This window comes from Carcharhinus amblyrhynchos, chromosome 5, assembly GCF_965287045.1.
Source record: "Carcharhinus amblyrhynchos chromosome 5, sCarAmb.v2.hapA, whole genome shotgun sequence".
NCBI lineage: Eukaryota > Metazoa > Chordata > Chondrichthyes > Carcharhiniformes > Carcharhinidae > Carcharhinus > Carcharhinus amblyrhynchos.
The window spans coordinates 106,304,083-106,544,122 of record NC_137328.1 but is presented as its reverse complement, the minus strand read 5'-3'; the positions used below and the strand labels follow the sequence as shown (position 1 = coordinate 106,544,122).

The following is a 240,040-nucleotide window of genomic DNA, read 5'->3' as shown; positions in this document are numbered from 1 at the left end:
GACACTTTGACCAGTTTGCACAAAAACTCATTTACCCAGGTGCTCTTACTCGTGAGCCAAACAAAGGACAAGAGTCAACTCACAATTATACTTGAAATAAACTTTGGTCTTTATTTTAATACTCAGGGTACCAAATTTCTTACATCACTCTTTTAACTCAAATAAACCAATCTATCTTAATTTATCTGAGATCTAGACACTATTCATGAGATTGAACTGGCCAGACTTGCTCTACCAGGTACAAATCTTGGTCTTGGATCTTCACTGAGTTCTAAACTCAGGGTCTTCCATTGTCCTAATGATCTTGAGTCTTTTATGCTTTCTTGCTGGATCCTTGCTGCGTCTCTGCTGCCGCATTGTTGCTGGGGTGGTCTCCAGGTGTCTCTTCTTCGCATCTTTCCGGAGGGTTCTCTGGCTTCCAGCCAATAAGGTTGCCAGGCAGTGGTTGCAGCACCCAGTGGGATTGCTGATTCCACATATAGAAGACGCCAGGGTCTCCTAGGTATCCACCCTCAGGTGCCTGGGATGCAGGCAGTCTTTTTCCATAGAAGGAAACAGCGGGAATTCAAGATACCAGAGAACCTAGCCAAAACTGGGGAACACACCAATACTGTCTTTGGTCAGGGCTGAGCATCTTGGCTTCCAACCTCCTGGGCAAGTCCAGACTTTCCCTTACTTGCCTTTGACCTGAGTTTGTGTTGTAAATTGGCCAGTCCGAATTCTCATCAGGTCGACTGCAGTTTAATTTAGATTGTCGAATTCTGTAATCCACAGCTTTGCTGCTCAGGCCGTGGACCACTTGTCTTCAGAGAGGTAAAGCATCCCTTCTCATCACTCATCCAAATGAAAATTTGAACTTCTGAAAATTCAACATTCTTTCAATACTCCACAGAAATACACAAACTACATTGTGAGTTCGAACAAAAAGAGAAAATGCTGGAAAATCTCAGCAGGTCTGGCAGCATCTGTAAGGAGAGAAAAGAGCCGATGTTTCAAGTCCAGATGACCCTTTGTCAAAGGTGAGTTCAAACCCTGATGCTGAACTTTAACCTATAATTGCCTGAGGCAGGAGCAAGATTTCTGTCAATTGAGACAAGCTGCTGCTAGAATTTATTTTTCTAACTTCATCCTAGGTATTACTGGTCAGGTTGCATATGTTAGATAACCCCAGTTGCCCTGTGAAGTTGGTGATGCACAAACTTCTGAACCTCTGCTCTGGTCCAGTCATCTTTGTAATTGTTTTGATAAACGCCATAGGCTTGCTTGGCTAGTTCAGAAGGGCAGACAAAAAGTCATGAGTAGACCAAATGAAGTAAGGTGGTGGACTTTCTTCTCTTAAGACTATTAATGAAACAATTGCTTTGTTCAACAGCTTCATGGATAAATGCAAATTACTGCAGATGCTGGAATCTGAAACAGAAAATGTTGGAAAAGCTCAGCAGGTCTGACAGCATCTGTGGAGAGAGAATTGAGCCAACGTTTTGAGTCAGGATGACAGCTCTGACGAAGGATCATCCAGATATGAAATGTTGGCTCTATTCTCTCTCCACATGCTGTCAGACCTGTTGAGTTTTTCCAGCATTTTCTGCTTTTGCTGTCAACAGCTTCATCGCCGCTTTCACCAAAAATAAACTTTTATTTTATGTGCAGATCTTATATTAAATTGAGTTTGAATTCTCCACCTGTCATTGTGAATATCTGGACACACACACTCTCTGGATTACCAGTTCAGCGGCATAAGGACTCAATTCCTACAACTGCATTTTTCTCCAACTTTTCTCCAGTTCCCTCTTAATCAGAAAATGCTGGGAATACTCAGCAGATAAGCCATAATCTGTGCAGAGAGAAACAAAAAAAAAAATTTAAGTTTCTGAACGTTCATGAGAGCTGCAAAATGTGACAGGCCTTAAGTAATTACACAGGCAGGGGTGGAACATACGGGAAGGTCTGTAATACAGTGGAAGGCAGGAGTGATTAAATGAGCACAGAATTATTACCGACAGTTACTATCATTGAAAATGGAGGTAGAAGTTACACTCTAAAAGTGTTGAACTCAGTGCTTGGTCCAGAAATCTGTAAAATATCTTAATGAAATATGAGCCACTATTCCTTGAGCTGTCATTGGGTTTCACTGCAGTAGGGCAAGGACAGAACGGTTAGAGCAGGAATGGGCTGATGCATTGAAATGACAAGTGAAACTACAAAACAGGATTGTTTACATGCCAAACAGCTGAAGCAGTGTGCAGTAGACAAAGCTCAGCGATCCCACAATCAATGGATGAGGTCAGAATTCTGCGATTCCACATCCAATTGTGATTTGAGGGGATCATTAAATAATTAACCGGATGAAGAGGCTCAATATATATCCCCATTCTCAATGATGGGGGGGTTCAGCATATCAGTGAGAAGAGTAAGGCTGAAACATTTTCAACAATCTTCAACCAGAAGCACCAGGTGGATGATTCATCTCAACCTCCTCTGGAGATCCCCAGTGGGGATCCCCAGCATCACAGATGTCAATTTTCAGCCAATTCAATTCACTCCACATAATATCAAGAAATGACTGAAGGCACAGGACTCTTTTAAAGGATATGGGCTTGACAACATCCTGGCAGTAGAACTAAAGACTTGTGCTGCAGGATGAGGCAAAACTCCCTAGCCAAGCTGTACAGCTACAGCACTGACACCCAGCAACAATTTAGAAATTGCCCAGGTAGTCCCTGTCCACAAATAGCAGGAACTAAACTGGACCAGCACTCTAAATACTGTGGTGATGCAGGCAGATCACAGTCTGGGAATTCAATGGCAGCAACACGTCTCCTGAGTCCCCAAAGCCAGTCTACCATTTACGAGGCAAAAGTCTGGAGTGCAATGGAATAATTTCTACTTGCTGGGTTGGATGACTGCAACTTGCACAATACTCAAAAAGCTCAACACAATCCAGAATAACACAACCAGTTGGATTGGCACCTCACCCATTTCATCAAAGATTCAGTCCCTCCACCACTGATGCACAGTGGCAGCAAGTGTGCAAAATAAAATATGCATGGCAACAACACGCCAAGCTTCTTTTTGACAGCACCTTCCAAACCCGTGACCTCACCACCTCGAAGGTCAAGGGCAGCAGGTGCATGGGGACATCACTACCTGAAAGTTCTCCTCCAATTTTGCACCATCCAGACTTGAAACTATATCACTGCTCCTTCACTGTCACTCCTGTTTCCGTTCCAGCTGAGTCTGCATCAAAGACTGATATCCGTATTCTGTCAACATTTATATGTTATGACCAGAACTCTCCACTCACCTGATGAAGGGGCAAACCCCGAAAGCTAGTGGGTTTACTATCAAATAAACTTGTTGGACTTCAACCTGGTGTTATGAGACTTCTTACTGTGTTTACCCCAGTCCAACACCAGCATCTCCACATCATACCATTTATATGCACAGCACAAGCTAAACTTTTATGTGGATGGCTACCTTGTATTTTGTTATTTCTAGAGGGCATCAGGTGGTTGTTTCTGACAGTTCCCACCGGGTCAAAATCCTAGAATTCTCTCTCTGACAGCATTATGGACATACCTGCACTGGATGGGCTAGAGGTTCAAGGTCATTCACCAACACCTTCTCAAGGATAAGCAGGGATGGACAATAAGTGCTAGTGATGCTCACATCTCAGAAAATAATTTCTAAAAACTAAATTATTACAGTGTTTGAGATATGTTGGGACTGCACGGTGGCACAATGGTTGGCACTGATGCCTCATAGCACCAGGGACCTGGGTTCGATGCCTGGCTTGGGTCACTATCTGTGAGGAGTCTGCACGTTCTCTCTGTGTCTGTATGGATTTCCTCTAGGTGCTCCGGTTTTCTCCTGCAGTCCGCAAAACATACTGGTTAGGTACATTGGGCATGCTAAATTTTCCCTCAGTGTACCTGAACAGGCGCTGGAGTGTGGTGACTAGGGGATTTTCACAGTAACTTCATTGCAGTGTTAATGTAAGCCTGCTGTTGACACTAATAAATAAAATATTTTTGAATTCTAAGTTTGATGTATGGGCTACAAAACCGATTCTGCAAATGAGTTGATATTAAATAATGAAATTTGTATCAATACGCTATACAGCAGGAGTGTAAGTAATGCACATTGTTTAGAGGGGAGACTAGTAAATCCTTCACAGGGTTCAGACAGTACCCTATTGCTTAATGTTCTGTTTGCATTGCAGAATCAATCAAAATGTTTCAGATTTACAATGTGAACTGTGGTTTGGACGTTGCATTTCTTTTGAGAGTGCGGTTCAAACTCGACTTCATAAAAATTTTGAACCACCCTGCAATCTAGGCTGAGTCAAATGCACCAAAATACTCCACATAATTCAACACGGCCTAACAAATATCTCTCCCAACCAAGGAATCTATAACCACTTGGGAATATCAGATTGATATAACAAGGAAGCTTCTTCTGAGAATTTTTGGCGTGGACTTCTTGTGATGACCCCAAATTCTGTCCCTGTTTCTGCTTTAGTCACGTCAGCATCACAGATTAATATCCATATGGCAGCATCGTGGCACAGTGGTTAGCGCTGCTGCCTCACTGCGCCAGGGACCGAGGTTCGATTCCCTGCTTTGGCCACTGTCTGTGTGGAGTTTTCATGTTGTCTCTGTGTCTGCGTGAATTTCCTCCTGGTGCTCCACTTTCCTCTCACAGTCCGAAGACATGCTGGTTAGGTGCATTGACCATGCTAAATTGCCCCTTAGTGTCAGGGAGACTAGCTAGGGTAAATGCATGGGGTTATGGGGTGGGATTGTGGTCGGTGTGGACTAGCCAGTCAATACCCATCACCTGTAACCCCCATTTGGATGAGGTACATGTGGAGATCTGTGGAACTATGTTCCACTAAGACATCAATGGCTGCCTAACCACCTAAAAAATGTTAATGAGATCATTTTGAGGAACGCACCTACCAGCCCTGCTGTTCCAAGATTGGGGCACCCTTTTTAAAACTTAATAAAGCACCTGGAATTAAAAATGTAATGATGATCATGAAACCATTGTTGACTGTCATAAAAACCCAACTGGTTCACTAATGTCCTTTAGGGAAGGAAATCTGCCACCCTTGTCTGGGTTACATGTGACTCCAGACCCACAGCAATGCGGTTGAATCTCAAATGTCCCCAGAAATGGCCTAGCTAGCCACTCAATTGTATTCAACCGCTATAAAAAACAAAAAGAAACGAAACCCGATGGACCACCTGGCATTGACCTAGGCACTGGCACTGGGAACGAGAACAACCCTTGACACCAGTACTTCCTCTACTGACTATACAGCCAGGGTGACTGTGGCAACTTCTCCCAGTATGCCCCTCAGTGAAGTCTCTCTGTTGGATGTCCTTCTCCTGTTTGTCTCTGGAGGGGTTCTTCCTCTATCTACCATATAGCCAGGCTGATTTCTCCCAGAATGCTTCTTGGTGAAGTCTCTCTGCTGCCTCTGCTGGTCGACAATTAAATAATTCACTGGGGGAGAAGGGTCCACAAATATCCTCATTCTCAATGATGGAGGAGCCCAGCACATCAATGCAGAAGAAGGCTGAAGAGTTCATAACAATCTTGAGCCAGAAGTGCTCAGTGGAAAATCCTCTCAGCCTCCCCCAATGGTCCCCAGCGTCACAGATGTCAGTTTTCAGCCAATTCAATTAACTCCACGTGACAGCAGCAAACAGCTGAAGGCACTCGATACTGCAAAGTCAATGGGCCCTGACAATATTCTGGCAAATATATTGAAGACCTGTGCTCCAGAATTTGCCAAGCGCCTGAGCCAAGCTGTTCCGGGGAAAGGTGGCAGGACAAAGGGAAAGTTGACAGGAGAAGGGGAAAGGCAGTGGGAGAAAGGGAAAAGTGGTGGGTGCTGCAAAAAGGTGGTGAGAGAAGGAGAAAGGTGGTTGGAGAAGGGTAAAGGTGGCATGGGAATGGAAAAGGGAGTAAAAACTGGGGTAGGCAGTGCGAACTAGAGATGTGTAAGCATGGGAAATGGAAGACCTGCATGGCCTTGTGTGTCTATCTCTCTCTCTTTCTCTCTCTCCATCTCCATAAACACACAGCTGCTGGTGTTCACTGTTCCTCTATTCACAGGCTGTTTTTTCCCCCAAGTGAGACTCTCAACAGCAAAGGTGTGAGGGGAACAGTTTGTGTTTGGAGGAGCAGCCCCTTGCAGAATCCTTTAACCTTCATGTGCCGTCTTAATGACATTTTGAACAATGGCTCCAGGGCCAAATAGAGGGGTTTTGCTGGCTACACGCTGCCCTTGGCTGTGGATTGGGCAAGCCTCATCTAAAACCTACTTTGACTTCTAGTGCAGTTTTAAGTGTTAGTTGTATTTTAATTATGTTTAATTGAATGCATGCTGTTGGCATTTACTTGAACCTCTTATAAATAGATACACTAAAATTTTAATTGTTGTGATTAGGAGGTAGATGCATGATTATTGCTGAAAAAAACATTTTTTTGAAGCTTTTCATCTTGCACTCGTCTGGAGAATCACAAGAATACTAACATCAGGGGAAACAACAATGTTATGCTGTATGAGAAGAAGATGCTGATTGGTTAGTAAGTGGCCTCTGATTGGTAGAGGTGTTACCATTGATAATGCACCAGTTGATGGTTACTGATAGTTAACTGCCAAGCAATCACAATCAACTCGTGCGTTCTCCATGGCAATGTTTTAGATTCTATAGCCATTAGTTTAACAGAACAGGTTCAGTGGGGAATGTGGAACTCGATGCAAACAGATCAACTGTGATTTTATTGAATGGCAGAGCAGGCTCAAGGTACCAAATGGCATACCTCTGCTCCTATTTTGTGTGTTTGTAATGTGCATGTGCTCATATGAAAGACTGTAGTTGTATACAAATTTATATTGTGCTATATAAATACAAGTCTTTCTTTCTGGCATGTTATAGTTCCCATGCTTGTTTATCACTTTTGTATCAGTGTATGTAGTAGTCCTGTTTTCTTTTAATTAGAACATAAGAACATAAGAAATAGGAGCAGGAGTAGGCCATCTAGCCCCTCGAGCCTGCCCCGCCATTCAATAAGATCATGGCTGATCTGAAGTGGCTCAGTTCCACTTTCCCGCTTTCTCCCCATAACCCTTAATCCCCTTGCCTACCAAAAACCTATCCACCCGCGTCTTAAATATATTTAGTGAGGTAGCCTCCACCACTTTAATGGGCAGAGAATTCCAGAGATTCACCACCCTTTGAGTGAAGAAGTTCCTCCTCAACTCCGTTCTAAACTGCCCCCCCCTTATCTTGAGGCTGTGCCCTCTAATCCTGCTGTCCTTTCTGAGCGGGAAGAACCTCTCAACCTCTACCCTATCCATCCCCTTCATCACCTTATACGTCTCAATAAGATCCCCCCTCATCCTTCTAAACTCCAACGAGTACAAGCCCAGTCTATTCAGCCTCTCTTCATAGTTCAACCCTCTCAACTCCGGTATCAGCCTAGTGAACCTCCTCTGCACTCCCTCCAAGGCCAAAATATCCTTGCGCAAGTGCGGCGACCAAAACTGCACACAGTACTCCAGCTGCGGCCTCACCAGTGCCCTGTACAGTTGCAGCAAGACCTCCCTACTTTTATATTCAATTCCCCTCGCTATGAAGGCCGGCATCCCATTTGCCTTCCTGATCACCTGCTGCACCTGTAGGCTGGGTTTTTGCGACTCATGCACAAGGACCCCCAGGTCCCTCTGCACCGTAGCATGCTGCAGCTTTTCGCCCTTTAAATAGTAGTCCCTCCTACTATTATTCCTTGGATTTTTGTAAGTTGACACTCAGTAAGGGAAGTACTTGGAAAATAATCTTACACTGTTTGCAGTATTTCAGCAAGAGATATCTTTAACTGCAGAGACAATTGCTGCAGAAACCAGAATCTGAAGATATGCGGGTTAGGTTGATTGGCTATGATAAATTGTCTGTTAGTGTTAGGTAGACTAGCAGGGTACATATATGGGGTTACGGGAATAGGATCTGGTTGGGATTGTGGCTGGTACAGACTCGATGGACTGAATAGCCTCCTTCTGCACTGCACAGAGCCTATGATTCTAAACATTTCATTTTTGTAAGTAATGAATTGGTTTATAATGACAGTTTAATGTTCTCATTTTAAGAAAACAACCATACAACATTAGAAAGTGTATGCACTCTTCATCATTTAAAAAGAAAAAGCTTTTCAAACAAAGCCACCAGATGGGGCTCTTTGCAACAAGAACCTCTGTTCAAAAGGGGTTGAAGCTGAGTGATTTTGATTTACTGTAGGTTAATCTCCTCTTGGTCAGCCACTGCGTTGTATAAACATTGAGCAAATAACATTTTAAAAATACCGCACAACTTGTAGATATGAATATCCTATAGCACCTCTTAACTGAATGACATCTGTAGTGGCTATCAGCAGAAGGTTCGATTTGTAAAATAAAGTTGGATGTCTTAGTTAAAGAATCTTTATGCAGTCATGTGTGCTGTTTCTCACTTTTGTCGTTTGCCATGTTGCCAGATTTTAGTTCGTCTGCAAGTGCAGAGAAATCCCTGCCCTCACTTTTTTTTTAAACAGGCAATTTTCCTTCTGATGAATTATGCTTAGTTTTTTCTCGAGGCAATTTTAATGTATTAAAATCTGTGACATGTGAATGTTTTTGGGATGCCTTGGCCAATCTCAGTGCCACCAGCTGATGTGGTCATATATATGAGAAACAACCACATGGGCAGACTGGTGGCGCAGTGGTTAGTACTGCTGCCTCACAGCGCCTGAGTTCAGTTCTGGCCTTGGGTGACTGTGTGGAGTTTTGCACATTTTCCCTGTGTTTGTATGGTTTTCCTCTGAGTGTTCCAGCACTCTTTCCGGGAGTTGGTGCAGACTTGATGGCTAAATGTTCTCCTTCTGCACAGTGGGGATTCTATGGTTCTGTGGTAACTCTGGCCTCTTCCTTCAGTATCACCTCCCTCCTCCCTCTGCTCCTGCTCCCCCGACCCCTCCCGCCAATCCCCTAGCCACTGCCATCATATTGTGGGGGAGTTTGGTGGCGTAGTGGTAATGTCACTGGACTAGTAATACAGAGGCCCAGGCTAATGCTCTGGGGACACGGGTTAAAATGCGACAACTGGCAGAATTTAATCTTAATGAATACATCTGGAATGTAAAGCTAATGTCAGTAATGGTGCCCATGAAACTATTATTGATTGTTGTAAAAAGCCATCTGATTCACAAATGTTTTTTTAGGTAAGGGAACCTACCATCCTTACACATGGTCAGGCTTACATGTGTGTCCAGATCTAAAATAATGTGCTATACATTTAAGATACTCAACTAGGTGGGATTGTGAGTTGTGGGGAGGATGCAAAAAGGCTTTGGACAGGCTGAATGAATGGGCAAGAACATGGCAGATGCAATATAACGTGAAAAAATGTTAAGTTATCTACTTAAGGAATTAATTTACTCACCAGAAGCTTGTGTACTTTGTGATTTTAACCCTGCGTGAGTGGACTTAATCGCAACATCTTAATATAATTAATTTGAAACCCCTCTTACAAAATCGTCAAAAAATCTCAACATGACAATCTATGAAACCAAGAACTAAATTAATTGTGAAGTGCTGCTGCTCTAGTTCAAGCCAGCATTTTGAACCATTTAATTGATGAAAGCAGTTTTAAAAACCTTACACCGGACTGGTGGGGCACCTTTGGAACATCATAACAGAAACAATTGATGCTGGTAGAAGACACCCTTTGTCTCCTGGATTAATGCCTCTCCAGAGTGGCATCAGAATGGACACCACCTGGGGGAAGAAGAAGATACAGGTGGCCAAAGAAGGCTTAGTAAAGTACATTTAAGGAGGACCTCTAAGAGCACAAATCCACCCAGACAGGAACAAGATGTGATGGATTGGGACTGGCAGATCTTGCTGCCATTGTCAGCATGGGACCAGAGGAACCATGGGTGGAATTTTACAGCCCTTCCCGCTGACAGGATTTTCTGGTCCTGCCAAAGTCAATGGAGTTTTGAATGGCTTGCAGTGTTTTGCGGGTCTATCCCTCCGGGACGAGGCTGCAAAATTCCTTCCCATGTCTAACTAAGTAAGTGTTGATGTAGGAGTAGCAAAAACTTTAAGTTAACCTTCATACTTTAGCTTCATGTATATTGTTCTTGAATATTGTCTCCTAGTGGTGTTCATAGTGAATTGGATGAAATCATTCTATAGAGTGGCGCATTAAACATTGACAGGACGCAACCTTGTCACTTCCAGTAGAGTCTTCACCTGCTCCATGTAGTTAGCTCTCCCTTTCTTTCCTCACGTCAATGTTCTTCCCCCACCTCCCAACCATTCCTTCAGCGTAGTGTATTCCATCAACTGGATTTCTCTTCCTGTCTGCCACTAGAAGGTGTCTCTATTTATGTTGCTTTTCCCAAAAAGGTTTATTTCCCTCTCTTCCCATCTATTCAAAGAGGATAAGATTATCAGTGCATATTGTTACGTCCTCCAATGTGTTCTAATAAGATTGCTCTGGTGTGTGATTTACGAGGGGAACTTGCATTGGTGGTGTTCCCCAGTTGTGCCTACTGCCTTTGTTTTCCTGGGTGTCAAAGGTTGCTGATTTGTAAGGAGCCTTGATGTATATTGATGCAGTATATTGTGTAGGTGGTACACCCTGCAGCTTTAAGAGATGAGTCCACCTGTGAGAGATTTTTTTAAAAGTACATTCATTTTTGGAATGTGTGCTTTGCTGGCAAAGTTGAAGGTGATGGTGGATGGGGGGGCGGACACTACCTTGAACAGCTTGCAGCAATTTGGTGGAAATTTAATGATTTGCTCAGCCATTTTTTAGAGGACAATCAACTGTGTCAGTGTGGGAACTGGAATCAAAAACCACATAAGGACAAAGGGCCAAGGGCCATAGAATCCTGGCAGTGCAGAGAAAGCTCATCTGGCCCATCGACTCTGCACTGACTCTCTGAAAGAGCATCCCCCCTAGGCTCTCACCTCCACTCTACCTCTGCAACATCCCCCATATTTACCATGGCTAATCCACCTAACCTACACAGCTTTGGACTGCCAGAGGAAGTCAAAGCACCCAGAAGAAATACATGCAGGGAAGAATGTGTAAACTCCACACAACTCAAGGTCAGAATTGAACCTGGTTCCCTGACACGCTGAGGCAGCAGTGCTAACCACTCTGCCACCATGCTGCCCCATTTGGATTTTTACAACAAACCTACAGTTTCATGGTCAATTTTATTGAAATCATTTTTGCATTTTAAAGAAAAGTCCAAATTCAAGTTCTCAAACAGATACAATGGGATTTGGACTGCCAAATCTAGGACTTTGGTGTAGTCCAATAAACTGTAAAGTGCCACAAGAAATTGTCTCAGCCTGCTTTGCATGTGCATGATGATGTCATTGTACTCAAATATTTAGAAAGAGTGGAGGATTGCGTGATTAGTGCAAAAGTGCACACTCCTAAAATACTCTGATTGGCTAATAACTAAGTTCAAACATCAGCTGGTGCACAACTACAGTCCAGAAGGTCAATTCCTGCTGTGTGCTGATGAGTTACTACAATTAGCATTGGTGTTGTGCAGCAGCTGAAATGCTGAAAATAGTCTTCGTGCCTCAGGCTAGGGAGTGGAAAAATCAGGCAAGGTTCCTGTTCCTGATTGCTATGTGATAGTTCCTGCTGAGAGACAGCACATAAACCTGTCAGGTGAGACCAGAAACTTAATTGGACCAACCATACAAATACTGTGGTCACTGCAGCGATTCAAAGGCTGGGAATTCTGCAGTGAATAACTCACCTCCAGACTTGAAAGCCTGTAAACGCACAAGTCAGAAATGCATTGGAATACTCGCCACTTGCCTGGATGAGCACAGCTCCAACAACAGAATCACAGAATTATTAGGGCACAGACTGGAATTTTACTGTCTTGCCCATCCCAGAATTGGGGCAGGCAAGGCTCACAGAACAGCATTCTCCATTGGCCTTGGGCGGGATCTGACGCGCCTCGGGTGGGCGAGGCAGTAAAATTCTGGTTACAACCTCAAACATCTAGAGGGCAAGGTCAGCAGACACATGGAAATAGCACCACTTGCAAGTTAAATTCCAAATTACACAATATACTGACTGGCAGGTTGTTTTTCCACTAAAGCTGTCGTGATCACACGATTTCATCTTTCATGAGATATGAGCATTTGTGGCCCAACTCTAATCGCCCTTGAGACGGTTCTGCCTTCTTGAACCGCTGCTTTACATGTTGCGTAGTTTAGGGAAGGAATTTCAGGATTTTGATTGAGTGACAGTGAAGGAATAACAATATTGTTCCAAGTCTTGGATGATCACTTCAGCTGCCAAGGGCCTAAGCTCTAGAATTTGTTCCCTTGACCTCTCCACCTCTTTTACCTTCATTAAACCAATCCTTAGAACCTATCTCTATGACCAGGTTCTGAGCCCATCAGTCCTAACATCTCCTGCTTCCTCAGTGTCAATATTTTCTTTATAAATCTCCTGTGAAGTGCCTTGTGAGATTTTATTCTGTTAAAAGATCAATATAACTGCAAGTTGTTGTTGAGAATTCTCACACAACAGAAGTGGGTGCTATGGTAACAGAGGGCGGTCGTTGTCTTGGAAACATACCCAGGCAGCATGAATACTGGAAAGGGAGGGAGTGGGGTGGGTGTTTGGTGGGAGGTGCAATGGTGAAACATTTAATTGAATATTATAAAATTGCATATTTCATGAACGGAATTGTTTGAGTTACTTGTGCTGCCATGGGTTTTTGTTTTAACAGCCCTAAATTAAACACATTGACCGGAATTTCCCCATAGACTTATTTTTTCCATACTGTTAATAGCATGTTAAATACCACTATATGTATTTGTAAGTAAAACTTGCATTTTTATAGCACTTATCATGACTACTGGACGTCTCAGAGCACTTTGGAAACATAGAAAATAGAAGCAGGAGTTGTTGTCATACTGATAAAGTACTTTTGAAGTCAAGTCACTGTTGAAGAATAGGAAACCCAGCACCAATTTGTGCTCAGCAAGCTCCCACAAACAGCAATGACCAGATAATGACCAGATAATCTGTTTTTGCAATATCAAATGAGAGAGAAATAAAGGACACTGGGGATACCCCCCTTATTCTTTGAGATAGTGCCACAGGATAAGACAGAATGGGCGCTGGTTTAATATCTCATTTAAAAGACAGTGTAGCATTCCCAGTACAATGGAGTGTCAAATGTGATTGTTGTGCTAAATCCTTGGAGTGGGACTTTGACTCACAACATTCTGAGTTGGAGGCAAGAATGCTACCAACTACAGCTGACACTCAAACAATGTGTACATTTTTATGTTTTTCTTCATGTGTTTATATTTTGATCATACAATTTAAAATTCAAAAATATGTACAATATCCATATACATTTGTCCAATGAACTATAATAACTTTAAGAAAGAACTACCCACTTGTTCAATTTTGCTGCCCTTCCTCCATCACTATTTACATACCTGTCCACTTGTTAATTGCTTGATTGTTTAGGATTTACAAGCTGTGATTGGCTACTTCAATAAAAGTTAATTTAAAAACAGTTAATAATAATATTTCTGTCACTTAATATTTATGAGCACTGTAGGCCTTTTGAAAGTGTCCAGAAAAGATGAAATGGTAGCTGAACAGAACCACACTGTTAAATTCAAATCACAGTGTAAATAGGGTGTTGATGTAATATAAGATCTTTAACTAAACATTGTTTATAGATATTTCATTTAAGCAGCTTCCCAACTGCTGAGATATTTGATGTTAAAGAAAATGTATTTATTTTTTCTCTTGGAGTTTTCTAGATTAACCTTCTGTTTAATAATGAAACATAATAAAAGCTGAAATGTTTGAATTTGTTTGACAAATCTTCAAAGAATTAAATAAATTCGTGATTCTGCACATTTTTCCAGCTTGACTTATATAAATATTTTCATTTGAAATTTGGATATTTTGTGATATCATCTATGTTTTCAAAGTTCTTGGGGAATTTCGGACGTCAGAACTTGTCATTAAAAGCTCTGAGTACAATATTTCCATTACAGCTTTCAAAATGCATTCTTGTGTTCCCACCTTCTTACATCACTTCTCAATATAGACTTACAATTATCTGGCACTTTCCATGACTTCTGGGTGTCCCAAAGCACTTCACACCCACTGAAGTATTTTTGAAGTGTAGTTAGGGTGGCACGGTGGCACAGTGGTTAGCACTGCTGCCTGACAGTGCCAGGGACCTGGGTTTGATAATCGGCTTGGGTCACTGTTTGTGTGGAGTTGGCACATTCTCCCCACGTCTGCTTTGGTTTCCGTAGGTGCTCTGGTTTCCTCCCACAGTTTGAAAGACGTGCAGGTTAAGCGAATTGGCCATGCTAAATTCTCCTTCGGTGTATCTGAACAGGCGCCAGAGTGTAGCAACTAGGGGATTTTCACAGTAACTTCATTGCAGTATGAACGTAAACCAACTTGTGATTAATAAATAAACTTTACTTCACTGTTATGAAGCAATTTTAGTAGTGAATTTGTGCACACCCAGCTTTCGTAAAAAGCAATATAATAATGACAAGTTAGGTTTTTTGTGATATTCATTGATGGATAATTATTTCCCAGAACAGAAGTGATAACTCCCCTAAACTTCTTTAAAATAGATTTTTTATATTCAATTGTGGGACATGGTTGTCACTGGCTGGCCAGCATTTACTTCCCATCCTTAGTTGCCCTTAAGAAGATGGTAGTGGGCTGCCTTCTGGAAATGCTGCAGCCCACAGGCTGTGGGTTGACACACAATGCCATTAGGCAGGGAATTCCAAGATTTTGACTCAGCGACTGCGAAGGAATGGTGATATATTTCCAAGTCAGGTTAGTGAGTGGCTTGGAGGGGAACTTGCAGGTGGTGGTATTCCGATATATCTGTTGCCCTTGTCCTTCTAGATGGAAGTGTTTGTGAATTTGAAAACTGCTGTCTAAGAATCTTTGATGACTTGCATCTTGTAGCTAGTACACACTGCTGCTACTGAGTGTTGGTGGTGGAGAGAATGGATGTTTGTAGATGTGGTGCCCACCAAGCAGGCTGTTTTGTCCTGGATGGTGCCAAGCTTCTTGAGTGTTGTTGGAACTGCACCCATCCAGGCAAATGGGGAATATTTCATCACAGTCCTGACATGTGCCTTGTAGATGGTGGTCAGGCTTTGGGCAGTTAGGAGGTGGGTTACTCACTGCAGGATTTCTAGCCCCTAACCTGCCCTGTAGCCAGCACAGTGGTTAGCACTGCTGCCTCACAATGCTGGGGACGTGGGTTCAATTCCCGGCTTGTGCCACCATCTGTGTGGAGTCTGCACTTTCTCCCTGTGCCTGCATGGGTTTCCTCTGGGTGCTCTGGTTTCCTCCCACAGTCTGAAAGATGTGCTGGTTTGGTGCATTGGCCTTGCTAAACTCTCCCTCAGTGTATCTGAACAGGCTCTGGAGTGTGGCAACTAGGGGATTTTCATAGTAACTTCACTGCAGTGTAATGTAAGCCTGTTTGTGACATTAATAAATAAACTTAGCCACTGTGTTTATGTGGTGAGTCCAGTTGGGAGTCAAGGAATGGTGTCAAGTGTCCTTCACTTCTTGAAAGGTTTGGAATCAGATCAAAGAGAATTTTCAAAGGGAATTGAAAATGTACTTGAAGAGGACTAATTTTCAGGGTTATGTGGAAAAAGCTGGTGTGTGGGATTAAACTGGATGGTTGCTTCAAATAGTTAGCACAGACTAGACTGGCCAAATGGTCACATTCTGCGTTGCAAGATTGGATTGACTTCACAGTCATTTGCAAAATAAAATTTTTTGCTGCACAATTTTGTAAACAAAGAAAGTTTGGTGAAATTCATTTACGCATTCATGGACTTTACATTATAAATGAAGGGTGGAATTTTCCAGTCCAGCTTGCTGTGGGACTATAAATTCCCACTAAAGTTAATGGAATTTTGGCGTGTCCATCAAATTTTCATCCCACCTGTAATGATTTCCACCATGGTCAGAACTGGAATTTTTGGGCCAAAGTTTTAGCAGCTCAAACCCCAATGAGCTTATTGGGTAAAACTTCCCTCTCACAAGGTTCCTCTCCAAGCCACTCAATGTCCTGCATCACTAAATTCTCAAGGGCAATTAGGGATGCCCAGCAACATCCACATCCTGTGGAAGAATAAATCAAAATTCAATTGATCCACTCCTCTCTCGGTATGCTTTGAACCATCTGAGTCACAATTTGTTCCTAGAAATATATTTTGAATGCTGTACTGAACATTACATTATGCTGAATTAAATTTTAATGCAACCATGACATTGCTTTAATGCAATATATTTATGGACCTCATCCAGGGCTCTTAAGTGTGTTCTCAATCTTGTAGATCTTATTAGCATTAGCAGTTGCCTATTCCTGCTGTAAATCCTGGAGTAACTTCCTGGTACACGAGGAAATTAAAGGGATAACCACATACCATTTGAAAAAACATCAGCTGGGGAGGGACCATGAAAATTAATGACTCCTTTCCACCCAATACAGTTACATCACTGTGGATACCACAAGACATTGCTCGCCTTATCATTCACTGTTGAGGCACATATTTTCAGCTTGACTGGACAGCCTATTTTTGTGCTGTAAAATTATGCTTCCCTCAGCTGGACGGTTTGTAATTGTATTTGTTCTGCTAGTAATTGACTTGCGTGAGCCGAAACAAAATAAAGCCTATGAATTTATAACTTAGTCCAACATTTGGAAAGAAACCCAGTAAGACTTGGAAAATGATAGGGACTGGCCCAAACTGGCCTGGTATACCTTAAAACGGAACTCCAGTTTAGACCAACGTTACTGGGTTTTTTCCAAATATTTGTTGCAAACTTTTAGTATACAAGGCCAACTTGGACTAGTCCCAATCATTTCTCAAATCATACTGAGCTTTTTCCTTCTGGGTTAAGCTTTGCCCTGACTGTGACGTACTGCCCCATTACAGTCTCAACTGTTGCCTGGGAGTCGTGGGTTTGTCTCAGACTCCTCTTTGATTTGATTTGCAACTTGTGGGACCCACAACCCTCACCCTTTTCTCCACCCCCATATAGAGGGTATATCGGAGGGTAGCTATGGGTGTCTGGTTTAGGTCACCCCATTATGGCGTATCTGGAACAAACCTACACAGTCATTACAGTAAAATATGTGGGGTTCAATTCAGAGCATAAATATAATCAATTCTTCTCCTCTGTCAGGTTAATTCTGGAAGACATTTGATCTCAGTGCTTTCTTACATACACCTAATTCAGCATTTAAATCAAATTTTTGTTGTTGTTGTAAGACCAAAAGACATAAGAGCAGAATTAGGGGACTCGGCCTTTCGAGTCTGCTCCGCTGTTCAATCACGGCTGATATTTTTCTCATCCCCATTCTCCTGCCTTTTCCCCGCCATCTCCCTCCACCTCCCCAATCCCCTTATTAGTCAAGAACCTACCTATCTCTGTCTTAAAGGCATTCAATGACCTGGCCTCCGCAGCCTTCTGCGGCAAAGACTTCTACAGATTCAGCACTCGCTGGTTGTGGTTTGAACAAATTTATTTCTTGCAAGACTGCCAAGGGAGGCTGAGATCTGGAAGCCGTGAGGTGGGGGTGGGGGTGGTGGTGGTGGGTCGAGACTGGTGGGGCCCAGTGAAGTTGTGTGTGTGTGTGAGTGGGGGCATGCCCCTTTTAAGAGGTGGCTGCTCTCCTTTCCGGATTGTGCTCGGGGGTTGGGGCAGGAAACAGGCGGACTGAAAGTGACGGGGACATCATCAGCACTGGGGCTGCTGTGAGGGAGACACACAGAGGGAGACACACACACACAGACAGACACAGACAGAGACTGCCTGCAAGCTGGATGGATGCAGAGGGAGGAGGAGAGAGGGAAAAGAGAAGAAACAAGATCCTCAGACTTTCTTTCTCCCTCTCTTAGGCTCAGAGATATTTTGAAAGAGATTTTTTTTTATTTTCATACCTTAATCAAGGGGCAGCCCTGGAGGTTTTGAAGAGAATAACAAGAAAAATTACAAGAAGAAGAAGAAGAAAAAATCCCCTCAGGATCGATTTGACAAGCTGAGGCGACGGGGGAGATTTTCGTTGACTGGAGACGTCCAGCTAAAAAGAAAAAAAAATATATATAGACTTGTAGAGAGAGAAATGATGATGATAAATCTGTGAATTTAGCTTCAGAACGGCTCCCCCCCCCCCTCACCTCAATGTGAACAACACTCAGGAAAATGTAGGAGCTGCAACAGCAAATAAGAGAGAGGGTTGGCCGCCTTTCGGAATTTATCTTCCTGTTTATGTCTATTTGTTGCTTGTGGGTTGTCAGTTGTGATTTAAATTTTTCTTCTCTCTCTCTCTCCCCCCCGCACAGGTGTCGCGGATCCGCTTCCCGAGTCTCTCAGAAAGTGCCTTCTACATGTTTGCAAGTGTTATGGACGTGAGTGTGTTTGAAAGGAGGAGAGGGTCGAGCTGGGAGATGCGATGGTCACTATGTGTCCTGATGGCAGCCGCGGTTACTACTTGCTCCTGGCCGGACTCTGCCTCTTCGCCGCCTCCTCCTGCTTCCAGTCCGAGGGCGAGCCCCCCTCCCTCCTGGCCTGGCTCTTCTGCAGGCTCCTCTTCTACTCGGCCCTGTGCCTGAGCAGCCTGCTGCTGGGCAGCCTCCTGGTGCTGGCCAAGCAGAGCCGCCTCAAGCCCCTCCGCTTCCCCAGGGAGAGGGACAGGTCGCCCGGCGCTCCCCAGCTTCTCCGCCAGCTCACGGTAAGATGTGCGAAATGACCCCCCCCTTCCCCCTTCCCCCTTCCGCGAAGATTACAGCCCACACGTGCGAACACAGTTAGATTTGCTTGTTTTTGTTTTGTCGACACAAAAAAAAATGCGAATTTACATTTACGTGGCGCCTTTTAACACCCCAAGGAGCATTATCGAAACACGCAATGACATCCAGCCACTTGAGGAGATATTAAGTCGGATGACTCAAAGCTGAAGAAATAAGGGTGTAAAGGGCATAGAACAGCTAGGTAGAATCATAGAACCCCTGTGGTGCAGAAGGGGGCTGTTTGCCCCATTAAGCCTGCAGTGACAACAATCCCACCCAGGCCCTAATCCCCCTGACACTAAGAGGCAATTTAGCATGGTAAATCAACCTAGCCTCTACATCTATCAGATTCTGGGAGGAAACTGGAGCACCCAGAGGAAACTCGCGCAGACACGGGAGAATGTGCAAACTCTACACACCCAATGCTGGAATTGAACCTAGATCCTGGGCTCTGTGAGGCAGCGCTGTGTCAGCCAAACCTTAAAACAGGAAAATGGGATTAGAATATAATTGATGGTTGGCACAGGCAGAAGGGTCTCTGTGCTATGAAACACTGACTCTGAGAGCCAGGCAGAAAAGTGAAGGGAGGGGAATTTCAGAGCTTAGGACTTGGGCAGTTGAAGGCATGGTTGCCAGTAGTGGCGTGATTGAAATTGTGGGTACGTGAAATGCTTGAATTAGAGGAGCTTGGATGTCTCGGAGGGGTTGGAGAGACTGCAGAGGTGGCGATGGGTGAGGTCTTGCACGGCTTTATAAACAACGATGAGAATTTTAAAGTCAGGATGTTGCTTGACCAGAAGTCAGTGTGGATCAGTCAGCATGAGGTGATGGGGGAGTGGGACTTGCTGTGAGTTAAGATGTGTGCAGCAGAGTTTTGGATTAGTTCATGTTTACAGACTAGACTATATGAGACCCTCAGGTGTGTGTTGGCACATTTGAGACTCTTGATAATGAGGCCTGAATGAAGGTTTCAGCAGGAGATGTGCTGAGACAAGGATGAAGTCTGGCAGTGTTACAAAGGTAGAAATAGGCAGTTAAATGCGACATCAAATCATACACTTAAGTAAACAGTGATTACTTAAGTTAAAACTATGTCCCAACCTCCAACAAAATAATTGGCCAAAAAAGGGTAAGTTTTTTTTCACACAAGTTATGATCCAGAATCCATTCCCCGAAAGGTAGCAGATTCAATAGTAATTTTCAAAAGGGAATATTTTTGAAGGGGGGAAATCTTTGTAGGGCTATGGGGTAAAGGTCTGGGATTAATTTAGTAACTCTATCAAGAGTTAGCACAGGATTATGGACAGAATAGTCTCCTGCAGGTTGGAATGTGGAGTTCAGGTTACAATCAGATCAGCCACGATCTTATTGAATGACAGAATGGGCTTGAGGAGGCTGAGTGGCCTACTCCTGCACTGAATTTGTATATTTGAATGCTGCAACGCTGCATGATTCATGATCCTTGCATAATTTTTGATAATACAGTTGGAAACCTACTCTAACATCAAAGCAAAATACAGAGAATGCATGAAATCTGAGACGAAATAAAAAATGCTGGAAATACTCAGCAAGTCAAGCAGCATATGTAGAGAGAAAGAGTTAATATTTCAGGCTAATATCCTCTTGTGAGAACAAAATCTACTGTGTTGATGATAGTCTCCTTTGGGATTGATTGTGGCTCATTCATTTCTGGTGGGATTGATTGTGGCTCATTCATTTCTGGTTGACATTAATATGCTTAGATACCTGTGGATAGCTTGGATCAGGCTGGGTCCATGTACACCTACATCAGTGTGGTATGTTATATGCTCGCCTGTGAAGATCTCGATTGCTTCTGCTTTGGTATTGGGGTACGTCTTGTTCCAAAGCTGATCAGGATCAACATCTAATGCAATCTCCGTGTGCCTGTGTCTCCCCTCTCTTCTTCTTTCATTTTCTCTTTTTTGGGCTCCAATGTGTTGTCTTCAATGATTGCTCCTGGTCGGTAGTTTCTCAACCACTCTTCCTTGAATCTATACCATGTTTAAAAACTACACTTTTCTCTTTGAGTTCTAATAGCGAAGGAGCACGACAGTGGTGTTCTTTTATTTTTGTCCTGATTCTTGGAGCTACTCTGCAGTGTAAGCAGCATTTCCACAACTGGGTGGCACCTCCTGAGCTGAGGAGAAATGGAGAGGCTGGATGTGAGCTGTATTAAACGGTTGTCCTGTGATAGAGCTAAGTAGTGTATTTGTGTTTTTCTTTGTGGTGTGAAAATTTGGTAGAAAAATCAGTTCATTTTGGTAAGCAAAGTCATCAAATGGATGTCAATGAAGAACATGGCGTTTGACAAGGTACCTCACAAGAGGTTATTGCAGAAGGTCAGGGGACATGGAGTTGGGGGTAGGGTGTTAGCGTGGATAGAGGATTGGTTGTCAAATAGGAGGCAGAGAGTGGGGGTCAATGGGTGCTATTCGGATTGGCGGTTGGTGACTAGTGGGGTGCCCCAGGGGTCGGTGCTGGGGCCTCAGCTATTTACCATTTATATAGATGATCTGGAGGAGGGAACCGAGTGTAGGGTGTCGAAATTTGCTGATGACACCAAGATTGGGGGAAAGGCAAATTGTGCGGAGGGTGTGGAGAGTCTGCAGAAGGATCTAGATAGGCTGGGCGAATGGGCCAGGAAATGGCAAATGGAATTTAATGTTGGTAAGTGTGAGGTGGTCCACTTTGGTAGGAAGGACTATTACTTACGTGGCGAAAAACTGCAGCAGGCGACGGTGCAGAGGGACCTCGGGGTCCTTGTGCATGAGTCGCAAAAACCCAGCTTGCTGGTGCAGCAGGTGGTCAGGAAGGCGAATGGGATGCTGGCCTTCATAGCAAGGGGGATTGAATATAAAAGTAGGGAGGTCTTGCTGCAGCTGTATAGGGCATTGGTGAGGCCGCAGCTGGAGTACTGTGTGCAGTTTTGGGTGCCGCACCTGCGCAAGGATATTTTGGCCCTGGAGGGAGTGCAGAGGAGGTTTACTAGGCTGATACCGGAGTTGAGGGGATTGAGCTATGAGGAGAGGCTGAATAAACTGGGCTTGTACTCGTTAGAGTTTAGAAGAATGAGGGGAGATCTCATTGAGACGTATAAGATGATGAATGGGATGGATAGGATAGAGGTGGAGAGACTCTTCCCGCTCAGAAAAGACAGTAGGACTAGGGGGCACAGCCTCAAGATAAAGGGGGGGCGGTTTAGGACGGAGTTGAGGAGGAACTTCTTCACTCAAAGGGTGGTGAATCTCTGGAATTCTCTGCCCGTTGAAGTGGTGGAGGCTGCCTCGCTAAATATTTTTAAGATGCGGGTTGATGGGTTTTTGATAAGAGAGGGGATTAAGGGTTATGGGGAGAGGGCGGGAAAGTGGAACTGAGCCACGACAGATCAGCCATGATCTTATTGAATGGCGGGGCAGGCTCGAAGGGCTAGATGGCCTACTCCTGCTCCTATTTCTTATGTTCTTAAGTAGGGGTTTTACATGAAAGTGACGTGTTATCATTTACAATTCTAGATCATATGAATACATAAGAACATAACATAAGAAACAGGAGCAGGAGTAGGCCATCTAGCCCTTCGAGCTTGCCCCACCATTCAATAAGATCATGGCTGATCTGTCGTGGCTCAGTTCCACATTCCCGCCCTCTCCCCATAACCCTTAATCCCCTCTCTTATCAAAAACCCATCAACCCGCGTCTTAAAAATATTTAGCGAGGCAGCCTCCACCACTTCAACGGGCAGAGAATTCCAGAGATTCACCACCCTTTGAGTGAAGAAGTTCCTCCTCAACTCCGTTCTAAACCGCCCTCCTTTTATCTTGAGGCTGTGCCCCCTAGTCCTACTGTCCTTTCTGAGCGGGAAGAGTCTCTCCACCTCTATCCTATCCATCCCATTCATCATCTTATACGTCTCAATGAGATCTCCCCTCATTCTTCTAAACTCTAACGAGTACAAGCATAGTTTATTCAGCCTCTCCTCATAGCTCAACTCCGGCATCAGCCTAGTAAACCTCCTCTGCACTCCCTCCAAGGTCAAAATATCCTTGCGTAAGTGCGGCGACCAAAACTGCACACAGTACTCCAGCTGCGGCCTCACCAATGCCCTATACAGCTGCAGCAAGACCTCCCTACTTTTATATTCAATCCCCCTCGCTATGTAGGCCAGCATCCCATTAGCCTTCCTGACCACCTGCTGCACCTGCAGGCTGGGTTTTTGCGACTCATGCACAAGGACCCCGAGGTCCCTCTGCACCGTCGCCTGCTGCAGTTTTTCGCCACATAAGTAATACCTATGAGACCTTTGCTATCTTTTTGTTAACAGCCAGCTTCTGAACTAGTGCTCAAAGCTCCTTGTTGGGTTTGTTTCAGGCTATTGGTAACAGTCATGACCTTCGTGTTTAAATTGAGCCATGAAATTAACATAAGTAAACATTTTCTGTAAGTGAACAGATATGTGTTGTGCCTTTTAAAACTAATTACAATAGACATGTCAATTACCTCATTAGTTAATAGTTTAATACCAGAGATTTTGGTGTAGGCTGATGGAAAGAGGCATTTATGATTTTCTCCTCTAGTATTTTAGGCAGGTGATTGTTGGCCTTTGGTTAATAGCTTTTAACTCAGACATTTAATAAGGCGAAGAGTTATTGAAGGGGAGTTTCAGACGGTGATCCAAGTATGGCTGAAAACTCTGTCGTAAGTGAGAAATGTGGGAAGAGAATGCACAGGGGCCATAAGTGAGAGGACTTTAGGTCACCTGAGGTTGGAGGAGTTGTAGAAGCAAGGTGGAGTGAAGCAGTGGCAGGATTTGTAGATAAAGACAAAGGAATTTTAATTTATTTTATTGGAAGATGGGAAATAAGTGAAGAAGCAGTGAGGACGGGGACAATGGTTGGTGGAATTTAGTCCAGGGTTTTGTGTGGACGGAAGAGCTTTGGAAAATTTGAGCCCGTATCAGCAAGCACTTGACAGAATGCCAAGCAGGGCATTGGAGAATTCGAAGCTGGAGGTGAAAGGATGTATAATGTCTTCAACAGAGGGAACAAGGAGATGGACAATTTTAAAAAGATTGAAATATGTTGTTTTGGTGCTGGAGTTTCAAGGTTAACTAAGGGTGGAATGTCAATATTGAATATACTGTCCAGTTCAGCTTCGGTGAGTGGCTTGGGGGTAGATTAAAACCGGAGGGTCCGATGTTTCTTGTGGAAGGCAAGTAAGATGGCTTTAGTTTTCCAGCTGTTCAGCTGAAGCCAATGTAATCTGAATTTTAATAAATATTGCCAGCAGGTGATGTAACCTATATCCATGATTAATTCACTGAATATTGCTAATCTGTCACTCAGGAAGATGCCCTTACCAAGTGGCTGTCTTCAAATTTTACCATTAAGGTTGAAATTGTATGAAAAATGTAGTGAAAGAGTAATGCTTATTATCTAGGCAAAATGTTTACTATAGTGAAAGCTAATGTTTTAAAATTTAGGTATGTAAAGCTCCTGTCCCCTCTTACCCACTGCGTGTTGTGTTTTCTCTGGCCTTGAGAAAGGGAACAGAAGAATTAATAACTCTTTCCTTCTCCATGTACCATTTGTGTATAAGCTCTTATTTTTCTCACCAAGCTGCAAGATATTAACATTGGTTACTGGTTTTCATGTGCCCAGTACTAGCATCAGGAAGTTTCTGGTAAGGGTGATCGTGGCCAGTTGCACCCAAATCTCTGGTAATAAAACTATTATCTAATGAGGCGATTAGCTCTGTGTGGTTGATGTAACTAAAACATCATTTAGCTTGATGTAAAATGTTCCCATTTCTCAATGTTCCCCACTGCTGCCTCCCCCAGGCAGTGGTGTAGTGCTAGACTACTAATCCAGAGATCAGGGTAATGCTCTGGGATCCAGGTTCGCAATCCCACTATGGTAGATGGAAAAATTTGAACTCAATTTAAAAAATTCTGGAATTAAACCATTGTCAATTATTAAAAACCTATCTGGTTCATTAATGTCCTTTTGGAAATCTATCATCCTTACCTGGTTTGGCCCAGATATGACTCCAGATCTACAGCAATGTTCTAATTAATCCTGTTCTAATCTGAAACTTGGTTATTGTAATGCTTAGCTTCTTGAAATGACATCCTCTTAGCTTCCTTTAGCAATAACAAAAATGACAAATATCACACCTTTAACTGATTAATGAATGTATCTACTTTTTCCTATAGAATATGCAGAAAAGACAGCAGAGTAATTTGTAATCCAAAACAGAAAATGCTGGAAATGCTTAGCAGGTCAGACAGCATCTGTGGAGGGAGAAACAGTTAATGTTTCAGGTTGATGACCCTTCATTAGAACTGAGGAAATGGAGAAAGGATTTTAAGCAAGAGAAGTTTTATTTCTGATGTACAGCATCTGCAGCATTTTGCTTCTGAGATTACCCTATAACCTGGATCTTATATCTGGTACGTTGGCCATCCAGTGTTGGAATTGCAGAGAGTGCGACTGATACGATGCAAAGCTTTCCATTTCTCTTTGACCTTGCTTTCCTTCAATTCTGACCTTGAGATCCTGGATTTTCATCACTCCATTATTGGTGGCTCTACCTTCAGCCACCTTGGTCCTAAATTCTGGTATTCCCAGTTTAAATCTCTCCACCTCCTTTTAAAATGTCTTTAAAATCTACCTCTTTGACCAAACATTTGGACATATCGCCTAAAGTTGTCTGGTGTTAATTTTTTCTCGATCACACACTTGAGCGTTTTGGGCAATATTACTCTAGTAAAGGTGTCACATAAATGCAATTGCTGCTTGTTGATAGATTGGATGTGGAGCAAGCAACCTGCTTTTCGGATGAGTTTTGGGAGAAAAATAACATGATATATTGAAAATAAGATTGGGGCCTTGAGCATGCTGTTTATAAAACCCCAAGGAGGCGTTTGACGTATATAGGAGTGTAATCTAACACAGATGGAAATTATATTCTGTTGTGCTCATGGGGATTCTTTGAAGCAATAGCTATTATAAAGGACGGTTGTATGTTCACCCAAGATATCTAATGCTCTTTTTATTCACTGATTGACTTTTCAATTTCCCAGGGGTTGATTTGATTTTGACGTTTATAAAAGTAAATATGGAAGTTGACACCTTCACTAAAGGTGGCATCTTGAATGGTATAACTGGACACATTCTCTGCTCAAGGTTATCGTGTTTGGGAAGATATTGAATATTTGGAAAGGAGGATGTAAGAAATGCAAATATAATTATTACAACACCATAGTACACCCTTAACATATGATTAAGATGTGGAATGTAATATAATTAAAATAAAGCAGGATGGTAAAACAAGCAGAAAAAACTGGAAATACTGAGCGTGAGATTAAGAAATCGTCAAATGAGGTGACTTGTGAGCTGTGCCCAGCATACCCTGTAATTCTACCTTTTACAATCATTTTATGCTTCTAAAACTCTATTCAAACTCTTTTAAATTCTAACAAAGCACTACATGCTAGTTATGACTGTAACACTACATTCTGCACCCTCTCCTTCCTTTTTCTATGTGCGGTATGCTTTCTGTATAGCGCACAAGAAACAATACTTATCACTATACTAATACCTGTGTCAAATCAAATTAAGACCTGGCGGCACTTGTGGAGAGAGAAAAGCAGTTAACGTTTCAGGTGTGCGGCTTCATCAGAAGTATCAGCAAAGGAAAAATATAATTCAGGAGATTGGATTGGAGTGGATAGCTTTAGTTGAAGAGCTAGCAGAGGTGTGACAGCAACGTAGGTTTCCTTCTGTACTGTAGATCCTATAATTCCATAGCATTACAGTGATCACTAAAGCATGCAATGCTGGCACTTCTCGAAGGATTGAAGGGGTGACAGAATTTCTTCTGCATGCCTTTTCACTAGTCAATGGGAGCAAATATCCATTCAAGAATAAAAATCGTACATCTTCTGACATAGTTTTTAAAGTATGGGCGTGTTTGGTTCAATATGCAATGTGGGGGGAAAAAAAAATCAAGAGTGTAACCCTGGTCCATTTACGCACAGTTCTTTGTTTTAGCAGAATCTACAAAGAGTCATACTGAAAACTATGTATGCTGTGGTGCTAGAAATTATGAATTTGGAGCTAAATTATAAATACTAAAAGAAAATTGCCACTTGATGTTTGGGCAGTTGAAGAAAATAGAGCTACGCAGTGATCTCTTGCGATATCCAGAAAGAAGGTCGTTTGTCATAGGTCCATGGAGGTGTTGTTGTGTAGTGAGACATTTTTCAATAAAGAATTAGATCTGCTTTCCATCTGTCTTGCCACATCATCTTTGGTCATTTGTAGGAAAAATCTTTAAGAGTTTGTAAGTTGCAAAGAAATTTAAGACTAAATGATCCTTCTGAATGAAAGTAATTGCCTAATGAGACAAGAAGTCAATTAATATACACGTTGGTTACAGTTGATGCTGCACTTGGTCAGAGTTTCCTATTATTTACAATAGTACTCTTGCCCATGAGATTTGGACTGATTTTACAATTGAGGATGACGTCTATCTTTAGAACTCTGTATCTTGCAGTTTCCCATCCTGAGTCAGAAACTATATGTAAGAGATTTCTCATGAAAGTATGTTAGTTGAGGGGAGCACATGCTCTCCAAAGAGACCTTCATGCTTTGGTGAGACTATGCCTGGAAGACTGTGCACTTTTAGTCTCCACATTTAAGGAAGGATATACTTATTTTGGAGGTGGTACAGCCAAAGTGCCCTAGATCTATCTATGGGATGAGAGGGCTGTGCATTAATGAGAGGCTGAATAAACTGTGTTGCATTCTCAAGTTTAGAAGAATTGAATAGTCATCTCATTGAAACATGAGATTATGGAAGGAATTGATGGGGACACTCAGATGTTTCTGCTGGCAACTGAATTATAGAACAACTGTCAGAACCAGGGGCTAATCGTGTCACACTGACGTGAGAAATTACTTCATTCAAACGGTCGTGAATCTGAAATTCTCTACTCCGCCAGAGGATTGTGGATGCTCTATTGTTGAATATATTTATGGCTGGGTAGACAGACTTTTGGTATCTTCGGGAATGGAGGGATATGGGGAAACTTGAGACAGTGGTGTTGAAGCTGAAGATCAGCCATGATTAAATGGTGGGACAGGCCATGTGGTCTCTTTCTCCTGTTTCTTACGTTCTTCATGTTGCACTAATGTGGCGAGCATGACGGGCAGGGGCGGGAAGGGGGGCAGACTTTACTCTGAGCAACTAATAATAGACAGAAGGAAATATTTATTTTGCAAGACGTTGCAAAACTTAGTTGCCCGTAGAATTTCCCTGAGGTCTTGCACTGCAGATTGCTGTCAGAATCCAAATGACTTTGGGCCCACTCGAGGGTATCTGGGACATGTATGAACAGAGCAAGCCACTGTGTGCCTCCTTAAGTGATCAGATTGAGGATCCATTAATAAGCAGAGTGGAGTGTGAACCTGGAAGTGTAAGGATGTTTCGTTCATTGTCAAATCGGGTACTGAAAAAAAAGTAAGAATGAAAAATTGGATTGCGAGAGATAAGAGGCAAAGTTTTTTAAAAAAAATCCCCAACAATAATTGAAAGCTGAAGATATGAGATTCCACTGTTATAACTAAGATTGGCATATTGCTAAAAGGGTACTTAGCTTGGAATGAACAAGTCTTAACTCACTCTGAGTTTAATCTGTAACTACAATGTCTGTTCATTAAATTTGAATTGGGAGCTAGATAGTAAGCTGTACAAAAAAAACAAATGTCACTGAAGAGGAAATGTCTCCAAAGTTTTGAACCAACTGTGCATCTCCATTCACTAGAGATTGCAGCTGCATTTCTGCTTGTATAATAGTGACTGCCCTTAGTCTCTGATTTTTCACAGCAAGATCTGGTCCTATGTTAACTGATTAGCTTATCTGGAAAAAAAATAACTTGCAAATGTAGGAATAAAATTTGCAATTCCCGAATGCTGTCTGCTTTCAATTTTTTGAAATATGTTTGCAAATATTGAGCATTTAAAAAAAAATTATCAGTTAAGTCAGTATGCTGGAGTGAATATTAATCCTTGCAAATGAACATGCAAACCAAGAACAGGAGGAGGCCGTTCAGCACCTCAAACATATATTTAATAAGATTGCAGCTGATTTGACTAACCTCAAATGCATCCCACCTACACCCAGTAACCGATTACCCCACCCTACTTACTAAGAATCTATCCATGTCTGCCTTAAAATATTCAAAGACTCTGCTTCCATCACATTTTCAGGAACAAAGTGCCAAAGACTCTCAACCCTCTGAAGAAAGAAAATCACCACATCTCTGCTTTAAATGGGAGACTCATTATTTTTAAACAGTGACCCCTAGTTATCGGTTTACCCACAAGCCAAAACAACATCTCCACATCCACCGTGTCAGGACCCCACAGGATCTCATATGTTTCAATCACATTATCTCTTACTCTTCTGAACTCCAGCGGATACAAGCCTAGCCTGTCCAGTTTTTCTTTATAAGATAACCCACCCATTTCAGGTCTTAGTCTGGTAAACCTTCTCTGAACTGCTTCCAATGTCTTCACATTTTTCCTTAAATAAGGTGACCGATACCGTACACAGTATTCCTAAGGTGATCTCAGTGCCAAAATGGCGAATTTCACATTTTCCCACATTGTGCTCTATTTGTTAGATCTTTGCCCACTCACTTAACCCATCTATATCTTTTTGTGTCCTCCTTATGTCTTCACAAGTTACATCCCTACCTGTCTTTGTCATCAGCAAATTTGATAACCACCCCTTCAATCTCTTTATCCAAGTCATTTATATAAATTGTAAGTAGTTGAAGTCCCAGCACTTATCCGTGCGGTACACACTTGTTACTACTTGCCAACCTGAAAAATACCTAGTCATGCTTGGCCTCTACATTCTGTTAGCCTGCCAATCTTCTATCCATGCCAATATGTTACGTCCAAAGCATATTGCTTTCAATTTCCACAGCCTTTCATGTGGCATTTTATCAGGTGCCCTCTGGAAATTTAAGTAGAGGACATTCACTGGTTCCCCTTTATCTGCAGTGCACGTTACTTCCTCAAAGAACTCCCATTCAGTTGGTTAAACATCATTTCCCTTTCATAAAACCATGTTGACTGCCTGAGTACTTTGAGCTTATCCAAGTGCCCTGCTATAACTTCTTTAACAATAGCTTCTAACACTTCTCCTATGACGTGTTAAGATAACTCGCCTGTAGTTTCTCGCTTTCTGCCTAGCTCCCTTTTTCAATAATAGAATTACATTTGCTATCTTACAATCTAATGGGACCTTCCCCAAATCTAGAGTACTTTGGAAAATTAAAACCAATGTATTAACTATCTCGCTAGACACTTTTAAGAGTCATAAGATGAAGTCCATCAGGACCCGGGCACTTGTCAGCCCACAATTTACTCGGTACTACTTCTCTGGCGACAGTGTAATTTTCCTGATTTCTTCCTTCCGGAGAACAAAGAGGACAAAGAACAGCACAGGACCAGGACCTTTGGTCCACTATGTCTGTGCCAATACAGATGCCTTTCTAATCTACTATCTTGCATCTACGTGGTCCATGTATCAATCCAGATGCCTCTTGAACATTGTTATAGAATCTGCTTTGACCACCTCCTCCAGCAATGTGTTCCAAGCATTCACCACCCTCTGTGTGGAAGAACTTGCCCCTTACACCGTTTTAAACATTCCCTCTCTCAGTCCCAACGTATGCCCCTGAGTAATTGACCCTTCAACCCTGGGAAAAAGGCCAACCATCCACTCTATCCAAGCCTGTCATAACCTTGTAAACCGCTATCTGGTCCTCCCTCACCCTCCAAATCTCCGATGAAAACAATCCAAGTTTAACCTTTTTTCATAGTCCATATCCCCCAAACCAGGCAACATCCTGGTAAATCTCTTCTGCATCCCTTCCAAAGCATCAACATCCTTCTGGTAGTGTGGTGACCAGAATTGTACACAACACTCCAAATACAGGCTAACCAAAGTCTTATACAGCTACATGATTTTCCAGTTCCTATACTCAACGCCCCGACCGATGAAGGCCAGCATGTCATATGCCGCCTTAACATCCTGCCCATCTGAGTTGCCACCTTCAGGGAACTGTGGATCTGCATGCCTAGATCCCTCTATGTTAATATTTCTAAAGGCTCTATCATTTACTGTATATTTTCCTTCTCCAATAGACCTGCCAAATCACATTGCCTCACATTTGTCCAGGCTAAATTCATCTGTCATCTTTCGGCCCAGATTGCCAGCCGATTTGTATCCTGCTGTATCCTCTGACAATCCTCCCCACTATCTGCTACTCCCCCAATTTTTGTATCATCTGCAAATTTACTAGTCAGACCACCTACATTTTCCTCCAAATCACACAAATATAACATAATGTGTGTATGTGCTTGTCATAGATCTCCAGTTAGAAAAGTACACTTCCACTGCAATTCTCTGCTTTCTAGCCCAAGTCAGTTTAGTATCCATCTTACCAGCTCACCTTGGATCTCATGACTTCACTTTCTGTATCAGCTTGCCATGAGGAATCTTATTGAAGGCCAAAAGTCCATGTATGCAATATCCACTGCCTTGTCCTGGTCATTTTTTTCTTCTTATTTACTCAAAGAATTCAGTCAAGTTTGTGAGACATCACCTCCCCTTCACAAAACCATACTGCCGATTCTCCTCCAGATGTGAGTACATCCTGTCCCTAAGAATCTTCTCCAATAATTTCCCCATCACTGATGTAAGGCTCACAGGTCTGTAATTTCCCAGATTGGTCCTCTGCTTAAGTAGGACAGAAGAGACAATGTTAGTTACACTCCAATCCTATGGTACCTTGCTTGTGACTAAAGAGGCTGTAAAGATTTTGACCAAGGCCTCAGCAATTTTTTCCCTTGCCCCTCTCAGTAGTCTGGTATAGACCCTGTCTGGCTTTAGGGACTTGTCCACCTTTAATGTTTTTCAATACCTCCTCTCTTTTTATCTCAACATGTCCTAGAATGTCAACACCCTCCTTTCTATACTCGCCATCTACCATATCCTTTTTTGTGAATACTGATGCAAAGTACTCATTTCAGACCTCATCCACCTTATCTGGCTCCCCACACAAATTCCCTCCACTGTCTTTGAGTGGACCTACCCTTTCCTTAGCTACTCTCTTCCGCCTTCTATATACATAAAAAGACTTGGGATTCTCCTTAACTTACCTGCCAAGGACATTTCATGGCTGCTTTTTGCCCTCCTGAGTCACTGTTTAAACTCTTTCCTACTATATTTGCATTCCTCAAGAGCCTTATCCATTTTCAATTTCCTGAAATTTATATATGCTGCCTCCTCTTTCACTAAGCCCACAATTTTTCTTGTCATATTGGGTTTCTGACTCTTGCCATCTTTATCCTCTATTTTTATGGGGGCCTACTTGTCCCAAATTGTTAACAACTGACTTTTTTCAAAAATATTCATAAAAATCTCAATTAAACCATTGCAAACCTACATATCTGAACATTGCAAACAGTGCAGAAAAAGTCATTTTTACAGTCGTATACAGAATTGCAGTCATTTAATTTCAAACTTAAAACTATATACATGCCTCAGATTTTACTGTTTGCCATTATTTCGGGCTAATTTCCCAGAACCAGGTCTAAGATAGCCCCTTCTCAGTTTGGACTATCTACGTATTGCCTCAAGAAGCACTCTTGGGCACTGAACAAACTCTGCCCTGTCCAAGCCCCTGGCACTAAAGGAATCCCAGTCTAAGTTGGGGAAATTAAAATCTCCTATCATTTTCACATCTTCCCATAATCTGCTGACATATCGGTTCTTCCAGTTTTGGGAGGGCTAGAGTACATCCCCAACAGTACAGTCTGTAGTACAATCCCTTCCACTCTCTGGTTTATAGCTGCTCCTGGAATGTTACTTGTATCCTCCCTTGTAAAGGCTGATATCTGTTTAGTTCATCTGCTGTCACCATGTTTTCTATTATCAACTCTCCAGACTTACTTTCTGTAGGACCAAAACTCACTGTTGCTGTTTGGTTTTATATTTCTGGCTAGCTTTCTCTTGTACTTTATTTACCCTCTCCTTATTCATCTTTTAGTCATCCTTTGCTATTTCTTATATTCTGTCTAATCTTCAGTCCTTCCACTCCAAGTTTGATTGATACAATCTTTAAACTTTCTATTAACCATGGTTGGTGGGTTCATTCTTTGGACTTTTTTTAACTCATTGGAATGAATCTATTCTGTGTATTCAGAAACACCCCTTTCAGTGACCACCGCAGCATCTGTATTGACTTACCTCTGAACCTGATTTGCCAATTCACTTCAACAGCTGAGCTTTCATGTGCACATTTTTGATTTGATTTAATTTATCATTGTCATGTGTATTAGCATACAGTGCAAAGTATTGTTTCTTGCCCACCATATAGACAAAGCATACCATACATGGAGAAGGAAAGGAGAGAGTGCAGAATGTAGTGTTACAATTGTAGCTAGGATGTAGAGAAAGATCAACTTAATGCAAGGTAGGTTCATTCAAAACTGATGGCAGCAGGAGGGAAGAAGCTATTCTTGAGTCGGTTGGTACATGACCTCAGACTTTTGTATCTTTTTCCTGATGGAAGAGAAAATGTCAGAGGTGCATGGCGTACTTGATTACACTGGCTGCTTTACCAAGACAGTGGGAAGTGTAGATAGACAGAGTCAATGGATGGGAGGCTGGTTTGTGTGATGGATTGGGCTATATTCACAACGTTTTATAATTTCTTGTGGTCTTGGGCAGAGCAGGAGCCACACCAAGCTGTGATACCAGAAAGATCTAAGTTTAAAAGCACAGTTTCAGATCCACTCCTCCCTCCTTGAAACCGAATGTAAAATTCAATCATATTATGAGATTATAAATTATTCCCCTCTTGCACAGTACCAGGCCTTGTTTAGCTTGCTCTCTGGCTAGCTGCAGAACATGCTGTTCTAAGAAACAAGAGGCTGCACTTATATGACTTTTTTTGCTGCAGAATTGCAATGTATTTAGATGATATTTTGTTACATGCCTATATCCACGTATTGCCCAATAGTGCAATCGCTGCACATTATTTTCCTACATGATGTTATACCATCTGTTATTTTGTCCATTATTGATGGTATTAGCTTTTCCTTCGCTTTTTCAAATCCATGCTTCATTGATTCCATGATGAAACTGAGATGGGTCCATCTAATTCCTAGTGGGTGGAATTGAAATCCTTCTTTGTGTGGTGAAACTGTTGTTAGACTGAACTTCAAGCTTTTGGTTGTTTTAATGTCCTGTATTTTTTGTGTGCAACATGCCAACAGTGTAACCTATGTTTCTATGTCTCACATGTGAGCACTTCTACTAAAATGATAGGGTGGTATTTGAGAAAAATTCAGATGCATTGATTTGAGATGTACTTGTTTTGTCTTCTGTGCAGACTTTAACAATTACATATCTCCTGAAAGATTTATATTGAAGATCAACCTCTCTTGACCTTGTTGTCTTGTAGATAGAGATTATTGTACAACAAACAAGTTAGGAGAAATGTATATCATCTACAATTAACTGTTCAAGGTAAATAGTGGAGCTATCATTGCACATGAAAGATCTACATTAACCTTCAAGCTTTGGAAAGCAAAACCTGCTGCTGTCGCCTTTGGATTTATTCATGCTTTGTCGTTTAAATTGGTACCAAGTGCCATTTTATTACTGCTGTTTTTGAAATGTTGAAATGCCCCAGAAGTGAAGATTTCTCACCTCTTGGTGTGACCTGGTCAGTTGATTGTGTTGAGTGAATGACAAAGAAGATTAACTTTTGAAGTTTAAGTTGAAAGAATTACATCACTCTGTTTTGGATGTAGAAATAGCAGGCCCTATAGAAGAGATTGGAATTTAGAATACAATGTCATTTGAATTATCATGTCTGTGTTGACTTTGCTAGCATGATCAAAACCACCCCTAAATCACAGGGACTGCAGTGGTTCAAGAAGGCAGTTCGCCACCACCTTCTTGAGAGCTAAGTGCATTGACCTGAACAGGCGCCAGAGTGTGGCGACGAGGGAATTTCACAGGAACGTCATTGCAGTGTTAGTATAAGCCTTACTTGTGACCAAAAAATAAACTTTACTTTGAATTAGGGATTGGCAATAAATGTTGGCTCAGCCAGGAGTCCACATCTTGCAAATCGAAGAAAAAAAGCACCTTTGGTTTGCTGTAAACAAATTTCCCTTAAAAGCTGCAGTGTTTCTGCCTCATACACTTTGTGGTCTAGCTGTATGTGTTTTGGAAACTACATAGAAATAGATTTCTCCCCATCCCTCTTCTCCCAACCTTAATGATTTTAAATTGATGTTTCCTTGTCATTTACTCTGCAATGAGAAGAAATATCCTGTTCACATTTATCAAACATTTTAATTACTGTGGGAAATTTTCATCTAAACCTTAAACTAAACTTCTTTGCACCAGTTGCAGTTGCTCATGGCTCTCTGTTATAATTTCCCAACATTGCCATCACCGTAGTGAATCTTTCAGTTCGGTATGGCTACATCCTTTCTATAACTGGATTTCAAAACTGCATATAATAAATGTACTGTGATCCAGCTCTTGAGTTATTTAAATTTTTTTTCTCTCTATTTGTCCTTGCCTATATGCAAAATGTTTTTGGCCTTCCTTCTTTTCTACTTACACTTGTGTGGAATTGAGTTAACCATAGAATTCTGACAGTGCAGAAGAAGGCCATTCAGCCCATCAAACCTGTTCCGATAACAATCATGCTCCTATCCCTATAACCCCACGTTATTTGCCTGCGAATCCCCCTGACACTAAGGATCAATTTAGTATGTCCAATTAAACTAACCTGCGCATCTCTAGACTGTGGGAGAAAACCCACACAGACACGGGGAGAACATACACATGCCACACAGGCTGGAATTGAACCCAGGTCCTTGGTGCTGTGAGGTAGCAGTGCTAACCACTGTGCCATCACTGGTCAGTTCTAGTCAGGTCCATAGGTTCATTCACTTTCTCATTTATTCCCTACAGTTTGTTCCATATTCATTTACTATCATCAGTATCTTTTTAAAAATTCAGTCATTCACAGGGTATGTGCATCACTAATAATGTCAGCATTTATTGCTCGGCCCTAATTTCCCCCAAAGGTGGGAATGATCTGCCGCCTTGAACTGCTGCAGTCAGTTGAATCTATAACACCCAAAACACCAAGTTTTTCTTGAAGGCAAAAGCGAACTTAGCGCTGATCCCTGGGATATAGTGTTTACAAACAAGTACTGTTGTAAAACATGTTTTTATTGGTGTTAGTTTGAACTAGTTGAGTTACTTTTGATGTCAATACCATTGCTGTTGTGTTCTATGATTTGGGCTCAAATTAGTGTAAGCAATTTTACAAAATAAATGTTCCTCAAGGATTTTAAAAAAAAAGCTAGCCCTTAAACCAATCGTTCATTTACTTCTTTAGTGCGCTGATATATGACCCCATAAACTAAAAGAAGTGAAGCTTTGGACTATGAAGTATGTACTGTTAGGTCATAGTGACCCCAAGAATTTTGTTCATGCACTGATGACACAGAGGATTAAAATTCTATGTTGTAGTTTACAGAAAACCTTATTAAATAAATGACAATTGATATACTATTTATAGGGGATTATATGTAGCAAAATAATCAAATATATTGCAAAAGGAGTTGATGATTTTTGACAATTCTGATAGAATCTTCACTTATGTAGACAAATAACAGATAAATCCCCTATTTTTTAAATTCGTTCATGGGATGTGGGTGTCACTGGTTGTGCCAACATTTATTGCCCATCCCTGAGGGCAGTTAAGACTCAACCACATTGGTGTGGGTCTGGAATTGAATGTAGGCCAGACCAGGTAGGATTTCCTTCCCTAAAGAGCACTAGTGAACCAGATGGATTTTTATGACAATCAACAATGGTTTTATGGTCATCAGTAGATTTTTAATCCCAGATTTTTATTGAATTTAAATTCCACCATCTGCCATGGTGGGATTTGAACCCAGGTCCCCAGAGCATTACTCTGGGACTTTGGATTACTAGTCCAGTGGCAATACTATTGCGTCACTTCCTCCCCTCTAATGTTACATGTATTAAACATCCTATTACAGGTAAAAAGGTATATTTTTAGTTGCAGCAAATTGTATGTTGTGTTGACTCTTAATTGACTTTTGTTGAGGAGGTGCATGGCGTGGCCCACCGTAATGCTGGTTCATTTCCTCCTCCTTCATCTCATCCTGACATCCATTCTTATATCTGCTGTGTTTTCATCTCTTGCCACTGCAGGATCTTTCTCCCCTTCTTCTGACAGTCTCATCATGGTTGTTCGCCTCACCACAATTTTCCACAGCAGACCATACACTCTCAATCTCCTCACTGTATTCAATGCTTCCACAATCTTCACTAATTGACATACTGATTCATGATCTCGTCCTTTTTTGACACTGTACACATCCATTTCAACATTCACATCTGATTTTGTGGTAGGAACTATATAAAGTTGTCATCTGAAAAATTCTAATGTAAACAGCAACAACTGGGTCAGGTTTTCTTGTCACTGAGAAAGTAACTGCTTTCACTACCATATAAGGAATTTTTTCAGCACGTTTTGAAATAGCAATTGACAAACGTTTTCTTAAAAAAAACTTGCTGAGACATTTTCCCACAATTTTCTTTAAGGAATTTTGTTAATGTAACCTTTTTGTGCTGTTTCCAGGAACACTATGATGAGTCCAAAATGTGCCCTTTTATCCTTGGCTATTCCTTCAGTCATCCTAATTCATGTTAAATGATCTGTTCATGATAATTCAAAAGCCTGGTGATGCAGTATCACTGTTAGTGTGAATCTCTGTTCATATAGCAAACAAAAGCATAATAATTGTAAAGTTTATTTATTAGTCACAAATAAGGCTTGCATTAACACTGCAATGAAGTTACTGTGAAGTTCCCCTCGTCATCACAGTCTGGCGTCTGTTTGGGTCAATGCACTTAGCCAGCACGAAAAACTAACTAGTAATATTGCAGTTTGTACATGCAGAAGGAAGCACTGGAATGCTGGGGAAACATGTAGGAAATTGCTAAAGCAGCTGCAGGATGAGCATAGTGATATACATTGATCTGAAATCCCATTTTATCGTTGCACCTGATCTGGAGGACTGCATTTGGAAATAACTTCTGCATTACTTTGAAAGAAAAAATATCTGATATATAAAAGCTTTATTGAAAAACAATGGGGCTTGATGACTGGAGTTTACTACCACCTTGACATGATGCAAAAGTACCAGTACAATTTAGCAGTCAGTCTGGAATTGACTCCTTAACTGCTGAGAAACTTAATCCAAGAGGTTGTCTTGCTCTGCTTGCACTTGGCACTGTGTGGATTATAAATACAATATTGTATTATTGCAAACGCTGGGGAATTCTCAGGTCAGGCAGTATCTGTAGAAGAAGAAGCAGCGTTCATGTCTACATTCTGTAAATATTATAACATTTCTTTAACCAAAATGACATGAATTGTGGAGCATTATGCCACTAGGAAACACTTCTTCCCCTCACCAGTCCATCAGCATACTGCAGGGACCACTTTCTCTCTGTGGCACTTTGATCTGCCCCTCCATTGGTCCCAGCCTTTCATCCCCTTGACACCTTCCCATGCAATTGCAGAAAGTGCAGCACCTGCCTCTTTACCTCCTTCCTTCTCACTGTCCAAAGCGCCATACACTCCTTTCAGATGAAGCACCTGCTTCAATTTGGTCTAGTGTTTCACAGCTCCCAATGTGGTTGTCTGTATATTGGGGAGATTAAGTGCGGACTGGATAGAACATAGAACATAGAACATTACAGCGCAGAACAGGCCCTTCGGCCCACGATGTTGCGCCGACCAGTTAAAAAAAACAACAATGACCCACTAACCTAAACCAATCCCTTTTTGTCCATAAACCTATCCACAGACCTCTTAAACGCCCCCAAACTAGGTGCATTTACAACTGCAGCAGGCAGGGCATTCCAATCCCTCACCACCCTCTGGGTAAAGAACCTACCCCTGACATCTGTCCTATAACTACCCCCCCTTAGTTTAAAGCCATGCCCCCTCGTGCTAGATTTTTCCATCAGAGGAAAAAGGCTATCACTATCCACCCTATCTAAACCTCTAATCATCTTATATGTTTCAATAAGATCCCCTCTTAGCCGCCTTCTTTCCAGCGAAAACAACCCCAAATCCCTCAGCCTCTCCTCATAGGATCTCCCCTCCATACCAGGCAACATCCTGGTAAACCTCCTCTGCACCCTCTCCAAAGCCTCCACATCCTTCCTGTAATGTGGGGACCAGAACTGCACGCAATACTCCAAGTGCGGCCGCACCAGAGTTGTGTACAGTTGCAACATAACGCTACGACTCCTAAATTCAATCCCCCTACCAATAAACGCCAAGACACTGTATGCCTTCTTAACAACCTTATCTACTTGATTCCCAACTTTCAGGGATCTATGTACACATACACCTAGATCCCTCTGCTCCTCCACACTATTCAAAGTCTTCCTGACCCCAAATTCCTGTGACTTGCCATTTCAGTTCTTCATTTTGCTGTCATAGCCACATGCCTGTCTTTGACTTGCTCCAGTGGCATCCAACACATACTGAAGTAACAAGACTTCATCTTCCAGTTAGGCATGTTAGAGTCTTCTGGACTCCACATTGAATTCAACAACTTTAGACTGTGAATTTTTTCTTCCATCATGACCCTTTTTTTGTCTTTTGTTCTTTGTTTTCTTTATTTGCCCAAGTGCTGAATGAAGAAGTCATATGGACTTGAAATGTTAACCTTGTTTCTCTTTCTGCTAATGCTGCCAAACCTTCTGAGTTTATCCAACAATTTCTGTTTTTATTGAATTCCAGCGCCTGCAGTATTTTGCTTTAATTAATGTAAATTTTACCTGTGTTATAATGAAAGCTAGCAACACTAATTTCACCATCAAATGACTGCCTTGTGTGATTTATAGAGAATTAAAATGTGTTGATGAAAGCTTGTTGTTATAAATACAAGGGGCTGACATTGTAAGCAATTCTACACATTATTTATTGTCTGGAATTTGACCACCTTCAGGCAATGAACTGGGAAATGTGCAGTTAACTGCCCTTCTAAATCTTAAACTGCTTTGAAAGCATCGCTTTTGTGTTTTAACACTAAGATGAAGACTATCTGAGCTTTCCCCATCTCTCCATTTTCCCATTCCCAGAAGGTAAACCCTTTCAAAGGCCCCAGTTATTTTCTGTCGCTCATACATTTCAGACTCACCACCTACACCTGTTAACTCAATTTTTGCCAAAATGCTGTTCATCTAACCACCTTTCCTTAGCTTCTGTGCCAGCTGATGTGACAGATTTCCTCTGCCCAGATATTTTCCATCATTCCATTCATAACCATCACCATCTCCTTTCTTAGACAAATGATGGCCCCCCGTGCGCACGCATATACACACACACACACACACACACACACACACACACACACACACACACACACACAATCCCATGCAAATGATTACATAGAACATAGAACACTACAGCACAAACAGGCCCTTCGGCCCACAAGTTGTGCCGATCGCATCTATACCTACCAAGCCATAGTTCTATCTGTAACTCCCGATCCCATATACTCATCCAGGAGTCTTTTAAAAGACCCCAGCGAGTTCACTTCTACCACCACCGATGGCAGCCGATTCCATTCACTCACCATCCTGAGTGAAAAACTTACCCCTAACATCTCCTCTGTACTTGCTCCCCAGTGCCTTAAACCTGTGACCTCTCGTAGCGACCATTTCAGCCCTGGGAAATAGCCTCCGAGAATCCACCCTATCTATTCCTCTCAACGTTTTATAAACCTCTATCAGGTCGTCTCTCAACCTTCGTCTCTCCAGGGAGAAGAGACCTAGCTCCCTCAACCTATCTTCATAAGGCATGCCTCCCAATCTAGGCAACATCCTTGTAAATCTCCTCTGCACCTTCTCAATAGCTTCCACATCCTTCCTGTAGTGAGGTGACCAGAACAGTGCACAGTACTCCAAGTGGGGTCTGACAAGGGTCTTGTAAAGTTGCAGCATTACCTCCCGACTCCTAAACTCAATCCCTCGATTAATGAAGGCCAGTACACCATACGCCTTCTTGACCACATCCTCCACCTGCGAGGCCGATTTAAGAGTCCTGTGGACCTGGACCCCAAGATCCTTCTGTTCTTCAACCCAGCTAAGACTCCTACCCTTGATATTGTACTCCTGCATCTTGTTGGTTCTGCCAAAATGGACCACTACACGTTTATCTGCGTTGAAGTCCATCTGCCACTTCTCCGCTCAGTCTTGCATCCTATCTACGTCACGCTGCAACTTCTGACATCCCTCCAGACTATCCACAACACCACCAACCTTCGTATCATCGGCGAACTTACTAACCCATCCCTCCACTTCCTCATCCAGGTCATTTATGAAAACAACAAACAGCAAGGGTCCTAGAACAGATCCCTGGGGCACTCCACTGGTGACCGACCTCCATGCAGAAAAAGACCCATCCACAACCACCCTCTGCCTTCTGCAGACAAGCCAGTTCTGGATCCACAAGGCCAAAGCCCCTTGGATCCCATGCCCTCTCGCTTTCTCAAGAAGTCTTGCATGGGGGACCTTATCAGGTGCCTTGCTGAAGTCCATGTAAACCACGTCCACCGCTCTTCCTTTGTCAGTGTGTTCAGTGACATTTTCAAAGAACTCAACTAGGCTCGTAAGGCACGACCTGCCCTTCACAAAGCCATGCAGACTATTTCTGATCATTCTAAAACTTCTCTAAATGCTCATAAATCTTGTCCCTCAGAGTCCTCTCCATCAACTTACCAACCACTGAGGTCAGACTCGCGGTCGGTAATTTCCCGGGCTATCCCTGTTCCCTTTCTTGAAAGTAGGAACCACATCCGCAATCCTCCAAAACCTCTCCTGTCTCCGTCGACGATGCAGAGATCATCGCCAGGGGCTCTGCAATCACTTCCCTCACCTCCTACAGTAACCTGGGGTACATCCCATCCGGTCCTGGCTACTTATCTATCTTGATGGAACTTTTAAATTCCAGCACATCCTCTTTCTTGACATCCACATACTCAATCTTTTCAGTCTGCCGCAAACCTGTAGTACAACCTCCCAGATCACTTTCCACCGTTAATACCGAGGCAAAGTACTCATTAAGCACCTCTGCCATTTCTTTCGGTTACAAACAGACTTTTCCCCCTTCATCTTTTATACGTCCTATCCCTTCTCTTCTCATCCTTTTACTCTTCACATATTTGTAGAACGCCTTGGGATTCTCCTTAATCTTCCGAGCCCTTGAATAAATCACCCAGATCAATGCCAGTTTGCTTAAATCTTTCCCACCAGCTTTCATGCTCAGCCACAGCACTGATACAGGTTTAATCAAGGAATTTCTGACACATTTTCCCTCCTTGATGTCTCTACATCCTTTGATATGGTTGACCATACCGGCCTCCAACATCATTTCTTCACTGTCCGGCTCAGTAGTTGCTCTTGTTTATATGATCCTATAATTCTATAAGGGTTTCTGTAATACCATTTTCTCCTCTTCTGTATGATGCATTGCATCTGGCAGTCCTAAGGGATCTCACCTTGGCTCCCTTCTCTTCCTCATTTACATGTTGCATATGCAATTGGCTTTCAAATGTACATTGACAACAATGTGCTCTACTTCTCCATCATGTGTCTATCTGCCCTCTGCTACTGTGCTTGTCCCAACATTCAGACATGAAGTTAGAGTTTAGAAGAATGAGGGGAGATCTCATTGAGACGTATAAGATGGATGGATAGGATAGAGGTGGAGAGACTCTTCCCGCTCAGAAAGGATAGTAGGACTAGGGGGCACAACCTCAAGATAAAGGGGGGGGGCGGTTTAGAACAGAGTTGAGGAGGAACTTCTTCACTCAAAGGGTGGTGAATCTCTGGAATTCTCTGCCCATTGAAGTGGTGGAGGCTACCTTGCTAAATATTTTGAAGACGCGGGTTGATGGGTTTTTGATAAGAGAGGGGATTAAGGGTTATGGGGAGAGGGCGGGAATGTGGAACTGAGCCACGACAGATCAGCCATGATCTTATTGAATGGCGGGGCAGGCTCGAAGGGCTAGATGGCCTACTCCTCCTATTTCTTATGTTCTTATGTTAAGTGCAACTTTCTTCAAAAAATCAGAAGTCTTATGGTGCGGAAGGCAGCTATTCTGTTCATTTGAGTCTACGCTGGCTCTCTGAAAGAGCACTCTACCTTGTCTCACTCCCTGGCCTTATTCCTTTAACCTTGCATGTTCTTTTCAGAGAGCAATCCAATTCTCTTTTAAACACCTCAATTGAACCTGCTCCATCCTATCTGGGGAAATTTGTTCTTGACTTTAACTACCCACAAAGTGAAAATTTGTACATCAGTTCTGTACGTCACCCACTAGACTCTCTTTGTTTGTTCCTTAGTTGATACTGTAAGTAGTCTCTCAACACCAGGTTAAAGACCAACAGGTTTATTTGGTAGCACAAACTTTTGGAGCGAAGGGGCAATGTTCTGAAAGCTTGTGGTACCAAATAAACCTGTTGAACTTTAACCTGGTGTTGTGAGACTACTTAGTGTGCCTACCCCAGTCCAACATATCTTAGTTAATACTGATAACAGCAAAGTCATTGACTTTAGGCTTGGTGGCAAACTCCACACCTTTGCCTCAAATTATAACCCCCTTGCCTGTCAATGTCTCAAAGTGAACTGGACAATTCACAGTTTTGGCTCTTGGGTTATGTTATGTTATGTTGGCCTGGGAGGGAGTGCAGAGGAGGTTCACTAGGCTGATACCGGAGTTGAGGGGGTTGAGCTATGTGGAGAGGCTAAATAAACTAGGCTTGTACTCGTTAGAGTTTGGAAGAATGAGGGGAGATCTCATTGAGACGTATAAGATGATGAATGGGATGGATAGGATAGAGGTGGAGAGGCTCTTCCTGCTCAGAAAGGACAGTAGGACTAGAGGGCACAGCCTCAAGATGAGGGGGGGGGTGCAGTTTAGAACGGAGTTGAGGAGGAACTTCTTCACTCAAAGGGTGGTGAATCTCTGGAATTCTCTGCCCGTTGAAGTGGTGGAGGCTGCCTCGCTAAGTATATTTAAGACGCGGGTAGATAGGTTTTTGATAGGCAAGGGGATTAAGGGTTATGGGGAGAAAGTGGGAAAGTGGAACTGAGCCACGTCAGATCAGCCATGATCTTATTGAATGGCGGGGCAGGCTCGAAGGGCTAGATGGCCTACTCCTGCTCCTATTCCTTATGTTCTTATTTCACTTCCACAGCATCGCCATTGGTTAGTTCACACCAACATCATCACCACCGTCACCACCCTCCCCCCCGCCCCCCAATTCATCATTGTACAGCAACCATGTTATCCTTCTGCCTATTTTTTGCAGCAAATATTCTAAGTATTGTATGTATGCGCACAATAATGACATTTTAATTTCTCCTTGTTTGCTGAACCTGAATCAATATTGATGAATTGGAGACAATTTATTTGAACATTTTTGTTTGGTTGGGAGCAATGGTTAGGTTGGAAATTCACTGTGTTTTCATTTTCCCCTTGTGGTTACCGAGGATGCAATTATCAGAAGTCTCTTCCAACATTTAGTATATTTGATTAGCTGTTTGTTTCAACGCACAGGGCTGCATTCTTTGGATTGGAGATTTAGAAGATCATGGTCAATTTTAGATACTAGAACATCAAATTTCCATAGCTACAGTTTTTGTAAAATATTGGTTTCATTGTGTTCCTTCTCTGCTGAAATCTTTGCCTTCAACATAAATATGCTTGAATTGAGGGGCTGAATTTCTGATGCTGGCTTATGCAACGTGTAAATGAGGAAGAGAAGGGAGCCAACATGAGATCCCTTAAGACTGCCAGATGCAATGCATCATACTCGCCCCGTAGCCTTACTCCTCCCTATCTCTAAAACCAGAACTGCAATCCAGCTTGCCATTGCCCCCACTTCCCTAGCCTTCCAATTAGACAAAAGATAGTTGGACTAGATAAGCCAGGAAAGTATCTGGTTTTCCAGATATGACTGCCCGTCAGTCAAGTGAGATGGGTGTAACACGCAAAGTGAGGGTAAATGATGAACCACAAATTTATTTTTAATCGAAGTTTTTGTGTTAAAATGATGGCATTTAGCATGGTCAGGTTTTTGGCGTTTTAACAAGAAGATGGTAAAATATTTAATGTTGTACAATTATATAAATCTTAATACTTTCAGTTTAATGTAAGTCATGGAAGATTTAAGTTGCTCAAAAGGGCAAAATTAAACACAATCCCTCACCAGGGAAGGCACCACTAACTTTGGTAAAATTCTGAACATCTGAATTTTTAAAAATGATTTGGGGAGGAGTATAATATCTGAGCAGGCAGATTATACCAGAACTGTTTAGTTAGACTGCATTTACGATACTGTGTACACTTCTGTCACATTGCAGGAATGAAAGGATTATTATGCTAAAGAAGGAATGAAGGAGATTTGAAGATGTTGCCAGGACAATGAGGAGAAATTGGATAGGAAAGGATTGTGTTCTTTGGAACGGAGGTAGCTCAGGGGATGTAATTGAGTGGATGGCAAGAACCTGTTCTGTTAGAGAGATAAATGACCAGGGGGCGTGGGTTTAAAATAACTAGGAGAGGATTCGAGAGAAATAGAGCAACATTTTCATCTAGAGCGTAATGAAAGTCTGGAACTCACTGACTGAAAGAGTGGTGGAGGCCAAAGCCCTCATTAAATAAAGAAAACTTGATCTACAGTTGAAGTCCCATACAAGGCCATGGACGTGAGCTGGAAGTGGAATTAGACTGGACAGCTCTTTTTTTCTCTGCCAGCATTGACACCAGTGGCTGAGTTAGTTACTTTCAGTACCTTCCAGCCCTTTTAATGAAAAAAAACATATTAGATCTCTTCAAGGTGGCACTCAGTGTTGGCAGAAGCAGAATTATATGAACGGACGGTGTTGAAATACTTATGTTTTTGCCCCATAAAATGTTTTACCATTTTGGTTACTGTGGAGATTTTGATCCAGATGTTCCAAATAATTGTGTCATATGGAGGATTTTAGGACAGGCGTCTGCCTTATCGTTGGCCAGCATTGTAGCTTCTATAACTGCCACGTAGCTCGTTCTAAATTCTGCTTTTGTGCCTATGTGTAGTCATATGCTATGTTCAGTAGGTAGTGTTATGATCTCCAAAGAGACTGATCTCTTTTAAAGAGATTTGAGCTAAAGGCTGAAAGAATCACCCAACATGTTTTAAAAACTTTACTGTGAACAATGACTAAAAAAAATTTAAGCAACTTATATATCAAACTACAAGGAGGAACATTCCTCTTTTATATTTATCACCCAATGCATTCCACAGAATTACAGTTCTTTTAGCAAACAGCCCATTGTTTCTCCATTGGGTTCCCACATCTCTGTTTTACTGAGTAATAATTTTGAGTGACCATCTCCAGGAACTTGCTAAGTTTTTTGAGAATGTTTGTTTTAAATCAATCACCAGTGGTAAATCCTATTCTAATAACTCTCTCCTCTGGCTCTGCCAGGATGAATCTCCTGGAGTCCTTAGATGATAATAGGCTGTGTCTCTTCGACCAGAGCCCATTTCCCTCCCCCATCTGATTGAGAGCTTGCAAAGCCAAGCAGCCTCTTATCTCTGATCACACACAACTCTGCTTCCTACCTCTGATATTCATTGATTTATAGGGAACCCTGGAACTTGATCTCAAAAATGGTTTCCTCACCCATCCTCAATTTTTGCAAAAGACAAATATTTGTCTGTAAGAGCATTGACTGCACATAGTTGAAATGAACACATTTCTAATCTACAAAAGCATGTGGTATTATTTAGTTCCGGGCATTTCTTCATTGTGCAGCAACCATGTTATCCTTCTGCCTATTTTTTTCAGCAAATATTCCAAGTACTGTATGTGCGTGCACAATAGTGACATTTTAATTTCTCCTTGTTTGCTGAACCTGAATCAATACTGATGAATTGGAGACAATTTATTTGAACATTTTTGTTTGGTGGTTGGGAGCAATGGTTAGGTCGGAAATTCACTGTGTTTTCATTTTCCACTTGTTGCAGAGGACACAATTATCAGAAGTCTCTTCCAACATTTAGTATATTTGATTAGCTGTTTGTTTCAACGCACAAGGCTGCATTCTTTGGATTGGAGATTTAGAAGATCATGATCAATTTTAGATACTAGAACACCAAATTTCCATAGCTACAGTTTTTGTAAAATATTGGTTTCATTGTGTTCCTTCTCTGCTGAAATCTTTGCCTTCAACATAAATATGCTTGAATTGAGGGGCTGAATTTCTGACACTGGCTTCTAGACATTTCAACCTACCAGGCCTGATAACAGCTGCTATGATTTGTGCTCTCACTGAGTACTAATTCTTGGCAACAACACAGATATTGTGTGTCTCCTGGTCTATTTTTTTGGGTAGCCCATTTACAAAATAGTGATACAGAAGCTTTCATTTGTAGGCACATCCAATCTCGGCAATGTTTATTCAGCAACTATAATTGTTGATAATTTGTGGTGACCGTGACCCACTGGGTAGTTAGTTTTCACTGAAGTTTTAGAAGAATACAAATGAAGGAATTACGCATTGATGGCTGAGAAAACCTCTTTCAATGCTGAATGCATATTCATTCTCCTAGGCTTGAGCAGTGTCGGAACACATGTTAACTTCATGTCTTTCAAATAATTTGCTCGTGTGTGAATTTTTAGCTGTGTTAATCAGTCGTCAGTGTCCCTGGAGCTGATTTGCATCACTGTGATGTGAGCAGATGGCAGGGGTGATGCAATCTGTGCTATCCTGAGGGAATGCTACATTGTTGGAGGCACCTGCCTTCCAGCAGTTTGAATGTTGTCTGAAGACACTGCGGCACCTTTAGAAGAAAGACAAATAATTCTGTTCCTAGGAGGAGCATTTCTCCCTGGAGCAGCACCACTAAAACCAGATGAATTAGTGAATCGTCTCGTTGCTTGCTGTTCCTGGGAATCTGTTGCTTTTAAAATGGCTGTCATGTTGGCCTACATAATAGAAATCACTTCAAAGTAGCTCATTATATTTATTATGCTCTGAAACATTAAAGCTGCTATTTAAATCTAGCTCTTCATCTCATGGACAGAATCATAATAGGCACACAACATCCTATGTCATAAATATAGTGCATAGAGGATGTCCAAGTCAGAGGTTACTTTTATAGTTCCTGCTGGAATGTGCCCATGGTCTGTATGCATGGTGGCTGCTGTGCTACATAGGCGCAGTTACCTTTTCAAGAAACATCTGCAACAATCCAGGTGTGGTGATGACGGTGACTATCGTTGCTGAGAAGTAGAGGGTGTGTCTATATGAGAGATATTAGTTTTATACGATACAAAATAAATTGTGTCCATGTAGCTTGCCTTTACCATTACATTTAAGAAGACTTGATTTAGTATTATTTTCCCCCTCCCTGTGTCACAAACTGTTACCTGACAAAGTGTGGCGAATCAAACTGCTTTCAAGCACTTGACTGCTGTGCCATAATTAGTTGGAAAGATGGCCTGAGTCGACTTGCTCAATTTATTTGATTATGTTGCCTTTTTTCCTGTGCTTTCCTTCAGTTGTTGGGCTGACTGAGGCTGAGAGCTCAGCATGAGAATCAAAAAAAACACAAAGCTCTGTAATACCACCTACAACTGAGCCACAGTATTCAAAGAGAGAGCTTGTTTTGCAGCAAGTGCTGCCCAGAAGTGCTTTATATTAAGCCTTTGACAAGGTTGCCAGTGTGGATGCTGAATATAAAACCATGGTAACAGTAGGGATCTGCAGTTTGAAGTTGGGAATCTTTTTGGCTCCTGTCTTTAACATTTAAATTATAGTCAAAGGCATTTTTTAAAATGCTGGTATATTAATTTGCACTGAGTCACCCATGAATTTCGTTTGTATTCGTGGTCTTTCCAATCTGTAATTTCTCAGTGGCATGTTGCAGTATTAAAGTGTGGAAATCTACGAACAGTGTGAATCACCTGAGTTATGGACTGAGGAGCACTCTGCTTCTATCCTTTTGGGAAATGAGCAGATGCCATTTGTAGTAATAGAGCATTGTTCTGCAGTTTTATTTTCATGATCATCTCCCTGCGTTCATAAAGAAGCATTGACTTTCTATCAGTTTTTATTTCTTAAGTTATCCCATATTGTAAATTATCCCTACGTGATTCACCTCTTTCAGGTGGCAAAGATAGTCGGAGCTCAAACTAGTGCAGTTTTGTTCTATTTGTAGCAATTTGGTTTCAGTGCTATAAGCAAAATTCAGTTCAATTTGCACATGCATGTTTCCACCACCCTCCTCCAACATTCTCTCTTCTTTCAATAAATACGGATGGCTATAATGGTGGTATTTCTATTTCCTGGTGAGGTTTTGATAATGGAAAAGTAAATTTTTTTGATTGGTGTTTTATCTTAATTTTGGCAACCTTGTGATTGTTGGGCGCCTTGCTAATCTGTCTCATAAGTCAGAAAACTGCCATTGCAGGCGATTGGGCACAAAATCCAGGCTGACAGTCTGGAGTCGTATTGAGGGAGTGCTGCATTGTCAAAAGCACTGCCTTTCAGATCTTGAACCAAAGGCTCTGTCCTCACTCAGCTGGACATAAACGTTTCCATAGCACTATTTTGAAGGAGAGCAGATACATTCTCCTGAGGTCCCAGACAATATTTATTCATCAAATAACATCACTTAAAATAAATGATCTGGGGTTTTGGAACATTGAGTTTGTGAAAGATGTTGTACAAATACAAGTAGTTCTTTGTGTCAGTCCTTCACTTGGATAGTTGGACTAGGTCTAATTTTGTTTGCTAGCAACATAAAAAAATTGGGTAGTTTAAATACAATTTAAACCAATATATCAAATTCAGTCCCCCTCACCTTTTGCCACTACTAGGCATGAATTCAGAAACGTAGAAAATCGAAGCAGGAGTAGGCCATTTGGCCCTTTGAGCCTCATCCACCATCCATTTTGATCATGGCTGATCATCAAAATCAATATCCTGATTTTGCCTTCACTCCATATCCCTTGATCCCTTCAGTTCCAAGAGCTATATCTAATTTCTTCCTGAAATCTCACAATGTTTTGGCCTCTTAATAGAATGAACCTTCTTGCCAGATTGGTGCACTGAACATGGGAGTTGTGGCCTTAATTTCGCAAATGATCAAGAGATCCTACTTATTGTAGGTTAGACAAAAGAACAGAAAACTGGAAAAGAGCCATCCTCGTGGATGTTACAATGTAATTGCAGCAAAACAAGGTGCTACTGATAGAACAAAGTCACCGATATCTCTCAATTTTGAGAAGCAATCTGTTCTAACAAAAAAATCTCTAATTAACGGAAGTTTGGGAACTGTTCTGGGAATATGAGGTGATTTCACAAGTGTACATGTTGAAGTAATAAGATAAATAAACTGAATGGCCTTGTTTGTCTCTTATCTATTAGTAAAATAATTTAATCTGTAATTACTAAATATGAAGGTTGGCATATAATGTGTTGACCTTTTGATTCTACCAATTCTCGAATCATTTAAGGAGGACAATAAATGCTGGCTTAGTCAGCGATGCCCACGTTTCCCAAAATAATAAAGAAAATTAACTCTCAAGTTTAAGAGGAAAAGGACTGGCGTTATTCTATATGTATGTACAATAAAAAAAATTTCATCACACTGCTGAACCCGAGGATCTTATTTATTAGTCACAAGTAAGGCTTACATTAACAGTGCAATGAAGTTACTGTGAAATTGCTCTATTCATCACAGTCCAGCGCCTGTTCGGATCAATGCACTAACCAGCCTGTCTTTCAGAATGTGGGAGGAAACCCATGCAGACTTGGCGAGAATGTGTAAACTCCACACAGTGACCCAAGCTGGGAATCAAACCCGGGTCCCGGGAACTGTGAGGCAGCAGTGCTAACCATTGTGCCACTGTGCGTGGTTCTAGGCATGTTTTATAGAGCCTAAATTTACTGGGAAATTTAAAAATTTTGGACCTATCCATCAGTACGTATTACAAATACTCTATTTCATGGGGTTTTTATTCATAAACACAATAATGGTTCATCTCACCTAATAGAAGCATGAACACTATGTGAACTGTGAAGGAAGAGAAATCCAGGAGCCTTTGCCAGTGGATAAGAGTGGTTATAATATCCTTATCTAAGCTGTGTCAAGCTGCTTGTTGGATATTATGATCGTTGTGCTAGAGCTAGTATTGCTAATCCTCCGGGACTTGAAGGTACGTTTTCGGGAAGCAGCACAGGATAAAAAAAATGTAGGGGCATTAACGAAAAAATGTCAACACTTGTTAGTTTAATACAAAAGGAGATGGGCGATAGCAAGACTGTGCCTTGAATCACCCTATTGAGACTTTTGGTTTCCTAAATGCTGTGAGATTCGTGTGCCAAGAGGATGGATATGTCGGGAATAATGCTGGGAATGGATCAATAGGAAACAGGATGTCAGATAATTAAGGTTGCAGGTTTCAGCCAAAGTTGGCAACTCTTGGTGAAAAAGTTTGTGGCTTCTTTTGTTCTAAAATAAAGACAACAAAATTGTCTTGATGGGTATTTATTCTCTGGACAAATATACTCATGACACAAATATTTAATTTCAGGGTCGTCTGTCAGGCAATTCATCTGAATCTGTGCAAACACGAAGAGTGGTCCTTTCACACAACATGGATAAAGCTTTGAAAGAAGGTATGTTTATTATTGCTAGTTCGAGAATGGCTTTTCCAAGGAAAAGTGAACAGTCAATTGAATTGAGGTAACAATAATTTGGATTGGAGAATACTATTGTAAAACATGCACAAGACCTGGGCTTGCATTATCCAAATACTTTGTAAAATAATTGATACAGAAATAAATACCATTTGTGATGGCAAATGATGCAAACAAAATACTATCGTTGTCAATTGTCCCTCGATTCATGGATGATGTCTACTTGGGAGAGGGGAGGGTTGGGGTTGAGTTTCTGCCGTGGGACAATTTAGCATGGCCAGGTGATCTAACTTGTGTATCTTTGGATTGTTGGAGGAAATGGGAACACCTGAAGGAAACCCACACAGTCACGGGGAGAATGTGAAAATGCCACACAGTCACCCAACGGTTGGAATCAAACCTGTGTCTCTGGTTCTGTGTGATAGCAGTGTTAACCATTGTGCCAGTGTGATGTTGATGAGAATAACCCATTTATTCTTACTCTCTTTTTGTATGATAATCTCTGGGACTTTATCAGACATCTTTCATTAGAACAATCAACAATGGTTTCATGATCATCATTAGACTTTTTAATTCCAGATTTTCACTCGATTTAAATTTCACCATCTGCTATGGTGGGATTAGAACCTGGGCCCCAAAGCATTACCTTTGGTCTCTGGATTACTAGTCCAGTGAAAGTACCATTATGCCATTGTCTCCCCATAATTATTACTTACTACTGATGTCAGGCTATTAGGATTATCATTCCCTGTTTTCTCTCTTCTCCTTCCTTAAATAATGAGGGTAACATCCCAATCTGCAGGGGCCATTCCAAAATCTATAGAACTTTGGAAGATGATCACTGTCTCTACAACCACACCATTCAACACTTTAGGATGTAGGTCTTCACAGGATTTATCAAGACACAGTCTCATTAATTTTTCTAGTACTGCATTTTCACCAATACTTACTACTTTCAGTTCCTTATTCTCACCAGTCCCTTAGTCCTCTAGAATTTCTAGGAGGTTTTTATACATCTTCCTATGTAAAGACAGGCACAAAAGTGTTTGTTTAGTTTCTCTGCCATTTAATTATTATCAATTATAAATTTTCTTGACCCTACCTGCAATGGGCTCACATTTATCCTTTTTAATATCTCTCGTTTTTTTACATACCTCCTAGAAGTTTTTACGGTCCATTTGTTTAGCATCCTGCTACTTTTCCATTAGTTTCTTGCTCCTCCCTTGATCTAATACAATCTTAATCTTCTCTTCTTAGCCAGTTGGAACAGGTTTCCTGTTGGGGTTTGATATATCAATGGAATGTATGTTTGTTGTAAACCACGTGCTAATTCTTTAAACTTTAGCCATTGTCATTCGACCAGTCCACCACAGCCAACTTGCCCTTCGTACACTTGTAATTTCCTTGTTTAGATCAAATACACCTCTAGTTATGGATTGAACTACATTGCTCTCAAATTTCATGTAAAAAAATATTTAATATCATGGTCATTCTTCATTAATGGCTTGCCCTTACACTGGTCATGTTGTTTATACATGTTTTGAGTATAATTATAGTGAAACCCAAACTCTTAAATTTCAGAAGACAGTTTAGTCAGGACTGACTATCCGACAGGGTATCTTAACCAAGCCCAACCCCCCACCCCATTCCCTTAACTCCACGCATTTACCCCCTAATTCCCCTTTACACATCTTGAGACGTTAAGGGGCAATTTAGTATGGCCAATCCACCTAACCTCATATCTTTGGATTATGGGAGGAAACTGGAGCACCCATAAGATACCCAAGCAGATACAGAGAACCATGTAAATGCCACAGAAGCTATCCAGATCTCTGACACTGTGTGAGGCAGCAGCACTAACCACTGTGCTGTCCATACAATAGTGAAAAAACTCTACAGGCTGTGTGTTTAAATATGGATTGTGGTACTGGGCCATCCAAGGCAGGATGGTCCCACGTTTGATACCACTTGCATGCTATGAAGTAGGCCTTGGCTTGGTTGAAAGGGGAGTGACGTGCATTACAGATTGCTACAACTGGCCGGAAAGATACAAATCCTGCTTGTTGAGTCTTTTGACACAATACGTGTGGACTCAGCGTAGGCGGCCATTATTGAACTAACTTATTAACACCTCTCCAACAGAGAGGGCAGTATAACAAAATACTCAGCTTTCACAAAATACTACATTACTTCCCCATTTAAGAAAATCTTATACATTGACATGTAAAGTTGTACATGTAATGGACATAATTTCAGAGCACAATGTGATTAAACTGTTTTCTGAAATTTAATAGATTGGGTTGCATATTTGTTTTCACTGTAATTACATCCAAAACATATAGGAACAACATGATCCATGTAAGGGCAAATTAACAGTCATATTGTCAACAAGCCATTAGTGAAGAATGACCATGATATTAAAACTTTTACCATGAAATTTGAGAGTAATGTCATTCATCCATAACTAGGGGTGTATTTAATCTAAGCAAGAAAACTACAAGTGTATGAGGTGCAAATTGGCTGTGGTGGATTGGAAACAACATTAAAAGGTATGATCGATAAGCAATGGCTAGAATTTAAAGAATTAATATATGGTTTACAACAAATACAATGAATGGCGTCTTTCTGCACTGCAGGGATTCTATGATTTGATGTGTAACAGTATAAAGCTGAACCTATCTTCTTTCAATTTAGAAACATCCTCAAAAGAAACCCACAACATACACAGGGAGCTAACGTTTAAAATCTGTGCTTATTACTGTAAAATCTATTTGTGTTGTTTCCATATTTTTTAAATGAACGGAGTGCTTCCTGTAAAATCCTTTGAGGATTTGAACCTTCCTCTGTGAGGTGAAACTAGCTGATATACAATTCTCAGAGGCATCTACCAATGCTTGGAAACAGAATTTGTTTCATTTGTTCCTAAAAACTGCAGCTAGGACCTAATTTAACTTGAATTGCAGGGTAAATGGCATCTAGTCAGCAAGCTGTATTACGCATTTATTCCTCAATTTTCTTCTTCATTCCTTTGCTTCTGCATTAACCTAATAAGCAACAAAAATGAGCAGGAAACATAAATTAGACAGCCTCTGTACCCCTGAGGAATAACAATAGGCTAAGACCCCAGCTGAGCTACACAAGTTTTATAAAAGGAACAAAAAAAGATTGCAATGTTTCTTTGAAAAAAAGTTGAAAATAATAGTATGCAGACATGAGGGCAGAGTTATTGTTGGCCATTATATTTCAGGATACAAATTAAAATATGTATGTACACGTTATAGAATATTCCTGCCACAGATTACCACCTTGATGTGGTGGAGAGGCATGTGTGCTTGAACAATGCCTTTGGGAGCACTTTGCTCTTGGTAGGGTCACCCACAATGACAAAGTTGTAGGGAGGTGCAGATTTGGTACAGTCTAAAAAGTCCTCAACAGTTGCAAACAGTGACGGTGGCAAGCTGGCCCCAATCTTGATTCTACATATCACCAATATCATGTCCCCATGTTAAACAACGTCATGCGCTGGCTTCCGTTAGGGTCCAATTGCCATATTCTGTGACAATGGCGAATTGACAACGGGAGCAGGTCAGTGAACCTCCAAGGCCTTAGTCAAAAATCTGCACACAGACAACAGATGCACGAAGGTCATTGGACATCTGTGTTGGATAGAGCTGTCTTTGGGTAGCAGCTTCTGTGACTGAGCAACCTGCTTCAAGATGCTCTCTCCTCAGGACAAATAGGGAGAGGGCTAGAAAAGATGCACTAAAAATGGTCTGCCCCACTTCCTGGCTGGGGGATCATACCCAGCAGGGTCATCATCTTGGTGGTTGGAGACAGAAAATTAAGTTTTGCAACATGGACAGTTAGAACAAACATGGATAATCTTAAGATTGAAAGTCTGAATTCACTGTCACAGAAAGCAGCTGAAGCCTAAACATGGTATGCTTTTGGACATGGTAGATTTTGGGGTAAAGGGAATCAAAGGATACGGGGTGGAGGGGGAAGAGGTGATCAGGCTATTGATTTGGATGATTAGCCATGAACGTACTGAACAGAGCAAGCTAGAAGGGCTGAGTGACCTATTACTCCTATTTTCTTTGAACTAAAATTGTACCCTGTGAGCTAGAGACTTCAAAGTAGCATCGCTGCCCCTCAGTGAGACCCACCTTCATGGGGAGGGTCAGTTGAAAGAACAGGCAGAAGGGTACTTTTTTAATGTATTCACTCATAGTATGTGTGTGCCTCTGGCTAGGCCAAAATTACCCTTAACTGCCCTTAAGAAGGGGTGATGAGCCACCTTCTTGAACTGCTGCAGTGCATGTGGTGTAGGTACACCCACAGTGCTGTTAGGCAGCAAACTCCAGGATTTTGGAGGGGGTGGAACTTGTGTGGTGTCCTGATGTGTCTGCTGCCCTTTGAAGTGGTAGAGGTTGTGGGTTTGGAAGATGCTGTCAAAGGAGTCTTGGTGAGTTACTGCAGTGCATCTTGTAAATGGTACACACTACTGCCATTATGCATTGGTGGTGGAGGGATTATTTGTTTAAGGTGGTGGATGGGTTAAATCCTTAACACAACATCCTTAATAAAAAGAGCAGCTTTTTCCTCCTTGTTTCTCGCATACTTTTAATTCATCTATTTTTTTCCTGTCTAGTTATCTCCTTCCATTTTCCATTAGCTTAACTCTGCTCCCTCAATATCTCTGGTCAGCCTGAAGTTTAACTTTGACTGCTGGCTGCTCCTAAATGGTCAGGACTGTGATGTTGATTGGTCTTAATCAAGGAACTGACTCTCTTTGCTCTGTTGGTGGATTCTGTGATACCAGAAAACTTCTGAGAAATCCTGGATGCTACTGCAATCCATGGCAACTGCATTTGTAGTAAGTGTGTGCACCTTGAGGAGTTTCAGCTTGGGCTTGGTGAATGTGTGGCAAAACCTACAGTTTGGCCTCCATCAGAGAGGGGGAATGTCATCTGGACTTTTTTATCCAGAAGACAGTTAAACTTCTTAAGTTAGTATCGTCTGCTTTAATCAGTGGCCAGCAATAGCATGGTGTGACTGCAAGACAAGCAGATAAGGGGATCAAGAAGTTGGGAGAAGAGGAAGTTTGACGTTCTTGCAACTTAATTGGGCAAGAGTGAGGACCACAGTGTTTCTGAGCACACTGACAGTGACACCATGGTACAGGAAGTTATTCAGGTGGGAGAGTTAAAAGAAATGTAGGGTAATAGGGTACAGTATAGTCAGGATGATTGACACTCATCTCTGCAGCCAGGAGCCAGATAGGAAATATGCTCAGAGCTGGAGAGGAACTTGCAGTGATGGGTACCAAAGATATAGGTAAGACTAGAAAAGAGGTTCTGCAGAGAGTATGAAGAGGTGGCACTAAATTAGAAAGCAGATCCTCAAATGAATGACCAGTAGAAGGACACACTTTTTTTTTCCAAGAAGTCTGAAATCATAAACTTGAGGCTGCTCTGACTCTGCCCAAAGGCTGACAATATGCAGGTTTAACTGTCTCAGTCTAGTCTGTTACTGGCCGACATTGGGTTTTTGGACAAGTTTATTCATTCGTGTCACAAGTAACACTGCAAGCAGTTCGAGATGCATCTAATAAGTTTACTCATACCTTACCCTAACTTCAATAGGACACTGAATGCATTAAAGAGAGTTGAGAGAATAATGATACAGATGGTGCTCCTTTACTTGAGTTCTATTGTGAATATATTTTCACTGTGAACAGAGGTTTGAGAAGGGCTAATTAAAGTCAGGACTGACTGCAAAACTTGCTAGCATAGAACAAAAAGAACAACTCCCAGTGATTAGAAGAACATATTGTCCTTCCTGCCTTCCTACAAAGTAACAAATGTTTCGAATATGTTCCGAGCAGAACCAATCAGTGTTGTGTTCCAAATGTCAACTCGGGACAACCTTGGGTGATAAATTTCCAAATACAGATCACTCATTTTTGAGTGAGTAATGATTTTCAATTAGTGGCAGATAATACTCTATTGCCCGTTAATGTCCAAGGTCCACTTGAGCACAGGTCTAACCCACTGTGGTACATAGTTTAAGATTTCAGTTTTCGGTTTGTTGTTTCAAGTGTTAGCTGTGGCTCAGTTGGTAACACTCTGACCTCTGAGTCACTGTACTCTAGGACTTTAGCACCGAAATCTAGGCTGACATTCCTCTGCGGTAATGAGGGAGTGTTCCACTGTTGGTGATGTAATCTTCTGGGTGAAACGTTAACAGTCTGCCCCCTGAGATGGGTGTAAAAGATCTGATGCACTACTTTGAAGAGGAGGGGAATTTTCCCTACTTTATCGCTCAATTGTTGCACACAACAGATTGTTACATTTCTGTTTGAGAGCTTGCTGTTTCCAAATTGGCCGCTACATTTCTTAGATTTCAACAGTGACTACACTTCAAAAGTACTTAATTGACTGTAAAGTGCTTTGGGATGGTCTGAGGTTGTGAAAAGTGCTGTAGTTTTTTTTTCCTATTTACCAAATTTAATTCTTACTGCATAGCCATTTTAGTCAGTAGCAGTCTTCAAACTGATAAAGTGCAGAATAATTTCTGCATAGTGACTTGTCACTGAGATTGATTAGTTTCAGCACCTTATGTAAAAATCAATGCCTTTTGAACTGGGTGAGTGGAACCAGGCTGACATAATAAATTATTGATATATCGGCAATTATAGCATTTAGTCTCCTCTATGAAGAACAGCAACAGTAAATTAGATAAGCATAATGGACAGATTATTGCCTGAAATAATTTATAAATTTTCCAACCTTTGACCTGTTCAAATGAATGATCAGTAGAAGGAGACACAGAATTGTTTTTCGAAGAAATCTGAAATCATAAACTTGAAGTTAAACTCTGACTGTGTCCAAAGACTGACAACATGCAGGTTTAACTGTCCCACTCTAATCTGTTTGGCCAAAATTGGTGTCAATTATTCGTGTCACAAGTAACACTGCAATGAAGTTACTGTGAAAACATTGGGTTCTTTTGGGTGAAAAGAAAATTGGGATGAAAAAAGACTTGGGGATTATGAACGGGTTCAAGAAGAAATAATGAGAAATAAAATATGCTCAGTGGTCCTGAGAAAAGTTGTTGGATGTGTTACAATCAGCAAAAGTTGGTAGAGAGAAATGTAGTTGGATGTAGAAATGGTTTGGGCAAGATTCATCTGCGCATGCAGATACTGGGTGGGATTTTGGCTGGTGGTGGTATCTTCTGGTCCTGCCATGTCAGTGGAGTTTCCTGTTGAATGCATCCACTGCTGCCTGGAAATCATGGTGAGGGCGCACTGTTGGCAGGACTGGAAAATCCCGCCTGCATGAATGGCTGGAAAATGGCAGATCATCCAACTCAATAGCCTAATCCTGCTTTTTCCCCATAACCTTTGATCCCATTTGCCTCAAGTGCTATATCCAGCTACTTCTTGAATACAACATTTGAACAAGTATTTTGGTATTTTAAATGTATTAACTGTATTTTATAGAAGTAATTGTGCACTTTAGCCAAGAACAGGCTGCTGCGAGGGCTGATGGGATGAAGCCTTAGTAGATAGAACCACATTCTTTGGAAACAATGAATCCTCGGAATGTGCAAGTTCCTATCAGTGAAAGTTGCTAGCAGTAAGGTTCTCAGAGCTATTTATGAATAGAGCTTTTCACACTATCCAGATAAAATAGATTCCTTCTCAGATGTGAAAATATATATGTCTCTTGTTTGGCCAGTGATATAGCGGGTGTTGGTGGGAACCTTAACTTTGATCTTTGTAGCTAAGAATCAGGGGTTACTAGGCAATAAAGGAAGAAGCACCCGCTGTAGGGGGAGGAAGCAATAGGAGGATGATATCAGGGTAGAGTGCAATTGGTTAAAGTATGTGACAAGTATTATTAATTGATTTTGTATTGAAGATGATTTGATCATAACTAACGGAAGGCAGAAACATTTGAGATGAAAAATGTATAATTGATTGACCCGTTCATTGTAACCTCAGTGGTATTGGAATATTCAGAGCCTTTTCTTGTAGTGAGACACTGGACAAATCCAATGCTCATTCTCCTTTCGATTGTTGGTTAATAAAGATATGTCTTTAAACTGGGACACTGCCTTTTGTGAATCTTTTTATTGGCTGAAGGTTTGGTGATGCCTAGCCTCCAGAAAATCTGCAACTGTCATGATTTTCTTTTAAAAGAATTAAGGGCATTGTAAGCTAGTTTCTGTATGTCAACATTGGGGAAATAATCAGGAATGATTTGTAAATGTTTTTTCAGTATTCACCTGAAGACTATAAGCAGTATGAAATGTAATCAGCATTAACGCTTATGTATCTGCCTGTGAAATCTATTGGATGTTTTTTGAAGAATCAACTTAGTGAATCGATAAAAGTCTCTTAAGATGATGAATTTTAGATTTCGGAGTGCTTTTGATAATCCACATGTGAAGCTCTGGAAGATAATTTAAGATTGTGAATTTAATGAAATATTTATCTCATTGGAAAATAGTATGCATTTGATGCCTGCATCAGTGTGAATGACAGCAGGAAATGTCATTCACACTGCTGATGGATGATGTGGAAGCATTTATTTTTGAAGGTAGCACAAGATTTGTCAATGAGACTCGGCAATGTGCCAATGTAACTAATATATATTGTCCAAATTCCTCTACTTGAGAATGGCCGATAGATTTTAATGCAAGTAAATCTAAGTGCGCGTCAATGCAATTTGCGCATAGTGAAATTTGGATCTGCTAAGAAGGACAAAAGCTAAGCTAAGTACGATTTGGCAGTCTTTCACCAATCCATCATGATTCAATTAAACCTTACTTAGTTTGTCTGGCGTTGATTGTGTGCAGCTATTTCTTGATTTGTCTTTTGGCCAGCCATTATATGCAATTTAGCACTAGAGAAACATCTCTATCCCATGTACTTTTCCAATTGCCTGCTATTGGCCGCTTGATGTTTTCTTTCCTGATTTTGATCAGAAACTGAAGAATACTTGCTTTCATTGATACAGGAGATGGTTAAACATTTCTAATTGCCTCAGAGAATGGAATTTGTTCTATTTGGAAGCAATAGGATATTATCTAAATCTTACATGCTGAAGAGCAATGAGAATGCAGCTGCAGGCAACCTTTGCAATTGTTCTAACTGTAGCATTCAAAATTTAAGAAACCTTGAGATTAAAGATTAATGTATTTTTCCGGACTATTATATGCATGGAATAAACTCTTGGAGCAAAATCAGTTGCTGCTGTGTCAGGTTACTCACTCATTTAAACCAAGTTAGGCAATTTTTTTGACTTGACAAAGTATGCAATGTCGTACTATTAAGTGTGGACTCGGATGGTCCAGTGCTCTGTGGGAAATTAGTATGCTGGTTCCAATGCAACTGGGAGTATGAAAATCTTTGCTGTAAATGTGCAACTGGGCTAGATTGAATAGAAAAATATAGAATAGTAATAGAATAGAACAGTATAATCAAGGATGATGTTGGGCTGCTGACTTGGGGAAAGGTAAAGGGGATTCAGGAAAAATTAAATAGGATTAATCTTCAAAATTTTCTTGTAATTTATTGAGTTTACAATGTCAGGCTTGGTTCAGTGGAAGCATGCTCAATTCTGACTCAGGTTATGGGTTCAAACTCCACTCCAGAGATTTGACCACATAATCCAGACAGTTCATTCAGTGCAGCTGGCATAAAATATCCCATGGCATTTAACTGAATTCTCCCAGTATCTGGAGAAATTTTTATCTCTTTATCAACATTGCTCGGATCATTAATGTCCGTGCCAGTCATAGGATTTTACTGCAATGCATGTGAGGCAGCAGTGTTTCTCTACAGGACAACAGTGGTGACATAAGAACATAAGAACTAGGAGCAGGAGTAGGCAATATGGCCCCTCGAGCCTGCTCCACCATTCAATAAGATTATGGCTGATCTGATGGTGGTTCAGTTCCACTTACCTGCCTGCTCCCCATAACCCTTAATTCCCTTATTGGTCAAAAATCTATCTACCTGTGACTTAAACACATTTAACGAGGTAGCCTCCGCTGCTTCAATGGGCAAAGAATTCCAAAGATTCACTACCCTCTGGGAGAAGTTCCTCCTCAACTCTGTTCTAAGTTGACTCCCCCTTATTTTGAGGCTGTGCCTTCTAGTTCTTGTTTCCTTTCTAAGTGGAAATAATCTCTCTGCTTCTACCCTGTCTAGCCCCTTCATTATCTTATGTCTCCAAGATCTCCCTTTAGCCTTCTAAACTCCGAGTACAGGCCCAGTCTACTCAATCTCTCCTCATAAGCTAACCCCCTCATCTCCGGAAACAACTTGACACTTTAAGTATCCATTGGTTTTGAAATGTTTACAATGTCAGGAGCTGTGAAAGGTGATGTGTAGTTACAAGTTTTCTCTGCATTTTGCCTCCTGACTTGCAGCTATCTTGAACCGCTAGAGTCTGTTTCTTGCAGGAATAACCACAGTGCTGTTTGGGAGGGAGTTCTGGGATTTTCACTCAGTGACAGTAAAGGAACAGTGATAGAGTTCCAAGTCAGGCTAGGATGCTGTGGGAGGGGAACTTCATGATCCTGTTCTCTGTCGCCATGTCCTACCAGGTGATAGAGTTCAGGCACAGTTAAAGGAGCCTTGATGAGTTGCTGCAGTCTATCTAGTAGATGGCTGACAGTTACCATGTGCTTTGGTGGCAGGGAGTGAATTTGTAGGTGGCGGATGGGGTGCCAGTCAAGCCATCTGCTTTGTCCTGGAAGGTGTTGTACTTCATAAGCATTGTTGGAGCTGAAGTGGAGAGTATTCCATCATTTTCCTGACTTGTACCTTGTGCACAGGCTTTTGTGGAATCAGGAAGTGAGTTACCCTATGTGCAATTCTCAGCCTCTGACCTGTTCTTATAGTCACGGTATTTATACTACTGGTCGAGTTTGGTTTCTTGTCAGTGATAATCCCCAGGATGTTCATAGTGAGAGGCAGGTTCAATGATAGTAATGCCACTGAATGTCAATATCATTTGCATTTGCAATATCCAATGCTTTCAGCCATTTGTTGGAATCACAGAATGAATTAAATTTGCTGAAGACTTGTATCTATGGTGCTGGGGACTTCAGCAGCAGGCCAAGATGGATCAACTAATCAACACTCCTAGCTGAAGATGGTTCAGATACTTTAGCCTTATCTTCTGCACAGATGTGCTGGGATCCCTCAACGTTGAGCAGGGGGTTCTTTATGCTTTCTAGCAGTTTATTGAGTTGCAGAAGCAACTTTGCAATTGCTTTACAAAGGGATGTGATTACACCTTTTCAATAAATTTCATTCTGTTCGTAAGGCATTGCTAAATAGCTGTTGAACACAGAATCGAACAATACTTTATGATTATTCTGGATTTTCACAATCATAGTTGGACTTTTTAATTAATTCCTATAGCAGAGTTCTTTATTCTGAAATGTTTTCAAAGATGAATGCTATAATCACACCCTAATCTTCCATTGCATCATGAAATGCCTTAACTTTCTCAGCACAAAAAGTGATGGGGGAGGTTTGAAGTTTGTACGTGGGCTATAGAATTGAAAGTTCTGAAATAAAAACATTAAATACTGATAAGGGTGACTTGTTGAATCAGCATCAAAATGGAAAGATAAGCGACTGTTTCAAACTGCAACAGAACCAAAAATGTTGGCTGCAGGATGAGTTGTAGTCAACTGGCTGCAGAACCAAAAAAAACACATTCTGTAAACTAACTAGCTGCAGGACTAGAAATGATTGCAATGTCGATCACTGCTGTATCTATTTATTTTCCTTTTCAGCTTCAGCTATTACTCTGGTCACTTACCACTCATCCATTACTCCTCAGGCTGAACAGATAAGTTTTCCAGTTTAATTCAGCTGTAAGTGGAGCTTCAAACCACATAATAATGTTACTGGACCAGTGATCCAGAGGCCTAGTCTAATGTTCCATGGGTTCAGATCCCACCATGGCAGCTGGGGGAATTTAAATTCAGTTGGTAAATATGGGTAAAAAGCTAGCCTCACTAATGTTCATGAAACTACTGTATTGATGTAAAAACCCATCTGGTTCACTTATGCCGTTCACAGAAGGAAATCTGCTATCCTGACCTGATCTGGCCGACATGTGAACAGAAGAAACAGGAGCGGAGAAGACCCTACTACACCATTCATTATGATCATTGCTTATTTTGGGATTTAACTCCACTTTCCTACCTGCTCCCCATATCCCTTGATTACCAAATACTTGACTATCTCAGCCTTAAATATATTTGGTGATGCATCCACACCCTTTGGGTCAGAGAACGCCAAAGATTCACAGACGTTGGAATGAAGACATTTCTCCTTATCTCAGTTCTAAGTGATAAACCCCTTAACCTGGAACTGTGTAACAGGTTAAGGGGTTGTAACAGGTTGTAACAGGTTCCCAAGTCAGAGAACGCAACGTCTCAACCTTGTCAATCTTCAATGTGGATGAACTGAATTTACCCATAAGTTGGGAATGTCAAACCTGCTGTGTTAGTGGCATCTTTAATTAAATCAGACTTTTGGAAATACTGTTTGAAATATGGCTTTTCAGAAGGAATGTGACTTCCCAGCTGTTTTGTTGCTACAGAGCTTTTTCCTTCACTGGTTGATAAGTACACTTTGTTCTGCTGTGGACTCTGTATTCACATTTCTCAGTATTATGTAGCTGACTTTTGACAAGTTAGTTAAAATCAGGGTCCAGTGCAAATCATTCTGACTTTCCCTTGTGATCTGTTTTGATGTAATAGTAAACTTGAAAACACTCACTGTTCCTGTGTAGCCCGTTGGTGCATTTTGGAGATGCACAGATCACTGACTGGAAATCTAGGTTGGAAACATCAACTGAGTTGACAAGAAGGTGGCAGGTGGATATAATGTGGGGAAATTGAGGAAGAAAATTTTTGGTTGGAAGAATATAAAAAGAGAATATATTTTTATTTGGTAAGAAGCAAAAGTTTGTGTGTATAAAGATTTGGCTGTCCTTGTATAAGGAGCACAAAGTTAACATGCAGATAAGGCAAGTTGTTTGGGAGGTAAATAATGTGCTTACCTTTTGTGAAAGTGCTGATGTACAAGAATAAGGAAGTCTTTCAGCAGTTATTCAAGATTTTGATGAGACCATAAAGGAAGTGAACATTTTGGTCTCCATTCCTAAGTATTAGCAAACTCAACATACTTGCCTTTATTGGGTGTTCAGAAGCTAGGAGCTCCATCTGGGATGGGGCCTCTCATGCGCCATTAGTCTTAATACGTTCTTCAGGTCAGGAAATAAGTCTGTGCAGAAGAAAAGGAAACAGGTGGAATGGTGTGAGACTGCAGCTCAGGTGTCCTGGAACTGGAACACCATCGGAGAGCTGGTGTCCCAAGGCACGTCTCCAACTTAAAGAAAGAGCCTCAGGGAGCAAAATGGGCTCAAGAGAAGCCCAGAAGATCTGAGGGCACCCAGTTTGTGACTCTGTACTGTGGGCTGTAAGGGCAAAGGGAGTTGTGTTGTCCATATTGGCATGGTCTGAAGATCTGAAGTTTGCTTGCAAGATAAATTGTGACTGTACTTGGAGTTTCAGGGAAAGGAATCTCAAAGCAAGGTTGAAACCCTGAAATTTTCAAATACGAGCCATGTTTGAAGAGAGGAGGGAACCGAGTGTAGGGTGTCGAAATTTGCGGATGACACCAAGATTGGGGGAACGGCAAATTGTGCGGAGGGTGTAGAGAGCCTGCAGAAGGATCTAGATAGGCTGGGCGAATGGGCCAGGAAATGGCAAATTGAATTTAATGTTGGCAAGTGTGAGGTGGTCCACTTTGGTAGGAAGGACTATTACTTACGGGGCGAAAAACTGCAGCAGGCGACGGTGCAGAGGGACCTCGGGGTCCTTGTGCATGAGTCGCAAAAACCCAGCTTGCAGGTGCAGCAGGTGGTCAGGAAGGCAAATGGGATGCTGGCCTTCATAGCGAAGGGGATTGAATATAAAAGTAGGGAGGTCTTGCTGCAGCTGTATAGGGCATTGGTGAGGCCGCAGCTGGAGTACTGTGTGCAGTTTTGGGCGCCGCACCTGCGCAAAGATATTTTGGCCTTGGAGGGAGTGCAGAGGAGGTTTACTAGGCTGATACCGGAGTTGAGGGGGTTGAGCTATGAGGAGAGGCTGAATAAACTAGGCTTGTACTCGTTGGAGTTTAGAAGAATGAGGGGAGATCTCATTGAGACGTATAAGATGATGAATGGGATGGATAGGATAGAGGTGGAGAGACTCTTCCTGCTCAAAAAAGACAGTAGGACTAGGGGGCACAGCCTCAAGATAAAGGGGGGGCATTTTAGAACGGAGTTGAGGAGGAACTTCTTCACTCAAAGGGTGGTGAATCTCTGGAATTCTCTACCCGTTGAAGTGGTGGAGGCTGCCTCGCTAAATATTTTCAAGAAGCGGGTTGATGGGTTTTTGATAAGAGAGGGGATTAAGGGTTATGGGGAGAGGGCGGGAAAGTGGAACTGGGCCACGACAGATCAGCCATGATCTTATTGAATGGCGGGGCAGGCTCGAAGGGCCAGATGGCCTACTCCTGCTCCTATTTCTTATGTTCTTATGTTCTTATGAATTCCAATGTGAGGTCTTTAAACGTGGAGTCTGGAAGCCCTTATGAGAGACAGAATTTCAGTGAGAACATTTGGTTCACGGTGTGAACGGGTTGTTAAGAAATTCATAGAATGTGGTTTGGTCACATCTGTCATTTTACTTTGGAGTGTGGTGTGTCTGATTGCACTCTGCTTGTTAATTCACATGTACTGCATAGCTGGTCTCATTTTCTGAGGAAGGATATTCTTGTTCTCGAGGGAGTGCAGTGAAGGTTTACCGGCTATTTCTGGGGCTGGTGGGACTGACGCGTGAGGAGACATTGACTAGGTTAGAATTACTTTTGCTGGAGTTTAGACGAATACTGGGGGATCTCATAGAGACTTATAAAATTCTAACAGGACTAGATGCAGGTAGATGCAGGGAGGATGTGGGATGATGGCGGGGGAGCCCAGAACCAGGGGTCACAGTCTGAGGATTCGTGGTAGACCATTTAGGACGGAGATGAGGAGACATTTCTTTACCCAAAAAGTGGTGAGCCTGTGGAATTTACCACCAGAGGAAGTAGTTGATGCCAAAACGTTGAATGTATTCAGGGGGCAGCTAGATATAGCACTTGGGGTCAATGGATCGAAGGTTATGGGAAGAAAGCAGGATTGGCTATTAGATGATCAGCCATGATCGTGATGAATGGCAGAGCAGGTTTGAAAGGCTGAATGGCCTGTTCCTGCTCCTACTTTGTTTCTATGTTTTTAAAGGAGTGATGTTGCTTCTGCATATCATTTCCTCTGCATCAGAGGAACAAGAATCATGTACCAATCAGAACTTCACTGGCAGCTTGGAAAAGTCTCTTCTATCTTCACAGTCTGGTGACGGAAGTGTGATCTCACATTGCCTCCTCTATGTTTCTATGTTACCCTGAACATTAGAGTATAGTATAGATATGGTAATTACTTTATCTTTATGAATTTGTATGTGCCCTTATAGTGAATACCAACCTTTTTGTCTGGTATAGTATAGTTCCTTGTGTTAAATGTACATCAGAACCTGCAAATTTGTTCAGTAAATTACCCTTATGGTTTCTTAAAAAAGATAAAAGTTAGGATACATCAAGCAAATTTTCACTCTGGGATCTGCCTTTGTCCTGTAGTAACATCAACTGGAATCATAATACCAAGGATATACTTGCCTTGGAGGGAGCGCAGTGAAAGTTGAGCAGATTATTTCCTGGGATGAGAGGACTGCTGTATGAGGCGAGAATGATGCAAAAAGACTTGTCAGCCATGCTCAACTGGTAGCAGACTTGCCTCCGAATCGCAAGGTTTTGGGTTCAAGTTGCAGTCTGAAGGCTTGAGCAGAACAATCAAGGCTGACGCTCCAGAGTAGGATTGAGGGAGCATTTTACGATTAGAGATGCTGTCTTTCAGAAATGCCATTTAACCAGGTATCCATCTACTTGCTTGAGTCAATGTAAAAGATCACATGGTAGTATATTTGAAAATATGGGAGTTGTCCACCATGTCCTGGCCACTATTATCCCTCAAGCATCACAAAGAAAAGGATTATCTCTCATCATTACATTGCTGTTTGTGGGAAATTTGCTGAGCTCTAATTAGCTTTTGTGTTTCTTATACTATAACTGACTACATTTGAAAAGTACTTTTTTGACTATAAGACGCTTTGAGATATATGGTGCCGGTGAGAAGCACTATACAGATAAATCTACCTTGTCTTTTATTTATACTCAAGTTCAGAAAAATGAAAGGTGATCTTATTGAAACACAAAGTTCTGTGAGGGCTTTACAGGGTAGATACTTAATTGTTTGGCCTGGCTAGAATATCTAAAATTAAGGGGATGATGGGGTTCAGCCATTTCAGATTGAAGCGAGGACAAGTTTATTTGTGGAGGATTGTGAATCTTTGGAAGAATCTGTCCAGAGGTTTGTTAATGTAGTCATTAATGGCACATTAGGAGGCCATTCAGCCCATCACATCTGCACCGAGCAGTCTAGTAATAATGCACAGTTCTTGTCTGTCTTCGTTTTTTTGATTGGTCATTTCGTTGGAACCTGGCAGACGTAGAGGTATTTGGGCTATGGAGGACTGAAAGGTCTCCTTTTCATTATGCCCCCTAGCCCTCAAATTCCTGACCAATGGAAATCTGGTAGAAAGAGAGGAACAATCTGCTCCCCTTCAATATCTTGAACGCTTGGATCATATCAGCTCCTAACCTTGCAAATTTCAGGAAATACAACCATTGTTTGTGTTATCTCTCAACAAACAAAGAAAATCACAGCACAAGAACAAGCCCTTTGGCCCTCCAAGCCTGCACCGTCCATGCTGCCCAACTGAACTAAAACCCCCTACCCTTCTGGGGACCATATCCCTCTATTCCCACCCTATTCGTGTATTTGTCAAGACGCCCCTTAAAAGTCACTACCGTATCTGCTTCTACTACCCAGCTTGCAGGTGCAGCAGGTGGTCAGGAAGGCAAATGGGATGCTGGCCTTCATAGCGAAGGGGATTGAATATAAAAGGAGGGAGGTCTTGCTGCAGCTGTATAGGGCATTGGTGAGGCCACAGCTGGAGTACTGTGTGCAGTTTTGGGCGCCGCACCTGCGCAAAGATATTTTGGCCTTGGAGGGAGTGCAGAGGAGGTTTACTAGGCTGATACCGGAGTTGAGGGGGTTGAGCTATGAGGAGAGGCTGAATAGACTAGGCTTGTACTCGTTGGAGTTTAGAAGAATGAGGGGAGATCTCATTGAGACGTATAAGATGATGAATGGGATGGATAGGATAGAGGTGGAGAGACTCTTCCTGCTCAAAAAATACAGTAGGACTAGGGGGCACAGCCTCAAGATAAAGGGGGGGCGTTTTAGAACGGAGTTGAGGAGGAACTTCTTCACTCAAAGGGTGGTGAATCTCTGGAATTCTCTATTCGTTGAAGTGGTGGAGGCTGCCTCGCTAAATATTTTCAAGAAGCGGGTTGATGGGTTTTTGATAAGAGAGGGGATTAAGGGTTATGGGGAGAGGGCCGGAAAGTGGAACTGAGCCACGACAGATCAGCCATGATCTTATTGAATGGCGGGGCAGGCTCGAAGGGCCAGATGGCCTACTCCTGCTCCTATTTCTTATGTTCTTATGTTCTTATGTTCAACGAGTTCCAGGCACCCACTTACTCCCTGCGTAGAAAATCTGCCTCGTACACCTCCTTTAAACCTTGTCCCTCGCACTTTAAACCTGTGCTCCCTAGTAATTGACTCTTCCGCCCTGAGAAAAAGCTTCTGACTATCCAGTCTGTCCATGTAGACCTATCAAATCTCCCCTCACTCTGTCGTTCCAGTGAGAACAAACCAAGTTTCTCCAACCTCTCCTCATAGCTAATGCCCTCCATACAGGCAACATCCTGGTAAATCTTTTCTGTACCCTCGCCAAAGACTCCACATCCTTCTGGTAGAGTGGTGGACCAGAATTGAACACTATATTCCGAGTGCATCTTAACTAAGGTTCTATAACGCAGTAACATGACTTGCCAATTTTTAAACTTAATGTCCTGGCCAATGAAAGCAAGCATGCCATATGCCTTCTTGATTACCTTCTCCACCTGCATTGTCACTTTCAGTGACCTGTATACCTGTACACCCAGATCTCTTTGCCTATCAATACTCTTTTAAGGGTTCTGCCATTTACTGTATATTTCCTAGCTTTATTAGACCTTCCAAAATGCATAACCTCATATTTGTCCAGATTAAACTCCATTTGCCATCTCTCTGCGCAAGTCACCAACTGATCTGTATCCTCTGATGGTCCTCATCTCATCTCTATCCACAAATCCGCAACCTTTGTGTTGTCTGCAAACTTACTAATCAAACCAGTTACATCTTCCTCCAGATCATTTTTATATATATAGTATATACAAACTGCAAAGATCCCAGCACTGATCACTGAGAAACGCCACTTGTTACAGCCCTCCACTCAGAAATGCTACCTTCTGCCTTACTTGACTGAGCCAGTTTTGTATCCACCTTGCCAGCTCACCTCTGATCCCATGCAACTTCACCTTCTGTATCAGTCTGCCGTGAGGGACCTTGTCAAAGGCCTTGCTGAAGTCCATGTAGACAACATCCACTGCCTTGCCTTCATCAATCATCTTCGTCACTTCCTCGAAAAACTCGATCAAGTTTGTAAGACACAACCTCTCCTTCACAAAACCATGTTGCCTCTCACTAATATGTCCACTTACTTCCAAGTGGGAATAAACCCTGTCTTGAAGAATGCTCTCCAATAATTTCCCTACCACTGATGTAAGGCTCACTGGCCTGTAATTACCTGGATTATTCTTGCTACCCTTTTTAAACAAAGGAACAACATTGACTATTCTCCAATCCTCTGGGACCTCCCTGGTAGCCAGTGAGGATACAAAGTGCCCTGTTCTTTCTTTCTTTTGGGTTTGCCTACAGTTAAATATATTTGCCACAGCTTTGCCTATTCATTTCTCTTTGTAATTTCATGCTTCCATCTGCGCTGTTTAAATGTGCACTATCCCTTTGTGTATGTCCCCCTCCCATTATTGGGTGATATAGTTCTGTTTCCACCCCACCCAGGCACCACTAACACTGTGACTCCTCGTTGCCAGCTGAGAATGTTACTTGTTTTGTGAAGGCTGATTGCAGTGATGGCCAGATGAGTGCCAACAGCAGAAACTTCAAAGACCGGCAATACATGCAAATGAAATAATGAATAAAGCAAAAGAGACACTCAATGAATCTCCAACAATTTAGGAACACTAATTGGTCTCTATAACCTAGTATAACAGGTGGTAGATTGATTAAGATCAAACTGGTGAATCTGATAAATAAGCTGATTTACACCATAGCTCCCAATTTTATGCACAGGCGTAAATTCATGTGTCAAGATCCACTTTCTCATTTCCCTGTTCCCTGATGTTGTTGAACTGGCTGCACTGAAGTCACTTTTTTTTATTGCTCATTCGATAACATTCTGTACATTCTCCAGGAATGAAACATAACATTGTCATGTGGTACCAAGGCTGTGCATGCATTGTTTGAGATGCTGTCTTTCACTTTAGTATTGAAGCCGAGGGTATATCTGTCTGTTGGATCAAGCAGGAGTGGGAAGCAAAGCATTACAAGTGATTCTGTGGTTACAGCTGGATATAAAGGAAAGAAACCAGGCAAGAGGGCTGTCACCCAGTTGCACAAGAGAGCATTGAAGGTAGATGGTACAGTGAACTTCATTAAAGGCTGCAAACAAATCAAGATGGAGGTGCTTGTTTACGAGGACAGAAGGGTGCTTTTTCCGGGAGGAGAGACGATGTTGGCAGGTAACAGTAATTGCAAAATAATATAAATGTAAGTTTTTCATTTCCTTTCAGCCATTGGTTTTGAGGAATACATTGAGCCTTTGCTCAGCATAGCTTGAGATGGAGCAACCAACACTATAATCTGTTCTGGGAAACCGTGGGTAAGAGCCTAGATAATTTCATTCTGGGGAGCAGTCAGTTGGAAATTCCAGTTGCCCCACTACTGTGTGCACATTTCTGATTTTAGATTCAGATTGACTGGTAAAGCTTGCCTAATTCATTTGGCCCATGCTGGTTGAAGTCCCGAATTAAGATATTGCATTTCCATCGGGTGACTGCCCCAGACCTCATACTTTCCAGTCCCCTTAGTTCCTCCAGGTGTTGGAACATGGAAACATAGGAAATAGGATCAGAAGTAGGCCATTCTGCTGCTTGAATCTGCTCCGCCTTCTATCTCAACACCATTTTCCTGCACCATGATCATATTCCTGATGAGTTTTGTGTGCAGAAGTCTATTGACCTCTGTCTTAAAGAAATTCTATGATTGAGGCTCCACAGCCCTCTGGGTAGAGCATTCCAAAGATTCACCATCCCCTGAGTGAACAATTTCCTCATCTCGGTTGTAAGTGGTCTACCTCTGCTTCTAGATGCCCCCAGCCTGGGGAAACATCCTTCCTACATCTAATTTATTGAATCACTGAATAATTTTGAATACTTTAATGAGATCACTTCTCATTCTTCTGAACTCTAACAAATTTCTCTGCAAAGGAAAACCTCGCCATCCCAGAAATCAATCTAACCTTTGTTTCACTACCTCTGTGGCAACTATATTCTTTCTTGGGTAAGATGACTGTAAAAGGAGTGGCCCTATAGTTAGCACTGCTGCCTCACAGCACCTAAGAACATAAGAACATAAGAAATAGGAGCAGGAGTAGGCCATCCAGCCCCTCGAGCCTGCCCCGCCATTCAACAAGATCATGGCTGATCTGTTGCTGCTCAGTTCCACTTTCCCGCCCTCTCCCCATAACCCTTAATCCCCTCTCCTATCAAAAACCCATCAACCCGCGTCTTAAAAATATTTAGCGAGGCAGCCTCCACCACTTCAACGGGCAGAGAATTCCAGAGATTCACCACCCTTTGAGTGAAGAAGTTCCTCCTCAACTCCGTTCTAAACCGCCCCCCTTTTATCTTGAGGCTGTGCCCCCTAGTCCAATTGTCTTTTTTGAGTGGGAAGAGTCTTTCCACCTCTATCCTATCCATCCCATTCATCATCTTATACGTCTCAATGAGATCTCCCCTCATTCTTCTAAACTCCAACGAGTACAAGCCTAGTTTATTCAGCCTCTCCTCATAGCTCAACCCCCTCAACTCTGGTATCAGCCTAGTAAACCTCCTCTGCACTCCCTCCAAGGCCAAAATATCTTTGCGCAGGTGCGGCGCCCACCTGCAATCTGGATTCGATTCCTGGCTTGGATCTGTGTGGAGTTTACTCATTCCTTACATGCCTGTATGGGTTTCCTCCCACAGTCCAAAGATGTGCAGGTAGATGCATTGGCCATGCTAAATTGCCCCTTAGTGTGAGGGAGGGGGTCGGGGGTGGTGGCTAGCAGGGTAAATGCATGGGGTTATGGGGATAGGGCCTGGTTGGTGTGGACTTGATGGGCCAAATGGCCTCCTTCTGCATTGTAGGTCTTGTACTGTACACACAATACATTTGCAGCAAGACATCTTGCAATAAAGGGCAACACATTATTTGCCTTCCTAATTGCTTGGTGCACCTGCACGTTAGCTTTCAGTGACTTATGAACAAGGCCTTTTGGATATCAACAATCTCTCACCATTTAAGAAATGTTCTGTATTTTTTGTTTTTCCTACCAAAGTGAATAACTTCACATTTTCCCACATTATATGTCAAGTTTTTGTCCGCTCAACACATCGATCTAAATCTGCTTGAAGCATCTTTGCATCTTCTGCATAATTCACAATCCCATCTAGTTTTGTGTCATCAGCAAACTTGGAACTGTTATGTTTTTCCCTCATATCCATTGATATGGATTGTGAAAAGTGGGGCCCAAACCCTAGTTCACCAGTTGTCACAGCTTGCCAATCTGAGAATGACACATTTATTTCCACTCTGTTAACTAATTCCCAATCCATGCTAGTGTATTGCCCCCAATCTCATGTGCACTAATTTTGCTTCCTACTATCTTGTCTAGGACTTTATCAAAAGCCTTCTGAATGTCCAAAAATATCACATCCAGTGATTCCTGTTATTCTGCTGGGTTATGTTCCCAAAAAAAATTAACTGGTCAGTTAAACATAAACCTGCATTTACTCTGAACAATTCTAACATTATTGTTTAAGTATCCAGTTATCACATCCAATTTTAGCATTTTTCCTACTACTGATGTCTGGCTAACTAATTGTTTGTTGTTATTAAAGTGCTGCAAAATCTCAGCAACATCTGTGAAGAGAATATCTATCTGGCTAGCTAGTTATCTATAGTTCCCTGTTCCTTCTCTCCCTTCGATAGTGGATTACTTTTGCTACCTTCCAAACTGCAGGAACTATTTCAGAATCTATAACATTTTGGAAGATGATCACCAATGTAAATGTTATCTCTACAGCGACCTCTTTCAAATCTCTGGAATGTAAATTCTTAGGGAATTTATTAACTTTCAGTCTCATTAATGTTTCCAGTACTTTCTTTTACAAATACTAATTTCTTTCAGTGCCTCATTCTTGCTAGTCTTTTGGTTCTCTAGTATTTGAGGGTTTTTTATATCTTCCACAAAGACATTTGTTTAGCTTTTCTGCCATTATAAATCCTCCTGTCTTTGCCTCCAATGGACACACATTGGTAGGAGGTTCTTGAAAGATGTTCCTCGTAAATTTTTAACAGCTAGTAACTATAATTTATGATAATCTGCTCCCTGACTGGTACTTATACACAGATAATTGATTGCAAACTCACTTTTTTGTCTGTTTCTCTGAACTCTGTGCTTTGTTTGTCATGGCAGATGATTTTAATTATCTACTGATGCTGCATTCAATGGTAATTGCTTTTTGTTTCATTTCATTTCTCCTTTCAAAATAATTTCTAAAACATTACTGTCGTAGTTCCCTTGAAGGCAGTGTTTGCATCACTGATGTGCAATGACATATATGCCAGCACTGATCAGGATAGTAGCAGCCTATAACCACATGAGCAAATGTCCTCAGTAATAACAGTTTGAATTGTGCTTTAGCTGAAAGACTTATAATAGTCACCTGGGAGAGTGTGACTCAATAAACAAATACTGAGTGGCTCTCATTGGCATATTACACAATAGCAATTAAAGTAAGGATTTCAGAGCTTCTTTCAGGGTGTCATGGTGGCACAGTGGTTAGCACTGCTTCCTCACAGAGCCAAGCACCCGTGTTCAATTCCCGCCGTGGTGACTACCTGTATAGAGTTTGCACGTTATTCCTGTGCCTGCGTAGGTTTCCTCCCACAGTCCAAAGATATATAGGCTAGGTGGATTAACCATGGTGCAGACTTGCGCTGAACAGCCTCCTTCTGAGCTGTAGGGGCTCTATATTCTAAATTGAGAGTTGTGCCCAAATAGATTGAACACCAAGATTAATTTCCTATTAGTAATCCCCTTTGTGACTAATGTTGTTTAGTTTGTTTACAAATTGTTCTGGTTTTTTTAAGATTGTGACATAGCATTTTCTCAGATATTAGATTATCTTTGTTGGAATGACGAATGGAAGGGGACATTATGTTATTTACTATTATGTTTACAAGGGAAAGAGAAATGAAAAAATCATTGTGTTGCATTTCAAGGAAACAATAGCAGATTTGAACTGTATGCACCGAACAAATCTTTAATTTGTTAAATTAGGTAAGGTGCATGTATGAGGTAGATTTAATAAAAGCTCTGCTAATTACCCCTTTTAGAGACTTCTTTTGTGTTTGGCTATGTGAAAGGGCCTTTTATGATGTAAACTAGTAGGAGAATCTGTTTTGGAGGCTTCAAATTTTCAGGGCTGGGTTTTCAATCCAGGGTGGGGAACTTGATGTGGCAGTATATAGATATGCAAAGTAGTTAATTAGGCTGGAGGGGAGCTCAGCATCCAATGAGAGATGCTTCCTAGAGTCAGTGACTGGCTTTGGCGTTTAAAGTTGACAGCAGCCATCTAGCTTGCAGACAGGAGAGTGGAGTGCCAGCAAGGTGAAGACAAATGATCAACAAGTTAATCACGAGCTACCTGACCAGATCAGCTCATTGGATGACAATGTTGTCTGCTGCTTGAGCAGCTCAGCTCCAATAATCCTTTCTCCCCAACATTTTAATCCAGCAGTGACATGATGTGATGGATCTCCGTTTTGCTCCTGAGTTTTGTGCACTAACATTTTCCTACCATTTGCTCTTCACGTGCTGCTTTGAAAATCTCCTCCTGGCTTTTTGCAGCTTATTAACAAGCTCTTCAGTGAGATTAACCAAATTAATTGGAGGTGGGATGTTGCCAATTCCATTGCACCCACCCTTATTTTGAAAATAAAAGTGTCCCGACATGGTCTGAAGTATTTTCTCTGACCTTGATATTTAATTAAGGTTTTGGTAGCAAACGTAGGATAATGAGTGGTAACAGTTTTGTAATTTCTTTGCCTATTGGATATATTGGTTGATGGGTTTTTGATAAGAGAGGGGATTAAGGGTTATGGGGAGAGGGCGGGAAGGTGGAACTGAGCCGCGACAGATCAGCCATGATCTTATTGAATGGCGGGGCAGGCTCGAAGGGCTGGATGGCCTACTCCTGCTCCTATTTCTTATGTTCTTATATCTTGTGCTTCCTGGATGTCTTCCACTTTTTTTAAGGGATAATGAAATATTGGTCTTTAATCTCAAGTTATTCTGCGGTTGTATAGAACCTTGGTCAGACCCATTTGAAGTACTGCATTCAGTTTTGGACAGCATGCCGCTGCCTCCTAATTGAAAGAGCTTTAAGTGTGTGAGAAGGAGGTGCTTAGCTAAAGTGAACTTTGATCCCTGAGAGCTCAGACAGAGAAACTTATAATGGGAAGTGAGGAAGTGGTAGAGGCACTAAAGACACATTTTCTGTCTTCAATGTTTTCATACCAGAAATAGACTTAACCTAGTGGTTGAAAATAGTGAGGCAATTAATATGAGCAGAGAAAAGATGTTGCGGAAGCTGAAGGAACTAAAATCTGATAAATCCCAAGGACTCGGCAACCTATCTCCTTGGGTTTTAAAAGAGATAGCTGCAGAGATGTGCTGATTATGATTTCTCAAAAGTCATGAGGTTTGGGAAAGGTCCCATTAGATCAGAATTTGGCAAATGTTAAACACTTTTCAAGAAGGGAGGGAGAGAGAAAATGATGAATTTTACAAGCCAACTAACATCAGTTGTTGAGAAAATGCTGGAATTTATTGTTAAGGAAGTCTTAATGCACTTAGAAACAACAATATGATTAGAACAAAGTTCAACATGGTTTTCCTAAAGGGAAATGCTGTTCGACAAACTTATTGCTTTTTTGAGGATTTAGCTAGTAGGGAAGATGAAGAACCAGTAGATGTAGTATCATGTATTTGATAAAGCGCCACACATAATCAAGATAAGGTTTCATAGAGTTGGAGTAATATTTTACCATGGATCAACACTGGTTAACAAATTGAAAACAGGGGCTCTTACGATGGTTTTCTTGTTGTGTTTAAAAACAATCAAACCCCTCAAGTAGCCAAACAATGTAACACAATTGTTTCAAGATGAATTTTACTATAGTCAGCTATAGAACCCTTCAGAGCAGGCATTCAGAGTAAAAAGTTCAGAAATACAAAGGTAATGAAAGACTTAGCTTTGATTACAAGTAATTAGCATATACCAGTAACAGAATCGGAGTTATCTCTATCCAATCAAAGTTAGTTACATCATACATACATAAGGGTGTTATGTCCAATTCAAACTTGTGCACGTTATGTTATCAAGAAATGATAGCTATATCTCTGACCAATGGTATGTCAATCTCCCTTTTCATTGTTCCTTGTTCTAATGGGCAGCTATGAAATGCAGCTGCACATCATTTGATTAGATAATCCTTGACCCTTATCTGTGCTTGCTTTAGTCAAAGCCTGTCATTTGCACATAGCTTTCCCTATGTGACTGAGGTTTAGCTCGCAACTTGTGTGATTTTTAACCCGTTCAGTGGGCATAAACAGGGCTTTTTCATGTTGGCAGGCAATGAATAGTGGAGTGCTACAAGGATCAGTGCTGGGCCTTGGGCTATTTGCAATCCATATTAATGATTTGGATGAAGCAACAGAGGGTAATATAATCAAGGATTGCTGATGATATAAGGGCATTGATTGGAATTTTGTACCAACTCCAATGTTTATCCTCAAATTCTAGCAATTTGACAGAATTTTCATCACCACTACCAGCTCTGCCTCCTTTTTCCTTTCCCACAAATATTATAACTGAAACCAAAATATCATAACTGAATGGCAGAGCAGACTTGAGAGGCTGAATTTGAGTATAATGTAGGGAAATATTAAGCTATTCACTTTGGCTGCAAAGAGTAGGAAAGCAGAATACTTTTTAAAAGTTGTGAAACTTGCAAGCCTTGATGTTCGAAGAAACTTGGGTGTGCTGGGACAAAGAATGCAGAAAGTTAGTACACAAGTGCAGCAAGCAATTAGGATAGCAAGTGACATGTTGACCTTTATTGCAAGGGAATTGGAGTACGAGAATAAAGAAGTCTTGCCACAACTGCACAGTGTTTTGGCAAGACCACAGCTAGTGTGTTGTGGTCTTGTATACTGTGTACAGTTTTGGTCTCCAAAGAAAGGATATACTTGCTTTGGAGGTGGTACAATCAAGGTTAACTAATTTGGTCCCGATAATGAGAGGATTGCCTTGTGATGAGAGGTTAAGTAAATTGGGCTTATGTCCTCTGGATTTAGAAGAGTGGGAGTGCTCTGATGAAGGATCATCCAGAAATGTTGGCTGTATTTTCTCTCTCTACAGATGATGTCAGACCTGCTGAGACTTTCCAGCACATTTTGTTTTTGATTTAAATGACAAGTCCGTTTAGGTTTTTGGTCATTGGTAGCCCCTTGTTAATAGTGGGGGATTCAGTGGGGGCAGTGCTGTTAAATATCAAAAGGAGATTGTTAGATTCTATCTTGTTGGATATGTTCACTGCCTGGCACATGTGTGGCACAGATGTTATTTGCCACCATCAGTTGGAGCCTGAATTTGTCCAGGTCTTCCTGCATATGCAGAGGAAGTTTACAAAAGTATTGCCAGGGCTAGAAAACTGTACCTATGCAGAGAGATTGGTAGGTTGGAGTTATTTTCCTTGGAACAAAGAACGCTGAGGGGTGACTTGATAGAGGTGTACAAAATTGAGGGAAAGAGATAGAATGGCTAGAATAAAATTGTTTCCCTTGGTGGAGAATTCTAGAACCAGGGGACATAGATTCAAGATAAGTGTCAGTAGGTGTAGAGGGGACAGGAGGAAGAACTTTTTTATGCTGTCTGGAATCTGCTGCCCGAGTTGGTGGTGGAGGCAGAGACCTGAAACCCTTATAAAAGCACTTGGATCTGCAACTTACATGCTGTAAGCTACAAGACTATGGGCAAGTGCAGGAAGGTGGGCTCAGAAAGAGCATCTGGGTGTCCTTGGGCTGGCGTGGATAAGATAGGCCACATGGTTGCCTCCTCCTGTGCTGTCACTTTTCTGTGGCTCTGTGTGGACACAGACTACTTCAGTATCTGTGGTGTACTGAATAATACTGAAAATTGTATAGTCATCAATAAACATCCTCACTTCTGATCTTTTGTTGAAGGAAGGCCATTTTTGAAACGGCTAAAGTAGGTTGGATCTAGGACACTATCATGAGAAAGTACTGCAGACATACCTTGAGATTGAGATGATTGGTCTCCAGTGGTCGTAACCATTTTCTTTTGTGTTTCCTCCTGATTTCCGTTGACCTCAATTCTGTTGGGGCTCCTTAGTGCTTGCTACTCTTAGAACATAGAACATTACAGCGCAGTACAGGCCCTTCGGCCCTCGATGTTGCGCCGACCAGTGGAACGAATCTAATGACCCTCTAACATAAACTAATCCAATGTTGTCCATATGCCTATCCACTGACCACTTGAGCGCCCTTAAAATTAGCGAGTCCACAACTGCTGCAGGCAGGGCATTCCACGCCCTTACTACCCTCTGAGTAAAGAACCTACCTCTGACATCCGTTCTATAATTACTACCCCTCAATTTAAAGCTATGTCCCCTCGTGTTAGCCATCACCATCTGAGGAAAAAGGCCCTCGGCTTCCACCCTATCTAACCCTCTGATCATCTTGTATGCCTCAATTAGGTCACTTCTTAACCTTCTTCTCTGTAATGAAGATAACCTCAAGTCCCTCAGCCTTTCCTCATAAGACCTTCCCACCATACCAGGTAACATCCTGATAAACCTCCTCTGCACCCTTTCCAATGCTTCCACATCTTTCTTATAATGCGGTGACCAGAACTGTACGCAATACTTCAAGTGCGGCCGCACCAGAGTTTTGTACAGTTGCAACATTATCTCACGGCTCCAAAATTCAATCCCTCTACCAATAAAAGCTAACACACCATACGCCTTTTTAACAACCTTATCAACCTGGGTGCCAACTTTCAGGGATCTTTGCACATGTAGACCGAGAACTCTCTGTTCGTCGACACTACTAAGAGTCCTTCCATTAGCCCTATATTCTGTACTCCTGTTACTCTTACCAAAGTGAATCACCCCACGCTTTTCCACGTTAAACTCCATTTGCCACCTCTCAGTCCAGCTCTGCAGCTTATCTATGTCCCTCTGCAAACTGTAACATCCACCCTCACTGTCTATAACTCCTCCGACTTTGGTGTCGTCAGCAAATTTATCAAATTTAACTCATCCTTCTACACCCTCATCTAGGTCATTTATAAAAATGACAAACAGCAGTGGCCCCAGAACAGATCTCTGAGGCACGCCACTTGTAACTGAACTCCAGGTTGAATATTTCCCATCAACCACCACCCTCTGTCTTCTATCAGCTAGCCAATTCCTGATCCAGTCAAATACTGTCTTGACACCCAGGACCTTTGGCTCTTTTGTCCGTGTTTGAGCTAGTATTGGCGCAAGGTCTGAAGTTGAATGGTTCTGGCTGATACCAAACTGAGCTTTGGTGACTAGGTTATTGCTTTGTAAGTACTACTTGATTTCACTGTTGTTGACTCATTCCATCACTAGAGTATGTTGTTGGGATAGTAGTTTGGCTTGGATTTGCTCACTTTTTGGGCAATTTTCAACACTATTAAGTGGATGCTACTGTTGTAGCTGTACTAGTACAGTTTAGTTAGAGGTGCAGCACCACGCCTAAGATGTTGTTGGGTCTCGTTACCTTTTCTGTATGTAGTAAGCTCAGCCATTTCTTGATATCACCTGGAATGAAACAAAATGGCTGATGACAGCTTTTTTTTGATGGTGGGAGCCTCAGGAGGAGGCAGAGATTAATTGTCCATTTGGTGCGTCTGGATGAAGATGATTGTAAATGCTCCAGTCTTGTCTTTTGCACTGATGTACTGAGCTTCCTCATTATTGAGGATGGGGATATTTGTGCAGGCTGCACCTCTAGTAGTTGTTTAATTGTACACTGCCATTCACAACTGGATGTGACAGGACTGCAGAGCTTTAGACCTGATCTATTAGTTGTGGTATTGATTTGTTGTTAATAGCATGCCATTGCTTCTGTTTGCCATGAAAGTTGTCCTGTGTTTGGAGCATTACCTGGTTGACATCTACTTTTTAGGCCTGTTTGGTGCTCATGGCATATTTTGCACTTCTTATTGAATCAGGATTTATCTCCTGGTCTGATGGTAATGGTAGATTGAGGAATATGCTACGCCTTAAAGTTACAGATTTATGGTTGAATAAAATTCTGTGGTTGATGACCCACAGCTTCACCTGGATACCCAGTCTGTAGCTGTTCAATCTTTTCTGAATATATCTCATTTAGTACAGTGGTGGTGCCACGCAATACAACAGAGGATAGCCTCTGTGCCTTGGTTTTTAATGCAAGGGGATGTTGTGTAAAAGTAGGGAAGTCTTGTTACATCTGTACAGCATGTGGATAAGATCACTCCTAGAGTACTCTGTGTAGCTTTGTTCCCTTTACTTAAGGAGGAACACACTTGCATTGGACTTGGTTCAAATAAGTTTCACGAGGCTGATTTCTGGAATGAAAGGGTTGTCTTATGAGCAAATGTTCAGCAGGTTAGGCCTCAACTCATTGAAGTTTGGAAGAATAAGAGATGATCTTATTGAAACACATAAGATTCTGAGAGGGATTGACTTGTTGGATGTTGAAAGGATGTTTCTTCTCCTGGGGGCATCTAGGACTAGGAAACGGTATTAAAAAAATGATGTGTCCCATTTAAGATTGAAATGGCGAGGAATTTCTTCCTTCAGATGGTTGAGTGTTTTCACTTGGCCTTAGACATTGTCTAATCTTTGCTTAGTCATCTGGACTCGAAACGTCAATTCTTTTCTCTCACTGCAGATGCTGCCAGATCTGCTGAGATTTTCCAGCATTTTCCGTTTTGGAGTGTTTAGACTTCTCGTCCACAGAGAGTTGTAGAGGCAGGGTCATTGTATATGTTCAATTCTGATATAGACAGATTTTTGATCAACGTGGGGACAGGAAAGTAGAGTTAAGGCCACAATCAGATTAGCTTTGATCTTCTTGAAAGGTGGAGCAGGCCAAATGGCTTACATCTCCTGCTTGTTTCATATAATTTTATGACCAGTGTAGAGAAGGGGCTTTGTCTCCACAAGGGTACATGTGGGTATCACTGCAATGATCTGTCATGGATAGATACGTCTGTGATGGGTAGTTTGGTGAGGGTGAAGTTGTGTAATTTTTTTCCCTGCCTTTTGGTTTTCACAGCACTACAAAGGTTGTTAGAACTCCTGTCCTGTTTGGAAAGTAGTGTGGTATTATGTTTGTTTATTGCAGTACATCCATTTACTACTGATATCCCAAGTTGAAAAATCACAATAAATAAATTTTGGAGGATGTTGGAAATTCATTACTCGGTTATAGCACCTGAGATGGTTTTGAATTGTCCTTCAACTGTTGCAGGAGAAATGTACAGCAAATTAATGGAGTAAAATTGTATAGAACATGTGATTTCTTGCTGACAAGGCAATGTATTTTATGCAGCCACTTAAGTACAATAAAGCTTAGCAACTTGAAATCAGAAGTAAACATTGTTCCTGCAGCAATATGCGCCAACAGGATATTCAAATTCAATAAGATGAATTACTAGAACTGACAATCATTAAATTTTCCATGCAAATGAAAGGCATTTAAATAGATTGTTTTGATAGCATTTTCCAAACAAATTGTCCTGAGATTTGCATTTGTATTACCTCTTTTTCAGTTAAATTATTGAGAGAAGGAATATTTTGCCTTTCTTCAAATGTTCATATTGATGATTTTCCATGTTACCATTGACAGCACACTTAGCATGTATTTCTGGGAAGTGGATTCAATCCATGGGGTCTAAATCGCTGGTATTCCTTTCTCAGGCATCTTTTTTGGGCATCTTATTTCTGTCTTGAATTCTTCAATCAGGAGTTTCCTCCAGATTAGTCTCTTCTGGGCAAGGGTCTCCAAGGCATTGATGTCTATGTTACCTGTCTTGAGGTAAGCTTGCTTCCTTTGTCCTCCTCTTGCTCAGGAGCCTTCCTTGAACTGGGTGAAGAAGGTTTGCTTTGGCAGCCGGGACTCCGAGACCCTAAGCACATAGCTGGCCCAGCAGAATTGATTTTGGATGATCATGGCCTCAATGCTAGTGCTCTTGGCACCTTGAAGGACGCTGATATTAATTTGCCTGTGGTCCTAGCTGATGCAGAGAATCAGACCGCATTGACGGTACCTCTCCTGGGCCTAGAGATGGTGTCTACACATGGTCCAACTTTCTGAACCACGTAGAAAAGTTGGGAGGACCACTGCTTTGTACACAAGGATCTTGGTGTCGGCACAAAATGCTGAAGGATCTGAAAGTGGCGTTTGTAGATGCGATACAATATTGGATGTCTGCATCAATGCCAGCCTTGGATAAGAGATGGTTTCTCAGGTAGTGGGAAAGTTCCATGTTTGAGAGGGTCTCTCCGTTGAGCTTGATTGAGGGAGAGACCGGATCTTGTCCTGGGCCGGATTGTTAACGGACTTGAGTCATTGAGGCTCAGGCTGATCTTTGGTATGCTTCCATGAAGGTGTCAAGCATAGCTTGGAGATTGTCCTCTGTGGATGGACGTGGTGATGTCATCCACATTCTGAAGTTCCACGAATGATGTCAGTGTCATTTCCTTTCTGGGTTTCAACTGGTTGAGGTTGAAAAGTTTTCTGTCCATCCTGTAGATGAAGCCCACTCCACTGGGAAGCTTGATCTTGATGAGGTGAAGGATGGTGGTGATGACAATGGAGTAAAGGTGGGGGTGATGACATCCCTGTTTGACTCAGGTCTTGACATCAAAGATTTGTGTCTTATTTCTGTCTGTGAGGACTGTCATTGACATCTTGTTGTGGAGGAGTCAGAGGATGTTGATGAGTTTCTCTGGACAGCTGGCCTTTGACAGTGCCTTCTGTTACACTTCCCAATTGACTGAGACAAAAGCTTTGAGACAAAAGCTCTGAGACAAAAGGTGCAGAGGGACCTCGGGGTCCTTGTGCATGAGTCGCAAAAACCCAGCCTGCAGGTGCAGCAGGTGGTCAGGAAGGCAAATGGGATGCTGGCCTTCATAGCGAGGGGGATTGAATATAAAAGTAGGGAGGTCTTGCTGCAGCTGTATAGGGCACTGGTGAGGCTGCAGCTGGAGTACTGTGTGCAGTTTTGGTTGCCGCACTTACGCAAGGATATTTTGGCCTTGGAGGGAGTGCAGAGGAGGTTTACTAGGCTGATTCCGGAGTTGAGGGGGTTGAACTATGAGGAGAGGCTGAATAAACTAGGCTTGTACTCGTTAGAGTTCAGAAGAATGAGGGGAGATCTCATTGAGACGTATAAGATGTTGAATGGGATGGATAGGATAGAGGTGGAGAGGCTCTTCCCGCTCAGAAAGGACAGTAGGACTAGAGGGCACAGCCTCAGGATAAAGGGGGGGCGTTTTAGAACGGAGTTGAGGAGGAACTTCTTCACTCAAAGGGTGGTGAATCTCTGGAATTCTCTGCCCGTTGAAGTGGTGGAGGCTGCCTCACTCAATATTTTTAAGACGCGGGTTGATAGGTTTTTGATAGGCAAGGGGATTAAGGGTTATAGGGAGAAGGCGGGAATGTGGAACTGAGCCACGACAGATCAGCCATGATCTTATTGAATGGCGGGCCAGGCTCGAGGGGCTAGATGGCCTACTCCTGCTCCTATTTCTTATGTTCTTTGGCCAGATTGATAAAGGCCACGTAAAATGTTTGGTGTTGCTCCTGACTTTTCTCTTGAAGTTGTCAAACAGTGAAGATCATGTCTGCTATTCCACGGTTTGGTTAGAAGCCACACTAGCTTTCTTCAGATATTGGGGGAAGGAGGCTAGCGAAAATTCAGGTGGTGCAGTGGAGAGTAGGGAGATTCCTCGGTAGTTCCCACTGTCTGTTTTGTCTCCTTTCCTTCAAGATAGTGGACTTGAAGGCACCGCTGAAGTCGACATTAATTTCTTCTCTGTCCAGATTTTCAGGAACAACTGATAGAGAGAATGGGTGATCTCCTCTCCAATTTTGAAAATCTCCACTGGTATCTCAACCACTCCTGCGGCTTCTCCATTCTTCACATGTTTAATGGTAGTTTTGACTTTGTCCATGCTTGGTGGGAGTCCATGATTATCATAGTGAGTTGGGGGATTTCCTCAAACACATCCTCCCCTTTGACAAAGGGTCATCTGGACTCGAAACATCAGTTCTTTTCTCTCCTCACAGATGCTGCCAGATCTGCTGAGATTTTTCAGCATTTTCTCTTTTGGTTTCAGGTTCCAGCATCCACAAAAATTTGCTTTCATTTTTTAGATACAATAGTGGTGGGTGTTGCAAATGATTCACTTTCTGATCTCTTACAAGCAAAACATAATCTTAATATGGACAAGGCAATCCAAATAGTTAGACTGTACAAGTTATCTGAGCAACACAGCATAATCCTAAGGGGAGAGAATGCAACACTGGGCAGAAGCCAACCCTTAATCTGGCTTGTCAGGTCACAAAGACACAGGGACATTCCAAGTCAGGGAAAGCAATCCCTGAATTGCATAGCAGAATGCCCATGCCAGCACTTCACTGTGAAGCACCCTCGTACCTAAAAGGACAACACAATGCTTTCATTGCAACAGAACAGGTTACTTGGGCAAGTCTAAACCTCAGCATTACCACTGTTGTTACCCACCCCAGAACAGCGTGCTCCTGAACATTTCAACTCAGATTTTGCCATCAATCTCTTTTGTAGAGTGGGTTTGGTCTTTATCATTCCAGGACCTAGAAAGTTCCCAGTGGTCAGACTAACCTAATGGCTATGAAATAACCATGATGCCTCCAGTGGAAGTGGTACCAGAGAATGATCTACTGTCTGAGAAGCCTCTACCTTCAACTATGATGAAGGTATAGCTGATCAACACAGCAATCACCGTGCACACACTGCAACTTTCAGACAACATGCCATGACCATAGTGGATGCTGGGATCTGGTACTAGTCTCTAACCTTTGACAACAAAATGCAGAGGTGAGCACTCCACTAAACTTTCTGCTCACTATAAGAATGCTCTTCCTCAGCCTCAGAGCTTTGAGATGGCTCACTTGGAAAAAGAATAAAAATTAGCACTAAGGAGACAAATACCATGGTTGTCCACTCAGCAAGAAATGATTGAAAGTAACAGCAACTGTGGATCAACTGAAGAACCAAATCAAACAGGCATGGGTCAATATGAAGCAATGAAAGGATACCCAAATGCCAGTCCAGCTTCCAAGTCAACAGCAAGAACCAGAACCAACAGAGCCTGTCACTCTTCCAAAAGAATGGCAAACAAGAATGGGCAGGTTTGTAAGGCCTCCAGACTGCCTGAACCTCTAACTTCAGGGACTTGATGAGGGAAGGTGGGATTGGGAGAATGTTGTCAATGCTAATACTGTAATAGTAATGCTGGAATAGTGTTAAGGTTGTAGAAATAAGATGCATAAGATCTGAAATGTAAGACAAAGCAAGCTAACGTAACCACATTCAGGGGATAAAGATTGGAGTGGTGATTTACTATAATGTTCTGGTAGATGCTGGGTTAATGTGGAGCTGTGTACTGTACTCCCCACACAGTGATGTAAGAAGGCACATGACCCAGACTTGGGGCCAATGTGGTGTTAAGTAGAGACTATTAACACCTAGGGATGGTGTTAATAGTCAGAGGGTGGTGAGTGAGTGGAATTGGCTGCTGTCGGTGGTGGAGGCGAACTCGTTGGGGTCTTTTAAGAGACTTCTGGATGAGTACGTGGGATTTAATGGGATTGAGGGTTATAGATAGGCCTGGTAGGTAGGGATGTGATCGGCACAACTTGTGGGCCAAAGGGCCTGTCTGTGCTGTGGTGCTCTATGTTCTATGGAAATAGCTCCATGTCTGTACCCATTATATATAGTTATGAGAAGTGAATAAAGATTTGCTGTTAACACAGACGATAAAGACTTGTTAACGGACACATTCTATAACTAACACCATTCCAACAACAAGGGAGTCAAAGGGTACAAAGTAGGCAGGAAAGTCGAATTGAGGCCACGCTCAGATCAGCCACTGCCTTATCAAATATCAGAACAGACTCGAGGGGCTGAATAGCCGCCGCCTCCTAATGTGTGTGTGTGTGTGTGTGTGTGTGTGTATGTATGTTTGTATATGCTTTTATTTCTTTGGTCTTCTTCATGGAGTGTATTTTGAGTGGAAAAAAATGCTAATGTCGCCTAGGGTGAAGGGGATGGGGTGCAGAGCGTTTTTAATCAAGTGGTTGATTAGGTATTCACAAAATGCGATAGGACTATTATCTGGTGGTTCATTGAAGCTTCAGCAATCTGTATTTATCAAGGAAGCTCAATGATGAATAAATAGATTCAATTCTGTATGTTTAGAAATTGAGAAAGGAAAGCATATTGCACAGAGAACTTCTGTGAAAGGGACAAACTTGTTTGGACATGAGCATAAATAAAGAAGGGAAGTGGGCTGGAGGTGCAGAAACTTTCAAACTATATATTCGTGGGAAGATATCCATCTTGGTCTGTCACCATCTAAATTGGAATGTTACCTGGAAGACCCTTATCATTTGGTCAACTGTTTTGAGTTACAATGAGTATTCATGCCTGCAGAGTCAGAAATGTTACTTGCTGAAATGTTATCAATTTTGCCAAGATTGATTTAACTTCCCAACTTTAACTTCCCAAACATTGATTGGAACCTCCCTACGGCAAGGGGTTTAGATGGGGAGGAGTTTGTTAGGTGTGTTCAGGAGGGTTTCCTGACACAGTATGTGGATAAGCCTACAAGAGAAGAGGCTGTACTTGATTTGGTATTGGGTAATGAACCTGGACAGGTGTCAGATATCTCAGTGGGAGTACATTTTGGGGATAGTGATCATAACTCTATCTCCTTTACACTAGCATTGGAGAGAGGTATGATCAGACAAGCTAGGAAAATGTTTATCTGGAGTAAAGGGAATTATGAAGCCATCAGGCAAGAAATTAGAGGCATAAATTGGAAGAAGGTTTTCTCGGGGAAATGTATAGAAGTAATGTAGCAGATTTTCAAGGAATATTTGTCTGGAATTCTGCGCAACAACTTTCTGATGAGACAGGGGTTGGTAGGTGACAGGAACTGAGGTGCACGAAAGTTGTAATGAATTTAGTCAAGAAGTAAAGAAAAGCGTACAAAAGGTTCAGGGAGCTAGAGGAGTATACGACTTGGAGGAAGGAATTTAAGGGAGAGCCAGAAGGGGTCATGAGATGGCTTTGGCAGATAAGATTAAGGAAAACCCCAAGGCATTCTACAAGTATGTGAAGAGCAAAAGGATGAGATGTGAAGGAATAGGACCTATCAAATGTGACGGTGGGAAAGTTTGTATAGAATCAGTAGAAATAGCAGAGGTACTCAGTGAATTCTTTAATTCAGTATTCACAGTGGAAAAGGATCTTGGTGGTTGTAGTGCAGGTTTGCAGCAGACTGATGAGCTTGAGTATGTTGACATTTAAGAAAGAGGATGTGTTGGAGCTTTTGAAAAGCATCAGGTTAGTTAAGTTGCCAGGACCGGATGGGATGTACCCCAGGTTACTGTGGGAGGCGAGCGAAGAGATTGCAGAGCCTCTGGCGATGATCTTTATGTCATCAATGGAGCTGGGAGAGGTTCCGGAGGAGTGGAGGATTGCAGATGTGGTTCCTATATTCAAGAAAGGGAGAAGAGAGAGCCCAGGAGATTATCAACCAGTGAGTCTAACCTCAATGGTTGGTAATTTGATGGAGAAGATCCTGAGAGACAGAATTTATGAACATTTGGAGAGGTATAGTATGATCAAAATTAGTCATCATGGCTTTGTCAAAGGCAGATCGTGCCTTACGAGCCTGGTTGAATTTTTTGAAGATGTGACTAAACACATTGACGAAGGAAGAGCAGTGGATGTGGTTTTTATGGACTTCAGCAAGGTGTTCGATAAGGTCCCCCCTGCAAGGCTTATTGAGGAAGTGAGGGGGCCCGGGATCCAAGGGGACATTGCTTTGTGGATTCAGAACTGGCTTGCCCACAGAAGGCAAAGGGTGGTTGTAGATGGGTCTTTTTCTGCATGGAGGTCGGTCACCAATGGAGTGCCCCAGGGATCTGTTCTGGGACTCTTGCTCTTTGTGATTTTTATAAATGACCTGGATGAGGAAGTGGAGGGATGGGTTGGTAAATTTGCCGATGGCACAAAGGTTGGAGGTGTTGGGGATAGTTTGGAGGGATGTCAGAAGTTGCAACAAGACATTGATAGGATGCAAGACTGGGCAGAGAAATGGCAGATGGACTTCAACCCAGATAAGTGTGTGGTGGTTCATTTTGGCAGGTCAAATGGGATGACAATGTAATATTAAGGGTAATACTCTTGGTAGTGTGGAAGTTCAGAAGGATCTTGGGGTCTGGGTTCATAGGACACTCAGCTTCACAGGTAAAGGATGTGGTTAAGAAGGCATATGGTGTACTGGCCTTCATCAAATCAAGGAATTGCGTTTAGGAGTCGAGAGATAATGCTACAGCTGTATAAGACCCTGGTCAGATCCTACTTGAAGTACTGTGCTCAGTTCTGGTAGCCTCATTACAGGAAGGATATGGAAGTCATAGAAAGGGTGCAGAAGAGATTTACAAGGATGTTGCCTGTATTGGGGAGCATGCCTTATGAGGATAGGTTGAGAGAGCACAGTCTTTTCTCCTGATAGAGGTGTATAAGATGTTGAGAGGTATTGATCGAGTGGATTCTGAGGCTTTTTCCCAGGGCTGAAATGGCTGCCACAAGAGGACACAGGTTTAGGGTGCTGGGGCGTAGGTACAGAGGAGATGTCAGGAGTAAGTTTTTCACTGGTGGGTGCGTGGAATCGGCTGCCGGTGGTGGTGGTGGAGGTGGATTTGATAAGGTCTTTTTAGAGACTTTTGGATAAGTACATGGGACTTAGTAAGATAGAGGGTTACAGGTAAGCCTAGTAGGTAGGGATATGTTTGGCACAACTTGTGGGCCGAAGGGCCTGTTTGTGCTGTAGTTTTTCTGTGTTCTATGATTAAGATAATACAATGTTAAGATTTAATTTTAATAATTTCCCCTTAAATGGAAGTTGTTTAATTTGATATACCTTGCTTTCAATGCACTGAATCCCCAATTAGCTGGGTTATCTCATTGCCTAGTTTAAATGGTTTTGTAATCCTATATTTTTACAGAGCAAACTTCAAATTATTAGCAGACTACTCTTAATTGGTTCATAGGACACTGTTGTGCAAACGGTGTTCCTATCACTAAGAGTTGATATAAGCTTCTTTGTGTAGAGATAAAAGATATTGACTATCTAGCTGATCTATGCCCCTCATTATTTTATAGACCTCTATAAGATCACCCCTCAGCCTTCTCTGCTCCAGAGACAAAAGTCCCCATCTATCCAGCCTCTCCTTATAACTCAAACCATCAAGTCCCAGTAGCATCCTAGTAAATCTTATGAGGATAGGTTGAGAGAGCACGGTCTTTTCTCCTGATAGAGGTGTATAAGATGTTGAGAGGTATTGATCTTCAATACCTCTTGAAGGTATTGAGGCACTTTGTGCAGGATAAAGAATCAGAATGGCCGCAGGATAGGAGGAGGGTATTTGGCCCTGCATGCCTGTACTGGGTCTCTAAAGGGACAGTTCACTTTGTGCCACTCCCCTTCTTCCCGCAGCTCTGCACATTCTTCCTTTGTCGGTAATCTCTCTCAAATGCCTCCGCTGAACTTGGCTCCACCGCACATTCAGGCAACACGTTCCGGATCTGAACCACTCAACTGTGTGGAAAAAGGTCTCCTGTCTCTGTTGCTTCTATTGCCAGTTACCTTAAACTTGTGCTCCGTCATTCTCAATCCATCCATAAATGGGACCAGTTTTTCCCTATCTGTTCTGTCCAGACCCCTCGTAATTTTGAATACCTCTGTTAAATCGCCTTCAAATTCTCTTCTCTAAGGAAAACAGTAGCAACTTGCCCCGTCTGCTGACATAACTGAAATTACTCATCCCTGGAAACGTCTTTGTAAGTTGAGCATAAGATCGAGACCAAGACGCTCAGCACATAACTGAGGGAGACTGTACCACTGGAGGTGCATTCCTAGAGAGAAATTTAAAAGCCCCACATGCTGTCTCAGATGGATGTAACAGGTTTCATGCTCTATTTCAAAGCAGAACATGGTAGCTGCCCTCGGCATTCTGTTCAAACACTTATCTCTCAATCAACATTGCCAAAGTAGACCAGATGGGATCTTGTGGGATTCTGCTGCCCGTGGAATTCTGTTTTTTACAAATTGGCTGCTGAATTTCCTACATTATAGCTTGAAAAGTAAGAACTGACGAATACATTTGAGACTTTCTGGGGTGCTTTAGAACAGCTAAGTATTTAATCTTTCTTGCTACGTAAAGACCTCTTTTACAGCTCCACTAATGAACCCAGATAATCTCAGTTATGATCAAGTTTTCTTTCACATCAAGATCTACATCAACCCCCACCTCAGAGTTTGTCATCCATCTTTACAAAGCCTTGGGAAGAGCACAAAACCCCTTAAGATGTGGGTTGAGATTTACAGCCATTCAAAAAAGCAACAAAGTCCTACCAGTGGAACACTCTGATTTCTCTTGATCCTATAAATATTTTAGCTTAATAAATAGTGGTGCTGTTGATGGAAAAGTTGGGACAGGACATTCCAAAAGATGGTTGCTTCTTTGAGCAGCAAGTGACTGCACTAGAGAATGTGATTTAAAAATAAAATCTGAACATAAAATCAGTAAAAGTGACAATGAAGCTGTCAACTGTTGCAAAACCATTTGAGGAAGGAAATCTGTCATCCTTAGCCTGTCTGGCCTTTGTAGCTCCAGTTCTGCACCAGTGTCTGGGTAAACCACTATATTGCATCAAAATTGCTACAAAAAGTGAAATCCCAGCCATAGAAACCCTACAGCGCAGAAAGCAGCGATTTGGCCCATCGAGTCTGCACCGACAGAATCCCACCCAGGTCCTACCCCCATATTCCTATGTATTTTACACAATAATCTCTCTAACCTACGCATCTCAGGACACTAAGGGGCAATTTTAGCATATCAATCAACTGAACCTGTGCATCTTTGGACTGTGGGAGGAAACCGGAGCACCCGGAGGAAACCCATGCAGACATGAGAATGTGCAAACTCCACACAGACAGTGACCTGAGCTGGGAATCGAACGCAGGTCCCTGGAGCTGTGAAGCAGCAGTGCTAACCACTGCAATATCCAGCCAGGATATTGGAGTACGTTCATCTCATGGACTGCAATGATTTAAGAAAACAGGCCCCATTCACCTTAAAGGCAGTAAATGCTGGTCTTGGCTGCAAATTCCACTTACGTTGGGGTTTAGGTAGCAGATTTGCATCTGGGAATGCAGTCACTGTAGTCTCTAAGTTGGCTATTGTAGGTGTGTATTGCACAATATGTGGTAGCATGATGGCACAGTGGTTAGTACTGCTGCCTCACAGTGCCAGGGACCTAGGTTCGATTCCCAGCTTGGGTCACTGTCTGTGTGGAGTTTGCACATCCTCCCTGTGTCTGCGTGGGTTTCCTCCAGGTGCTCCGGTTTCCTCCCACAGTCCGGAAGACGTGCTGGTTAGGTGCAACGGCTACGCTAAATTCTCCCTTGGTGTACCTGAACAGGTACTGGAGTGTGGCGACTAGGGGATTTTCACAGTAATTTCATTGCAGTGTTAATGTAAGCCTACTTACGACAAATATAAACTTTAAAATATTTCATTTCACAAATCATTGGGATTTACATATATTTAATTTCCAAATGTTAACTACTGGATTCTGATTGAAAAGAAACTTAATAGCCTGGGCGCTGAGAGCTTGTTTCTGCTAGCTGGTGAGTCCGAGGCACAACCTCAGGATAAGGGGCAGATGTGAGGATAAATTATTTCACTCAAAAGGTTGTGAATCTTTGAATTCTCTATCATTGAGGGATAAGGATGCTCCAACATTTAAAACTGGGATAGACAGGCTTCTGGTCTAGCAATCAAGGGGTATGAGGAACAGGCAGGAAAGTATTGAAGATTGTGGTCAACCATGATTGTATTGAATGGCAGAGCAGGTCCGATGGATCATTTGCTCTATTCCTGATCCTGTTCCTCGTTCTTGTGGTGTCTATACAGCTAATTTATGTTCCCATTTTAAAATTGTACACTTTTCAAGGTAGAATATCTTTTGTCCAAAAGGCACAATCACAGTTTTCAAAGTGGCAGCAAATATTTTTTTCCCTGTTCTTCTGTATTCTCCCACTCAATGTCAGAGGCCCAAATTTTCATTTGAATTGTAAACTGTCGGCTAAGTCAAGCTTGCATGGTTTGCCTGCAAGGAATGTTGTAAATTAATTGTAAGAATACAGGAGAGAAAATCTTTACGTTCATACTGTTAGTGTGAGGTGACCTTTCTGGAATGGACATCACTCATCTCGTACTATCCCGTATTAATTTGGATTTAATATTTCAAGTGAAAATCCTATTAGAATTAACTCAGCAGAAGGAAGAGGTACATTCCTGTGGCTTACTGAACTGTGTCTGATGATGGGGTGCAACTGTTTGTCTGATACGTCTAAATGATTGTCACTCACTCTGTCTAACTCAAATTACGAGTTGGCAGTGTTAGCCTCATGACCTTAGAACACTGGCGATGAGCTCTTCTTTTGAAAGGCCAGTAAATAGCTAACTCCCCGTGCTGTCAGTGTTAATTAGTGTGATGATGAACAACTGAACTGATTTTAGAACTTGTTTATCACCGCTGCTCACCACCTTTACAAAAGCATGAATGTAAATGAAAATTGTCCTCAATTATTCCTGGCCATAAGTTAACACAAAGCTAAAGTCTGCACCATATTTTATTGCCTATTATGGAAGGTCAACTCGCATGTAAGACCTCATTGCTTTCCAATCAAAATATCTGATGCTGGGTAACATGAGACCAACTGACGTTCAATAGGATTGAGATTGCTGACTATAAAGAAGGAACTTGTTTATGTGACGCCTGTCACATAGTCAGGATGTCAGGCAACATCTGTACAGAAAGAAATAATTAGCTACGAGGAGAGGTTGGATAAAGTCAGTTTGTTCTCACTAGAACAATGGAGGCTGAGGGGTGACCTGATTGAGGTCTATAAAATTGAGCAGCAAGGACAGAGTGGATAGTCAGATTCTCTTTCCTAGGGTAGAAAAGTCGAGTAGTAGGTGACATAGGTTTAAGGTGCATGGGAAAAAGTTTAGAGGAGATGTACAAGGCAAGTTTTTTTACACAGAGGGAGGTGACTGTCTGGAACGTGCTGCCTGGGGACGTGGTGGGAGCAGGTATGATAATGTAATTTAAGGCACAACTAGACAAATACATGAATAGGATGGGAATGGAAGTATACGGACTCCGTAAGTGCATACGGTTTTAGCTTAGGCAGGCATGATCGGCTCAGGCTTGGAGGGCAGAAGAGCCTCTTCCTGTGCTGGACTTTTCTTTGTTCTTTATTAATGTTTCAAGTCTGTGACCTTTCTACAGAAGTGGAAACTATCACAGTTAACAGATTTTGGCAGATAGAGGTGGGAAAAGAAAGAGCGGAGGAAAGAACTGGTTATATTCAATCTCCATTATCATGCTATCAATCCCTTATGTAAGACTATGTATCATATTTTTAAAAAGAATTTTTTTATCAAGTTCAGAGTCATTGATAGAATGGAATATTATGTTTTTTTAAATGCAGCTGATGGGTTCTGACACATGTAAAGCACTGAAGTTTCACCCTTGTGTTTTATCCTGATAAGCCCATCTTTGGCACCTGCTGACAAATGGATGGCTCAGGCATATTTCCATCGTAGCTGTCTTGAATGTAAATGAGTTGGGTTGCATTGTTAATTTGTCAGATGTTAATCTCAGCTATGGGCCAACAATCTACTGAAAGGGAGTTTTGTTTTTTTTTGTTTGGCGAGTTCGTTTATGCTTCTCTCAGTCAGAATAAAAATTCAAACATAAAATCTAAATCCTCATCAATCCAACAGTGTGAAGAGAACAAAACTGCTATGGTTTCCAACTGCATGACCTGCATACATCGATTAAAAACCATTTTCTTGCATTGAGCATCATTTGATTTGGGTCTAAGATTCCCCTGGTCAGGAGAAGGCGGTTTGTGAATAATAATTAAATTGGCACTGTTCAAATGTCTATTTCCGTGTCCACTAATCTGGTTGATGTCTGCTATTTTAGTAACTCGTTTTAATGTAAATTTAAATATTTCTCCGTGCAAGCTGCAGTTAGGGCAAGGCCAGTTGTGACAATAGGGCAGGTTTAAAAGTGTTTTTAAGACCTAATTAGGTTTCTCTTGGCCCACGTGAAGTGTTGGAAAAGGCACACTTCTCTTCCTTTCGCTGGCAGATTTCCCAATCCCTTGGAATCCTGTGCTGTGGTAGTAAATTGCACTGTGGAAATCTGAATTAAATGTCTTAATAAAGAGTCCCATCTTTCCACAGCGGGACAGAGACTGGGAAGCCCCAATATCCACTCCTAGAAAAAGATGTGGGTGTATGCACCATCATGTTGGGCACTTGTTCTCTTATATAAGAGCTTGATCATCCCCTGCACTGCCTGGCATGGGGTGGAGGAAGTGCTGTGGTAGGTTAATGCTGAGGTCTCAGACTTTTGTGTAACAATCAAAAATTAAAGCATCTTTGAGAAAATGAAATGAAAAGGCAGCATTTTGTTAGCTGAGTTGTGTCATACCATGCAGCAGACTTAGCAGTGTAGCATGGATGTGGTGTCAATTGAATTCTTTGTAGTTGCTGGTAGTAAAATTGATCCTAAGAAGCCTGAATGCTGCTGTTGCTGAAGACAAAAATGAGATGGTGTGGTTGATTCTCAGTCTGTCATGCTCATGACTTGAATTGGCTTGTGAGCAGCTGATGCCTGAATAATCTTAGCAGCGCCTGTAATGTTGCTGCTGTGTCCTGTGGTCTGTCTGTCTTTGAAACTTGTTATAAATAAATGGTGTTGAGTGGCTTGAGATCTCCCTTGATATTAAAGACACAATAGAAATTTTAGTTTGGTACAATTGAAATTTTAAAAATGCCACGAACCATCTGTCTCGCTCACTATGATTCCCATGGTGGGTGGGGTGGGAAAATTCTGCCCATTCGTTAGGGTATTATCAAAAGGATAGTTTTATATACCATGATGTGGAGATGCTGGTGTTGGACTGGGGTGGGCAGAGTAAGAAGTCTTACAGCACCAAGTTGAAGTCCAACAGGTTTATTTGGAGTCACAAGCTTTCGGAGTGCTGCTTCTTCAGGTGAGATGTGGGTATGCCGGCGTTGGACTGGCGTAAACACAGTAAAAAGTCTGACAACACCAGTCCAACCGATTTATTTGATAATAGACTCACAAGCTTTCGAGGTTTCCCTCTTCGTCAGGTGAATGGAGAGTTCTGGCCTCAGACAGAGCACAATCGATGTCTCGGCGCTGTACACCAACATCCCCCACAACGATGGCATTGCTGCGACTGCCTCAGTACTCAATGTTGACAACTGCCAGTTTCCAGATGCAATTTTACAACTCATCCGCTTTATCCTGGACCACAATGTCTTCACCTTCAACAACCAGTTTTTCATCCAGACACATGGAACAGCCATGGGGACCAAATTTGCACCTCAATATGCCAACATCTTCATGCACAGGTTCGAACAAGACTTCTTCACTGCACAGAATCTTCAACCAATGCTATACACTAGATACATTGATGACATTTTCCTCCTTTGGCCTCATGGTGAACAATCACTGAAACAACTATATGATGATATCAACAAATTCCACCCCACCATCAGACTCACCATGGACTATTCCCCAGAATCAGTTGCATTCTTGGACACACGCATCTCCATTAAGGACGGTCACCTCAGCACCTCACTGTACCGCAAGCCCACAGACAATCTCACAATGCTCCACTTCTCCAGTTTCCACCCTAAACATGTTAAAGAAGCCATTCCCTATGGACAAGCCCTCCGTATACACAGGATTTGCTCAGATGAGGAGGATCATGACAGACACCTCCAGACCCTGAAAGATGCCCTCATAAGAACAGGATATGGTGCTCGACTCATAGATCAACAGTTCCGATGCGCCACAGCGAAAAACTGCACCGATCTCCTCAGAAGGCAAACACGGGACACAGTGGACAGAGTACCCTTCGTCGTCCAGCACTTCCCCGGAGTGGAGAAGCTATGACATCTTCTCCGGAGTCTTCAACATATCATTGATGAAAACGAACATCTCGCCAGGGCTATCCCCACACCCCCACTTCTTGCCTTCAGACAACCACACAACCTCAAACAGACCATTGTTCGCAGCAAACTACCCAGTCTTCAGGAGAACAGTGACCACAATTCCACACAACCCTGCCACAGCAACCTCTGCAAGACATGCCGGATCATTGACATGGATACCATCATCACACGTGAGAATACCATCCACCAGGTACGTGGTAAATACTCTTGCAACTCGGCCAACATTGTCTACCTGATACGTTGCAAGAAAGGATGTCCCGAAGCATGGTACATTGGGGAGACCATGCAGATGCTACGACAATGGATAAATGAACATCACTCGACAATCACCAGGCAAGACTGTTCCCTTCCTGTTGGCGAACACTTCAGTGGTCACGGGCATTCAGCCTCTGACCTTCGGGTAAGCATTCTCCAAGGCGGCCTTCACGACACACGACAGCGCAGAGTCGCTGAACAGAGACTGATAGCCAAGTTCCGCACACGAGGACGGTCTCAACAAGGATCTTGGGTTCATGTCGCACTATCTGTAACCCCCGTGACTTGCCTGGGTTTGCAAAACCTCACTTACTGTACTGTCTGGAGACAATACACATCTCTGTAACCTGTGATCAGTGCTCCTTCCACTCACATTGTCAGCCACTTCAGGTCTTGAACAGCAGGTTAGGTGTAAGGATTTGCATTCTAATCAGTAATCTCTAAACTGTCTGTGCTTTATATGCTCTGTCTGAGGCCAGAACTCTCCATTCACCTGACGAAGAGGGAAACCTCGAAAGCTTGTGAGTCTATTATCAAATAAATCGGTTGGACTAAAACCTGGTGTTGTCAGACTTTTTACTGTCAGGTGAGTGCAGAGATAGGTTTCACATATGCTGCATTTGTGAAATGTACCTCTCCACTCACCTGATGAAGGGACAGTGCTCTGAAAGCTTGTGATACCAAATAAACCTGTTGGACTTTAACCTGATGATGTGAGATGTATTGCTCTGCCCACCCCAGTTCAATGCCAACATCTCCAGATCATCATCAGCTAGGGTGAGACGATAGATGAACGTGGACCAGTCCAGTTTATAGTAGACCCACAAATGAGATCAATAGTATTATACCTTGTTGTTCACTGTTGTAATTTATTTCACAACATCCTGCGTTGCTTGGGAGAAAAAATTAAGTACTGGTTTATTAATATGGCTTCTGAGTTTCACTGATTGTGCTGATAGTCAAGTAGAACTCAAAGGCTAGTGAATGTTTGTGATTAATGTTACAAAGATGGTTCCCAAGCAATACTGTTAACCTGAGGGTTGGTAGGGTTTTTGAAACTCTGGAGATTCAGCAAGTTATTTCCCCTCTTGAGGAATATGTGCCAACAACTCAATGGGATGAAGTTTCCCGAGATGGATAAATTCTTGTGAACTTAGGTTAAAAATCTGATACCTTTGTCATGGTCCCACATGGGAGACTTGTTTAAAAAAAAGTATCACATGGGATACAGGGTAATTTGATTTGGTGGATTCAAAATTAGCTCAGTCGCAGGACAACTTAGGTGGTGACAGAAGTCTGTTTTACTGTCTGGAAGTTGGTGTCCAGTGGCATACCACAGGGATCTATGTTAGGCCCCTTATTATTCATCATTTATGTAAATGACATAGGTGATTCTGGTGGGGGTAGAATTAGTAAGTTTGCAGATGACACAAAGATTGGCTGGATGGTTAATACTGAGGCAGAGTGTCTTAGGCTACAAGAAGATATAGATGGAATGGGCAGATAAGTGGCAGATGGAATTTAATCCTGAAAAGCATGAGGTAATGCACTTTGAAAGAAGGGTTTGAGGGTTATAGGTGGGCCTGGTAGGTAGGGATATGATCGGTGCAACTTGTGGGCTGAAGGGCCTGTTTGTGCTGTAGTGTTCTGTGTTCTATTTGACATACAATTACTCAATGAATGGTAGGACACTAGGGATTTCTGTGGAACAAAGGGACCTTGATGTGTTTGTCCACAGATATCTGAAGGTGGAAGGACTTGTTTGTAGGGTGGTGAAAAAGATATATGGGATGCTTGTCTTTATCAGTCGAGACATCGATTACAAAAGCAAGGGAGTCACGTTGGCATTTTATAGAGCTTTAAGGTCACAGCTAGAATATAGTGTGCAGTTTTTGTCGCCACATTATAGGAAGGATGTGGTTGCATTGGAGGGAGTGCAGAGGAGGTTCAACAGGATGCTGCCTGGGATGCAACATTTAAGTTAGAAAGGTTGGCTAGATTTGGGTTGTTTTTGTTGGAACAGAGAAGACTGAGGGGTGATTTGATTGAGGTATTCAAAATTGAGATGTGGAAAAAGTGGATAAGGAGCAGTTGTTACCCTTAGTTGAAGAGCCAATCGCAACAGGACATAGGTTCAAGATGAGGGGCAGGTGGTTTTGTGGGGGATGTGTGGAAAAACATTTTTACCTATAGGGTGGTGACGGTCTGGAATGCCTGGGATGGTAGTTGAGGTGGCATGCCTCGTATCCTTTAAAAGGTTTCTGGATGAGCTATTGGTACATCATAACATTCAGGGCTATGGGTCAAGTGCTGGCAGATGGGATTAGTTGGGAGTTCAGGTGTTTCTAACATGTCAATGCAGACTTGTTGGGCCGAAGGGCCTCTTCTGCACTGTATGATTTTATGACTCTATGATACATTTTTGGGCAAAGAATCAGCCTAGGAGTGGACTAGTTAGCAAATTTAAAATGATTCCGATTGTAACTTGAAGAAATTCCTAATCCCCAGAGGCTTAAGTGTAAGTAGTCTTGCCAACTCTGAATGCATTTCCAGGTGCTTGTTTAGATTGTAATAACTAGAAAGGAGACCATGTCTGCTTACTGTAGAGCAATCTGCTGTCTCATTCCCCCTATCCCAGAAATCCTGCGAGTTTATTTTCCTGCAGTGCACATCCAATTTTCTTTTGAAATCACCGTCTGTACTTCCGCTATGTTTTTAGGCCTTGAGTTCCTGGTCATTGCTACAGTGTGAGGAGAGGCTGAATAAACCAGGCTTGTACTCGTTAGAGTTTAGAAGAATGAGGGGAGATCTCATTGAGACATATAAGATGATGAATAGGATGGATAGGATAGAGGTGGAGAGACTCTTCCCGCTCAGAAAGGACAGTAGGACTAGGGGGCACAGCCTCAAGATAAAGGGGGGGCAGTTTAGAACGGAGTTGAGGAGGAACTTCTTCACTCAAAGGGTGGTGAATCTCTGGAATTCTCTGCCCATTGAAGTGGTGGAGGCTGCCTCGCTAAATATGTCTAAGACGCGGGTTGATGGGTTTTTGATAAGCGAGGGGATTAAGGGTTATGGGGAGAGGGCGGGAATGTGGAACTGAGCCACGACAGATCAGCCATGATCTTATTGAATGGCGGGGCAGGCTCGAAGGGCTAGATGGCCTACTCCTGCTCCTATTTCTTATGTTCTTATGTTTTAAGAAAAACTTTCCTTGCTGGGAACTTTGGGAAAATCTTAGGAATGCTTGCAACTAAGTTGATAAAGTAGACCCAAATTGGAGGAATCATTCCAAATTTCCACTTGTATTTCCAGGAACCCATAATGCCAGAATGTTTTGAACTATAGGGTAGGTGGAGAAGTGTAACTAATGGAGTCTGCAATGAGGTATCCTACACCAGCAAAATCTGTGCCAATAATGTAACAGTGATTGTTTACATCCAAAATCACTATCATGGGTATAGAAGGAGGCCATTTAGCCCCTCTAACTAACTGTTCCACCATTTTTGACCTGTGACCCAACTCCATATACCTGTCTTTGCCTCGCTGCCTTTAATACAGATTAACCAAATCCAGCAGACTCAGGTTTAAAGTTAACAATTGACCTAGTATTAGTACCTTTTACAGGGGAGTTCCAAACTTCTACAGCTCTTCACTTCTGAAAAGGTGGAAAGAGTGGTCGATAATTGGAGAGCTGGGGTGAGGGAATTCAAGAGCACTGGAACTAGAAAGTTGAGGAACGAACACTGATGATGGGTCAAAGGCAGTTGGGAGGAACACCAAGTTCTTGGACCATGTTTGTGTATGCATCTACGTGAGCTAAAAAAAATTGTGGTTAAATGTCAGTTATTTTTAGTGCAAGTATATGAACCCCAGAGTCCTTGTTACTTAGTGCTATGAGAGGATGTTAAGGATGAGTAGGTGTGTGTCTGCTGTGGAAAGCTGTGATGTCACTGAGCTGCATGTCAATCCTAATGAACAGCAGTTATAGGCTGATAACTGCAGATTGCTGAGAGCTATGACTTAAATTAGTCTGCAGTGTCAGACTACTTACAACAAATAAGGACAGTGGCTTAACGGTCATTACTGGCAAAACAGCCTAGTTATTCCTTGCATGACCTCGAGTTTTCAGTTGCTCTTATCACTCCACTAAGCAGTTGCAGTTTTTATTCTATCACTATTAAAGTAAAAATGCATAATGATGAATTTCTCTCAATCAAAACTGAAGCCTTTCTTTGCAATCAGTGACGATCTTGGTTGTATTTTTTCCTTGTTTAACATGCCATTGACAGGTAGTGTGTGTGGGGAACCTGTTTTTTATTAGAACATAGAACATTACAGCGCAGAACAGGCCCTTCGGCCCACGATGTTGCGCCGACCAGTTACAAAAACAATGACCCACTAGCCTATACCAATCCCTTTTCGTCCATAAACCTATCCATAGATCTCTTAAACACCCCCAAACTAGGCGCATTTACAACTGCAGCAGGCAGGGCATTCCAATCCCTCACCACCCGCTGGGTAAAGAACCTACCCCTGACATCCGTCCTGTAGCTACCCCCCCTTAATTTAAAGCCATGCCCCCTCGTGCTAGCTTTCTCCATCCGAGGAAAAAGGCTATCACTATCCACCCTATCTAAACCTCTAATCATCTTATATGTTTCAGGCCTTTTCCAATTGCGCTCTCTGGTTGGTGGTTAGGGAATGAATATAAGTTTTATATTCTTGATCCTTTGATAGTTTGAGTCAATACTCTCCCTTTTCAAAGCACGAAGAAAATTACAGCACGTGAACAGGCCCTTCGGCCCTCTAAGCCTGCACCGTCCATGCTGCCCGTCTAAACGAAAATCCCCTACCCTTCCAGGGACCATATCCCTTTATTCCCATCCTATTGATGTATTTATCAAGACGCCCCTTAGAAGTCACTATCGTATCCACTTCTACTACCTCCCCCGGCAGCCACTACTCCGTTTAAAAAAAACCAAAAACTGCCTTGTACATCTCCTTTAAACCTTGCCCCTCGCACCTTAAACCTGTGCCCCCTAGTAATTGACTCTTTCATCCTGGGAAAAAGCTTCTTACTATCCACTGTCCATGCCTCTTGTAAACTTGTAGACTTCTATCAGGTTGCCCCTCAACCTTCGTCATTTCAATGAGAACACAGCAAATTTCTCCAACCTCTCTGTAGCTAATGCCCTCTGTACCAGGGAACGCCCTGGTAAATCTTTTCTGTACACTTCCCAAAGCCTCCACATTCTTCTGGTAGTATGGCGACCAGAATTGAACACTATATTCCAAGTGCGGCCTAACTAAGGTTCTATAAAGCTGCAACATGACTTGCCAATTTTTAAACTCGATGGCCTGGCCATTGAAGGCAAGCATACTGTATGCCTTCTTGACTACCTTCTCCACCTGCATTGCCACTTTCGATGACCTGTGTACCTGTACACCCAGATCCCTTTGCCTATCAATACTCTTAAGGGTTCTGCCATTTACTGTATATTTCCTATCTGTATTAGACCTTCCAAAATGCATTACCTCATGTTTGTCTGGATTAAACTCCATCTACCATCTCTCCACCCAAGTCTCCAACTGATTTATATCCTACTGTATCCTCTGATGGTCCTCATTGCTATCTGTAAATCCACCAACCTTTGTGTCGTTTGCGACTCACTAATCACACCAGTTATATTTTCCTCCAAATCATTTATATATCTCACAAACAGCAAAGGTCCCAGCACTGATCGCTGAGGAATGCCACTTGTCACAGCCCTCTCAGAAAAGCACCCTTCCACTACTACCCTCTGTCTTCTTTGACCAAGCCAGCTTTGTATGCACCTTGCTGGCTCACCTCTGATCCCATGCAACCTCACTTTCTGCACCAGTCTGCCATGAGGGACCTTGTCAAAGGCCTTACTGAAGTCTATGTAGACAACATTCACTGCCCTACCCTCATCAATCATCTTCGTCACTTCCTTGAAAAACTCCATCAAGTTCGTGAGACACGACCTCCCCTTCACAAAACCATGTGCCTCTCACAAATACACTCTCACATTTCCAAATGGGAATGAATCCTGTCTTGAAGAATCCTCTCCAATAATTTCCCTACCACTGATGTAAGGCTCACATTACCTGGATTATTCTTGCTACCCTTCTTAAACAAAGGAACAACATTGGTTATTCTCCAATCCCCTGTAGCCAGTGAGGATACAAAGATTTCAAGACTCCAGCAATTTCCTCCCTTGCCCCTCTCTCAGTATTCTGGGGTATATCCCATCAAGCCCTGGGGACTTGTCTACCTTAATCTTTCTCAAGAACCCCAATACCAACTGCTTTTTGATCTCAACATGACTCAAACTATCTGCACGTCCTTTCTCAGACTCATCATCCACCAAATTCTTCTCTTTGAATACTGACGCAAAGTACTCATTCCATACGTCACCCATTTCCTCCGGCTCCACGCACAGATTCCCTCCCTTGTCTTTGAGTGGGCCCCAGGGGTCGGTGCTGGGGCCTCAGCTTTTTACCATTTATATAGATGATCTGGAGGAGGGAACCGAGTGTAGGGTGTCGAAATTTGCTGATGACACCAAGATTGGGGGAACGGCAAATTGTGCGGAGGGTGTGGAGAGTCTGCAGAAGGATCTAGATAGGCTGGGCGAATGGGCCAGGAAATGGCAAATGGAATTTAATGTTGGCAAGTGTGAGGTGGTCCACTTTGGTAGGAAGAATGGTAGGAAGGACTATTACTTACGGGGCGAAAAATTGCAGCAGGCGACGGTGCAGAGGGACCTCGGGGTCCTTGTGCATGAGTCGCAAAAACCCAGCTTGCAGGTGCAGCAGGTGGTCAGGAAGGCGAATGGGATGCTGGCCTTCATAGCGAGGGGGATTGAATATAAAAGTAGGGAGGTCTTGCTGCTGCTGTATAGGGCATTGGTGAGGCTGCAGCTGGAGTACTGTGTGCAGTTTTGGGCGCCGCACCTGCGCAAAGATATTTTGGCCTTGGAGGGAGTGCAGAGGAGGTTTACTAGGCTGATACCGGAGTTGAGGGGGTTGAGCTATGAGGAGAGGCTGAATAAACTGGGCTTGTACTCGTTAGAGTTTAGAAGAATGAGGGGAGATCTCATTGAGACGTATAAGATGATGAATGGGATGGATAGGATAGAGGTGGAGAGACTCTTCCCGCTCAAAAAAGACAGTAGGACTAGGGGGCACAGCCTCAAGATAAAAGGGGGGCGGTTTAGAACGGAGTTGAGGAGGAACTTCTTCACTCAAAGGGTGGTGAATCTCTGGAATTCTCTGCCCGTTGAAGTGGTGGAGGCTGCCTCGCTAAATATTTTTAAGAAGCGGGTTGATGGGTTTTTGATAAGAGAGGGGATTAAGGGTTATGGGGAGAGGGCGGGAAAGTGGAACTGAGCAGCGACAGATCAGCCATGATCTTATTGAATGGCGGGGCAGGCTCGAAGGGCTAGATGGCCTACTCCTGCTCCTATTTCTTATGTTCTTATAACCCTCTTCCTGGCTACCCTCTTGCTATATATAAAATAAAAAGCCATGGGATTTTCATTAATCCTGTTGGCTAATGCTTTTTCGTTATCTCTTTTAGCCCTCCTTACTCCTTGCTTAAATTTCTTTCTACTTTACTTGTACTCCACACTTTGACGAATGCTTCCTTTTTCTCGTTGACTAGACTCACAACATCTCTCGCTATCCAAGTTTCCCAAAACTTGCCATACTTATCCTTTGAATCAATATAGCTCAACTCCTATTTTAAAATTGCAGTGTCTAGGGAAAGCCGACTCGATCTCCGCCCTCTAAGCACCCACTCTCCCACACTTCTTTGGTGAATTCCACACAATAAATATCAGGGACAACATTTTGGCCCGCTGACTTTTCGTCAGAATAAAGTAAATGATGAAGTTCCTTAGGATGCACTTGAACCATCAGAGCAAGTAAAGTGTTGAATGTCTCCCTTGATGTTTGACATCTCATACTTACGGAGTTTGGTTGAGTGCCAGCCTAGATTAGCTACCAACTAAGCCAAATGGAAATTTTTGTGTGGAAGCTCACACACTGACCATTTCAGTTGTACAGCTGATAAAGGATTCCAGCTTCTCCCTTGAGGCTAGATTTAAATATCTTGGATGAACGTAGATCAGTACAGCACAGGAACAGACTCTCTGGCCCACAATGTTGTCATGATGTGGGTATGCCGGCGTTGGACTGGCGTAAACACAGCAAAAAGTCTGACAACACCAGGTTTTAGTCCAACCTATTTATTTGATAATATACTCACTAGCTTTCGGGGTTACCCCCTTCGTCAGGTGAATGGAGAGTTCTGGCCTCAGACAGAGCATATACTCTCCATTCACCTGACGAAGGGGGTAACCCCGAAAGCTAGTGAGTATATTATCAAATAAATAGGTTGGACTAAAACCTGGTGTTGTCAGACTTTCCACAATGTTGTGCCAAACATTATGCCAAATTAAACTAATCCCTTCTGTCTCTTTTGGTCTGATCTCTCTATTCCCTTGCATATTCATGCTCCTCACTATCAACATTATTTATGACTCTCAAAATCTTATAGATTTGTATCAGGTCTCCCCATAGCCTCTGCTGCCCCAGAGAAAACAATCCTAGTTTGTTCAGCCTCTCTTTATAGCTCTTACTTTCTAATCCAATCAGCATATTGGTAAACCTCTTCTGCACCACCTCTAAAGCCTCCACATCCTTCCTGCAATGTGGTGACCAGAATTGAATGCAACACTTAAGTGTGGCTGCAACATGAAATCATGACTCTTGTACTCATTTCTCTGACCAATAAGGACAAGCATGCCATACACCTCCTTTACCACCCTGTCGAATTTGTGTGGTCACTTTCAGGGAACTATGGACTTGAACCAGAAGATCCCTTTGTTCACCAATGCTGTATACATATCATTTGATCTTCCAAAGTGCAGCACCTCACACTTATCTGGATTATGTTCCACCAGCCATTTCCCTGCAACTGATTTATAACCTGCTGTATCCTTTGACAACATTCTGCATAATCCACAACTCTACCTATCTTTGTGTGGTAGAAACCATAGAAAATTATAGCTGAGAAACAGGTCTTTTGGTCCTTCTTGTCTGTGCCGAACCATTTTTTACCTAGTTCCACTGACCAGCACTTGGATCATATTCCTCCACACCCCTCTCATTCATGGATCCATCCAAGTTTTTCTTAAATGTTAAAAGTGACCCCGCATTTACCACTTTATCCGGCAGCTCATTCCACACTCCCACCACACTGTGTGAAGAAGCCCCCCCCCCCCAATATTTCCTTTAAACTTATCTCCTTTCACCCTTAACCCATGCCATCTGTTTTTTTTTCTCCCCTAGCCTCAGTGGAAAAAGCCTGCTTGCATTCGTTCTATCTATACCCATCAAAATCTTATACATATCTATCAAATCTCCCCTCATTTTTCTACGTTGCAGGGAATAAAGTCCTAACCTATTCAATCTCTCTCTGTAACTCAGCTTCTTGAGTCCTGGCAACATCCTTGTGAACCTTCTCTGCACTCTTTTTTAGCCTTATTTACATCTTCCTCTAACTAGGTAAATTTGTCTGCAAACTTACTAACCCATCCGTCTACATTTTCTTCCAAGTCATTTATATATATCTCAAACAGTAGAGATCTCACCACATTTCCCTGTGGAACATGACTAGTCATGGACCTACAACCAGAAAAACACCCTTCCACCACTACTGACTTCTGTGGGCTAGTCGATTCTGAACCCAAGTGGCCAAATCATCGTGGATCCCATGTTTCTAATCTTCTGGATGAACCTACCATGAGTAACCTTGTTAAAATTCTTAAGATCCATGTAGACAACATCCTCATCAATCACCACCTTCACCTCCTCAAAAAAATCAATCAAGTTTGTCAGACACAACCTGCTCTGCACAAAGCCATGTTGACTTTCTCTAATTAGGCCATGCTTTTCCAAATGTGTGTGAATCTTCTCCAATAACTTCCCAATCACTGACTTGAGACTCACCATTCTGTAATTTCCTGGATTGTCCCAATTTCCTTTCTTGAATGGAGGAACAACATTAGCCACTCGCCTGTCCTCTGGGACTTCCGCAGTGATTAATGAGAATACAAAGATCTTTGTCAGGGCCCCATCAATCTCCTCTCATGCCTCTGTCAATAACCTGGAGTAATCCCATCGGGCCTTGGGGACTTATCTGCCTTGATTGCTCTTCAGGAGACCCAATGTCACCAAAGTGGGCCAGTGGAGTAAATTATTTTGCTATCTGGTCATAGAGTGCAGGGCCTGGAAGAGAAATCATGGGCCCTGGTGCTTCCCCTGCTTCTGAGCCCTTTATTGCTTCTCCCCTTCCCCTGCCATCCCCATCTCCCTTTAACATTGTCCCTCAATCATGGATGATCTTTTTCTCCTTTCAAGATTTACCCATCAATTCACTGAACAAGCACAGGCCTGAGTAAAATGATAACGTCTGTTATTGGCATCTGGTAACAAATACAGCGTGGGTCATTAATATTATGAGCAGAATTGATATAATGCAGTGTTATTTGTATATATTTGGGTGATTGTTAAAACAAATTTTACTTTAACAGTATCGTGCATTATCATTAATTGAATGGTAAAATATACCATTTGTTATTTATAACACTAGGAGTACAGTGACACTGATTTTGGTGATGGTCTCAATCCTCATTAACATGATATGCCCCTTTCACCAGATCAACATGGTCGCAGTAAATGCAAATATTTGGAACCTAGATAAATCGCACAAGATCTTTTCCATTCTGTACAAGAATTAAAATACTTTATCTGGGTGAATGATTGTTTCTTACAAGTGCTGTAATTGGATTCTATTTTATCAGTAATCTCACAGCATAGAAAGATCAAAGCGGATTGATTGAACAATATAGGTCTTCGTTGTCATTGAGAAGCATTGGAGCCCTCGAGGGTCCCTGCTGAGGCCAAAGGAGGACAAAGGTTGCTTCACAATTATCTGCGTTTTCTTGGTCAGCAGTCCTGAAGATTGCTGTTTTGCATTGCAATATATTTTCAGTATTTACTATGCAACACAACTTTACCATGATATTTCATTACTTCAAGAATTCTAGAATAGGAAAATAGATAAGTTGACAAAAGGATGAGATTGGAGTCAATGGATAAGACTCCTGAGAATCATTTGACGTGTAAAATGTATTCCAGATTTATTATGAGCCCATTACACATGCCACGGTGCATGGTGGCACAGTGGTTAGCGTCAGGAATCCGGGTTCAATCCCAGCTTGGGTCATTGTCTACGTGGAGTTTGCATATTCTGCTCGTGTTGATGTGGGTTTCTTCCGGGTGCTCAGGTTTCCTCTCACGATCCCAAAGACATGCGGGTTAGGTGCATTGGCTGTGCTAAATTCTCCCTCAGTGTACCCAAAAAGGCGCTGGCATGTGGCAACCAGGGGAATTCACAGTAACTTTATTGCAGTGTGACTAATAATAAACTAAACTGTCCTGTCAATTTTACACCACAAATCCTGCTCACAGTAAACTTGCAACAAAATTATCAGAACTTCAGCTTTAATTCCACCCTCTGTTCACAAGATAATTATGGATGACGGGGCCACCTCGCCCGGATCATCTCATCCATCAAACGTGCATATTAGCAATAGGAGTAAATCATTGGTCCTTGAGGCTGCTCTGCCATTTGATAACATAGCCTGCATTATACCAGTGACTACAACTAAGTGTTTAATTAGCTGTAAAGTAATTTGCGACATTGTGGAAGTATAAATGAGGATTTTGTCTTCCTTTCATTACATCTGCATGCAATAGTCAGTGTGTCCCTAAGAATAGTGAAATTGGAAACCCAATGTTAATTGTTTAAGGAAAATTAATCACAGCAATCAACTGATTCTAGTAAAGTGGCTACAAAGAAATCATTATATTTACAAAATAATTCAACTCTGTAGCTAATTTAACTTCTCTGGTGCCAACCCATGAAATACCATAAATGGAATCAGTTACTTTTACACAAATGACATTCTCCCCAGGATTTATCACTCAGATATATTCTAGCAGCTCTTGGAGAAGATTGATGCACGGTATAGAGATTCATTTTGGCCTTGACTCGAACTGGATTGTTTCTCCAGAAGCTGTCGTACAAATTGTGTTGCACAGAACGTACAGCCTAACCATAGGTTACATATGATATTACATTACATGGGGTTATATTTCCAAGTCAGATGGTGCGTGGCTTGGAGGAAAACTTCACGGTGGTGGTGTTCCCATGTATCTACAGTATTGATGATGTTAATCCAATTCAGTTTCTGTCAATGCTAACTCCCAGGATGTTGATAGTAAGGGGTTCGGTGATGGTATTGCTATTGGATGTCAAGGGGCAATGGTTAGATCCTGTCTGGCATCTCTGTCACTTGCCACTTGTCAGCGCAAGCCTGGATATTGTCCAGGTCGTGCTGCATTGGACATTGACTGCCTCAGCATCTGCAAAGTCATGAATGATGCTGAACATTGTGCAATCATCAACAAACAGCCTCACTCCTGACCTTATGATGAAAGGAAAGTCATTGATGAAGCAGCTGAAGATGGCTGGATCTAGGACGCTACCCTGACAAAGTCCTGCAATGATGTCCTGGGACTGAGATGATTGACCTCCAACAACCATCTTTCTTTGTGCTAGGTATAATTTCGATCAGTGGAACATTTTTTCCCCAATTCCCATTGACTCCTGTTTTTCTAAGGCACAGATAGCAGATACATTGGTCTTCCAAAAGCTCCCAAACTTCCAGCGGATTGGAAAATTGATGACCTTAATACCTTGAAGGAAGGAAGCAGAAAGCAGCAAACCATAGGCCAGTTAACTTAATATCTGTCATAGGGGAAGTGTTGGAATCCATTATCAAGGAAGTTGTAGCAGGATACTTGGATAATCCTAATTTGATCAGGCCGAGCCAATTGGATGCTATGAAAGGGAAATTGTGTTTAACTATTCTAAGAGTTTTTGGCAAAGTAACTTTCATGATGGATAAAGAGAAACAGGTGAGTTTGGTGCACTTTGGTTTCCAAAAGACATCTGATTAGGTCCCACATCAAAGGTTAGTCCATAAGATAGCCTATGGCGTAGACGTATCATCTTAACATGGATAAAGGATTAGTTGGCTAACACTAAATAGAGGACAAATAAATGGGTCTTTTTATGATTGGCAAGCTGCAGCTAGTTGAGTGCTACAGGGATTAGTGCTGGTCCTCAACTGCTTACAATCTCTACCACTGACCTGGATGAAGAAAGTGAATGTATGCTAGATTAAATTCGCTGATGGCACAAAGGTAGGTAGGAAAGTAACTTGTAAAGAGGAGGTAGGGAGTCTACAAAGGGATATAGATAGGGTTAAGTAGGCAGACTGGTAGAAGTAGGAACATCTCAAGATATTCTGTAAGGATATCAATGAGAATAACCAGGGAAAGAATAAGGCCTATTAGGGACCAGGGGGCAATTTGGGTGGAGTCAAAGGACATTGATGTTGAATGAATACTTCACATCCATCTTTATCTAAGAATGAGGACAGTGGTATAGAATTCAGGGAGAGAGACTGTGAAGTTCTTGAGCAAATTGACATAGGAAAAGACAAGGCATTGGAGGTGTTGGCAGCCTTAAAAATGAATAAATCTCCAGGGCCAGATGACCTGTGCCCTAGGTTACTGTGCGAGGCAAGGGAAGGGGATTGCAGGGACTCTGACCCAAATTTTCAATTCCTCTCTGGCCATGGGAGGTGCCAGGTGACTGGAGAACAGCTAATGTATTCCATTAATTAGGAAGGGCTGCAGAGAGAAACCAGGAAACTGCAGACCAGTGAGCCTCAGTTTCCCTACCACGACATGAGGCTCACTGGTCTGCAGTTTCCTGGTTTCTCTCTACAACCCTTCCTAATTAATGGAATAAATAGTTTCCCTACCACGACATATTAGAGAAACTTCTGAAGGAGCGCATCTATCTCCTCTTGGAGAGACAAAGCTTGATCAAGGGTAGTCAGCATGGCTTCATCAGAGGAAGGTCATACCTAACAAATTTAAATATTTTGAGGGGGTGATCAGGTGTGTAGACAAGGGTAGTGCAGTTGATGTGGTTTACATGGATTTCAGCAAAGCCTTTGACAAGGTCCCACATGGGAGACTTGTAGGTAAATTCGCATGGGATACAGGGTAATTTGATGAAGTGGATTCAAAATTGGCTCAGTTGTAGGAGACAGAGGGTGATGACAGAAGGCTGCTTTACTGACTGGAAGCCACTGTTCAGTGGTATACCATAGGGATCTGTGTTGGACCCCCTGTTCATCATTTATATAAAAGACATTGATGACTATGTCGGGGTAGGATTAATAAGTTTGTGAATGACACAAAGATTGGACATATGGTTAACAATGAGGTGGAGTGTGTTGGGCTACAAGAAGACATAGACAGAATGGCCAAGTGGGCAGATAAGTGGCAGATGGAATTTAACCCTGAAATGTGAGAGATGATGCACTTTGGAAGGAATAATTTGACAAAGTACTCAATGAATGATAGGACACTGAAGTTCTGTGGAACGAAGGGATCTTGATGTGTCTACCCACAGATCACTGAAGGTGGAAGGAGTTTTGTAATCACCTGATGAAGGAGCAGCTCTCCGAAAATTCAAGATCCCAAATAAACCTGTTGGACTTCAACTTGGTGTTGAGATTTCTTACTACTGGGGTGGTAGAGGTGGGTTGGCTCACGTCGTTTACAAGTATTTCGTAAACACTTGGTACATCATAACCTTCAGGGCTATCGGCCAAATGCTGGCAGATGGAATTAGGTGAGAGTTCAGGTGTTTCTAATGTGTCAGTGTGGAATCGATGGGCCAAAGGGCCTCTTCTGCGCTGTATGATTCTAAGTGACTCGCAAAAAATTTGGCAGATGGAGAATAGAGTGGATATATGTGAACTTACTCACTTTGTCAAGAAGAATGGAAAAGCAATATACTATTTAAAGAGAGAAAGATTGCACAACTCTGGTACAGAGGGAGTTAGGTATCCCAGTGCATGAATCACAAAGTTAGCATGCTGATGCAGCAAGCAATTAGGAAAGCAAATAGGGTGTTGGTGTTTATTGCAAGAGAAATTGAAAGTAAAAGTAGTGAAGTTTTACTACAGCTGTGGAGGTCTTGGTGAGATCACACCGTAAGACTTAAAACATAGGAGCAGAATTAGGCATTCGGTCCATTGAGTCTGCTCTGCTATTGAATCATGGTTGATATTTTTCTCATCCCCATTCTCCTGCCTTTTCCCCATAATCCCTGATCCCCTTATTAATCAAGAACCTATCTATCTCTGTTTTAAAGATACTCAATGACCTGGCTCCCACAGCCTTCTATTGCAAAGAGTTCCACCGATTCACCACTCTCTGGCTGAAAAAATTCCTCCATCTCTGTTTTAAAGGATTGTCCCTCTAGCCTGAGGCTCTGATTCTGGTTTTTCCTACTAGTGGAAACACGGTCTCCACGTCCACTCTATCCAGGCATGTAAGTTTCAATAAGATCCCCCCTCATCCTTCTAAACTCCAACGAGTACAGACCAGAGTCCTCAACCGTCCTCATACGAAAAGCTCTTAATTCCAGGGATCAATCTTGTGAACCTCCTCTGGACCCTTTCCAAGGCTAGCATATCCTTCCTTAGGAATGGGGCCCAAAACTGCTCACAATACTCCAAATGGGATCTGACCAGAGCCTTATACAGCCTCAGAAGTACATCCCTTCTCTTGTATTCTAGCCCTTTCGAATGCTAAAATTGCATTTGCCCTCCTAACTGCCGACTGAACTTGCACGTTAACCTTAAGAGAATCTTAAACAATGACTTCCAAGTCCTTTTGTGTTTCTGATTTTCTAAGCATTTTCCCATATAGAAAAACACCTGGAGTAGTGTGTATGGTTTTGGTTTATTATTAATAGATAATTGCTTTAGAAGCAGTTCAGAGAAGGTTCATTTGACTTGTTTCTGGGATGATGGAGTTGTCTCATGAAGGTTGAACTTTATCTTTTGGAACTTAGGAGAATGAAAGATGATCGTATGGAAGCATATACGATCCTGTGGGGACTTGATAAGGTGGATACTTGGGGGATGCTTCCTCTGGTGGGGGAGACTAAAACTAGGAGGCATAAGTTTAAAAGTAGAGGGTCTCCCTTTTGAAACAGAAATGAGGCGAATTCTTCAAAATGGGTGTTGGTATGTGGAATTCTTTCCCAGAAAGTCGGGGTGGCTGGGCCTTTAAATTTACTTTAAGAAAGAGTTGGACAAATTTTTGATAAACAATAGTGTCACTATGTTATGGAAGTAAACAGGAAAGTGGAGTTGAGACCACAACCAGATCAGCCATGATCTTATTAAACCGCGGAGCAAAGGGCCAAATAGTGCACACCTGCTCCAATGTTCCTAATTGATAAATAAGAAACTTCAGCAGTAAAAAAAAGTTTGACAGCCACATCCATAGATAAATAATTTCAAGGACCTTTTAAGTTATAGGGTTGAATTTCTACAAAGGCCCTTTGTTGTGGGGAAAAAAGGCCCTTTATGTTTCTCTGTGATGGCAATGGATTTCTTTTGCCAAAGAAACCATGGCTGATTTGTGAGTCCTTTCTCAGAGAAATTACAGACCCACAATGTGGCCACCACCTGCTAGATTTAAACAGGCTGGTACGTGTGGGCTGAATGTGAACCTAGGATGGAAGGGAGATTTGTAAAACTTTTCTTTAAGCAATTCCTTAGTGATAAATAGGAATTTTGTTTCCAGACTTGCAAAATGATAAAATGAGCGATAGTGAATCAATAACATTTGCGTCACTGGGGTTTCAGTTGACGTTTTGCATCTGTGCACCCCTTTCCTCAACTAAAACGGGATTTGGGTGATTTTTAAAAATATATATCTTTCTTTCTTCTTCTCTGTAGCATGTTTATATGGTTTTGTTTTTCAGTTTTTGACTACAGCTACAGGGACTACATCCTTTCCTGGTATGTGAAGATTAGCAAAGATGAAGGACAATTGTACCACATGCTTTCAGAAGACTTCTGGGAAATGGCAAAGCAGTTGCGTGTTCGACTAAGCAACGTTGACATTGTCAAAGTCGTTTGTAATGATGTGGTCCGGACTGTGCTTGCTCACTTCTGTGACCTCAAGGCAGCGAATGCAAGGTAAAGATTGGTTTGAAATGTGCACTTGGTTATATTGTCAATTTTTGTCCCTCCTCATCTTGTCTGAAGGTCCTTCCTCTTTACTGGAATCTCCTAAGCCTAAATAACTCCATTGAGCCATGATAATGATTGCTAGTAAGCTGTTTGACCATGGGTGACTTTGTAGCTGAATCCCATTATACCTTCACCTGCCAGAGCAGAATCCTGTTTGATCGATCTCCTCTGGCTTAATTACACTGAGAATAATTCTATTGGTCCAATCCTGACTAAAGGCAACCAGTGCAGTGAATTGGGTGTGCAACATTCAATTGAGCATTTTCTATTCACAAAAATATAAGAAAAATGCATTCTTTCAATGTCAATCAGCACAGGCCCATATTCTGTCAAAGCTAATTTGTGATACTCTGATATAAATAATTTTAGTGGTACCCACAAATGGAGAATTAACATTTAGTTCTCCTTAATACAGTGCATGCAACACATTGTATGTTTGTAAATGTGTATGATCGCTTTTTCTCCTTTACCATTATGATCTTTTTTAAAATCCTATCTTGGTTTCAGTATAACTAAAAGCTTCCTTCCAATTTACCAACATTCATTTTTAAAAAATTCTCATCCCAGTGTCCAGGATTCTCCATTGCCTTGCCCTCCCTAATTCTACAACCTCCTCCAACTCACGGACCATTCAGCTTTCCTCTAATTCTGGTTTCCTGAGCTGTTTCCCATTCTTTCACCTGGCAGTGACTATGCTTTTAGCTACCGAGGCTGTAATCTCTAGAATTCTGTCTCATAGCTCTCTGACTCATCACCTATCTCCCTCCTTTAAGGCCTCTTTGACTAAGCTTTTAATCACTCCTCTAATATCTACTTCTTTACTTCAATGTCTTAATTTTGTTCGTGATCACATTTGTGTGAAACACCTTGAAAGACTTCCCAGCATTAAAGGTTCTTTAGTAATGCATGTTGTTGCACGTGCAATAAGTGAAGTAAACCCTGCGAGTGAGTGAGAACTGGGCAGCTTCTCTCAGGCTGACACACCAGCTAACAACTGTAGATTTATATTTTTCATTGTCCCCATAGTGTTTGTGCTCATCAAGATGAAAGATGGTGAAGCAAATCCCCATAATGTTAGCACCAGTAAATTTTCAGACAGAGTATTTGGCTGAGGTGCCACCTCAACCATGTGACTTATCCTCAGATAACCCCTGTTACCACTTCAGTGTCACGTTTTCATTTCCAGCACTAATTCGTTTGCATCTTCTGAGTGAGGGTGCCAAACATGTAAGTTGCATCCTGTGCACCCGCTTTCGGTAGGGTCATCTTGTCCCTGTCTGCAAACTCATGCTTTAGATATTATTTAATCTGATTGACCTAGAATGGTATGCAGCTCCAGTGATAGAAGGATAGCATGTCACCCAGCCTCTCAATTGTGAATGTCGATTTCCCTATACATTGTATGGTTCAGTCACAGCTCCTCATATCACCAGGAATTTGGATGTGAAGACAGCGTTCCCCTAATCCACACCAACTAAATGGGTTAAAATCAATCTAGGAAGAGGTGAACCCTCCGACTCTCCTCAGGTTAACAGATTGTCATTTTGGTTTCGAGCAGCAGCTATTCTCGAAGCAATCAATGTAAGATCACTAGGATCAACTCAGAAAATAAATTCAGAAAAAAATTTCTGCTCTTCACTCAGGATAAATATGGATTTCACTGTCCAGGTAGCAGTTGAAATAGTATAGATGAATTTAAGGGGAGGCTAGGTAAATGTATGAGGGGGTAGGGAGTTGAGGGTTATACTGAGAGTTAGATGAGGAAACAAATGAGGAGGGTTAAGTGGAACACAAATGCTGGTATAGACTCATTCATTATGTCATATAGCCTGTATCTGTGCTGCATGTTCTCTATGATGTTATAGAGTCAGAGATTTATAGCATGGAAACAGGCCCTTCGGCCCATCTTGTCCATGCAGTTTTTTTAAACCCCTAAGCTAGTCCCAATTGCCTGCATTTGGCCCACATCCCTCTATACCCATCTTACCCATGTAACGGTCCAAATGCTTTTTAAAAGACAAAATTGTACCTGCCTCTACTGTTATTTCTGGCAGCTTGTTCCAGACACTCACCAGCCTCTGTGTGAAAAAATTGCCTCTCTGGACACTTTTGTATCTCTCTCCTCTCACCTTAAACCTATGCCCTCTAGTTTTAGACTCCTACCTTTGGGAAAAGATATTGGCCGTCTAATTGATCTACGCCCCTCATTATTTTGTAGACTTCTGTAAGGTTACCCCTCAGCCTTCAACACTCCAGAGAAAAAAGGCCCAGTTGATCAAGCCTCTCCTTAGAACTCAAACCATCAAGTCCCAGTAGCATCCTAGTAAGTCTCTTCTGCGCTCTTTCTATTTAATAATATCTTTTCTATAACAGGGGGTTTGAGTTTAAGAACCGTGGGGTTATGCTGCAACTGTACAGGACCTTGCTGAGACCACATTTGGAATATTGTGTGCAGTTCTGGTCACCTCACTATAAGAAGGAAGTGGAGGCGTTGGAGAGAATGCAGAGGAGATTTACCAGGATCCTGCCTGCTTTGGAGGGTAGGCCTTATGAAGAAAGGTTGAGAGAGCTGGGGCTTTTTGTTTTAGAGCGGAGGAGGATGAGAGGCGACTTAATAGAGGTTTATAAGACGATGAGGGGGATGAATAGAGTGGACGTTCCGAGACTATTTCCTCGGTTGGATGTAGCTGTTACTAGAGGGCTTAACTATAATGTTCATGGTGGGAGATATAGGAGGGATGTCCAAGGTAGGTTCTTTTCTCAGACAGTGGTCGGGGTGTAGAATGGACTGCCTGCTATGATAGTGGAATCGGACACTTCACGAACTTTCAAGTGGTTATTGGATAGGCACATGGAGCACACCAGAATGATAGGGAGTGGGGTAGTTTGATCTTGGTTTTGAACAAAGCTCGGCACAACATTGAGGGCCGAAGGGCCTGTACTGTGCTGGACTGTTCTATGTTCTATCTAATAGGGTGACCAGAACTGTACACAGTACTTTAAGTGTGGCCTTACCAATGCCTTGTAAAACTTCAAGACATCCCAACTCCTGTGTTCAGTGTTCTGACCAACGAAACCAAGCATGCTGAATGCCGCCTTCACTACTCTGTCCACCTTTGGCTCTGTTTTCAAGGAGCTATGAACCTGTACCCCGTGATCTCTTTGGTCTGTAATTTTCCCCAACGCTCTACTGTTAACTGAGTAAGTCATGCCCTGGTTCAATCTACCGAAATGCATTAATTCACATTTATCTAAATTAAACTCCATCTGCCATTTGTTAGCCCACTGGCCCAATTGATCAAGATCCCATTGCAATCGGAGGTAACCTTTCTCACTGTCACTATGCCACTGATCTTGTGTCATCTGCAAACTTACTAACCATGCCTCCTATATTCTCATTCACATCACTAATATAAATGACAAATAACAGTGGACCCAGCACCGATCCCTGGTCACAGGTCTCCAGTATGTTGTCTTACAGCTTGAAGGTGATATTACCCATTAGTGCTGAATTAAAGGGCCAGTGGCATTAAATCCAAGAGTTGCTGGGTGAAGACTTCAAAAATTCACATGATTGTTACAGCTGATGCAGAATCAGATTCAGACCAGGACCCAGAAGTGAAAAGTGTCCACTCCACTCGAACCCACGTACAAAAAGTTGAGGATTCGGCAAGAGAAAATGAGCAAGAAATACTTGAAAATACTAGAAAAAATATTGATACGTTTGGAAGTTGGAAGTATTGCACTTCATGTTAAATGGCAACAGGCCTGTCTGAAGTAGAATAAAATTCACTGTCATGCCCCACTCAACGGCCGAAATAGCAAATTAGCAATGTTGATACCTAGATCGTGACAATGAAACAATGGCTTTGAAAGATTGTTTCAATCAAGTATTTCACTGAATTCCTTGTTCCCAAAGTGATTTATACCATTGTTTTTATTTCTCACTGAAATAAGTATATAACAATGTAGCTAATTTAAATAAATTAAACAATTGCTCTTGAAGTTATGAAACTTAAACCGTGTGATTTTTCTACTTTATCTCACATTCCTACAGTAACATTTCTTTCTAGAGATTGTGCCTTGTAGTAGGAGCCCTGGGATTCGTTTGTTGTTATTGCCTTCAGTGTTATCTAAAGTTAAAGTTTATGACACAAGTAAGCTCACAAAGTTACTGTGAAAATCCCCTAGCCGTCACAGGCCAGCGCCTGATCCGGTACACTGAAGGAGAATTTAGCATGGACAAGCCATCTTTGGGCTGTGGGAGGAAACTGGAGCACCCTGGAGGAAACCCACGCAAACATGGGGTGAATGTGCAGACTCCACACAGTCAGTGACTCAAGCTGGGAATCGAACCCGGGTCCCTGGCGCTGAACATAAGAACATAAGAAATAGGAGCAGGAGTAGGCCATCTAGCCCTTAGAGCCTGCCCCGCCATTCAATAAGATCATGGCTGATCTGTCGTGGCTCAGTTCCACATTCCCGCCCTCTCCCCATAACCCTTAATCCCCTCTCTTATCAAAAACCCATCAACCCGCGTCTTAAAAATATTTAGCGAGGTAGCCTCCACCACTTCAACAGGCAGAGAATTCCAGAGATTCACGACCCTTTGAGTGAAGAAGTTCTTCCTCAACTCCATTCTAACCCCCCCCCCTTTTATCTTGAGGCTGTGCCCCCTAGTCCTACTGTCCTTTCTGAGCGGGAAGAGTCTCTCCACCTGTATCCTATCCATCCCATTCATCATCTTATACGTCTCAATGAGATCTCCCCTCATTCTTCTAAACTCTAACGAGTACAAGCCTAGTTTATTAAGCCTCTCCTCATAGCTCAACTCCGGCATCAGCCTAGTAAACCTCCTCTGCACTCCCTCCAAGGCCAAAATATCCTTGTGTAAGTACGGCGCCCAAAACTGCACACAGTACTCCAGTTGCGGCCTCACCAATGCCCTATATAGCCGCAGCAAGACCTCCTACTTTTATATTCAATCCCCCTCGCTGTGAAGGCCAGCAACCCATTTGCCTTCCTGACCACTGCTGCACCTGCAAGCTGGGTTTTTGCGACTCATGCACAAGGACCCCGAGGTCCCTCTGCACCGTCGCCTGCACTCCTAACCACTGTGCTACCGTCCCATTCTAGTCTCTTAGTCTGAACCTTTATCACCCAAGTATTTCTCTTGCAATGTGGCTCATTCACTACCTGTGGCCTGTTATCTATGTAGATCATATTGTAAATTTGTTTCATTTTTATTCTCCGATTTTCTGCCCTTTCCTACCTATTTACCTTAACTTCCGCACTTGTAATGATCTCTTTATGCTGGAAAAACCCAAACTTTAGGCTTGATTCAAAACTTCAGTGAACATTGGAGGAGGGTTGTGGGAAATGAACAGTGGAGGTAGAACATTCTATGAAATGGAGTTTCAGGGGAGGAAGTTGGGCCCTGCCCTCTTTCCCACTACCCAGTCAGCTCCCTGCACCGTTGGTTGGATAATTCACCCTGATATAAAGATTCATGTGTCTTACCATTTTAAAACATTCCTGAATTACCATGAACTTGGCCACAGGAATATAAAATTTTTAATTTCCCCCAGATTGCGCTTGCTGTGTATTACATGACACCTTTCCCGTGGTATTGCTCAAGATCAGGTGTATCATAGCGTTACACTATGCAATGTGCTATGAAACTTATCAGGAAGTGGTTTTACTTTTCATCTGTTCCTTAACGGGTTGAGGTATTGTGTTTTAAGGTGACGTGCCTTTTTAAGGCACACCTTGTTATTTGAGGCTAATTACGGTTGTCGAGGTAAGTTTGCCTTGTGGTACTTCTAGTTCACTGTACAGATTTCTGACATAATTGGATGCTGTTTTCTGAATCACATATTTGATTGATTTTTCCTGGATTTTTCTCAGTACTGCTGTGAAGAAATCCCAAAAACGTCAAACATTTTTTTAAACTGAGTGAGATGGCAAACATCCTGAGAAAAATGTGCCGGATAAAGTACAGATAGCTGCTTTTCCCAATGGGTGGCAGCCAGGACTCGAAATGCTGAATTTCCTATTATGCCTAGGGCAAGCACTTTCTCTTCCGGTTACAAAGTTCCATTCTTTGCAATATTTTGATCTCTTGTAATGCCTCTAAAAATTGCTGGATAGTAAAAGATTACAACCTACCTACCTCATCTTGGTAGCTGCAGGATACCACAAAAAAATTGAGTTTTTGACCAATCTTGGCAATCAGTCTGTCACTTATTCCTGTATGATGAGGTGAGATAAACCTCTTGTAATGGAAACTTTTAGGATCATTGGTTTTAAAAATATTAAAAGTGGAAGATTGTCACACCAGAGGCACGAAATTTAATTCAGTAATGTAGCATGTATCGGGTTAGTGAAATCTTAATTTTTCAGCAAGCATAGGATACCAATAGATAGAGATGGGTTGCTATGTGTCCTCTTGTTATTGATCCCTGTACTTGAGCAGAAAAGGCTTAAGTGGCGGACCTCATTGTGGGGTCAACATTGAGGGATATAGATAGGATAGAGGGGCATAGATTTAAGTAAGGAACAGGAGATTTAGAGCGGATTTGAGGAAAACTTTTTCATCTGAAGGATGGTGGAAATCTGGAACACTCTGCCTGAAAGGTGATAGAGGTGGGAACCCACAATGCGTGGAGAAGCATTTAGATGCGCATTTGAAATGCCCTTGCACATAAGGCTATGGACCAAGTACTGGAAAATGGGATTAGGATAGTCTTTGACTGGTGAAGACAATGGGCTGAAGGGCTTCTTTGTGTGCTGTAAACCTATGACTCGAGTGGGAACAGTTTTCCTCTGCCTACTGTGTCTTAGACACCTCATGATTTGAGAGCCCCTCATCCTTCTCTTTTCCAAGCCCAACAGTCTAAACTTCTCCAACCTATCTACATAGATGAAGTTCCTTATCTCTGGAATCATTCTCCTGAATCTTTCCTGCACACTCTCTATAAACATCTTTCCTAAAGCACAGCATGCAGAATTAGACCGATGTTTAATCAGAAAAAGATATGAGGGGCGGTGAAGATTTTTTTTCTCCACTGAGAGTTGTCAGGATCTGAAGAATGGGTGGAAGCTGGCTCTGAGGGACATGGATGGCTGCTAGTAGTTGAGGAACATATAGGGGCTACAAACAATGTGGGACCAAGCACTACTGCTTCTTCCAAGAGCTAGCATAATGGGCTGAATGGCCTCATTCTGTGCTGTCTCTATGGTTATAAGGTAAGGTGAGAGAAAAGTCAGTGTAAAATAGCTTATTCAATGGGTCTGGCTGCCATTCAAATAGAATGATCTCCTGCTGTATTGAACCCGTTAAATACAGTTTGAAATTAAGAATTGTATAAAAGGAAAAATCTGGAGGATGCAGAAGTTGGCCTACCTCCAGTCACTTTGTCTCTTATTTTCCTATTGTTCAATGCATTTGATTTCCTTTCTTTGTTGAATCCAGTTCAGCCTCTTTGCTTGCACTCCATTCTTGTCTCTCAAAGTTAATGTCATCAGTTACCAGCTGCAACATTTCGGGCTTCTCCTTTCTCCATTCAGCTGCATTCAGGAATATCTCGAAGTTCAAGTGAAAGAGCTCTGTTGAAATAAGACCTTGATAATAAAATGGCTCAATTGTAATGCAGGCTTAGTGCACCTACCAAAAACTATGACCTTCCTTTCTAATCTGTGGACAGAGTTGCGCTGAGTCTTCTCGACCAGCAAGTGATGCTAGTTTAGCGCTAACCTGAGTTTGGACTTGGCCTCAGAATAGGAATAATGAGAGACTAGGATTTCTGGAAGTGTCGAGAGTGTTGGAACTGATAGAGGAAAGAGCACACTTTTGTAGGTCCAGATTTGTAAATCCAGAAGGAATGGAATTTAATGTCAAACACAGCAAAATGGTACTCGATTCTTTTTCATTTGCTTTGGATGGATTTCTGAAATCCACATATGCTGGAATTGCACCATTGATTTTCACCAGTGAATTTGACCTCTTAGGTCGTGAGCTGAAAGAATGAGTGTAGTTCTGACTGATTTGGTACTTGTTTTGAAAAGTCTCATCAGTTCTTTCAGAAAATTGAAACTATTGAAAATAACGAGAACACCTTACAAGTAAGCTAGTCATTGTGTTGACTCCCTGCTGTACTGTAGTTAAATGTCTTGTCTCTCTGCAAATCTTTTTATGACATGGCACCTTTCCACAGCGTGACTAAGAAATTCGCTGTGGGGAGTGGGAGTGAGTCATTGCCATGTACTCTTCAGTGAAAATTTCTTGGGAAGGCACCTTCTCCAAGTGGTACAAAGTAAGACTTAAATGCTGCATTTAAAAAATAAATTGGTAATATACAGGCTATTATGTTATAGAATCCCTACAGTGCAGAAGGAAGTCATTAGGCCCAATGAGTCTGCACCGATTCTCCGACACAGCGTCTTAGGCACTATTCTCGTAACCCCATGGATTTACCCCACTAACTCCCCCCAGCCTGCACATTTTGGGACACTAAGGGGCAGTTTAGCATAGCCAATGCACCTAACCTGCACATCTTTGGATTGTGGGAGGAAAAACACACAGACCTGAGGAGAACATGCAAGTGCCACACAGTTGCCCAAGGCTGGAATCAAACCTGGGCCCCTGGTGCTATGAGGCAGCAGTGCTCACCACTGCTACCATTACAGAGTAAAAATGATACAAAATTGGAGTAAGGTAACTGACTGACAGAAACATATTTCCCAGAACAGGAGTAAGTCATTCGGCCCTTCAAGCCTGCTCTGCCATTCAACCTGATCATGGCTGATCCTTGATTTATAAATGCCATATTTCCCTTTCCCCACGTTTCCCTAAGTACTATTAAAATCTTAAAAAATCTGTCTTTCTTGAATGCATTCAGTGACTTGGCCTCCAGAGTTTTGTGTGACAGAGAATTCCACAGGTTCACTACCCTTTGAGTGAAGAAATGCTTGCTCATTTCAGTCCTAAATGGTCTACCCCTTATCCTGAGACTCTCTGCTGGCAAGAGAATTCACTTGTTTTGGTGCATATTTATCCCTCAATCAACATCGCTAAAATTGGTTGATACACATGGGACCTTTGCAAGTTATCTGGAATATGTACTTGAATGTGTACTACAATATGTACTTAAAGCTCTGAGGGGACATAGCTTTAAATTGAGGGGTGATAGATATAGGACAAATGTCAGAGATAGGTTCTTTACTCAGGGTAGTAAGAGCGTAGAATGCCCTGCCTGCAACAATAGTGTATTCACCAACATTAAGGGCATTTAAATGGTCATTGGATAAACATGATGGATGATATTGGAATTGTGTAGGTTAGATGGGCTTTAGATTGGTTTCACAGGTCGGTGCAACATTGAGGGCCGACGAGCCTGTACCGTGCTGTAATGTTCTATGTTCTACAACTCTTAATTTGCTGAAAAGCATTTTGGATGTCTGAGATGCTTTATGAATGCAAATTTGTTCTTTCTTAGTTATGTTATGTATGTGCAACTATGTACACTGATCCAAAGAATCTGTATTAGATGCATCGTTTGCTTTGTACACTCATGCCAGTATTATATGTAATGTTGATGAGGTTTGTCGAAAATATTCAAGGATAATACCATGGACTTCAGTAATACTTTGAAGATGATTTTAAAAACCTTCAAATAAGTATTTTTAAAAAAAACTTTTTGATAGAAAGATCTTAAATAGTGTTGCACAGTGGATTCTGAGCTTGAGAACAAGCAATGCAAAATTGTAGAACTTGTTTTTACGGATACCATATACATGTATTTTTATCCACGTCCCTTAGCCACTCAGTATTTATACATAGAATATATATATATAGGATATATAAAAAAGGATAGTAAGAGATTTTATAAATATATAAAAAGGAAGAGGCTGACTAGGGTGAACGTTGGACCCTTAGAGGATGAGAGGGGGGACTTAGTGGTAGGGGATGGGGAAATGGCTGAGGCCTTGAATAACTTCTTTATTTCGGTCTTCACGGAGGAGGACGTGAATAGTTTGCCGGGTGTTAGTGATGGAAAGATGGTAGGAGTGGAGGGCCTGAATGACATTATTGTTACTAGAGAGGCAGTGCTCGACAGACTGGAGGGACTGATTGTGGACAAATCCCCAGGACTGGATGGAATGCATCCAAGGGTTCTGAAAGAAATGGCGGAGGTGATAGTGGATGCCTTGATGATTATTTTCCAAACCTCGCTAGATACCGGGGAAGTGCCGGAAGATTGGAAAACGGCTAATGTTACGCCGTTGTTTAAGAAGGGTGGCAGGCAAAAGGCAGGGAATTATAGGCCGGTTAGTTTAATGTCTGTTGTAGGTAAAATGTTAGAATCCGTGGTCAAGGAGAAAATAGCGAGGCATCTTGAGGAGAATTGTTTGATAGAGCAGACGCAGCACGGTTTCGTTAAGGGGAAGTCGTGTCTGACGAATTTATTGGAGTCCTATGAGGATGTGTCCAGAGCGGTGGATAGAGGAGATCCAGTGGATGTGGTGTTTCTTGATTTTCAGAAGGCGTTTGATAAGGTGCCGCACAAGAGGTTGTTACAGAAGGTTAGGGGGCATGGAGTTGGGGGTAGGATGTTAGCGTGGATAGGGGATTGGCTGTCAAATAGGAGGCAGAGAGTGGGGGGTCAATGGGTGCTATTCGGATTGGCAGTTGGTGACTAGTGGAGTGCCCCAAGGATCGGTGCTGGGGCCTCAGCTATTTACCATTTATATAGATGATCTGGAGGAGGGAACCGAGTGTATGGTGTCGAAATTTGCTGATGACACCAAGATTGGTGGAAGGGCAAATTGTACGGAGGGTGTGGAAAGTCTGCAGAAGGATCTAGATAGGCTGGGCGAATGGGCCAGGAACTGGCAAATGGAATTTAATGTTGGCAAGTGTGAAGTTGTCCACTTTGGTAGGAATAATGGTAGGAAGGACTATTACTTACATGGCGAAAAACTGCAGCATGCAACAGTGCAGAGCGACCTCGGGGTCCTTGTGCATGAGTCACAAAAACCCAGCCTGCAGGTGCAGCAGGTGGTCAGGAAGGCGAATGGGATGCTGGCCTTCATAGCGAGGGGGATTGAATATAAAAGTAGGGAGGTCTTGCTGCAACTGTACAGGGCAGTGGTGAGGCCGCAGCTGGAGTACTGTGTGCAGTTTTGGTCGCCGCACTTGCGCAAGGATATTTTGGCCTTGGAGGGAGTGCAGAGGAGGTTTACTAGGCTGATACCGGAGTTGAGGGGGTTGAACTATGAGGAGAGGCTGAATAAACTAGGCTTGTACTCGTTAGAGTTTAGAAGAATGAGGGGAGATCTCATTGAGACATATAAGATGATGAATGGGATGAATAGGATAGAGGTGGAGAGACTCTTCCCGCTCAGAAAGGACAGCAGGACTAGAGGGCACAGCCTCAAGATGAGGGCGGGGAGGGGGGGGGGGTTGCAGTTTAGAACAGAGTTGAGGAGGAACTTCACTCAAAGGGTGGTGAATCTCTGGAATTCTCTGCTCGTTGAAGTGGTGGAGGCTGCCTCGCTAAATATATTTAAGATGCGGGTTGATAGGTTTTTGATAGGCAAGGGGATTAAGGGTTATGGGGAGAGGGCGGGAAAGTGGAACTGAGCCACGACAGATCAGCCATGATCTTATTGAATGGTGGGGCAGGCTTGAGGGGCTAGATGGCCTACTCCTGCTCCCATTTCTTATGTTCTTATGTTATGTTATAGCATCAAACAGGCCGTGCTGATACTTATGCTGCTCTTCTCACATCTTTAGAAGCTGTTAAAAGCTATTATTAAATACACTAAAACAGGGCAATGGTGAATGTGACTTCTTTATTCAAAAGAGAAGAGGGACAGAAACCAGGAAATGACAGGCCAGTTAACTTAACATCTGTCAGAGGAAATACATTGGAAGCTATTATTAAAGACATTATAAAAGGGTGCTTTGAAAAATTCAGTGTCATTATCCAACATGGTTTTGTGAAAGGGAAATTATGTTTAGCCAATTTATTGAAGTTCTTTGAAGTAGGAATGTAGGCTGTGGATAAAGGAGAACTGGTGTTTGTACTGTACTTAGATCGCCACAAGGCATTTGATAAGGTGCCACATCAAAGGTTATTCTGGAACGTAAAAGCTCATTGTGTAAGGGTAATATATTGGCAAGGATAGAAGATTGGCTAGCTAACAGAAAAGAGAAGGTAAGCATAAATAGGTAATTTTCTGGTTGGCAAGATGCAACAAATGGTGTATCACAGGGATCAGTGCTGTGGCCTCAACATTTCACAATTTATATAAATAACTTTGAAGGGACTGGAGGTATGGTTGCCAAGTTGCTGCTGATGCAAAGGGATATAGACAGTTTAGGTGAGAGGGCAAAGATCTGGCAAATGGAATATAATCAGAAAAATGTGAAATCCATTTGGTAGGGAAAAAGCAGCATATTATCTAAATGGTGAAAGATTGCAGATCTCTAAAGTGCGGAGGGATTTAGGAGTCCTTGTGCATGAATCATACAAGGTTAGTATGGAGGTGCAGCAAATAATTTGAAAAACCAATTGAATGTTGTTATTCATCTTGAAGGAAATTGATTATAAAAGTTAGGGAGGTTAGGCTTCAGTTACCCAAGTACTGTGTTTTTTTTATTCAAAGAAGGATGTAAATGTGTTGGAACAAGTTCAGAGAAGATTTGACAGACTAATACCTGAAATGGACGGGTTTTCTTCTGAGGAAATGTTGGACAGGCTAGGCTTATATCTGCTGGCATTTAGGCGGAATCTTGAATGTTAAATGTTATAATCAGATCAGCCATGATCTTATTGAATGGTGGAGCAGGCTTGTGGGGCCAAGTGGTTCACTTCTTCTTATTTGTCTGTTCCTACGTTCTGTAACTCTATCAGCATAAGCGTCAAATGCCAATCTGCCTGCCCCTTAAATGCATCTGTACTTTTTGCCTGAATCATTCTCTGGCTCTACACTCTCTGGCTGAAGAAGTTCCTTTTGAATTTCTTATTTTTTTGGTGATAATCCTACTGATGATCCTTAGAATGGCAAGAATCAAAATCTGTGGCTGGGATGATAAGGTGTGCAGGGCAGTCTCTTTGGTTGACTTCAATTTTTTAGTTGGTATAGACCAGGCGAATATTGTCCTGGCGCCCAGTTTAATAAAAAAAATACTGGTGACGTTTGTTTTAAAATTCAAACACTAAATTTCTGTCTAATCCTTGTGTTGTTCATTATCACTTTAAGCCAAATGCTCCTGAGGGCTAGCTCTGAATGTGTGGGATAGCTGATAACCCTTGAATATCGCTTCGTATCCATTCAATGACAGGAGAAATATTCTAAGTTTAATATTTGTATGACAAGGTCTGTACTATTCATCAAAATGTTATGATATGGAGTTGCTGGCGTTGGACTGGAGTAGGCACAGTAAGTAGTCTCACAGCACCAGGTTGAAGTCCAGTAGGTTTATTTGGTAGCACGAGCTTTCAGAGCACAGCTCCTTCATCAAGGAGCAATGCTCTGAAAGCTCGTGCTACCAAATAAACCTATTGGACTTTAACCTGGTGTTAACTACTTAGTGCCTCAAAATGTCACATACTTAAGGTTGTCCATTGCATTAAAATTTCAACTTAGGACAAATTTATAGTACAAAACTGAGCAGAATATTGAGCATTGTCCTATTGTTGTGAAACTTTGTTGGTTTAACACTGCCTGGTTATTATTTCTTTTAGGCAAGAAGAGCAGCAGCCGAAACCCTTCCATCTACATCCATGCTTGAAGAGCGTTGAGGATGAGGGCCAATTTCTGCGCACATGCTCACGGGTGCTGGTTCTTTGTCTCTTAAACACAAAAGATGTCGCTTCTCACAGCCTAAAGATTGTTCTTGCAGAAATATTAGCCATGAAAGGTATGTGCAAGTCCTTGGGGAATTTAGGTTGCTTAAGCAAGCTATAACTGAGTTGTGCCTCAATCTGTCATGAATCATTTTACTATCCCCACTAGAAACTTAAAGTCTGAACAGAAAATCCACTAGTCACGGTGATTAATTTGCCCAGATTAAAGGAGTGCCCTTTATTGCAATAAATGGGAAAGCTAGCAAAAAAAAATCCTCTTATGTTTGGGTATTCAATCTGCAGTGAAATCTTACTGAAACTTTAAAGGAGCTGTTACCTCTTTAAATTCAACGGAATCATCTTGCTAGTAATTATTTCATTTGGATTGCTTATGGCGAGTTACTGCACTTCAGTGGGGTAGGAAAGGTAATTATTTTGAGGTGATTCAGGCTAAATGGATGGTGCTTGCATCATTAGTTTGGTTAGCTTTATAATGTACCCTGTTGTTATGTCATGGAAAACGGGAGGTTGGGGGGGCCTAACTGGCAAAGTTTTTTTTTTGGTGCTGGCAATGCCCATCCTGAGTTATACTTGAGGTACAATTGAATGGCTTACTTGGCCATTTCAGAGAGCAACTAAAAGTGTCATATTGGATTTCATTCCCTAAAGAATAATAGTGACAACCAAGTACAACAGTTCAGGAGTTTTGTTTATTATTTCTGATGCTAGCCTTTTCTTATTTCGGTCCTATTTACGTGTTTGAATTTGTGCTGTGGTGGGTTTTGAACTCGTGCCTTTAGATCATTAATCCAGGCCTCTGCATTACTAATCCATAACATATCCACTGCATTATCGTCTCCCTAATGTTTTGCTTTGGTTGAGACCCGGGTGCCAATCCCATGATATATTAGGGAGAAAACGCTGTTATCTTCTTTCCGTAATTCGTTCAATTGACTGATGGTTCCCATTATGTTCCTCTCTTAATTTTCTGTATTTTGTTCGAAGTGCACTATACTGCATGTTGCTGTGGCTTCTTGCTTCTTTAGTCCAACTCAGCTAGTTTTCTGATGCATTTAGTTTGTGGATGTTCCCTGCTCAATCCTAAATCAGCTTCTTGCTTCACTCCTGTGAAGATAACAATCACCTTGGCCGTGCCTGTTTGTGGATCTCAAATTCTACACTGAAAAATGTTATTCCATACGGTATTCTTTCCACTTACAAATTGAGGTGATTTAAAAACAATGACAACTTGACTGTCTCAAATGCAGCTGCACAAACCTACAGGCTAATTGTTGTTTAAATTGTTCAAACAGTGAGATGATTTGGCATTTTCTCCTCTATTTCATTTGGGAGTTTAGTATGAATTTGCCTTTCAGGCTTGGAACAGGCTGAATTGTGGACAGTATACGTAAATATACTTCCAGAAGTAGCATCCAGACCCCAGACTGCTCATAAATGAAAGGGCAGGAGATTGGCTAATGTTGCTTAATTTGAAATTGAGTGGAATAAATCAACTTTTATCATCCTAGTATCCTTGCTTTTTAACTCGGATCCTTCAATGTGGATTCTGGTACTGATTGTCTCTGATTCCTGCTCTGCTCATTTAGAAATATTCTAAAGTTGTGAACTTAGTTTGGAGAAACTTGAGTTAGTGGCAAGTGTAAATACAGTGTTCAAATGAAGTTCATGGCCTCTGAGACATAGGTAAGAAAAGCAAAATGAGTGAAGCTGCCTATCCAGCTGAAGAGAGTAGATAGGTATCCTATGGTTTTTTTCTTTTCCCAACCATGATTTAAGTACTCATTTTCCACAAGAAACATTTTGACATCTGTGGCTATGATATAAACCTGTTGTCATGCATTCTGCTTCAATGGATTTGCACCTTTTCTAGATTGGAGCATGGAAACACTAAGATGTTAGAAGAGATGGAACCATGCATCTGTTAGTTTTGACAATGTTTGAACAAATAGGCAATTGTTTGGCTAATGCAGCAGGACCAGGATCACAATCCGGTGAAGTTGCTGCAAACACTGATGTTCTGTGCCAGCTTGACCCAATACAGGCGATGTTGCTCACATTTTTCCTGTGCCTCCAGTTTTCACAAAATTTGTCAGACCTGTGCCAGCTCGGCCTTTTCCATCTTTGGTGTCATCTGTGGCTCAGTTGGTAGCATTCTTGTTTCTGATTCAGAAATTCAAGTCCCACTCCAGAGACTTGAGCACAAAAGTCATGGATGACACTCCAGCGCAGTACTGAAGGAATCTTGCACTGTTGGAGGTGCTGTGTTTCAGGTCTGGTATTATATGGAGTCCCTGTCTGTCCTAACAATCCCATGGCCCTGTACTGAGGCATCATCTCCTGTGTCCTGGTCAATATTTCTAAGAACACTTGAACTAGGAGCAGAAATAGGCAATTTTGTCCATTGAGCCTGTTCTGCTATTTAATACAATCATGGCTGATCTCGGTCTCAATTCTACTTCCCTGCCCTTCAAACCTTTATTAATTAAAAATCTGGCTTCCTCTTTCTTAAATTTACTCACTATCCCACCATTCCCACGCTCTGGGACAGTGACTTGCACAGACTCTCAACTCTTTGAGAGAAGTAATTTCTCCTCATTTGTTTTAAATCTGCCATCCTTTATCCTAAAACTAGGGCATCTTGTTTTGAATTGCTGTACAAGAGGAAACCTCCTTTCCAAGGCTACTTTGTCAATTCTCCTTATCATCCTGTACTCCTTAGTTAGATATCCCCTCATTTTTCTAAACTCCATGGAGTATAAGGCTAATCTGCCCTATCTCTCTCCATAAGACAAACCCCTTATCTCTGGAATCAATCTACAGTAAGAAGCCTCACAACACCAGGTTGAGTCCAGCAGATTTATTTGGTAGCATGAGCTTTTGGAGTGCTGCCCCTTCATCAGGTGAGTCACCTGACGGAGAAGATCCCTCTGCACCAAAGCACTCTGAAGTTTCTCTTTGTTGAGATGTTAATTTGCCTTTATATTCTGCTTACTAAAATGGATAACCTCTCATTTATCCACGTTAAATTCCATTTGCCAAATTTTGTCACATTCACTTGACTATCCGTATTGATATGTAAATTTCTTATTTCATTATCGCAACTTACTATCCCACTTACTTTAATGGAATCTGCAAATTTGGGCATGGTACCCTCTATTCCTGCATCTGGGTCATTAACATAACTTGTAAAAGTTGGGGCCTGAAGTCCAAACCCTGTAGCACCCCATTAGTTATATCTTGCCAACCAGAAAAAGACCCATTTATCCTAATTCTCTGCTTTCTGTTGGTTAACCAGTTTTCTATCCAAGCCAATAAATTACCCCAACCCCATGTGTTCTAACTTTGTGTATTAACCTTTTGTGTGGCATCTGGAAGTCCAGAAACACTACATTTACAGGATTCCCACTATGCACCTTGCTTGTTACCCTCAGTAGCATTGCAGAATCAGAATCTTGTTATTATTGCACTGCAGTTTGTAGGAGCTTGTGGACACAGTTGCAGCAATGTGTACCTTCTCTAAGACACACTGCAGGAAATCAGCAACGCTCCTTCATAACTCGCAACTTCTATCACCCAGCAGGACAAGGGCAGCAATTGCATGGGAATACCACTACCTGCAAGTTCCCCTCCAGATAGTCACCATTCTGTCTTGGAAATATATCACTGCCAGTGGCTCAAAACCCTGGAGCTCCCTTCTCGACAGCACCAAAGTGTGCCTTCACCACATGGACTGCAGTGGTTCAAGAAGGCGCCTCATCACCACTTTCTCAAAGGCAGTTAGGAATGGCCAACAAACATTGGCCTTGCCAGTGATTCCCACAAACCGTGAAAGAATTGAAAAAGTAAGAGTAATGGGTGAAGTTCAGGAAATGTTTTTTCCCCTCTCCACCCACCACGCCCCCAAAATTCCTACATCGGGCTGAATTTTCCCAACTTTGAAAATATTTGGGAGGCAGGACCATCCATTTCCTGAATCCAATGGCTGTCATAGTGTACCTGTTGGCTTAACTTTTACAGGTGGCTATAATTAGAAGCTGCTTCCCTATTCTAGTTAGAGATAGCGGGTAGGTCCCAGAGGCTAAAATTGAATGCAGCATGGCCCACTGCAAAGGAGGCCAACTGAGTGACCAGTGAGAGCGCCACTGATGGCTAAGCACTAGGAAAGTAATGGAGGCTCCATCAATATCAGGGGAGCGTCTGCCATTAAAACTAGACACACCCATTTCCAGGAAATCTTCAGTCAGTGGTGAGTCTGTGATCTGGGAATGTCGCAACATTTCCATTTTCTGCTGGTAATCAATAAAGACCCTCACTATGAAACTGTCTCCCCTTAGTTGCCAGAGTGAATTGTATAACTTGCTGATAACTAGTTAACTCAGTAATCTTAATTGGCATCTAGTCGTAGTTGCTTGGGGTGCTGACACCTCATCCAGCCAGAGGTGGGACCTCATCAACAAAACAGCCCGACACCTATTTTCTGCAAAATGTTGCTTCTCCTGTATGGGCCTGGAAAACCCAGCCTCTAGCCTATAGCTGCTACCTGCTGATTATAGAAGAAATACTACTTTCTGGTACTGGAATGTTGCCTGTACTTGTGGAATTTGTGCCTTTCTGAGAGAAAGCACTTTTTCTTGTGATCTTTAGTATTTGTTCGTAATGACGATTGTCAACTTGGGTCTGTGTTCTGAATTTTGTCCATTCTAAACTCCTACCTGAATCTATTTTTGACAGTACTAAAACCAATGGTGGAACTGCTGAGTGATCCAGACTACATTAATCGAATGCTGCTAACACAGATGGAACACAGGGAGCAAGTGAATGAGCGTCACAAGAAAGCCTATACTTATGCTCCTTCCTATGAGGAGTTCATCAAACTTATCAACAGCAGCTGTGATGTGGAATTCTTAAAGCAGCTGAGGTAAAACAACCCTTTCCTTTGTGCAGTAGCCTTGATTTCACAGGTAGTTCTTTTGGTGATGTTGTGATTATCCACCACTTTGACCAAGTTTTAATCTCCTCCTTCGACTCAGCATAGATTTTTCTTGATTATATTTCTGTGAAACATTTTAAAGATGTAGCATCTAATAAAATGTTGTTACTGTTACTGGAGACTATGAAGTAAAAATTTGCACCTGTTTCCGGCAAGAATATCAGTGCAAGCTGGGTGGAATCAGCCAAACCAATGCAGAAGATTTAAGCTTGAATTGGGCTTACCCACAAAACTGACCACACTGGAGGAAATGGTAATGCAGTGATATTGTCACAAGATTTGTAATCCAAAGGCCCAGGCAGATATCCTGGGGATGTGGGTTCAATTCCCAACATGCTGGTAAAATTTAGCTCAGTTAATAAATCTGGAATATAAAGCTGGGCTAGGTGATGGTGATGATGCCACTGCATTATTTGTCGTGAAACCCCTCTGGGTCACTAATGTCCTTTAGGGAGGAGAAATTTGCCATTCTTACCAGTGACTTCAGACTGTCAGTAATATGGCTAACTCTTAACTACCCTTTGAAATGGCCAAGCAAACCACTCACTGCAAAGCCGGGTAACCTGCACATTCCATGAAAGAATACATGGTCTTTTGGCTCAGATCAAGCACAAGATGGGATGCATTGGGCCCACGCTGAGCACTGGTTTTGTAACTTTAAGAATGGAGTAAAACAAAAGTAAAATCCCATAAAAGAATACAAATAACACCATCCCAAGTTGGCATTGCGAGATTCTGCTGTATGTGCCGGTCCCAAAGGCTCATTAAATTGTGCTGCTTTTTTTAAAAAATACACAGGCACTGAGAGACATGGGTTAAGTTTTTTTCACATCACAATACTTAATTTAAAAATTAGCTGACTCGTGTACATCAATGGAATCATTTGATTGTTTCATACTTTAAATGGAGAATTGGATACCCTTATTAAAATACTGAATTTTGGAGTTGTACGCATTTTCAGTTAATAAAACTGCACTAGGCTACCACTCTTAAACAAGGAATCGGTTTAATGAAATGAAAAACAATTGCCTGATCGTGCTGTTTCACAGCAGATCTTATGTTGGTGATTATGTAATTGGATTTTTGTGATAATTGCAACCTAACCAGCAGAATTTTGGGCACAATTTTCTGATTGTACCCAAAGCAGAAAGTTTCTGTTGTGCTATTGGAAATTGTAAGTTATATGTTTCCTGGAAGGGAAGAGTTAAAATTGATACATGATTCATTTAAGTTGACAGGGCCCACCATCTAGAAAGAGCAAGTGAGGGATTATTTCTGATTACAGGTCGTGGGGAAAATCACAGAATTGTAGAATCCCTGCAGTGCAGATGGAGTCCATTTGGCCTATTGACCCTGCACTGATTCTTTGAGTGAACATCTCATGCCACCCAAGACCACCTGCCTGTAACCAATGTATCTTACCAACACTTACATGCTACATGTTTTTATCTGAAGCAAAAAGGAATGTTTTTAGGCATTGTACCTTTTTTGAATAAGTATGGGGTCAATAGATCCTTGCTGTATTGAAGAGAAATTAATTGCAAAAAATCCCACAGAAATGGGAAGCGTGCTGCAATCTAATTTCCAACATAGGGATTTATGATGCCTTTCAAAGAAAGTGTAATGGGATATGAAACTGGTTTAACTTCCTCAGCTGTTGAACTACACACGGCCCGTGGTCGGAGTGCAACTTTCCGATGTGGTTGCTGAACTCTATAGATTAATTGAGGGAACAATGTGTGGTGTGAGAACTCCAACTGAAACCAATTCAGTGATAGCATTCAGCTGGCGTTTTCTTGACCTATATGAACAGCTCCTTTGACCCTATATTTGGAAAAAAAAGAGAAGAAAAAGGAACTGGAAAATGAATGTAAATCTTGTGACGGATAGTCAAAGCTGATTGCTAATTCGATTCTTGTTGCTGCCCAGATAAATTGACATCAGTGTATTTAGTCACCTGTTTAACAATATTACTGTAACTCTACAACCAGATAACAAGCTTCCCTCCCCCATGCTGTCTGGCTTTCCTTAAAGTAAAAGCAGTAAAATATGGCAATGATGGGTGTTGGTAAAACTTGTCCAAACTGGTCTTGTATACCTGAAAGTGGGACTTCAGATTCATTATTGCAGTATTGTTGATTTTTATTGGAATTGAAACATTTTGAACTTGTTTTTCCTTCTGGTTTTCCATCCATTTTCTCCTAGCAAGTGAAAGGTTTTATTCTACACAAAACACTGGCTTTCGAGTGGTGGGGTTTGTTACTGTTTACAGCGGAATTGGTTTAAACGAAAAAGGTGTAATAATTGTTGCTCTCAAACACGAGGAAGAACTTGGTGATGATGTAAATTTTAAAAATCCGTTTTCAATCCTTGGTTTATTTAGTGCAGAGTATATATAGGTGGCTCATTGGTGTGCATTGACCTGTGAAAAACCTGTGATAACTTTGATGTCACTGAGGGATTTGTGGATTAGCTGAGGCAGTATCTCGAATGTGAGTGTAATCTGCTGCTCGCTGACTCGTGGTTTTAATAAGAACCTTAGGTGATGCATGATGACAAAGAGAAAGCACCATTGAAATTTATTGTAAAATTCACAATACATGTTTAAGTTTTCACATTACTGGGAACTTATCAATGAGTATCACATTTGATTGATTCCAAATATTTTTAAAAAACTCAATATATATAAACTTGCCACCCTTGCCTGGTTAGCCCTAAAAGTGATTCTAATCCCAAACTTTAATGTGGTTGACTATTTGTAACCTTCTGAGGTAGCTTGAGACTCTGTCAGTTGCACCAAATTGCTAGGACACCAATAAAAGGTGACCTCGCTGGATATCTCCACAACATAAGATTCAGTTCCTTTTCAATAAGGAAAATTTGTAGTCCCAGGAAAAGAACTGGGTCTACAACAGATTCTAGGTTCAGAAAGCTGTGTTTAGCTGTGTAAGCTCAGGCTTTATCTCACAGACCGACAGTCTCCCAATTAAAACAAAGCTGATATAAGGAGTTTGTTGCAGGGTGATGCTTTTTTTCCCTGCATAGTTAGATCAATGGGTTTTACTTGTCTGTGATTTTAATGCCTCGTCAGTTCATTATAAACATGGTAAGATGGAACATTGTGTTGTCTCTACCGAAGTTTGGTAAAATGCTTGGATTGAAGACATGATGTTTTGAGACCAATCCCCTCTTTGAATGTAGAGGGACATTCTTGCACTGTTTAGATGTGTTCCAAATAATGCAGAGTTGAGAGCTTCTGACACATTGCTGTAGCGAGCAATTTCTTTTCAGGGTGGTTGTGGGGATTAGTCAATCAATTGCTTTTCACCTAAATTTTAGCTGCAGAAAATCACTGAGGATTTGTTCTTCGAATACATCTGTGATTATCCAGCTGACCTAGCATGACCAAGATTTAACAAGTCTAAACATTTCAAGGCATACAGATTCTCCGAACACTGGTGAGCATGTGATTGTAATCTTAAATCCTGCTTTACCATGGGAGTCCTTAACGACAAAATCAAAATACTGCATAAGTTTGAAGGAAGATGTAATTATTAAGTAAAATAATTAATTGTTAAAAACACATTTAGTTAGAACATGGAGTTAATTGGTGCTTGAGTAATGCTAGAAAACAAAGGAACATGCTGTTGAAGCTTTTTCTGTACTCACCAGGACACACAACAATACCAGATTTCATGCTGCATGAGAACAGGTTGCTGCTGATTGGTTGACACATTGATTCTGATTGGTCAAAGCATTGCCATGGAGAATACAGCAGGGATCTATTGTCCCCCAATTCAAGAAAAGTTCAATGCCTAGAAACATTCCTTTTACTTTATGTGAAGATATGTAGCGTCTAGCAAATGTAAATAGGCCAGATAACAGACAGATAATCTTAAATTGGTTGTTTGTGTAATCCTTAGCACACTCTGCATTTGATAAACACATACTCTCTATTCACGGAATTACATCTAACATCAGACATCATGTTCTGTAAGCAAAAGGGATAAATGTTAGCAAGGCCTGTATCTTAAGCAGGACAAATACTATATCATTAATTGCATGGAATGTGGGAGGGAGCTCAAGTTCAGTTTGGAGGCAGAATTTGTAAGGGAAAAACAGCTGGAAGATTTGTCTAGTTTGGAGCTAGTGGAAGAAATTGCAGTAATCTTCACAGGAAAAACCAGCAGTTATCTTGCAGAAGGCAGAAAGAGAGTCCATGCAGAGTGGTGTCCACCCAAGCCAGGAGAAGGGGCTAAAAAAAATCCACAGTCATGAAGTTTTGAAAAATGGTTAGAGGATTGTTTAGCTAAAAACTAATGGAAGAGATCTCCATAAAGATTCATATCTTGGAGGTTAGCTAGCACACCTCAGAAATTCTGACATGCTTGGTTTGAATTCTTTAAGCCTAATTAAAAATCCTTATCTGCCTTAAAAATATTCAAAGACTTCACCTGTTCTCCTTTAGCTGCAACCTATGTTGCATGTTTAAAGAACTCCAGTGAATTGGTTAAACATGATTTCCCTTTCCAAAGCCATGTTGGCTGTGCCTGATTACTTTGAATTTTTGCAAGTGCTCTTTTATAATGTCTTTACTAATAGCTTCCACCATTTTCCTCTGACAGATGTTAAGCTAACTGGCCTGTAGTTTCCTAATTCCTATCTCCCTTCCTTTTTGAATAAAGGGGTTACATTCACTATTTTCCAATTTAGAACCACAGTCATTTTGCTACAGAAAGTGGTCATTCAAGTATTATAAAGTGGGCAAGGAACCCTGATTAAAATTAGGACAAAATCTACTAACATGATGAAGCAATAGAATCCCAGCAGTGTACGCTCCTGCTGTCAGTATTCACAATTGTTCATGAGCTGAATCGGTGGGATATGAGCTATTTCATACTTGGAATTGCTACTTGGAACTTCGTTTGATGATTCTGATCACGTGAGGTCAGTTGAGAGAATCGTTCAGGTGGAAACCATTTGGCCAGCTGTGGCCAGTTCCTTGACAGTGCAATCCAGTTTTTCTTTACTAGTAGCTCTACAACTTTATTCCCTTAAACTATATTTCTAATCTTTTTTGCAATTTATTGTTGAATTTATTTCCTCCCTACCTTTCAGGTAGTCCATGAAAGAATACACTAAATGATTTCCTCTTTTTAAGGCAAATTGTTGGGGCTGAGTTCAGAAATCTTTCTCTGGCACCATACACCTGACTTGGGTGTGTTAAATGCTGACCCTGGGTGTTGAGGTTTAAATAAGTTTCATTTTCTAATTTTTTTCAGTTTAAGGAACAAACAATTAGTCCACAATAGTAATTAAATGAAATAAATAAAAATGACCACTGTATGGAAGTGACAGTGAACGTATTCTAGTGTATATTGCATGCCATCAGACACATTTTTAGTGATATCAGAATGACCAATTTGTATTCTGGCTACATTTATTTGTTTGTTGCCGACAAAGACAAATTGAATTGCTGATCTGAAAAGTGGACCTTTTTTGTTTAATCAATGATAGAATCTTGATGAAATTTACAGTTTGCATTTTAATCATGGAGCTGGGGGATTGAACTATTGCAGTAAGCATGGGAACCAGTAAGCATTTGTCAAAAAAAAACTTCAGATCCATGAATTCATATTTCCCTTCTAACAGAACCTTCTATCTGTCTAACTCCATATTGTATATGTATGAGTGCAATAGGAACTATATTTGCCTACAGAACAGTCACACCATTCAACTTGTGCATGAGGCATATTGGGAAGATTCTGACAGTGCATTAAGCTCCAGTGTAAATTGCTAGTCTGTCTTTTCCATGTAATCAAAGCTTCCGGCAGTGAGAATGAATTTATGATCAGAAACAGTGAGACAAGCCACACATTTGACGGGTTTGATTAAAGTGGGCAAATTACATCTCGGTGCTTTGTTGTTTGCGAGGATTGTGTTGAGCAGCCATGTAACACTGCCATATGTTCACCATCCCTGGATTGGCAGCTGCCAGCAAATAGTTTTGCAGAAGAATTATCTTTGTAGGAAAGTGTTCAGGAAACATGTTTGCATTTGTTACAAGCTGACATGCTGGTGAAGCAAGAAAATAATGCCATCAAGCCATGATATTACTCATGAAGGATATCACTGAGATGTATAGTTTATTTATGGATCTTGCCCTCTAATGGAAAATTTGATTTTCTTTCACCCTGAAAGCAGTTTCCCTTTTAAAAAATGTTTTATTGGGCTAGATAAAAGAGCAGATAATGGCTAGCAATGAATTAAAAACAATCATTTAATCATGCTGCCCTGACATTTATAAAGTCTTCTCAAGCTCAGTTTGATGTCGAAATTCCTTGATTAAATTAATGCATTGAACTCACCTTAGTCACTATTACATCTTTGCCAATCATTAGCATCATTAGAATTTTTATTCAATTTTCATGTTGATTGTGTCCTTCCTCTGTTGGGTGTGCGCACCATTTCAAAGGTTGAAGTACTGTGTGGCTTATTATAAATTATCCGATTACACTCCATCTGACAGAATCAAACACTGACAATCATGTGCAGTTTGAATCAGCTAGTGTAGCTTAATTAGCTTTAGCACAAAATCATGGAGAAGTGATGAGGTCTAATTTAGATGTATTTTAAATGTGACATAAATAGACATTATTGTTCATTTCAAGATGGTCCTTCAATCCAAATCAATTCCTGTCAACTGCTCTAGAGGAGTGTTGTCCAGTAGAAGTCTCTAACTAGCTACAGCTGCTGCTGTGCCGGCACATTTTAGTAACTGTGGGGTTTAAGTTGACCTTTTGAAGCCTCTAAATGTTCATCCAAAAATGATAATTGGCTTGTATGTCAAAAATGAAATGTGAACTGCTGGTGTGGGTGGACACCATGTTAAAATGTGAAAAGGAACACCAATAATTCACATTAAATCGTGTGATTTATTGAATGAATTGAAACATTATAAAATGGTCAAACTCATTGCCTTTGGTATCTAGCGCAGGGCTCAGTGAATTCATTCGGAGTCACTTTGGCTACAAAGCATAAAAAACACCTGTTTCCCCTCATTGTGAAGGCTTTTCTCCATCACCAGTACACCTATTCTCTTTGATGCAAACAAGAAACTTGAATGGCTTGCTGAAGCACGCATGTGAAGGTTGCGGTATGGATGTTAGACGCCCTGGTACAACCACAATATGGATGTTACTACTTTGTTGGCGACTTTTGGTCTGATTTGCCATATGGGAAATTAACATGTAACATATTCATAAGCTGCCTTGTTTTGTAGGCCGCTGGGACTCTTATTCTACTCATTATCAATGCATAACTTCACTCCATCTTTTCCATTTAGCTGTCATCATGGAAGCTCCTGCAGGGAACGTTTTCGCACAGTTCTGTGTTTGAACAGTACCGTCGACTTCAATTTTGTTCTGTTGGTCAGGGCAGGCTCGAAGTTACCTTGAATCTTGTCTTCTTATCCCTTGTCGTTTTCACTGCCTGGGATTTTCAGGCACTGAACCGGTGGGCAATATCACGGGCAGGGCAGGAAAATTTGGGCTGCCACTAAAACAACACCTACTGGTGTCGGGGCTGGAAAATACCACCCACAAGAATTACTTTCCACTCCACATTTTGGCTGGTGGGTATTTTGAAATGCATGGGTGTTTCATTTAGGTTTTGATGTATCATCATGGGTTTTGTGGTTTTTGATGCTGCCTGATGACGAATCATTTGAAACTAGTAATTTTGGCATCAAGGACTTTTGAGAGTCTCTGAATGATCTTGATCTTCTGCAAAACTAGATTGCTTGATTTCATGAAATGGCTATACTAACTAGATATTAGTTGCAATTTGGAACTAGTTTATTGCTTCTAAATTTGAATGGGTATAAAATCAGAAATATAAGTTACCATGTGTACTATACTTGACCCAGTAGCACTGAAAGTTGTACTGGAAATATCACTTTGGCAATAACTTCTCTTCCAATGACTTGAGAGTGATAAAATATTCATGGCAAGGTGAGAGAAAAATAAAAATGTTTTTAAAGTGGAGCTCAATGTCTTGAGTTTATGGGGGGTGGATTGAAAGACCATTTGCCAACCTGTCAATTTTGTGCTACTGTGGAAGAGATTATCTGGAATGAAAGCTGCTAATGTCTCCCCTGACTGAGTCATGTCCTTCATCATAAATCTGATATGTCAGCATTTCTGTTTTTTTGAGAAAAAGTGAACTTAGGAATCAAATGCACACACTGTGCATTTAACTCTCATATCAGAATAAGTGAAAACTGCTCCATTGCTAACCTTCCACCCTTTTCTATTGTTGCTGTATTGTTTCTGTAGATGGTGGTTGATGATAAAAACCATCTTTCATTATTTTGTGTTTCTTTACAACAGCAATAGATTATTAAGTGACACGTATTTAATTTTCTGCCAATTTGTGGCAGAGCAAGCGCCTGTCAAGGTCAGCGTGACAAAATTGTCAAAATGGTACAGTAAGGCTGCTGCAGATCATAAGGCGGTAATAATCAATATTTAAAAATGAGTCACTTTGAACTTTATATTATTAGTGAATATCAAACTGCAAGGCTAATTTCCTGACCTACTTGATGAATTTGATATGGTAATTCTGCCTTTGGTATTGCTGTAATCTCCAGATTTGTTTAGCTGTGTTTGGAATAGTGTTATCTCACAAGATAGCTCACACTGCAAAGCCATTGGGAGATTTTATTTTTGAGCCTTCCTGTTTTGAGTGGTAGAGGATAGTTGGAGAATAGGAAGGGCGGATGCTTTTTTTTCCTCCACCTAAATAGACTCAGTAGTGATCACATTACTAATCCTGTCTGTGCCAAAAATGGAAAGAAACCAAAAAAAAACCCCTCAAGTTTTGAATGCCAGAAGATGCACGCATTTTTAGCGGACAGCAAGTTTACTTCTTGAATGTATTTTTACCATAGGAATGTCTTCAAATTTAATTTTAAAGTCACTTAGAGACTTCAGGAACTCTAAATTAGTCCCATGACAAATAGAAAATTGCGTGTTTTTGTCAAAAAGCTGTATTAGCCTGTATCTCATTTAGTCAAATCAATCTCATCATGACACACGTTACGAATGGACTTTGAGGAGTTATATAAAAATATCAAAAAGGTTCAGAAGTGGGAGCCGCTATTTAACAAACCATCTGATTAATTTTTCTTTAGGGCCAGGGTGTTGCAGTTGGATATTGGAGAGCAGTAAGATGTAGTGTTTGGCTACCAAAGATCTTCAGTAAAATTAAGCATGAGATGTTGTTACAGATGATGGAGTAGCCTTAGGATTGTTGTTGGGTGCCAGCTTTTTCTAATGTGTACAAATGACCTGGATTCAAAGGACCAATGCAATTTGGTCAGACTTGTAATATTGCCTGAAACGTATAGGGGGCAATCTTACTGGCTCATCATGCCAGTCGATTGGGCGGAGGGCGAGGGAGAGAGAGATGGTGGTAGTGGATTGGGTGTTTGGGGGTGGGGGGAAATGTCAGGTTCCCAACACACTGATTGTGTATACTTTACATAATGCACTGGGAATATCTTTGGTAAGATTCCCCCATAGTGTGTTGAATTAAGTAGGTGAGAGGCTGAAGGAGCTATGGGTGTGATAGTTAACAATTCTAGTCCACTCATTGCAACAATTATAAAAGAAAATGGCAGAATGCTGTACTAGTTTGCCAGATTATCGAGTGAAAGTCTGAGATCATCACACCCTGGCTGTTTTGTGCTCTGGCTCATACAGTTTGAATACTATGTTTAGTTCTGGCTTCCTAGGGTAATACAAAAAGAGGCCAGGAGGCTGACCCCAGTGTCAAAGGATTGAACATTGTGCCCAAGTTAGGAAAACCCTGGATCATCTGTCACTTCGACCACAACTGAAGGACATGTACACATGGACACAAACTGATAAACGCAGAATTCAGTGCTAATGTCTGAAAGCTGCTTTTCACAAGAGTGCTTAATATCGAGAATGGCTGTCTGAAAAGGTTCAGTGGAAGCAAAAATTCTCAAATGTTGGTGGGGCGATTCACATTGATTATAAGACCAGGTCAGAGATTTGGCAAAGTGTTTGTGACTGATGCAGTTCAGTTTCTGGCCAGTGGTAAACACAGGGTATTGATGGTGGGGCATTCAGCGAGGAAGACAATGTATGGAGGAGATGGTTAGACCCTCTTTTGTTGAAGATGGCACTTGCCTGCTATGAATGTTACTTTTCAGTTACCAGCCCAACTTTGAATGTTGTCCAGGTCTTACTACATGGAGGAACACTTAATTATCTGAACACTTCCTAGTCATCAGTAAACACCAAATAGTTGGCGAAGAATTATTCTTCTGGCTCTGTGTACTGAACTGCCAGGGGAACATTGGATCATCGGGGCATAAGGATTGCACCTGATTTTCCAATGTATAATATGTACTGAACCCAGATGACCCAAAGCACCTAGTCATCAATTGAGGAAAATTTCCCTTAATACAATTATTTATAAAGTGGACATGGCACTTCTTTGATGTTTGATTGCATAAATTGAGTCTTTCTGAATTCGGCAATATTGAAAAAGTAATGTAAATGAGAGATTCCACCCTTGCAGTATGGGTGAAATATCATGCTGACATTTCTACCCCAGGAGATATAGAATCTACTGCAAGGAAATAGAATACACTTATGGTTCTTTATACATCTAGAAATGAGAAAACAGACATTGCTAAATTGCATTAAGGTAAACAAGCCCCCGGGACCGGATGGTATCTATCCCAGAGTACTGCAGGAGACAAGGGAAGAAATAGCTGTGGCCTTAACAGATATCTTCACATCCTCTTTGGAGTGCACGGTGGCACAGTGGTTAGCACTGCTGCCTCACTGCGCCAGGGACCCAGGTTTGATTCATGGCTTGGATCACTGTGTCTGTGTGGAGTTTGCAAGTTCTCCCAGTGTCTGCTTGGGTTTCCTCTGGGTACTCTGGTTTCCTCCCACAGTCCAAAGATGTATGGGTTAGGTGGATTGGCCATGCTAACATTACCCCTTAGTGTTAGGGGGACTAGCTAGGTTAAATGCATGTTGTTATGGGAATAGGGCCTGGGTGGCTTTGTGGTTGGTGCAGATCTGATGGGCTGACTTGGGTGAGATAGAACATAGAACACTACAGCACAAACAGGCCGTTCGGCCCACAAGTTGCGCCGATCATATCCATACCTACCAGGCCGTAGAACTATCTATAACTCCCAATCCCGTTAAATCCCATGTACTCATGCAGAAGTCTGTTAAAAGACCCCAGCAAGCTCGCCTCTACCACCACCAATGGCAGCCGATTCCACTCACTCACCACCCTCTGAGTGAAAAACTTACCCCTGACATCTCCTCTGTACCTGCTCTCCAGCACCTTGAACCTGTGTCGTCTCGTAGCGAAAATTTCAGCCCTGGGAAATAGCCTCCGAGAATCCACTCTATCTTCCTCTCAACATTTTATAAACCTCTATTAGGTTGCCTCTCAACCTTCGTCTCTCCAGGGAGAAGAGACCTAGCTCCCTCAACCTATCTTCATAAGGCATGCCTCCCAATCTAGGCAACATCCTTGCAAATCTCCTCTGCACCCTCTCAATAGCTTCCACATCCTTCCTGTAGTGAGGCGACCAGAACTGCGCACAGTACTCCAAGTGGGGTCTGACCAGGGTCTTATAAAGTTGCAGCATTACCTCCAACTCCTAAACTCAATCCCTCGATTAATGAAGGCCAGTACACCATACGCCTTCTTGGCCACGTCCTCCACCTGCAAGGCCAATTTAAGAGTCCTATGGACCTGGACCCGGACCCCAACATCCTTCTGCTCTTCAACCCAGCTAAGACTCCTACCCTTGATATTGTACTCCTGCATCCCATTCGTCCTGCCAAAATGGACCACTACACATTTATCTGCATTGAAGTCCATCTGCCACTTCTCCACCCAGTCTTGCATCATATCTATGTCTTGCTGAAACTTCTGACATCCCTCCAGACTATCCACAACACCAGCAACCTTCGTGTTGTCGGCGAACTTACTAACCCATCCCTCCACTTCCTCATCCAGGTCATTTATGAAAATGACAAACAGCAAGGGTCCTGGAACAGATCACTGGTGACTGACCTCCATGCAGAAAAAAGGACATGGAAGCTTTGGAGAGAGTGCAAAGAAATTTCACCAGGATGTTGCCTGGTCTCAAGGACATTGATTATGAGGAGAGGTTGAATAAACTAGGATTGTTTTCACTGGAAAGGTGGAAGCTGAGGGGAGACCTGATAAATGTCTACAAAATTATGAGAAGCATAGGCAGGGTGGATAGTCAGAGGCTTTTTCCTCAGGTGGAAGTGTCAATTACAAGGGGGCACGGGTTCAAGGTGAGGGGGGGTGAAAGTTTAAGGGAGATTTGCAGGGGGAGTTTTTCATGCAGAGTGGTGGGCACGTGGAACGTGCTGCCAGAAGAGGTGGTGGAAGCAAGCACATTGGCAACATTTAACAGGAATCTGGATGGGTACATGAATAAGGAGGGAATAGAGGGATATGGACTGAGTCAGGGCAGAATGTTTTGTTTTAGTTTAGGGCATCACAATCAGCCAAGACTTAGAGGGCTGAATGACCTATTCCTGTGCTGTACTTCTTTGTTCTTTGTTGTTGATCTTTGACAGTTAGGAGCAGGCCACTCAGCCCTTCAAGGCTGCTCTGCCATTTATTAAGATAATGACTGATGAGACTTTGAGCTCCTGTCTATCCCTGATGACCTTTTACTCCCTTGTTTATTAAGAATATATCTAATTCTGCCTTGAAAACATTCAGAGACTCTGTTTTTTGAGGAAGGAATCCCAAAGACTTATTACCTGCTGAGAGAAAAAAAACTCCTCATCTGTTTTAAATGGGCAACACCTTATTTTGAAACAGTGACCCCTAATTCTAGATTTTCCTACAAGAGGAAACATCCTCTCCACACTGACACTGTCAAGACCCCTTAGGATCTTGTTTGTTTCAATCAACTCGCCTGTTACACCTCTGAACTCCAGCCAACATAAGCCTGGCCTGCCCAGTCTTTCTTAGTTTCTTAACCCACCCATTTCCTGGTATTAGTTTAGTAAACCTTCTGTGAACTGCTTACAATGCATTTACATCCTTCCTTACATAAGGAGATAATTACTCTAGCCCATACTCCAGATGTTTACAACTGAAGCATAACCTCTGCTTTTATGTTAAGTTTCCCTTGTAAACAATAACATTCTATTAGCTTTCCTAATTACCTGCTGTACCTACATATTCCTCTTCAGTGAGTCATGCACTAGGGTGCCGAGGTTTCTGAGATTCAGCTCTGCAATCTTCCATTATGTAGATGTGCTTTTTTATTCTTCCCATCAAAATGGACAATTTCATATTTTCCCTTATTATCCTCTCTTTTGCTCACTTGCTTAATCTATGTCCCTTTATCGTCTCCAATTGTTCTTTTCACATTTTACTTTCCTATCTATCTTTGCATCATCAGCAAACTTAGCAACCTTTCCTTCGATCCAGGAGAAATGATCACCAGGACTTCAATTTCAAAGCATTGAGGAATAGTGAATGAGCCTAAATGAATTCCTGAAACTTATTATTTATTATTTTATCAAAGGTGTGAAGAATGGATGATTGGAAGTTAGTGCAGGATAGGATGAGGATGGTTGATTTTTAAATATGTTGCAATTTTTTAAAGAGAAGAGGATAGGAGGTTGGCAGGAAGACATGGAATAATGAGGCTTCCAGGCCACACAATCCTGGATCAAAGTTTCTTGCTGTGGTGTGGGCAAAGGAGTGAAAATAACTCACCTTGGTAATGGATAGAATATGCTGTTTGAAACTCAACTCTGACTTGAACTGGATCCCAAGGCTTCATTCAACCCAGATTAGTGATTGAGAGAGAAAGACTTGACTTTACATAGCAACGTACAATACCTATGGAAATGCCAAAGAACTTTGCAACCAATTAAACTTTTGAAGTATGGTCACCATTATAAGTCAGGAATGACACAAACATCCATCAACAGCGATATGTTAAGATGGTCTATTTTAGTAATGTTTACCAATGGACAAATATTGGCCAGGATACCAGGAATAAGTCCCATGCTCCTCTTTGAAATAATGTCTGACCTTTCACATTCACCCGAGAGAACAGACAGGGCCTCGCTTTAACATTTTTGCCAAAAGGTGACATTTGTAACAGTGCAGCACTCTGTCAGTACTGCACTGGAGTATCAACCTAGATTTTTGTACTTGAGTTATGGAGTGGGACTTGAACCTGCAACCTTCCGACTTGGAGACCAAGAGCATCAGACCACAGCTGATAATTATGATCATGAGCTAATGGCTGAGGAGTGGCATGGAATTGGTAACAAGGAAGTAACTTTTATCATCGGCTGAAATCATGATTTCTGACTTCCTAATGTTCAACTGGAGGAGATTTTGACTCCCACGTGCAAGGTAATCATAGAATCCCTACTGTGCAGAAGGAGGCCATTTGGCCCATTGAGTCTGCACCAACCACCATCTTATCCAGGCCCTATCCCTGTAACCCCATGTATTCAGTCTGCTAATTCCCCTGACGCTAAGGGGCAATTTAGCATGGCCAATTCACTTAGCCTGCACATCTTTGGGGCACAGTGACAATCTGACAGCACAATTATGGTAATGGTAACATAATGCATAGTTGGAATTAACTATAGAACAGCTGAAACCATGTTTCCAGAAGGACCATTGTGAGTTGAGGAACTGGTGGGGAGATGGTATAGATAGATTTTGGGAACACTGGAGGAGTCTATATGGATATGATGAGAATAGCTATTTATGCAGATATATTAGCAATGTTGGGAAGGTAGGATCGATGCTCCATGTGAAGCTAGTGCTATGGAGACAAATATCAGGTGTTGGAAGAAGGAAGGCATGGTTGAACACTGAGAATGTGAGAAGTTAAATCAGTTGTAAAAAAATTTCATTGTGATGTTTGTCCACAAGCCCAGAATCTTCAAATTTTACAATATGGGAGGCCTATTCATTCATAATGTTAAAAGAACTAACTCCTGCTCTTTCTTGACATCCTTTTAAATTTTTATTTATGAAATATTGATCTCCTTCCCATTTTAAAAGCAGTATGGATTCTGCTACAGCCTTCATTTCATATGGGTATTCTGCGTCCTAAAGAAAATTGAACTAACTTCTTTGTTCTTTTGCTGATAGATTTATGAATTCTAATTACTGACTCTTTGGACTGAGAAAACCCCCTCAGCATTTTAAAGAGACTTGAACAAGTCTTCACTTAGTTTAAAATCCTTTGAGGAATTGAAACATGAGTGTTGCAGTCAGGATCCAGAACTCTAGCACTGTAGTTGTTATGATTCTTTGTGTGTTTTTTATGGAATTGTCAAGAAATTGTGAATGCAAATAATTCTTAAGCCTAAAGAATTCAAAATTCTGTCTCTCAAACAGGTATCAAATTGTGGTTGAAATTATTCAGGCGACTACAATCAGTAGTTTACCCCAGATGAAGAAACCAAAAGGTAAGCATTCTACTATATTTCTTCTTAGTATTCCCCCATGACAATGCTCCTTTCACAACCTGCACAACCTCTGCTTCCTTTGCAACGATAGAAACTAGAAGCATGAGTAGGCCATTTGGCCCTTCGAGCCTGCTCCGCCATTCACTTTGATCATGGCTGGTCATGCTCAATATCCTGATTTCCTCCCGCCCCTCCCATATCCCTTGATCCCTTAAGTCCTAAGGGCTATATCTAATTTCTTCTTGAAATCACAACTTTTTGACCTCAACTTTCTGTGGTAGTGAATTCCACACATTCACCCCTCTGGGTGAAAAAATTTCTCCTCACTTGAGTTCTAAAAGGTTTACCCCTTATCCTCAAATTATGACCCCTAGTCCTGGACTCCCCCACCGTTGGGAACATTCTTTCTGAATCTACTCTGTCTAACCCTGTTAGAATTTTACAAGTTTCAATGAGATCCCCTCTCACTCTTCTCAATGCCAGTGAATATAATCCTAACTGTCTTTCCTCATATGATGGACCTGTCATCCCAGGAATCAGCCGGTTAAACCTTTGCTGTACTACCTCTATAACAAGGACATCCTTCCTCAGGTGAGGACACCAAAACTGATCCCAGGTGTGGCCTCACCAACACCCTTTACAATTGCAACAAAACATCTCTATCCCTATAGTCATTCCTCTTGCTATGAAGGCCAACATACCATTTGCTTTCTTCACTGCCTGCTGTACCTGCATGCTTACTTTCAGTGACTGATGCACTAAGACACCAAGGTCTCGCTGAGTATCCACCTCTCTCAATTTACACCGATTCAAGTAATAACTTGTCTTCCTATTATTGGTATGATGTGGAGATGCCAGCATTGGACTGGGGTGGGCACAGTAAGAAATCTCACAACATCAGATTAAAGTCCAACAGGTTTTGGAGCGCTCTTCCTTCAACAGATGGGTCAGATACTCACCTGATGAAGGAGCAGCACTCTGAAAGCTCGTGCTACTAAATCAACCTGTTGGACTTGAATCTGGTGTTGAGACTTTTACTGTATTATTGCTACCAAAATGGATAACTGGAGCCGACGAGGGAGTGAGCTATCTTGGATCTGGTGCTATGTAATGAGGCGGGTAGAATTAGGGACCTTGCGGTGAAGGATCCTCTTGGAGAGAGTGATCCTTGCATGGTGGAGTTTCTGTTGCAGATGGAGGAGGAGAAAGTGGGTTCCCGGACACGCGTCCTTTGTTTGAATAGAGGGGAGTATGGTAGGATGAGAGAAGAATTGGCGAATGTGGACTGGGGGAGCGCGTTGGAAGGTAGGTCTGCTGAGGAGCAGTGGAGGATCTTTAAGGAGATCTTTCTTGGTGCTCAGCAGAAATTTATTCCGATGGTCAAAAAGGACAGTAGGAGGAGAGGTAATAAGCCGTGGATAACGAAGGAGGTGAAGGAAAGTGTTAAATTAAAAGCGGAGGAATTTAGAGTAGCTAAGAGCAGTGGGCGAGAAGAGGATTGGGAAAGGTTTAAATGTCAACAAAGATTGACAAAGAAGTTGATAAAGGAGGGTAGGAGAAGCTATGAAGCTGGGCTAGCGCTTAATATAAAAAAGGATAGCAAGAGTTTTTATAAATATATAAAAAGGAAGAGGCTGGCTAGGGTGAACGTTGGTCCTTTAGAGGATGAGAAAGGGGAGCTAGTGGTAGGGGATGGGGATATGGCTAAGGTATTGAATAACTTTTTTGTTTCTGTCTTCACGGAGGAGGACGTGAATAATTTGCCGGGTGTTAGCGATGGAAAGGTGGTAGGACTGGAGGGTCTTAATGACATTACTGTTACTAGAGAGGTGGTGCTCGACAGACTGGAGGGGCTGATTGTGGACAAGTCCCCAGGACCGGATGGAATGCATCCGAGGGTTCTGAAAGAAATGGCGGAGGTTATAGTGGATGCCTTGGTGGTTATTTTCCAGACGTCGCTGGATTCCGGGGAAGTGCCGGAAGATTGGAAAACGGCTAATGTTACGCCGTTGTTTAAGAAGGGTGCCAGGCAAAAGGCGGGGAATTATAGGCCGGTTAGTTTAACGTCTGTGGTAGGTAAAATGTTGGAATCCGTCATTAAGGAGGAAATTGCGAGGCATCTTGAAGGGAATTGCTTGATAGGGCAGACGCAACACGGTTTCATTAAAGGGAAGTCGTGTCTGACAAATTTACTGGAGTTCTATGAGGATGTGTCTAGGGCAGTGGATAGAGGAGAGCCGGTGGATGTGGTCTTTCTGGATTTTCAGAAGGCGTTTGACAAGGTACCTCACAAGAGGTTATTGCAGAAGGTCAGGGGACATGGAGTTGGGGGTAGGGTGTTAGCGTGGATAGAGGATTGGTTGTCAAATAGGAGGCAGAGAGTGGGGGTCAATGGGTGCTATTCGGATTGGCGGTTGGTGACTAGTGGGGTGCCCCAGGGGTCGGTGCTGGGGCCTCAGCTATTTACCATTTATATAGATGATCTGGAGGAGGGAACCGAGTGCAGGGTGTCGAAATTTGCTGATGACACCAAGATTGGGGGAAAGGCAAATTGTGCGGAGGGTGTGGAGAGTCTGCAGAAGGATCTAGATAGGCTGGGCGAATGGGCCAGGAAATGGCAAATGGAATTTAATGTTGGCAAGTGTGAGGTGGTCCACTTTGGTAGGAAGAATGGTAGGAAGGACTATTACTTACGTGGCGAAAAACTGCAGCAGGCGACGGTGCAGAGGGACCTCGGGGTCCTTGTGCATGAGTCGCAAAAACCCAGCTTGCAGGTGCAGCAGGTGGTCAGGAAGGCGAATGGCATGCTGGCCTTCATAGCGAGGGGGATTGAATATAAAAGTAGGGAGGTCTTGCTGCAGCTGTATAGGGCATTGGTGAGGCCGCAGCTGGAGTACTGTGTGCAGTTTTGGGCGCCGCACCTGCGCAAGGATATTTTGGCCCTGGAGGGAGTGCAGAGGAGGTTTACTAGGCTGATACCGGAGTTGAGGGGGTTGAGCTATGAGGAGAGGCTGAATAAACTAGGCTTGTACTCGTTAGAGTTTAGAAGAATGAGGGGAGATCTCATTGAGACGTATAAGATGATGAATGGGATGGATAGGATAGAGGTGGAGAGACTCTTCCCGCTCAAAAAAGACAGTAGGACTAGGGGGCACAGCCTCAAGATAAAGGGGAGGCGGTTTAGAACGGAGTTGAGGAGGAACTTCTTCACTCAAAGGGTGGTGAATCTCTGGAATTCTCTGCCCGTTGAAGTGGTGGAGGCTGCCTCGCTAAATATTTTTAAGAAGCGGGTTGATGGGTTCTTGATAAAAGAGGGGATTAAGGGTTATGGGGAGAGGGCGGGAAAGTGGAACTGAGCCACGACAGATCAGCCATGATCTTATTGAATGGCGGGGCAGGCTCGAAGGGCTAGATGGCCTACTCCTGCTCCTATTTCTTATGTTCTTATGTTCTTCACATTTATCCACATTATACTGCATCTGCTATGCAAATGCCCTCACACTCAGACTGTCCAAATCACACCTAAACCATCTGTGACCTTGCAGCTTACCCTGCCCACCTAACTTGGTATCATCTGCAAATTTGGAGATAATACATTCAGTTCCCTCTTCCAAATCATTCCCCAAGCACATCAGTCCTGGACATGCCCAGTTATGCTGCACTCATGATTTCTTGTGCAGTATCTGAGTTTGGCCCACTTATTTTTGTGCAGTGCAAGTGAAGATAATATCATTGTGGTTACCTCTCATTCTCTTCCCGTACCTACTCCAAGTTTATTCCCCCACCTTCTAACTTTTAAAATGGGGCTATTACTTGATTTCCATAGACAATGGTGGCACTTGGTTGTTGTTCATGTGCTTGTAGCCTGTTCTATTGTGAGACACCATCACTAGTGAGGCAAACTGTGTCTTTGGCCATGAATACCCCCGCAGGAGTGACCAGCGATCACCAGAACTGGGATGATTGGCCAGTTGCTTCTCCTCATTTGGTTACTTGTTTTCAAATTGAGCCAGTTAATCGTGCTGACCCTTTGTCATCCTGTTCTGCACAGTGGAGCAGTGCAGAACAGACAGCAGGAGAATTGATGCACTCCATATTTTCACTCCTGTATTCCATGTAGACTGTGGTTAAAATGAGGTTTTTTTACTTACTGAATTGTAGATCTTGCCAAATACTGCCAGAAGGGAATTAAAATTGATTTCATTCGCAGTTGTTCATGAGTGAATGTCAGTGCAGGAATTGATAACCGGGTCAACACAGTCTCTGTTGTCAGACCTCACCAGAAGCATTGATGTTCACAGTTCTCTTTGTTGCTGTTAAAAGCTTAGATTAGAGCATATGAATCTTTTGGTAACAGTTGTTAGTGCAAGGGGGTGGTAAAGTATCTGTGGCATGAAGCTACTTCCTTTGCTTGAAATTAGACTTTCTGAATAGTATTAATAATTAATATCATTAGAACAGACCATCCGCTGGAATGATTTTGAAGTACATCAGTGCCTAATAAGCTTAGTGTTCACATCCATTAGTCATTGCATGGAAGAGAGCACTGGAAGTATGTTCCGGTTTTTTGAGATGTGACTTGAGGGCTAAATGATAAAGATCTGTGGGAACTGAAGAAAGATATTAAATGTATTTCCTAGGTTTCTTCATCACATGTAGTCCTGCCCTAAAAATATACTCCTCACCTCTCCATGTGGTTCTCTTACTGGAAAAGTTATCCTACAGACCCACCACTTGTAGGTTATTGGATAAAAGCAAGTTACTGTGGAAGCTGGAATCTGAAACCAAAAGAGAAAATGCTGGAAAATCTCAGCAGGTCTGGCAGCATCTGTAAGGAGAGAAAAGAGCTGATATTCCAAGTTCAGATGACCCTTTGTCAAAGCTAAAAGGCATAGAAAGTGGTAGATATTTACACTGCAGGGTGAGGGAATGAATAAGTCATAGCCTCAAAAACAAGGGGAAAGGTCTGCCAGTGGCACTCCATGGAGAGAATAGAAGGTGTAAATGGCCAAATGGCAGAGAAGCTGAAATCAGAGGGTAAACTGTAACAGGTGAAAGTGTGTGTGTGTGTGTGTGTGTGTGTGTGTGTGTGTGTGTGTGTGTGTGTGTGTGTGGGGGGGGAGGGGGGGGAAATAGAATAGGGGGAAAGAGTGGGAGGGGGAGGAAAAATAAAGAAAGACAATAAATAAGTAAAAGGTAGAGAACAGTTACAAATTAAGTGAAATGATAACAAAGGGGTCGAGGTGACGTAGAGCTAATCATTTAAAGTTGTTGAATTTGATGTTGAGACGGGAAGGCTGTAAAGTGCCTAGCTGGAAGATGACATGCTGTTCCTCCAGTTTGTGTTGAGCTTCACTGGAACATTGCAGCAAGCCAAGGACAGACATGTGGACACGGGAGCAGGATCGTGTGTTAAAATCGTTGTCATCTACTGAAAACTGCTTTCCATTCGCAAAGAGGCCCAACAACCATTGCTCTTTGTTTCCTGTTGCTGAACTAATCTGGATCCAACTTGCCACATTCTCCTGTATCCCATGGCATTTCACTTTTCTAACCAGTTTGTCTTGTTACATACAGTACAAAGATCCATGTAGACAGCATCTGCTGCACTATTCTCATCAATCCTCCTTGTTACTTTGTCAAAAAATTCAACTAAATTAGTAAACACGATCCCCCATAACAAAATCTTGTTGACTGTCCGTGATCAGTCCAGGCCTTTTGAAGTGACAGTTTATCCTGTGTCTCAGAATTGATTCAAATAATTTACTCACCACCAAAGTCAGATTAACCGAGCTGTAATTTTCTGGCCTATCCCTTGTATCCTTTTTAAATAATGGTACAACATTCACAGAGCTCCATTCCTCACCTGTATCTCATAAGGATTGGAAATCAATCATCAGGGCACCTGCTATTTCCTCCCTGGCTTCCTTTAACATCCTGCGATACAGTCTATCTGGTCTTAGTGATTTATCTGCCTTCAAGGATGTCAGTCCTTCCAGTACTTCCTTTCTCATAATTTTTATTGTATAAAATGTTTCGCATTTCTCCTATTTAACTAAAATGTTTACATCATTCCTCTCTTTGGTGAAGACAGACTCATTGAGAACCTTGCCCACATCTTCTGCATCAATGCAAAGTTACTATGCACATCTCTGATAGGCCCTGCCCTTTTCTTAGTTATTCTGTTGCTCTTCATGTTCTGGTACAGCATCTTCAGGTTTATCTGCCAATTTTTAAATGTTTCCTCTTGTTGCTTTCCTAATTTCCTTTTTTTAACTTCACCTTGTGCTTTCTATGTGCTAGATTTTTTTCAGCATTAAGCTTTGTGTGACTGTTACAAGTGTTTTTTCTGCTTTATCTTGCCCTGTTTACTTCTGGATAACCATGACTCTAAATTTGGCAGCATTCCCCTTTTTCTTTGTGGGACATGTCTATACTGCCCGTTGATTCTCATTTTTGAATGTCTCTCACTTGTCTGTCACTGATTCCTCTTCAAATAAATGTATTCAGTCAACTTCCACCAACTCATCTTGCATTTCTGTAAAATTTGTCTTCCCCAATTTAGAACTTTTGCTCCTGTTCTATCTTAGTCCTTTTCCATAATGATGCCAAATCTTAACTGTATTAATAGTCACTATCTCCAAAATGTTTCCCACTTGCCCAGCTTCATTTTCTAAGCCTATATCTGGAATTGCATCCCTGCTCATTGGGCTTGTAATATGTTGCTAAAAAGTCCTCTTGAATGCAATTCAGGAATTTTAGTTGCTCTGTGCACTTCACATGGGTGATATCCAAGTTGATATTAGAGTAGTTGAAGCGTCCAACTATTATTGCCCTATTGTTTTGTACTGAGAAATTTGCCTACATACTTGCTCTTCTAACTCCCTTCTGATTTTTAGGGATCCGAAGTATGATGATTCTATACCTTTATATCATGTTTCTTGTAAGGGGTATGTTTAAAATTCGGATCTGTTTTGCAGGATGCCGATTTGTCTAGCAAAACCTTTAAATTGGTAGCTGGAATGTTTGTTTTAAGCAGAGCTAAGAATTTGTGTATACTTGGGTCTCCGCTGGAGGTTTCAGTATAGAGTTTTGACTAGGTTGATTGACAGGGACAGTGCCATGTACTTAAAGGGAGGAGTTAAACTTGCAATGAAGAAATACAATTTGTTACATTTTTAAAGACAAGCAGTTGCTGCTTGGACTCCAAGAGATAGGTGTCTCTGTCCATCTCTCTCTCTGCATCTGCCTGTGTTTTGTGAAGTACATTTAAAGAGAGGCTTAAGTCCAGAAGAAGAATATTTCTTGAATTGAAACTCATATGGTAGCAGTTAAGAATTACATCTTGTCATGTTTAAGTATTGTTCAATTGTTAAATGTTAAGTTGTTTGTTATAGTTAAACTATGTTGTTAAATAAAATTTTTTTTGATTAAAAACTCCTGTGTGTGTCAGTAAAATCGCACCTGGAGTGAAATATCATATTCCCATATTAATTCCAAGTTGGCAAATTGTTGGGATCTAGTCTGACTTCATGGTATAACTTGGGGTTTCTGATCGAGGATCTTAACAGTAGTACAGTTTTAGTAATGTGGCTGCTCCTTTTCTATTTCTAAGTGCCAAATTCTTTTGTTTTGTCTTTCTGAAGAAATTGCATGACTGGGATAATGGTTCAGTGGTGATGGATGGCTGCCTTGTAGCTGAGCAGGCAGTTTGTTGAACAATCTGGTATTTCCCTATCCTTTTCCTATGTTAGTATATGGGGAGATGATAGTGGGACTAAACTTACCAAGGACATTTAATCTCCAAGAAAGGATGGATAGGGGAGCAATTGATGAGAAAAGAATAAAATTGATCCGCTTTTAAATATTGGCTTCTTTCAGTTGCACTTATTGCAGTAGTGAAGTAGACATTTGGCACTATCATAGGGAGAATCATTGTACGTACTTGTGCCTTTTAATTCACCTGGCCTGTGTATTTGCAGCTTAATACTCACAAGCATGACATGATCCATGACAAGCATAAACTATTAGACTTGAGTGTAGTGGAAGGATAGTCAAAATATTGACGATTGTGTTTAAGGTATAGGATTTTACAATGGAGGTCAGGAAAACTCTTGAATTCCTGCTGGAGACCAAATGGATTGGATTCATAATAGATGTGTGATGTAGGGAGGGTTTTTTTTTCCTATTTTGTTTACCTCAAGGGAAAGGTATCTTTGTTTTAAAGTTATGGTGTGCTGCTCTTCAAAAACTGCTTCAAAGAGTTGGGGATTTTTTTGGCACATCAGTATTTAGCAAGGAAGATTTGCATCCTGCCTGAAGTTGATTCCTTGGACGTGCCATAGTTAACGCAGACTGACAGACTCAGAAGCCAGCTAAAGTAGAAGTACAGATGATGAAAGGTACTGTTTACACTCAGTGACAAATGAGTTGCTCACATCAACAAATGACTCAAGCTACATCTGAGTTTACAGCATGTTTCCTATATAGTTTATTTTTACACTAGAATTATGTACTTTGATCTCCAATAATAGATTGCTATAATCAAGCTCAAATATTGCTGGTAGAAGATTGTTAGGAGCACTCATGGGTTTTCAATAGATAGTACATCAGCATGATACAAAGTCCATCTCAGAAGACTTTCGTTGAAGCAGCAAATATTCATAATACAATGCTTGAAAGAGGCATAATTTAATGGACTTACAATATGCTGACATAGGGACATGTAAATTAAGAATAGGTCATTTGTCCCTTTGAGCCTGTTCTGCCATTCAATAAAATTGTGGCTGATCTGATTGTAACTCACATTCCTATCTACCCCTGATGACTTTCACCCACTTTTTAATCAAGAATTGATCCAGCTCTGCCTTTAAAAATATTCAAAAACTTTGCTTTCACTACCTTTTGAAGAAGAGTTCTGAATACTCACGACTCTGAGAAAACATTTCTCCTCATCCCCGTATTAAATTGGTGATTCCTTATTTTTAGCAGTGATCCCTAGTTCAAGATTCTCCCACAAGAGGAAACATCCTCTGCACATCCACCCTGTCAAGACCTCTCAGGATCTTGCATGTTTCAATCAAGTCACTTCTTGCTTTTCTAAACTCCAGCAGATACAAGCCCATCTTCATCAGACAATCTGTCTGTTCTTGGCATGAATCTGATAAACCCTCTCTGAACTGCTTCTAATGCATTTATACTTTTCCTTAAATAAGAGACCAATACTTTACACAGTCTTCCAGAAGTGGTCTCACTCATGCCCTGGACAACATAAGAACATAAGAACATAAGAAATAGGAGCAGGAGTAGGCCATCTGGCCCTTCGAGCCTGCCCCGCCATTCAATAAGATCATGGCTGATCTGTCGTGGCTCAGTTCCACTTTCCCGCCCTCTCCCCATAACCCTTAATCCCCTCTCTTATCAAAAACCCATCAACCCATCAACGGAAACATTATCTCCTTATCTTTGTAAGCAATTACCTCTGCAATAAATGATAGCATACTATCAGCTTTCCTAATTGCTTGCTGTACTTGCATACTCGTCTGTTGTGATTCCTGCACTCAGGCACCTGTGTCCTTCTGCATCTTGGAGCTCAGCAATCTCTTCCATTTAGACAATATACTACTTCCTGCCAAAATGGACAATTTCACATTTTCCCACATTATACTCCATTTTCTCCATCTTTGCTTACTTACCTAACCTATCTATATCTTCGTGTAGCCTCCTTATGTCCTCCTCACATCTTACTTTCTCACCTATCTTTGTGTGATTGCCAAATTTAGCAGCCATACCTTCATGAGTCCCTTTGTCTGAGTCATTGACATGAATGTAAATAAGTAAAAGCTGAGGCCTCAACATTGATCCCTGTGGCACACCACTTGTTACATCCTGCCAATCGGAAAATAACCCCTTTTCTGCCTACCCTCTGTTTTTGTTCGCTTGCCAATCTTCTATCCATGCTGATACGTTAACCCCCCTCTCCCTTAACATAAACTTTTTATTTTCTGCAATAACTTTTGATGTGGCACCTTATCAAATGCCTTTAGGAAATCTAAGTACATCCACTAGTTCCACAGTCGATGTTACTTATTCAAAAAAAAGTAAGTGAATTGGCTAAACTTGATTTCCCTTTCACAAAACCATGTTGGCTCTGCCTGATTATCTTGCATTTTTCCAAGTGTCCTTTCATGCCTTTAATAATAGCTTCCAACATTTTCCTCCCTCCCTTTCTGAATAAAGGAGTTACATTCACTATTTCCCAATCTAGTAGAACTTTCCTGAATCTAGAGGAAATGAGATTAAAACGGGGCTACAGCTATCTCACTAGCCACTTATTTTAAGACCCTAGGATAAACTCCATCAGGTCTTGAGGACTCATCAGCCCCCTGATCCAACATTTGTTTATTATCACTTTTCCAGTGATTATAATTTTCTTGGTGCTCCCCCACTCTCTGTTTTGCATTTTTTCAGCTATTTCTGAGACGATACTGATGTCCTCTATAGTGAAGACTATCTTCTTATTTTCCATTAATCCTTGATGATCAACGCTCACCTTTTAACTTAAAAAAAATCTATTGAAACCCTTACCAGCTGTCTTAATTTTTCCAGACCCTATACGCCGCTCCTTGTGGTACACTACTCGCTACATCCTGCGAGCAGAAAAAGACCTATTCATGTCAACTTTCTGTTTCCTGTTATGTATTTGAATTTACAATTGCGACATTGCTGACAATCATTCAGTTCTGAAATTCTCCTTTCAGCTAATAACTCTGATATTATTACCACTTATGTAAATAAATAAAATATTTGAAGTTAAAATTCTCATCTATTAAACTATGGTCAGGTTTATTTCTCATTAGTTTAGATTTTAGGTTTCTGATTTTTTAAATTTCTGATTAATGAACAACAAAAATGTTACCATGCAAATCTATTCTCAATTTAAATATTCTTTTGGGCAATGTGATTATGAAGTCTCCATGATCATTTTAGCCCATCTACCTCACTATGTCTCTAAGTGAGTTTGTTTGAATGAAATAATCATCTATTTGGTGTAGGATGAAAGGGAAATTCTAAATATGCCAGTGAATATTTCAGTCATCCCAGCTGGTGTCCCATTACCCTGCCTCACTCCAATGCATGGGCTATTATACTTCAGCTGGTATCATAAACACATCTAACCACTGGTACAGAATACCTCAATATTCACAGCCTAGTTGACGTCTGTTGTTCAAAGCCAAATAATTTGCTGCGACGCCTGTCACATCACAGAATGTGCAAAGATTACAGTTATACTACGTGACTTATGCAATATAAGCAGCAAGTAAAATTACACTTCCCAAGAGTTATTATGCGTTTTGAGGCCTTGTGTCTAGGTTGCCCTGTCCTTCTGTTCTATTAAATAGCATGGTGACAGTCGTTAGCACTGCTGCTTCACAGCACCAGAGTTCAATTCTAACCTCAGGTGACTGTCTGTCTGTGTGGAGTTTGCATATTCCACCTCTGTCTATGTGAATTTCCTCCGGGTGCTCTGGTTTCCCCCCATTCTCCAAAGATGTGCAGGTTAGGTAGATTTGCCATGTTAAATTACCTCATAGTGTCAGGGGTATTAACAGGCTAAATACATGGGTTTACAGGGATAGGGCCTATGTAGGATTATTGTTGATGCATGCTCGGTGGACCGAATGATGACCTCTTGCACTGTAGGGATTCTATGAGAGGCCCTAAGATTTCTTCAGGCTTTAATCTTGACCTAGCGTGCTCCCATACCCATTCTTCTGATGTCACAGCTCTAGTTCCCCGATTTCCTCCTGGTATAAGTTGTGAGAACTCCCTCACTATGAATTTTCCACTTCTTTCTGCTTTCTAATTCAGATTCGAGACCAGTCCACCCTCAAACTAACTCCCTCCTAGTCAATTCATTCCCTGAACTTCTTTGTCAACTCCTGAACGTTTTCAAAACGATCCTAAACATCCGCTGAGTATATTTTCTAAATTAAAGGAATTGCTATTGGGCATGTTCAGTTGCATATAGCATATTATATTGTACAAATAAAAATATTTTGAGGAATAAAAGGAATCCTTCAAGAAGGATACCTATATAAAGTACAAAAAAACTCAGGATTGTACACCAAATATTGAAGAAAAACGAAGTTGATGGGAGCAGCTACAAATCACTAGGAGATGAATAATAACTCAGATTTAATGTTCTCTTTAATATTTAAAAGCATAAAAGATGGGAGTAGGAGGAGGCCATTTGGCCCTTCGAGTTTGCTCTGCCATTCATTACTATCATCCTTCTCAATAGCCTAATCCTGCTTTTTCCCCATAACCTTTGATCCCAATCACTCTAAGTGCTATATCCAACTGCCTCTTGAATAAATTCAATGTTTTGGCATCAACTGCTTCCTGTGGTAATGAATTCCACGGGCTTATCACTGTTTGGGTGAAGAAATGTCTCCTCACCTCCATCCTAAGTGGTCTGCCTTGAATTTTAGCTATGAGCAATTCCATGGGAACAACTAGGTTTTTTTTTTGAAAGCACTGGACTGAATAAAACAAATTCTTTCTATTTATCCTTCTCATTGTAACAAAATGCCTGAATTTACAAAGATGAAAAGCAAATCTGCACAATTAAAAAACACCCAACTATTAGACAAAGCCCTTCAGCTCCTTGTCACTGATGGGACCTCATGATTTTTCATTATCCATCATTGTCTTCTGTACAGCATTTATTTAGCTGAATAATTTATGCTGTGATTACAGTCATTAAAATGTCTGGCGTTCTTATTTCTGTTTCAATGAGAAATTCAGGAATATAAACTGAAGCAGGTACAAACAGCTTGTGCTTAACTTGGTTTAATCTGAACATTAGAGTTGTAAACAGCTGCAAATAATATTAAACCTGTTGTCATAACATTATTCTGTAATAAAGAGATAACTCTGGATTATTGCACAATTGGCTATTTTGGGCAAGAAAGACTGATCTTTTTATTTCATTGATTTTACCACGTGTTCCACTGAAATGAATGTGGTGATTTGATTTAATAATTCAGAGCAAGCCAAGTTCTGAACCATTGCTTGTAATAGTGATTTTTTTTGTGTGATGCATGCAGTGGCTGTGTTTATTCCATTATGTAAATTGCGTTCCGTTTCATTTACTTTGATTTATTAAGAATTTTGAACAGAAAGAAGATGCAGTAGTGGCATTTGCTACCATGTAGAAGTCATCTAACAAAATTCTCATGTGTTTCAACTCTAAACAATTTTGTTAGGAAAGATTTTACCCCTCTTTTGTAAGGTGCAACTTCTGTCCCAACACTGTTGCAATGCTGGCTAAAGGGGATACTTTGAAGAATGGGGTGGGGATCTCTTCAACCCTGCCCATCCAACCAAAATTGGAGGGAATTGAAATCATCTGTGGGACTTGGTTGAGGTTTTGCTCCCTGGCTGCAGGTGTTGACTTTAACCTGTGCATTTGCTGTATTGCACTCTCACCTCTGAACCCAAAGGTTATAGGTTCAATTTTCAGTTCAGAAAGTTGAGCATAATTTAGACTGATAATGCCTCATGCACGACTGAGTAAGTGCTATACTGTTAGCAGTGCCATCATTCAGATTAAACCAAATGCTATCTGCTCTCTTGATTTAATGTCAGTGTTCCATGGTCTGTTTTGTAGAAGAGTAGGATGTTGTGTTGTGGCTATTATTTATCCCTTAATCAGCATCTACAAAGCAGGGGTGTTTATCTCACTACTGTTCTTGGGACTGTGCTGTGCACAAATCGAACACCCTGTTTCCTACATTACAGCAGGGACTGCAACTCATTTATTGGCTGAGAGATGCTTTGTGTTCTGAAGAGCGACAGCTAGATTTTCTCGTGTTGGAAATGGTCATTGCCTGGCACTTGTGTGGCGCAAATGTTACTTGCCGCTTGTAAGCCAAAGCCTGGATATTGTCCAGGTCGTGAAGTATTTGAATATGGCTTCAGGAGTGTGATGGCCTGGGTGAATGTAGCTTCAACAATACACCATCCAGGACAAAGCAGCCCACTTGATCAGTAACTGATCCATCACCTTAAACATTCTCTCGCTCCACCAGTGGTGCAACCTGCCAAAACTCCTTAGGCAGCACCTTTCAAACCCACCACCTCAACCACCAAATGGGCAAAGGCAGAAGCTACATGGGAATACCACCACCAGCAAGATTCCCTTCAATTCGCACACCAACCTGATTATTGTTGCATCTTCTCTGGTGCTGAATAGAACCCTGGAATACTCGGTGGGTGTGCCTTCATCACGTGGACTGCAGCAGTTGATGAAGCAGTCCACCGCAACCACCACCTCGAGGGCAGTTCAGGATGGGCAATAAATGTTGGCCTTGCCAGAGATGCCCACATCCCAAGAACAAAATTTTTAAAAAATGGCACAAGTGCCTCGAGGGACAAAATAGCCTACATCTGCTCCTAATTTTTATGTTCTTTAAAATTAGGATCTGCTACCTAAAGAATATTTTTACATTTTTTTCTTTTCCTATAGGACACCTGCTCCACTGAACTTCACAAGGAATATCTAAGCCTCTTCTCCCCAGGTTTACACCCAACTGCAAAGCCATTTCAGATCCCTGCCTGGCTTCTTATCTGAGTGCCAGGGACTGTTTCATTGGCCCTTAGCAACAGTCTTCTGCCAACCAGCATTTCTACCCACCACTGGCGTTTCTGTGAATGATTCTCATGGAGCCTGTACAGATGAAATCTGGGAGTTTAAAGCAAAACTCCAACTCATTTATAATGTAGTCTTGGGGGTGGACAGGCATAGAGAATGGCTGTGGTTTCTCGAGTTCTGGTGCTACTTGTATTTAATAATTTTATTTATCCTGATGCATAACCTATCTAATCTTGGAATGTATATTCCATGCTATATTCCTGGAAGGTCCTGGCTAAGTTTGGGTGATGGGAAGCCAAGCAAAGTAAAGAAAATCCTGGTTTGATCAAGGCAGTTGGAGGCAGCGGAGTGATGGTTTAGCTAGTGAATGAGCTCATGCTCTGGCAATGTTATAGACATCGAGATGCTGGCTAACAGTGTGAGTGAAGTTATGGATGACAGTCTTGGCTCCCTGGTGCAAATCATTGATACTCACATTGATAAACTGCAAGGTAGCTGAAGGAAAATGAATGAAGCAGAGGAAAGAATCCTGTCAGTCAAGAGGCTAGTCCCCTCAGTGGGGGTTCACCTGCAGTCCTTGGAAATCCAGTTATTTGGTATGTCAATATCCTGGTTAATTCTGGGAGATAAGGCCGAAGAAGGAGCACCCAATCTCTCAAGCAGAGCTGAAGATAAATTCCTGGCTGAAATTCAGAATTGGCTGCCTTGTTTGTAATCTGTTTGGGTGTTTCAAGTTTGAAGAGGCATACTGCATCTAGTCTTCAAGGTCTGGGATTGTTTATGTACCTTGGTTCTGGTCTTGTCTTGACTTCCATGTCCGTCGAGAAGTGCTGGAGGTGGCTAGACTCAATAGGACCTTGCTAACAATCAGGTCTAGATCTCTCTCCACCGGGGCTTCTGAGTGACGATATAACAGAGGTATTTGATTTATTATTGTCACATGTATTAATATACAGTGAAAAGTTTTGTTTCTTGCATGCTGTACAGACAAAGCATACCGTTCATAGAGAAGGAAAGGAGAGGGTGCAGAATGTAGTTACCCCCCACCATGATGAAACTATGAATGGATCCTTGATGTTGCTCAACACTCCTGTCAAGGCTTTGATCCTTGCGAGCACCTTGGATGACAATGTTATCCTGCAGTTCATCAATGATCCTGAACTACTCCTGATTTTTTTTCCTGAGGTTGCCTTGTATCCTGTGTAACGTCCTAACTGTTTTAGAGATTGTGGATTTTACACAAAAAGAAAAATATGTGGTTTCCTTGGATGCTTAGGTTGTGACTGTGGATAATGATTAGTTTAGCTCTAGGAATATACAGTAAGCACATCACCTATTGGGAAGAGGTGGTTCTTGATTTGCCCTGAAATATCCCAACTGGTTGTCTGAACAATTCCTCCTGTTGCTAGGATTTCCGTCAAAGAGGGTGAAAATGGGTGGAATCTTGTTGAAGACAGGGCCTGAGTAGTCACTGGAGATAGGAAAAGTATGCTTTGTTTAAAACCAAGGGGTGGCATGAATCATCTTAGGCTGTCAACCCTTTTAATTGTTTCATTTCCCTCAGCTTATCTTGGCAGGTGAGGATAGAAGGGGGAGGGTGTATTCTGTTCCTGTTGTCTGCAGGGCCTGAGTGTGAGCCCAGAAACTTGGGCTCCGTGTTAACTGAGTTTCTTCAATAAGGTTATGTAGCCCTGTTCCTGCATGCGAGAGCATATACTATCAAACTATGTCTTGTCTATGGTCTTATCCTGATGTTCCTCCTCCTCCATGGATTCCTTTCATCATTTAGGTAAGTGGGTGCTGACTGTAGTATTTGTGGGGTTTGTCCCTTTAAGACACCACTGTATAAGAGGATCATCTGGCTTGAGGGACCAATGGGAACTCAAAGTGAGTGATCACCCCAGAGGGTGAAGTCCTGTCATGGACAGAATACAGCTGGAAGTCATGTGGTAAACATGTAAGGATTGGAGCAGCTGAGTGGGTTGCAAACCCCTGTCCCTTGTACAGTTTCTCTTTATCAAAAAAATACCTTTTGTTCCTAACAAAGTCTGAACTCTATTGATGACGCCAGAAGTGGCACTACATAATGCTGATATAGGCTCTGACTTGTTATATTTAGACCTCCACAGTTTCCATTTGGGATATCCCCAGATATCCCATTTGTGGGTGTCTTCTTGATTCACTTTCTTCTAATTTGTGAGTCTCCTTGGCGGAAGCTGGATTAAATTTTCCAGCTGATGTTGTGGCTTGCGCAGTACCTCTGGTGATGGAGATGAGTGAGGCTTGTTCTGTTGTGAGCCCAGGGGTGGTGTGAGAATCCTTGGCTCTTCTTTCATCTGTCTTAGCAACTCTTACTTTCTTAGGTCGTGTAAGCAAGGGTGGCAGCTATTTTGAAAAATTGTATTTGGAAGGTTGGGACATTGTACTCATAGTGGGAGGTAACCTGTATGTGAGAGCGTACATTTTAATGGCACAGAGATGAGCACTTCTGTCTCACAGCACCACGGACCTGGGTTGGGTATCTGTCTGTGTGGTGTTCTTTCCCCGTGCCTGTGTAAGGTACTCTAAGAGTCAGTACGGTCTCAATGGGTCAAATGGTCTCCTGCAACGTAGGAACTTCATGATTCTAATCAGGTGCACGTTGAGAGGGTGTTTCCAGTTGGGGCTTCTAAGTCTAGAAGGTTTAAACGTAAAAGTCACTGCTAAATACAGTAAGGAATTCAGGAAGAACCTTTTGACTGAGTGGAGAGGATGTGAAATTTACTACTACTTGGAACGTTTGAGGTGAAGCTTAATAAGTACATGAGGGAGAAAAGAATTGAAGGATTTGTTGCTGGGGTGAGATAAACTAAAATGGGGAAGAGACATATATATGGAGCTTCCAAACAAGCATAGCCCAGTTGAGCTGAATGATTTGTTTCTGTGGTGTATCTCTTTATGTAATTGTATATCTAAATTGGTTTTGGAGTGTATGTATGTACAATGCTATTCTTTCTGATGCAATGTGTTGAGTTTTAATTTTGATTAAAACTTATGGGACAGTTTTTTTCCATTGATACAGCATCTACTGTACCCCGGTGGTTATGGAATAGAAACACTAATGTCTTGGAAAAAAATATTCCACAGTTGATCTGTAAAGTTGCAACTGAATAAAATATGATTAAAAAAAATACTGCACAACCGTTCCCATGTGCACTTCGGTCTTTAAAGAATTTCTGAAACACCAGAACTGAGAAGCAAGTGAAAGTGTAAGGCTTGGTTTTTCAGAGTTGTGTTTTTTATATTTGCATGTGCGTTTGAGTTGACGTTGCACCTTAATTACAAATCTGTGATCAATCATTGCACATCTCTCCAAGTTGCCTGAAAGTCCTAGCTTTTCTCCTTCCCCTTATTCAATGATTTATGATGTACTTCCTTTATAGTAACAGATCATTTACTTTTTTTTTAATTCTACTCCACAATAACAACTCAAATTCATATAGCACTTTTACATAATTAAATGTCTTGGGTCACATCACAGAGGTCTTATAAATCAAGAAAATGATGTTAAACTGTCTAAGACTTTAGGTCAGATAATCAAAAGCTTGGTCAAAGAGATTGAAAGCAAATTACTGCAGATGCTGGAATCTGAAATCAAAAGAGAAAATGCTGGAAAATCTCAGCAAGTTTGGCAGCATCCGTAAGGAGAGGAAAGAGCTGATGTTTCAAATCCGGATGACCCTTTGTCAAAGCTTTGACAAAGGGTCATCTGGACTTGATGTCAACTCTTCTCTCATTACAGATGCTGCCAAACTTACTGAGATTTTGCAGCATTTTCTCTTTCAGTTTGGTCAAAGAGGTTGGTTTTAAATGGCTTGGAGTGAAAGTGAGATGGACTGATGAATGAAGGACATTCCTGTGTTTAGGGTTCAGGTAACTGAACCAATGATGAAGCAGTTAAAATCGGGAATACTCAAGACCAGAACTAGGGAAGCACTGATACCTTGGAAGGTTGTGGACTGGTACACTAAGGCAATGGAGGGATTTGAGAACAAAAATAAGAATTTGAAAATCAAGACATTGCTTGCCTGGCTGCCATTGTTGGTCACGAGTGCTGAGGTGATTGGTGAATGGCATTTGGTGTAAGCAATGAGATGGGCATCAGAGATTTTGATGACCCCAGGTTTTCAGGGGTAAAGTTTAAGAAAGAAGGCCAGCCAGGAGTTCATTGAAATATTCAAGTTCAGAGGTAAAAAAGACATGAGTAACACTTCAGATGAACTGAGACAATGGCAAAGTCAGGCAGTGTTATGGAGGGGAAATAGTTGGTCTTGGAAATGGTGCGAATGTGAGTTTGGAAGCTCAACCTGGGTTAAGTATGACAGATGAGATTGGAAACAGACATTTAATCTCCGACTGTTGGCAGGAAGAATGATGAAATCAGTAGCAGGGAACAGTGTAGTGGAGAACTTCAGTTTTTTCCAATAAATCAATAAAAACATTGCTAGAAACCCAGTAAAAACCAGTGCAGCTTTTAATACGCAAGCTTATTTCTTCCAGCTTTAACAAAGGGTCGTCCGGACTCAAAGTCAGCTCTTTTCTCTCCTTCCAGATGCTGCCAGACCTGCTCAGATTTTCCAGCATTTTCTCTTTTGATTTCAAATTCCAGCATCTGCAGTAATTTGCTTTTATTCAGTCACTTCTTCCTTTTTGTTTTTCTCTAACTTCTGCAAATTTTATAGTCAGATATTTAATTCCCAGTCTTGAAAGGCAAGTTTCTGTCAAGTTTGAAATGTTTATGTTCCACAATTCTAGTTACTGTATCTACCTTGACATTACTTCTGATGCTTTGCATATTTACATAAGCAACACAGTGAAACGGTGACATTTCATACTCGTTGGTACATTCTCCACTTCATGTCTCTCATTCTCTTTCATTATATTTCTCCTGAATCACACTGTTTTGAGCAGTGTCTTTCCCTCAAACCCTCTTTACTTCATTGTTCTTGACTACTCTTTTATCTCTCAATATTTGTGTTTTGCATTTCCCCTTATGGTCTGTCATCTGCTATCCAACTTCAGGAGGTCAAATCCTTCCTCATTGTGTTTCGCCTACTTCCTCCTGAGTAGATAGTTGTACCTGTTTGCTGGATTTGGTGAAATCTTTGGATCATATTGCCAGGCAATGACCATCTCCAACAAGAGAATCCAAATATCTCCCCTTGACATTGGAAGGCATTATCATCACTAAATACTCCACAATCAATATCCAGAGGGTTTCCATTGACCAGAAACTGAACTGGTCCGGCCATATAAATATTGTGGCTACAATAAAAGGTCTTTTGTGGCAAGTTTTTCGCCTCCTGGCACCCAAAAGCTTGTCCACTATTTAAAATGTACAAGTCAGGAGGCTGATGGAATACTCTTCAGTTGCCTTAAGAGTCCAGTTTCAAGAACAATCAAGAAGCTTGACACCATCCAGGACAAAGCAGCTTGCTTTGCAACCCATCCATGGTCTTCAACATTCTCTCCCTCCACCCTGGATGTACAATGGTAGCAGTGTGTACCATTTACAAACTATACTGCAGCAACTCACCAAGGCTTCTTCCTAATAGACCATAATCAATAACAATGACATCACCATGATTTGACATCGCCATGATTATCCTCAACACTGGTGCCCTACAAGGCTGTTCCTCAGCCCCTTACTATACTCCTTATACACCTATGACTGAAATTTAATTTTCAGATTTGCTGATGACACTACCATTGTGGGTTTGATCATCAAACAATGATGAGACGGAGAACCGAAGAGATCTAGTGAATTTTGCGCAATGACGTTAATCTCTCCATCAATGTCAGTAAAACGAAGGAGATAGTCATTGATTTTACAAAGTGTAATAGAGGATGTGCCTAGGTCTACATCAATGGGGATGAAGTGGAAATGGTCAAGAGCTTCAAACTTCTAGGTGTTCAGATCACAATGGCTCGTCCTGGTCCTTCCATGCTGACGCTGTGGTTCGAAAGCCCACTAACACCTCTACTTTCTCAGGAGATTAAAGAAATTTGACATATTCACCACAACTCTCACCAATTTTTACAGATACACAATAGAAAGCATCCATTCTGAATCTGTCACAGCTTGGTATGGCTCCTGCTCTGACAAAGGCTGCAAGAAACTACAATGAGTTGTGAAAATGGCCCAGTCCATTGCGCAAACCAGCCTCCTCATACATTGACTCTGCCTACACTTCCCGCTGCCTCATTAAAAAGTAGCCAGCATAATCAAGGACCTCACACACCCTGGACATGTTCTCTTCCACCACCTTCTGTTGGGAAGAAGGTACAGAAGTCTAAGATTGTTGCCAACCAACTCAAGAACAGCTTCTTCCCTGCTGTCGTCAGGATATTAAGCTGATCTTTCTCTACACCATATCTGTGAATGTAACTTAACATTCTGCACCCTCTCCTTTTCATGCGTAACGACTCAATGAACAGTGTGTTTTCTCTGTTCAGTGCGCAAGAAACAATACTTTTCACTGTATCCCAATACATGTGACAAATCAAAACTGGCAATCTCTGCCACGAGGGCAGCTGATGGGACCACCACCTGGATGTTACTCACTAAGCCACATACTAAACTGACTTGGAGCTATATCGCTGTTCCTTCACTGGCGCTTTGTCAAAATCCGCACTGTTGGACTTGCACTACATATGCTACAGTTGTTCACTACCACCTCGAGGGCAACTAGGGATGGATAATAAATGCTGGCCTAACCAGTGATGCCCAGATCCCATGAAAGAATGAACTTTGCGAAGGTGGAGTCCTGTGATGTTGGATATGCTGGGTAACCAATAACAAGAGCCTGGGGGAGGGGCAGTTGAAGGTTGGAGGTGATATATTGATAATTTAATTGGCTTGTGACCCCACATTGGTATAGTTGTTTTTGCTTGCATTGCTTTTTGCTGATTATAGGTACTATGGGCTGCAGTTATGTCATGACATTAGCTGTTAATGTAATTGCATTTGAAGTAGAGGAGGTAGGGAGTTTGCAAAGTGATTGAAGGGGAATCAGTGATGACAGCTTCAGCCGCTTTACCTCAAATTGGCTCCTCACCATGGCTGTCACTCACTGACCGTACTGCTACTTCTGCCATCTCTGACATACTGTTGGAAGACACTAAGGATTTCCTCTGCAGTGGTTGGTCTTGCCTCATTGTGTTGGGGTGTGTGGGAGTGTTGTGTATGTTTGAAACACTTCTGTCGATTTGTCTGAAGCTGGCAGCAGCTCCCGTTCACTAACTGCCCACTAAGTTTGAAATTGCTGAGGCCTGAATGAGTGAAGCAGTGCTCGTGCCTCCCTCATATGACGCGAAGGCTTTTGTTATAGGCCCACTGGTTGATTTTAGAATGGTTGGACTGGCCTTTGTAGCAATTCAAAAGGAATTTACTCTCGAAAGCAAAGTTATGTTTAATTCTGCCGGGTATGCTGCTGTTGGATATGAAGTGGGAAGGGAGGGGTGGGTTAAAGCAGAGGCGATTTGGCTGCTGAGCAAGTCGGAGAAAACTGTTGGGATATCAGGACTCTTGGTGGAAAACCTGCACCATCCTATCAAAACCGGGACATTGGATCATCCTACAGCTATGCATGCTCCTATTCCAGAATGTTCATTTCTGCTCAGTTATCTCCTTGAATTCAGTGGCTGGAAAGCAACTAACTTGTTGCTGCCAATGCTTTTTGTCATGTTAATGAATAGAGTCCCTGAAAGCGCCTTTCTTTCCTCCCCATTAAATCACATGATTCACCATACCATGGCTTCATAGTAATCTCCTTCAATGGGTGGAATTCTCCCAAACCCCAGCTGGTAGGTTCAATCATGGGTAGTGGTGAGAACTCAGTGGGAGGCCCAAAAATTGATTTTACACCAGCATTAATTTACACTGAGATTTTCCACTGGTGCCTGCCATGGCGGATTGGGAAACCTGAGTGAGATGAATGTGAAACTCACTAATAGGATGCAGATGAAGGCCCGACTACCCATGACCCCTGATTGTCAATGGCATCAGCAGGAGAAAACGCTGGTAGGATAAACATCTGGAACAATGTAGCATGTGGATGTTGGGACTCACCTAAACAATGCCAGGGGCTGCCATCAGAGGCCAGGATGGAAGCTGCCAGCAACCCTGGACCTTGGAACACCACAGATTGGGGGAGCAGCTACAGGTGGACCTTCCAGATTCGATGTCAGTGAGGAGATCCTGCTTCCAGCCTCAGTGTTCCTGAAGTTCCATCTTCATCTGGGGAGGTCACCACCTTTCTTCAATAGTGGGTCAATGATGTTGGATACCTTTTCCATATGGTGACGGGATTGGACTGTGGGCTACGTGCCATCAGGCTTGCCTAGTCTCACAAATGGTACAAAGCACCTGATTACAGAATTAATTAGGTCAGTGCTAGAAGACTTGTTTTCCTGCCTGCCTCGACAGCAGGAACCACTCCACGTTTCCCCATCTCCTACCCCCTCCATAGGACTTGGGGCTGTCTTTATATATGTCTTGGTTATTCAGTACATCTGTCTTTATCTGACCTCCAAGCATATCCTGTACTACTTGTACAGAAGTTCTGTTGACCCCAGATGGATGGTCACCCATTCCCTCAATCTGTTTCACTGGGGCGATCATCTCCTGCAATGTATGATTTAGAAAGAAAGAGACTTGCATTTATTTAGTCCCTTTCATGACCTCAAGATGTCCCAAAAATCTTTACAGCCAGTGAAGTATGTTTGAAGTGTAGTCACTGTTGTAGTGTAGTCACTGTTGTAGTGTAGTCACTGTTGTAGTGTAGTCACTGTTGTAGTGTAGTCACTGTTGTAGTGTAGTCACTGTTGTAGTGTAGTCACTGTTGTAGTGTAGTCACTGTTGTAGTGTAGTCACTGTTGTAGTGTAGGAAACACGGCAGCTGATTTACAGCAAACTAACTCAAAGCAATGTGATAATGATCAGATAATCCGTTTTTGGTGTGTTGATTGAGGGTAACTCCTCTCTTCAATAGTTCTCCATTCACCTGAACAGGCAGGCAGCCTGCACTGGGATGTCAGCCTTGATTGTTGAAATCATCGAGTGGGATTTGAACCTGGAACCTTGTGACTCAGAGGCAAGAGAGAGCTATACTTGATCCACAGCTGACACTTAGGACATCATCCTCATCAGCTCGAGTGCAAAATGTTTCCAACTGTTTAGGTTTAGTCATTTGGAACTTGAACGAATTCACCTGGAGATGATTCACAGGTTTGGTTTCGAGAAACTTGTACATATTCTACACAGCATTTTTTTGTTTACTGGCTGTCCATAACAAACGCGAAAGGATTCAAAAAAATTGAAAATGCTTCCAGCCGAATATGTTTCAGAGCCAAACTCAGTCTGTTGCTTTCCTTGGCCCATCTACACAAATAAATAATCAAACAGTAGTACATTGAACGTCACTACAGATATACTCGAACCTAATTAATTGTTAACTTGTCCGTCAAACCAATCCAGTCAATGCTTGCATAGATCAATCAGTCAAATTATAAAATAAATGTACGATTTAGTGATACTTATTTATTCCAGTTCAAGCCAAATTTTACACTCTTTGCAGCAGTCTCACATTAAGATTCCAGGAAATCAGCAACTGCCCAATGTTTACCCCCTAGCAAAACTGTTTTTGCACAATGCACTGCATAAGGATAGTCACTAAGAATCATTATGCAGATACTGTCATGAAATGTTATTGTGATTGTGTTATTGCTTTAAGCCTGCAACATTTTTAACAAGATTGTGGCTATGTATGTGTACTTGTGGCTGCTTCAGATTTAACTGCCTCCACCTCCATACCTTGCCCCTAACTTTTCCAGTTCCAGTCTTTCACTCTTTTCTCTGTATTTACTTTCTAGCTTTTCAATCTTTCTCCGTCTTCTATTTAACACTCCCATGTCCAATCTGCTGTTTTATTGATTGCCTGGATGGACCCACATCTTTCCTCTCTAACCTAAATATCCTTCACTTTAACCATGTTGCTTGTTGTTAATCTTATTTGCATTTACCCCATTTCAGTGGGTAAATAACTTTATTTCTGTCTGCCTGATTCTTGCCCTCCTAAAACCAATTAGTGTTCTTTCCACCATTGTTACACCGAAGATTACCCTCCTAAAGGACTGCTCCTCTGCATTTAAAGCCTTTTTCATTTATTATTTCCTTCTGGAAATATTTGACATCCTCTGCATGGCTGAAACATGACTCTCAAATTATAATGCCTTTCCTGTCATTGAGACTGCAGTGCTACACATTCTGTCCTCAGTTTCCACCTAATTGCCAGCAAACTGCAGTAGTAGTTGTGTTTCTTTCATTGCCAGGTCCCAATTTGACATCTCTTTATACTTGCAGGTTCTTTTGAGTTGGAATACCTCAACAGTTGCCATCATTAATCTTGTTGCCTGTTCACCATCTGAATCCTTTAGTGCCTTGTTTGCCAATTTGCCTGTTATTTCTTTACTCAGTCTGTACCAAGTGATGACTGGCCCTCACTTAGTTAAATCCAAATCTAGGTTTCCACACTCCCTCTTTAACTATTCCACTTTTCTCATTCATCATCACCCTGTGTATCAAATTTTCTATACATACTTACAGCCATCACTCAGCTCCTCATTGTATAGGTTCTCAGCTATTTTCATTGTTTCCAATCCATCATTGTTCTTAATATCCACTATGGTAAAAACCCACTTACCATACTTCAACAATCACTCCTCACCTAATGGAGAGAAACTATATCTTAATTATTCAATTGAGCATAGCATTGTTAGTCACCCTTTTAAAAAAAACTTACCATTTTGCTTAGTGATGATCATGCAGTTGCCAGCATATTTGTATACAATGCTGCATTTCAGAGGTATAGGGAAAGTATGAACTTGTGAACTGAATATTTAGGTCTTTCACATAAATCCAATCAGTATGTCTTGGCTTCATTCAACAATACAAAATTATGAACATGACACAGATTCCCACATCAGTGACTTGTCTTAACTAAAATAACTCCAAACTCTTACTAATAGCCAAATATTAGTAAGCCAAATAATTTAATAGTAATTTAGCCAAAATACAACAGAGGACCTTTGAGAAGACAAAAAAGGGCAAGTGAATGCCAGAGAGTGGAACACGGTTAAGTCACATTCAATACTTGTTAGGCAAAGGAAAGTGGGGGTACCAGTGGCTTTGGTCTTTTTGTTCCAGTGCTTTCCAACATTGTTCATTGGCTTTTAGGATTGTCTTTCTTTCTCTCACCTAACTTTCTAACCCGTGTCATCATGTATTTCTTAAAAAGCCTGCGCTTAATCCTGTTTAATTTCTAAAACACTGCATTTTACACCCCATCTTCTCCCTGAGGTTCTAGGATAGCTCTTCACTGACCTGGCTGTTCATGATCTGGCTATTCCACTGCACTCTCATCAAATTCCTAAGATAACCTATTTGATCTGTTGATGTCACAACTGTTGCTGTACACTCTTACTGCCTGTTCACCAACAGAAAGATGAATGAGAACTTCTGGTATCTCAACGTTGACATGACATCCTGTTTTGCTCCTGCTGGAATGATTGTTCCTTTATTCTATCCACTTTTCGATTTCCTACTTGAGCTCGATGTTCTGCTTGACCTGCCTCTTCAAACTCTGTTGGTCATGAAAATCACTTATTTATAACGCTGAAATATTATCTGTCTTTGTCCTGATCTCATTCGTACCTTTGTCACCTACATGCCCAATTCCTGTGACACCCTTCATGTTAGCCTCACAAGCTCTGCCCTGTACTGATGCTTACCTACAGAACTCAGTTACCGGCATCCCCTCGTGCATAAATCTCCGTTCGCTTGCAGCTCTTGGCCTTGTCAGCATTGCTTAGCTCCCTGTCCCTTTAGCACATTCAAATTCTTTCTTACCAGCTTAACTGTCTTTGCAATTTCCTTCAGACTTAAGGCCAACTTGGAATCTCTGCTGAACAGTGTACCCCACTCAGCTTTGGGATCCCGCTCTGCCCGCACTTTTTTGTTCCAAACTTGTTTATTTAACAGCTGCGTCAAACCCTTCCACTTTGCATAACTCCTTAAAAATCTAATTTTTTGACCCTACATCACCTATTCTCATCTACTATTGCATAGGTCCAAACTTAAAGATTAATTTATGGGATGTTGCTGTGCCTTGTTTCTACTGCAATCTTAAATCCTCCAGATGACTATTACTGTCGTCAGCTGCTGCTTGCTGATGTCATCCATGATTACAGCAGTGAGTCATTATATATCAAATTGTCCCCTTGCTTTCAAGCTGGCATATTTTTCTCTCTCACTTTGAATAGCTCAAAGGTTAGCTAACAATTCACCCACTGATGCAAACGCTTTGCATCTTGCATTCTAGGATTCAAAATGTGTTGGTTTGATTGGAAATCAACCATTTAACTCTGTTCGTTTACTAAGCTATCAGATTGTGATGATTGGTTTTTGTTCAAATGCTGTCTGGCTGCTGATCTAAGTACACACTTTAAAATTAATGGTATTTAACAAGTAAGTTGTGTCATTCTATAAAATCAATCTAAGGTTGGAAATGTATTCTGAAAGCAAAGTAATCTTCTGCATTTTGCACAGGAATAGAATCTTTAACCTTTCTATTAAAGCATTGTGTAATTATGTAGAATTTTTCAGCACAGAAACAGGTCATTCATATGATAATGTGGTATATAAAACTGCTTTCACCTAACTTCATCTGACCCTGTCAACATTTGCTTTCATTCCTTTCTCCCTTCGTACTTCTCCAGTTTTCCGTTAAATGTATCAATGCTATTTGCCTCAGTAATGATAATAAGCTAACTCTACATTCATTTTACTCTTTTGAGTGAAGTGATTTCTCCCAAATTCCTTACTACATTCCAGTATTTATCTTGTATTTATGTCCCCTAGTTGTGGATTGCCTGACAAATGAAAATATGCTCTCAGGGCAACCGTAACGAGCCTCTTCATAATTTTGATAGTTTGTCAGGTAATCTCTGTCTCTTTTTTTAAAGAGAACCCTAGTCTTTCCTGACAGCAGTTCCAGTATCATCCTTGTAAATCCTTTTTGCATTTCCTCCAGTGTTTCAATGTTCTTTCTGTACTGTGCCAATCGGAATGATGTACGGTGTAGTCCGACAAAGCTTCTATTTAATTTTAACATAATATTCATGTCTATTAGATTGTTGACGAGTGTTTTAATTTTCTGGTGCTGACTCATTATCAATTCAGGGAAGCTTGTTAAGGGACCCTGCTCCTGCAGTAATTGAGCAGTTGTGCACTCAGCATGACCTGTTATTCAAGCAATTACTGTTGAAAGGACAGGATTTTCGGAATGTTTGTAGTGTGTTCAACGATGGAAGTAACTTGCTGTGAAAAGAAAGTTTCATTATAGGTTTCCTTGAAAAATCCCAAAATTCTGGTAATTATGGTCATAATGATAATACTCGTTGTAATGATCATTAGATCTGTTAATTGCTTTGATTTACTACATTTGCATCTTGCCTATTTAAAGTCCAGTTCTTCTGCAATGGTGTTCGGTGTTCTGGATCTGCAATATTATGCACGCAGCTTGAGGTATAATCTTCCTGCAAACATCCCTTAATCCAAATGTAGATATTCAATTTGCTGTGCTTCCTTCAACTGAAAGGACAGACCATGTGGGCTGATGGATTTCATGAAGTTTATTATCGACATGACTGTAACAGGAGGTGAAGTAAGTGTTGTGCACCTGCCACCTGCTTCTCCCTCGCAAGGCATTCCTCTAGGAGTTTGGTCAGATCTATGGAAGCTATATAGAGAAAAATTATTTTGCTCAGAAGGTCGTTGACCTAGGCTCTACAGCAGTAGAACACTACAGCACAAACAGGCCCTTTGGCCCACACGTTGCGCTGATCAAATGCATATCTACCAGGCCATAGAACTATCTATAACTCCCAGTCCCATTAAATCCCATGTACTCATCCAGTCTTTTAAAAGACCCCAGTGAGTTTGCCTCTACCACCACCGATGGCAGCCGATTCTACTCACTCACCACCCTCTGAGTGAAAAGCTTACCCCTGACATCTGCTCTGTACTTGCTCCCCAGCACCTTAAACCTGTGTCCTCTCATAGCGACCATTTCAGTCCTGGGAAATAGCCTCCGAGAATCCACCCTATCTATACCTCTCAACATTTTATAAACCTCTATCAGGTCGCCTCTCAACCTTCGTTTCTCCAGGGAGAAGAGCCCTAGTTAACTCAACCTATCTTCATAAGGCATGCCTCCCAATCCAGGCAACATCCTTGTAAATTTCCTCTGCACCCTCTCAATAGCTTCCACATCCTTCCTGTAGTGAGGTGGCCAGAACTGTGCACAGTACTCCAAGTGGGGTCTGACAAGGGTCTTGTAAAGTTGCAGCATTACCTCCCAACTCCTAGACTCAATCCCTCGATTAATGAAGGCCAGTACACCATACACCTTCTTGACCACATCCTCCACCTGCAAGGCCGATTTAAGAGTCCTATGGACCTGGACCCCAAGGCCCTTCTGCTCCTCAACACAGCTAAGAGTCCTACCCTTGATATTATACTCCTTCATCCCATTGGACCTGCCAAAATGGACCACTACACATTTATCCGCGTTGAAGTCCATCTGCCACTTCTCCACCCAGTCTTGCATCATATCTATGTCACGCTGCAACTTCTGACATCCCTCCAAACTATCCGCAACATCACCAACCTTCGTGTCGTCGGTGAACTTAGTAACCCACCCCTCCACTTTCTTATCCAGGTCATTTATGAAAATGACAAACAGCAAGGGTCCTAGAACAGATCCCTGGGGCACTCCACTGGTGACCGACCTCCATGCAAGAAAAGACCCATCCACAACCACTCTCTGCTTTCTGCAGGCAAGCCAGTTCTGGATCCACAAGGCCGAAGCCCCTTGGATCCCATGCCCTCTCACCTTCTCAAGAAGTCTTGCATGGGGGACCTTATCAGATGCATTGCTGAAGTCCATGTAAACCACGTCCACTGCTCTTCCTTCGTCAATGTGTTCAGTCACAATTTCAAAGAACTCAACTAGGCTCATAAGGCACGACCGGCGCTTGACAAAGCCGTGCTGACTATTTCTGACCATAACAAGATCATCCACTCAAGCTACTGTCCTGTTGTTTAGAACATGTGTTTTATGAAGGATGACATGTGCAGGTTTGAATTTTTCCACTAGGGTTCGGCAGTGAAATCAGCTACATGAATATTTATCATTGCACTATGTTTGTCCTTTCCAGCGGTTGGCCGTAGAGTATCATTTGGTTTCTCAGTAGCTTACCAAATAGTCAAAGATATTTAAATATTTAGATCGGGCACAAAGATGATGGCAAATTGTTAGTTCATGATATTGGTCATATAGATGAAGAAATAAATTGTGGATTCCTGGTCCCACAGAAACCTTATAGTGCAGAAAGATGCCATTCAGTCCATCACATCTATACTGACTCTCCAAAAGAGCTTCCCACCCTGCCCCCACCTCCACCCCCACCCTATCCCTATAACCTTGTGCATTTACCGTGGCTAATCCACGTAACCTGCACGTCTTTGGACTGTGGGAGGAAAGTGGAGCACCCAAAACAAACCCATGCAGACATGGAGAATGTGCAAACTGCTCACAGTCACCTAAGGCCAAATCAAACCTGGGTCCCTAGCATTATGAGGCAGCAGTGCTGGCCACTGAGGCATCCACACATTTCCTCCTATCATTGTCTGTCTTATGACAGCATTAAATTGCTCAGCAGGCATGCTGTATTGCTCAGGTTAAAAACCACACCATTGGATCAGAGTTTTTTTTGTGATTTTAGAATTTATGTTTCTGTAAAAGAACTGCAAATATCCATAACTTGGGTCAGTGTGTAAGTTACTCTCCTGTAACATCTATAAAAATCAGTAATGTGGTGTGACTGCATTACCACTGTGATAACATGTGGATTTGAGATTAAATTCTGTTTCTGGAAAGCAAAATACTGCAGATGCTGTAAAACAAACAAAATAGTGAATTCTGGAAATACTCTGCTCCAACTGGTGGATGAAGTGGCTTCTGCTCTAAAACCTGTATAGATCAAGGATGAATCATAATTCACATGACTGTGGCAGGTCTATAACCACATTGCACAAAACAATCTCTCTCTACATATGCTGCCTGACATGAGCATTTTCTAATATTTACCATCCTCATACATTTTTTGCTGGAGATGTATGTGGTGAAGTGTTTAAGGTGGGTAATGTTCATTCTTTACTGATAACATTCTAAGACTCAAGAATTTCTTACAGATTTTACAAAGACAAGGTGGATCTTGAAGGGGAAAAATTGAGAGTTTTATATGTTATGAACATATGAATTAGATACAGGATTCTAATTTTTTTTCACTCCTTGAGCCTGCTCCAAAGTTCAGTAAGGTAACGGCTGATCTGACTGTGGCCTCAACCCCACTTTCCCACCTACTTGCAATAAACTTTGACTCCTAGTCAAGAATCTATATACCTCTGCCTTAAAAATATTCAATGAGCCAACCTCTGTCAGTCTCTGTGGAACAGAATTCCAAAGACTATCGATCCCCTGAGAGAAAAAGATTTTCCTCATCTCCATCTTAAATGGGAGACTCCTTACTATTAGACTGTGTCCTAAAGTTCTAGTCTCTTGCACAAAAGGAAATATCTTTTCAGTATCCACTCTTGTCAAGTCCACTCAGAATCTTCTATGTTTCAGTAAGAACGCCTCTCATTCTTCTAAATTCCAATGGATGCAGGCTCAGTCTTTCCAACTTTTCCTCATAAAATAAACCACATATTAGGTATCAGCTGAGTGAGCTTTCTCTGAACTATATCTAATGCATTTATATCCTTTCTTAAATAAGGAACTCAAAACTGTACACAATACTTGAGATATGGTCTCACCAATGCAATGTACAACTGTAGCAGAACTTTGTTATTTTTATATTCCATTCCCCTTGCAATAAATTACAACATTCCATTTGCCTTCCTAACCATTGGTGTACTTGCATATTAACTTTGTGATTCATTTTACCAGGATTCCCAGATCCTTCTGAACCTCAGAGTTCTTCAATCTCTCTCTCTATTTAATATGCTCTATTCTTACAGCCAAAATGGACACATTTTCTCACATTATACTCCATCTGCCAATGTTGTGCCCACTCACCTAACCCATCTATATCCTTTTGAAGACTCTTATGTCCTCTTCACAACTTAATCTCCTACCAATCGTTGTGTCATCAGTAAATTTAACAAGAAACATTTGGTCCCTTCACCATATCATTGTTATAACTTGTTAATAGTTGAGTCCCCAGCACTGATCCATTTGTTACACTTTGGTCCTAAAATTAAGCTTTTATCATAGCCCTTTGTTAACTGTTAGTTAACCAATCCTCTGCCCATGGATCGGTTAATCCCACAAGCATTTCCTTTGCATAGTAATCTTTGATGTGGCACCTAATACCTTGGCGGGAAGATTGGCTAAGGCTACCGGGGGGACTTTAAACTAGAAAGGATGGGGGGAGGGAACTGTGATGGGGAGACTGGGACGGAGGAGGTTCGCTCCCAGATAGGGGAGGACCGTAGGCAGTATGGGAGGGAGGTTAGACAGGCGGTGGAGATGGGAAATGCCCAGACTGAGGGGCTGAAGTGTATATATTTTAATGCAAGGAGTGTAGTGAATAAGGTAGATGAGCTTAAGGCGTGGATTGCTGCTTGGGATTGTGATGTGGTGGCCATTACGGAGACTTGGATGTCTCGGGGACAGGACTGGGTACTTCAGGTGCCAGGCTTCAGGTGCTTCAGGAAGGACAGGGAGGGTGGCAGAAGGGGTGGTGGAGTGGCACTGTTGATCAGGGACAGTGTCATGGCTGCAGAGAAAGAGGATGTTGTGGAGGGAATGTCTACAGAATCTCTGTGGGTGGAAGTTACAAACAGCAAAGGGTCGAAAACTTTGCTGGGTGTACTCTATAGGCCGCCCAATAGTGACAGGGAAGTTGAAGTGCAAATAGGGAAACAGATTCTGGAGAGATGTTTTAATAACAGAGTTGTCGTGATGGGAGACTTCAATTTCCCAAACATCGACTGGAATATCCCTAGGGTAAGGGGTTTGGATGGGGAGGAGTTTGTTAGGTGTGTTCAGGAAGGTTTCCTGACACAGTATGTGGATAAGCCTACGAGGGGAGAGGCTGTACTTGACCTGGTACTGGCGAATGAACCAGGGCAGGTGATGGATCTTTCGGTAGGAGAGCATCTTGGAAATGGTGACCATAATTCTATCTCCTTCACAATTGCATTGGAACGAGATAGGATCAGGCAGGCTAGGAAGGTGTTTGTCTGGGGTAAGGGGAGATACGAAGAAGTCAGGAAGTTACTTGGACAAATAAACTGGAAGGAGGCGTTCTTAGGGAAAAGTACCGAAGGAAGGTGGCAGATATTCAAGGAATGTGTGTCTGGAGCTCTGAATGACAACGTTCCGATGAGACAAGGGGGTTTTGGTAGGTCGCGGGAACCGTGGTGCACAAAGGCTGTGTTGAACCTAGTCAGGAGGAAAAGGAAGGTGTATAAGAGGTTCAGGGAATTAGGAGAGGTTAAAGATCTTGAGGAGTATAAGGACTGTAGGAAGGAACTTAAAAGGGAAATTAGGAGAGCCAGAAGGGGTCATGAGAAGACCTTGGCGGGTAAGATTAAGGAGAATCCCAAGGCCTTCTATAAATATGTGAAAGGTAAAAGGATAAGAAGAGAAGGGATAGGACCTATAAAAGGTGAGGGGGGAAAGGTTTGTGTGGAACCAGAAGAAATGGCAGAGGTGCTTAACGAGTACTTCGCCTCAGTATTCACAGTGGAAGCTGATCCGGGAGATTTTGTTATGGATTTGCAGCAGATGGAAAAGATTGAGTACGTGAATATTAAGGAGGAGGATGTGTTGGAACTTTTGAATTCTATCAAGGTAGATAAGTCGCCTGGACCAGATGGGATGTACCCCAGGATACTGTGGGAGGCGAGGGAAGAGATTGCGGAGCCCCTGGCGATGATCTTTGCGTTGTCAATGGAGACGGGAGAGGCTCCGGAGGATTGGAGGATTGCGGATGTAGTTCCTATTTTCAAGAAAGGGAACAGAGATAGCCCGGGAAATTACCGACCGGTGAGTCTGACCTCAGTGGTTGGTAAGCTGATGGAGAGGCTTCTGAGGGACAAGATTTACGAACATTTGGAGAGGTTTGACATGATCAGGAATAGTCAGCATGGATTTGTCAAGGGCAGGTCGTGCCTTACAAACCTAGTTGAGTTCTTCGATAATGTGACTGAACACATTGACGAAGGAAGTGCCGTGGACGTAGTGTACATGGACTTCAGCAAGGCGTTTGATAAGGTCCCCATGCAAGACTTCTTGAGAAGGTGAGAGGGCATGGGATCCAAGGGCCTTTGGCCTTGTGGATCCAGAACTGGCTTGCCTGCAGAATGATGTGGGTATGCCGGCGTTGGACTGGCGTAAACACAGTAAAAAGTCTGACAACACCAGGTTTTAGTCCAACCTATTTATTTGATAATATACTCGCAAGCTTTCGAGGGGTTACCCTCTTCGTCGAAGAGGGTAACCCCTCGAAAGCTTGCGAGTATATTATCAAATAAATAGGTTGGACTAAAACCTGGTGTTGTCAGACTTTTTACTTTATTTTGCCTGCAGAAGGCAGAGAGTGGTTGTGGATGGGGCTTTTTCTGAATGGAGGTCAGTCACCAGCGGAGTGCCTCAAGGATCTGTTCTGGGACCCTTGTTGTTTGTCATTTTCATAAATGACCTGGATGAGGAAGTGGAGGGATGGGTAAGTAAGTTCGCTGATGACACTAAGGTCGGTGGTGTTGTGGATGGTCTGGAAGGATGGCAAAAGTTGCAGCAGGACATAAATAGGATGCAGGACTGGGCGGAGAAGTGGCAGATGGACTTCAACGCGGATAAATGCGTAGTCGTCCATTTTGGCAGAACCAACGGGATGAACGAGTACACTATCAAGGGCAGAAGTCTGAGTAGTGTTGAAGAGCAGAAGGATCTAGGGGTCCGGGTCCACAGGACTCTTAAATCGGCCTCGCAGGTGGAGGAGGTGGTCAAGAAGGCGTATGGTGTACTGGCCTTCATTAATCGAGGGATTTTAGTTTAGGAGTCGGGAGGTAATGCTGCAACTTTATAAGACCCTTGTCAGGCCTCATTTAGAGTATTGTGCGCAGTTCTGGTCGCCTCACTATAGGAAAGATGTAGAAGCTATTGAGAGGGTACAGAGGAGATTTACAAGGATGTTGCCTGGACTGGGAGGCATGCCTTATGAAGTTAGGTTGAGGAAGCTGGGACTCTTTTCCCTGGAGAGACGAAGGTTGAGAGGCGACCTGATAGAAGTTTACAAAATGTTGAGAGGAATAGATAGGGTGGACTCTCAGAGGCTATTTCCCCGTGTTGAAATGGTTGCTACGAGAGGACACAGATTTAAGGTACAGGGAGGGAAGTTCAGAAGTGATGTTAGGGGTAAGTTTTTCACTCAGAGGGTGGTGAATGACTGGAATCGGCTGCCGTCAGTGGTGGTGGAGGTGAACTCGCTGGGGTCTTTTAAAAGACTTCTGGATGAGTATATGGGGTTTAATGAGATTGAGGGTTATAGATAGGTCTGTAGGTTGGTAGGTGTTGATGTGATCGGCGCAACTCGTGGGCCGAAGGGCCTGTTTGTGCTGTAGTGTTCTATGTTCTATGTTCTTATCAAAGCACAGCATATCCACAGGTTCCCCTTACCATGTTGCTGCTTGCTTCATCAAATAACTTTAATAAATTAGTAAAACATGATTTATTTTTCACAAAACCATGTCGACTCTGCCTGATTGCACTGAGATTTTCTAAATGCCTCTGTATGACCTCAGTAATAGATTCCTGGACTTTCCCATTGACAGATATTAAGCTGAATGACTTGTAATTTCCTGCTTTCTTGAACAGAGGAACCATATGCACTATTTTCTAATCTGCTGGGACCTTTGCAGAATCTAGGGAATTTTGGAAAATTAAAACCAATGCATCTACCATCTAAGACTGTAGGATGAAGTCCACTACCACCTGGATACTTAACAGTTTTTAGTTCTAACAATTTTCTCAATAATTGTTTTCAGTTCCTCCCGCCCTTTCATCTCCTAGTGCGCTCTTAGCTTTGTACATACTGTCTTTTCCTGCCACACTTTGATCATCCTTTCCCCTATGGCGACCATGCTCTCCTACCTTGTCAACTCTATTTAATTTACACTGTGTCTCCTGCTAGCACAGTACGTCAGCGCTAGACAGCCACTGATACCCATCTGTGCATGTGCATTGGTCCGCATTAGAAGTCAAATCACATCCTTTCTGGAGCCTGCAACCTGGAACTTAAGAGTAACAGAATTAAGGGGAGTGAAGGATTTGCCAATGGGAAGGTCATATATTTTACTTGTAGAATATTTTACTGCCCCACGTTGACAAGTGTTTCTAAATTCTGTTTCAATATCCTAGTAGTCTAAGTTAGGTTATGTTGCTGAGAATGCTTACGGATAAGTCAGCTGATGGGTTTCTGAAGCAGGCAATGGATTTGGAATATTTTGAGGGAGTTTTTTCATCTTGATGGTAAGGATTTTGTGAAAAACTTCTTTTGTGAAGAACTGTCACAACCACCAACTTTCTCCACTTCTTTAATGCAGATAGCAAAGGGAAAGAATCAGCTGCCATGAAAGCAGATCTCCTCCGAGCACGCAATATGAAGAGGTACATCAACCAACTCACAGTTGCCAAGAAACAGTGTGAGAAACGAATAAAACTACTTGGAGGTCCATTGTATGGTCAGCAGGAAGATGGTGTCTGTGATGAAACTGATGCGCCTCCAAATCAAAAGGTAAAAATAAGTCAAAAACTTCAGATACGATGCCATACTAATGCAAGCAAGCGCATCTGTAGAGACTTCAGCACAGTGAGTATGAGTTCCAACTTCTATATAAAAATTGTGACATTTTAATTATGTCTCAGAGGCATTAACATTTTTCTTTAATTTGTAAAAGAAAATGACGACGTGCAGTCCATTGTCAATTAAAGCCATAAGATGTGTGAGCAGAATTAGGCCATTCGGTCCATTGAGTCTGCTTTGCCATTCAGTGAAATCCTTACTGAGCTGATATGATCCTCATCTTCACTTTTCTGCCCATCCCATATTTTCTTATTTCAGAAATTAATATAATTCTCATTTGTTTCCTTCAGGCTAAATCATAACTTGTTATTTCTAATTTTTGGCTACTTCAGTTTCTTTTCTTCATAATAGGTTTCTTGGTGTAAATGTGCATAAGTCGTTGAAGATGGCAGGATAGACTGAGAGGGGGTTAATAATGCATTCAGTAGTCTAGGCTTTATTAATAGGGGCACAGAGTACAGGAGTCAAGGAGGACATGTAAAACTTATATATGACAAGGCTTCAGCTGGGATATTGTCTAGCTCTTGGTGCTGCACTCTAGAAAGATAGGAAAGTACTGCAGAGAGTGTAGGAAAGATTGAAGAGAATGGTCCAAAGCTTTTCAGTTTGTGCTTATCAGGGCATTCGCAAGAGTATAATGTAAGGGAAATTGTTGATTTTCCAAAGGTATTGAAGTCATGTTGACCTGAGGTCCACTGGTCACTTTTCCTTCAGCCAAGAGCTCTTTTGCCATCTGTTTTTTTTCTGTCCTCTGCTTTTCCCACACCTTCCAGTTCTGAAGATAGATTAGAGAAATTTGAACTGATTTCTTTGAACAGAGCTATTCTTAATTATGAGGGGTCTGGACAGAGTGGATGAGGAGAAACTTTTCTACTTACGAAAGGATCAAGAATGAGGGGCCACAAATTTAAAGTAATTTGCTAAAATGAAGTATCTTTTTCATGCAGTGATTGGTTAATATCAGGAATGCACTGCCTAAAAAGTAATGAGCTGTTACTTGATGAGGAACGATGTGGAAGGTAATGGGGAGAATCCATAGAATCCCTACAGCAGAAGGAAACCATTCGGCCCATTGAGCCTGCAGCAGCAACAATCCCACCCAGAGCCTATCCCCACGTATTGCCCTGTTAATCATCTGACACTATAAGGGACAATTTTAGCATGGCCAATCAACCTAACATTTTGGACTTTGGGAGGAAACCCACGCAGGCACAGGGAGGATGTGCAAACTCCACACACAGTCACCCAAGGTTGAAATTGAACCCGGATTCCTGGAACTGTGAGGCAGTAGTGCTAACCATTGTGCCACCGTATCACCCTTGAAGGGGATAGAATTTGAACTAAGTGAATTGCTTGTTTGGAGAGCCAGCGCAGACACGATCTGTTGAAGACCTCCTTTTGCAGTGTAACGGTTTGATGAAAATTCTGTGATTCATAGCTTGGAAGCAGTCTAAGTGCTTTGATCAGACTGTACCATGTTCAGTGCTGGGCACAAAGAAGGCATTAACATCTGGAAGCAGTGTTGATCACTGGATCAGGAGTCTGAGTTTTAAAGAAAAACTAGAGAGATGAAGGCTTTTCAACTCAGAAGTGACGTTATAGAGGTACCTAAGATAGTTAAAGGAATGGAAACAACGTAAACTGACTGTTGGGATTTAATTTAGTGGAGAACATGTTCAAATTAAAAAGCTAAATTTAGGACCAATAGCAAAAAATATTACCCAGATATGAATCATCTGGGTAATGATTAATATGTGGAATAGACTATCTCTTGGAGACCTGAAAACAGCAGAACCATTTAAGAAATAAGTAAACACTGCATTTGGGGAACTCTAGAATCTTTCTTGTTGGATGAACTACAATGCCTTTTGCATCCATGGTTGCCTCATTAGGCAGACTAAAATCTGAACAAAGTTAATTGGCATTTGGAAAGATATGTGCTGAGTAATAGTGTGGATTTGTTAGAGGCAAATCGCATTTGGCTAACTTGACTGAACTCTTTGAAGTAACATAAAGGTTGATGGCATTAATGTAGTTAATTTTGTTTATGGACTTTCAAAAGCTGTTTGGCAAAGTATTCCATAACAGACTTTGCACTGAATAGATGACAGCCATATTTCCAAAGACATGATAAGATGATGAATGGGATGGATAGGATAGAGGTGGAGAGACTCTTCCCGCTCAAAAAAGACAGTAGGACTAGGGGGCACAGCCTCAAGATAAAGGGGAGGCGGTTTAGAACGGAGTTGAGGAGGAACTTCTTCACTCAAAGGGTGGTGAATCTCTGGAATTCTCTGCCCGTTGAAGTGGTGGAGGCTGCCTCGCTAAATATTTTTAAGAAGCGGGTTGATGGGTTCTTGATAAGAGAGGGGATTAAGGGTTATGGGGAGAGGGCGGGAAAGTGGAACTGAGCCACGACAGATCAGCCATGATCTTATTGAATGGCGGGGCAGGCTCGAAGGGCTAGATGGCCTACTCCTGCTCCTATTTCTTATGTTCTTATGCTCTAAAGGCGAGCTTGCTATTGGCAGAAGACAAACAGTTTTAGCCATAACTGCAATACACAGAGATCTTAAACTGACGAAGATTGGAGTCAATACGTGGGAAGTCCTTGCTGACTATAGTGCCTGGAGACAAACAATCAAGAGGGTGTGGAAAAAGTAGAGAACAAAAGAAACAATCATGTAAGATAAAAGCAAATGCTGCAGATACAGGAATCTGAAATTAAAGTCTGTGGGGATTGAAAAATTGGCTAAGGAACAAAATGTAGAGAGTAGAAGTGAATGGATGTTTTTCAGACTAGAAGGAAGTGTGCAATGACATTCGCCAAGGTTGATATTAAGATCACTGCTGATTTTCATGTACATTAGAGAGTGGAACAGGGATATGCAGGTGTAATAATTTTAAAAGTTGCAGGTGACACAGAACTTGGCAATGGAGTAAACAATAAAGAGGATTATATCAGGAGCGCATTGTCTGGGAAAATGGCAGATTAAATTTAATGCAAAGAAACATATAGTGATACATTGAGGCGGCAATATAAATAAAATTCAGTAATATTAAAGGGAATGCGGAGCGGCCCAAGGGTCTAAGTATACATTCAAGTCTTTGAAGGGAGCAGGGTAAGTTGGTAAGGTTCTTGAAAAGGCTATGAGCCCTTAGCTTTATTAATAGAGAAGTGCAGCAAGTTATGATAGCAGGCATCTGTCTTGGGAAATGATGGATTGTGTTTGAGGTGAGCTGTAGAGACCAATTTGAGTGTGACAAACTCTTCCACCACTGGCACAGATGTATAGCATTGACCTGAGGTCGATAAATTTTTTTTTCCTTCAGGTAGGCTCTCTTCTCTGCTGTCTGATTGTTTCTTTTCAGCAGATCTGACAGCATCTGTGGACACAGTAAAAAGTCTGACAACACCAGGTTTTAGTCCAACCGATTTATTTGATAGTAAACTCACACAAAGTGAGGACCAGGCTTGACAAGCTCTTGTTTCGCAATGTTTCAACAGTTGACCTTCATCTCCTATCCTTGCATCTGTGGAGGCAGAATAGAGCCAAAGTTTTGAGTCTAGATGACCTTTCATCAGAGTACTCTCCGCAGATGCTGTCAAACTTGCTGAGATTTTCCAGTAATTTCTGTTTTATTTAAGATTCCTGCATCTGCCGCATTTGCCTTTATCTTACATGATTGTTTCTTTCATTCTCTACTTTTTCCATACCTCTTGATTGTTTGTCTCCAGGCACTCCAGTCAATACTTGGCTTCCCAAGTATTGACTCCAATCCTTGTCAATTTAAGATCTGTGTCTTGCAGATATGGCTGAACTGTTTGTCTCTTGCCAATAGCAAGCTCGCCTTTAGAACACGTCTTTGGGAATGTGGCTGTCATCTATTCAGTGCAAGTGGCTTAGCCAATGGAGTCACTATTGACTTGAAATAGAGTATCAAAGCAAGGAAGTTATGCTGATCCTTTTTAGAACACTAATGTGTTCAGTTCTGGTCACCACAATTTAGGAAAACCTCAGAGTTTGAAGAAAAATTTACTAGAAATATATCTGGGATGAGGCACTCCAATTATGTGGAGAACTGGATAAGCTAATAATGCTCTCCTTTTGAGGAAACAGGGTTGAGAGGATATTTCATAAGAAATGAGGGCTTTGTTGCAGCAAATAAGTAGAAATTGCTTCCTGGAGTTGAAGGGTGATTTACTACAGGACACGGATTCAAGGTGATCAACAAAAGAATTGGAGATGACATGAGCTGCTTTTTGTTTTGCACAGCAAGTTGTTATGACTTGGAATGACTACCATATAGTCGTGGTAATCAATTTGATAATAAATTTCAGAAGAGAATTCCATAAACTCGTAAGTGGGAAAAACAATGCAAGAGTGTGGAGAATGAGCCGTGGGGTGGGATGAATTGGATAGCTCAGCCAGCATAGCATAGTTATGATTGAAAGGCCTCTCTTTTTGTGCTGCGTCATTGTTTGATACGGTCAGTTACCAACAAAGTGAGGACCAGGCTTGACAAGCTCTTGTTTCGCAATGTTTCAACAGTTGACCTTCATCTCCTATCCTTGCAGCCATATCCCTATGCCAACTGGAAAGCAAACATATTTGGCTGATTCTCTGCAGCCAGCCAATTAGTGTTTCTTCCTCCCTCTTAATATGTTTTATCATTAACAGAGAAGAGTGTTCAAGATAATTTTTCAAAACATTATTTTTAATGTCCCCATGATGATTATTCCCTGTTTACTGCAGTGCCCGTAAGATTAATTTTTACATCCTGAATAATCCTGAAGCGTTGGCAACCTTAATACAGAGTGATAGCCACCTGCAAATTATCTGCAAATACTAATCCTAATGTGATCAGGGGATCTTGCTGCTGTCCACTGTGCCTTAGTGACATGAAAATTTAAGCATTACTATAAACCAGCAAGTAGAGCCTGTGCAGGTCTGTATAACGTTGTGAAAGATTATACAGAGTTGTTCTTAGATTTGCCATCTCTGCATCATTTTTAGCATATATTGGTCTCAGACTGGCATCCGAAATTTAACCATACCCTTATAAATGTGGTAATTTAAGTAAAAGGTGGAAATATTCAGCAGGGCAGCAATATCTGTGAAACAAGAAGTAGGGCTAATGTTTCATAACGATGACTGTTTGTCATCAGAACATGGTTCTGTTGCACTTGGCTTGATAGAGCAGACGCAGCACGGTTTCGTTAAGGGGAAGTCGTGTCTGACAAATTTACTGGAGTTCTATGAGGATGTTTCTAGGGCGGTGGGTAGAGGAGAGCCGGCGGATGTGGTCTTTCTTGATTTTCAGAAGGCGTTTGACAAGGTACCTCACAAGAGGTTATTGCAGAAGGTCAGGGGACATGGAGTTGGGGGTAGGCTGTTAGCGTGGATAGAGGACTGGTTGTCAAATAGGAGGCAGAGAGTGGGGGTCAATGGGTGCTATTCGGATTGGCGGTTGGTGACTAGTGGAGTGCCCCAGGGGTCGGTGCTGGGGCCTCAGCTATTTACCATTTACGTAGATGACCTGGAGGAGGGAACCGAGTGTAGGGTGTCGAAATTTGCTGATGACACCAAGATTGGTGGAACAGCAAATTGCGCGGAGGGTGTGGAGAGTCTACAGAAGGATCTAGATAGGCTGGGCGAATGGGCCAGGAACTGGCAAATGGAATTTAATGTTGGCAAGTGCGAGGTGGTCCACTTTGGTAGGAATAATGGTAGGAAGGATTATTACTTACGTGGAGAAAAACTGCAGCATGCGACGGTGCAGAGGGACCTCGGGGTCCTTTGCATGAGTCGCAAAAACCCAGCTTGCAGGTGCAGCAGGTGGTCAGGAAGGCTAATGGGATGCTGGCCTTCATAGCGAGGGGGATTGAATATAAAAGTAGGGAGGTCTTGCTGCGGCTATATAGGGCATTGGTGAGGCCGCAGCTGGAGTACTGTGTGCAGTTTTGGTCGCCGCACTTACGCAAGGATATTTTGGCCTTGGAGGGAGTGCAGAGGAGGTTTACTAGGCTGATGCCGGAGTTGAGGGGGTTGAGCTATGAGGAGAGGCTGAATAAACTGGGCTTGTACTCGTTAGAGTTTAGAAGAATGAGGGGAGATCTCATTGAGACGTATAAGATGATGAATGGGATGGATAGGATAGAGGTGGAGAGACTCTTCCCGCTCAGAAAGGACAGTAGGACTAGGAGGCACAGCCTCAAGATAAAGGCGGGGGGGGGGGGGGCGGTTTAGAACGAGGAAGAATTTCTTCACTCAAAGGGTGGTGAATCTCTGGAATTCTCTGCCCGTTGAAGTGGTGGAGGCTACCTCGCTAAATATTTTTAAGATGCGGGTTGATGGGTTTTTGATAAGAGAGGGGATTAAGGGTTATGGGGAGAGGGCGGGAATGTGGAACTGAGCCACGACAGATCAGCCATGATCTTATTGAATGGCGGGGCAGGCTCGAAGGGCCAGATGGCCTACTCCTGCTCCTATTTCTTATGTTCTTAAATAGTCTGCATTCTCAATGCTCTACAAATGATGCTGTCTCAAAACTGATGGCCTTTCAGCATCACGTCTTTCTTGCTGTACCTGACTAATTCAGCTCCTCGTGGCTTTCATATTTTCATATTTCCTTTTTGCTACTTTACATGATAAATACAAGCAATATCATGTTCTACTTGCCTGTGGCGTTTTTTTCAGCTTAGTCATAAGATTTCCAATCCCTTTTGATGCACTAAGTAGTTCATTGTGGCAGTGTGGTCTCGAAAACTGCTCTTAACAGATTCAAGTTGTGTATATAATTAGGAAATGCTTAACTAATTATCACACTGTTTATACTATTGTGTTTGAAAATAATTGACTGTTCATGACGTGCGAGGGAGTTTTACAGCATTTAAAACAGCTGTAGTCTAAAGGGAGAAGCATAAACACCTAATTTTCAATGTTCGACTTCAAAGCTTCACGTTAAACATGCAGTTTTGTTCTAAAATGGAAAACTCTAGATTTCAATTTGTATGTAAATTAGGAAAGAGCTACCCATATTGCAGTGCTTGTTTAAGACCGGTTAACTGAATATGACATCGTTCATCCATCTGATGAAAGTGTTAAGTTTATTTATTAGCGTCACAAGTAAACTTGCAATGAAGTTACTGTGAAAATCCCCTAGTCGCCACACTCCGGCACCTGCTTGGTTACACTGAGGGAGAATTTAGCATGGTCGCTGCACCTAACCAGCATGTCTTTCAGGTTGTGGGAGGAAACCAGAGCACATGGAGGAAACCCAAGCTGACACAAGGAGAACATGCAGACTCCGGACAGACAGTGACCCAAGCTGAAGCGGAAGGGCTATAATGAAGTTCTGGTTACTACAACATATTACATTCTTGTTTTTCAGATCCTTCAGTTTGACGAAATCTTGTCAAATCCGTCCTACAGGGAACATTTCCGTGTGTACATGGAAAGAATGGATAAGAGGGCTCTCATCAGCTTCTGGGAGTCTGTTGAATACTTGAAAAATGCAAACAAGGTAACAAGACTTTTAATGTTTTACAGTGTGCTTAATTTGCATTCCAAAGAAATGCAAAATCACATTTGCAAAATTGATCCTCTGCACGTTTGTTGATGTGATGGACAACCAATCTGTCACAGGCATCTTGGCCAATGATGATGTGCAAATTTTAAATCATATTTTATAGTAAAATTCATGCATCCAAAAACATCCTTTGAGTGATCAAAAAGCAGAAAAAAGCATATGCTGGAAATCTGGAATAAAAATGGAAAATGGTGAAATACTCAGGAGGTCAGGCAACATCTGTGGAGAGAGAAACAGTTAACATTTCAGGTCAATTATCTTTTTATCAGAACTGGAAAAAGTTAAAGATTTAATAAGTTGTGAGCAACGTCTGTAGTAGTGCGGAAGACAGGAGAGATTGTTTTCCACCCTGCCACAGACCTTCCTTTTATCTTTGTTCAAAATCTATTAAATCTCTAATCCTTTCCAGTTCTGATGAAAAGTCACTAATCTGAAACATTAACTCTATTTCCGTTTCCACAGTTGCTGCCTAGCCTGCTGAATATTTCCAGCATTTTTGTGTATTTATCATTGTTGTGTCCCTGATATCATTTAACTCTGTTGATTATATATTATTCAACAGCTCGCTGTTGAGAGCCATTCAGTTTTCTGATGCATTTCGCTCCAAAATCGCATTCTGTCCAATAATTGTGAACATTTCATAAGCCACTAATGATTGCTAGGGCTGGTTGGCAACTGTTCGCACAAACGTATCCCTACTTCATTCTTGCAGGTCTGCCAGCAATTTTGTAACTTCTTATAACACTTTTCAGAATGATCTTAATTAAATAATAATGCTGCAGAATGGTGTTTGTTATTAAGTTAACAGGTAGTGGGACACTGCCCTTTTGCCTCAGGAACGTGAGTTTAATTTTAATCCTTTACAATAGGAGATATATAATTGTTCAATCATCCATCTTGTTCCTCAAAGTTAGTTTGAGAACTGGACCATAGTTGTGATATCTAACATGTTCGAATCTGAGCCAAGGAACCATACATCATGTGAGAGGGGGCTAGAAATGAGGATGATGCATGATTTGATTTATTATTATCATATGTATTGGTATAGAGTGAAAAGTATTGTTTCTTGCACGCTATACAGACAAAGCATATCGTATATAGAGAAAGAAAAGAGAGGGTGTAGAATGTAGTGTCACAAGGATGCAGAATGTAGTGTTAGGATAATAGGAAGTAGGGAAAACATGATAAGCTGGAAAACAGAGCACATTCTGGGGAGTGGAGTATATGAGAAGAGGTGCGAGGGAATGTATGTAGAAAATGAATTAGCAGGAAAGTTAGCACAATGGGAAAAATGGCTAGGAAGAAGCAGGACGTACATGACTTGACAACAAAACCCTTGAAAGGAGCAGGGAGATTAAATGTTTTTAAAGCATTAGTTCTGCTGAATGATAGGTATTCTGAGAAACTGAGGTTCGTAGATCTGACTTCTAGTTAGAAAACTGGGATCTGCCTTTTGAAAGGACTAGAATTAATATTTAATTTGATGGATTCAAATCCCTCCATGGCAGATTGTGAAAATTAATTTAGAAAATCTGAAGTATGTTGGTTAGCACCAGAAAATACCATGAAGGGAGCTGAATTGTTGGAAGAACCCAGCTGGATCAGGAATGCTTTCTGGGGAAAGGAACCTGCATATTTAGTTTTGTCTTTGCCACCTTAATCCCGTATTATGTGGATGATTCTAATGCCTTTAAAACAACTTGGGGTGGGCAATAAATATGGGCTTATCAGTCTCATCTGTATCCCAAGAACAAATGGGGAAAAAATGTCAGATTTAAGAGGTTTAATAGTGTTCTTATGAATGAAGAACTGACCAGTCCTGGTGACCATCCGTAGTTGATAGCAATTACTGGACTAGTGAGATGATTATAGTTATTACTGTGCAAAATAATAACTTTTGATACTTGTGGCTTGTAGGTGCAATTTGAGTTTTAAATTCTCAACAAGCAAAACTTTTTGTTTTGAAGTAGAAAAGCAGCAAATACTGAAAATTTGCAGGTCTGGTGGCATCTTTGGTGAGAGAAAGGGCTAATGTTTTAGGTTTCTGTCCTTTCATCAGGACAGTTTTGATAGGTCTTCGACCTGAAACGTCGATGCTGTTTCTCTCTCAAGTTCTGCCTGATCTGCTGAGTATTCTCAATTTTTTTTGTTTTGATTTCGGATTTCCAGTATCCACAGTATTTTGGTTGTATTGTTTTTTTTTTAAGTGCCGACTCAAAATTGATGCAATTCATCATTTCAGCTGCAAGTGTCAGCCAAGGTGCAAAAGAAATTAAATTTTTCTACTGTCCACAAAAAAAATCCTATACCTAAATTGATTTCTGTTTTTTATTAATCTGTAACATGCTAGCAGATTTCCTCTGGCATTGCTAATAGGTAGTTTATGATTAGAAAGCTTAGCTGGTTACCTGACATGTTACTATTTGAGGATGATTGTCACAGGACTCCTGTTGGGAATCCAGAGCTTCCTAAATAATTAGCAATTCCTGCGGTGATTAGAGGCCAGTAACTGGTTCATAAATTTCAGATTAAAGCACAGAGACATGATTTTTTTAAAAGTATGCATCTATAATGAAGTGTGATGTCTATTATATGACTGTTGCAAGCTAGACTGAACACTCTTAGTAGGTTTGTCTTGGTTATATTCTTGGCAATTGTGCTTTTAGATAGCTCAGCCGTAAGCTCAGGAATTCCCTTCCTAAACCCTTTTTGTCTGTCTCTCCTCCCTTACAATGCTCCTTAAAACCTAACAGTAACCTGTTCTAATAACTCCTCCTTTGATTCTGCATCTGTCTTTGCCTGATTTGCCTCTGCTATTTCCTTGGGGCATCTTTTTCTACTTTAAAGACACTATATAAATGGAGGTTGTTGTTACTGTTGACTTTAGTTTCCTGGGCCAAGGAGAAGAAATAAAACTAGTCTGATTTTGTGATCACTAGTAAGGGCATGTGTATGGTCCTGCAACACATCATTCTTCAGATAATTATCCAATTCCCTTTTAAAGCCCGTGATTGAATCCATCTCCACCACATCAGGCTCTTAAAATCTTACATCGGCGTCCACTGCTTCATGACCCTCCTGCCAATGAGAACAGTTTCTCCTTGTATACGCTGTCCAGACCCCTCAAGATTTTGAACATCTCTATCAAATTGCCTCTCAAGCTGCTGCTCTGTAAAGAGAACAGATCCAGCTATGCCAATCTGACATGTAACTGAAGCCTTCCATTTCAGGAATCATTCTGCTGGAACAGTTTGCCCATCTTGTTAAGATCTCAGTAGTCACTGAGTAACTTTTAACAAGAAAGTCAAACTCCCAGTTATCATCTGAAAGAATTACACTACAAGAGTTCATGTTTTAAGCAAAAACTTCTACTATACAATAGAGTTATACAAAGCAAATTATATACACTGCTTAAATTCTCTCCTGGATATCTCTGAGATGACTCAGCTTCAGGGCGCTAACTTTGTTCTATTTAAAACCTTTGCACGGTTCCCAACAAGCTCCTGCCGGAAGTGCTGAGCTTACGTCTGGCTGCATTTCGTGCTGGCCTGCCCGTAATTGGCCAGGGAGCATGAAATTGTCAGTTGCAATTGCGACCACTTGCAGTTGTATGCATGCAACATGTTCAAAGTTCAGGTCATTGAGACAGCTGGAGACAGTCTTGTGGGGGGTGGGGTGAACTTACCATTGTGCCCTGCTGGCCAATGGATGGGGTAAGCTGGTAAGATCGTGCGAGAGCCAAGAAATCAGATTTGTACCCAATTTCTCACCTCACAATTTTACTGGCACTGGTGAGGTCAGCCTCATGCCCATTTCAGGTGCAAGGCTGAATAAATTATTTAAATTAAATTTAAATTTATTTTTTATTGAATTAATGAGCCTGGGACATTATCGTCTGGGCTCACTTACCTCTGTGGCCTTGCCGGGAAAGGTTCTGCCTGGCGAGAATCACAGCTGGTGCCCAACAATTGGGACCAGATGTGATGGCTTTGCTGCCAGAACCAGAGGCCGTTGATCACCAGAGAGGTCATGGGCAAGGGGAGGTATCCCTTGGTTATTGCCAGTGTGGCACTGTGACCTTGGCACTGCACTCTTGGCAGTGTCAAGTGGGTGGAGCCTGAGGGGGCAGGGCTTATGGGGAGTGGGGCCACACACCAGGGGATAAGATTGCAGATTTGCACTCGCCCAAGAAACACAAACTCTGCAGTTTTCAAGCTCGTGCTGGACTTAGAATTCTTTTCGTCTCCATCACAAAGCCCAGAGTGTGATCATCCATTGTCTAAGACATTTCTGCTTCTAACTCTGACCTTATTTAATAAACATTGGCCACCCTGTGAGTTGCAATTACTTTCGGTTTGTTTAGATAATAAGCAACACATAGTTTCAATACATTTTATAACTATAATTTCTGTTTTTGTCCATTCAGACTGAAATACCTCAACTTGTCGGTGAAATCTACCAGAATTATTTTGTGGAAAGCCGGGAAATTCCAGTGGAGAAGGCACTTTATAAAGAAATCCAACAAAGCCTTGTGGGTAATAAAGGAACTGACGTCTTCAACAAAATACAAAGCGATGTTTATGAGACTCTTAAAGAGCGCTTTTACCCATCATTCCTTGTAAGTGACTTGTATGAAAGACTTGTTAGGAGGGAAGAAGAAAAGAGCACTTTACAGTCTAGCCCTGACAACCGTGATGATGTGGTAAGATATTCTTTCGTAAAACTCTCTAATATGAATCACCTGGCCACTCTTTTACTTTTTGCTCATATAGTGAAGGAAAGAATATGTTTGTAAGCTTCAGATTGGGCTTGGGACAAAACTGGAGCTTCTGAAGCAGATGTATTGCTACCTTCAGTAAAGCAATATTGTTGAATGTGGTCTTTGGGGAAATGGTCACTGTGATAATTGAGATAGATTCAGTACAGGTTCGAGCAGTTTCGAACTGGGCATCCATAAAGCATTGTGGACCTTCAACAGCATTGTGTTCCAAAGCAATCTGTAACCTCATGGCTCGGAATGTGTCTCACTCTAAGATTACCATTACTCTATGTAACGCAGGCTGAGTTTCCTTTATTCAAAAGTCTCAGATCCAATTCCATTTCGGATTTTGGATACTGTACATAAACCTGGAATGCAATAGCCTTAGCCTGGGTTAGCTACTGTCTAAGGTAATAAATTGACTAGAAAGGCGAGATATTTCACTGCATAATAAATACAGGCTACATGTAATAAGTTTCTTCTTGACATATTCACCACAAAAATCGCAAGGATTTAGGCAAACAACTATACTTCCCACTGTAAAGGTTGCTGAGGTTCAAAAGAAAAGGTTGGTTGTGTTTGTTTTTCGGGTTTACAGGTTAAGTATTCTTGCCCTGTATCACTGTGGGCCCAACAACATGCTGACTGCAGCAAAGTAATAGACAATGTTGTTAACAATTCTATCGAGCAGCATGTATTCACCGCTAACTTGCTCACTGATTGGGTTCCACCAGAACCACTTGGCTCCAGCCCTCATTAGAAGCCTGGTTCAAAGATGGACAAAAAACCTGAATTCTAACAGTGAGGAGAGTTTTCCCAAATTTCTCTTCACTGTGTGGTTCTGATTGTTGCACTGCCATTCATAGTCCTTGTAAGAATGCTGCACATATGTGCATTTTAAAGGGAATGTTGGTTGTTTGTAGTGGTTTGTTCCCTACATGGTATATTTTGGATTGTTCAGATAGGGCATTGGGTGAGAAGGGGGGCTGATCTTGATCAAGTGTAGCATCAAGGAGTTCTCATATAATTGAAGTCAGTGGGAATCAGGGGTGAGGGGTGGGGGAGGAGGGGCTGTCTACAATGTATAGTACCACTTGTAATTCCTTAGATAATTAAGCAATTTGTGCCCACATTCAGCAAGATCTGGACAACATTCAGGGTTGGGTTGATAATTGGCAAATAAGACTTGTGTCATTCAAGGGCCAGGAAAGGAATATTTCCAACAAGAGTGAATCTAACCATCTCCTGTTGATATTCAACATGGTTATCATCACTGAATCCCCACTATCAACATCCTAAGGCTTACCATTGGCCAGAAACTTAACTGGGCCAGCCACATAAATACTTTGACTACAAGAGCAGGTGAGAGGCATGGAATTTAGCGGTGAATAATTTAACCTCTTGTGTAATATTATTAGCTTTCTGAATACTATGTCTTTTGAGCTAGTTGGACACCTATTTAAAAAGTCAGTTGAGGGGAACTTTCAGACCGCGAAGTAGGTGGAGCTTAATGAGTTTAGGACATTGTGTGCTTGTATACTAGGCCAGAGAAGAAAGCAGAAGAGACTTGACGTGGACCATTTCTAGGGTTCATCCCTACTTTCCCTTAATAGTTGAACCAAATAGAGCAAAAGTGATCTTGGTTACATCCCTTATCTGTAGCTGATCTCCATCTCAAAGTAGACTTTGGAAGTTCTGATGGATTTTGTTCATTGAACTGCATTGGCAGTATGCTTATGAACGGACTGCAGTTCAGGACATAATCAAAATTGACTGCATTGCCCTTTATGATCTGCGTCATTCAGAAGGCAATTGATATTTGCTGCCAAAACCAGTGAGTGATGGATTCTGAGTTAAGTTAGATGTACCGAAGGCAAGGGAAAGAAGGTACATAGAAACTGGGTGGTTAAATGTCATGAGTTTATTTGCTGGATGAAGCATGACCTGGTTGGCTGAAAAGATCTTTTTTTCAAGTGATTGCTAGGGAGGGTAACAATGGTGTCTTATAATAGAATAGTTGGGTGGAAAAAAACAGATGAAGAAATGACTCCAGATTTCCTTTTTCAGAAATGAGCTAATGTGTTCCCCCTGTCCTCAATCAAGGAGGCAGATGAATAATTTGTTCCCACGCTACCAGCTGAAACAGGTGTTTTAGTCAGGAGCTGCTTCTGTCCCTTTGGGGATCTGTCCTTTTTGGGAGCCTGTCTAGTCTCTGTTCAGTACAAATCAACACAGCTGCATTCTCAGTGAGTTACGTAGCAGATAATGTAGTATCACATACAGAGGTGTCCGTAAATGTAATGCTACAAAGCAGAGACTCCACTACCAGGCAGCTCCACTTGTTTTCGCTGTGCCTTCAGTCATCTGATCATGGTGTCCAGATGTGATGCAAAACATCCAGCTATAGGCTGATATTTGGTGGCAAAAATCATCAGAATGAGTCAAAAGCTGATTTTTTTTTTCAGCATCCTGATGACATTAGTTAATTTTGATTCCACAAATCGACCATGAATAATGGCTTGCTGTGTATACGGTATTTAACTTCCACTTAACCCACACCTCCCTTTCTTCCAGAACCAGGTTTGTGAGAGTGGTGAGGAAGTCTTGGATGAAGGGAGCAATGGCATTAATGAGCAGGCCAGCTACGCTGTGAACAAACTACGACAGTTAAATGAGAAACTAGAATACAAGAGACAAGCGCTGGGCTCCATCCAGAATTCGCCAAAACCTGACAGAAAGGTATGATCCCTAGTCCAGAAGCTCATTCGGGTTTGTAACGTTCCTGGGTGGTTTCAGCCCTGTTGGGAAGTTTATTCTTGTGAATCTTTCAGTTGATTTGTACAAGTGTTTTAGGATGCATATCTTTTTTTGTGATCTTTGAGTTAATATGTAATGACCATACCAACTGTCACCACAATTCCGAGGCAAATGTGTCCTTGGTTACTTAAATGCACGTAGAGCATAAAAGCAAAATGATTCAGAATGGGTTTCATGTGAATGTAAGAGAGAATGTAGCCATTCAGTTCCTCAAACCTTTCCAGCCATTCAATTAAATTATGACTGAACTGTATCTCAACTCCATTTAACCACTGTAGAGCTGCCCTCTGTGATATTCTACTCTAATAAGAAAAAAAACCCATCAATCTCTGGTATAAATGAACTTCCAAAAGCTGTTTTCATTGAGTACCACATAATAGACTTGACAGTAAAGTTGAAGCCCCTGGAAGACAAAGAACAGTGGCAACATGAGTAAGAAATTTACTGAGTGTGAAAAAAGAGTAATAGTAAAACAGGAACCGCTGGAAGAACTCAGCAGATCTGACAGCATCAGTGACGTGAGAAGCAGAGTTAGTGTTTTGAAGCCTGTATAACCTCTTCAGAGCAGTGACGAAAGTCTTTTTGGACTAGAGAAAGGTATACAGGTGAAGTTATCCTGGAGTCAGTACAAGGACTACTGCTTTTCTTCCTCTTTATTAATGACATAGATTGGAGAAGCTGGGGCCGTTCTTCCTGGAGAAAAGAAGGTTTAAGGGAGATTGGAAAGAAGGGTTCAAAATCATGGACAGAGTAGATGGAGAGGAAGTATTCCCACTGATATACAATTGAATTGCCATACCCTACAGGACTACGGATCAGAGCTGGAAAATAGGATTAGGCTGGATAGCTCTTTTTCAGGTGGCAGAGGCCTGATGGACCAAATGGTCTCCTTGAATGCCATAAATGTTGTGTTTCTATAAGATGTTGTAAATCACCTTCCTCAGGAGATGACTGAGGCGGAGAAAATAATGGATCAGTGTGTTCACCAGCTGAACGATCAGAAGAAGAAGTGATCTTGCTGACTTTTTCTACCATATTTTAAATCGAGAAAACTTCATTGAATATGTTGTAAATTGGCTATTTGAAGTTCGTATGAAATGATCTCTCTCAGGGAACCATAGACCAGTGACCCTAATGTCGGTACTGGGGAAATTGCTAGAGTATATTATCAAGGATTTTATAACTTGATGTTTGGAAGGTAGTGATATAATCAGACAGTCAGCCTCGATTTACAGAAGGGAAATCATGTTTGACAAATATATTGGAATTCTTTGAGGATCTAACTAATAGAGTTGAACAAGGAAAACCAGTGGCTATGGTCTATTTAGACTTTTGACAAGGTCTCATATAACAGGCTACTATATAAAGTTAAAGCACGTGGGATTGCAGGTAGTGTCTTGAGATGGATAGAAAGCTGGTTAGCAGATGGGAAGCAAAGAGTCGGCTTAAATGGGTCTTTTTCTGATGGGCAGTCTGTGACTAGTGGGGTTCCACAGGAATCTGTGCTAGGACCCCAACTGTTCATATTATATATAAATACGTTCGGTTCTCTCTTCCAAATCATTATCTCCAAATTTACAGATGATACAAAGTTGGGTGGGAGGTTGAGCTGTGAGGAGGATACAGAGATGTTTCAGTGTGATTTGGGCAGGCTGAGTGTGTGGACATCTACATGGCAGATGCAGTATAATGTGGTTGAATGTGAGGTTATCCACTTTGGTAGCAATAATGGAAGACAGATTATTACTTGAATGCATGTAAATTGAGACAGGTAAATACTTCACGAAACCTTGGTGTCCTCGTGCATCAGTAATTGATGTAAGCACGCAGATACAGCAGGCAGGAAAGAAAGCAAGTGGTATGTTGGCCTTCATAGCGAGAGGATTTGAGTATAGGGATTGGGATGTTTTGCTGCAATTGTATAGGAGTTGATGAGGCCACACTTGGAGTATTGTGTGCAGTTTTGCTGTCCTTACGTGGAAGGATGCCCTTGCTATAGAGGGAGTACAGTGAAGGTTTACCAGGCAGATCTGTCATCTGAGGAGAGACTAAATCAGTTAGGATTATATTCACTAAAGTTCAGAAGAGTGACTGGGGATCTCATAGACACTTATAAAATTCTAACAGTGTTCGACAGGAAGAATGCTCCCAATGGTGGGTGTGTCCAGGACTGGGGGTCATAGTTTGAGGATAAAGGGTAAACGTTTTATAACTGAGGTGAGGAGAATTTCTTCACTCAGAGGGCGGTGAATGTGTGAAATTGACTACCATAGAATATAGTTGAGGCCAAAACGTTGCCTGATTTCAAGAAGAATTAGATATAGCTCTTGGGCTAAAGGGATCAAGGGGAGGAATGAGGGATCAGGATATTGAATTTGATGATCAGCCATGATCAAAATGAATGGCGAAGTAGTTTAGAAGGGCTAAATGGCCTATTCCTCCTCCTGATTTCATGTTTCTATGTTTGAAGACTGGTAGCTTCACCTTTCATTGTATCCAAACAGATATTGAAGAACTGTCGGAATCAGAACTTTTTCTTTGCAAAACCATCTAGTTTTTACGTCCTATTCTCGTCAAGTACTATAACGCTGCAAATTAATGCTGCCAATATTTATTTACCCCTCTCAGATTGTTACAAAGCTGAAGGATGAGATCTCCACAATGGAGAAAGAACATGACGACCTCCAGCAGCACATTGTCCGGACAGACTGGTGGTGTGAGAACCTTGGGCAGTGGAAAGCCACCATCACCAGCAGTGAGGTGGGTTTGTTCAGACTGTCGACCAGAGCAGGTCCATATCACTATTTCTATCTTATTTCTCATCAGTTGACCTCCAGTTTATAGAAGTGGACTCTTGATTTATATTTGACTGCTGTATCCACGACATTCATCAATCCTTTTTGTGTCAGTGGTAATTGTTGCTAGTTATTGATGGCAGGATGGATGAAGTTGGTGGTTCCCTATGCTAAGGGACATTAAGATGGTGTGTGATTAATGGAAGAACTTTGCTTTTCCACTCTCTTGGACAAGCTGTTTCAATTGAGCTTGTTTAAAGTTTGAGTAAATGCTAATGGCATATGAAACTTGACCTCTGACTGACTTAATGGTGTTTTGTTTTCTCATTACACAAATAAGTGCTCCAGTAATGTTTGGCATGTAGTTCTGATACTGAATTTACTGTGACTGAAAGTCACATTTATTAAGTACATCAGTTCTGCAATTCATAATGAATGACATGCAAATGTTAATTTTGGTGACCTTTTCAGGCAGATAATTGGATGAGTAAACTGGAAGGAGGTGTTCTTGGGGAAAAGTACTGAAGGAAGGTGGAGGATTTTCAAGGAATGTTTGTCTGGAGCTCTGCACGACAACGTTCCGATGAGACAAGGAGGTTTTGGTAGGTTGCGGGAACCGTAATGCAAGAAGGTTGTGATGAACCTAATCAGAAAGAAAAGAAAGGTGTACAAAAGGTTCCGAGAACTAGGAGATGTTAAGGATCTAGAGGAGTATACGGTTTGTAGAAAGGAGCTTAAAAAGGAAATTAGGAGAGCCAGAAGGGTCATGAGAAGGCCTTGGCGGGTAAGATTAAGGAGAATCCCAAGGCGTTCTACAAACATGTGAAGAGTAAAAGGATGAGAAGTGAAGGGATTGGACCTATAAAAGGTGAAGGGGGGAAAACTCTGTGTGGAACCGGAAGAAATGGCAGAGGTGCTTAATGAGTACTTTGCCTCGGTATTCACGGTGGAAAATGATCTGGGAGGTTGTACTGCAGGTTTGCGGCAGACTGAAAAGATTGAGTATGTGGATGTTAAGAAAGAGGATGTGTTGGAACTTCTAAATTCTATCAAGATAGACAAGTCGCTGGGACTGGATGGGATGTACCCCAGGTTACTGTGGGAGGTGAAGGAAGAGATTGCAGAGCCCCTGGCGATGATCTTTGCATCGTCGATGGAGATGGGAGAGGTTCCGGAGGTTTGGAGGATTGCGGATGTGGTTGCTATTTTCAAGAAAGGGAACAGGGATAGCCTGGGAAATTACTGACCAGTGAGTCTGACCTCAGTGGTTGGTAAGTTGATGGAGAGGATCCTGAGGGACAGGATTTATGAGCATTTAGAGAAGTTTAGTAGGATCAGAAATAGTCAGCACGGCTTTGTCAAGGGCAGGTTGTGCCTTACGAGCCTAGTTGAGTTCTTTGAAATTGTGACTGAACACATTGATGACGGAAGAGCGATGGTTGTGGTTTACATGGACTTCAGCAAGGTGTTTGATAAGGTCCCCCTTGCAAGACTTCTTGAGAAGGTGAGAGGGCATAGGGTCCAAGGGGCTTTGGCCTTGTGGATCCAGAACTGGCTTGCCTGTAGAAGGCAGAGGGTGGTTGTGGATTGGTCTTTTTCTGCATGAAGGTCGGCCACCAGTGGAGTGCCCCAGGGATCTGTTCTAGGACCCTTGCTGTTTGTCATTTTCATAAATGACCTGGACGAGGAAGTGGAGGGATGGGTTAGTAAGTTTGCCGACGACACGAAGGTTGGTGGTGTTGTGGATAGTCTGGAGGGATGTCAGATGTTGCAGCGTGACATAGATAGGATGCAAGACTGGGTGGAGAAGTGGCAGATGGACTTCAACACGGATAAATGTGTAGTGGTCCATTTTGGCAGGTCCAATGGAAAGAAGGAGTACAATATCAAGGGTAGGACTCTTAGCAGTTTTGAGGAGCAGAAGGACCTTGAGGTCTGGGTCAATAGGACTCTTAAATCGGCCTCGCAGATGGAGGATATGGTCAAGAAAGCATATGGTGTGCTAGCCTTCATTAATCGAGGGATTGAGTTTAGGAGTCAGGAGGTAATGCTGCAACTTTACAAGACCCTTGTCAGACCCCACTTGGAGTACTGTGCGCAGTTCTGGTCGCTTCACTACAGGAAGGATGTGGAAGCTATTGAGAGGGTGCAGAAGAGATTTACAAGGATGTTGCCTGGATTGGGAGGCATGCCTTATGAAGATAGGTTGAGGGAGCTAGGTCTCCTCCCTGGAGAGACGAAGGTTGAGAGGCGACCTGATAGAGGTTTATAAAATGTTGAGAGGAATAGATAGGGTGGATTCTCAGAGGCTATTTCTCAGGGCTGAAATGTTCACTACGAGACGACACAGGTTTAAGGTGCTGGGGAGCAGGTACAGAGGAGATGTTGGGGTAAGTTTTTCACTGAGGGTGTTGAGTGAGTGGAATCGGCTGCCGTTGGTGGTGGTAGAGACGAACTCGCTGGGGTCTTTTAAAAGACTTCTGGATGAGTACATGGGATTTAATGGGATTGGGAGTTATAGATAGTTATATGGCCTGGTAGGTATGGATATGATTGGCGCAACTTGTGGGCCAAATGGCCTGTTTGTGCTGTAGTGTTCTATGTTATGTTACAATTTTTACTAGAAATGGATTATTCATTTGCAGCTATGATGGGGGCTATACTGTGTGCGTTATTTAAGAGGGGGCTGTCTAAGCTGCTTTTTGTGAGCAGCACAGATGTATAGTAGAGTCTTGAACCTAACTTCAATGGTCAAGTTAGTGATGCTATTATTTCATTTGTGCCCAGTTGCTGATTTTTGGGTGTTTTGATTTAGGATTTATCCATTTGTGAGGTAACAGGGCCAAAAAATGCCCTTCATGGACCAGCAGCAATAGCTTAGATTTTTGATGCAATTTGCATTTAGGTCAGCACAAGTTTCAAGCACTCCAGGAAGATTGCTGTGGAGTGAGTGTGAATGGAAATGATGTTAGGTTTCAGAAAGAACATTTCTGTGGATTTCATGACATGACAGTATTACTGTAAAGTAAGTAATGTATAAAGCAGGTGGATGGTTTTGCAGGTCCCACAGAGTTTTTCCATGGTAATTTAGGTATAAATATGCAGTGCTAACTAACTAGAATATGGCAACTTGAATAATGAAGACCTTCCAATTTAGAAAAGTAGGTGTCAGAATTAGTCAAATGTAATTACTTTATGCAAGAAGAGTGAATGGCATGGTGGCACAGTGGTTAGCACTGCTGCCTCACAATGCCAGGGACCTGGGTTTGATTCTTGGCCTTGGTCACTGTCTGTGTGGTGTTTGCACGTTCTCTCCAGTATCTGCTACTTTTGGATGCTCAGGTTTCCTCCCACAATTCTAAAGGTGTGCTGGTTAGATGCATTGGCCGTGGTAAATTCCCCCTCAGTGTACCTGAACAGGTGCCAGAGTGTGGTGACAAAGGGATTTTCACAGTAACTTCATTGCAGTGTTAATGTAATTGTGACTAATAAATTAACTTCTAATAAATTGTCAAGGAATGCAATCGGGGCTGGTTTCATCACCAAATCCAAGCCAGGGTTGCATACGTACCTGGAGGAAAAGTTGCTTGGGAAACTGTGACATATTGTAGGATATATTATTCCCTCGACAATGAAGGTGGCAGAATGGAAATGGTCTTTACCAGTCAGACTAACAAGTCCTAAACATAAAGTTACTTTAAATTTGTATTAATGCAGTTCAATATTGTTCCAATTGCAATATTACTATTTTAACACTCAGTAAGTCCAAAGAGGTGCAGGTTAGGTTGATTGGCCATGCTAAATTGCCCCTTAGTGTCCTGAGATGCATAGGTTAGAGGGATTAGCGGGTAAAATATGTAGGGATATGGGAGTCTGGCCTGGGTGGGATTGTGATCAGTGCAGACTCGATGGGCTGAAGGGCCTCTTTCTGCACTGTAGTGTTCTATGACTTCTATGACATTCTAAGTGAACTAATCTCTTGGAGAAGTCCTGATGAATTACAAGATTCCCTGGGAAATATCGGATTCCAAGCAGGTTCCTGAGTGTCCCAGCAGTACTTGAGTATTAGACTTTACAGTATCTGTCAGAGGTTATTTTAGATTTTTCCCACTGTACAGTTGACGTGAGCTTTGCCATTAACTGGGTAATTTTGTGATCTTAACCTACTGGTGTACAGAGCTCAGCAGCAATCCAAAAATAATGGGTAGCAGAAACACTGCATGTGCACCAGCCTGCATGTGTAATTCTAACTTTTGTTGGTGACTGTTTAAGCAAGACCTTGGCTTCCTTTGAAGAGAAATATTCTTTAACCGATCCATCTTATTGAGAGAATTAATTCTAAAAATTGAACCATTCTACTTAAGTCATAACGAACGAGAGTGGCGCCAACAATAACCCTTGGAAGAAAATTGTGAGTTTTTATGATTAAAATTGTAAGTTTTAAATATTGAAACATCGCCATAGGTTATCAACACAAATGAAAAAACGATGAAATTAAGTGCAAAGTTCTAACCGAGATGGTGCTAAATTATCATCAAAGAATATTTTAAATTGTGAGCGAATTATGTTTTTTTTCCTTTTGGTGAGAAATGTAAGAGATTCTGTGTTATAATTAGAATTGTGATCTCTGGGTAATTGATGTCCTGACCCTGTTGAAGGATCTGTTTACAAAGCCAACTGTAATTTTAGTTATTTAGCAGAGTTCCTTACTGCTGTGAACTCTTCCAATTATTGTTGGGACCACTTCTCCACACTTTTCTATCATTAATAAATTAGCACCAGATATTTCTCTGTGAAGTGGAGGGAGATATTTACAGCTGAAAAGGCACCCAAAAAGAGTTATATTCTGAGCACCAGAATTTTCCACCTGTTAAATTTCAGATTGCTGTAGATGCTAATCTTTTTGTTGTAGTATCCTGGTCAGCATTTATCCATCAAATGACATTGCTAAAATGGATTAGTTGCTTTTTGCTGTAAGTGCGACCTTGCTGTACATCAATTAATCACTGCAATTCCATTACTCACTGCAATTCCATTAATTACTTCAGATGCTTTGAAATGTCCAGAGGTCCTGAAAAGTGTGGTTAGAAATAAAGATTTGCTCTTTCGGGTGTGACTACGTGGAACAGTGATGTCGGCTGACGTCTGATACCAGATTGAAAATATGGAAGCCTATATCAATTTAACAATTTCTACAACCCATGTAAAATTTCAGGAGTTCTCTGCTACAGTGATTGAAAATATATAACTTTTGCTGGTTTTTTGCAAACGTATGACTTATACTGTAACCCCTCTAATTCAGAATGCTTGATACCAGGTCATTTCTGAATTTTTGGAATTTTCAGAACCCAAATGTGTGAAATTGACAGCATTGTAGATATAAATATTAACCTAACAAACACAATGTTATAAAGCAGCAATAAAACTGTCTTGCCAAAATACCATACTTCCCATGTTTTTGCTACCAAAAGTACTGTACTGAAATGTTGCCAATAATGTGGAAGGAATGCTTGGGTCTGATTTGAAAAATTTCTGGGTAGCTGATGCTTCTGAACATTAAGTTTTGGGACTGTAGAGATGGCACTGTCTTGTCAGCTATGGTGCTGTAACTGAGCTCCAAGTTATGGTCATCGACTCCTCCGAAACGTACAAGAAAACAGGTCATTCACTGAACATCTGGTAAACTGAAGTCCTCTTCCAACCAGCGGTATGCATTCCCCGCATCGATTAAGATCAGTGACAAGATCCTGGAAAATATGGACTAATTTCCACCCCTAGGAAGCCCCTCTTGATGAAAGCAGACGTAGACAACAAAATTCATCATTGCTTCAAATCAGCCAGCTCAGCTCTCAGCCATGTGAGGAAGAGTATTTGAGGACCAGGATCTCAAACCTGAGACTAAGGTCATGGTTTATGGGTAGTGTGATTCTCTCAATCCTATATGCTTCAGAGACTTGGACAAGCTACAGCACAGGCGATGTATCACCAGCAATGCATTTGCAGACTCCTCCAAACCCAGTGGCAAGCAAGGCAGTCCAACAGTGGCATCTTCTCCCAAGTCATCAAGGTGTTAATCACCTCAAGTTTAGCTCCACTGGGCAGGACATGTTTGTGTGCCTAACACAAGCTAACAACTATATTGAGAACTCAGTCACAGCAGGAAACTCCCAGAGGACAATGGAGATGGTTTATTGATGTTCGCAAAGCACTTTTGAAGAGGTCAAACATACTAATGAGTCCCTGTCTTGTGATTGACCATTCAGTCGGGGAATCAACAAACGCATCAAGATGCAACATCAGGAGCAGGAGAGGCGATGGTAAGGCATCAAAATGAGTGTAGAAACCTTCAAACAACCCATCACCTGAACGTTCAAGCACTACCTCCCTTGCATGTGACAGTCTACAGGTCGTGTGTTTGTGTTATCAGCCATTGAACCAGAGTGGGAGGAAGTCATCCTCAATCCTGAGGGACTGTTGAAGAAGAAGAATAAACAAACCATTCAGACGAAATATTAAACCATTGGATTTATTAAAGGTCACTTGTTATGACAATCGGTTGGTAACTTTAGATTTTATAGTCAATTCTTCGCATGGCTGCTGATGATGACTTGTTGGGCTGCTGACTACTTACACTTCTTTAACTGCTTGGAGAATCTGCCCTTGTCATGTTTGAAAATACAGCATTCAGCCGATCAGTGCACTATTACAAATGAAATTGCTCAACTCCACAGTAAATAATTTCTCAATCAGTTCTGGTGCTTCAGAACCTGTTACTTGCATTATCTATGGGACTATATTAAAAAAGATTTTGCTGAAAGATGAGCAACAAAACAGTGTGTCTGATGATCTGAGAGAGAATGGACTGCACTAAATCACTTGTAACCATCCAAAAATTGTGCTGAGTTCCTCACAAGGGTAAATTTGCTCTCATGTGAGTGCACAAACTAATGCTAACTGTCTGTATTTTTGCTGAATTATATTTGCATATTGTCAACCATTTCATTCCTTTTTTTGGACAGGTTGTGGAAGAGAACGGGGAGCAAATGCCCTGCTACTCAGTCACAGTGCAACTGAGTCCGTCTGATCCTGAACATAATGGCTGGGCAGTTACCAGGAAGCTAAGTGAATTCCAGACGCTACATAGGAAACTCTGTGAGGTACCTGCCACAAATGTCATCCTACGTGACAGTGACAAAGACCTTTCCTCATCCTTCTCGACCTGTTTATGGCCTTTGGCACAGTTGAACACACAAACCTCCTCTAAAACCCCCTACCACCATCCAGCTGAATGGAACTGCACTTGTCTGGCTCCATTTTTATCTATCTCAATCAAAGAACAAAGAAAATTACAGCACAGGATCAGGCCCTTTGGCCCTCCAAACCGGTACTGACCAAACTGCCCAACTGAACTAAAACCCTTTTACCCTTCCGGGGACCATATCCCTCTATTCCCAACCTATTCATGTATTTGTCCAGATGCCCCTTAAATCATGGCGAGAGAATTGCCATTTATGGCTCCTCTTCTCATATTCCCATACACTTGCATACACTCAGTATGTTGTCCTCCAAGGGTCGACCCCTGTCCTCCTCCCTGCCCCCGTTATTTTTCATCCGTGTGCTGCCCCTGGATGGTGTTGATGGCATTATTACATTGGGACACTCCTGCTCCCCTTTCATACTCACTCGGAGATGGTCAAATCTCTTGCTTGGAGATCCTGAACAAGAGAGAGAATGAGTGACATTAGAGGATGAATAAGGAAGGCAATTCTGAGTGGATGCTTCTATATTCATTTTGTCCCCATGTTTTTTGTATTGTATTGATAGGGCTATTGTCAGAGTCATGTCCATAAGTGTCTAAGTTTGGAGGAAATAATAGTATCCTTATATTGCTATCCTTTATCAACCAGTTCTACTTATTAAATGAGTACTGTCTGTATTTCAGCTCTATTATTTTCCTGTAGTGTGGTAGAACAAAAATGATCACCCCTTCAATCTGTATACAACATATATTTAATGTAGTCACTCTTAGCTTCATTAGACAGCCAGGTTACAATGCAGCTACATTTTACATCCATTATTAGCTGAAAGTAGTACGTGGATTTACCATTTGTATTTCTGCTTTTGTGTTTTCTATCCTTCGGGGTCACCTCTTGGTTGTCATCTGTCAGGAATTAATTTCACTGGGATTTTTGCATAACTTGGACCCCTGACCTTAGGCATCAGGCCTTCTCTGAACTGTGTCTATGACCACAACAAATGCAGTACTGGAGGTGGGAATTAGAAAGAAGGACAGCAGTAAAACGCCCATTGCTTCCTCTGCATTTTGTAGTCATTACTTTCATGAGATTGTACAGTTAAAACAATGAGCTTTATTTATTGCTTTGAGGACTTCATTTCTGTGCAAACACTGAAATACCCACTGTAAATATCAGCAGGAGAAGCAGAGTCCTGTAATGTGGTCTGAAGAGTGAATTATGCAGCTCTGTGCAGCATTGTTAAAGCAGCAACTGTCGTATTTTGTGTTTTGCAGTGTTTCCCAACATTAAAGAAGGTGCAGCTGCCTTCAATGAGTAAGCTGCCCTTTAAATCGATTGACCAGAAGTTCCTGGACAAGTCAAAAAATCAGCTGAATAATTTTTTACAGGTAAGAGAAAACAGGATGGAATGTTCTCTCTTTTCCTGCACAGAGTGCTGGCTGAGGTGAGAAAACCATGGGGAAGCTCGCCAGCTGCATAGCTGCTTTTGCACCAGAAAATGCAGCACTCCGCGCAAAGAAATCTGCAGACGTGGCCCACTGCATCATATTGGCGGGGCAAGGCTGGGAAAATGAGCAATGCTGGGTATTCTGAGATTGGGATTTTAGAGGATGCCCTGATCTCTGATAAGAACAGGGAACGCCTCACAACAAGCCCCCTCCCCACCCGCACATACACAGAAAACCTAACCCCATCCCATGCACAAAGGGGACTCCCCTCTCCCTGCCAGCACTGTCCAGACATATCCCTCTTCATCCCAGGGGCCATATGTACTGTGTGCCCCCAGCAGGCTCCATTTGCCTGGCTCACGTTTTGCAAAACTTGATGTAAACTTCACCAGCGTGACATAATGTTGGCGGGGTGGGGTGGAATAATGGTGCAAAAGTGCTTTAATTAGATGTTAATTTATTGAAATGAGATTCCTGACCTTTCTCAGTGGGAACTTTGTTACGTCAGCAGCGAGGGGCGGTCAAAATCAGAAAATGAGATCTCGCTGATGAGGTTCTCGTTTTCTGATTGTCTCGATATTTTGTGCAAGGCGCAAAATCGCAGCTAGCTGCATTAGCATCCGTGGTGAATTAGAACTGGACACATCCAAGTTTCAGAATATGAGCAATTTCTGTATCTGATTAATAACCATTAATTCTGCAGGTATTTTGGGCTTACTGCAGACCTTCTCACTCTGCTTCCATTCCCTGCTGACCACTCCCAAGTGGATAAAACACAACTGTTTGCTGGAAAGATTGATTTTACACAGCCATATCTTAACATAAGAAATGTAAGCAAGAGGAGTCAGTTTGGCCCATCCAGCCTCCTCTATCATCAACCACTGGTGATCTGATTGTGATGTTAAAGCCACTTTCCGCCCACTCCCCCCCGCAATAATCCTCGACGTCCTTGTAAATTAAAACTCTGACTCGGCTTCAAGCATATGCAATTATCCAGCCTCCACCCATCTCTGGGGAAGAGAATTCCAAACATGGACAACTTTCTGAGAGAAGAAATTCCTTCTCATCTCCATATTAAAAGGGATACCCCTTATTTTGAAGTTGTTCCTCCTAGTTCTAGGTTCTCTCAAGGGAAAATATCCTCTTATTATCTATCTTGTCAAGGCCAGCCACCTCCACCACATTCCCTCCAAGAATCAGAATTCACTCTCTGGTCAGTGGCCATTTGCTCATTCTTCCGGCAGGGGACTGAATCAAACTTTCGAAGTATGATTAGTGCAATGATCTGACCATTTGAGTTAAAATTAAAAACAGACCATACAATCAGGTTAAAAAAAAATTCTGTCCCCGTGCACAACATTTTCCAGAATATCTTAATGCTAGGGTAAAACTAGTTTTTAATGTGCCTCTGTTAGTAAGAATTATTGTTTGAGTAGCGAGACAGCATTTAAAATAATGATTTAAAGTACTGACTGCTTGGCATTAAGGTACACATTTAGGGGCTTTTAAAAAGATCGACTAAAACCACAGCCACAAAGATTTCTGATTGTGGAAGTGCTTGCTCATCTATGTTAATGACTCACTGAGGTTTACTTTAGAAGGTTAATGTTGATAATGATTTTGGGACTATGACAGAGAGCTGGCTGGCTTGAAGAGCAGGACTGGCTATTAAATGTTCCTGGGTACAAGATTCTCAGAAAAGATAGGAAAGGTGAAAAGGGGGAAGAGATGACAGGAAAACATGACAGTGCTGGATAAAGGAGTCAAGGACAGAATCTGGCTAGAGCTAAGGAACAAAAAGATGCAGTTACATTGCTCATTGGGTAACCAACTAGTAGGAAAGATATAAAGAAACAGATTTGCAAGGAAATTGCAGAGAGATCAAGAATTATGGAGTAGTTATAATGGGGGGATTCCTATCTGAGTATAGATTGGGATAGTAGTGGTGTGAAGGGAAGAGCTTCAAATTAGTTCAGGAGAATTTTGCATTGTCTGTTTCCAGTCCAATGAGAACGTTTGTTGGACCTAGTTTTTGGGAATGAGGGGAGCCAAGTGGATAGATTGTCAATAGAGAAGCATTTAGGGAACAGTGATCATTGTATCATTAGGTTTAGGATGACTATGGAAAAGGACAAGGAACAATCCAGAGTAAGAATGATTAACAGAGGGTGGGGGAGGGGGAGTCACCTTCACTAAGAAAATTGCTTCTATGGAGAGCCTGCACTAATAGGATGGGATGAATGGTCTCCTTCTGTGTCGTAACGATTCTGTGTACTCCATAACCGGAGAAGATTTTGCTCTCTGGATCCATGCCTTCTTTAAAAGTCATCCATTTCTCAAAGTATAGTTGATCTGTTATCTGGTTCCGGTCTGTAACTAAGGCAATTGCTGTGCTCTAATCTTGTTAAATACTACTTTCTCACAAGAACTTTCTTCCTACAGAAACTCCTTACGGATGAGAGACTGTGCCACAGTGAGGCACTTTATGGTTTTCTAAGCCCCTCTCCAGAATACCTGAAAGTTGTTGATGTACAAGGGAAGAAATCAACTTTTTCACTGTCCTCCTTTCTGGAGAGGCTACCTGGAGATTTCTTCTCCCATCAAGAGGTGTGGATCAGTAAATCTCTGTGATGAGATGAAATGATGCAACGTTGCTCAAATAATTATTACACTCTGCTGTATTAAAAATAGTCTTGCAAATCATGACATCTGCATTTTCTGACTTGTGTATTAGAATAAGGGAGGCATGGCCTAGTGGTATTGTCGCTAACAGTTAAAGTCTATTTATTAGTCACCAGTAAGGCTTACATTAACATGGCAATGAAATTACTGTGAAATTTCCCTAGTCGCCACACTTCAGTGTCTGTCTGGGTCAATGTATCTAACCAGCATATCTTTCAGACTGTGGGAGGGATCCAGAACACCCAGAGGAAACCTACACAGACATGAGGGGAACATGCAAACTCCACACAGACAGTGTGGATTATTAATAGACTCTTAATCCAGAAATTCAGCTAATGTTTGGGAATCTGGGTTCGAATCCCACCACTGCAGATGGTGGAATTTAAATTCAATAAAAATATCTGGAACTAAGAATCTGCCGATGACGAAAAAACCATTATTGATTGTTGGAAAAACCCATCTGGTTCACTAATGTCCTTTAGGGAAGGAAATCTGCCATTCTTATCTGGTCTGGCCTACATGCGACTCAGCAATGTGGTTAACTCTCAACTGCCCTCCTAGGGCAAATAGGGATAGGCATTAAATGTTGGGCAGCCAGCAACGCCCATGTACCATGAACGAATAAAGAAAATGGCTGATAATGATATCCCTGTAGAAATGAAGAACAAACTGCAGATAATCTTTAAATTTAAAATCCTTCAATGATGGTTGACACTGTGTACAGTATCAGTTGAATTAAACATGTTTTTTTGATGATTATTTTTCCATGGCTGTCCTCAGGAGGAGACTGAGGAGGACAGTGATCTCTCTGACTATGGGGATGAGACTGACTGCAAAAGAGACTCCCTTGCTGAACCTTGCTTCATGCTCATTGGAGAAATCTTTGAGCTCAGGGGAAGTAAGTGAACCTAATACATTTCTTTCTTTCTGCCATTATTTGAGAAATGCTTCATGCCAACCTGCAGTCAGAAAGGACTAAGGAGTTGCCGAGAGTGGCTGGAGTGCAAGTTCTAGTTGTCACCCTTGGCATTGTGGTTGCATTCTCGCCTAAGTCAAAAGACTGTGGGTTCAAACTTCACTGCAGTTAGTTGACTGTAATTTAAGCTGATATTTTCAGAACCATATCCAAGAAGAAGGAAGGGTTTTGCAGAGATGGGAGGAGATAGGAAGGGACCATCTTGGCTAGGCAAATGGCAACATTAAAATGGTGGAATTATAACCTAGTCGGCAAACGTGACACATCTTTTCCCAATTGTCTATTTAACATTTGAAAACCACAATAGTACTTACAATTACCAATCTCATGGGCAGCTTGCCTAGAATTGGCAACATTCAGTAATTTTGCCACAAATCTTTTAACAGTGTCAGAATTGCTGTAGTGTTCTATGTTCTAATTCCATGATTTATTGGCATTTTAAATACAGCAGCTACTTTCTGCTAACAAATCTTAACAATCAATTTATTTTTAGACCTTCTGACAACTTGCATAGTCCTGGCAATAAAATGGTAAATAAATAATCTGTAATAATGCATTATCTATTGTATTTAGCTTTTTAAAAGCAAGGCTTACAGCGGTGCTGCTGTTTAATAATTTAAGGTAATTGGGTTAATGGGAGCATAATCGAGTTCCTTAACAGGCAAGCCAATGACTGCGTCTTCCGAGAAGCTGACAATGTTTCAGCACCAGGTCAACCTTGAACTTCTTAAAGCATAGCAAACTGAATACTTAGCAAAAAGTTAAGCCTGTCAGGAATGTTGACAGTCTTATGTTGTAGCCTGTTTTTGAACTATGAAATGTAATTGTGCTAGAAGTGCAAGTTAACTACAATCTCACAGATTTCCACACAATGTATAGAGCAGAACATTGTGGTGAAAATTATAGAAAGTTTCCCTCCTTCCTTTTTTTTTAAATTAGTTAGAAACCGGAAGTCGTCACTAGGGCGTCGACCGGTAGTTGTAGTTTTTTTTTCTGGCCTCTAACCCTATAAATTAGTCCAGAGAGGATACCTGATTCTCTACACTAGTAGAGAATCCCACCCTCCCACCTCCTCTAACCTAATTATAAGTGTGGGGAAGTTTTTTTTTTATATTTTTTACATTTTTTTTTTTACTTTTTTTTGCTGTTACCTGTTTCAAGGATGGCAGTTCGGGCAGTGTGCTGCATCTCCTGTGGGATGTATGTGGTGAGGGACTCCAGTAGTGTTTCAGGGGATTTTACTTGTAGGAAGTGTCTTAGATTGAAGCTTCTGGAGGAGCGTGTTAAGGAGCTGGAGGAGGTATTAGATGAGCTCCGCATAATTCGTGAGGCAGAGAGAGACATTGATAGGAGTTTTAAGGATATAGTCACTCCTAGTAATCAGTCTTGGGTCAATGTCAAGAGGAGGGGAAAGAAGCATGTGGGAGGAGAATCCCCTGGGGTTGTTCCCCTCCAAAATAGGTTTTCGGTCCTGGAGGCTACAGTTGAGGAAGCATCAACTGGGGATAGCCAAAGGGAGCAGGACTCTGGGGGTGAGCCTATTGTAAAAGCTCAGGTGTCTAGGGGATGTAAGAGATTGGGCCTCGTGATTGGGGACTCTACAGTTAAAGGGACGGATAGGAGAGTTGGTAGTAAGGGTAGGGATTCAGGGCTGGTGTGTTGCCTACCAGGGGCTGGGGTCCGGGATGTGTCAGAGAGGATATTCAAGACTCTTAGGGGAGAGGGTGATCAACCCCAAGTTATAATTCATGTGGGGACACATGACATAGGGAGGCTAAGGGAAGGGGATATTAAGCAGAGTTTCATGGAGTTGGGATGGAAACTAAAGGCCAAGTCAAACAGAGTGGTTATCTCTGGACTCTTGCCTGTGCCACGGGATAGTTTAGAGAGGAATAGGGAGAGGGAAAGTTTGAACTTGTGGCTGAGGGGATGGTGCAGGAGGGAGGGGTTTAATTACTTGAGCAATTGGGGCTCATTCTGGGGAAGATGGGATCTCTATAAGAGTGATGGTATACATCTGAACCAGAGGGGAACAAATATCCTGGGGGGTAAATTTGTGAAGGCTATGCGGAGTGGTTTAAACTGATTCAGAGGGGGGGTGGGATCCTGGGTAGAGGGGATGAAAGTGAGGGGGGCATAGAAGGGGACGGCATTGCAAGGCATCGTGGGGGTGGGGCGGAGCGAGGTTTGAAATGTATATACTTTAACGCGAGGAGTATTCGCAATAAAGTGGATGAACTTGCAGCGTGGACCAGTACCTGGGACTTTGATGTTGTGGCCATTTCAGAGACATGGATAGAGCAGGGTCAGGAATGGATGTTGCAGGTGCCGGGGTACAAGTGCTTTAGTCGGAGTAGAGAAGGAGGTAGAAGGGGGGGTGGAGTAGCATTATTGGTCAAGGACTATATCACAGTGTCAGAGAGGAAGTTTAATGAGGACTTGTCTGTTGAGGTAGTATGGGCAGAAATTAGAAATAGGAGAGGAGAGGTCACCCTGTTGGGAGTCTTTTATAGACCTCCAAAAAGTTCTAGAGAGGTTGAGGAAAGGATTGCAGAGACGATCCTGGTTAGGAGTGAAAGTAATAGGGTAATTGTTATGGGGGATTTTAACTTTACTAACATTGATTGGAATTGTTATAGCTCTAGCTCGTTAGAGGGGTCAGTTTTTGTTCAGAGTGTGCAGGAAGGTTTTTTGACTCAATATGTAGATAGGCCAACTAGAGGTGAGGCTATATTGGACTTGGTGCTGGGAAATGAGCCGGACCAGGTGCTCGACTTGGAAGTTGGTGTGCTTTTTGGTGATAGTGACCACAATTCGGTTACGTTCACCTTAGTGATGGAAAGGGATAGGCATGAACCTCGGGTCAGTAGTTTTAGCTGGGGGAAGGGTAATTATGAGGCCATTAGGAGAGAATTAGGAAGCATTGATTGGACTAGGAGATTACAGGGACTAGGAACGTCTGAAATGTGGAGTTTTTTCAAGGAGCAGCTACTGTGGGTCTGTGATAGGTATGTCCCTGTCAGGCAAGGAGGAATTGGTAGGGCTAGGGAACCGTGGTGCACAAAAAAAGTTGATTTGTTGGTTAGGAAGAAGAAGGAGGCCTATGTTCGGATGAGGCTTGAGGGCTCGGGTAGTGCAGTAGAAAGCTTTAGATTGGCTAGGAGGGAGTTGAAGAGGGAGTTAAGAAGGGCTAGAAGAGGGCATGAGATGACTTTGGCTGATAGGATTAAGGAGAATCCTAAGGCGTTCTATAGGTATGTCAAGAACAGAAGGTTGGTTAGGGCAAGATTAGGGCCAGTTACAGACAGTAGGGGGAAGTTGTGTGTGGAACCGGAAGAGATTGGAGAGGCATTGAACCATTATTTCTCTTCGGTGTTCACGCAGGATGATATGAATGTAGCTGAGGAGGTCACTGGGGTGAAGGGGTGTAAAATAGAAAGTATTGTAGTTGATACAAAGGATGTTTTGGATATTCTAGATGGGTTGAAAATAGATAAGTCCCCTGGTCCGGACGGGATTTACCCTAGGATTCTATGGGAGGCAAGAGAGGTGATTGCAGAGCCACTGGCTCTGATCTTCAGGTCGTCGTTGGTCTCTGGTATAGTACCGGAAGATTGGAGGACAGCGAATGTTGTCCCATTGTTTAAGAAGGGGAGCAGAGACTTCCCTGGGAATTACAGACCAGTGAGTCTTACTTCTGTAGTGGGCAAGGTTTTAGAAAGAATTATTAGGGATAGGATTTATAGTTATTTGGAGAGTAATGAATTGATTAGAGATAGTCAGCATGGTTTTGTAGCGGGAAGGTCGTGCCTTACTAACCTTATTGAGTTCTTTGAGAAGGTGACCAAAGAGGTGGATAGGGGTAAGGCAGTAGATGTGGTATATATGGATTTTAGTAAGGCGTTTGATAAGGTTCACCATGGTATGCTTCTGCAGAAAATGCAGATGTATGGGATTGGTGGTAATTTAGGTACTTGGATCAGGAATTGGTTAGCAGATAGGAGACAGAGGGTGGTGGTTGATGGTAATTATTCATCATGGAGTGCGGTTACGAGTGGTGTGCCTCAGGGATCTGTTTTGGGGCCACTGCTGTTTGTAATCTTTATTAATGATCTGGATGAGGGTATAGTTGGGTGGATTAGTAAGTTTGCTGATGACACCAAAGTCGGAGGTGTGGTAGATTGTGAGGAAGGGTGTCGAAATTTGCAGGGTGACTTGGACAGGTTGCAGAGCTGGGCCGCGAGGTGGCGGATGGAGTTTAATGCGGAGAAGTGTGAGGTAATCCATTTCGGTAGGAATAACAGATGTGTTGAGTATAGGGCTAACGGGAGGACTTTGAATAGAGTGGAGGAGCAGAGGGATCTAGGTGTATGTGTACATAGATCCCTGAAAGTTGGGAATCAAGTAGATAAGGTTGTTAAGAAGGCGTACGGTGTCTTGGCGTTTATTGGTAGGGGGATTGAATTTAGGAGTCGCAGCGTCATGTTGCAACTGTACACAACTCTGGTGCGGCCGCACTTGGAGTACTGTGTGCAGTTCTGGTCCCCACATTACAGGAAGGATGTGGAGGCTTTGGAGAGGGTGCAGAGGAGGTTTACCAGGATGTTGCCTGGTATGCAGGGGAGGTCCTATGAGGAGAGACTGAGGGATTTGGGGTTGTTTTCACTGGAAAGAAGGCGGCTAAGAGGGGATCTTATAGAAACATATAAGATGATTAGAGGTTTAGATAGGGTGGATGGTGATAGCCTGTTTCCTCGGATGGAGAAATCTAGCACGAGGGGGCATGGCTTTAAATTAAGGGGGGGTAGTTATAGGACAGATGTCAGGGGCAGGTTCTTTACCCAGAGGGTGGTGAGGGACTGGAATGCCCTGCCGGCTGCAGTTGTAAATGCGCCTAGTTTGGGGGCGTTTAAGAGATTGGTGGATAGGTTTATGGACGAAAAGGGATTGGTTTAGATTAGTGGGTCAATGTTTTTTTTTAATAATAAGACTGGTCGGCGCAACATTGTGGGCCGAAGGGCCTGTTCCGCGCTGTAATGTTCTATGTTCTATGTTCTATGTTCCTTTCTTGAAGGAATTGTTTGATATTGTAGATAAGCCCTGGTGCTATCTATTGCTAAACCGGATAAGTTACTTGAACTTACAAGATTGTCACAATCACATTGTTTTTCCTCCCTGCTATTGCTGACCATCTTCCCCACAAGTTCACCTTCCTTTCCCTTTCCCCACTCCTGGCTGCTCCTTGCTGTCACTATAAATGATTGATAATTGCCGCCCAGAGAGTACAGCAGTGTTCAATCAGCAGCTCCCCAGTGACGTTTAGTGACTAGCTTTTTAATTTTGGCCGCCTTTTAAAAAATAGACACTCTATTCTCATGCAGTATAAATTGTCATTCCCTTTGAAATTTCACATTCTTGCTTCTGTTTTGATGAGTGCAAGATGAAAAGCTTCGGCAGCATGTCTTTTTTTTTTCAGCAATATTCAAACTCTACTACCAAGCGACTATTATTTTTTAAATTGGTCATGAACTAGGTGGGTTGTCATTTAAAACTGATTCACTAATGTTTTTAAGGGAAGGGCATCTGCTACCCTTATCCAATCTGGCCTGTATGTTATGTAAGGTTCACACCAATGTGTTTTCTGAAATGACCTAGCAAGCCAACCAAGTGCATTAAACCACCACCTTCAATGGGAACTAGAGGTAAACAATCAATGCTAGTCTTTTTAATGCTGAATTCAAATGTTCTGCCATGGTGAGATTTGAACCTGCCTTCTCTGAATTATTGGTCCAGTAACATAATCATTACACCACCATTTTCCATTGTTTATAGATCTCATTCATGAATAGACTGGTCCCAATCTTTCATGTTCCATAGGGGTGAGGTAGCAAACAGATAATGCTGCCACTGTATGACTATATCCAATAGCCCAGCCTAGTGTGGTCATTGAAGCCCACAGAATAAGTTTTGAACCTACAACCAGCAGTGAGAAGCCTCACTGATTCCTTAAATGTAAACATATTCCAATTGTTTGCTCTTTACTGAAAGGGTGGTTACTGTGCTCCAAAAATAAAGTACCCGTGACCTCTGAACAATATCGCTTTTCTAGTGATTTTTGTAGAAGAGTTTGTTCGCATGTCCAGTTAATTAAGTAGTATGTCACTGTTACCTAGCAATATAAAGTTAATGATGATTACATTAAACTACATCTGGTGCACTTGATAAATCATCTGAAAAGATAACTCTGAGAAGAATATAAAATACCCTTAGCACTCCACAGCACTAGCTACCTTTTTTAATAATCCTCTCCCTTTGTATTCTTTACCCCAGCTAACCTTACTGTGCCCCACCCCAATCTATGCTCCCATATTTGCTCTTTCATGTCTGAGGGCATGCTTTGCATTGATGATTTGCATGCATTTGGCACAGAAAGCGATTAAATGTCAGTATCAACAGATCAGGCTGGATCACATTCAGCTTAATCATTCCTCTCCCAAACCATCATTACTTTAAGATCATTCAGCAAAGATTACCTCTGATAAAAGCAAAATACTGCAAATGCTGGAATCTGAAACAAAAATACAAAATGCTGGAAAATCTCAGCAGGTCTGACAGCATCTGTGGGGAGAGAATAGATCCAACATTGAGTTTGGATGACCCTTCGTCCTGTCGTGGGAGTTGGGACTGTGGGTTGGTGGGGGGGGGGGCGCAGCGGCGGAATGGCTGGAGGTGTCGAGGCTGGCCTGGACATGTCTAGAGGGGACCAGTGATTGAGTGTTGAGGGTTCGCACAGCCAGTGACGCTGAGTCGTGGGGCTGCCCTGTGATTGGGAGGCTGGCAGTGCGAGGCTACTGCACATGAGCTGATTTCCGCTCTGACAGACCGGCGCATGCGCGGTTGCCCGCTCAGTGCTATGCTGCCATCCCCTCCAGCAGGAGTAGGCCCTGCCCAGTGATTTTTAATAATATGCCAGTGCGGTGCAGACTGGGAGGTTCATTTTGAAAATCCAGTGGTTTTTTTCAGTGGGATTTACAACAGTTTTTATGCATATTTGTAAATCTGTGGGAGAATCCCACACATACTGGTTTGGCCTCAGCTGTTTTTGACCATTGGTTTGCCTTTTCTACTTCCTCGACTGATATGTATGAGATAATTAATAAAAAAAGGATGTTTCTTTATCCTAAAGGACCAAACTTTCTCACTACTTCTACACGTATTAAGTCCTATTTAAGAAGCCTCATTGTTCATCTTTTATTACATTATTCTAATCTTCAGACAGTGGATTGCTGGCAATAGATCTGGGGAAATCCTGTATGTAGCATCAAGACCTGTGTGTCTTTGAAATGACTCTCCTGTTGTTGGCATGGGTTTATTCTTATTTGTAATAATTAGATTTCCTAATGAAGAGTATTGCAGAAATTAAGGTAACTGTTCCAAGTGTTACCTTGAAGAGCACACAAATCAGTTCCAGTTGTTTTGGGGGAGATAAATGGCAGCGATCTGTAATCTAATTTTTTTTTCCTTTGTTTTCATCTTGTTAATCTCTGCTTTACAGTGTTCAAGTGGGTCAGGAAGACACTTATTGCTCTAGTACAAGTTACATTTGGAAGGACAATCAACAAGTAAGTAGTTTTATTTCTATCTTTCTTCAAGATGTGGCAAGCCTGTCCTAACACACCTCCACTATGGCTTGGAGCCCTGAAGAGTTTAAGTGGAAGGATTTATTTTGACTATATGCAAGATTCAGGACCATAGAATACAAATATGATAGATTCCTAGAAAAATGGGAAATAGGAATGAAGGGAATGAAGGGCTATGAGGACCAAATGGTTGTTCAGAACCTTTAAGGAAAAGCCAATCTTATGACTTTACCTGAACCATTTGTAGGAGAATTTGGATTTAGCAGATTTTAGAGTTAGACTTGGTGAGGCTGGTGTCTAGAATATTTCAGGTGATTGGCATGCTGTAACCTATTGGTGTCACCCATCCATCTTACTGAAGGCTGATATCCATCCTATAACTGAAATAATACAGGAGTTTGAGATTGCAGCAGATGCGTTACCTGGATTTGGGGTATAATTATCCACACGTGTATATTCAGAGAATGATTGAGAATTGAAATGTTGTTGCTAAACCTCTGGACCTCTGATACCAACATTTTACTGGGATCTGTTTTATATCAATGCTGTGTTTAATGAGACTTGACAGTATGTAAGAATACTGTTACATTCTATGGTGGGTTGTGCTGGTCAGCTAGCTTGCCACTTGCTCAACATTCTTTGTATCAAATCTTGATAGACTGACATTAGACACAATGAGGAAAGCAAACTAGTTTGTTCCAAGGCTTGAGTAGATTCCAGAATGATGTACATGGCAGTAGAAGGTTAGAACGGAGGCAAATGCAGTTCAGCAAAAATACTTAATCAGGTGACAATTTGCAACTGAAAATCATGCCACGAAAGCCATTTGTTTTAAATGCCCTATCCCGCAGGTAGATCATTTTTAATCCTATTTTTCTCCGCCAGTTTTTGGCTCGAGCTGCCCAGTGCTCCTTAGTTGGTCAGCCCAGCACTGCGCAAAATAATGCAGTACATCCCTTAGAAATACTGATCACAGCTAATCATCCCCTTGACTGTCCAAACCAGAACAGATTAGGATTCTCAGTGGCTGAATGCAGAGTGCTCTGTTTTGTCATCCTGCAGCAGCGTCAGGAAAGGGGGACCTGGGGAAAACCTACAGAAGGCAAACAGGTAGAACTAGGTGTCACAATGTGAGCCTCCCCAGGAAATATGTTAGCCAGCGAAGCTTGTGTTTGATCATACCCTCCATAAGTAGACCAACAATGAAAATGAAGAGCCAGTCACAGCATTTTTTGGCTTCTTCCTGCGCTCTAATTAGTGTCCTGTTATATCAGAGTGAGCTTCTTCCCTGGAAGTTGAAGCAAAGGAATTTTGTAATTAACTTGTGACCATCATCTCCTTGCTAGGATAGCATAGTTTTAGGTTTCTGGCTTGATGATCCAGAGGCCTGGACTAATATAAAAAGGAAAGACCTGTGATTATGTCGCGTTTTTATGACCGTGAGACATCTCAGAGTGCTTTACAGCTGGTGAAATTATTTTGAAATGTAGTTACTGGTGTAATCTAAGAAACACAACATCCAATTTGCACATGGCCAACTCCCAGAAACAGCAATGTGACAATGGGCAGATTTTTAGTTGAGATATGTTGATTGGGGAATAAATGTTGGCCACAACACTGGGCATACCTCACCTGGATCATCTTGGAAACAGAGATACGGCATTTTTTCTGCATGCAGGCAAGCAAAAGTTGAATGCCTCATCCAAAAGATAGTGCCTCTGAAAGTGTAGCACTCCTTCAGTACTGCACAGGAATGTCAACCTGGAGTGGGACTTGAACCCAGAACCTTGTGACTCAGAGGTGAGTGTGCTACCAGCTGAGCAGCAGCTGACAGAAGAACGTGGAGAGATTGGTGATATGAGTTCAAATTCCACCATGTCAGTTGGGGAACTTTTGGTTAATAAATCTGGAATTTAAAAAAAAAGCTGATCTTAATAATGGTGACCATGAAACAACCGGGTCATCCTTAAAAACCCATCTGGTTTTGCTATATTTTGGAGAAGGAAATCTGTCCTTACCCAATCTGTGTCACATGTGATTCACACCCAGGGCAATGTGGTTGCTTTTAATTGCCCCTTGAAATAGTCGTATGGGGATGGGCCATACGGGAATGAATCAATGAAAACATTTCACCTGCGGTATTTCAGATGCTCTACAATATTATCTCAATATGCAGCAAATGATGCAGAATAAAATAAAGCATGTAAAAATAAACAAATTGCATAAAAGTAACCATTTGCCCATGTTCCTCATTACAATTGACATCAGAAGTATTCATATGGCAATGACACATGACATCACTCATGGAAATAGATTAAATTCTTAAAATAAATCTAACCGCTTCACAAATCTAGCTTTAGAGTACGTTTGCACTGCAGCAACTTATCAAGGCTCCTTTGACAGCACTTTCCAAACTCGTCATCTCTACCACCTAGAAGGACAAGGGCAGAAGGTGCATAGAAAACACCACCTGTAGTTCTCTCCAAGCCGCATACCATCCTGACATGGAACCAAATTGCCGTTTCACCTCTATTGCTAGGTCAGAACCCTGGAACTCCCTTTTCTAACAGCAGTGTTTTGATTAGATTTATTATTGTCACATGTACTAATATACAGTGAAACGTGTTGTTTCTTGCACGTATACAGACAAAGCATACCGTTCGTAGAGAAGGAAAGGAGCGGTTACAGAATGTAGTGCTCTAGTCATCACTAGAGTGTAGAGAAAGATCAACTTAATATTCATTCAAAAGTCTGATGGCAGCAGGGAAGTCAGTTGGTATGTGATCTCAGACTTTTGTATCTTTTTCCCAACAGAAGAAGGTAGAAGAGAGAATGTCTAGGGTGTGTGGGGTTCTTAATTATGCTGGCTGCTTTCCCAAGGCAGTGGGAAGTGTAGACAGAGTCAGTGGATGGGAGGCTGGTTTGCGTGTATGTGTGCCTACACCAGATAATGGTTCACAACCATCTCTTTGATGACAAATAAGGATGAGCAACAGACATTAGCTTTGTTTGCAATGCTAACATCCCATGAAAGAATAAAGTATTAAGTTTGAGTTGGTGGGCTGTGGGAAACATTGGACCCTGACCAGTAAATGTGCATCATTCATTTCAGGCAAATCCGTGACACAATCAACTGGATAGTCAGTGAACAGATGCTGGTGTGTTACATCAATGTCTTTCGAGATGCATTCTGGCCAAATGGTAAATTGGCGCCCCCTACACTTGCCAGAACAGAGCAGCAGCGGTTGGAGACAAAGCACAAAGCTCAGCAGAAACTACTCGATAACATTCCAGGTAAGGCTGCAATGCCTTAACTTGCGTACATAAATCATTTTGAATTTCTGCGGCCAATTAATTTTGAATTTCTCACTAAAATCAAATTATTTCTTTTGGCTGATTTGGTTTGTCTTCTAGAGTGTAGTGTAGTATTTGCCTTGACAACTGTGGAAGAGAAATGAAATTGTAACCAGATACTCAGATTGATTCTGTCATCCGTTACCATTCACTGAAATGGAAAATTGTTGTAAAGCCATTTAATACAAAAAGATTTTTTTCCCTTCTCAATAAGAAGCCTTTATTTTACACCTAGTGACCTTTGCCAGATTTTTGAACTATTAGGGCACTATCTATCCCCTAGATGTTAGTGATATTTAGCCTGCTTTGTAAATGTAACCATCATTTGGTGTCATACTCATTTGGTAATCTGTGCACAAAACTGATAGTTTTAACACAGTGCTACACATGTTCTGACAGTTGCAGTGTGGTATTTTTCTGGATGTCATGTTACTGTTGATTAAAATATTAGATTGACTGTGGTTTTCAGACTTTAAAGATTTTGTTTCTCAAAGAGGAAGTGTGCTGCAGGTGCTCTGCCTTTTTATAAACTGTTTTCTAATTTAATCCACTGGTGAAATGAATATTATGATATCGTGTCTGTCCTGTCGCCCATTTCCTCCCCCTGCCCACCCACACCGCACTTCCTTTGGGAATACACCTGGACCTTCCAGACATCTCCCAGGAATGTGTCACATTGGGAATCTGAGTCCTGTTTCTGCTCTAACTCCCCTCACCATGGCAGGGATGCAGCTGGCACTGTTAGTGTCTACATTAGAATCACACGGCTAAGGCATGAATGGCTCTCTGTCTTGGTGTTTTCACTGATTCCCACCAGATGGGGAAGTGAACATTCTGGTTTCAGCATCAGTGTTAAGATCTGCGTGGGTGAGATACCCACAGCTGGATCAGTGTCTGCAGTGACATATTGTTTGTCAATTGGAAGCATTGTCATACATGGTTGAGCAGGGATTTGGCAGACAAAGCACATCTATTATTCCTCACATAGGGTTGAAATGTGGCTCTTTCTGTTGGGTAGAAACCATATTAAAGTAGAAGGATAAACTAATCCTATCATCATACTTATTGAACTATGGGATCTGCTCCACCTAATGCAGCCTGTGGAACATTGACATGGTATTTAGGGAAGGTCTGCTTTGGGAAGACATTATTTTGTGTTTTATTTTTATGTTAATAATTGTCTATAACTATTATGAATTATGATTATTTGTTTTGTTCGGGCAGCACAATGGTTAGTACTGCTGCCTCACAGCACCAGGGACCTAGGTTCAATTCCAGGCTTGGGTGACTGTGTGGAGTCTGCACGTTCTCCCTGTGTCTGTGGATTTCCTCCGGATGCTTCAGTTTCCTTCCACAGTTCAAGTATGTGCAGGTTAGGTGGATTGGCCATGCTAAGTTACCTCTTGATGTCCAAACATGTGTAGGTTAGATGGGATTAGCCATGGTAAATGTGATCAATTACAGGGATAGGGCAGGAGAGAGGGCCTGGGTAAGATACTCTGTCACCGAGTTGGTGCAGACTTGATGGGTCAAATGGCCTCAACTTACACCACTTGGGTTTCTGTGATCACAATTTGGCACCTTCTGCCATGCTGATTTTTCGATAAACCAATTATCTGTCTGCAAAATTTTTATTTTGTTAAGGCATTCTTCCTTGCGAGTGGATCAGCCATAAACCCTGTGCCATGAATAAAGTGACGTTTGTTAATCTCTGCCGTTCTTTTCCAGATGCACTGCAGAACCTCGTCGGACAGCAAAATGCGCGACATGGGATCATTAAAGTTTTCAACGCACTACAGGAATCCAGTGCCAATAAGCATCTCCTCTATGTGAGTACAATATTACTTTCCCAGTGGAAGCACTGCCAGTGAGACCTTGTGGCCAGTAGCTCCTTGGAGAAAAGTGTGAATGAATGTCAGCTAATGTAGCATCAGGTCTATCCCATGCCTCCTTTATGTGCCCCACTCTCCTACTCGTCCACCATCTCCCTCTGCCTCATATGAGGCAACAGTAAGGTATCTGAATAATATCAGCTGCCTTTTATTTGAGTGACGCTGAGACTCAGTTTTGAACTCCAGTCTGACCCTGTTACATTTCTCTCATCAACATCTTCCTCAAATTCTCTCATACCCAGCTTTCAAAATTAACTTAAACAACAAGTCATCAGAAAAAGATGACAGGCTCCAGTGTAAACTGTGGATAGGTTGGGAGCAATATTTTGTAATTGGGTTTGCAATACTTCATATAGTAGAGATACTGAATCTGATTAGTTACAATGTGGTGCGTGGAATGGAGAGAGGAGATGAAATGTGTCCTGAGAGATAGTTACCACTCATTAGTCCCCCTCCTTGGATGTATGCTACCATTGTGGACAAACCTTACAAGCTCTTGAAAAACGACAATCATAATATTTTACTCCTTAAAAACTCTATCACATGTCAGACTTTTCAGCAACTGCATAAATCTGCTGACGGCTGATGTGAAGTCTAACATCATGTCCCATCCTCCTGACTGGGAGTAAAATATATCATTATAAAAGACATTGGTTGAACCTCTGTTGGAATATTGTGTGCACTTCTGGACACCACACCATAGGGAGAACGTGAATGCATTGGAGAGAGTGCAGAAGCTGTTTACAGGAATGGTTCCAGAGGTGAGAAACTTCAGTTATGACAATAGACTGGGGAGGCTGGGACTGTTCTCCTTGGAAAGAAGAGGCTAAGAGGAGATTTGATAGAGATGTTCACAATCATGATGGGGGATGGACAGAGTAGATAGGGAGAAACTGTTTCCACTCGTAAAAGGATCGAGAGGGCACAGATTTAATGTGATTTGCAGAAGTGATGTGAGAAAAAGCTTATTCACACGGCGAGTGGTTGGGGTCTGGAATGCACTGCCTGCAAGTGTGGTGGAGGCAGGTTCCATCGTGGCATTCAAGAGAGCATTAGATTATTTCAATAAAATAATATACAGGAGTATGGGGGAAAGGCAGGAGAATGGCACCAAATCATAATGCTCATTTGGAGAGCCAGTACTGACACTATGGACCGTATAACCTCTTTCCACACCACAACAACTCTGTGATCAGTTACAGTAAGGGTGCAATTAGTAGAGACCAGGATTTAAAAGATAACTGATCAGAAGTGATGGGGCAAGGAGCAACTTGTTACTGGTTTTGAAAGTCCAGTTAAAGCATGCAGTTTCTTTTCCACCTGCTGTATCATTGAGCTTCCAGTTAAACTCTTCTGCATCAATTCTTTCGTGCTAAATTGTACCTTCCATGACTTGTGCCAACCTTACAGAAATTGTTGCGGGGGTGCGGTTAGTGGTGGGAATAAAAATTGTTGGTTTTAGATGGATTGAGGCAGCTGAATGTTTTCCAGGAGGACATAGACATACTTTTTAAGTGCCTGGGGAATACTACAGAAACTGGAGATCGACTTTTACCACTTAAAACTGACTCTCTTTACCACTGACAATTTGCCAAGATTCCAGTCCTTTCCAGTTGAGTCTGTTAACCTGACAATCTATTTAATTTGACTTTCTATAATTGTGTATAATTGTAAAATGGAAACATCAACCACTCCATCTTTACGAAATGACACCCTGTCACTTTCTGTTGTTTAAACTGCAGTCAAGTTGAAAAGAAGCATGCTGATTCAGATCACGATTGGAGGGATATTTGTGCTAATTGCTGGAGCCCTGAGGCTTTTTTTAATATGAGATACAAATTTGAGTGACTAATAATATGCCATGAGTCGTTGGTTTAATTAAGGAATAGAATCTTCCTATTCTGACTTGGGTATTGCTCACTATTTTAATATAAAATGCGTTCTGGAAGCTGTAAAGATATGAAAATCTGTGACTGTCAGTTAAGAGGAAAAGTAGTTTTGAATGATATTTTAAATGGGATAAAGATGAAATGTAATTTGTAGCAGAGAGATGTGATAAGCAAGATCACTCATGGCTCTGTAATTTGTGGATGGTCTAACCAACTTCTCACTGCTTTCAGTTGACCATGTTAGGTCCTCCTATATGCTTAGTTCCTTTGTTCATCAGTGTCAGCAGGGAAACGTGAAAAAACTCGAAAGTAGCAACACGTTGCTATACTGCTGGTTAATGATTACCATAAAGTCTTGTCTCAAATGGCATTGGGAAACTTTTCAGCAGTGATAATGACTTGAATTTTATGTAGCATCTCGAAGGGTTGATTTTACAGGGTAGTTACAAATGTGGAAACCCTTTCAGCCTATGTTGTTTCAATCACCCAGGACAATGTTTCTCCCCTCTCTCTTTTGATTTCAGCATTCACTTGTTTCTGAACAGGATCACAAAATAGTCACAGTGCACAAGGAGGCCATTCAGCCCATCACTTCCCATGATGATTTCCTGTGATCTGCTAGTATCGAACATAGGAATTAGGAGCAGGAGTAGGCCACTTGGTCCTTTGAGTCATTGAATAAGATTATGGCAGATCTGATTGTCCTGCCCTGTTGTTGTTTCTCCAGCATCTTCTTGTAAAAATTCCACCAGTGATCAACCTCTGCTCCCCCACGCTCCCTACCCATCACAGCTGCAAGACTTCGGGAATAACCCCAAGCTTATGTTCTTATTTTGCTGCTAATAGACTTGATGCTTGGTGGGTAGACTCTGAGCTGCCTAATCTGTAGGTTTGGTGGATTAGCCATAGCAAATGCATGGGGCTAGGGGGAATAGGGTAAGGTGGAAGCTTAAGATGCTCTTTCGGAGAGTTGGTGCGGACACAATGGGCTGAATGGTCGTCTTCTGCTATTAGATGCATTGGCTGTGCTAAAATTTTCCCTCAGTGTACCCGAACAGGCGCTGTATTGTGATGACTAGAGGATTTCACATTAACTACATTACAGTGTTAATGCAAGCCTACTTGCGACACTAATAAATAAACTTTATAAAATTCTTTAGTTGTTACTTTAGCCAAATGCTAAGATTGTATTTTTGGACTCCATTATCATTATATTGTGGTGAATCTTTGTGATGTGGGCATTGTAAGACCATCTCATTGTCCTTGCCAAGGTAGGGAGCTATTGCCTTGAACACAACTGACCATTTAGGCCATTTCAGAGGGCAGTTAAAAATTAACACAAGTAACATTAAGAATCCATACAAGCAGTAATCTTGAATTTGAGTTCTATCTGGCTCTGTGTTGGTGGAGACATGTGTGATCAGACTATTTGTACGTCATATAATCACTGTCCAACAAAGTCCTGATTACAAATGCAACAGCCTGAATTATGCAGGTAATTGGCTGTTGGGCATTTGGAAACCTTGATGCTTGACACATTCGATTAGTTACTGGGGAATGGAAATTGTGTTTATAACATAGTTATGTCCAGAACTGCAAATTTAATTTGGGCAAGCGTGCCTCATGAACCTATGTGAAATATACAAGTTGTGATTCATTTTGGTAGGACAAATTTGAATGTAGATTACAGGGTCAATGGCAGGGTTCTGAGGAATGTGGAGGAACAGAGAGATCTTGGGGTTCATATCCATAGATCCCTGAAGGTTCCTACTCAAGTGGATAGAGCTGTGAAAAAGGCCTATAGTGTGTTAGCATTTATTAACAGAGGGTTTGAGTTTAACAGCTGTAGGATTATGCTGCAACTGTACAGGACCTTGGTGAGACCACATTTGGAATATTGTGTGCAGTTCTGGTCACTCACTATAAGAAGGATGTGGAAGCATTGGAGAGAGTGCAGGATGCTGTCTGGTTTGGAGGGTAAGTCTTATAAGGAAAGGTTGAGGGGGCTGGGGCTTTTCTCTTTACAGCGGAGGAGGATGAGAGGCAACTTGATAGAGGTTTATAAGATGATGAGGAGGATAGATAGAGTGGACATTCAGAGAATATTTCCTCTGGTGGATGTAGCTGTTATTAGGGGGCATAACTATAATGTTCATGGTGGAAGATATAGGAGGGATGTCCGAGGTAGATTCTTCACTGAGTGATTGGAGGGTGGAATGGACTGCCTGCTGTGATAGTGGAGTTGGACACTTCAGGAACTTTCAAGCAGTTATTGGATAGGCATATGGAGCACACGAGAAAGATAAGGAGTGGGATAGCTTGACTTGGTTTCAGACAAAGCTCGGCACAACATCGAGGGCCGAAGGGCCAGTAATGTGCTGTACTATTCTTTGTTCTTTGTTTTGGGAACACAGACCTTCGAAGCTTGCTGATGCTGTGACTTTATCTGCTGACTGATAGCGCTGGTCCAAAACTGTTTGAACTCCATATGCGGATAAAGTACCCTCTCGGAATGCTTTATAAAACATTAATGCCTGCGCCACACTGGCAAATCAGGCAAAGCTTTTCATACAAGAAATGTGGAAAAACTCAGCAGATCTGTCAGCATCTATGGAGAGAGAAACAGAGTTTCGAGTCCAATGTGAGATTACCAGCATCCGCAGTATTTTGCTTTTATTTCTGTACAGAATGTGTTGGACTCAGATTTTTCAACTGGACCTTAATAGATGGGGTGACAGATGTGTGTTAAAACTTATTTTTTTTATTCCTTTTTCTTCCCACCACTCTGTCCTTTCAGGTGCTGCTGGAGTTGCTGCTGATTGAACTGTGTCCAGAACTGCGAATTCATTTGGATGAGCTAAAGTCTGCCCGAGCCTATCCAGCACCTCATGAATATACATGAAGTAAAAGTCACAATGGACCTAAAGTAGTTTTTTTAAAAAAAAACACGAGCTACAAACTTTTTTCCAGAAGGAGAAGTAAGCCGGGATATATTGATGTTTGTTGTTTCGCCTCACACGTGACAGATGTAGCACCAAGTGAAACAACTTTATGCTTCAGCATTGCTGAATCAAAGCATAAAGCTACTTACTTTTTCCTTTCATGCTGATATCCGGTAGTTTGTTTCTTTAAGAAGTTCAGATGCCAGTAATTAATGTTGTGAGAAACGGAATAAATATTTTTTAAGACAACTTGAGAATTGTATTATTTTTGTTGGTGGTGCATGTGTCGTATCTAAGTTGCAAAGCTCCTCACAGAGGAATTTAACATTCCTTTCTTATCAGTGATCATTGAGTAGTCTCTGTGTGCAATATGTATGTAGATCATTGTGAATATTTTATTGTTAAATAGACCTAGATTTTATTTTTACCAAAGATTTCAATGGTGTAGATGATTTATAAGCAATAAATTATGACAAAAATGTAAACTCCTCAGTGCAAACTTTTTTTCTGTTGCTCAGTGTTGTACAGAATGGGATTTATAGTATGGATTGATGATTTCCATTAGATCTCTTCTTGCATCTCATCTGTTAAAATATTGGATATTCCACATTATCTGCTGCTGTGTTGAAAAGAAAGGGGTACAGGATGTGTGTGAGGAGGATGCTCAAATCACTTCCTGACTTTGTCTTTTCTACAGGGGAAAAATTCTCATTTCTCTGCAGCAGCATAGCTGAAAATTAGAACCAGCTATATGAAGATTAATGAGCACTTAGCCATGTTCGACATTTGTTGAAAATCCACCACCACATCACCCTTTTTCATTGTAATGTCACTAATGTAAGTGTTGGCATTTGCAAGAATGATGTGGCACAATAAGCATGAAGCAAGTACATTTTACCTTTTGTATTAATGTGCTCCCAAGAGCTCTGTTCTGGTTCTGAGGAATCCAAATTAGTTTGTGTTCAGTTGATCCAATTGTGATGCATAATGTAAACAGCTATTTTACTGATGCAAAATCCTGGACAGACTGTGGCAATGAACTCTCAAACCACCGTTAATCAGTCCAACTGATGGACGTAGATTTAATCTTTACTGGGAAAATACCAATGACTGTGAACAAACATTACAATCTTGTTCAACATTCTCAATTCTTTCTCGACACCACAGCTGGTCTTTAAAAGCAGAAAGTACTGGAGAAACTCAACAGGTCCTGTTGCATCTGTCAAGGGAGAAAGAAGAAGTGTTTTGTGTCTAATATGACTCTTCAGAATTGGAGAGAGTAGAAATGTGATCAGTTTTATGCTATTTAAAATGGGGACAGGTACCAGTGTGAGAAACGCAGCTCACAGTCAAACAATTTAGTCATCAAGTTCTGAAGGAGCAAGATATTTTATTTAACATTCTTGCAAGACCGGGTGCCCAAAAAAAAGGCACACCTTACATCGATTTGCAGCACAATTTTATACTTTTTTTTTTACAAGCATTGTAATAGCTTTGCAATGTGTTGTTCTCCCCTAATTGGTGGTCCCTGTCCCATCTATGTGTTGTCATTCCCCTATTGGCTCAAGGTGCCCCAAGTTTCCATCCCCTCTACTCCCCATCCAACAATGTCTCCTGTTATCACAAGAGTGCATTAGTAAACTCATCCATCTTACCTAACACTGTTACATGTCCAGTTCAGATTGGCGGTAATCAATCTTTTGCCAACTTAATCACTGCTGTCCCAACTATCTCAATGACCTTTTCCCCCTTTTATGCTCAGTTGTAGAAACAACACATCTTGTATACCATTTGCTTTTACAACCTGGACCTCGTACATTCCTTCAGGATGTGGTGTATGCTTCACTGCACACCACACATCTGGTGTTATTCCTACACCACAGGCAGTCTCTTTATTGTCCCTGACTATTGCTCTGTTAGCAGCAGCGAATTTTATGTCCTATGTTTGTGACTAAAATCACAGTTGTTTCCATAATGTGGGTTATCAATGTGCCTGACTATATCCAGTCTACCTAACTTTAGGCTATTTTTCTATGGTGTACAGATATATGTGTTAACAGCATCTTTACCTGTTGCTCACACCAGTGAAGCTAAATAGAAGGTTAGGGATAAGTTGAAGGTCAGGAGAGATTAAGTGACCAAGATGGAACACAATACAATGGAGTGTTACTGCTAATATTAAAGATTAAAGCAGATATACAAATAATTGTTTGGTAGTTCAGGATTCAAGTATTGCTGAAAAACGACATCTTGCCAAAGCTTTTTGGATTGCATACATCAGAACAAAAGCAAGAATACCAATACTAGGGGAAATAATAACTGAAGAGTGTACTGATTGGTTGACAAGTGGACTCTGGGTGAGAGATTACCATGGAGAATTCAGCAATTAATGGTGACTGACAATTAACTGCCAAGCATTGTTTGAAAATTTAAACTAGGCAATTTGATTTTGGTCAAGGCATTGCCCTGAGAATGAATCAGTGAGTCGTTATCATTTACTTTGCACCAATTTCATTTGAACAATGTGTTTGCAAAGAACGGGGCCTTGTGTAGATGTAACTTCCAGTATACACAAATGTACAACACTGCGAGCCTGACTGACAATCTTAAATTGGTTGTCAGTGTTAATTTTAGCATTTGAGGATTATTTAGCAAATGTTGTCAAATTGCAGGATAATATCGAATATCAAACCAAAAAGATGTTCTGCCTATCACACAAATGAGTAATCTGGAATATGAATTTCAGTGCCGATGTGCTACTAAGTATATAGGCCACATGCCCTAAAGACGGGTGGATCATATTAACAGCATAATTATTTTTTCAAATAATGTTTGGCAGTTAATTGTCTGTCTCTATTAACTGGTGCATTCCCTGTGTTAACGTCTCAACCAATCAGAGTCCACTTGCCAATCAATCAGCAGCTTTGTCTCATACAATACCAACTTGTCATTTCCCCTGACATTGGTATTTTTGTGATTGTCCTGATGAGTGCAAAATGAGAAACTTCAACATACCTTTTAGCAATACCGAAGCTGGTGTTAATAGCAGAATAAGGGTCAACGCTGTAAGCAAAACATGAGAACAAAATCCAGACTGGCATTGGGTGGGAGGGGAAATCAAAATTAAGGAGAGTTCATGGTCTGAAATTCTTGAACTCAACATCGAGTCCAGATGGCTATAAAGTGCATAATTGGAAGATGAGGTGTTGCTTTCTGTAGGTTACGTAGGGCATCACTGGAACATTACAGCAGGATGAGGACAGAAATGTGAACATGAGCAAGATAGTGAATTGAACTGGCATATGACAGGAAGTCATGATGCGGAGATGCCGGCATTGGACTGGGGTAAACACAGTAAGAGGTTTTACATTATACCAGGTTAAAATCCAACAGGTTTATTTGATAGCAAACCAAAGTTGGCACTCACAGCAGAATACAACCTTGGCACATGGAGCACACCAGAATGATAGAGAGGGGATAGCTTGATCTTGGGATTGGACATAGCTCGGCACAATGAGGGCCTGTACTGTGCTGTAATGTTCTATGTTCAAACACCACTAGCTTTTGGAGCACTTGCTCCGGAAGCTAGTGGGTTTGCTACCAAATAAACCTGTTGGACAGGAAGATCAGGGTCATGCTGTGAATTGAGCAAAAGTGTTCCCTAGAGTCTGCAATTTGTCTCCCTATTTTAGAGGAAAATGGCATTTTGAGCAATGAATACAATAGACTAAATTGAAAGAAGTGTAAGTAAATTGCTTCATCTGAAAGAGTTGATGGACCTGAGCCTAGTAAAATTGTGCAAGTTAAGCATTTAGGGGAAAGCTCTCTAATCAGTATTTGGCACTTGGGATGGCAAGGAGGGAAGAGATAAAAGGGCAGGTATTACACCACTTGCAATTACGTGAGATGGGGAAGAGGTATTTGAGTTGAGGTGTTGTGTTTCAAGAGTTTAAAAAATGTTAGTGTGATCATTAGTGAGGTCATTAGCCCATTCCAAATTGCCCACAAAGTTAGTGTTGAGTTAAAATACATTATACTGGAAAATAGTTTGCAATGCACTGTCATAGTCCTTTGCTTCCCTCTACATGTATAATCCAGCAAGGTTGTGTTCTGTTGTCAGTGCCAATTTAATCCTGTGTTACATCCATTGGATGATGAAATGCTGAAGTGACTGGTGATTTTATACACATGTATTGGTCCAGAGTCTTGACAGTTATAGATGTTAAACGAAAAGAAACTAATGCTGCCATCCACTTGCAGCCATTCAAAGCAGCCTGGAAGCATGTGCGTTTCACTATAAGTGCTATTATTATATGATTTCTTGTCATAAAAAAAACTGACCACTTTTGTCCTTTGTTACTCTCACCATGTTTTATAGCCACAGTATTTATATGGCTGGTCAGTTAAGCTTCTAAGTGGTGGAGTTTAAGTTCTGGTAATGCTGTTAAATGCCAAATGGAAATGATTAGAGTCCCTTTAGTTGGAGATGATAATTGCCTGGCTATCTGGCAGGCTCAATGTTGTCCAAGTCTTGCTGTATGTAGGTATGGACAGCTTTGGCATTATGAATGGTTTTGAATGTTGTAATTATCTGCAAACATCCCCACCAATGACTATGATAGAGGGAAGGTCATTTATGAAACAGCTGAAGGTTGTTGGAGACTACCTTGAGGCATTCCTGCAGAAGTGTCCAAGGATTCAAATAATTTACCTCCAACAACCACAAGAAGTGGAAAGCTTTCCCCTAATCATTAACTTGTTCAATATTATTGTTAAATGTGCCTTAATTCATAAACAGTCTCTCCCTCCCCTCGACTCTTGTTTGGACCAAGGTCCAGAACTGAGTGCCCCTAGTGGAACCCAGGCTGGCTACTGGTGAGCAGGTTATTGCTGAGTGTGCCATTTGATAGCATTGTCATGGACCTATTCCATCACTTTGCTGATGTTTGAGAGTAGATTGATGGGGCTAAGTGATTGGATTAGATCTGTCCTGCGTGGATCTACTGCACAATTTTCAACATCCGATAGTATAGATGCACTGTACAGCTTGAGTGGGGCATGGCTAGTTCTGGGGCGTCTGTCCATATCCGGGACATTGCCTTTATTGTAACCATTGCCTTCAGGCATTTCTTAATATCACGTGGGGAATCAGATTGGCTGAGGACAAGTATCTGTGATGGTGTGAGCCTTGGGAAGAGGCCAACATAGATCTTCTATTGTTATTTAGCTAAAGATGCTTCAGTGTCATTTGCTTTGATGTTCTAAGCTCCCCCACTGTTGAGGATGGGCATGTTTGTGGAGCCTCCTCCTTCAGTTAGGTGTTTAATTATCAGTGCAAATGACAGGACAGCAGAGCTTAGATCTGATCCATTTGTTTTAAGGAAACTG

General features: G+C 41.7%; 1 protein-coding gene across 1 annotated transcript; it reads left to right on the top strand.

Annotated features, from left to right (window-relative positions):
* The first annotated feature begins 17,916 nt into the window (after positions 1–17,916).
* On the top strand, positions 17,917–235,137 carry snx25 (sorting nexin 25). Its single transcript, XM_080189403.1, has 20 exons — positions 17,917–18,368; positions 18,476–18,864; positions 51,769–51,853; positions 115,215–115,431; positions 129,240–129,415; positions 134,094–134,280; positions 149,845–149,915; positions 186,350–186,540; positions 194,005–194,136; positions 198,629–198,904; positions 201,536–201,700; positions 204,407–204,538; positions 211,593–211,730; positions 213,104–213,217; positions 215,720–215,884; positions 216,740–216,857; positions 224,491–224,557; positions 227,688–227,869; positions 229,658–229,758; positions 234,508–235,137. The coding sequence occupies exons 2-20, from the start codon at positions 18,586–18,588 to the stop codon at positions 234,610–234,612; spliced, it is 2,901 nt and encodes a 966-aa protein (XP_080045529.1). The 5' UTR covers positions 17,917–18,368; positions 18,476–18,585; the 3' UTR covers positions 234,613–235,137.
* Positions 235,138–240,040: the final 4,903 nt, after the last annotated feature.

What these genes read in the sequence shown, in the direction of transcription:
- snx25 (XM_080189403.1), top strand. Translation starts at nt 18,586, where the DNA reads ATGGTCACTATGTGTCCTGATGGCAGCCGCGGTTACTACTTGCTCCTG. An exon ending in CCAGATGAAGAAACCAAAAG is followed by an intron (nt 149,916 to 186,349) that starts GTAAGCATTCTA and finishes TCTTTAATGCAG; the next exon opens with ATAGCAAAGGGAAAGAATCA. An exon ending in CGCCAAAACCTGACAGAAAG is followed by an intron (nt 201,701 to 204,406) that starts GTATGATCCCTA and finishes TACCCCTCTCAG; the next exon opens with ATTGTTACAAAGCTGAAGGA.